Genomic DNA, 254,730 nt, shown 5'->3' with positions numbered 1-254,730 from the left:
TAAATATTTATCAAGCATTTACTATGTCTCAGAGTACCGGCATGTCTTAATACTCTATGTAGTGGGTAATATATAAGACATAAGATATCTGAAGCAGACTTTCACTTTTATGAGTGATAAAGTTGCTTCTAGTAGGACAACATTCTTACCCAGAACAAGTAACAATTCAGATAAAATACAGAGAGTGAGAGATGGAGAAAGAGTAATGAAAGAAAGAGAGAAAAACAGATAAGTGAATGGACATATGAGCTGATGGGCAGATGAATAGACAGACAGATGATGATGATGATAGGTTAGATAGACAGATTGATTGATAAAGAGATTGATGGTATATGAGTTACATGATAGATAATAGATAGATGATAGAGTGATAGAAAGAAAGATGATAGGTAAATAGATAATATATGATAAAATGATAGAGTGATGATAGAGGTGACAGACATAGATCAATGATGGAAATAGATCAATAGATGATAGATAGATAGATAGATAGATGGATAGATAGATAGACAGACAGACAGACAGACAGGATACACAGACAGACAGATGATACACAAGAGAGCTGTGAAAGCAGCCAGTAGTTCGAGGCCCAGTCCTAGTGAGAATTGTGCTTCCTGAAGTGGGCACTCTCTCTGCACATCACTTTCTATCTCTGGGCTCCTGCCGATTTGTGGCTGGGTTGAAGGTAAGGAAGAGGAAAGAGTGCCGCTGTTGAGAAGCAGGGGAAACAGCAGAGCTTCCTGAAATACTGTGAAGCTGGAGAGATAAGAATTGGAATCTGGTCCTGACAATGCATCCAGGATTTGAAAGGCCAAGATCCTGAAGAGAGGGGAGGCTCAAAGATCAGAGCCCACATCTCAGCACCAGGTTTTACCTCAAAGCACTCCATGAGCAGAAGGCAAAAAGTGGTGAGAAAGCAAAGAAGAGCTGCTGGTGGGTTTCCGGTGCTCTTGAGTCGGCATTTAGGACCCCCAAGAAAGGTGGGGCCATGTTAAACGAGGCAGACTCTCCATTTGCCAATGGTGTGTATTCTTTGGTGAGTTGTCTGTCCAGGCCTTTTGCCCATTTTTTTTCATTGGGTTGTTTATTTTCTCATTGTTGAGATTTAAGAGTTCTTCAGGCAGCCGTACTTTATTAGATGTATATTTGCAAGTATTTTCTTCCAGTCTGTGGCTTGCCTTCCCATTCTCCTGATCATGTCTTTTGTAGAGCAGACATATTTAATTTTATTGATGTCTGGCTTATCAATTACTTATTTCATCGATTGTGTCTTTCGTGTTATATCTAAAAAGTCATTGCCATACACAAAGTCATCTAGATGTTCTCCTAGAATGTGTTTCTGAAAACATTAAAACACAAACAGAAATTCTAGAACTGAAAAATACAACTAATGAAGTTAAGAACTTGACAGTTTTCATAACACTTCCTGTCTCTCCTTTCTCCCTAAGGCCAATATGACACCCATGCTGTGGATCACATTCACTCGCGTGGAATAATCCCAGCTCACACAGTGTCCAGAACACTTTTTGTGACCATTAGCTGGAAAGGAAAACCTCAAAATTCATGGAATATCTGAAAAATACTCAAAAGGGCATGGACTCAGTAGTGGATCAAAACCAGCCCTGTGTTCAAGGCTGAGCTCATGTCAACAAAAAACTTAAAAACAAGCTTTGAAATAATCAAACTGTTGGAAAAAAAAATACCCTTCACTGTATTACAGAGTAAAGCTCAAAAATATTTCTGGAATACAAAAATATCCAGCAACCAAGAAGTTAAACTTCACAATATCTGACATTCAATTAAACATACCAGAAAAATGCAACATATAATGAGGAGAAAATTAATAGTAACATGCCCATAAAATTGGTAAACAAAGACATTAAAACAGTTATAACTATGTCCCATGCCCTCAAAAAGACATAGAATAGATTGAACATATTAAATAAAGACACAGAAGATATTAAAAAGATCCAAATCAAACTTTCTGAGATGAGAAATATAATGCCTGAGAATTTTTTAATGCACTGGTGGGATCGATAGCATGTTATTGCAGAAGAAAAGAGTGAAGATATCCAAGATAACCCTTGAACTTAAAAATAGAAAATAAAAGTGTTTTTATTTTTTATTCATTCAGTGTTTTTTCTCTTACTATTTTATCAACTAATGAAAATAAATAAAAAATAAAATAGTAAGAGAAAAAAACACTGAATGAATGAAAAGAGCATTGAGGAAAACTTGAAGCAGACAAATATACATGTAGTGTCCCCAAAGAAAGAAGTCAAACAAAAGAAAATAGTTGAAAAAATAATGTCCACATTTTTTCTAAATTTTCTGAAAACTATGACTGTGCAGGCACAAGAGGCTCAACAAACATCAAGCTCAAGAAACATAAACAAAACTACACCAAGTCACATCATAATCAAATTGCTTAAAGCCAGTGATTAAAGGAAACCTTAAAACAGGGTGAGAAAAAGAAACATAGTGTATGTATAGAGAAGCAAAGATAAGAATGACAGCAGACTTCTCATCAGAAATGATGCAAACAGGAAGACAGTGACACAGTATCTTTAAGCGCTCAAAGAAAAGACCGTCAACCTAGAATCCTATACCCAGCAAAAAAAAAAAGAAAAAAAAAGGTTCTTTCAAAAACGAAAGTGACGCAGCCTGGGTGGTATCAGTGGACACTTAGAAGCAGAAAAAGGGTGTCCCTGCCACACACACACCTCTGATCAGGGAATCTGGACTTCCAGCCCACCTGATCATGCTTCTGCAGTAATAAGACAGCACCTCTTTCCTATGCCAGTATGGTGCCCATTAAAATATAATATATATAAGACCCAGAGTCTCTTAACATAATACCCAAAATGTCTAGGTTTCAATCAAAAATCACTCACTCTTACTTTATGCAAATAACTTCCTCTCCTAATCCACAAAGTCAACTAAAGCCAAACATAGGAGCTCCATCAACTTCTCCTTATCCCAACTACCTTCTCTCCCTGAGGCTGACATCCCTGAGCTGTGGATCCCACTCCCTCAAGGTGTTTAGGATGGGGATACAGTCAGTCCCTAACATCTATGTCCTCCACGACTGCAGCTCTGTTGCTCAATTGGGTCCTTTCCCATCATTACTGGAACATTTTTCAGGTCTCTCCTAAACTTAAAAACAACAAACAATAAAAATCCTTTCTCAGACCCACTTTCTCCTCCAGCTGCTGCTCTCTTTTTCACAGACAGTGTTCTTGAGAGAGTTGTGTATAGTCACATTTTTTCCATTTCTTCACTTTCCACTAACCCTATTCCAACCTCCCTTCCACTCATATCACATCACTAACCAAAATAGCTCTAAGCCACCAATGACCTCTGTGTCACCAAATCCACAGGACATTGTCAGCTCTCAGGTTACCTGACCTCTCCCCGTTAGTTGGTCCACTTGACCCGCACCCCTTCCTGAAGCACAGTTCCCTCAGCCTCCGTCGTGCCACACTGCTCCTATTTTCTTTCTCTGCCTGTTTTCTTCTTCTGCCCTCGGCTGGCTCTGTCTCCTTCAGCCCACCATTAAGTATGGAAGTTGTTCCCACGCACTTCTCAAATCACTTTTCCTGTCTAATCTCCTGCTCCTTCCTAGACGACCCAAACACTTGCTGTGTAGGAATGGCTTTAATTACTCTTACCTCCCTGATGGCTTCCAGAGGGAGGCTGGACTCACGTTGAGCTGTCCTTCACAACTCCTTTTGAATGATAAAATGGAACCTTAAACTCAACAGGTCAAAGACTAAACTCAGGAGCCCACCTGATCTCTTTGTCCAGTATTTTATACCCATGAATATCTCATGCCAGAAACCTTTGATACCTCCCTGAGGCCCACACAGCTTTAAAATTTTCCCTCCTAAATAACCCTCACATCTATGCACCTTGCTCAGGCTCCATTGCTACCCAACTCGTTCACACTTGACAGTGTCTCGTTCAGGTCCTGTGACAGCCTGCAGTCCCCACACTCCCACTTATCCCCCAGGATAAGGCTGAGGCCCTGCACCCCCATACCCACACTCATCCCTAGGCTAAGGCTGAGGTCCTGTGCTCCCCACACCCATGCTTATCCCCCAGACTAAGGCCCAAAAGAATGTCTCAGAGCGCAGATCAGAGCACATCAACCACACACCCCTGAAAGCCACTTTGTGTTTTAACAAGCAGCAGACGTACCATGTGAAGCCCTGTGTGGCCTGGCCCCCACCCCAGTCTTCATGACGCTCTGCATGTCAGTGGAGCTAAGCTCCTTGCTCCGCCAGCTCCCCGCCATGCACAGGCTCTTTCCCATCCTTCGGATTCCATAGACACGGTCCTGCTGCCTGTACAAACTTCAGCAGAAGCCCTGATATTTCAGATGCCTTTTCTGACCCCAGTCAAGGTAAGGCTCCTTTGTGACAGATTCGCTAAGAGCTGGGTTTCTCTCCTGCAGAGCCCTCCTTTATGTCTGCAGCGTGGTTCATGGCAGAGAAGTCTGGCCAGCCTGTGTCACCAACTGGACCATGAGCACTGGGGGTTCCTCTGACCAGGGAGGTCCCAGGACCTCACTCAAATCCCAGCACACAAAATACACTAAAAATACTTGCTTACTAAACAAACCAACCAAATAAACTAGCTAATCTGCCTCCTGTAATCGCAGCAAGACATTTAGTGGTGATAAAACCGATATTCTTCCCAAACAGTAAGGCAATTAGATTGCTTGGAGTTTGGGCATTACTCAGCATCTCTGTAATACGGCGCAAAGTTTTCCATATTTTGTTAATCAAAACACATCCTAGGAGACCTGGCAGCAGGCCATGGCTACGTGCCTGGCAGATATCATACGAGCATCTGCTTGCATGACCCCCCTGGTATCCATCCACGGGGGCATAGGGGGTGCCATGACTACACACCAGGGCCTGAGGAACACAAAGCTCAGCTCCGGGTTGTCAGAAGTTTCCTCTCCGACCAGCAAGGTTCATTTGGACGTGGTAGGGATGGAAATGTTCTCAGTTCCCGTTGAGTCCACAAAGACCTAATGCACACAAGGAGAGGAAAGTACGAGACTTCGGTCATTTATCATGTGTCTAGGTAACCACAATTTCCTAAATCTTGATAAAATTCAGGGTTATAATGTCATTCTTAATGCAATACTCCTGGCTGTGTTCTAAAGCTGTGAAAACTGCTGGTCTGCTGAGTTAGCACTGTAAGACAGGAGGCCTTTCTCCTAAAGTATCCGGCCCAGGTGACCGAAAGTTTGTGCCGAGATGACGACTGGTCTAGATTTGCACCTTCACTCTGACTGAAACAGTGCCTTGCACGTTGTAGAACTCAATAAATACATTTTCGTTCAGTGGGAAGGCATGGCTTTCGTCCTGTAGCGACTGTTGACGGGTTTCTATCTTCAGAGGTGGTGGCATGTGGCCTCCAGCTATTGGGGAGTTTATCTCCAAATGGCATTCTGTAATCACACCAAGGCTGGGCCAGGCTCTGCCTGGCCAAATTGCCCTGAGCCTGTTGTCAAGGGCACTGGCGCTGGGCCTAGTTTTCTGTTTGCTAATCTGTTGTTGAAGTTTTGTGCCCTATGGAAAATCTCTTCATCTACCCGTGGCCCTGGCTTCCTCATCTGTAAGGTGACCGTGGGATTAGATGATCCTCTCTGAGCTCCAATACGCTATTGTTTCAATCCTGAATGATTGTGCTGGGGAAGGGAGCCTTAACACGCACGAACAAGGCGACCAGCTGCCCGGCTCAGAAAGGGATCCAGGAAACGGGACCCAGAGAGCAGCGAGCCGTGCCCAGGGAGGATTCCGTTCTGAAAGTGCTTGAAGGCTTAACAAACTCAAACAATGCAATCAAGCTGTGTGTTCATAAGAAGAGCACTTATAATAAAACAAACATAGATGTCAGGCGTAGAGCCATTCACTGTCAGGGGCCACCTGGTCTTGTGAGGAGCAGGAGGTGAATCGCGTGCTCCAGGGCTCCAGAGCAGGCCAGGAGGGCAGAGACAAAGATAAGGTGGATGCCAGCCCCAGAGACATCCCAGACCTGGGCAGAGCAGAGGGAATCATCGCCCCCAACCCCTCACTTCACCCTGCAAATGTGGAAATGGAGGCCCAGACAGGTTTAAAAACCAGAAACAAAAAGCAGGGGTCACACTGCTGTGCATTTAAAGGGTTTGGACTAAAATTCAAATATCTTCATGTCTAGGCTTTGTGATGTTGCCTCCAGGAAAGGAAGGGGATGCAGAAAGCCAGGTGGAGGACCAGGTGGGGCCAGAGCCCAGGTGGAGGCCCAAGTGGAGGCCCAGGTAGGGCCAGAGTCCAGTTCTGCATGTGACGTGAGCCAGACCCCCCCTCAGGTAGCTGATACTCCCAACTTCTGCACTGCCAGTCAGGCTTAGTGTGAGGCTGGTGGGGACACATCCGAAACCAGTTTCTCAGGTCAAAAGCGTTTTAAACACATGGAATAAAGAAATGGTCACAAGAATCCAGTGTCCCGTCATTAATATTTCTCTTCACCATTGTGTCCTGGAGGCCTCGTTCCTGGGTAAACATGGACTGGAATAGGAGGATCCTGGGACTGGAAGGAGACAGTATCTGCCCATAGCTGGGAGCTCAGTGAGGGCAAGGATGCAAACACCACCACCAACAGCACCAGCAACAGTTTCCCCAGGAGGCCAGATTCTGTGCTACCTGACGTCAAGAGCGTGCACAGAGTTCACCCACGACTGGTCCTAGTGAGAGTGAACCTTCAGATCTGGCCGTGTTGGCAGCTGCACCTGCCCCATATGGACCTCGCACAGCAGGGTCCTGGCTGACTCAGCCAGCGAGAGGACGCAGGTGAAGGAAGCTTTCTTCTCAGGGCTCAGCGCAGGTCAGGGCTGACACTCACTGCCTTCCTCCTGCAGCAAAGCTTTTGGACTCCCCTCTGGTTTAGAAGGAGAGCCATCAGCACCGAGGAGCCGGTCCTTCTTCAGGGTCTGCACTCAGCCCCCAGCCCCTTCAGTGCTGGTTGGTGCCATGCAGTTGCCACGGCCAAGCCTGCGTCCTCACCAGCCCCACTCACTAGCTCTGTGACATTGGCCAAGGCACCAAATAAATGAAAGGGGGTGAAAATGAAGGAGCTAGACAAAGGCGTCTCTGAGATCTGGCTCTTCCCCAAATCCTATGATCCTGCTCCAATTAGGAACCATACAACTTGTCACCCAACCTGGGACCACGTGAGAATGAAATGACTAATAAACACTGCAGGACAACAGGCATGCACCTACGGCCACCCGAATTATTAATATAATCAGCAGAATCAACACAACTAATGCCCAGGTGTGGAAGTCGTTGATATTGTACATTTTGCAGAACTATGCGTATTTAGGAGATATTCCATACAAAATGAAATATTGAAAGGCAGTTGCTCCCTCTGATAATATTTTTTTTCTCCAAAAGACCATTATGTTTCCTTCTAGATTGATTAACAGCTGAGTAAAGATTCAGGTTTTGACTGTTTTCCCCAAGAGCGCTGTACTTGATTATTTTCTTCTGTAGGCACGCGGTGTTTTCACAGAATCACCTCGCTAACCGTGGGCTTCTCATTGCCATTCTCCTTTAAACATTTCATATCGAGGGGAGGAGCCAAGATGGCCGAATAGGAACAGCTCCGGTCTACAGCTCCCAGCGCGAGCGACGCAGAAGACGGGTGATTTCTGCATTTCCATCTGAGGTACCGTGTTCATCTCACTAGGGAGTGCCAGACAGTGGGCGCAGGTCAGTGGGTGAGCGCACCGTGCGACAGCCGAAGCAGGGGCGAGGCATTGCCTCACTCGGGAAGCGCAAGGGGTCAGGGAGTTCCCCTTCCAGAGGTGACAGACGGCACCTGGAAAATCGGGCCACTCCCACCCGAATACTGTGCTTTTCCGACGGGCTTAGGAAACGGTGCCCCAGGAGAGTATAGCCCGCACCTGGCTCAGAGGGTCCTACGCCCACGGAGTCTCGCTGATTGCTAGCACAGCAGTCTGAGATCAAGCAGCAAGTCCGCAGCGAGGCTGGGGGAGGGGCGCCCGCCATTGCCCAGGCTCGCTTAGGTAAACAAAGCAGCCTGGAAGCTTGAACTGGGTGGAGCCCACCACAGCTCAAGGAGGCCTGCCTGCCTGCCTCTGTAGGCTCCACCTCTGGGGGCAGGACACAGACAAACAAAAAGACAGCAGTAACCTCTGCAGACTTAAATGTCCCTGTCTGACAGCTGTGAGGAGAGCAGTGGTTCTCCCAGCACGCAGCTGGAGATCTGAGAACGGGCTGACTGCCTCCTCAAGTGGGTCCCTGACCCCTGACCCCCGAGCAGCCTAACTGGGAGGCACCCCCCAGCAGGGACAGACTGACACCTCACACGGCCGGCCAGGTACTCCAACAGACCTGCAACTGAGGGTTCTGTCTGTTAGAAGGAAAACTAACAGAAAGGACATCCACATCAAAAACCCATCTGTACATCACCATCATCAAAGACCAAAAGTAGATAAAACCACAAAGATGGGGAAAAAACAGAGCAGAAAAACTGGGAACTCTAAAAACCAGAGTACCTCTCCTCCTCCAAAGGAACGCAGTTCCTCACCAGCAACGGAACAAAGCTGGACGGAGAATGACTTTGACGAGCTGAGAGAAGAAGGCTTCAGACGATCAAATTACTCCGAGCTACGGGAGGATATTCAATCCAAAGGCAAAGAAGTTGAAAACTTTGAAAAAAATTTAGAAGAATGTATAACTAGAATAACCAATACAGAGAAGTGCTTAAAGGAGCTGATGGAGCTGAAAACCAAGGCTCGAGAACTACGTGAAGAATGCAGAAGCCTCAGGAGCCGATGCGATCAAATGGAAGAAAGGGTATCAGCCCTGGAAGATGAAATGAATGAAATGAAGCGAGAAGGGAAGTTTAGAGAAAAAAGAATAAAAAGAAACGAGCAAAGCCTCCAAGAAATGTGGGACTATGTGAAAAGACCAAATCTACGTCTGATTGGTGTACCTGAAAGTGATGGGGAGAATGGAAACAAGTTGGAAAACACTCTGCAGGATATTATCCAGGAGAACTTCCCCAATCTAGCAAGGCAGGCCAACATTCAGATACAGGAAATACAGAGAACGCCACAAAGATACTCTTCGAGAAGAGCAACTCCAAGACACATAATTGTCAGATTCACCAAAGTTGAAATGAAGGAAAAAATGTTAAGGGCAGCCAGAGAGAAAGGACGGGTTACCATCAAAGGGAAGCCCATCAGACTAACAGCGGATCTCTCGGCAGAAACCCTACAAGCCAGAAGAGAGTGGGGGCCAATATTCAACATTCTTAAAGAAAAGAATTTTCAACCCAGAATTTCATATCCTGCCAAACTAAGCTTCATAAGTGAAGGAGAAATAAAATACTTTACAGACAAGCAAATGCTGAGAGATTTTGTCACCACCAGGCCTGCCCTAAAAGAGCTCTTGAAGGAAGCGCTAAACATGGAAAGGCACAACCGGTACCAGCCACTGCAAAATCATACCGAAATGTAAAGACCATTGAGACTAGGAAGAGACTGCATCAACTAATGAGCAAAACATCGAGCTAACATCATAATGACAGGATCAAATTCACACATAACAATATTAACTTTAAATGTAAATGGACTAAATGGTCCAATTAAAAGACACAGACTGGCAAATTGGATAAAGACTCAAGACCCATCAGTGTGCTGTATTCAGGAAACCCATCTCACGTGCAGAGACACACATAGGCTCAAAATAAAAGGATGGAGGAAGATCTACCAAGCAAATGGAAAACAAAAAAAGGCAGGGGTTGCAATCCTAGTCTCTGATAAAACAGACTTTAAACCAACAAAGATCAAAAGAGACAAAGAAGGCCATTACATAATGGTAAAGGGATTAATTCAACAAGAAGAGCTAACTATCCTAAATATATATGCACCCAATACAGGAGCACCCAGATTCATAAAGCAAGTCCTGAGTGACCTACAAAGAGACTTAGACTCCCACACATTAATAATGGGAGACTTTAACACCCCACTGTCAACATTAGACAGATCAACGAGACAGAAAGTCAACAAGGATACCCAGGAATTGAACTCAGCTCTGCACCAAGCAGACCTAATAGACATCTACAGAACTCTCCACCCCAAATCAACAGAATATACATTTTTTTCAGCACCACACCACACCTATTCCAAAATTGACCATATCCTTGGAAGTAAAGCTCTCCTCAATAAATGTAAAAGAACAGAAATTGTAACAAACTGTCTCTCAGATCACAGTGCAATCAAGCTAGAACTCAGGATTAAGAATCTCACTCAAAACCGCTCAACTACGTGGAAACTGAACAACCTGCTCCTGAATGACTACTGGGTACATAACGAAATGAAGGCAGAAATAAAGATGTTCTTTGAAACCAACGAGAACCAAGACACAACATACCAGAATCTCTGGGATGCATTCAAAGCAGTGTGTAGAGGGAAATTTATAGCACTAAATGCCCACAAGAGAAAGCAGGAAAGATCCAAAATTGACACCCTAACATCACAATTAAAAGAACTAGAAAAGCAAGAGCAAACACATTCAAAAGCTAGCAGAAGGCAAGAAATAACTAAAATCAGAGCAGAACTGAAGGAAATAGAGACACAAAAAACCCTTCAAAAAATAAATGAATCCAGGAGCTGGTTTTTTGAAAGGATCAACAAAATTGATAGACCGCTAGCAAGATTAATAAAGAAAAAAAGAGAGAAGAATCAAACAGATGCAATAAAAAATGATAAAGGGGATATCACCACCGATCCCACAGAAATACAAACTACCATCAGAGAATATTACAAACACCTCTATGCAAATAAACTAGAAAATCTAGAAGAAATGGATAAATTCCTCAACACATACACCCTCCCAAGACTAAACCAAGAAGAAGTTCAATCTCTGAATAGACCAATAACAGGAGCTGAAATTATGGCAATAATCAATAGCTTACCAACCAAAAAAAGTCCAGGACCAGATGGGTTCACAGCCGAATTCTACCAGAGGTACAAGGAGGAGCTGGTACCATTCCTTCTGAAACTATTCCAATCAATAGAAAAAGAGGGAATCCTCCCTAACTCATTTTATGAGGCCAGCATCATCCTGTTACCAAAGCCTGGCAGAGACACAACAAAAAAAGAGAATTTTAGACCAATATCCTTGATGAACATTGATGCAAAAATCCTCAATAAAATACTGGCAAACAGAATCCAGCAGCACATCAAAAAGCTTATCCACCATGATCAAGTGGGCTTCATCCCTGGGATGCAAGGCTGGTTCAATATACGCAAATCAATAAATGTAATCCAGCATATAAACAGAACCAAAGACAAAAACCATATGATTATCTCAATAGATGCAGAAAAGGCCTTTGACAAAATTCAACAACCCTTCATGCTAAAAACTCTCAATAAATTAGGAATTGATGGGACGTATCTCAAAATAATAAGAGCTATTTATGACAAACCCACAGCCAATATCATACTGAATGGGCAAAAACTGAAAGCATTCCCTTTGAAAACTGGCACAAGACAGGGATGCCCTCTCTCACCACTTCTATTCAACATAGTGTTGGAAGTTCTGGCCAGGGCAATTAGGCAGGAGAAGGAAATCAAGGGTATTCAATTAGGAAAAGAGGAAGTCAAATTGTCCCTGTTTGCAGATGACATGATAGTATATCTAGAAAACCCCATTGTCTCAGCCCAAAATCTCCTTAAGCTGATAAGCAACTTCAGCAAAGTCTCAGGATACAAAATCAATGTGCAAAAATCACAAGCATTCTTATACATCAATAACAGACAAACAGAGAGCCAAATCATGAGTGAACTCCCATTCACAATTGCTTCAAAGAGAATAAAATACCTAGGAATCCAACTTACAAGGGATGTGAAAGACCTCTTCAAGGAGAACTACAAACCACTGCTCAAGGAAATAAAAGAGGATACAAACAAATGGAAGAACATTCCATGCTCATGGGTAGGAAGAATCAATATCATGAAAATGGCCATCCTTCCCAAGGTAATTTACAGATTCAATGCCATCCCCATCAAGCTACCAATGACTTTCTTCACAGAATTGGAAAAAACTACTTTAAAGTTCATATGGAACCAAAAAAGAGCCCGCATCGCCAAGTCAATCCTAAGCCAAAAGAACAAAGCTGGAGGCATCACGCTACCTGACTTCAAACTATACTACAAGGCTACAGTAACCAAAACAGCATGGTACTGGTACCAAAACAGAGATATAGATCAATGGAACAGAACAGAGCCGTCAGAAATAATGCCACATATCTACAACCATCTGATCTTTGACAAACCTGAGAAAAACAAGAAATGGGGAAAGGATTCCCTATTTAATAAATGGTGCTGGGAAAACTGGCTAGCCATATGTAGAAAGCTGAAACTGGATCCCTTCCTTACACCTTATACAAAAATCAATTCAAGATGGATTAAAAACTTAAATGTTAGACCTAAAACCATAAAAACCCTAGAAGAAAACCTAGGCAATACCATTCAGGACATAGGCATGGGCAAGGACTTCATGTCTAAAACACCAAAAGCAATGGCAACAAAAGCCAAAATTGACAAATGGGATCTAATTAAACTAAAGAGCTTCTGCACAGCAAAGGAAACTACCATCAGAGTGAACAGGCAACCTACAAAATGGGAGAAAATTTTCGCAACCTACTCATCTGACAAAGGGCTAATATCCAGAATCTACAATGAACTCCAACAAATTTACAAGAAAAAAACAAACGACCCCATCAAAAAGTGGGCGAAGGACATGAACAGACACTTCTCAAAAGAAGACATTTATGCAGCCAAAAGACACATGAAAAAATGCTCACCATCACTGGCCATCAGAGAAATGCAAATCAAAACCACAATGAGATACCATCTCACACCAGTTAGAATGGCAATCATTAAAAAGTCAGGAAACAACAGGTGCTGGAGAGGATGTGGAGAAATAGGAACACTTTTACACTGTTGGTGGGACTGTAAACTAGTTCAACCCTTGTGGAAGTCAGTGTGGCGATTCCTCAGGGATCTAGAACTAGAAATTCCATTCGACCCAGCCATCCCATTACTGGGTATATACCCAAAGGACTATAAATCATGCTGCTATAAAGACACATGCACACGTATGTTTATTGCGGCATTATTCACAATAGCAAAGACTTGGAACCAACCCAAATGTCCAACAATGATAGACTGGATTAAGAAAATGTGGCACATCTACACCATGGAATACTATGCAGCCATAAGAAATGATGAGTTCATGTCCTTTGTAGGGACATGGATGAAATTGGAAATCATCATTCTCAGTAAACTATCGCAAGAACAAAAAACCAAACACCGCATATTCTCACTCATAGGTGGGAATTGAATGATGAGAACACATGGACACAGGAAGGGGAACATCACACTTCAGGGACTGTTGTGGGTTGGGGGGAGGGGGGAGGGATAACATTGGGAGATATACCTAATGCTAGATGACGAGTTGGTGGGTGCAGTGCACCAGCATGGCACATGTATACATATGTAACTTACTGCACATTGGGCACATGTACCATAAAACCTAAAGTATAATAATAATAATAATAATAATAATAATAATAAAAAAAAAAACAAAACAAAAAACAAAACAAAAAAAAAAAACAAAACATTTCATATCAGAGACTTCGCCACTGGCAAAGGACCCTGAGAAAAAAATGCACGGATAATACATCAGTGGTTAAACTATCCTAAATTAATAGAGAAGTTTTTTACATAAAATTTTAATTTTGCTCAATTATATATAAAATGCACATGCCTGTGCTTATGGCTTAAAAGTTTTCATAAATTAAAAGATGAACTTCTTGAGTTAAATTAAGAAATGATTTCAGAAACTTGAGCAAATCATTTTCAAAAGCATAAATAAATGAGAGTTGATTTCTACACCTGGAGAGGCAGAAACTGTTTCATTCTTTTTTTATTGTTAAAAACTGTTCCTGGGAACTGACAGATAATACACACTCAATAAATATGTATGTGTGTGTGTGTATATATATATATTATCTGAGACAGGGTCTCGCTCATGTCACCCAGGCTGGAATGCAATAGTGCCATCTCGGCTCACTGCACCCTCTGCCTTCTGTGTTCAAGCAATTCTTCAGCCTCAGCCTCCCAAGTAGCTGGGATAATAGTCATGCACCACCACGCCCAGTTTATTTTTCTTTTTCTTTCTTTCTTCCTTTCTTTTTCTTTTTTTTTTTAGACAGAGTCTTGCTCTGTCACCTAGGCTGGAGTGCACTGGTGCGATCTCGACTCACTGCAACCTCCACCTCCTGGGTTCAAGCGATTCTCCCGCCTCAGCCTCCTGAGTAGCTGGGATTACAGGTGCGTGCCACCACGCTCGGCTAATCTTTGTGTTTTTAGTAGAGATGGGGTGTCACCATGTTGGTCAGGCTGGTCTCGAACTCCTGACCTCGTGATCCACCCACTTCGGCCTCCCAAAGTGCTGGGATTACAGTGCCCAGCCAATTTTTCTATTTTTAGTAGAGAGGGGGTTTCGCTATGTTGGCCAGGCTGGTCTGGAACTCCTGACCTCAAGTGATCTGCCTGCCTCAGCCTCTCAAAGTGCTGGGATTACAGGCGTGCCCATCCAGTATTTCTATATGTGGATGTTTCAAAGAAAGTAAAAAACTGAGTTAAGAGATGGGGGTGAAGTCAGGAATGAAACTGTGTTAATACTGTAAAAAGTAGAGGTAAGCATCAACTATTATCTTTTTGGATGTACAAATGAAACGATGTTAATTTATTGAAAATCAACAATATATAAGCATGTATAATCATATGACTCAAATCATCCTGTTTTTTAAATTCACTGTTATACATTATTATCATTTGCACATGATCAAATACTATTCCTTTAGATTAAAGCTCAAACTTTTGGTCTCAGGATCCCTATGCACCCTTAAAAATTATTGATATTTTTAAAAAAACTTGTATTTAGGTAGGTTATATCTACTTATATTGACCATATTAGAGATTTTATATTTTTATAATATTTAGTTATTAATTCATTTTGAAATAATAATGATTCCGTTATAGGTAAACACAAAGAATTTTTTTAAGAAACTATTTTTTGAAAGAAAAAATAAGCAGAGTGAAAGTCTTTTATATTTTTTGCAAATCTCTTTAATGTTTGGCTTCAGAAAAGACAGCTGGATAGGTACTTTTGCATTTAATCTGCTGTGATTCCATTTTGGATCGAAATTTATGAAGAAAACCCCTGTCAAGCAGCTGTGTGTAGTTGAAAAAGAGAGAATAATTTTAGTAGTCTTTCTAGATAATTGTGAATAGCCTTTTTCACTACACTAAAAATCTAATTTCTTAAAGATTCTTCGCAATGTGGAATCTGAGATTGCACTAGTGAACTTTTCACACTGTTACGTTAAAATATTTTCATCCCTCTTGCGCTTTGAAGGGATCTTTTACCATTTGTGATTTTGTAACATCATGCATCGGTCATTTGGAAAATAGTAGTTTGGAGTCATGCAGATATTCCAAATTTCGTTATACCACTGTGGATTACACACACATTGTTAATACAGCCACGGTCTCATCCGAATGATCAAAATAGTTTTCGCCTCGTGGATTGCATAGGAGGTTGTTAGAGGTGACCAGGCATCTCCGGAACAAACTTTTGAGAAGCCGCCCTCCGGCCTTGGGAAGCCTCGCCGGTGAGCTAGCGACTCTCAGCCACTAGAGGGAGCGCCACACCGTCAGAACGGTCTTCATCCTTCTATGGGAAAAACCTAGCAATCGCTGTTCCTTTAAGAATAAATTCAGAGGCATTTTACAGAAGAGAGAAGAACATTTAAAATGCAAATAATATTATGCCAATAATCTTTTGCAATGTTGAACAAAAAATTATATTAATCCTAATTTGGCTGTAGCTAGTCATAGTAATGGTATCCAACCAACAACATATGCATAGGTAATGGCAAGCTAGTTATTTACAGCAATACTTATGTTGAAAATAAGTTTTGAAAACCTGGAAAGGGGTGGATGAAAAGAGAGAGGACTATAAATGTATTTATTGCCACTGAACTGTACACTTAAAATGGTAAAGATGATAAATTATGTAAATATATTTTATCTCAAAAATATTAAAAGATAGATACAGATAAAGACAGAGATATTTGTCTACAGATTATCTACCTCCATCCACATAGTATATTATATATATCTGCACATCGTGATGGTTAATTTTTATGTGTCAGCTTGGCTAGGCCACTGTACCAAAATCTTTGATTATCATTATTCTTGACATTGCCATGAAGACATTTTGGTGTGATTAGCATTTTCATCCATGGGCTTTGGGTCAAGCAAATTGCCCTCCACAGTGTGGATGGCCTCACACACTCAGCTGAAGGCCTTCAGACAAAAAGCCTGACCTCCCAGGATTCTGCCAGGGGCCAGCCTGAAGACTCAACGGCAACTCTTCCCTGGGTCTCCAGTCCACCCAGCACCTCCATAATTACATGAGCCATTCCTTAAGACAAATCTCCTTTATCTTAAATGTTGGGTTTTGTGTTTTACATCCTATTGGTCCTGTTTCTCTGGAGAATCCTGACATGCACACAAACATGCATGCACGCACACACAAATACACAACACACGCAAACATGCATGCACGCACACGTGAATACACAACACAAACATGCATGCACGCACACACGAATACACACACACAAATATGCATGCACGCATATGTGAATACACAACACACAAACATGCACGCACACACACAAATACACAACACACACAAACATGCATGCGCACACACAAATACACAAAATACACACATACACGCACACACAAATACACAGCACACACACAAACATGGATGCATGTACACATGAATATACCACACACAAACATGCATGCATGCACAAATACACAACACACAAACTTGAATGCATGCACTCACAAATACACAACACGCATACACAAACATGCATGCATGGACACACGAATACACAATACACACAAACTTGCATGCATGCACACACAAATACACAACACACACACAAACATGCATGCACACAAAAATATACAACACACACAAACATGCATGCACACATGAATAAACAACACAAACATGCATGCACGCACACATGAATACACAACACACACAAATATACCACACACATACACACAAGAACTGAAGACTATCAGCTTGAAAAACAAGGAAATAATAAAATCCCACAAAGTGAATATGACAACAATCTTCTTGACAGTCTCTGTCAGTCGCAAAAAATATTTTCAAGTGACAGCCTGACTTGGGAGTCAGAAATGAAACCTGGCTGAAAGAAGGGGAGGAATCGAGTCAGTGAGATCCCCAGGGACCCCAAAGAGGCGTTCCCTGAGGGTGAGGATGCAGCTGGGTGCAAAGCTCAAACCTCCAACCTCCATGCAACCTCTAGCATCACCAGGAGAACCCCAAACCCTGAGCCGCTTATGGGAGTCCCAGGCTGATGCTTCCCCACCACACCAGATGCCTGCAGAGGTCAATGTAAATATAACCTGGAAAAGCTACCTTACCGAAGAGGAAAAGTTATTCCTACAATTTAATTTTAATGATTTATTTTGTTTGACTCAATACATCCAAAAGATTACCATTTCAACTACATCACACATAAAATTACTAATAAAATCTTACTTTCGTCACGCTAAGCCTATGAACGTGGTGTGTATTTTACATTCACAGCGCATGTTGAATCTGACGAGCCTCATTTCAAATGCCGCAAGTCTCCCTGTGCCCAGCCAGTGGCTCAGCCCGGGAACTGAACCTGGGGGGTCCTTTCTAAGGTGGAACCGTAAGCCAAAGTTCGACTCCTGGGAGTGGGATTAAGCCCGAGCAAGACGGGATTAGCAGAGCCAGGAAACAGACTGACCAGATCGACATGGGGGAAGGGAGCAGGCCAGGAAACCTCAGCCAGTGAGACATCATCCTTTAAAACACGGACCAAAAACAAGAGCAGAGAACAGTCTGTGAAATTAAAAGAGCGTCATGTCCCCACCCTCCTCCTAGAGGTTCCGGGAAGTTAAATTCTTAATCTTATAAGCACTTTTATACAAATGAGCAACAGAAACATCGAGGTTACATCCCATAAACAGTCCTATATGGAGAGAATGAGAAATAAACTAACTCTACAGGTGGAATTGAAAACGGGACAAATTAAACTCTAGTAAAGGATAAAATTGCGAGGAATCAACCAGATGTGGATAAAATTGCGAGGAATCAACCAGATGTGGATAAAATTGCAAGGAATCACCCAGATGTGGATAAAATTGTGAGGAATCAACCAGATGTGGATAAAATTGTGAGGAATCAACCAGATGTGGATAAAATTGCGAGGAATCAACCAGATGTGGATAAAATTGCAAGGAATCAACCAGATGTGGATAAAATTGTGAGGAATCAACCAGATGTGGATAAAATTGTGAGGAATCAACCAGATGTGGATAAAAGCACGAGTTCATCAAATCGGTTACCTTCTGAGAGGGATGGGAAACCAACTTCTTATACTAAAAACTGGGTGAATAAAAAGGAAAGAATCAAGTTCTTTTTTCCAGCCTCCTGAATGTAAATGGTACCACTGGGTAACCAAGTGTAGATGAGGGGTGTGTCTCCTTATAAAACTATTCCAGCCGACATTTAAAAACAAGGTGAGGAGATAGTAGCAGCTTCTCAGACTCCTTTTCTGTTTTCTTCATTAAATTCTCAAATTCAGTTTTTTCTTTCTTAAACATTTCTGAACTACATAAGGTTTATTTTTAACATTCACTATACAGATGTGTGTTTTCTAAACAACAATTACTGGTAATTTGAATACCACTGAGGCCCTTTTGAACTATCATCCACAGGTATTGGCCCCTTGCTAATTGACAGGCATTTCTAACCCTGGTGCCTGTGTTATTTTATTTTCGTTTCCATGACTCTGTAACGGAGATTCTATTACTATTGTGATTTTATACATGAAGAGATGGAGGCTTTGAGAGGCTGGGCATGGTGTCTCACACCTGTAATCCCAGCACTTTGGGAGACTGAAGAGGGCCAATCTCTTGAGCTCAGGGGTTCGAGACCAGCCTGGGCAACATGCTGAGACCCTGTCTCTACGAAAAATACAAAAATTAGCCAGGGGTGGTGGTGCACACCTATGGTCCCAGCTACCCGGGAGGCTGAGGTGGGAGAATCGCTTGAACCCAGGAGGAAGTCAAGGCTGCGGTGAGCCAAGATCACACCACTGCATTCTAGCCTGGGCGACAGAGTGAGACCCTATCTCATAAATAAATAAGTAGATTTTTCAGGGTCACATGTGGTATATGAGCAAGCCTGGAGTCTGAGCAAAGGATCTCAGCCTCAGAAGTGTGAGCTCCTTGCCACCTTCTTGCAGGAATGTCTGATGGGAAGTGAAATATACCCCCGCCCCCAGGTCATGGTGAAGCCCTAACTCCAGTGTGGCTGTGTCAGAAGATGAGGCCTACAAAGGGATAATTTAGGCTAAAGGAGGTCATGAGGGTACAGCCCTCATCTGGTAGGATGGTGTCCTTGCAGGAGGGAGAGGACACAGCAGAAGGTGGCCATCTGCAAGCTGGGAAGAGAGCCCTCCCCAGGCACCGAGTCAGCCAGAATCTGGATCTGGGACTTGCAGCCTCCGGAACTGTGAGAAATAAATGCCTGCTGTTGAAGCCGCCCTGTCTGGGTGCTTCGCTACCACAGCCGCGCTGACTCGTACAACACTCACCGCAAAGCTTGTTTGAGTCTTGTGACCTACAGCCTCAACTTGCTATTTAACTATTACAGGTGAGTGCTCTTGCACCCACATCTGTGTTTCAGACCCCCAGCCCCTGGAGCAGGGGTAAGCCCTGTGTTTCTTTTGACCCCCATCAGTCTACTCAGCACAGTGCTGTCAGCAGATGTGGTGGGAGGTCAATTGCTGAGTGAGGTCATGTTTCCAGAATGTACAATGCTGAGTGTTGAGCACACACCCAAGTCCTGTGTGTTCCGACTTAGTGAAAAGGATTCAGTGCCGCCTCCTCCCTCCCCTGTGTCTCCACCATGCCCAGCTGTGACTATGCCCCTAAGAAGGCTCCACTGTGGCTGGACACATGCAGAGGGCTTTTGGTGGCTTTTAGTCTACCCCATAGGCCCTTGCTAGAAGTTTTGCTTCTCGGTCCCAAACGTTTATCTGCCAGAGATAAATCATAACAATGCTATAGAGCATGTGATGCGTCCCTGTGAAATATGAGAACAGCAAATGCTGAAGAGGGCTATTGGCCACGGATGATCCCAACGCTACATAAAGGTACATTCACAAAATTCATGAAAAGTTCAAAAGAAAGTTGGGTGAAAGTTTAAGACTTTCATGAGACCCTAATCAGACACTCACAATGACCCACATCAGTGGCAATCTACCTCACTCACAGGACATGTTTATTTTGGAAACATAAGAAAATGTGTTTCTGGGCATGTAGGCGAAGTGAGGGACAGCTCTAGGGAAGGAGCCAGGAAGCCACAGCCTCCGGCAGAAGTTGCCTGGCTGCATGCAGCCCTCGTGCCAGAATGGCTTTGATGTTTTTTAAAGGGTTGTAAAAACAAAACCACATAAAAACAAGACTATTTGACAAACACTGATAGGCCCACAAAACCTAAAATATTTACTATGTGGTCCTTTTCAAAAAGTTTGCAAACCCCTGGTCTAGATCACCCAAGTTACAGCGTGATTTTTTTTTCCGTTTTTCTTGCAAAAAAGTTTAATTAAAATAGAGCTTGGGCCAGGTACGATAGCTCATGTCTGTAATCCCAGCACTTTGGGAGTCCAAGCCAGGTGGATCACCTGAGGTCAGGAGTTTCAGAGCAGCCTGGCCAACATGGCAAAACCCTGTCTCTACTAAAAATACAAAAATTAGCCAGGCGTGGTGGCACACGCCTGTAGTTCCAGCTACTCAGGAGGCTGAGGCAGGAGAATTGCTTGAATCCAGGAGGTGGAGGTTGCAGTGAGCCAAGATTGCACCACTGCACTCTAGTCTGGCGACAGAGCGAGACTCTAAAAAAAAAAAAATAGCAGTGTGTTTGCCTCAGGCAAAGTAGATACTGAGGGACGGGAGTGAGTGGTAGGAGTGCCCGTGCAAGTTACAATCCCTGACGAGCCCCCCAGCCCACTGACTTGTCACTTGGAAAGTGACATTCCTAAACTGGCTACTGAGTGACTCTGCTCTGGGATGCCTCTGGCCTGTCTGATAAATGGCATTCCTTCTGCCAGTCTGCTTTGAGATCTGTGGACAGGTTTCAAACATGGCTCTAAAATCCTGCAGTAACCCTGCAGCTTTACACAGAAAGTTTACTATGCAATGAAGCAAAGTTTCGAATCACACGAGTCTGTGTTGGCTCAGCTCGGTGTCATGCCTCCACCCTCACAAAGCGTGCAACATAAAGCCACAGGAACCTCCCCATCCACCTAACAAAAGCAAGGTCCTTCGCAAAATAGGGTTTTAAACCAATGAAGTCATAATGGCATAGATGAACTTACACTGGAAAGTCTAAACAAAAATTTGTATAGCAGATGCTTCCAAAACATTTGAAAATGTGAGGAAAGACTGCAGTTTTCACTATGCTAATATGTATAAAAATAAAATTTGAGATTTTCCAAAAGGCTCAAAGCTCCTGTTGGTCGGTGGAATCCACTAGGTTCACTTATTATAGTGATTTTTTTTTCTTTTGAGACAGTTTCACTCTGTCGCCCGGGCTGGAGTGCAGTGGTGCAATCACAGCTCACTGTAACCTCCATCTCCCAGGTTCAGGCGATTCTCCTGCCTCTGCCTCCCAAGTAGCTGGGATTACAGGCATGCCCCACCATACCCAGCTAATTTTTTGTATTTTTAGTAGAGACCGGGTTTCGCCATGGTGGCCTGGCTGGTCTCCAACTCCTGACTTCAAGGAATCCACCTGTCTCAGCCTCCCAAAGTGCTGGGATTCCAGGTGTGAACCACCACACCCAGCCTATAGTGACTATTAACTCATCAGACTTGAATGTACATAGGACACCACGGTAGGCTCACATGAAGGGGGGCCTGCAGTGTGTCCTATGATTAACACAATCACGATATGATTTCCTTCATCATACGACATGCATTATGTTTGAGAATAAAAATGTATTTCAGTTCTCTAGCAAGCATTTATTGTGTGTGTGCAATTTAAATAGAATACAATGTGCTGAAAAATTCTTTATCTCCCAAATTTGATCTTGGTAGCTGTGATGGAATTTAAAGTAGTTTGATATTTCTCTAATTCAATATCCTGAACGTGCTCTTCACATTTGGCCCCGAGACGTCACGCTTCCCGCTCACCAGCAGATGGTGGTGTTGGATGCGGTACTGGCCTTCGACGTGCGGTTCCTGTTTATGGGGAAATTTTGGAGACCCTGGAGCCGCGGTCTGAATCACATCACCTCAGAGCAGGAAGCCCGTATTGAGAATTGTGTTGTACCGTCTTGTTTTACGGTGAGAATCCAGACCCAGAAAAGGCCTCCTGTCACTCGGCCTCTCTGAGAACAGCGCCCGGTGCCCCCCTCTCCTCGGCTCTGACGCAGACCGGCCGCCTCTCCCTCCTGGCCCGTGGCCCTGGCAAGGCCGCGAGCCTCCCTCCTCCTCCCTGCAGAGGCTCCATCCCTGCCCAGCTCCCCTGCTGCCCAGGCCGGCTCCACGCTATGGCCCCGTCGCTTCTCAAGCCCCAGAGCCTCCTCTCCCCGGGCTGCGTCCGATCCGGTCTCAAGCACAGCACCCTTCACGCTCCCCTTCCTAGCATAATTACGACTTCTAATCATTCTGAGTAATTGCTTATATAACCTCATCATCAATAAAAACTGATGATGAAAAACATTCAATTTTCCGAAAAAATTGATCAATACGCATTCATCATCATGCTAATTCATCCATTTACTATTCAGTCGGTTTTTAGACCAACCCACTCAACCTCCAGCTCCCGAGGTCAGGAACCATTTCTGTCCTTCCCATTCTTGACTCCTCCGTGCTTCTGTGGCTGGTGAATCAGCTGCATGCGGGCTGAGGGCTCAAACCACAGCGGCTTCACCCTCCAGGAGCCGCTCCCCTTCAGTGAACAGGATGGACACGGGCAGCCATCGCTGGCAGGTGTGCAGTAGCCCAGCCTCTTTCCGACCAGTGGCTTTGCTGTTGGAGTGTGAGGGAGTTCACAGTGACTCGCAGGATGGCTGGAGGGGGTGGGCCAGCTGCACATCCCACTGTGACCAGGCTGCTGTCCACGGCTACAGCGGCTGAAAGGACTGTGAACATGAGCTGAGCCGGGCACTGCACAGCTGTGGACAGGGGAAGTGGCACCGGCAACCCCCGCAGCAGAGGCCTCAGTGCCCAGCAGGTGGGGGGAGCTGTCAGATGGGAGGAGCCGCAGAGCCAGAGGAAAGGCAGCTCCTCCTGAGGACCGGCTGGGCCCACACGTGGTTTGCTTTGCGTTTTTAAAATTAGACGAGCGAGTCCTTTGTCCCACCCCCGGCTGCTGCACAGCAACAAGAATGTCTAACAACAGAAACACTGACATCTCACAACTGTTGAGTATGACTTAAAGTGGAGGCCGGGGCAGACGGAGGGAGGCAGGGAGGCTGGGGCCAGTGTTCCCAGGTCACTCGTGGTCCATGCTCCTGTGCCTTGTGGAGGGCAGGCCCCTCTGCTGCTACTTCTCGGCGGCCCCAAGGGCAAGCACACACACAGGCTCCTCTGTTTCAAGGGTTTATGGGGAAATGGAGAAAGGGAGAGGGGAGCCGTTAGGAAGAAGACTCTCGCCCTGTCCCTCAGCAGTCATGATGCCGTGGTCACTGGGGCCTCCACTCTTTCTCAGGGAAGGTTCTCAGCACATTGCTGCCTTCCAGGGGCCTGGCCAGGATCTGCCTCTGTGGCCTAACTCTTCCTCTGGGTCCTGCCCCCATTGAGAAGGCAGAGCCTCCGCCCTGGGCTCAGGCTGGCTGCTTTGATTCCACCCTCCTGGGACCTGCAGGCCTCCCATGGGATGCCTCCTCCAACCTCGGCCATGATCAGTGCCGATGCCCAGCACTGCCTCAGCAGGAGCACAGAGCCCATGGACACCAGGTGCAGAAGCACGGAGCCCATGCATATTGGGTGCAGGAGCACAGAGCTCACATATGTCAGCTGGGCGAGTGCTGCCCAGGCCCTGACCCCTGGCTGTGGGTACCAGGGCATGGCGCATTGTTGCCTAGAGGTAGCCCTGGTTCTACCCACCCTGACACATCCATGGTATTGAGTAGGTCCCTAGTGCTCTGGCCCAGCTGGCGATGGTCCTTCCAAGTCTGGCGGCTGCACACACAGTGCAGCATGCACTAGGTGAGTCTCGCTGGGCCTCACTGTCCTTCCTCCCTCTCAGCCCACCTGGCATCTCCACAGATGCCCACTCCAGGTCCCCAGTCTCAGCCATGCTCCTCACCCCTGCCAGGCTGGTCCCTGCCCGCAGCCCCTGGTGTCCCAGGCTCTGTCGGCTTGGCCTCCTCCTCCAGGATGCCTTCCCTAGGTCCCCTCAACACGGCTCCATCCCAAACTCTGGTGCCACCCTCGCCAGCAGCCCATGCCTGCTGGGCCTCACTGGATGGGGTTGTCTGGTGCCACCCTCACCAGCAGCCCATGCCTGCCGGGCCTCACTGGATGGGGTTGTCTGGTGCCACCCTCGCCAGCAGCCCATGCCTGCCGGGCCTCACTGGATGGGGTTGTCTGGTGCCACCCTCACCAGCAGCCCATGCCTGCCAGGCCTCACTGGATGGGGTCGTTTTCAGTTCCCGGCCCCCCCGACAGTGGGAAGAGCCGCGACTGCGTCTCATTCATCTCTGCCTGGCTGCACAGCTGGAGCTGGGTGCTGATTCATCTCTGCCCCGCTGCACAGCTGGAGCTGGGTGCTGATTCATCTCTGCCCCGCTGCACAGCTGGAGCTGGGTGCTAATTCATCTCTGCTCCGCTGTACACCCAGAGCTCAGTGCTGACTGAAAGAATGACCTCCACAAACGCTTTGATATTTATCCAGCCCTACCCAGAATCCAAATATCTGACGTGTTCAACCCAAACGACAATTGGGGGGCGTTTGGATTGTGCCACGTGAATGATTAGACATTTAACTAGGCAGAGGAGTCAGATAGACAGAGTGAGGCAGAAGGCCCAGCCATGCCTAAGGGTCCAGGGTCGCAGAACAAGTCCACAACTCCAGCTACAAATCACTCAGCCCCATAGCTTGACCTTTTCAAAAGAACACAGAAAGGAACTTCAAAGGAAATCCTTGAATAGTTAACAAAAAGTATAAGGAATGAACACCTTCATGTTCTTTTCTTCACTGCGATGACGTCTTTAAACCGCAGAGGCCACCAAGAGTTTCTCCGATGTGTTCCCTGAGTGCCACTGGGGAGGCGGGGAGTGGGTTCCAAGGTCTGGACAGTGCAGAGAATGGGCTGTTGTCCTCGATCCCTGGTCCCCGTCCCTTCTGCACACAGGGGAAGACAAAGGGCACTCTCTGTTCTGTGTTCTGCGTCTCTGTTTGCACAGAGGGGGATCTGTGACAGGGAGGTGGGGGGAAGCATTGGGGTGCAGAGCTCGCCAGAGAGCCAGAGATGTCCTTTCTGCAAACCCTCACAAGGAAAGAGCCTGAGAGGCAGCAGAACAGCAGAAAAAGAAAACAAACGGAAATTGCCAAAGCCGATTTCCATAGAAAATGTGAAGTGCTTTTATTGCATCAGCGTCCAGTGCCCAGCGCCTCTGCAGGCTGAGTGCTGACTTCCTGCTGGCTGTGCCCTGCTCCGCTAGGAGAGTCCCGGGCTGTGCAGGTGCGTCTTGCTATCTGTGCCCGTCCAGGCTGTTTCTAGGTGACTCTGTGGCACTCTGTCCCCTTGGAGGGGACTGTCACGAAAGCACAAGGCCTGTAGTTCATTCCTCAGTCAGAATGGAATTTGACGTTCGAGCCACACACAGCACCACAGCGTCAGCAAGACTAAGACACCATGTCAACCACAGAACTACAGAGCAGTTTTAGGAGTAAACATGTTCCAAATAGCAACAGCTGTTGGGCAGCTATTTAGCTGGAAAGGGAACCATGCTTGACGTCATAACTCCCAGGAAATTCATCTGAAGGATAAGGGCAACTTTAATTAAATAGATTTTGTATCAAGTTGTCCTATATTATGACTCCAGCAGGGTCTGTTGTCTAAAACCAAAGAGAAAATGTGACTGTTTTGGCTTCTGCATGTATTTGAAGGATGACACGACACGGCAATTTTGTTAATGGACATGGTGTATCTTTTCGATAGATTACATTTTTTCTTAGATTGTGTATGTAAGGTCAATTACATTAGGACTGTTTGACGTTTCAGAGATTTTCCAAATTACGCCATGGAGGCAGAAGAAACTTTGAAGACTGTGCTGCAAAGGGTAACATCAAATTTTCAGAAAAACAAATGGCTTCACATTTTAATCTCACTCATCTCTAAGCTTCTCCCCCCAACTGAGCTATTCAATCTGCTTCAAAGTCCAGGAAGCTCACACTGTCACACCCGAGCCTGTGATTTGGTGGAGGGATGACAGCTCCCGAGATGTCTTTATGAGCACACAGGTGTTTAATGGGTGGAATAAATGTGTCAAGGTTGGAAGCCTGGTTTTGGGCAAATTACATTCTGGATCTGGAAATTACTGTGACAATTCTTCACAAGTATATAGGCCACACGCCAAGTTGCTCACAGGATTAGCTATAAAGTCTGTGAATGTGCAAAATTATTTTGAAGTCTCCCACTGTCAATGATAGCTGATACCTAAATTGTGTGAAAATGTTCAATTCCGAGTTTAAAACTGACTTCATTTTACAGGCCTTGGGGGAAAGGAGGCTGTGACATCCAGCCTGCACCTTTCATAGAAGATGCTTTGTTCTATGTGATTCGGGAAGGTGTTTTATAAGCCTGGTGCTGTTTATTGTTTAGCATCTCTCACAGACAACTCTCCTTCAAACCCCCCATTTCTCAAGCGTATCCTAATTCGACACCACCTATTGGTTATGACTTAGGTGTTGACAGTCCTGTTTAGTGTCCAATTTTGATTCCTTTTCCTGATTCTTGTTTTTGGTTTTGTCTTTTGAAGGCCATATGTAAGTGCAAGGAAACATGCTGTATTCTAATGAAACTTCAGATTTACATTCATTTTTTCAAGTGTTCATCTGACGTCCCTCCTACAATAAAAGGCTTCATCTTTTTATGTGACACTTCTCTTCAGTCAGAGCACAGCTCTCCCTCACTTGCATATGTGAGGCAGCCGGAGTTTCCTCCAGGCACCCTCACTGTAAGCTGTCAGGCTCCCCACAACTTTCTGTTGTAGGACACAGCACATTCTTGATGACTTATTTGTGTATTAACTTCAATAGAGGTTTGTACACCTATGTATATTAAGAGAACATGCTTAGAGGCAGAGTTTCTTATATAAAATCTATTCTTATTTCCTCTTATAAGAAAACTTGACAGTAAATTAAGAGATTAGGGAGTTTACATATTGCATACTATTATTAACAAATATTAAATATTTTCATTGTTAAAAGATTAATGATTAACCCCAAAAAGAGAAACCATCAGGAAAAAAAGTATTGGATTTCATATTCAATGATATTCAACTAAGGATTGTTACTCAATAAAATATCCCACCAAAAAATGCTAACTTATGTGGAAGAATATATTTAACATTTCTAAAATACATAAAATGGTAATATCTAAATCTACAAGAAATTATAAATCCACAGAAAACAACAAAGAAAAAATACAAAGAAGTTAAATGGGCTGGTCACAGAAGTGAGTGGTTAATCAATAAATGAAGGCACGTTCAATCCCACAAGGTGGCAGAGAAATGCAAATTAAAACAAGAGATTTTAGTTTCCTATTTGATGGAGACAAATGGAAAAGTTGCATCAAAGCAAGTGTTGGTGAGAATGTGGCAGGATGCTCTGTGCTGGGGGCTGCATGTGGAAACATGACCTGGCATCACAGTGTAGATAGGCATTATATCCAAGATGCTTCGTGCATCCCAGAAAACCCTGCTGCCCTGTCACAGTGGAAAGCAACACTGGGAATCACCCATCCCAGTGGTCGGAACCTGAGTTCTGGCAAGCCCCCCTGCCGTGCGCTAACGTGCTCTGAAGTCCCAAATAAACTTGAAAGGCAGCCTGGACCACAAGGACTGCAACTCCTGGGCAAGTCCTGGTGCTGTGCTGAACTCAGAGTCAATGGACTTGGCGGACACATGACCCAGTGAGATATCAGCCAGGGCAGCCAAGGGAGTGCTTGTGCAACCCCTTCTCCTACCCCAGGCAGCACAGCTCACAGCTCCTGAAGAGACTTCATCCTTCCCCTGAGGAGAGAAGAGGGAAACCCGAGGAGGCCTTTGTCTTGCAACTTGGACACCCGCTCAGCCACAGTAGGATAGGGCACAGAGTCCTGAGGCCCTCATTCCAGGCCCTAGCTCCTGGATGACATTTCTAGACACACCCTGGGCCAGAAGGGAATCCAGTGCCTTGAAAAGAAGAACCCAGTCCTGGCAGGATTTGTCACCTGTTGACTAAAGAGCCCTTGGGCCTGAATAATCAGCAGCGGGGGCCGGGTAGTACATGCCGGGGACCTTGGGTGAGACTCTAAGACATGCTGGCTTCAGGCGTTACCCAGCACATTCCAAGCTGTGATGGCTAAGAGGAGAGACTCCTTCTGCTGGAGAAAAGGAGAGGGAAGAATACGGGTACTCTGTCTTGGTACCATCTTGGCCACAGTAGGGTAGAGCACCAAGCAGGCTCTTGGGGTCCCCAATCCTAGGCCTTGGCTCCTGGACAGCATTTCTGGACCTACCCTGGGCCAAAGGGGAGCCCAATGCCCTGAAAGGAGAGTTCTAGGCCTGGTAGCATTCATCACACACTGAATAAAGAGCCCCTGGGCCACGAGTGAATATTGACAGTAGCCAGGCAGTACTACTGCAGGTTGGGAGCAATGGTGGCCACGGGGAAAGACTTCTCTGCCTGTGAAAATGGGAGGGAAGAGTGGGAAGGACCTTGTCTTGTGGCTTGGATGCCAGCTCAGCTGTAGTAGAATAAAGCACCAGGTAGATTCCTAAGGTTTCCAACTCTAGTCCCTGGCTCCCAGATGGTATCTCTGGACCTGCCCAGGGCTGGGGGAAACTCACTGCCCTAAAGGGAAGGAAAGAAGCCTGGTTGGCTGTGCCACCTGCTGATTGAGCAAATTAGGCAGTAGCTGGTCAGTGGTTACCATGGGCTTTGTGTGAGTACTGTACTGGCTTCAGGTCTGACCCAGCACAATCCCAGTGGTGGTGACCAGAGGGATGCTTGTGTCACTCTTCCCCAAACTACAGGCAGCTCTGCATGCAGAGAGAAGCTCCAGTTGTTTGGGAGAAAGTAAGGGAAGAGAACAAAAATCTCTTCCTAATAATCCAGAAAATTCTTCTGGATCTTCTCCAAGACCACCAAGGCAGTACCCCTACAAGTCTGTAAGAGCCACAGCATGACTGGGCTTGGGGTGTCCCCTAATGAAGATATGGCTGCAATGACTGAAAACTTAAATTCTAACACCCAAGTCCCTTTGAATACCTGAAAGACCTTCCCAAGAAGGACAGGTACAAACAAGCCCAGACTGTGAACACTACAATAAATACTTAATTCTTTGGTGCCCAGACACTGATAAACATCCACAAGCATCAAGACCATCCATGAAAACATGACCTCACCAAACAAACTAAATAAGGCACCAGGGACCAATCCTGCAGAGACAGAGGTATATGACCTTTCAGAAAAGGAATTCAAAATAGCTGTTTTGAAGAATCTCAAAGAAAATTGAAATAACACAGAGAATGAATTCAGAATCCTATCATAAATTTAGCAAAGAGATTGAAATAATTAAAAAGTCCAGCAGAAATGTTGGAGCTGAAAATGCAATTGACATACTGAATAATCCATTGGAGTCTCTTACCAGCAGAATTAGCCAAGCAGAAGAAAGAATTAGTGAGCTTGACAACAGGCTATTTGCATACATACAGTCAGAGGAGACAAAATAGAAAGAACTTAGCACACCTATAAGATCTATAAAATAGCCTCAAATGGTCAAATCTAAGAGGTAGTGACCTTAAAGATGAGATAGAGAGAGTGAGGTTAGAGTAGAAAGTTTATTCAAAGGGATAATAACAGAAAACTTTCCAAACCTAGATAAAGATATCAATATTCAAGTACAAGAAGGTTACAGAACACCAAATAGATTTAACCCAAATAATGCCTCAAGGCATTTAACAATCAAACTCCTAAAGTTCAAAGATAAAGAAAGGATCCTAAAAGCAGCATGATAAAAGAAAAAAATAACATACAATGGAGCTCCAATCCATCTCAAAGCAGACTTTTCAGTGGAGACTTTACAGGCCAGAAGAGGATGGCATGATATACTTAAAGTGCTGAAGGAAAAAACATTTATCCTAAAATAGCATAAGCAGTGAAAATATCCTTCAAACATGAAGGAGAAATAAAGGCTTTCCCAGACAAAAAAAGAGCAGAGGGATTTCATAAACTCTAAACCTGTCCTACAAGAAATGCTAAAAGAAGTTCTTCAATCTGTAAGAAAAGGAGATTGAAGAACAATAAGAAATCATCTGAAGGTGCAAAACTCACTGGTAATAGTAAATACACAGAAAAACACAGAATCTCATAACACATAATAGTGATGGGGAAACTACTCATACCTTGAGTAGAAAGACTAAAAGACGAACCGATTAAAATAACTTTTCAAGACATACACAGTCTAACAAGATATAAATAGAAACAATAAAGAGTTTGAAAGCAGAGGGACAAAGTTAAAGTGTAGGGTTTTTATTAGTTTCCTCTTTGTTGGTTACATTGGCTGTTTATACAATCAATGTTAAGTTGTCATCAGTTTAAAATAATGGGTTATAGGAAATTATATGCAAGCCTCATGATAGTCTCAAATCAGAAAACATACAATGGATACAAAACACACACACACACACACACACAAAGCAAGAAATTAAAACATACTACCAGAGAAAATCACCTTCACTAAAAAGAACACAGGATGGAAAAAATGAAGGAAAGGAAGACCAGAAAATAAATAATAAAATAGCAGGAGTAAGTCCTTACTTATCAATAATAATACTGAATATAAATGGTCTAAATTCACCCATCAAAAGGCACATAGTGGTGAATGGACTAAGAAACCAAGACTCAATGATCTGTTGCCTTCAAGAAACACACTTCACCTATAAAGAAACACTCTACTGAAAATAAAGAGATGGAAAAAGATATTCCATGCAAATGGAAATCAAAAAGAACAGGAATAGCTATGCATACATCACACAAAATAAATTTCAAGACTAAAACTATAAAAAGAGACAAAGAAGGTCATTATATAATGACAAAGGAGTCAATTCAGCAAGAAGATATAACAATTGTAAATATAGCTGAGGCAGGCAGATCACGAGGTCAGGAGATTGAGACCATCCTGACTAACACGGTGAAACCCCATCTCTACTAAAAAATAGAAAAAATTAGCTGGGTGTGGTGGTGGGTGCTTGCAGTCCCAGCTACTCGGGAGGCTGAGGCAAGAGAATGGCATGAACCCAGGAGGTGGAGCTTGCAGTGAGCCGAGATCGTGCCACTGCACTCCAGCCTGGGAGACAGAGCAAGACCCCATCTCAGGAAAAAAAAAAAAATTGTAAATATATATGCACCTGAAACTGGAGCACCTAGATATACAAAGCAAATATTATTCGAGCTAAAAGAGAGAGAGAAACTCAAACACAATAATAGCTGGGACCTCAGCACCCCGTTTTCAGCATCAGACAGCATCTAGACAGAAAATCAGAAAAGAAACATCGGACTTAATCTGCGCTATAAGCCAAATGGCTCTAATAGTTATTTACAGAACATTTCACCCAAGAGCTGCAGAATACACATTCTTCTCTTCAGCACATGAATCACTCTCAAGGATAGACAGTATGTTAGGCCACAAAATTAGTCTCAAAAAAAATTTTTAATGAAATTATATCAAGTAACTTTTCTGATGACAATAGAATAAAACTAGAAATCAGTAACAAGAGGAATTTTAGAAATTATACAAACACATAGAAATTAAATATCTGCCTGAATAACCAGTGGGTCAACGAAAAAATTAAGAAGGAAACTGAAAAATATCTTGAAACAAATAATAATGGAAACAAAACATACCAAAACCTATGGGATACAGCAAAAGCAGTACTAAGAGGAAAGTCTATAGCTATAAGCACACATCAAAAAAGTAGAAAAACCTCAAATAAACAACCTCACAATGCCTCTTAAAGAACTAGAAAAGCAAAAGCAAACCAAACTCAAAATTGATAGAAGAAAAGAATAAATATCAGAGCACAAATACACGAAATTGAAATGAAGAAAACAATGCAAAACATCAACAAAATGAAATGTTTTTCTACTTGCAAAGATAAAATCTACAAACCTTTGGCCAGACTAAGAAAAAAGGAAAGAAGACCCAAATAAATAAAATCAGGGATGAAAAAGAGACATTTCAACCAATACTGCAGAAATTCAAAAGGTCTTTAGAGGCTACTATGAACAACTATAAGCCAATAAATTGGAAAAGCTAGAAGAAATGGGTAAATTCCTAGAGATATGCAACTTACCAAGATTGAATCATGAAGAAATCCAAAACCCGACAGACCAATAACAAGTAACAAGATTGAAGCCATAATAAAAAGTCCCAGCAAAGAAAGCCCAGGACCCTGCCTCAACCTCCCAAGTAGCTGGGATTACAGTTGCCCACCATCATGCCTGGTTAAGTTTTGTATTTTTAGTAGAAATGGGGTTTCACCATGTTGGCCAGGCTGGTCTCGAACTCCTGACTTCAAATGATCCACCCTCTTCGACCTCCCAAATGGCTTTACTGCAGAATGTTACCAAACATTTAACAAGGAACTGATACCAATCTTCCTCAAACTATTCCAAAAATTAGAGGAGGAGGGAAAACTTCCAAACTCATTCTACAAGGCCAGTATTGCCCTGATACCAAAACCAGACAAAGACACATCAAAAAAAGAAACTACAGGCCAGTATCCCCAATGAACATTGATCCAAAAATCCTCAACAAAATACTAGCAAGCCAAATTGAATAATATATTAAAAAGACATTCAACATGACTAAGGGGGATTTATCCCAGGGATGCAAGGATGGTTTGTGATAGGCAAATCAATCAATGTGATATATCATTCAACAGAATGAAATGCAAAAACCATATGATCATTTAAATTGATGCTTGAAAAGCCTTTGACAAAATTCAACGTCCTTCATGATAACAACTCTCAAAAAACTGGGTATAGATGGAAAATATCTCAACACAATAAAACTATAGATGACAGACACACAGTTAGTATTATATTGAATGTGGAAAAACTGAAAGCCTTTCTCTGAAGATCTAGAATACAGCAAAGATGCCCTATTTTTTTTTTTTTTTTTTTGAGATGGAGTCTCACTCTGTTACCCAGGCTGGAGTACAATGGTGCAATCTCGGCTCACTGCAACCTCTGCCTCCTGGGTTCAAATAATTCTCCTGCCTCAACCTCCCAAGTAGCTTGCCCACCACCACGCCTGGCTAAGTTTTGAATTTTTAGTAGAAATGGGGTTTCACCATGTTGGCCAGGCTGGTCTCAAACTCCTGACCTCAAATGATCCACCCTCTTCGACCTCCCAAAGTGCTGGAATTACAGGCGTAAGCCACCACACCTGGCCAAGGATGCCCACTTTCACCATTATTATTCAACATACTACTGGAAGTCCTTTCCTAGAGAAAGAAATAAAGGACATCCACAATGGAATGCAAAAAGTCAAATTCTCATTGTTTGCAGATGATATGATCTTACAATTGAGCTCTGGCAATGCTGCAGCCGATCCCTGTCATTACACATTTGTCCAACCCCATGGAACTCACAACACCAAGAGTGAGCCCTTATGTAAACTGTGTACTCTGGCTGGTGATGAGCTGTAGGTTCATTGATGTAAAAACGCCCCACTCTGACAAGGGTGTTTACAGTGGGGTTTACACTATATGTGTTGGGGGCAGGCGACTTATGGGAACTCTGAACCTTCCTCTAAATTTAGCTGTGAGCCTAAAACTTGTCTGAAAAATAAAATCTTCTTTGGCCCATGATCAAAGAATGCTAAAAAGAATTTGATGTTTTATGATTTGCAGTTAATATCATAATACTATTATCAACCTCCTGCCCTTAAGACTTTACCAAGCACAAAACCGGATGCCAAGAGTAAACACTGCTCTGCGTTCTGGACCCACAGCTGCCATTTTCCTTCCCTCTCCTCCTGTCACTTGCTCATCTCGGGACAACCTACTGTGTGCCTGTGGCCACCGCATTTCTGCTCTTAATCATCTGCTTTGTGAGCCTAGAAATGACAGTCATGCACATGAGAATGATACTTAGATTACAAACAAAGATGACATGAGAACACAGGATGTTTGTGTGGCTTCTTGGAGCTGGGGACATCTGTTCCAGCAGCTAGAGACTTGCTTCTCTGTGTCCTTACAGGCTCCTGGCTGCGAGTATTAGAGCACTCAGTGCTGCTCTTGCAGGCTGGACTCCCCTCTGCTTTATTTTACTGTGAGCTCATCACCTCTGTCACTCTCCGTAAGCGTCTTAAGCGTGGGTGTCCCACTTTACAGAGTCATAAACCCTCTCAGTGATTCACACAGGGATGTCACCTCAAGTACATTTTGAACTAGAAAGCTGAATTTGTGACAGGCAAAGTTACAAGAAGGAGATTTCAGCCGATTTTTTTTTTTTTTTTTTTTTTTTGAGACAGAGTCTCACTCTGTAGCCCAGGCTGGAGTGCAGTGGTGCAATGTCTACTCACTGCAACCTCCATCTCCCAGGTTCAAGTGATTCTCCTGCCTCAGCCCCCTGAGTAGCTGGGATTACAGATGCGCACTTGCACCTGTCAGGATGGGCGGCTGAGGTCCTCAGGTGCTACGGAGTCTCTGCTTTTTCAGCCCACCGTGGCTGGGTCAGGCCGTTCACATTGCAGTTCCTGGGAACTGTTTGGGATTCACTTACTATAAGAGGGTTTGTTTTCAATGCCTAAATGCCTTCTTTTATCCTACATGGGGTTTGTGACAAGCCACAGTCTCATCGGGGTGATCCAAGTTAATAGCCACAAGTATCTTTGCCAGGAGAGTGTGTGGAGAGGACACCAACCACCTGGCGAGCTCCGCACTGGGAGCGATCCGAAACGTGCTTGGATTCAGCCACCTGCTGGGAGGTCCTACAATAGTGTTTTTAACAGCGTGGCAATGCGAGCACTCACCTCTGAATTCCCTGTTAAAATGCACATCTCTGGCTGCATCCAGGATATAGCACGTGAGAATCTCTCATGTCAGGACACAGAATCCCTGTGTTTAAGGAGTAGCTGCAGTGACTCTTCCGGGCCCAGAGGCTGGACGCCGCCATGGCTGTCTCCACACAGCCATCTCATTAGCACTCTGGGGACTGCTCTGATTCAGATTTTAGGAATATGAAGCTAAGAACGTTGATGAGGCTTAGTGGCGTGTCCCAGACTATACAGACAGCAGAAAACAGAGCTGCAATAATGAACCGCGACCAACCGCCAGCGTTTTATCTACTGAGTCACAGCCATCACTGAGGAACGTGCTGTGGGGATTGATGACCGAGGCTCCATGACCCATTCCCGCCCTCCAGAGCTCTCAGGTGTGGGGATTGATGACTGAGGCTCCACGACCCATTCCCGCCCTCCGGAGCTCTCAGGTGTGGGGATTGATGACTGAGGCTCCACAACCCATTGCTGTCCTCCAGAGCTCTCAGGTGTGGGGATTGATGACTGAGGCTCCACGACCCATTGCTGTCCTCCAGAGCTCTCAGGTGTGGGGATTGATGACTGAGGCTCCACGACCCATTCCCACCCTCCGGAGATCTCAGGTGTGGGGATTGATGACTGAGGCTCCACAACCCATTGCTGTCCTCCAGAGCTCTCAGGTGTGGGGATTGATGACTGAGGCTCCACGACCCATTCCCACCCTCCGGAGATCTCAGGTGTGGGGATTGATGACTGAGGCTCCACAACCCATTGCTGTCCTCCAGAGCTCTCAGGTGTGGGGATTGATGACTGAGGCTCCATGACCCATTCCCACCCTCCGGAGATCTCAGGTGTGGGGATTGATGACTGAGGCTCCACGACCCATTCCCACCCTCCGGAGATCTCAGGGAGCAGGCCTGGATGATGAATTCATCAGCCCACGGCTGTGTGCATTCAACTGTTCAGTTTCTGCTGCTGAAGCGTTTGGACGCATCTTCAGGGCCTGAGAACACATTCTAAGGTGTTTGCCACACAGCGTGGCCCACCAGCAGCAGGGCTGCATCACTGTGTCAAGACCCTAGCGTGGCATGGTACACAGTGATGCCAGCAAGATGGGCTCTGAAGGGAGGGCCTTAACACACCTCCTTCATGACCTCTGAGGAACTGAGCACAGTCAGCTCTTCTGTGCACAAATAGGTTTAATTGGGCTGGGCGCGGGCTCATGCCTGTAATTCTGGTACTTCGGGAGGCCAAGGCAGGCAGATCACTCGAGGTCAGGAGTTCCAGACCAGCCTGGCCAACATGGTGAAATGCCATCTCTACCAAAAATACAAAAATTACCCGGGCATGGTGTGCACCTGTCATCTGAACTACTCGGGAGGCTGAGGCAGAGAATAGCTTGAACCCAGGAGGCGGAGGTTGTAGTGAGCCAAGACTGCACCAGTGCACTCCAGCCTGGGTGACAGAGTGAGACCCTGTCTAAAAAAAAAGCTGGGGGTTGGGGGAAGACAAATAGCTTTAATTTCATTTGTCTGAAGAGTTGAAAAGTCCCCCTTTCTCACTAAGCAAGAATATTAGACTTCTGCAAATTGTTCTCACTTCTTTTGCCTCAATTTATAAGATTCATCACCTCAGTCTAAAAGGCCCATGTGTTTCCTGGTGTTATATCAGGTTTAAAATATTCAAAATACTCAGCTAAGAAAACCATTCTCATTTATTATAAAAATCCTAAAGCTCAGCAGGGGAAAATGTTGACACCATAGGAAAGATCAAACAGAATTCTATTTCTACAGAAGAAAATGCTATGAGAAAAACTAAGATAACAACTTCAGGTTGGAGAGCTTCTGTCTCCACTCTTTGCTTAGGAATATACTTTTAGCAACATTCCTTTTTGTCCCCCATGAAAAATAAAGATTTTAAGAGGAAAAATAATTTTTTCAAGACCCCTCACAAATGAACAGTAACACTTGGTTCTGGCTCAAGTACAAATTGTGTATAGAAATGTTTGGCCAGCTGCAGTGGCTCACACCCTAATCCCAGTACTTTGGGAGGCTGAGGCAGGAAGACAGCTCAGGGCCAGGAGTCTGACACCAGCCTGGGCAACACAGTGAGACCCCGTCGCTCCCAAAACTAAAAGCATTAGTTGACCATGGTGGCATGCACCTGTGGTCCCAGCTACTCAGGAGGCTGAGGCGGGAGGATCACTTGAGCCCAGGAGTTGGAGGCTGCAGTGAGCTGAGAGTGCACCACTGCCCTCCAGCCTGGGCAACAGAGGGAGACCCCATCACAAAAGAAGCAGCACATGAAAAAGAAAAAAGAAAAATGTTTGTGTCTACAGGTTTTCAACTCAAAGTTTTCCTTGGTAGGAAGCCAGGTGAGGGTGGAGGAGGGGGTCTTGGGGTCAGAGGAAGAGAGAAGCCCAGGTGGCCCGATGGCTGGGCGTTGTCATGGCCATTGCCTTATCTGCTCTGAGAGCGGGGTGGTGGCGACATGCAGGAGCACCAGGTCTCACCGCAGTGTTCACGCGGCCCACGCCCCAAGCACACGGGTTGGGAAGGAGCATCTTCCTCCCTCATTCTGGCCGCGCCTTTCATTGGCTCCAGACCGCTTTCCTTCTCGGCTGTCTCAGTGTAGACCCCAGGAGCCTGTGAGGCCCCTGTGTCCTTTTCCATTGCGGGTGCGGGGCTCGAGGCCGCCCCTCCTGTGCCGAGGGGCCACACTTGGCCACACACTTGGCCACACACACTTGGCCACACACAGGGGCCTCCTGTGTCGAGGCCCACACTTGGCCCTTGGGGTCGGCACTGGAGACGCCGGAGGCCATGGGGTCCTGAAGACCCCAGTGGTTAAATACCAGGCCCTGCCCTGTATTTAACATTCTAATCCGACCTCAGCCCAGTCTAAGGGCAGAGAGTGATCTCTAAGCTCCAATGGCTCAGAAACATGCAAAGGCACTTACCTATGTGCTCCCCCAGGACATGGAGTGGCCACAAGAGAACAGGTGCATCCCCGGGGAACATGGCTCCAGGCTTGTTTCCATGGGGAGGAAGTTTCTGAGGCTCCTGGTCCTGGCCTCTCTGCAGCTCCTACCTCCGCCCCTTCTCCCCAGGGGAGGAGCATGGGGAGCAGCCCCTCCCTCACATCTGGGCTCTCCTGTGGGACCCCTGCCCCCCAGGAGCAGGGCTCTGTGCTTACTCACAGGGAGTTCTGGGAGCTGCATCCTCCAGGCGTCCTGGTGCCCTGACACCCTGTAGGGGGTGGGGGGCTGAGTGCATCTGACCCCCTGGGGTGGGGGGCTGAGAGCATCTGACCCCCTGGGGTGGTGGGATGTGTGCACTGACTCAGGTGACCTTCACAAGCCCACATGGCAACAAACCCAGCACCACTCTCTGGCACAGCCCCTGCGGGTGAGGCCGTGGCTGTGAGTCTCACCTGCCTGGCTGCTGAGCCGTTTCTCAGTTCGTTCTTACCTGGGGGTGGGCGGGAGGACGCGTTCTACGTTAGTTCCCCCAAGCCACACTGCACCTGGGAAATTTCATGGAGGAGGTGCTGCTGGGGGAAGGGGAGGGGACACCGGGGAAGACATGGGATGGCCCTAATGCTCTTCCCTACCCACCCCGGTACCTCCCGACCCACTCCAGGGGCAGTGGACTGTGCCTGGCGGTCCTACTGACCACCTCTTTCATTTTCTGTACTTTGTGATGTTTCGGCATCTTACAGAGCTTGCTGGCCTGGCCAGGGACAGGCTGTCCTCCTGAGTCAGCTCATTCTTAGAGATGGGAAGGCCTTGGCCGGGAGCTCATGTCCAGACCAACAGACTGGAGTCCACACCTCCAACCCCTCCTCAGCTACTCTACAAGCCCTGCCCTGTATCACCCCTGGGCCCGGTACCAGGCAACCAGAGACCACCGTGATAGCACAAAGCCCACCGGAAGGACGCAAACCAGTGCAGCGAAGTGGCTCCCCCGACCTGCCTTCCCCGGGAACCACAGTCTAGGCGCCGGCCTCGGCTTCCACATGCTCCTGTACCGCCCATCCTGGTGTTCCCGAGGCCCTGGGTGGTGTGCCGTGATCCCCCGCTGGAACCTGTGAGCAGACCGAGGAATCCAGGGCACCTGGGAGTGGGAACGGACACCCCAACTCAGAACCTCTGTGCAGGGGGAGCTTCAGGAGCCAGCGAGGGCAGTTCCTCACTTAAAGGGCAGTAGGCGTCAGCCCTGGGTCCCGCAGGCAGAGCTACGATCCCTGATTCACAGGAGAAAACGCCGCATCTGACGCTCGCTGTGGAGAAAGAGAAAAGCACTCCGGGCACATCAGGAGCACTGGCACTTTCTGCTGATTTATTTCATCTCGGCGTGAACTGACAGACATACAAGGCTCTGCACTATTTATGCCCAGGATTTTAAAACTCAAGCATTAATAAATACATTAACTACACAGATCACAACAGCTGGCCTGAACTCGGCCTTCAACAGGTGTAGTTTACCTTTAATAAATGGTAACATTTGAGAATCGCTTAGAGCTTGAACAGGCTTTGGTGGAGCTTTGATCTCACATGAGAACCCGTCTCCTGTTTCATATGCATTCAATCCAAATCATCCACTTGGCGTGTCTGAAGCACCTGCCAGCACAGTGTCTGTGCTGGGTGCCTGAAGGCTGCACAGTCCAGGCTTCCTCCTGGATGTGGAAAACGTGGAAATGATGCGGCCACTGAAAGAAATTCAAGACAACTGAAACAATTGCAGATTTCCATTTTCAGCTCGTGTTTTCTTATGAACAATAACATTGCAGAAGGGGAAATATCAGAAAGTTGACTGATTTTTAACCCAAAAATAGAACTTTTTGTAAGCTAGAAAAGCATCTACAATTAACAAGAATACAAAAATGCACTTTTGTTTACATTTGCTCTATTTAGATCTTACAAGAGATTATGTCTTGAATCTATCGTGACTTCAGGAAAAGACAAAAGAACATTGAAAACATCCTATTTCCAAATCGTTTACAGGAAGTTACCTAAGAGACTGACAGATTCAATGGTTGCTACCAGAATTACTGAAGTGACACCAGAAATTAGCAGAAACAGAGCAGATGATTAATTTCTTACTTATTTGTAGCCAAACTGATACAGTCACGAGTTTTAAGTAGCCAAAGAATTTCCACAACATTCATTTTCTTACAGAAGTCGGTGCTGCCACAGACTCAGAAACCAAATACTGAAGTTCCAAATCCAGCTCTACAAAGCTGCAGGAAGCAGTGCAGAGTGGAGGGCTGTTCCCAAGACGAAGAATAAAACCGGAAGGAAAAGGAAGAAGGCTCAAGCTCATTCCTCTGCATCTCAAATGAACCTTGATTGGCAATACAGAAGGGATTGCTGTCACCTAAGCAAAAGGTCAGGCTTCCATGCATAACATTTTCCCCAAAAGACACCACTGCCTTTTCAGACATTTGGAAAGGCCCCTGCGTATGGGTTAATTTCAGGAGTCAGACATTTGGAAACGCCCCGGCATATGGGTTAATTTCATGAGGAGTGTGGATAGCTGTCATCAAGGCACTAGCCTCATCTAATTATTTTAATGGGTGGATGACCAGGAATATTTTTGCACCAACCTTTTTCCTACACAGTGTTGGAGGCAGACTTAGAACACCACTTTGAATTGGAAAAGATCCTACCTGGGGCATCAGCCATTGCCAGGCAGTCTCAGCAATGCCTCTGCCCTCCCTGCATCAGTCCCAAAATGAAAGCCACACCTTGGAGGGTGTGGCTTTTCTCTGTTTCATGGGTGCAAACCCTAGCAGCTCCACACCCCAGGGACTGGCCCCCAAAAAGCAAAAACGCTGCTCGTGGCGTGGCAGCTCCTCTAGTATGTACTTTTATGTGATATCACTATTTAGAAATGTGGTGTATACTATTCTATATATTTCCACAATAGGTTGGCTGGACATCCTTTAATGGTTGGTATTAATTCCTCTTATTCTTTATGTTTCTTAGTGCATTTTGCTGTGAGGTGACAGGGAGTACCTGGGGCTTTGCTGCCGGGCCCCACAGGAAGCTGTGCTACATCTAGTGTGGGCATTCCTTCATTAAGTGAAATGCTGGAAAGCCACAGGAACCGCACCTGACTGTGCAACCGCCCCCACCCAACATCCACCCACTTCTCATATCCTCTTCCGGGGACAGTGTTACTCTGGAAGCCTAATTTTGATATTTCATTTTCAAACAATAAACATTACAGGAATGATTTCACAAGTAAAATCACAGTGATAATAGCATATGAGTTTGATATTTAAGGACTGAAAATATTAGCCTGGTCCTGGTCCCATTTCATATAAAAATTTCTACCATTAATAAAATTCTAGAGGAAAAGGCAGGACAGTGTGAACGGTACACTGCTTAAAATGAACATTATTTGTTTCCTTTTGCTGTAAATACTGTTTCTACAACCATTTCTCCAGTATACTCCTATAAAAGGCCAATCAAGTCAGGCGATATGAAGTCTGTTTTTCTTTCCCAAGATGATTAACCAAGTTGCCAAGCTATCCCCTCAGTTCATGAGTAACCATGGGCAAGCAGACATGTCCCCAGAACATACCCTAACCCAGATCATAAATTCCAGCCCCCCAGTCATGCATAAGGTTCAAGATGATCACCTCTAAACACACTTAACTGAGACTTCTCATAACCACAGACTCTTTAAAAAGCATAACCTATTTTTCAATTACCCACTGATTTCTACAGAGATGGCAGTTCCCATTACTGGATTAACAAACAAATAATATTAAAGTAGACATGATTTCAACTAGTTACGTTCCAGTAACTTTTCCTCTTACAGTAAGAAAATGGGTTGGATTCGGAGTTCAAATGTTCGCCTCTATTTGTGAGCATGGATCTCATCCTCAAACTCGTAAGTCCTCTGTATACACACTTGAAAAGTAAAATGTTAAATGAGAAACGACCCAGCTGATTTGTTTTTAATCCTCATACCCTGTCAATGCAGTGAGCCTCATGTTAATTCTATTAGGGTATTTTGGAATTCAATTCAATACAATTAAGTACATGCAGTTTACCTGCTAATCTATGGTGATAAGCATGTCACTTCCTTGTTATAAATCTATGCCCACTGTCACTCGGCCACACTTTCTTAGAATACTGATTGTAAAAATTAATCTCCCTCATCAGAACTACACGATCCATATTGAAAACATCATAAACAGTGGGTTTAAAATGCGCCTACACGTTTTTTTTATAGAACTGTCAAAACAAAATGATTTTCCCCGTTTTTTAGGAATAATATTTTATCTCGTTCCAGAACATGAAAGCGGCTGGGCATACAGAGTGGGCTATCAAAGATTGCTTTTTAGATAGACAAGCACCCTGGTAAGTTTTTCCTGCTTACGATGTGCTGTTTGGTAACATTTAGCCACTAAAGACTTAAAATTTAAATAATGGTAAATCATCGCTACATCAGTTAACATCCTTTAAACTGAAAATATGAAAGCCCCCTCGGTCCAACAGTGAGACGGAGCTGCTCTAGGCATGTGAGTTTGAGTAGCAATGGTGTGGGAAAGGAAATACTTCCAATGCATATTGGACAAGAAATCTTACTGGTAATCAAAGATTTTATCTTTAATGCTTATTAAATTACTCTTTTTGGAGTTGAGCCAACCAAAGCGAGCAAATGGTACGAAAATTTCAACTAAATTAGAAAGAGCTTATCAGTTATAATTTTAAATCTCAAGCCAAAAATAAAAAGCGTGACCCTCTCTGCGTGCTTCCCCTGATAGTTCGCGGCGACCTGCTTGAGGGTCCCAGGCTCCTGCGCACAGCCTCGGTGCTCTGCGGGGTTCGGGACACCCCGGGGCCGGCTGCAGGCTGCCTCAGGAACCCCCACTGTATCCTGAGGCTGACCCTTTGGATCCCACAGCCTTCTCTGTGTCCTGTGTCCTGTCTGTCAAGGGACCCATCCGCACACCTCCTGGGTCTCAAGGCATCGACCCCCAGAAGCAAAGAGAAGCAAAAGGAAAGCAAAGCGGAAGCGGCCCTGAGAGCGTCCTCGGGGCTCCTTCGAAGCATCCAAACCACCAGCGTGGCCAGCGGCCCCGACTCCCCCGCGTCCTCCTCCGCGGGCCGAAAGGTACCTGGGCCCCGCAGACCCCTGCCCAGGGAGACGCCCGCCGACCCCGCCGGCCTACGCGGCGCCCTGCTCCCCTCGGGGCGGTTTCTCCGGCAGGCTGAGAGCGAACGGGATGAGCACGCCCCGGACGTCCAAGGGGGCGCCCAGCGCTTCGAAGCCGCCGCCCTGGCCTGCGTCGCCGCCGGCCTCACCGTCCCGGGCGGGCTGGAAGCGCCAGGTGCCCGCGCGGCTCACGCAGTAGATGGCGCCGTCCAGGGCGACGCAGCGGAAGGGCTGCAGGCCCGTGGGGCCGCCGGGGGGGCGCAGGGGCGCGGCGCACGGGCTCCACTGCTTGGCCAGGCAGTGGTATCGGGACACGCTGACCCCGCTCGGCCCCGCCGCCTGCGCCTCGCCGCGGCTGCCGCTCAGGTCGAAGCGGTAGATGAAGCCGTCGAGAGCCACCATGTCGGCCGAGCGCTCGCGGCTGCTGCTGCACGGGCACTCCTGCCACTCGTCGCGCCGCGGGTCATACTTGAGCAGGCGGTAGAAGAGCGAGCCCCCGGACACGTAGATCTCGCCGTGGCAGGTGGTGGCCTCATGCGCCACGGCGAAGGCGCCCCTGGGCAGCGGCGCGACGGGGGCCCAGCGGTCGGCGCGCGGGTCGTAGCGCTCCACGCTGAGCAGGCACTCGCCGCCCACGGCGTAGAGGTGACCGTCCAGGGCCAGCAGCCGCAGCTGCGAGCGCGCTTGGCGCAGGGGCCTCACGGCGCTCCAGCTGTCTGTGGCCGGGTTGTAGCAGAAGACCTGGTCGGACGGGCGCGCGCGGCCGTCGGGGCCCGCGGGCGCCACGCCGCCCGCCACGAAGAGGTAGTTGTAGAGGACGCACAGGCCGCAGCCCCGCGCCGGCGCGCCCTCGGGCAGCCGCGTCAGCTCGCGCCACTCTCCCGCCGCCGCGTGGAAGCAGTAGACGGCCGCGTCCCCGCGCGCGTCCGCGTCCCCCGAGGGGCTCTGAGGCCGGCTGCCCGCGCGCTCCCCCGCCGGCCCGAGCGCCGCGGCCAAGAGGTGGGCGCGGCCGGCGCGCAGGCGGCGGCGCAACAGCAAGTCCCGCTCGGCGCCCGACAGGCGGCCGAACACGGCGGGCTCGCGCAGCACCTCCAGGTAGTGGTCGCTCATGAAGCAGTAGGCGGCGTCGCGCAGCTCGTTCAGCCGCTGCCGCTTGGCCGCGCTCAGGACCTCGTAGCAGTTGGCCAGGCTCAGCTGCGGCCCCACGGCGTCGGTGGCGCGCTGCGCGGCGCCGGGCAGCTGCAGGCGGCGCGCGCCGGCCACCACCTCGGCCACGTTGTCGGGCCGCACGCCCGCCATGCGCCCGCTGTAGGCGTCGGCCAGGAGCAGCCGCAGCGCAGTCAGGCTCACTCCCTGCACCCGCAGCACGTCCCGCGACGCGCGCGCGCGGAAGTAGTCGCTGCGCGCCGCCAGCACCGCCTTGTGCGCGCGCAGCCGGCGCCCCGACACCTCCAGCACCAGGTCTGGCTCCCCGTACACCGCCCCGAACCCCGGCGGCACAGGCGCAGGCTCCCCGGGCTCCTCGGGGGACGCGGGGTCCTCAAGCCAAACGCGCGGTTCGGGGGACGGCGCCGCGGGCTCTTCCGGGCACGCGCGCTCCTCGGGGGACGCGAGCTCCTCCGGGGACGCGGCGCCCGCGCTGTCGGCCTCCCACTGCTGCTCCACCACCCGCGGGCCACCGCTGGAGGGCGGGGAGGTGGCCGCGCCTTCCGCCGCTGAGGCGAGGGACTGCGGCGGGGACTCTTCCCCGGAGCTGAAGCACAGGGACGCGCCGAGACTGCAGGGTGTCTGCGCCGGGGACGCGGCGCCCTCGCTCTCGCCTTCCCCGGCAGCCCCGGGCTCAGTCCCTGGGTAGAGGACGCAGGGGGCTACTGCGTGCTCCATGGCCGGGCTGTGCTGCGCCCGCGCGCCCCCGGTTCCGCAGCCTGCAGGTCTGGCCAAGGTCGAGCGTTACTCCGGGGTTTCCAGCCTCACAGCTTTTCCTGGCACGCGATCAGATTTCACTTGTGTGTGCACGCTTTTTTGTTGTGTGTGTGAAGGGGGGAAATCTCACACGCTGCTCCCCCGCCTCGCCTTTCCCCTCTTCTCTCCAGCGAGGAGGGGTGTGTCCAACTTGCTGAACTTCTGAACCCCAGCCACTTTAAATCTGCCCAGAAAGTTTTGGTGAATGGATCTCCAGCTGGCGCAAGACCGCGTCAGCCAACATCCAGCACTGACTGGAGCTGCAGTTGACTGCGGTTGTTTCTGCAGCCTGGGTGACCAGGTGTCTCTCTCTGCAGCCTGAGTGATTAGCTGTCCCTCTCTGTAACGCTGGCTGACCAGGTGTCTCTCCGCAGTACCGGATAACCAGGTATCGGGTGCGCCCTCGCTCTCAGGAGTCCGTGCTCACCCACTCCCTTCACATTCTGTCATATCACCGCGCCCCCAGGACACAGAAAGCTGAGACCGGCTGTGGCCCCAACTTCAGAGCCTTGATTTAACCCCATGTCTTGAAAAGAGTCCCATTGCGGGCTCTCCTCTGTGGCTCCCACTTGTGGCTACACAACTGCAAGGTCACGGGGAGGTCACTGGTCCTGTGTGCTGGTCTCAGGAGCTCTCCCCGTGTGTCGGCATCCACACCTCCTCATATACGGGGTCATCCGTAATTCACTGCCAGGGGGATGTTAGGAGAAGCCGCTGTGCTCCTGGAGGCCGTCCTCGCTCACGGGGCAGGACCCTTCCTCTGCAGCTTCCTTTGCTGGGGTATCAGGTGTTTCCGCGTCCTCTCACCATACTCTTGTTCCTGTTTATAAGACAAAAAGAGAGGATATTTGTGCGTTTTTCAGTAAGGTTATTTCGTGTCAGCAGAGTCTACCACCCTTCCCTCTCCAACGTTCAGATTATAGAATTCAGTTTTGGTTGTAAAAGGGTTGTGATTTTTCTCTGCTGGAGAATCTGATGAATAGGACACACAGAATTATTTAGGAATTTTTTAAAGTACCCTCTCGATATTCCTCTCCTGATTTTGAGGACTCAGGAGAGTCCAGTTCAAGCAATTGGCACCACCAGACATTAAGGCCTGACATGCATCGGTTAAACCATATGAAGTTGCTAGTTCTGTAGGTCAAAAGCAGTCGAGTATCAACAATTAACTGTTTTCAACATAAACAGTGTAAGTAGCATCAAGAACTCCTTTTAGTGAGAAAGCATGACTGGATTGTGTGATTTTATTAATTTATTAACAGATCACAAGTTTTCTTTCAGTGTTTCCCAGTTAATTATTTCAAATGCAGTTACAACTATTTGTAGAAAGGCGTTAGGATGCTTCTCTGGAATCAGCTTCAGCCAACAGCATGAATTCAGGACCCCAAATGGCGCCAACTCCTAAATCTCTTTAAACTCTTAGAATTACAACCCTGAAAAACCTCAGAGAAGCAATTATCCAAACAGTCTAAATGCAGCAAAAGGAAAATCAAAGCGGAAAGACTGAATGAAGTATGCGGAAGGCAGATATGAGTGCCGGCAGATGCATTATAGAATACAATCAAATATCTTTCTTAAATTGGCAAACGCTTCACGGACACTCCCTAGCATACTGGGAAGAAATTTAGAGTCCACATAAGCCAACTTCATTCTGGCTTTCTAAAGAAAAGAATGTGGACAACACAACCATCCAAAACATGACCAGGCTTATCTTTATACAGAATGCATGTTCAGCTCTCAAGTGAGATGGGTAAAATGATACTTAACCCCCAGCATCTTCTGATGTTCTACTTATTAGGTGCAATAGCATTACCTGGTTACTATAAATGCCCTGCTCTTCCTGTCACTCTGTCCCTGAAAAGGCTTTCCTAGTATTCTCAGAAATAAAAGTGTCTTCAAGTTGGAAACTCCAGATGTTTGACTCTCCCTGTCTCTTTGTCTCCCTCCCTCTGTCTGCCAGATATCTTTCACAATAAAATGCTGGCACACTCCCTGTGTGCACACAATTGTCATAAGATGCCTGGGGAATGTAATATTAAGAAGGTTTTTGAGAACCCTGAAGCTCTGATCCCCGGGGTAGGTCACAGACAATAGCTAAGCAGGACACAAGGGTCCCTTGTGTTCACCCGGCCATGCCTACACTGACAGGTGCTCACCTCAGGCCCCCATCCTGCTGTCCAGTGGTGCCCAGTCCAGGGCCAGGGAAAGGACCACAATGTAAGGGTGACCCGAACTGGAAAAGCTGTGAAGCTGCATCGGTGAAGGGCACCAGCCCTGAAGACTGCAGCCTTTCCAGCCAGCTGAGTCATGCAAAGGAGAGAGAGAGCAAATCTAAGACAAACTTCTCTATCAGATCAGAAATACACACGAACCTCATGTCTGAGATAAAATCTGAGAACTGGCTGTCTCAGTTGGCTTATTCGTTTAACACTGCTTATGTAAGATACAGAAGACATAGACCCTAGAAATCCAATGTAGTAAACTTTCTTCTTGGCCTAGAAAGGGGTCTCAGAGCTCCCTAGTTCTTTCTCTGGCTGGACTGTCCTGCAGTGTACAGGAGCCTCCATCCTGAGAGTCATCTTTATGTAATTAATCATTACGGACTGAAGGGAAGTCATGCAATCAGTCAAATGCATTTTAAAAGCTTAAATTTGGAACTCTGCCCTTCAAAGTCCTATGAAATCAGTTCAAAGCCTGAAAGAGTGTTTGATAAGTATACATTTTGTTATAACTACAGTTAAGCAAGAGAGACATCTCCATGATGAAACAGACACACCGGAAAGCAGCCCCCAGCGCCCCCAGCAGTGAGGGACCCATCTCTGCTGTGCCAACAAAGAAGCTGTCTGGCTAGAGGCTGAGTAGCCCTCATCCCAAATGCTTGAGCTCTTCAGGATTTCCCATTTTTTGAATTTTGGAATACTTGCATTTATACTTACATTTCAACTCCCAAAACCCCAAATCTGAAAGGATCCAATGAGCATTATGTCAGCACTCAAAACAGTTCAGATTTTGGAGCATTTTCAGTTTCAAATTTGGGATGTTCAACTCACACCTGGGTTAGAACTGGTTCTTATTCCAACTGGCCCCAGAAAGAATAAAACTCAATCATCTCAAAAGTCATGATTCAAGTGATATTTATGTTACTTTTCCAACACACACGTTATTAAACTGTGTCCTTCTGAGGAGCCCCTTCCAGCAGAGGTGGTGGCCCTATCATACTCTGACGTCCCCGCCATCCCCCTGCATGCCCTTTGGCTCACATTACAGAGCAAGTTGGCAGAGCCGGGGATGGTCTCAACATGGTACAGCGTCGCACTCTCACTGGGAGGAATCACAAGGCCTCTTAGACACCACTGCATTGAGATCACCTGCCACACAGCCAAAAGCAGGCCAGCAGGTCTCTGTCCACCACCATCAGCGATGTTGTTTCTGACACCAAGATCTTCAGCTACCCTGTCGAATAGCAGCAAGGCTGCATCAGGGGCTCGGGAGCCCTCCACCGCCCCCTCTAGGAGGCTCTGGGCAGCCCTTCTGGGAGATGGTCTCACAGCACTAAACGTGCCTGCCCTGCCGCGGGTCTCCCTGCAGAATGGACGTGGTGTCAGACACCATATGGGAAATGAGGGTAAGCAGGAGGCCCTTTTCTGTCTCAAATGATGTTAAAAGAAACTCAACATTAAGAGCTTTTTTTTTTTTTCCCAGAATGACCCATTACTGAAATTTTTACCTTAAAATAGACGGGGAGGAGTCGGCCTTTGAGTCTAGCAGTCCTCTGAGGCGTCAGCAACTGCAGTGACTGTTAGGGTCAGATTTTTTTGGATGGGAAGTCAGGGGCTTCCAAAGGGATTGCTCCCACCACCATCATTTTGTAGTTGGCTCTAGAATCAGAATTCCACTAAGAGGCTCCCTGAGGAGCGTCCATCCTTGTTACTGTGAAATTACTGAAACTCTCCCACCCCCAACTGGAGGGTTTGGAAGGATTTTTTCCTGGGTGGTCATCAACAAGGGTTTCCTGAGCCCACTTCTGGAGTCACAACCAGGCAACACAGAAAGTCAGCACTGCAGTTTCCATGGAAGGCATGGCGGGGGAGATGGGGAGTGACCAGTTTCCTCCTTGCTGGTAATTAGGAAATAGTTTCATAAGAACAAGGGCTAATTAAATATAAATAGTATTAATTAAATGTAAATAATAAAATATATGTAGCATTTTCCCCCAGAGGATGTAAGTTTCTTCTAGGCCTTATAAATATCTAAACTTTTAAGTTTCTATACATTTCTTTACTATTAATACAAATTAAAAAATAAGATTTTGTATGATTTCCCAATGTGGACATTATATATTTAATGTGGACATTAGGATTTATTCAGAATTAAATATCATGCTCTATTTTAATAACACTGTTCGCTAAAAAGAATCTTCCTTTCAGATCATTACAGTCAGCTTAATTTTTTTTAAAGAATGCGTTAATTGACTTAGGGAGTTTATGTAAACTTCTGTGGTATGTTTTGCTTCTAAGTCCTTCAGCCGGGTGCAGTGGCTCAAGCCTGTAATCCCAGTACTTTGGGAGGCAGAGGCGGGTGGGTCACCTGAGGTCAGGAGTTCAAGACCAGCTTGGCCAACATGGTGAAACCCCGTCTCTACTAAAAAAGTACAAAATTAGCCGGGCTTGGTGGCACAGGCCTGTAATCTCAGCTACTCAGGAAGCTGAGGCAGGAGAATCACCTGAACCCAGGGGGCGGAGGTTGCAGTGAGCCAAGATCACACCATTGCACTCCAGCCTGGGCAACAAGAGTGAAACCCCGTCTCAAAAAAACAGAAATTCCTTCCAGCGTCTTACACACATTGCCTGTGTCCCGCCACACCCCCTTAGACCACAGCGTCCCTGGGAATAGTGCCTGGGTGGGCCACGCCCACATGGCCTCCATCAGCACCAGAAAGATGCCATTCACACAGTTAAGTAGCCAATGAATCGCGAGGTTAATTAAGAAAGAAAAGCTGTAAGTCTAAGAAAAATTACAGCATCTTAGAAACTTGTAGGGAATCTCAGGATTTTTTGTTTTTTGTTTTTTTGAGACAGGGTCTTGCTCTGTCATCCAGGCTGGAGGACAGTCACACAATCATGGCTCACTGCAGCTTCAACTCTTGGGCTCAAGAGATCCTCCCACCTCAGCCTCCCAAGTAGCTGCGACTACAGGGGTGCACCACCACAGCTGGCTAATTTTTGTATGTTTAGTAGAAACAGGATCTCGCTATGTTGCCCAGAGTGGTCTTGAACTTCTGGGCTTAAGTGATCCACCTGCTTCGGCCTCCTAAATTTGCTGGGATTACAGGTGTGAGCCACCACGCCTGGTCAGGATTTCTCTTTGATTCAATGTATTGGTACACTGTTGGTACAAACACTGCTTTTCAAGGTTATTTTCTCTCCAGGCCCAAATGAAAACAGGCCCACAGCTTCTGGGCAGGCAGGACCAAAGGTGGGTGAAGCAAGAAGGGAGTCGGTGCCGTCGCTGACACCAATGCCCCGTGGAGCTGGCTGTCCTCACACCCAGCCCTGATCCACATTTTCTCAGTACGCTTTAAGGCACAGAAAATAGTGTAAGGGGACCATGAAAATGTGCAGAATTACACAGCCTAAAGCTAGCCAGGAGGAAACACCACTCAGGAAATACATTTTCCTTGTAAAATGCAGCCCATATTTAACTTGGCCGTATGGCTACTAAAAGCAAGGTTCTGTGCTGTCCTGGGGAATGAGAAAAGTGGCTTCTGCTCTTAGTGTCTGCCTTCAGGATTCCTACAATGGTTCAAGCAACGAGATACTACATGGATAAAAGAAAACCAAAGCCAATTGTAGGCAATATTTTCTGTGTAGTTTAGAAATGGGGAGGGTGTCTATTGCGCGGTGGAGTTTCTTGAGTAACTGAATGAATAAGTAAATGTTCCATAATATACCTAGCAACATGCATTAGAGTCTGTCCCACCAGAGCACAATCTATACTCTTTTAGTGATTTTTTTTTTTTTTTTTTGAGACAGAGTCTCACCCTTGTCCTCCAGGCTGTAGTGCAATGGCACGATCTCGGCTCACTGCAACCTCTGCCTCCTGGGTTCAAGCGATTCTCCTGCCTCAGCCTCCTGAGTAGCTGGGATTATAGGCACCCACCACCACGCCTGGCTAATTTTTGTATTTTTAGTAGAGACGGAGTTTCGCCATGTTGGTCAGGCTGGTCTCGAATTCCTGACCTCAAGTGATCCGCCCACCTCGGCCTCCCAAAGTGCTAGGATTACAGGCGTCAGCCACCACGCCTGGCCTCTTTTAGCTTGTTTTTTATGAAGGGCATCCTAAGAGACCAGCTGGACTGCAGCGTGACCTGACAACATGTGAGTCCGAATGGACACAGAGCAGCAAGCGTCTATTTTGCCAGGCAGTGTTCTGGTGTGTGTTGTATCATATTAACACATGGCACCCACAGGAGCCTTCTGGGAGGGAGGTGTTATGATTAGCCATTTATGTGATTTCATCAATATGCATTTTATAAGCCATGCAGTTTTAAGGGGCAGAGCCAGAAATGAGCCAGGCAACTGGCTCCACTGCCCACGCCATCAGCCACCGCGCCATGACGCCTCTTGAGTCATTCAGACTCCCGGCCCTGTCCAAGCTGACGCCTGTCACAGCCATGCACAGGGCTGAGCAAAGCCTCTGGAATGTTCAGGCGGGTCGCCGGTTACCCCTGCATCCTGTAGACAGAACCCAAGCAAGTCAGGGTGCTCTGCGCAGTTCTGAGCATGATACAGCAGGAGATGGGGCAGCACTAGGATCCTAGGGCAGGCCCGGCCTGGCTCCACCAGCTGTCCCCCACCTGCCCTCCGGAGGGTCATTTAGGGGAATAACAGTAGGCTGAATGTCCTAGCAGGACTTAATTGGAAGAAGTAAAATTATTGGGAATTTCCTGAAGAAGAGCTGTTATACAATAGATATTCTTGAAGTCCAAGCTCCGTAGACCGGTAAATAAACTTACTGAGCAATATGCTCCCAACTCACCCGCCCTCATGCCTCACTCCCCTCTGTCCTACTGCACGAGCTCACGGAATTGCCTGTGGCTCCCCTGATAAACCATCTATGGGTTTGTGTGTTTGTGTGTGTGTATGTGTGTGTAGGGGGTATTTGTGTATTCATATATTGATAGCTTTTGCTGGTGCAATTCTCGCTGCCTAAGACAACCCCCATCCTGGTTTGAGCAGCAGAATTCTTGCTCATTCTTTAAGCTCAAGCTGCCATGGTGCATTCTCTAATAAGCCTTCCTCACTTCTGGTTTTAGTTGCTCTACAGTCTGTGTTTGCAGAGAAAGTCTTATTTTAGCACCACATAGTATCATTACAGATAGGGAGGTGTATGTGTCATCCTTTTCCATAAAAACATAAAATTCACAAAAAGGAGGATTACCTTTCACTCTACCATTAGCACAGGCTGGACTCTGCAAGGGCAACTGGATGGATGGATGGATGGATGGATGGATGGATGGATGGATGGACGGACGGATAGATGGATGGATGGATAGACGGGTGGGTGGATGGATGGATGGACAGATGGACGGATAGATGGATGGGTGGGTGGGTGGATGGATGGATGGACAGATGGATGCACAGACGGATGGATGGGTGGGTGGGTGGATGGATGGATGGATGGATGGACGGATGGATGGATGGACAGATGGATGGATAGACGGATGGGTGGGTGGGTGGATGGATGGATAGATGGATGGATAGAAGGATGGATGGGTGGGTGGGTGGATGGATGGATGGACGGATAGATGGATGGATAGACAGATGGGTGATTGGATGGACGGATGGACGGATGGATGGGTGGATGGATGGATGGATGGATGGACGGATGGATGGATGGATGGACAGATGGATGGATAAATGGATGGACAGATGGATGGGTGACTGGATGGATAGATGGATGGATGAATGGATGTTAGCCAGGGAAACTAAAACAATGTTAACTCTGAAAATACTCAGATGAAACCACAGAGGCCGGGCATGGTGGCTCATGACTGTAATCCCAGCACTTCAGAAGGCTGAGGTGGGTGGATAACCTGAGGTCAGGAGTTCGAGGCCAGCCTGGGCAACATGGGGAGACCCTTTCCCTACTAAAAATACAAAAAAAAAAAATTAGCTGAGAGTGGTGGCGTGCAGCTTGTGTAGTCCTAGCTACTCGGGAAGCTGGGGTCAGAGGATCACTTGAGCCCGGGAGAGGTCAAGGCTGCAGTGAGTCAAGATCATGCCACTGCACTCTAGCCTGGGCAACAGAATCAGACCATGTCTCAAAAATAATAACAATAATAAAATAAAAGCAAGTTTTTAAACTACACAAAGAATGGCAGATTAAGATATTATCCACATGATAGCTCCAAGTAGGGGCTCACAAAAAAGCTTTTTAAAAAAATAAATAAATAAAAGAGATCAATAGTTATATCTGGATGTTGGATTACAGCTAGGTTTTATTATCTCCTAAATAAAATGCTGAGTTTCAATATTTTCTAAAATAAATATATGCTGCTTTTATAATCAAAAAAAGTTGTGGGTTTTAAAGTATAGACCAACTTGAAAAAGTCTTAAGATATAGAAAGAAAAAACAGTATGAAAATAAGGATGGGGATTGGGACGAAAATTTTTTTTTTTTACTTTTTACACATTTTTTTAAATCTATTATGAACAGGCATGATTTTAAACTCATATTCCTAAACTATGGGGAGCATTTCCAACCTTGGGAAATCTCTCCAGGTACCTACACCTCCAGCCAGTGTTTCCCACCCCGCCCCCGCTTCCAATTTAAGAAAAAGCCTCCACCGAGCTCACTCCCCTCTCCTGGCATCCGTCTGGCCCTTCCTCCCCTGCCTGTTCCTCCTCTCTGAGTGTATCTGGAGGATGTGTGGGTCACGTGGAGGAATTAACATCTGTGTTTTTGTACTGTGTGCAGGAACTGTGCAGGTGACATCAGTTACCACACAGACTCCAAACACCCCGGGAGGCAGGCAGCACTGCCACGTCTTACAGTTGAGAAAACTCGGGCTCAGGGATGAGGAAACTCACCCGTGCTCCCCTTCAGGCAGCGACAAAGCCCAGCAGGAACCTGCCCCTCTTCCTGGTGGAATGAACAGGTGGGGCCAGAGTCCAGGAGTGCGTGTCCTGTGTGACAACAGGTGCTGCTCAGGCACCTTTCAGAAGAGGGAGGGTGGGTTTGAAAGTTAGACGTTCCTCAACTAAAGGCCCATGGGTAGATGATCTCCCGTCTCTGGCACTTCCTTGTGCATGACGCCCACCTCACTCTGTGTCTACCAGGATGAAATAAGCACGCATTGGCAAAGCTCCAGGAAGGTCAATTGTTTCTGAAGCCTTCCCTTTGGCGTCGGACACACCCAGGTCGGAGTCTCTTCCCTGTAACTTACTCCCACTAAGAGCCCAGGCAATTTGCTCAATTCAGTGATCTCGTCCTAAAACGAGAAGGCCCACTCACCGGTGGGCGCCTTCTCTGCCACTCCATCACTGGGTTCCCTTAGGGCAGTGCAGGACCCCCAGGAAGCAGGCCTCGGGATCCTGGCTGGGCTAGTCACAGCTCATTGCCCACAAGATACCCTGAGCTCTCCTGACCTGATGTGGGGAGAGCAAAGCCTCTGGCGACACACGGGCCTCTGGGCTGATGCAGGAGCAAAGGCCCTGCCCTCATGGATCACAGAGCTGGAATCGAGGGAAAGCTCATTATCTCCAGCAGAAGAAAAGAAACGATGCACAGAGCAGAAAACTTAAAAATGGGAAGAGGACAGGAGAGTGAGACCCCTGAAGCAAGTGGTGCTGAAGAACAGCTTCTGGGGGCTTCTGAGGTAAGTGCGCTAATAAATGCCACTTCTGGCTTAGGCAAGCGTGCGGGGATTCCCATCCTTGGAAACTGTAATCCTTCTACCTAAAAGCAAAGGTCTACTTCACCAGGTGGTCCTGGAGTTAAACGGGGTGTGTATAAAGAGCACGGTGCCGCCGCAGCCCTAGTAAGCCTTCCCACATGCAGGCAGGAGTGCCTCCCAAGGACAAGGTCATTCCCAAACGACAGAGGCCCCCCAGCAGGACAAGAAGAGGGCACCAAGGTCCGGCAGCACCTACCCAGACAGGGTGCCAAGGCCCCGCAGCACCTACCCAGACAGGGCGCCAAGGCCCCGCAGCATCTACCCAGACAGGGCACCAAGGCCCAGCATCTACCCAGACAGGGCACCAAGGCCCAGCATCTACCCGGACAGGCTCCCGGCATCTTCCCGGCAACTGTCCCATTTCAGTCTCACAGCTCACACACTCGAGACAGGCAGATCTACCAGCGTCTTCATTCCATAAATGAAAAAATGCTCAATGCACAGAAATACTAAGTTTCTAGTCTCAGAAGACTGAACAAAATTAGCAGCTGACCAACACCAAAGTTCAATATTCTCTTCTCTTCCTCTGTCTCTGGAGCCTTCAACAAGGGGCCTCAAAAAAAAAAAAAAAAAAAAAACCACACCTGAGACGTTGTTATCTGTTCCCTAGTGAGCTGGCCCTCACAAATTAGCAGGGATTCACCCCTGCTGGTCACAAGTTTAACAGGTTTGGTCAGAGCCATGATTCCAGCCCCTGTGGTCTCACCCCATGAGGATGCCTGCTTCCAACTCTGCAGTCAGGTTCACAGCCAGACGCAAGGGAGGTGAGGGGGCACTCTTGTGTCCGGACCCTTAACCACTGCCTGCTATGAGCTCTTCAGGGAGGCGATACGTCGTGCAGAGAGGGGACACCTCAGCTGTGAAACTTGTTGCATGGATTTCCTGATCTGCTTCCTGTGTCTGATTAATGGATTTTTAAAAAAACGCAAGCATCTGAGATCCATGTGGTATGGAGCTTAGTGACTCCGTCATTTCCTTCATTGCTGACATGACGATACACCTGCATGGAGCATACTTGAAAGTAGAAGAGGAATGAGATGTCCTTGCACAGAAGTGTGCGGTCAACTTGGTCCAAAACAAGATTGGACAGGGAGCCGCTGGCGCCTGTCCTCGCTCTAGTTATAACACAGCCTGTGCTCACTGGAATCGCAGATTTGGAAGTACTGAAAGAAAACTGGATGAAAATAAATCAGTGTATTCATTCAAAAGAGCCTTTGAGTCAAAGGAGTACAAATCTTACTCGAGGTTTCTGTGAGTGTCCTTGGGGTGGAAACTGAGAATATGTTGAAACAGGAAGCGTCTGCCCTTCCCTGTGGCTCCAATTCAAGAATTATTGATTTTATTGATTCAGCCAAACATAAAGCGTGAATACCAAGGTCTCACCAGAGCACCAAGGCTCTGGACAGAGGGACCGGCTGAAAGACTCTCCTGAAATGTCCAGCTCTGAAACCCAACTCTGAGCAATGTTTGGGTCAACTTGACTCTTTTAAAATAAATCTGTTTCATTTTAAAACTGAAGTCGAAGTTGACTGTCCTACCAAGGATGCTCAGCCGGAATCGGAAATGAGAGATTCCTGGGCTGAATAAATCCTACAATTGCTCACAACTGTTCAATCTGTTAAATTCACAGTGATATCTCAATACTGATAATTAATTAGCCATATTCATTCATTTGCTCATTTATTGAGCAGATATATATGAAGTATTTACAATGTGCCAGACAGTGCACCAGCTACTAAAATGGTAGCAAAGAATGAGACAGACTTGGTCCCAGCCCCACGGGGCTCAAGCCTTGGTGCAGAAGGCAAGCGTTGAGCCACTGCACGCATTTGAATGGAGTCAGGAACCAGGACAAAGGCTTGAAGAGACCAGCAAGAAGACTCCAGGAGGGGCTAATATCCAGAATCTACAAATAACTCAAACAAATTTACAAGAAAAAAAAAAAAACCATCAAAAAGTGGGCAAAGGATATGAACAGACACTTCTCAAAATAAGACATTTATGCAGCCAACAGACACGTGAAAAAATGCTCATCATCGCTGGTCATCAGAGAAATGCAAATCAAAACCACAATGAGATACCATCTCACACCAGTTAAAATGGCAATCATTAAAAAGTCAGGAAACAACAGATGCTGGATAGGATGTGAAGAAATAGGAATGCTTTTACACTGTTGGTGGGAGTGTAAGTTCGTTCAACCATTGTGGAAGACAGTGTGGCGATTCCTCAAGGATCTAGAACTAGAATTACCATTTGACCCAGCAATCCCATTACTGGTTATATACCCAAAGAATTATAAATCATGCTACTATAAAGACACATGCACACATATGTTTATTGCAGCACTATTCACAATAGCAAAGACTTGGAACCAACCCAAATGACCATCAATGATAGACTGGATAAAGAAAATGTGGCACATATACACCACGGAATACTATGCAACTATAAAAAAGGATGAGTTCACATCCTTTGCAGAGACATGGATGAAGCTGGAAACCATCATTCTCAGCAAACTATCACAAGGTCAGAAAACCAAACACCACATGTTCTCACTCAGAGGTGGGAACTGAACAATGAAATCACTTGGACACAGGGCGGGGAACATCACACACTGGAGCCTGTCAGGGGGTTGGGGGGCTGGGGGAGGGATAGCATTAGGAGATATACCTAATGTAAATTATGAGTTAATAGGTGCAGCAAACCAACATGGCACATGTATACCTATGTATCAAACCTGCATGTTGTGCACATGTACCCTAGAACTTAAAGTATAATAATAATAATAAAGAAGACTTCAAGAGATAAGGACAGATGAACCTGGTTCTACTGTGGTGACAGGTGTATCCTTCCAGAATGTGAAAGTTCTGCTGCAGCCTGAGAGAGGAGCAGGAGAGCAGCTGGAGGAGTCCTCCAGGTAGAGACAAGCTTGACGGGTTCTAGAGACTGAGGGTGGCCGGAGCGCACGGAGTGCTCGGGGTCTGGCGGGGCCAGCACAGGGGCCCAGTCACCTTGACCACAACAGGGATCCGCTGACGGCGTTTAAAGAAAGGAAGCAGTGACGGGAACAGTAATATGATCAGTCTTGGGTTTTAGAAAGATTGCTTTGTGTCCTTTTCTACAAAAAAGGATTGATTCAGCTACTCCCAGATGGGTTTTGTGTCACACTAACACTGTCCAAATAAATGACCTAGATCTGCATGCCTCAACTTGAGTCGATTTCATAAACAAAATTTTGAATTTCTGAAGGTTTGCAGTTGCAGAAAGATACTGGATAATTCTACTTACATATATTTTAAACATTAAAAAACACCTATGTCTTTTATGGAAGTGTAAAAACAGAGAAAGGAAGGACAGGCATGGATTCTTGTGTATTGATCACTTCTGAAGAGGAGGCTGGGGATGGGACCACAGGGCTTCCAGTGTCTCTGCTGATGAGATAGACTGTATCATTCAGGTTCCTTCTTTGTGTGTGTGTGTGTGTGTGTGGTTTTTTTTTTTTTTTTTTTGAGAGATAGGGTCTCACTATGTTGCCCAGACTGTCTTCAACTCCTGGGCTCCATTGGTCCTCCTGCATCAGCCTCCCGAAGTGCTGAGATTACAGGAGTGAGGCACCATGCCTGGCCTCATCTGGTTTCTTACGAACAAAAAGTATTTGAAGCCTAAGTGGCAAAATGATAGCATGTATTAAATCTTAGTGGGATCCATGAGTGTTTCTTTAGATTGCATTATGGTGTTTGAAATATTTTACAATTTACAATTTAAAATGTAATGCCATATGTTTAAATAACTACCATTATTTATCAATTAAGTAATCTGGCCTGCTAATAAAAATGAATGCAAACCATACAACCTTAAACACACCTAAGTAAAGTTAATCACCAGGTAAGAATTCTTCATGCCTGTGCCGCTGAGTAACTTAGTTACTAAAAGTTCCAGCCAAGTGGAAATACAGGAATCTAAATAAAAACTCGTGTTTTGTCCTTTTTAAAGTTCTGGGCTGTTGGTTTCATAAAAGAGAGACTTGTCCAAGATTACAAACAAGTTATGGCAGAATTGGATATAGAACAGATTCCCAAACTCTACCTTTTCTAATAATCTCATGGGTTTATTTGCATCGTTGGTATAAACTGAAAGGAGGGCAGAAACCCGTCTCCTACTTCTTTTTTGTGTTTTGTGTTGGTTAAGATTTGACAGAGTCCCAATTTTGCTGCACCTGCATCATCAAAACTGTCAGCACGATTCTCAAAAGTAGGATGTTATTCAGCTTGTACTTGCTACTCTGACTTTGTGATGGGGGAACAATGACCATTTGCTGCTTTAGATCCAGGGAAAATGCCTGAGATCCCCAAAGGCAAGCACACCATGGCCAACCCCAAACCAGCCAGGTGACTGAGTGCAAAGGGAAGGAAGGTTAATGACAGGAGAATTGATTTGTCATTGTTACTGATATTTTAGCTACTATTTTTGATGCGGAAATCAAGACTTGTGGTCTGTCAAACAAGAGTGCAGTTATGTGAGCAGGAAGAGACAGTTTCATATCCAGATGGTCCTGCAATTGCCAGGCGGGAGTGTGGATGCAAAACCGATGTGTCTATAATTATACCTTGAGACTGAATGGGAACAACCTGATGTTACCATTTGTTCTTTACAAACTCTTTTAACGTCTGACTAAATATGGTTTATAGATGAAGATTGTCAACATACTGGTTTTTATTTCATTGTTTGCTAGAGACACGGTCTCACTCTGTCACCCAGGCTGGATTGCAGGGCTGCGATCATGACTCACTGCAGCCTGGGAGTCCCAAAGCGCTGGGATTCACAGGCATGAGCCAATGCACCTGGCCAACATATTTTTATTTCATTTTTTTCTCTAAAATGCAGGTTTGAAGTTAACGTGTAGCGTGTTCGGGGTGAGATGAGAGAACAGTTCAGTCTCACAAAGGTGATTATTTAGGAAAACAAGGATCCCACCTTGGCAAACGCCACACGGCACCCAGGCTGGAACCTGAGCAGGCTGCCGTGTGTGGCTTGCCGGGCGCCAGCCACCAGGACAGACGCTGCTGTGCAAGAGCATCTCCCCCGGAGACCGTCCAGTGTTCGGAATTCCCGAGGGGGAACCCCTAAGCGCATGAGACAGTTTCAGAGGAATAAAGCCAGGTGGCGTGGGAGTTGGCCAGGTCAGGCAGGCTGCCTCTCTGCAGAGAAGCAAAGCACACCCTGATCTTTGCTCTGATGGGCTCCTGACAGCTCACCCTCACCAAGGTCTGTGTGGGCTCCATCAGTGGACACCTCATGAGGTACTCTCCTGTAAGAGCTCTGCCTTCTCCTGCCAGGTCACCTGCATTCGGCCATCGGCCGCCCTCTTTGGGGGTCTCCAGTGAGCCACCTTCCACTCTGACTGCTGTCGGCAACAGGAGTTCCTACCAAAGGGCTTCTGATTTTGTACAGGGGCTTCCGAGGACCCAGGGCATACTGTGGATACCCCTTAGAGCATGAGAATGCGATACCTGATCAAACTGCCACGCCATTTGACCCTGATTCAAAAGCACATGACCTTGTAATTGCAGTGACTCAGGCCGTGAAACACCCTTATGTTGGGCTTTGCAAACAGAGACCCTTTCAGATAACAGCCGAGAAGGCCAAACAGCAGCAACATGGCCTGAAACGTACATGGCCTTAAAGTGGGGTTTCATTTCCAACGATCGGCTGCCACTTTCACTTAATGACATTTTATTGCAGGAGATGCCACTAAACTAATCACAGTTTGTTTCAAAAGTCTGCCACATCTGCCCAAATGCTATGACTTCCTGCTCCTGCGGGAAGTCAAGTTTTGAGTGCCTATCATACGTGTGTGTTTTAGGGGGCCACTCACCTAGCTGTTCATGTGTGACTTTTCATTAGTTTTTAAAAAATTTTTTAGAGACGGGGCCAGGCGTGGAGGCTCATGCCTCCCAACACATTGGAAGGGTGAGGCGGGGGGATCACAAGGTCAGGAGATTGAGCCCATCCTGGCTAACACGGTGAAACCCCGTCTCTACTAAAAATACAAAAAATTAGCCAGGTGTGGTGGCGGGCGCCTGTCGTCCCAGCTACTTGAGAGGCTGAGGCAGGAGAACGGTGTGAACCCGGGAGGCAGAGCTTGCAGTGAGCCGAGATCGCGCCACTGCACTCCAGCCTGGGTGACACACTGAGATCCTGTCTTTAAAAAAAAAAAAAAGTGCTCAGCAACTCGTACTAAAAGTTTACTTCTGATGAATTGGCCCCTTTGGCATTATAAAATGCTGCTTGCATTATACAAAGCTTCTGAGTGCTGTGTGCCAGTTTTAACTTGAAGTGGATTTTATCTTATATAAGGATAGCTCCCTCTGCTCTCTAATGCTTTCCATTTGCGTGGAGTATCTGTTCCCATCCCTTCACTCTCAACCTGTGTTTCCTCAAAGGCCAAGTGGGTCTCTTGTAGGCAGCATATAGTGGGGTCATACATGTTTTTTAACCCATTCATGCACTCTACGTCTTTTGATTGGAGAATTTAATGCATTTATGTTCAAGGTAATTATGATAGGTAAGAATTTACTACTCCCATTTTCTTAATTGTTTTCTGGTTGTTTTGTAGGTCTTTTGTTCCTTTCTCCCCTCTTGCTGTCTTCCTTTGTGATTAGACTTTCTCTTGTGGTATGCTTTGATTCTTGACTTTCTACCTTTTGTGTACCTACTATAGGTTTTTGCTTTGTGGTCACCATGAGGCTTACATAAAATACCTTATAGTTGTAAGTCTACTTTAAGCTGACGATTTAACTGATTCAATAAAATAACTCTACACTTTTAACTCCTGCCCCCCACCCATTTTATGCTTTTGATGTCACAAATGACAGCTTTTTGTACTGTATATCCCTTAACATATTACCATAGCTGTATTAACCAGGGTTCTCCAGAGAAGCAGAACCAACAGGAAGGCTAGACAGACCGGTAGATGAGAGGGAATTTGCTAGGGGAACTGGCTCACACAGTTTTTGAGGCTGAGAATCCCACAACAGGCTATCTGCAAGCTGGGGAACCAGAGGAGCCAGTGGCATGGCTCAGTCTATTGTCAGAGGCCTCAGAACCAGGGAAGCGAATAGAGCAACTCAGTCCAAAGCTGAAGGCCTGAGAACCCAGGGGGCCACTGGTGCAAGTCCCAGAGTCCAAAGGCTGGAGAACCTTGAGCTTTTATGTCCAAGGGCAGAAGAACACGGTGTCCCAGCTCCAGGTCAGGGGAGAGGGGAGAGAGACAGAAAGAATTTGCCTTTCTTCTGCCATTTTCTTCTATCTGGGCTCTCAGACAATTGGATGGTACTGAGGGCAAATCTTCCTCACATTGGTTCAAATGCCAATCTCTTCCAGGAACACCCTCAACCCTCATAGACACTTCCAGAAATAATACTTTACAAGCTATTGGAGTATCCCTTAATCTACTCAAGTTGACACCTTGAAATTAACCATCACAGGATCTTTTATTGTTTTAATAGTTTTGTCTTTCAGCCTTCATACTAAAGATGTAGTTAATTTACATACCACCATTACAGTGTTAGAGTATTGTGAATTCAACTGTGTACTTACAATTACCAGTGAGTTTTACACTTTTCGATGTTTTCGTGTTACTAATTAGTGTACTTTTCTTTCAGCTTGAAGAATTCCCTTAAGCATTTCTTATAAGACAGGTCTGGTGGTGGCGAACTCCCTCAGCTGATGTTTGCTTGGCAAAGTCTTTCTCTCCTCTTCATTTCTAAATGACAGCCTTTCTGGGTACAGAAATCTTGGTTGGCAAGTTTTTATTTCCTTCAGCACTTCGAATAGATCACCCCACTCTCTCTTGGCCTGTTAGGTTTCTGCTATGAAATTCACTGACAGGCTCAGGGTCACACAGCCAATTAGTGTTGGGGCTAAAATTAGAAACCAGAGGCTGAGATCCTACTGCCCTTGTTACTATTTTGCCCTATTGCAATGCCAGACATATGAAACAAGCTGAGAACAAGTCTGTGATCCAACCATTCGTAAAGATTTCCACAAATCCCATGAAACTGCGGGAAACTCAGCCCATGCAACAAGCAGGCAGGCTTTCTGTGGTCATTCAGGTTGAGCAGATTGTTAAAGTCGTGCCGAAAACTGTAAGGCATTCATCTGCTCTCGCTGGCACTCTCTGAGAAAAGACAGTTAACAGAACCAGTAGGAAAGATGCTGTCCCTGCCCTGCCCCTGCCCTGGCGGCCGCGTGGTGCCACCTCCAGCTGGCAGAGGCTCCAGGGCAGGGACAAACACTTCTCAGCACATGCTGCCACCACAAACCACACCCCGGCCACGCCACAGCCGGATGCAGAAGCACGTGGCATCCCCCATGGAGGCTGCCTGCAGTGTGGAGCCACAGGCTGTAGCTTCATGGAGCTCATTTTAAAAGTTTTCATTAAAGGCTGGGTGTGGTGGCTCACATCTGTAATCCCTGCGCTTTGGGAGGCCGAGGCAGGCAGATCATGAGGTCAAGAGATTGGGACCATCCTGGCCAACATGGTGAAACCCCATCTCTACTAAAAATACAAAAATTAGCCAGGCGTGGTGACGCGTGCTTGTAATCCCAGCTACTCCAGAGGCTGAGGCAGGAGAACTGCTTGAACCCAGGAGGCGGAGCTTGCAGTGAGCTGAGATTGCACCACTGCACTCCAGCCTGGTGACAGAGCGAGACCCCATCTCAAAAAAAAAAAAAAAGAAAAAAAAAGTTTGATTATCAGTATTTCACATCATTTAGGCTGGGACACAGACTGGGTCTCTATCTTATCTCAACATTTGTCCTCAAAATACCAAATCCCATCTAATAAGATGTCATGCTTAGACAGGGGATTCTACAAATCCCAACAGATTCATAGAAAACGAAACCCCACCACACTTTCAGGTAATTGTACAGATGAAATACTGCCAGCTCAGGCTACAGGGAACAGATTCAGTACAAAGTGAGACTGGGCATCAGACTCCCAAAGTACTCTGGGCAGGACGCAAGAAAACCTCTCAGCTGCAAACACAGGCCTCTCCATGGAAAGGAAGAGGGACTCCCCAAACAGATCCAAGAGCCCAGAGGGCGCAGCCAGGAGTGTGGAAGCCACGCCGGATGAGGCCCGAGCCCTGTCCCGAGGCTGCCAACCTGCACCCAGCTGCACTTCAGGACTGCGTGGGCCAGACACCCCTGTCTGTGCCCACTTCTCCCTTTCTGAACAGGAAGGTCATGATAGGTACTTTTATGTGCCCCCTTGGCTAGGCCACAGTACCCAGATATTTAGTCAATCACAGTCCGAATGTCACCGTGAAGGGTTTTGTTTTGTTTTGAGACAGAGTCTCACTCTGTAGCCCAGGCTGGAGTGCAGTGGCGCAATCTCGGCTCACTGCAACCTCCGCCTCCCGGGTCACGCAATTCTCATGCCTCAGCCTCCCGAGTAGCTGGGATCACAAGCACGCGCCACCACACCTGGCTAATTTTTGTGTTTTTAGTAGAGACGGGGTTTCACCATGTTGGCCAGGCTGGTCTCAAACTCCTGACCTCAAGTGATCTGCCTACCTCGGCCTCCCAAAGTGCTGGGATTACAGGCGTGAGCCACGGCACCTGGCCTAAGGGTGTTTTTTAAAGACATGATTAACATTTACATGGGAGGATTTTGAGTAACGCATGTTTCTATTCACAATATGGGTGGGCCTCGTCCAATGAGTCAAAGCCTTAAGAGAAAAAGGCTGATGTTCCCCGAGGAAGAGGGACTGCAAGGCTGAGGTTCCCCGAGGAAGAGGGACTGCAACGCCAGCACTCCCCTGGGTCTCCAGCCTGCCGGCCTGCCCTGCACATCTCAAACTTGCCCCACCACCATCAGATGAGCCAAGTCCTTCAATCTCACTCTCTAATCCCTCTCACATGTGCAGACACACACACACACACGCACCCCGTTGGTTCTGTTTCCCTGGAGAACCCTGACCAGCACGAGGGCCTACAGCAGTTCTCCTGTGCCTGCCCAGGGCTGTACACTGTGGGCTGGGGGTGGGTCTCTCATCGCTTTGAACACCAGCCTTTGCATCAGAGGAAGGACTAGAGCCCAGGGAGACACTTTCACACCTGACTTCCATGATGACTTCCTGGAGCCCGAGTCTGATGCCACAACAGGATGAGATTTGGGGATCGCCATGGCCTTTTTTTTATGTGGAAGAGACATAACCTTAGTGGAAAAAGCAGGTTCTATTTTCCAAAGATGCCCCATGGATGCACCCTGCTCGGCACACCCTTCCCGCCCAGTGAGATTCCCCTCTGCTCACAGCTGGGACCCTGTTCCCTCCCCTTCTACGCGGCAGGCCGGGGACTGAGGGGGAAGCAACACAACATGCCCTCTCCGCCTCGTGAGAAAGGTGACCCGGTTCCACCTGGCTGTTTTCTCAGGTCACAGTCCGTGGTGACCCTGACTCAACACACAGGGAGTCCACTGCATCAAGGCTGCCACGCTGCAGCGAGTACACGGACGGACACAGAGTGACAGGGGGAGGTCCCCAAGGGGCCCCTGCTGTGTGAATCCTCCTGGCACAAGCCTCAGGCAGCAAGTCAGTAGCCTCCATGGTTCCAGCCCTTGGCCTTCAAGCTCCGCATCTGGTGCTGAGTGGCACCAAGGTGAGCTGTGCCCAGCGAGACTGCAGACTTTCAAGCAAAATGAATGCTATTGCTACTAATACAGGAACAGAAAACCAAACACCACATGTTCTCACTTATAAGTGGGAGCTGAACAATGAGAACACATGGACTCAGGGAGGGGAACAACACACACTGGGGCCTGTAGAGGGCGGCGGAGGGAGAGCATCAGGATAAATAGCTAATGCATGTGGGGCTTAATACCTAGGTGATGGGTTGATAGGTGCAGCAAACCACCATGGCACACGTTTACCTATGTAACAAAACTGCACCTCCCGCACATGTATCCCGGAACTTAAAATATAAATAAATAAATGCTATTGTTTTAAACCGCTAAGTTGTGCGTGGCTTATTGAACAACCATGATATTGGAACAAGGGTCTTGATACAAATATTTAGAACTGTGGACTGCATCTTGCAGGAATGGGAAGCTATGAAAGGCCCAATATTGTAAGAATTTTAAAAAATAATTGCTCTGAGCTGGGCGTGGTGGTTCATGCCTGTAATCCCGGCACTTTGGGAGGCCAAGGCAGGAAGATCACTTGAGGCCAGGAGTTCAAGACTAGCCTGGCCAACATGCCCCATCTCTGCTAAAAGTACAAAAAAAAAAAAATATGAGCTGGGTGTGGTGGAGGGCGCCTGTAATCCCAGCTACTCGACAGGCTGAGACATGAGAATTGCTTGAACCCTGGAGACGGAGGTTGCAGTGAGCTGGGATGGTGCCACTGGATTCCAGCCTGGATGACAGAGCAAGACTCCATCTCGAAATATAATAATAATAATAAAAATAATTGTTCTGACTACTGTAGGAGAGCCTGTTCAAAGAGAGGACGTGCAGAGCCTCTCCAGAGACTACTGCAGAAGTCCAAGCATGAGATGGAGGTGGCCTGGACAAAGATGGTAGACTTCACAGAAGCACGCCCATATGTATGTCCCCACGACTCTACACCTTTATAATAAAACAGTAACAATACCAGCTAACATCGGCACCGTGGTTTTTCATTTACGAAACATTCTATGTGCATCTTCCTATTTAATGATTTCACTTTAGGACTCAGGATGTCTCCGTGCTACAAAATTAATCCATATGAAACTCCATCAAGCTCTAAAGCAGAAGTCTCCAATCTTTTGGCTTCCGTGGGCCACACTGGAAGAACTGTCTTGGGTCACACATAAAATAGACTAACACTAATGATAGCTGATGAGCTAAAAAAAAAAAAAAAAAAAGAAAAAACGTCTCATAATGTTTTAAGAAAGTTTACAAATCGGTGTTGGGCCACATTCAAAGCTGTCCTGGGCCACATGTGGCTCGTGGGCCATGGGTTGGAGGACCTTGCTCTAAAGTGTGAAGCTCCATCAATTTAACTCAGCCATAAAATCAGCTGACATTACACTTTTACTACGCTCTGCTCCAGCACCCCTCACTGGCCTCTCCGTGCTCTAGTCCTCACCACAGGGCCTTTGCACACGATGTTCCCGCAAACTTTCCCCTCTTGGGCTCCTGAGCCACCCCTCTCATCCCTTAGTTCTCGGCCTAAGATTCCTCTGTTACGTGCATTCACGGGAATGTATTCCTCTCCTTCAATGCACTCATCTCCGTGTGTTATTACCTAAGAATTAACGGAATTATATGCTGAATGCCTTTCACTGTATTAAAGTCTCAGCTGCAGATAGCAGGGAACTAGGCTGACTTTACTTACAACTGTATTCCCAGCACCTAGGACTGTGCCTGACCCAGTGCCTGGGGGTGCGGGGGAACTCCACAAATATTCAGAAGCAAAGGAAATTCATGCTAATCCTTCAAACGAAATGCACATAAGACATGCAACGGTTTCTATTTCCAAGACATCATTTATTTCAAAATCATTTCTAGCAGGAACCTGGCTGTTGGCAAAAAGTAAACTCCTAGATGCTTTAATTTATTCTTGAAGTTTTTGCTCATTGTTAAATACTTTGCAAATATGTGCTGGATACCAACACTATAATTTGAGCTTAATTACAATGATTTCAAGAGGAAAAAAAAAACAAAGTCAAGACCACAATTGACACGATGAGCCCTTGACCTCCGGAGAAGGGCAGATATCGCCCTGAGTCACCAGGGGAACATATGCTGAATGACAGGCTGATTTGTGATCAGGAAACCCGCTGTTCTCCCGGCCCTTCTCAAGCCCACTCAGACACCAGTGCTCCTTGATCACAGCCTTGGATGCAAGGAGGCTTAGAGGCACTGCAGCTGCCTAAGTGATTCCAGATTTGCAGGAGAGCTATTATTACTGAGCAATCTGTGCTCTTGGTATTTTGAAAACAACTGAAACATGTGCCCAGATGGAGGCGTCCTCAGCACGGAGAGTCTCTGTATCAGCACAGGGACAAAGACGGGACCTGCTGGGCTCCCACTGCCAAGCTTGCTACCTGTACCGGAACATATGGAAACCCCATTGAAGCGGGTTTATCTTGGAGTTTACAAATGATGCGATGACCTCCAAACCACCTTTCCGGATTCTGCCATCCTCCCAGAGCAAGGTGCTCTGAGGTTCAAGTTAGGCCCAGACATCAGTCAACACAGAGTCCTGCTCCCTGGGAATTTCTTTAGTCTCAGAGCCACAAAATTTAAGCTTTCTCCCCTCCTCCCAAGCCCAGTGCTGGCTTACATACAGTCACGAATGGTTCAGATGCAGACAGGTTCTGAGAAATGATAGTTAGATAACTTCATCACTGTGCAAACATCACACAGGGCACTTACACACCTAGACGGTGCAGCCTGCTACACACCTGAGCTCCACTGCACAGCCTCCTGCTCCAGACTGCACACCTGTACAGCGCGCACAATACCGCAGGCAATTGTAACACAATGGTGTTTGTGTATCTACACATTTCTAAGCATCAAAAAGACACAGGCAAAACAGTTTTATAATCTTACAGGACCACCGTCATCTTGGCGGTCTGTAATTGATACGAACGTGGCTGTGCTACACACGACTATACTGTAAGCAACACCTTTTAACTAATTTTATTATGTGCTGTCTAATGCTACGGCCAGCAATGCCTGTGCAACTGACATGAAAAGTTCAAAGGCTTTATCTCATTTCAATTTTTGCTTAGTTATGCCCTGATGGGAGCACTGCAATGCCAATTACCATAAATCCGCAGACATCAGGTTGTTGCTGGAGCAAATCTGAAGGCAATGGAACGCTCCCTTCCGTGATGTCAGGAATGTGGAGGATTATTCTAATAATAGCACACTATTAGCTCAGGATAAAAGGCCGAAGGGTTCCATTGACATCCATTAAGGAGTCCTAATTGGAGCCTGAGTAACTGCTCCTTAGTGGGAAATGGAGGCGGGAACTGCGGGGAATCAGGCGAACTTCTCACTCAGTGCCTGAGGGGATGGCAGGAACTTTAAAATCTGACGGCGGCGCCTTTCGTGGGCTGAGTAGAATAAAGCTCGCTGCACTGATTTGTTCCTTTTCTTTTCCTTAGAATAGACACTGGAGTGGGTGGAGGGGGAAACGTGGTTTTGTAGGACTCTAAAAAGGTGGAGGGACTTTGGTTAACTCTCTTTTCGTGCTCCAGAATGAGACCCGCCTGAGAGGAGGGACCCCTGCGGAATCCCGCCCAGACCGCCCGAGGGTCTCCCCAGCACATGGAGCGGGGGCTGGAGGGGACGCCCGCAGGACTCGGGAGCCTCGACATGGTGGGGCGGGTGGGGCGGGGTGCTCGGGGCTCGCGGGGGTCAGCGGCCCGGACACCCCCGCACCCCGGGCGCAGCGGCGGAGGACCAAGGGCCGCGCTCCCCTCCCCAGGGCCCCGAGTCCAGCAGGGACCCCCGTCCGCTCCGGACAGCCGATCCCCGCGACCGCCGAGAGCCAAGCGGAGCAACCCCGGGAGGAGGCCCCGCCCTGGCCCCGCGCGCTTGGCTTCGGCTTCAGCTCCGGCTTCTGCTCCGGCTCGGGCGGCGGGACCCTCCGCGGGGGCGGTGACTGCGGGCGCGGCGCGGGCCGCTCATTGTCTTCCGGCCGGGGTTGCCGCGTCCCGTGGGAGGGCCTGGGGAGACCCTGCGAGGAGGCCCCCAGCCCCCCACGCGGCCTCCCGGAGGCGGAGCAGAGACCACCCACCGCCGCCCACCCCGCCGCGGGCAGCGCCGCCCCCTCCTCTCCCGGTTCCCCTCCCCTCCCCTCCGCTCCCCTCCCTCCCCTGCCGGCCTCCCCTCCCCTCCCCTCCCGCCTCTCCCCTGACGGCCTCCCCTTTTCTCCCCTCCCGCCTACTGCCGCCCTCGCCGACCACCCCCCACCCGCCGCCCCCTCCGACCCGCGCCTCGGGCTGCTTCCCGCTCCGCCCGCCAGGCCCCGCCGCTGCCTCCCCGGGGTCTGCCCTACCTCGCCGCGGCTCCTCTTCAGCCCCCGGGCCCGGGACGCGCAGCCTGGCGGGTGGGCTCCGGCGCATGCGCGCGGCCTCTTCCCGGCACCTGTGGGAGCCGCGGCCCGGCCTCTCCGAGCACCTGCGAGTGCGAGCTGCTCCTCCGACCCGCAGCGGGGCGTGGGCGGCAGAAGGGGCGGCAGAAGGGGCGGCAGAGGGGGCGGCGGACTGGCCTCTCCGCCTCTCCAGGCCGCGCGGAGCCAGCGCTCCAGCTCCAGGCTGCGAGGGGCGCGCGCGGGGCGCGGGGAGGGGGGCGGGCGCGTGCACACGGGGCGTTCTCGGGCGCGCGCCGCCTGGCCGGGTCTGCGGAGGGGCTGCGGGTCCCCCCGGGCTTCCCAGCCTCGCGCCCGCCCGCCAGGCGCTTCACCCCCTCTAGGACCGCGGCCCACGCCCCCACCCGAACCCGAGCCTGAGCCCACGCGCGAGGGCCGCTTCCTGCGAGGAGGCGGGGACAGGTGTCCGCGGGCGCAAACAGCGGAGTTTCGTGCGCCTATTTTTTGGTAAAAGTAGAGGCGATGCGTTGTTGACATATTTAGAGGTTAAAAACCTACTGCTAAATTCTCAACAGATTCCAGAATTTTTTAAAGTTCACAACACAAGAGTGGACGAAATGTCGGAGCTTTTTCTCATATCCAGAAATGTGGCCTCTGCCTCCCACCCGGGCCCTGCGGTGCAAACGGGTTCAGGGCGGCGAGGACTGAGCCAGGAGCGCAGAGTTCCAGCTGCTCCCAGGCTGGGTTCTAATTAACACTGGACCCCTGCTGGTAAATGCTATTTTTAATGGCTTTGTGCAAATTAATGACGATGAGATTTCCATAAGTACCGAGAGCCGGAGCCTTTACTTTCTCTTTTTTTATTCTTTTTGCTTTTGACACTCTTTGCCAGTTCCATGCTGTATACACATAATGAGCCGTTAGGACTCCAGCACCAAAGCTAACGCCCCGGGAACGTCTTTAAAACCTTTTCACTCAGTTGCCAGGACGAGTAGTACCTGCTGTCAGTACTTGAATTACAGGAGGCTGAAACTAAGCGAGCTACCGGGATTTTTTGAAAATTGAAAACTTCCGTTAACTATAGCAGAAACAGACCCTTTTGGTGGGGGCTAAAATAATTCCCATGCTGCTTCGTTTTTATTTTGTTCAATTTACTCCAAAAATGTTCCAAACTCTACTGTGATCTTCTTAGTGCATCTCTACTTCCTTTTGGCTGCAGAATAATACTTCTTTTTCTCTTCCTTTTGTTTTTTTTTAGAGATGGGGTCTCACTGTGTTGCCCAGGCTGGAATGCAGTGGTGCAATCTCGGCTCACTGCGACCTCTGCGTCCTGGGTTCAAGCAATTCTCCTGCCTCAGCCTCCCAAGTAGCTGTGACTACAGGCATGCACCACCACACCCAGCTAAATTTTGTATTTTTAGTAGAGACAGGGTTTCACTCTACATTGGCCAGGCTGGTCTTGATCTCCTGACCTCAAGTGATCCACCTGTCTTGGCCTCCCAAAGTGCTGGGATTACAGGCATGAGCCACCGCGCCTGGCCTAACTACCCCCATTCTTTTCCAGAGAAACGTGAACAGGCCAAAGCCTCACCCGGCTATAATGCCACCCTGGGGTTGGGCCCCCAAAGGCCCGGGAAGTCACCTAAGACACGGTGTTCTGAACATGCAAGCCCCACAGCATCTTGTCTACCATCCTGCCAGCGTCCGGAGACCTGGGAATAGGTCATACCCCCCACTGCATTTTACAAGCTTGGCATACATTAGGTTCTCAATAAATACTGAATTAATGAAAAAATTGCTGAAGTAGCTTAAAACATCCATCCAAACCCCACACCATCTAGTAGATACGTAGTCTGTGGGGAGTCCGATATTTTTCTTACTTTAGATATTTATTTTGGAAATGGACTGTAGGCCCAACATGGTCAATGAAACTTGCAGAGGAACATTTCATGCCTTTAATTAGTTCTTCGTAACTACAGGGACCTCTAAAGTTCCTGAAATTGAACTGGGTTGTAATACTGTCAAGAAGAAGGAGGACCTATCTTAAATCTATTTCAAGGGTAATACTATTTTAGTATGTAGATTTTCCCCTGCTCAGGGACAGCCTGATCATGCATGGTAGACTCGAAGCATGCAAATATTTCAACATGCAAAACCGCCCTAAAAATATAAGCGAAGCTTATGGAGTTGTCCAGGGTACAGTGGTTTATTGGCCCCTGAATGCTGGACTCCATCAAACTGGGTTCCAGGCTGGGAGGTCTCTGAACCCAATTTGTAGACAGCCCGCTTTGGAGTTCAACTGATGGGACCTTAGACACCGGCCTCACCCTCTGCAAGTCTTGTGATTTGGAGCCAGATCCTTGGCCTCTCTGTGCTCCAGGGAGACACCATTGCACCTACCTGAGAGGACTGAAGGAGACGATCCGTGCAACTCACTCAGGATCCTCGATCTTAAGCCAACGGACGGACTCACATTTGTCACCTTTGATTCTGTCGCCTCCTGCGCGATGACTTAGCAAACACTTCTTACTCTCCAGCTCTGCTTCTTACTCTCCAGCTCTGCTGCCCTGTTCTGGTGCTGACACCAGACAACAGATAATTTCCCAAATGCTTGTATTAGCCCTTAGGAGTTCATGTGTTCCTCCCCCAACCAATAAAGCTGTTAAATCCCAATAACTGTCAGGAATGGAGCCAATTGCCATAAAGTACTTCCAGCTTCTTGGCATGAAAAAATAATTAGAATATATGTGTTGGCTTTGAAACAACACTCACTGGTTCATTAAAAAATTCTGTGCATATTGTACAAAAGCAGTCTTGGCCTTGGCACTCCCTTAGATGAACCTTACCCGGCACTGGCACTCCCTTAGATGAACCTTACCTGGCCCTGGCACTCCCTTAGGTGAACCTTACCCAGCCATGGCACTCCCTTAGGTGAACCTTACCAGGCCCTGGGGCTCCCTTAGATGAACCTTACCCACCTCAGTGCTACCTCAGCTCTGATGAACTGTGTGCAATTGCGTTTTTCTCGCAAGCTGTTTCTTAAATACTGTGAAGCTCTTTCTTTATGTCAGTCTCTCCACATATGTTACCAGCCAGTGCCTGAGACCCTCATATTAAGGAAACAGTGTGCTCCTAAGTCCTCCAAAATATTGTCCACTATTGACTATCAGTAGCATACATGTATTGGCCACGTGCTAAGCATGGCATTCCCCAAATTTTATTTTATTTTTTTGAGACAGAGTTTCGCTCTTGTTGCCCAGTGTGAAGTGGAATGGCGCGATCTCAGCTTACTACAACCTCCGCCTTCTGGGTTCAAGTGATTCTCCTGCCTCAGACTCCTGAGTAGCTGGGATTACAGGTGTGTGCCACCATGCCTGGCTAATTTTTTTTTATTTTTAATAGAGATGGGGTTTCACCACATTGGTCAGTCTGGTCTCAAACTCCTGACCTCAGGTGATCCACCCACCTCGGCCTCCCAAAGTGCTGGGATTGCAGGCGTGAGCCACCGTGCCAGGACCCCAAATTTTAAATTACAGACAGTCCCAGGTTTAAGATGATACCCTAATTATCCTGATTCGAATAGGGAAACGGAGGCCATGCTTTTTAGCTTTGTACCCCTGGGCCCAGCACTGTGAGGGCATGAAGCCAAGCTCGGTAATTGTTGAGTAAATGAAGGAGTGAGGCCTGTTGAGCCCAAATGCCCATTGCTGATCATCCCTGACAGGCTCTCCCAGGGGCTGCGGGGGCCTGGGCACTTGGTTGCCTTAAGCAGACTGCAGGTTACCCTCAGGCAACAAGCTCTGCAAGTGAATTAACGCTGCTGTCCCCAAATGGCCAGTATGTTTATTAGTGGGAATCCTAGTAACCATTTTTCAGAAAAATAAAGGAAATAAGATGGCAACCATTACTTTAAAATAGTTTCAAGGTATATATTAATAATGTTAGAGCAAGTTAGCTGCAATTTAAAATATTTTCAGGGTTGGGGACAGTGACTCACATCTGTGGTCCCAGCACTTTGGGAGGCTGGGGCGGGCAGATTGCTTGAGCCCAGGAGTTGAAGACCAGCCTGGGCAACACGGCGAAACGCTGTCTCCACAAAAATACAAAAAATTAGCCGGGCGTGCTGGCGTGCACCTGTAGTCCCAGCTACTCAGGAGGCCGAAGTGAGAGGATTGCTTGAGCCTGGGAGGTCGAGGCTGCTCCAAGCCATGATTGCGCCACTGCACTCCAGCCTGAGCAACACAGTGAGACCCTGTCTCAAATATATATATTTATTTATTTTAAATATAAATTTTATATTTTATATTTTTATATTTTATATTATTATATATATAATATTGTATAATTTAATTAATATATAATATATAACATATATTTTATATATATTTATATTTTTATATTATTCATTTATATTTATATATCAAATATAAATTTTATATTATACATTTTTATATATTATATATTTATATATAATACATATTTTATAAAAATATCTATTTTATAAAAATATATATTATATTTATAATATATAATATATATAAATATAAAATATATATTATAAATATAATATATAATATATATTTTAAATATAAAATATATATAGTTTGAATATGAACTATATATTATATATAGTTTGAATATGAACTATATATTATATATAGTTTGAATATGAACTATATATAATATATAGTTTGAATATAAACTATATATTATATATGGTTTGAATATAAACTATATATTATATATGGTTTGAATATAAACTATATATTATATATGGTTTGAATATAATATATAGTTTAAATATATATAATATATAATATATATTATATATAGTTTAAATATATATAATATATAATATATATTATATATAGTTTAAATATATATAATATATAATATATATTATATATAGTTTAAATATATATAATATATAATATATATTATATATAGTTTAAATATATATAATATATAATATATATTATATATAGTTTAAATATATATAATATATAATATATATTATATATAGTTTAAATATAAACTATATATTATATATAGTTTAAATATAACTATATATAATATATAGTTTAAATAAACTATATATTATATATACTATACAAAATATATAGTTTATATATATACTATACAAAATATATAGTTTATATATAAACTATATAAAATATATAGTTTGACTATAAACTATATAAAATATATAGTTTGACTATAAACTATATAAAATATATAGTTTGACTATAAACTATATAAAATATATAGTAGTTTAAATATAAACTATATAAAATATTTTTTCAAGGTATCTTTTAATAATGTTAGAACAAGTTATCTACAATTTCCACATAAATATTCATGATATATCTATATGTGGTATATCTACGGCTCCAAAAATAACAGGTTAGGTAGTGACTGTTTCCATTTCTCAGTCGAGGAAACTTAACATTCAAAGAGGTCCGGGTAACTCATTCAAGGGCACGCCTTTTCCATGAGGCGGAGCTGGGGCTCAGATCCTAACTCAGGGCCCTTGTTCACAGCAGTCGCCAAGAAGAACTGCTCTCCAGAGCTGTGAGCAGGTCCGTGCTACAGGATGTGCTTCATACACCAGGAATCTGTATGCTAAAAATAACTAAAACTGGCATCCCAGCACATCTTACAGCTTAATTTCACCACATGGATTTCCATCCCAATCCTGAAACTATTTCGTGCTGTGAGTTGAAAGTTATCCTTAGAGTTTAAATGTCCCAGTGTGCATGCCTCTTGAACTTGTCTGGGTCGCCCGAGATGGCAGGAACCCCAAGTTCAAGGTCAGCGGCAGGGGGTGGCCTGTGGCTGATACAGCCCAGGAACTGGGATGCGGCCAGAGTTGGCCATCCTGCCAGCAAGGCAGGACCTCCGCAAGGGTGTGTCCTGTTGTCACATAAATCGGTTCTAAACCATGCTGCTATCGCTAGAAAAGAGTATTATCCGTAGCTTTGATGCTGTGCAAGGCTCAACAAGACAAAAACCCAAGTAAAAGTGTATCTGTGATGTTCCTGATCCCACTGCTGGTAATACAGTGACTGCAAACAAATTTCATTTTCAAGCTATTATTTACTTAGAATAGGTATAAGTAATACATTCTCAAACGTATAAATCCAATAGGACCATTTGCCAGATAACACATTATTGTGAGCCACAATTTAAAGATTGTTAAGGGTTGAATCGTGTCCTGAAGAACAAGATCTGTTGAAGTCCTAAGCCTCATCCCTCGGAATGTGACTGTATTTGGAAAGAGGCTCTTTTAGAGGTGATTGTGTTAGTGCGAGTTCATCAGGGCAAGCCCTCATCCAGTATGAGTGGAAGGAAGTGGAAATTCAGACACAGAGACACACACGGAAAGAAGATAGTGTGGGGGTGCCCAGGGAGGAGGGGGGTGCGGGTAGGCGGGGATTGCAGTGATGACCTGCCAGCAACAGAAAGTGGGGAGGGTTCCTGTCCACACTGGCAGCTGGAAGAGATGGGAAGCCTCCTCCCCAGATCCTTTGAGGGAGCGTGGCCCTGCTGACATCTTGATCGTGGGCGTCTGGCCTCCAGAGCTGCGGAGAATCCGCTTCTGTGGTTTTCAGCACCCCTTCCCCCGTTCCCCTGTGTGTGGTATTGTGTTACAGCAGTGCCAGGACACTCATCCCAGGGTTTTGTGTCTCTTCCATACAGGCAGGGCTTTCCACGCTATTGGGAGTGACATGTCAGTTTATGATTTTAAAGTTTTCAATCCATTATAGACAGACAGCATTTCAATTTACAATACAAATAAAAATTGTAAAAGACATACAGAATACAAAATCATTACCTTAGTGTTAGGTTAAACAGGCGCAAAATCACGCTGTCAAACTGGTGCACAACTTTCTAAACACTGGTTTTCGTTTTAGTACTAGTGGGGATGTTGGTCCTTCCTGGAGGGTTCATGGCCTGCAACCGTCACACTTTGAGCCGCATAGCTGAGGGTCACTGGGTGATGACTGAGCAATTGGCTGGTCCCGGAGAAACGCAATGCACATCCGTGCCCTGGCAAAGGCCTCACCATGCCAGGTGGGCGCAGCTGGAGTGGTTCCTAGACTCAGTTATTCCAAACAAAGTCTTCCGGCCGAATTAGGCAACACACTTGGGAAAAAGTAGTTTTGGGGTATAAATGTTTGAAAATGGCTCTAAACTATTTCCATCAATACAAGAGAACATCTAACTGCTCAGCCAAATAGACCTCGATGTCTTCTGAGCAGGCTGACAAATCTCTCCTTCCGGCTGCTGTCTGGGTTTAAAATGCTACGGTTTGCAGTGTGCCAGGAAATCACTTTAAAAAACACTAACAGTCAAACTTGGATGGCCTCTCGGTGTAACACCGAGGCCTTTCGGGATATGGGGATGCACGGGGTTGTGTACTTAGGAGGGTGCGGGACACTGATCAGCTGCAGAGCTTCTGCTCGGGCGCCCTGGGAGGAAGGTCAGCCGCCTGAGCAGCTGCATGGAGCTGGGCCACAGAGAGTGGTCAGCCTCGACCGTCCTCCCTGGCTGCCCTCCCCCAGTCAGCCTCGACCTTCCTCCCCGGCTGCCCCTCCCCCAGCTCCAAGGCTGTCTGTTCTGCAGCAGGAGGCGTGGGAAGTGAGGAGAGTGGGGGGCTGACCACAGAGCCTCTCCCAGCTCCACCTGGCTCTGTGGCCCCTGCAGCCCTGAAGCCCCCACACTGTCCTGAGAGCTCCTGTTCCTGGCATCCCAGGCAGGAGCCTGCAGGGAGCTCTGGGAGCTACAGAGGAGAGGACTTGGAGGAGACCTGGTCAGAGGGGGGTCGGCAGGACCTTCCTGCCCTGGGCGTTTCCTCAGAAGGCTCCGCCCTCTTTCTGGGCAGCCCCAGCTGCTCAGTAGTCCCCAGCTTCAGAGGGTTCTTTGCTGGAAAGGACCTACAATCCTCAAACTGCTTTGGCCTCTGCACCTTCCAGCAGGATCCTGCTGCGATCAGAACTCCTGTGTCCAAATTTTAACACACCAGAGAGTCTCCAGAGAAGTCACCTCCTGTACCGGGGTCCCACCAGACGGAGCTGAGACAGAAACGGGACTCTGGGCCCTGGCGAACCATAGACCAGGAGTGGCGGTGGGCAGTGTTGGGGGCACCTGTTGGAATGGACGGCTTTCAGGTAACTCTTGAACCAAAGCACATGCTGAGGAAGGTGAGTGGTGGCAGGAGGGCAGCTCTGTCTGGCCTGGAGGAGCCGCACCAGCTCCAATCCTCAGAGAGACCCTGGTGCCAAAGCTCGACTGAGTGCGTCCTGGGTGTCGTCTCTTTCTGTGGAAAGAAGTTATTTTTTTAATCTACAGGAATGTATCCGTTTTCCATGGCTGCTGTCACAAATCGACAGAAAATTCGTGGCTTCAACAACACAGATTTATCATCTGACAGTTCTGGGGCCAGAATTTTACCATCAGTCTCACAGGACAAATATCCCTGAACTGTAGCTCCCGTAATTCCCACGTCATGGGAGGGACCTGGTGGGAGGTGTTTGAATCATGGGGTGGGTCTTTCCCGTGCTGTTCTCAGTGATTAAATGAATAAGTTTCATGAGATCCAGTGGATTTATAAAGGGCAGTTTCCCTGCACATGCTTCTTGCCTGCTGCCGTGTAAGATGTGTCTTTGCTCCTCGTTCACCTTCTGCCATGATCGTGAGGCCTCCCCAGCCATGTGGAACTGTGAGTCCATTAAACCTCTTTCCTTTATAAATTACCCAGTCTTGGATAGTTATTCATAGCAGTATGAAAATGGACTAATATAATCTCTGTCTCTCTCTTTGTCTCTCTCTTTCTCTATCTCTTTGTCTATCTCTGTCTCTCTCTGGCTATGCCTGCCTCCCTCTTTTTCTCTGTGTCTCTATCTCTTTGTCTCTGTATCTCTCTCTTTGTCTCTCTCTCTTTGTCTCTGTCTCTCTGTCTCTCTGTGTCTCTGTTTCCCTCTCTTTGTCTCTCTGTCTCTATCTCTTTGTCTCTGTCTCTGTCTCTCTGTGTCTCTGTTTCCCTCTCTTTGTCTCTCTGTCTCTATCTCTTTGTCTCTGTCTCTGTCTCTCTGTCTCTCTGTGTCTCTGTTTCCCTCTCTGTGTCTCTCTTTCTCCTCGGCTTCCATTCTCACATCTCCTTCTCCGTCTCTGCCTCCTTCTTAAACAGACCCCTCTGATCACGCTGGGCCAGCCCAGAGAGTCCAGGGTCATCTTTTCATCTCAGGATCCTCGGCTCGGCCGCACCTGCAAAGTCCCTTTGCCACATAAGGCCACATATCCACTGTATCCAGGAATGAGGACGTGGACATCCATGAGGGGGCCGCTGCCCAGCCACAGGACGCCGCAAAGAGGGCTGGGTGTTAGGGAAGAAGCAGAACACCACAGATGGGACTTCATCTCGGGTCAGAGCCCAGCAGGCCCTGCTCCCCTGCAAGCTCCAATCGCTGCTCAGAGCCAACCTGCTGCAAGCAAGCAGTACATGTTTGTTGAAGAACTGCAACTATCTAAGTAAGGAGTGAGGAAATTATGGGATAATCGAAGCAATCGCGGCCCATAGGGATGCATGACTGAGACGGAGGTTGGGGGAAACTGTTATTACGTAAGAGCTCCTACCTACCGACCATGGGTGACACACAGACATCTTCCCATGCCTGATTCATTCACATCTCCCACCAGCTGCGTGAGGCAGCTCCTACTGGCTCTGTTTAAACAGATGTGAAGTAATTAGCCCAAGCAGCTCTAAGTCCAAGTTAATGTTTGGGTTTTGGGGCCTGTGTGCTTCATCCGTCATTTGTGTTTCTGAAAAGCGAGATGAATAAAAGTTCCAGAATGGCAAACATGATCTTCAGGCCTCAGGACAGCAGCATTGAGTGATTCCTGGTCACACAGGGATGCAGCCACGGGCAAGCCTGTCCCGGGAGCTCACAGCCCCGGTGGGCAACCGTGGACCCGCGGATCCCGCAGCCGTAGGCACGCCTGTCCTGGGATTCACAGCCTCCGTGGGCAACCATGGACCCACAGATCCCAGAACCTGGGTGAAGAATTCCCATCTAAAGCCTGCACCTCCTTCAGAAAATCAAGAGGGGTCTGTTGTAAACTTTGAATATGTGAAAAACCAAGCCCAAATTTACTGTTTGTGTGAGTCAGAGGTACATATGTTGAATTTGCTCAAAATAAGGTAAACTAAATTGTCTCCTACCACCAGAAATTGTTCTTTCTGTCTCAGCTGAGTATGGATCCAGATCCCTTTAGGCTATGAATGTACTGTTGGGTTTGGCTTAGAGATGAATGAATGGAAGAGTGTTCATATATAGGCTGATTGGCACTGCTAACTCCTGCTAGCCTGTGTGAGAATTCCATTTCATGACCTAAAGAAGAAACTTTTAAAAATTCAAAATAGACTAACAGTGCTGAAATGAGACAGGCAGTGAGAACAGGGGGGACGTTAGAGACCAGAGCAGGACCCCACATGCTGGCAACAAAAGGGAAACCAAGCCATTGATTTTTGATTGGGTGGAAGATGGTGAAGATGAATCGTCCCTTACTTAACCGACTGACCAGGGTCTTCCAGCCTCTGTGCCGTCGGCGTCTGGAGCTGTTCGGGCACTGCAGGATGCGTGGGGCATCTGTGGTCTCTGCACATGGAAGCCTGGCGCCCACCCTTCCCCCAATCTCTCCCTGTATTGACCACCAAGGTATCTCCCAAAATTGCCAAATGTATCCTAGTGGGTGGGGGAAGGTGGAAATTACTCCTGGGTGAGACCCACTGAACTGGAGATGGAATGGGACTCTTGTATGTTAGCACCAAAAAAGCAATTTGTTTTCATGAGCAGAAGAAAATAAATGCAAGCCCCTCATTGCTAACAAGAGCAGCCCCCATTTTACTTTCTCTCCACTTTGCTTCTTGAGCCTGTGCCTCGCACCCACAATCCAAGGGGTTGGACTCTGGACAAGCCTGTGGGTGTCGAGGGGAAAGGTGCCTTCTGGGTCACCCTGATTCTTGCACCATGGCATTTGAGGCTGCCTCCAGCACTGTATCCAAAGACCCTGTCCCAGAGGCCCAGCAGGGCAGGATGGAGACTGCGGGCCAATGGCACACACAGGTGCCTCCTCCGCATCGCAGGCCTGCCCTACCCCAGCCCCCTCTACACACCCCCACCTCCACCACAGAGCTCTAGGCTTTTGCCATTGATGCTCAAGCATCATTCTAGAAGCCTGCAAAACGGCCCTGGCTCTTCTTTATTCTTGGAAAAGGCGGTTCTGCCACACTTGGCTGTGTGCCATCTACACAGGGCACCCGCTTAGAACCAGAATGTCCAGAACCCTCTGGATCTCAGAGGCCGCCGGCACTTTGGGACTGGAGGGCAGCTTTCCAGCCAGCAAGCCGGGCTTTGTCACCACCGTTTACAATACGCAGGAGGGAAGAGCCCCCGGATGGCACCAGGGCACGGATTCCTGTGGGCAGCTTTTGTTTGGTTTCTGCTTCTAGCCCTTTTGTTTGTTTGCTGCGTGTCCGGGCCGGGCTCCAGGCCGTGCGGTTATCGGCCCTGGCTGAGCCTACAGCTTTCCAGGGCCTGTCTCACCGCCCCTTTACTCTGTCATCCCAACCCCGTCATCCTGACTCGGGTCAATTCTGGTAATGAGGGCGGCCACGTGCCACAGAGCCAGGCTGCTCCACCCAGCAGGAGAGCAGCTCCTACCGCCCCTGGCCAAGTAGCCTGTGGTGAGACTCCCACCCACGGAGCTATGGCATCCTCGTCTGCAAGACAGGAGTGAATGACACCTCGCATCACTAGGGCCGTGCTCAGAAATGCGCTGCTCATGGGGAAGGGGCTACACGCACCTTGCGTCGTCCCTGTCACCCTCACTCTGCAGATGGAGGAGGCAGCTCGTGACCCTGATTTGACAGCTGACAGAAAACCAAAGAGCATGGACTTTACCGTTCCTGCCCTGGCTCTGCCACTTTCTAACCAGGAGCCCAGAACTTGGCTCGTTTTTGTTAGAAACAGCAGAAGCCATCGGACGCAGGCCCGGGAGGTGATGTAGGCACCGGGGGACCCCTGGGAGCACGATGGTGTCTTCAGCCACCAGAGGCCTCCGCATCCACAGCAGCACACGTGCGTCCCTCCCCACAGCCGCTGGGGATGCCGAATTCACTGCCCTGCTCCAACGGTCAGTTCTTCTCAAGGCCCCTTGAAACAGCAGATGGGAGCAGGGAGCCGACGGAGCCACCGGCTTCCCACCCGAGTGTGCACTGCTCAAGCAGGGCCGTAGGCGCCTGATGGGGAGCACTGTTTCCTGCCCAGTACTAACCTGACTGGTACTGGGCTGGTCTTCCCAGGAAAGGATGCCAAATTGAAGGAGCCATGAGGCTCTCTGTTGCTGGCAGCCTGGATGCTCAGCGGGGTCTTAGCAAGGCCAAGCTTGGTGCCAGGGAGCCCACGATGCTGAGCTGGGGGGCCACTCACGACCCCACCGCAGTGGCCCTTGTGTTCCTACACCCATTGCACAAACTGACTCTGGCCAACAGCCCCAGACAGACCACTCTGCTCACCCCGGGGCCGGGGGCTTTCTCTCTGGAGGGCATTAACGCAGACACAAAGACACAGGCTTTTGCTTATCCTCCTTCCTACTGAGAGGACGACTGCGTGCCCTGTGTGCAGCTGTTGTGTGCGGAGGAGTGTCTTCCACGGCTTCCCACAGGGCCTTCCTCGCATAGGACGAGATAGCCAGGGCCGCAGTTCATGCAGCAAGGACAGGAGTGTCCCCATGCTCCCCCAGGGGCCGGCTGCTGCGCATGGCTGGGTGTGGACGGGGCGGCGTGATGGACGCTGTCAGAGCCACCTGCTTCCTGCCTTTTACTTCACTTTCTGAACCTGCTTGGTGCTGTCCCTAAGGTGTCATGTCCACCCCAGCCTGCAACTCACCCATCTCACGACAGCATTCCCCGGGCTGCTTAGCTCAGAGTCGGCATCTGTTCTGGGCTGCAGGTTCATATTCCCCCAAATTAATATGCCAAGGCCCTAATTCCCAGTGTGATGGCCTCTGGGAGGGGATGAGGTCAACAGGGTGGGGCCCTCATGATGGGATCGTGTCTTTGTAAGAGAACTTGCTTCCTCTCCCTCATGGGAAGACATGGTGAGAAGCTGGCTGGCTGCAGGCCAGGAAGGAGCCCTCACCACGACCCAGCCGTGCGGGCAACTGGATCTGACTTAGCCTCCAGCACAGGGAGAAATCAACGTGGCGAGGCTGCCCAGTCTATGGTGGTGTGTTCTGCAGCCCGCGCTGAGACAGTGGCCTCTGTATGGATCCTGGCACCCAATTTTGACTGGGCCTAGTACCACCCAAGCTCCATTTTTCAAATGGGGGATAACTGAGAGTCTGGCTCTGCAGCTTTGTGGGCTGTGCTGTTACAGCAACGTCTCAGCGTAGTCATATCTGCATCATCATGAGGCCAGGCAAGGCGCCTGTGCTGCAGAAGTGGTTCAGCAGGCTTGTCCCTGCTCTTGGCCCCATTCAAAACTGCCAGCCTTAGAGGCTCCCCAGAAATGAGTTGGAGGAGTCTTCCCATGTGTAGTGCATGCTGGGTCCAAACTCCAGAGGTCCCCCAGTCACTGCTCCCCAGAATGGCATGGAGCGTGGGGTATGGTTTGCCCTTTACCTCATAGGGTATATCAGGGCATGCTCAGATGCTGAAACCCCAGAAGCTTCAATGATGTGGCAGGCCTCCGATATCTCCCAGCTTCAGGCAGACACCTGCCTTCCTAGGTCACCTGGGTTCTCCCAGGTCCAGGCAGCATGAGATCATCAACACAGTAGTGACCCTGTAGCCTTATAGTAAAGCCAGGGTTCACAGCACAGTGGGCAAGGCAGTAAGTGTACTGCAGTCCTCGCCAAGTCAAGGCAAACTGTCTTCTCTCCATGGATAGGGTGTGGAGAAGAGTGCAGTTGCTGAATCGGCAGCTGTGCTCATCTGTTCCGGTAAAGACGCTATTTGTCACAGCAGCTGTGACTGGAGAGACTACCTGGTCACGCTGTAGGACCCCACTGCCGCCTTCCACCACAGCCTGGTGTCTGCAGTGCCCAGTTCCATGAATTACATGGGAATCGGTGGGCACTGGAATTTCACCATCCTTTGGGCCTCTGACGGCGGCTCTGATCTCTGCGATTCCTCCAGGAAGGCAGGATGGATTTACTAACTTGGTAGGAATGGGGAGGGGTGTTCAGAGCCTTCCAATTGATGGTCCCTAATCCAGTGGCTCTGACTTCACAGGTTAAGGAACAGTGATGGTTTCTGCCAGCTGCCAGCTCTGTCCATCCCAATTATACACCTGGAGACCCACAGGCCCTTGTGAGACGGACATGGGCCTAACTGTGCGAACCATGTGGCTTTCATAAGACCCATCTACAGCCCAAGGTGCCGCTCTGCTTGTCTGCTCAGCGGCGACTCAGAGCCTGGACAGTTTCCAAGGTCTGCTCTTTCCTGTTACCACTGCAGTCTTCCCAGCACGCGCATGCAGGTCCCTTTGGGGAAGCATCGACCATATATGCCTGCAGCCTACGTTTGGGGTCCTTCCTCAGGTGAACCTGACTCCCCCTTCAGTCAATGAGCTCCGAGCCTGTGAGCTGACTCAGGTGTGGGACTTGGACCACGACCTGCGGGTTTTCGTTCATTGCTGAGCAATGTCTCTTGGTGCCTTCCTGTCTCCGTTCAGGCTGCTGTGATGAAATACCAAGCCTGGCCATGCCCCAGGGCAGGACAGGGGCCCCATCAGGAGGTGAGATCATGGTGCCAGCCAGGCTCCTTGTTGATCAAGTTACTGAGGGTCTGCCCAGCAGATGGGGGCCCGGAAGCTGGGGCAGACACAGCCATTTGGCCCTGGGCTCCCACGTGTCCTGCTGTCACTGGGTTAATCCCTGTCCAGGAAGAGCCCAGGGCTCTGCAGAGGAGAGGGGGAATAAACCGACAGTGGCAACCCCAAAGGGATGCTTTTTCTCTCTTGTCCCATCCCCAGGGCCTAAGACAGAGCTTGGCCTCACCTCTGACACTCAACAGGTCCTCAGTAGAAGCTTGTTGCTTAGCGAACGCACTTGCCTCTATGCACGGCTTCATTCGTTGGTGATATGCTTGTTTTCCTCATTCACTGTGAACCTGTGAAAGCAGAACCCGTGTCCCGGCATAGCGGGAGTTCTCTGTAGCCCACATTCTCCAACCTCTTCCTCCCTCAAAGCCCTCCTGCGTCTGCCTCTCTCAGGATCTCTGGAAGTCTCTCTTCTCTAGGAGGGCAGGGGGAGGTAAGCAGTCAGTTACACAGACCCCACTCTGTCCATGTCCCGCACCTTCAATCGTGTGGAAAGATTTCTGTCCCAGCAAGTTAACTTTACACATCCATTTCATCTGTCCATGTAAGATGTTGGCCCTGGTCTGGTAAAACACCCATAATAGGAACATTTTACAGGAAATTCATTCTACTCATGACATAACTCAAAATGGAATGGCCAAGTACAGGCTGGGCATGACTGTGAAGTCACAGCCACTGGATTAGGGACCATCAATTGGAAGGCTCTGAACACCCCTCCCCTTTTCTACCAAATTAGTAAACCCATCCTGCCTTCCTGGAAGAACAGCAGAGATCAGAGCCGCCATCAGAGGCTTGAAGGGTGGCAAAATTCTGCCAACCAACTCCTGGCTCACACTAGGAATCTTAGCACTTTGGGAGGCTCAGACACGAGAACTGCTTGAGGTCAGGAGTTTGAGACTATCCTGGATAACATAGCGAGACCCCATCTCTACAAAATGTTAAAAAGAAAAAAAGAGTTAGGTGCTGGTGTGCATCTGTAGTCCCAGCTACTCAGGAGACAGGTGGGAGAATTGCTTGAACCTGGGAGGTTGAGACTGCAGTGACTGTGGGAGCCCAGGGGGTTATGATCACACACCCCTGCACTGCAGCCTGTGCGACAGAGGGAGACTTTATCTCTTCAAACAAACAAAGAACAAGTACATGGGTTGCTTGAAAGATTCCCAGTGCCTACTTCCAATTCAGAGCACTGTCCTCCACGCAGTTGGGTGCGTTGCTGGGATTCAGACACGGAGTCTCCCCAAAGCAGCAAGTGGTGATGCAGCTAGGAATGGGCAGGCCAAGCTCCCCACAGAACGGGCAGGCCAAGCCCCCCCACCCAGCCCCCTGAGAGTGATTGTCCCTTTCCACTTGACACAGAAAAGAGGCAACTCGTCCTACTGCATTTTAAAATAAAAATACTTTATTGATGAAGTCAGACAGCAGCTAACAGTTTGAGAAGCTTGGGAAGAAATCACTTTCACATGGGGGATATATGCAACCTAGAAAATATTTGGCTAAGTCATAAAATTAACATTTTTAGTCATCTGTAAAGTGCTGAGACATTTATTTCTGGTGACTGCCTGTGTTAGGATTTTTTTCTTGTTATCCGTCCAGTAAGTGAAACATTGAAATCACATTGAGCAGGATGGAGCTCAGTAAGTATGCACCTTGACATGATGGTGTGCACTCATTATGCACCTTCTCACGCGGGATTGGCTCTGCAACTGCAGAATAGAAACTGATGCGTTCTGCAGAGGAGGCATCTGCACAACAGACAGGCTGGCCCGAGGTCACACTTCTTGGCCTGGGTCCCGCTCAGTGACAGCAGCCAGCATGGCCTAGCACCAGGAGTCATTCGGAGCATGCGTGCTAAAGCAGACACAGCATTCCAGGTCAACAGGGGCAAGAAGCCGCACGAAGGAACTAAGCAAGACTTCTCTGCCTATCTCCTCTAATACTAAAGCACACACGTTTCTCATGTGGATAGTCACTCTATTTATACGAGAAGGGAGGAATAATTTGGTGTTGATGCTTGAGTCCAAATGTTGACAGGCGTTGAGCATTTTGGTTCAAAGCAATTATTATTTGTGAAATGCTACAGATAATATATTGACTGAAACATTAACTGTTAATTTTTTAATAGAAAAATGCAATATAAAAATATTACTTTGTTAAAATATACAGTACACACATTATACCACTTTGGAAAACCTAGCTCACTTCTGAAAGCAAATCATGCTAACTGGACTGGTAGGTGTTACCCGGCTTTTAAAATTGTTAACAAATTTTATTCTGAAATTCAAAAATATAGAATATAAATAAAAGTCGTGAATCTGAATCAGGTAAAACTATTTTAAGAATTGTTAATAAATGCCTGCACTACTGAATACATATATTTTCTCATAAATTCTTAGTCTGCAAATGCTCTGATACAATAGGTCTAACGCTGATGAAGTTTAACATTTAGTATTTATATATGGACTACAGCAGTCAAAAAGAATGTGGTATTTTCCCAGAACTGCACTCAATTACTCGAAAATTGCATCAGTCTTCTGCCTTCGTGAGAAGTGCCTGTAATTACTTCTGCTGTACCAAAGAGAAGGAAGGAATTGGCAGGGACGCCACCATTACGCTATTGCACGTTTCTCCCCCAAATACTGTTTTTAATTTATTCCCAACCAGTGTAGACACAGCTTAATCACTCAGGCTGTAGCATTAGCTGAGAAGTCACCCTTGATTGCAAATTCCGACAGCAGGAGGCGGCCGTCCTGCTTATATATTCAGCAGAGGGATCTGCCAGACCATGACGGACGGCGCCAGCTCTTCCTGGTGGGGCTGCCGGGCCTTCCTGTGCACCCGGCGGTGGCCCTGCCCTCCACAGACCACCAGCGCCGAGTTGGCCTTGGCTTTCTTGGCCCGGCGTGCTTTGCTTCTCAGCGAGACAGGATCCTTCAGGAGGTCATAGATGGTGCTGTCCTCTGATCTGTGCTCTAGAGAGCTGGAGCCGTGAGACAAGCTCAGGGACCCAGACGAGGAGGACACGTCGCTTTTCTGAGTCATCGATCCCAGCGAATCTCCCAACCAGATGGCTGCGTCAGGGTCGCCCTGGCTCAGGGATGAACCGGCTCCTTCACTCGGAAGTGCGTCCTTCTGGTCTTCGTCCTGGGGCTCGGGGCCGGGAGCCAGGCTGTCCCTGGATTTGTCCTTGTCTTTCTCGTGCAGAGCCGTGGCCAGGACGATGAATTTGACAGGACCGTTGTGTGCATGGTAGGAGACCATGCCTCTTCCTGAAAAGGGAAACAGTTCAACAGCTGTCTTTTAAAATAGGCAAAATTTGAGAGAAGGAAGCAAAAACCCCAACACATTCCTCCCTGCCCAAATAACGAAGCCTGTAAGTAACTTGCATACTTGAATAATAGGCTACAATGAAAATATCTGGATTATATTCTTCTGGGTTTTTAGTTAATGTGAAGAAGGCTTTAAAAATGATTTTCTAAAATAGAAAGTTGTGTTTTCCTCAGCAGTACTTCAGTTCTAATACTCATATTGTACTTTTCAAAGTAATAAAATAGTCATTTTTCCATTCTGCATAAAATACCTTCTAACTTACCCTATGGAAATACTCTGAATTTTCCTAAGTCTTGATTAGAAATATTAATGCCTGAAATGTGTTGGTTTGGGAATGAAATGACTAAACTACCGGCTGCCTGCCATTTTTCATTACAAAAACATTATGGGGTTCAGAACAATTTAACTCTATAGTTTGATTAAAATTAGGACTTTCGGTTTTCAGGTGATGTGATTCAAATTTTCAAGTCATGATCGTATCAGAAACACCTGCAGGTCTTCTTAATGCCACACAGAGCCCCGAAACCCCCACACTGATTCTGTAAGCATCACGTGGGCCTGGCGTGTCTTCTGGATGCTTCGTGGGTGACGTGACATATGGACAGTGGCACGTGTCCTTTCCCCAAGTGCTTTCAGATGAAACAGGCCCCAGCCCTCACCATCATCCTACTCTGGCCAAGGCAGATGACATCACTGAATCTTCCACCATGGTGAGAGTCCATTTCCCAAAGAGGAGAGTGGCAAAGTGAAGTCTGCAGGGAGCAGGAGCTGGGGGGACTGTGCAGGGACAGGGCCGCTCATCACCTGGCGAAGCACACACCTATGTTCCCCGCACACCAGCGATGCTGCCCCTGGGCATGCCCCCAGAAGGAGCTTCTGGGCATGCCCCCAGAAGGAGCTTCTGCCCATGTCAGCAGAGTCAGCCACACAAATATTCAGAGACTTGATGTGTAATGCAAATGGGTAGCACCTAGCTACCATCCAGAGAAACACAGTGAGTGCACCTCCTTTCAGGAAGCACCTAGCTACCCATCCAGAGAAACACAGTGAGAGTGCACCTCCTTTCAGGGAGCACCTAGCTACCCACCCAGAGAAACTATGAGAGTGCACCTCCTTTCAGGATGCACCTAGCTACCCATCCAGAGAAACACAATGAGTCCACCTCCTTTCAGGAAGCACCTAGCTACCCATCTAGAGAAACAGTGAGAGTGCACCTCCTTTCAGGAAGCACCTAGCTACCCATCCAGTGAAACAGTGAGAGTGCACCTCCTTTCAGGATGCACCTAGCTACCCATCCAGAGAAACAGTGAGAGTGCACCTCCTTTCAGGAAGCACCTAGCTACCCATCCAGAGAAACACAGTGAGTGCACCTCCTTTCAGGAAGCACCTAGCTACCCATCCAGAGAAACACAGTGAGTCCACCTCCTTTCAGGAAGCACCTAGCTACCCACCGGGAGAAACGGTGAGAGTGCACCTCCTTTCAGGGAGCACCTAGCTACCCAACCAGAGAAACAGTGAGAGTGCACCTCCTTTCAGGAAGCACCTAGCTACCCCTCCAGAGGAACACAGTGAGTGCACCTCCTTTGAGGAAGCACCTGGCTACCCATCCAGAGAAACAGTGAGAGGGCACCTCCTTTCAGGAAGCACCTAGCTACCCATCCAGGGAAACAGTGAGAGTGCACCTCCTTTCAGGGAGCACCTAGCTACCCATCCAGAGAAACACAGTGAGTGCACCTCCTTTTAGGAAGCACCTAGCTACCCATCCAGAGAAACAGAGTGCACCTCCTTTCAGGAAGCACCTAGCTACCCAACCAGAGAAACAGTGAGAGTGCACCTCCTTTTAGGATGCACCTGGCTATCCATCCAGAGGAACAGTGAGAGTGCACCTCCTTTCAGGGAGCACCTGGCTATCCATCCAGAGGAACACAATGAGGGCACCTCCTTTCAGAGGCAGGCTGCAGGCAGGGAGAGGAAAGCACTGTAGCTGCGGCACCAGCAGGGACTGACCCCAGCAATGCCTAGAGAAAAAGCGACAGAGGCTGTGTGCACCACGGGACAGCTACAGAAAATGCAAAAACAGGAAAGGTGAAAAGAACCCTTTAAGATACAAATTGGTACAACTACAGAGGAGGACCAAAGGAATAATTGACATAAAACTCAGCAACATCATTTCCTAGGGTGTGAGCGGAGAGGGCTGAGGCTGAGAAGGGGCGGCTGAGGCTCAGTGTGTGAGTCACAGCCCCTTCTGAGCTGGGCACAGGCATGTGGCCTCTTCTCATTACCATTTAAACTGTGAAACTGCATTATGCACAATTCTATGTATTTACAGGCTGAGTGTCACTTATCTGAAATTGTTGGGACCACAAGTGTTTTGGATTTTTTTTTTTTAATGTTGGAATATTTGCATTGCACTTGCTGGTTGAGCATCCCAAATCTGAAATCCAAAATCTGAATACCTCCAATGAGCACTGCCTTTCAGCATCACGTCGACACAGAATCTGGAGCATCTGAGGCCAAGGCAGGCGAATCACTTGAGGTCAGGAGTTCGAGACCAGCCTGGCCAACATGATGAAACCTCATCTCTACTAAAAATACAAAAATTAGCCAGGCATGGTGGCTGGTGCCTGTAATCCCAGCTACTAGGGAGGCTGAGGCAGGAGAATAGCTGGAACCCGGCAGGCAGAGGGTGCAGTGAGCCGAGACTGTGCCACTGGACTCCGTCCTGGGTGACAGAGTGAGACTCTGTCTCAAAAAGAAAAAAAAAAAATTTGGAGCATTTTGCATTTTGTTTTTGGATTTGGGGTCCTCAACATGTACAATCCCATAGATCATAATAAAAACATAAATTAGGAAATGAATGGCAAAACTAGAATTCCTTAATCCTCATGGGTGGACCTGCCAAAATCTGAGTGCACAGAAGCCACCGTCAGGTCGGCCTGGGAGAAAATCACAGAAATGGAGCCCGTAGGAACAGTTCTGTTCTACAAGCTTCCTGCAAAGCGTTTTCTCTGTTAGTATTTCCCCCGGCTGACATCGTAACCCACATAGAATCTAAGGCCGTGGTTTACTGAACTTACAGGACGAGGAGTTTTCCGCGTCACTGCAGGCTCCGCACACACCACTTCTGCTGGCTGCGTTCTACCCATTACCGGCAATGCCACCATTTTATTAAATGGCCCAATCCCTCATTACGAACTGCGGGTCACCTCCTGTTTTGTGCTGTTAAAAATTAAATGCTGTGGCAAATGTCTTTTTGCATCATACTTTGTTCCTAGATTAGGCTGTTTCCTGGGCCAATTCCCTGGATTGGGAATCCTGATTCCAGACACACAAGCATATTTTAAGGCCTCCAATCCCTAATGCGACCGTGCTTTCCAGAAAGGCCATGTGCTCCAGCCTGAGCTCTTACTGACATTGCAACAGCACAACGGAGCCTTTTCAGATCCCCGGCTTCCTTCTTCACAACATAAAATACAGAAAGGAACGATGGAGATCCCAGCTTCCTTCTTCACAACATAAAATACAGAAAGGAATGACGGAGATCCTGGCTTCCTTCCTCACAATATAAAACACGGAAAGGAACAATGGAGATCCCGGCTTCCTTCTTCACAATATAAAACACAGAAAGGAATGATGGAAACTAATTCTGGCAGTAAACAGAATATGAAAACATAAGATTCTCCTTGGACTACTAAGGTAATAAACAGAAAAAAATATAAATTGATAATTCCAATTAAACAGACAGTCTATTAAGTCATTATAATACACTGAAAAAGCACAGATAATATGAATTGTTTAAACAATCCTAGGATGTTAAATCACACTACACACTGCTATGCTCCACGAGTCTGCAAGACAGGATGCAGCCACTCAGTCTGCAGGTGCCACTCACCGGTCACTTTGGGAATCCCTTGCAGACGTGGGACCGGCAGGGCCACGAGGACTCCCAGGCTGGTGCCGACCATCAGCAATCCGTGGCAGACAAGCAGGCTCGTCACCGACAGCCGCTGGTGCCCTGGGCGGAAAGACACGAGTGGCTTCGGGTCTCGTTTGTGTAGCAGAGGTGGTGGGGCAGTGAGGGGGTGCTGGAAACCCCACAGGCCTGTTGTGCCACCACCAAATCCGCCAGGGGCAGGATGTGGCACAGGAGTTCCCAAACCCGAGCACCAGGCTCCCTCAACCACATGAGCAAGACAAGGGTCTTGGGGGCATGCCCTGCACCTGCACCTGAACAGAACAGGCCAGATGTCTGGCTGGGTCTCCTGGACTGTCCTCTGCATGGCTCTGCTCAGCCCCTTCAGCCATGAATCAAGCCCCTGGATGAATCTGTCTAAACCGTTTGCTTCTGGGCCGTGTAGCACGTGAGCTCGTGAGCCCCCGACATACACAGCGGCCTGTGGTTCTTTGGGAGCACAGAGGCCCCTTTACAAGTGAGGAGAGGTCTCTTAATGGGCACGGCTGGACTTGAGTAACGGGCCCTCAGCTGCAGTTGGACCCTAGAGGGGAAATGAAAGGCCTCTCCAGGGCTCTGCGTGAAGAACATCGTCACACAGCCTCAGCACTGGACACAGCAGGGAAACACCATGGTGGATGGTGGGGTCAGAAGGGCCTTTGAGGCTCTTTGTTTGGTTTTGATTTGCTTTACAGCCAAGGATCTGAAGCCCAGAGAAAGTAAACAATTTGCTCCGGCAGTGACAAGGCTAGAAAGTGGCTGCAAAACAATGTGGGAGACGCCTGGCCTATTCCAAGACCGTGCCTCAATGCAGTTTCAGGAAGACCCCTGCCTCACCGTGGCTACAGGGAAGACCCCCGCCTCACCGTGGCTACAGGGAAGACCCCACCTCACAGCGGTTAAAGGGAAGACCCCGCCTCACCGTGGCTACAGGGAAGACCCCGCCTCCCTGTGGCTACAGGGAACACCCCGCCTCACCGTGGCTACAGGGAAAACCCCGCCTCCCGGCGGTTACAGGGAAGACCCCCGCCTCACGGCGGCTACAGGGAAGACCCCGCCTCCCGGCGGTTACAGGGAAGACCCCCGCCTCACGGCGGCTACAGGGAAGACCCCGCCTCACGGCGGTTAAAGGGAAGACCCCGCCTCACTGTGGCTACAGGGAAGACCCCGCCTCACGGCGGTTAAAGGGAAGACCCCGCCTCACGGCGGTTACAGGGAAGACCCCCGCCTCACTGTGGCTACAGGGAAGACCCTGCCTCACGTAGGTTACAAGGAAGACCCCGCCTCACGGCGGTTACAGGGAAGACCGCGCCTCACGGTGGTTACAGGGTGGGAGATGCATGGCCTGTTTCAAGACCCCACATCACTGCAGTTACAGGATGGGAGACACAGCACCTGCTCCAAAGACCCCACCTCACTGGATTTACAGGGTGGGAGACGCATCACCTACTCCAAAGACCCCACCTCACTGTGGTTACAGGAAGACCACCTCATGGCGGTTACAGGGTGGGAGATGCATGGCCTGCTCCAAAGACCCTGCCTCACTGTGGTTACAGGAAGACCACCTCATGGCGGTTACAGGGTGGGAGATGCATGGCCTGCTGCAAAGACCCTGCCTCACTGTGGTTACAGGGTGGGAGACGTATCAGCTGCTCCAAAGACCCCGCCTCATTGTGGTTTCAGGGTGGGTCTGGACTTTCACATCATTCCACCACAACTCTGACACAATCGTCAGCATCGTGGCCTTCAAACACAGAAAAGATAATCCCCAGTGTTTCTCTGTTTAGCTCCAAAGCTGAGGAGCACAGAAGGCCAATTTAGCTTGCTCCTGAGAAGTGATGGTGAACACTTAAAAACAGTTTGATTCTTCTTTTCCGTAGACATAAAAGCTATTTTAAATATTCCTGCATTTGACCCAAAGTTCATCTCAGATAAAGAGCATGAAAAACAATCTGACACCAGAGCCAAAGACTCCATATCCACAGAGGTCAAACAGCCTCCCCCAAAACAAAAAACCCTCACTACAGAAAAAGAAAGACATTTGGTTCTATTTCTAAACACCGATTCATATTATTTTTAAAAGCTCAATAATATGCATATCCCAGGAATTCTGAATGTTTGCCTGGTCGGCGTGACTTGGTCAGGGCAATAGTGAATCCACAGCACTGTCCTGTATGTAAGCCGGCGCTGTTATTTTCTAAAGCTAATGAAAAACACGGCAGCGGCTTCAAAGCTGATACGCAGTGTACGTGATTCCCAGCTGCTCCGAAGTCCTGACCGCTCTACAACACGGGGAACAGCCCGGGGCGCAGCCGCAAAGGGAATGTGGGTGATCTTTCTAGAGCAGCAGTTTGACTCAACAGTAAGTATTTTAAGTATGAAACATGATTGTCTTATGAGAGAGAAAACCAGTGTGCATATTAGTGCAGCATCGAGCCTGAACCTGGCCTCCCCGGCCCTCCGTGTGGCACTAGGATGGGAAGCAGCCCCGCTGTGGGAGCAGGGATGTGAGATACTGGGAAGGGGAGAAGCCCCACTTGCCTGCAGGGCAAGGCTGTGGCTGCGTGACTGAAACGATGGCCTGGCTTCTGGAAGGGCTCCTGTGATGCTGGCCAAAGCTTGCATTTAATAAAAAGGATAGGCCGGGTGCAGTGGCTCTTTGGGAGGCCGAGGTGGGTGGATCCCCTGAGGCCAGGAGTTCGAGACCAGCCTGGCCAATATAGTGAAACCCCATCCCTACTAAAAATACAAAAAAAAAAAAAAAAAAACCCTAAAAAACAAAACAAAACAAAAAAATACAAAAAAACTAGCTGGGCGTGGTGGTAGGCGCCTGTAATCCCAACTACTCAGGAGCTGAGGCAGGAGAATTGCTTGAACCCAGGAGGCGGAGGTTGCAGTGAGCCAAGATCGCACCATTGCACTCCAGCCTTGGCAAAAAGAGTGAAACTCTGTTTCAAATAAATAAATAAATAAATAAATAAATAAATAAATAAATAATAAATAAAAAGGGTAAAAGCAGGTAAAAACCCGATATGAATGTTTTAAACTGGTTTCAAAGTACCCAGGAACTACGTAAAAGAGTTAAGTTCCAGAGAGTGGTTTTCCATTGCATTTTCCAAGCAGTCTGCCAATCAACATCTTTAATTTTACATGTGAAAGTTGACGGCCACAGTCATGAGATCATGCGGTCATTTTCCGAATCCAGAGGCTGCAGTGAGTGCCACTGTCCAGGCATCCCGTGCCCGTCCGGAAGCACCAACAGTGACCTAGACAGGACAGCAGGGTGTGTCCCAGATGGGGCTGGGTCCTGGGAGCTGGAGCCCATGTGAGGTCCGCTGGCGAGGTGGGAGCAGGGGCAGCTGAGGTGGTGAACGGTGATGCAGCTGCACAGTGAGGCTGGTAAATGGGTTACATGTGTGAAGTGGGACTGACTGCACTTGAGCCGCTGCTGGATGGCGACTCCGTGGTGAGCCACCAGGGCCTTCCGCAGGCAGCCACAGAGACAAGCATCTCCCGCTCTGGAGGCTGGGAGGGGCTGGAGGTGTAAACAACACCATCCAGGTTCATTCAAATAACCTCAGAGACAGAACAGTGAGTAGAAGAAGCAATAAGTCCCCCAAGTATGGGAGGGAATGCTACCAGGGGGATTTGCCCTCTGCTCTTCCCAGCCTGGAACATAAACCAAAGGACAGGCCAGGGCCACACCGGCCACTGAGAAAGGCTGTGGCTCCCAAGTCCTCAGTCTCGTTTGTTAACTCACCATCTTGAGTCAGGTTTCATTTACTGAATTCCCTTACGGTGTAGTCCATGGTCTTCAGAACAGCTACACTTTTTTTTTTTTTTTAATGGAAATTTTGGCCATTTTATTTGGTCACATAGTTCCTGGAGGCTCTGTATTCGCTCGGTGGAGACTCAGAAAGGCACAATTTACCATGTGTCTCAGCACTTTTCCATCAAAAATATCCTCCTTTGAACATGTGGGACAGAGCAGGAAACATCTGCCTGGTGACGTAACCTACTGCAACTGCTCACAACCTAAAAGCTGAGGCGCCGTGAACTCACTCGCTGTCAACTCTACTCCTTTATCACTTAGAAAGGTAACGACCGCTCTAACGAATGTGTATGTTAATCACAGACCTTCATCAACTGTTAGTCTGTGTTGAATCTGATGTAGCTTATGTGAAAGAACGTGAGCTAAATGGTTTTCAGAACTGAATTCCAAATAGAAGGAGAAAAGCCAGGTCCTTAGCTACAGATTCACGGATTCCCCAGGGGCCAGCGTGCTGAGACCCTGAGGAAGGAAGGAGGTTTCATCACGTTGTGTGAACTTATACAAAAGGCATGAGTTATAATACAGTTTGTTTTTTTTAAATTTTGTTGTTTCGGCTTGGCAAGTCTTCACTTGCAGAAGCTACCTGACTTTTATATTCCAGCAATAATACAAAAAGATAATTTTATGTCTTGTTGCCACACACACACACACACAGACAGACAGACATACGAAAACCCATTTGAGCATCGTCATGAATACAACTCTAGAATGGTTTTGTGTGTGTGCGAACAGAGCACAGAGGACATGTGTGGGCCTCCAAGAACCATCTTGGACAATAAGGAGGAGAAGAACCCAGGAGCAATGATGGCCCGGCGACCTCAGCATCCGCACACTTCAGCATGGTATGAACATGCCCCCACCAGAATGTCTAAATACAGCATGAAATGTATGAAATATTGGCTGAAAGGCAAAGACGACTAGACAGAGGAGACGAGAGGAAAGGACTCTCTGGCCTGCTCATTCCCTCTGAGTCACAAAATGCAATGAAAATCAGAACCATTTCAGTCTATGCCCCTCCGAGGATCTTACAGAGAATCACTGTCAGAAGCATCACAAACAAAACTGACCTTCTGGTGTCACCAAGGTTGGCTCTAACCCGTGTACCTTTCTCCTACTGACAAGGCCACGGTGGCAGCAGACCACAGCCTGGGAGCAGAGAACTGAATGTGGGTAAAGCAGTCAGTGTCCCCAAGAAATCACTGAAGCTGGAGCTATTTCAAACTTAGTACCGAAATGCCAGAGAAACCTGCCAACTAGAAGCACGGCGCTCCATCTGGACAGACGCATGTGTTTGCTTTCATGCGGGTCTAAAATGCAGACCTGACTATGTCGTGCAGGAATAAGTAAAGACCCACGATTCAGGGGCCCCCAGAGCAGGGGGCTAAGGGCACGCACTGTGGCCGTGGAGAGCCAGCCCAGGATGTTGGAGGGGTCCCGGAGGGTGGGCGCCAGGGGACGGTGGCTCTGCAGAGCCCCATGCATCTGCTACCAAGTGAGAGGCTTGTGGTGGGCTTGGGATGGATCCATCATCAGCCGCCTGGAAACTATGAGCTGAAGGGTGAAAAGTCCCAAGGAAGGCTCAGCGCCCAGCCACAGACAACTTTATTCATCCAAAACACGCAACACAGGCAGCTGCGATTTAGCCAGAACCTGCGACCTGAGCAGCCGACAAGGGCTCTGCATTCTGATTCTGGGTGGGTGCAGGACTGTGTTGGGTGCTCTATGCTTGGAGGGAAGCAGGATAATTCCGTCTTTCTCTTCTACAGGAGAGGTCAAAGACAGTATCTAAAACAAAACATCAAGAACCTGCCATACAGGAGTGGCTTTTGAGCAGCAGCAGTAGGGAGGCGGGCGGGAGAGGCAGCTGACAGCAGGGTGGGGTATGGGGACGGTGGGGGTGCCGGGGCGGGTGCTGACAGTGGGTGGGGTGCTGGGATGAGAGGGTGGGCGCTGACTGCGGGGTGGGGTGTGAGGATGGGGTGTGAGGAGGCAGGGTTGGGTGCTGACAATGGGTGGGGTGCTGGGATGCGGGCGAGGCTGTGGGTCCCCAGAGCGCAGGCTTTCCTATCCTGCTTTGCTTTTCATAGCCTGGGCGTGAGTGCTGTTGGGTTTTATTAAATCGTGTGCAAGGGTTATTTTATTAAGAAATCAAATTCAAAATACAAACTCCACTCACACTTGCCAGAGCCTTCCCTTCATTAGGAGTTTCTTTCTGATCCTAACCGGAGAGGGATAAACACCAAGGATCCTGCGGGGCCGCTTCATTTCCATGGCTGCTCTCGGAACTCTGGAACCAGGGTAACCGTGGGCTGCTTCTCCTAGGAGGGAGGTCTGCGCTGCAGGGCAGCTGGGGCAGGATTTGGTGGCTCAGATGCTGGAGCCCACGGGAGGTCGAGTGGAGAGGTTTTTCTCACAACACCCTCCTCACCTCCCATTGTGTACAGAACTTTGAACACATGGACACTCACTGCCGCGTGAGAGCGTGCTTTGGCAATTACGGATGTGACTTGGTTTTGTCCCAACAACGACAGCCTATTCCTGCAGCAAACATTTGCTCCAGCAGTGAGTGCTCCAAAGAAAACACAAGGTCCGCAGCAGAGCATCTGCTTTCTGAGCTACAGGGACTTAACCATTTTGGTTCTCTAAATATAAACTTGCATGTTACATAAACCTCCTTTTCCTCACTAAGAGAAATCTCCTGTAGTATTTTAACAATGACTTGTACAGTTAGCCCCTGAGAAAAGAACGGCTATCACGGATCCACCGTGCACCGAATATATTCACCCTCCTACCTCCAGTGGGAGTGCGGAGGGGACGCAGAGGCCCCAAGGAACATCCCAACGCCGCCTCGTCCTCCTTATCCTCCCCTTGTCAAAGGACGGCCTCACACCCGTTAGAACCAGACCCCTAATCATTGTGGTTTTTTTCAACGTATCATAAATGGCCCGTCATGGACTGAATGTTTGTGTCTCCCCAAATTTCATTGTTGAAGCCCTGCCCGCGGTGGGATGGTGCGAGGAGGCGGGGCTTTGGGGAGGTGATTAGGGTTAGATGAGGTCATGAGGATAGGGTCCCCATGATGGCATTAGCACCCTTACAGGAAGCAGAGGAGACCCCAGGGCTCTTTCTCCACCACATGAGGCCCCAGCCAGAAGGCACCAACTGCAAAGCAGAAAGCAGATCCTCCCAGAAACCGGCCCTGCAGGCACCGTGCTCCCCGGCATGCAACCTCCAGAACGTGGAGGGGCAGCCTCTCTGGCTTGTAAGCCTGCCCGTCTGTGGCATGTGTCACAGCAGCCGAAGGGCTTGGAGGCAGAGCCCTTACTTCATGCCTTCCCCTTAAAACTGCAAACGTCTTCCAATACCCACCAGCAGGCAAAGAACCAAAACAGCCCTTCCACGGACCCCACCACGGCCTCCGGCTACCCGTGAAAGAAGCCGGTTGGGCCCCCTCCTCATTTCTTTCCTCCATCCTGTTGTAGGATGATCCTCCCAAAACTCAATGTGTAACGGCCTTCTCCCCTGCCCAGAAACTTCAGTGACACCCACCAGCAACAGGGCATTCACAAACATACGCCTCTGTTGGCCTCTCCCCAACAGCCCTCCCAGTCAAAGGGAGGCCTCCTGTTCTGTGTTCTTCAGCCTCAGGTCCTGGCTTCCCCAGGGCCTTGTTGCACCGACGATGAGAAATCGTCTCCCACCCGCTTTGACCTACAGAGATGGCACTGCCATGCGGCTCCTCCCAGCACGCGGCTCCTCCCAGCACGCCGCTCCTCCCAGCACGCGGCTCCGTCAGGGCCTCTGTGCCCTGCACCGGGAAGCGCTAAGGTGGGCTGACCGTGCTCCGTACCCCCACGTCTGTCCCTGGGCCCTGTCCCGCCCCCTTACCTGGCAGCATGCTGTGAACAGTGTCCTGCACTGGGAAGCGCTAAGGTGGGCTGACCGTGCTCCGTACCCCCACGTCTGTCCCTGGGCCCTGTCCCGCCCCCTTACCTGGCAGCATGCTGTGAACAGTGTCCTGCACTGGGAAGTGCTAAGGTGGGCTGACCGCGCTCCGCACCCCCCACGTCCATCCCCAGTCGCCGTCCCATCCCTGGGCCCCGTCCCGTCCCCTTACCTGGCAGCATGTTGTGAACAGGGGTGGCGATGTTGATGTCCTGCAGGTGCTTGAGAGTTTCTGTGTGAAAAAGTCGGAGAGTGGACCCCGAGGTGAAGGCAATCCAGATCCCGACGCCGGACACGGCCATGTGGGAGATCACCATGCCTTCCTCCTGGTGGGCCTCCAGCTGACCCTGTGAAATCGAGAGGTCAAGTCCGCTAGCCCTGTGGAGTAAGTCTGAGTGGGGCCTGTTGGGTCCACATGGCGTCCGGCTGGAGCGCCATTCAGTGGCTGCAACACAGTAGCAGGCTTTGCTCCAAATCACAGGCCTCTCCAGCAACCGAACACCAGCAACCCAACTGCCTGCCATTTTCCAATCATCCTGGCTCCTTCGTGAGCCCAGAAAATGGCCATTCCAAAGACACAGGCATGGTGCACCTACCGAGGGGCCACTGAGCTTGTGTCCTAAAGGAGACATGGGCAGGCCGGCAAGGGGAGGCACAGGATCCATCCCCCCAGGCCCATCAGAACCTGCTGGAACCTTCCCCGAGGTCTCCAGGCTGTGGCATGGGGCCCCACCGCCTGCCTGCAGCCCGACCCTGGTTCTGAGTCTGTGCCTCCTCTTAGCTCTGCTGTCCTGGAAAGGCACCTTCTGCTTCTCTATGCAACCTGGTCCTTCTGGAGCTTCCAGGCTCAGCTGCAGCCCCGCAGCTCCAAAAGTGCATCCCAGTGGCCTGCTCTGAGGGGTCCCACTGGTGCCTGGGCCTGGGCCCTCGTCACCTCACAGCCAGCAGGGGCTGCTCACACAGCGACCCCCCCACACGGCCTCAGGGGCTGCCTGGCATTCAGGCTTTCTGGGATCAGTGCCAGGAGGACTGCCCCCGCCTTGCCCATCAGGGACTGGAGGGGGCGGCAGGGGGTGAGGGCTGGGATTAAGCTTAGAGACACTGTGTGCCCCAGGAACCAGCAGCCTCACAGCTCTTGAAATTAAAGAAACTCATGATCCTGCACAATTATCTAAAGTAGTGATGAAACTCATAAAAACCCACAGGAAATAACCAGACTGACATCTCGGCCCTATGAGTTGTCCCACAATCTGAGAATAAGGGAAAAGACCACAGCCCCCATGGTGGAGACTGCTGACTCCACACACATGCCCCGTGGCACCAAACCCCACCCTGCGGCACTACGCCGCGCCCAGAGCCCAATGAGCCCAGCGGGCAGGAACTCAGGGATGCGACTTCAGTGGATGGGAGATCCCTTCTCCCATGGTATCGCCTCTTATTTCAGTTGAGATTCCATCAGGAACGGGGGGCAGAGGAGGACCCCAGCCTACACAGGGGCGCTGCAGGGCCTGAGAGCGATGCCATCTGAGGAGGGGACTGTGTCCTCAGGCTGGGCACGCAGGGGCTGGGGTCCCAAGGGAGGTGACACGGTGTGGGAGGCTGGGGTCCCCAGGGAGGCAGCATGGTGTGGGAAGCTGGGATCCCGAGGGAGGCGACATGGTGTGGGAAGCTGGGGTCCCCAGGGAGGTGACACAGTGAGGGAGGCTGGCCCACACGGCCCCAAGTCCCATCACTGTGGGTCTTGAGCGGGCTCCACATCTGACTGTCCACCCCCCTGGAGCAAACTGGAACCCCCAAGGTCCCCTGATGTGAAGTGAGAGCCCCGCCTCTAAAATGCCCATTCTAGAGTCAGCTGTGTAAATGCCTCTCGCCATATGCCCATAGTTTCCTCATAAAATGCCCATTCTAGAGTCAGCCGTATAAATGCCTCTTGCCATATGCCCAGAGTTTCCTCATAAAATGCCCATTCTAGAGTCAGCCGTGTAAATGCTTTTCGCCATATGCCCGTAGTTTCCACATAAAATGCCCATTCTAGTCAGCCGTGTAAATGCCTCTCGCCATATGCCCGTAGTTTCCTCATAAAATGCCCATTCTAGAGTCAGCTGTGTAAATGCCTCTCGCCACATGCCCGTAGTTTCCTCATAAAATGCCCATTCTAGAGTCAGCTGTGTAAATGCCTCTCGCCATATGCCTGTAGTTTCCTCATAGAAAATTTCTTCAATAATCACAAGTTGAATTTAAATATTTGTCAATGAGAAGGAACTGGTGCTCACAATTGCAAAGGAGTCTGCATCACTGACTTGTGACTTGGTTCCTATGCAGATAATCCAGCTCTTACTCCCCAGCGGAACACGAATCTCATACACAAAGATCCCAAGTGTTTTTATGAACTGAAGCTTCACAGGATCTTCACACTCTAAACTATCTGGGCTGTGCGGCGTGGGAGACAGAGCATCTGCCTGGGAGTTGGGAAGTCTGGGTTCGGATTCCAGATGGTTCTAGCGCGGGTCTGTTTTTGATCCCTCCTCCCTCTGAGTTGGCCTCCTGCGTCACAGAGGAGAAGGCGTGCAGGCCCACACTTCCCCGACACTCCACCTCCAACCTGCAGAGCTCCCTGAATCTGGCCTCCTCCCGGCACTGGCTCCTTCCTCCCCTGCTCCTCGCCCTCCTCCTGGAATGGGGCCCTGTCTCTCCTGGCTTCTGTCATTGAGCCCCAAAGCATGCACAAGTCTCACTCAAAAAGAAAAAGAGGGAAAAAGGAAAGGAAGAAAAGCCTGTGCCCCTTCCCGGCTGGGCTGTGGGGTTCCCCTCCTCCTGCCTGTGCTAGGCAGGCCGCTCCCAGCAGCCATCTTTGGGGCCAGCTCCTGCACCTGCTTCAGGCTAACTTCTGCTGACTTCTCAGCTACTTCCAAAACTGCCACCTCCTTTTGAAAACACTGAACTATAATTCACATATCATGAAGTTCACCCTTCTATAGGGCGCAATTCTGTGCTTTTTAGTATATTCGGGAAGTTGCCAACCTTAACCGCTCTTGAATTCCAGAACATTTTATCACCATTATGCCCCCTTCCCCAGCTCCTGACAATCACTCATCCACATTCTGTCTCTGGATTTGCCTGTTCTGACATTTCATATAAACAAAATCCTACAATGTTCGGCCTTTTGTGTCTGGCTTTTCACTGAATTTGGCGTTTTCCAGGTTCATCCATGTGGTGGCGTGAGTTGGGGCTTCGCTCCTTTCTATGGCTGAAACCAATCCTCGTGTATGAAGGAACCACATTCTGTCCATTCACCAGTTCCTGGGCGTCTGGGCTGCATCCGCTTTTTGACTATAAATAACACTGCTATGATAATTCGTGTCTGCATGAATATCAGGTTCTTCTGAATCTACACCTACGACTGGAAATGCTGGGTCACCTGGTCATGCCACGAGTTACTTTCTGAAGAAATCACAAACTGTCTTCTCAGAAATTGTACCATTCTGCATTCCCACCAGCAAGAGTCTCCCAGCGTCCTCACGTGCTCTCCAGTGCATGCTGGCTCCACTAACAACACTATTCTTGCCATCCTAGTGTGTGACACAGCGTCTCATTGTGGTTTCGCTCCATGATTCCCTAACAAGCAACAATGCTGACCATCTTCTCGTGTGCCTATGGGTCGACTGTACATCTTCTTTGGAGAAATATCCATTCAGTTCCCTTGCCTTTAATAGCGTTAGTTTTCTTTTTATTAAGATCTAAGAGTGTGTTAGATACTCTGCATACTAGATCCTTCTCACATGAGCTATACGTATTTTCTCCCACTCTGTGGGTTGTCTTTTCACCCCGTTGATAGTGTCCTTTGAAGCAAAAAGGTTTTAACTTTAATAAAGCCCAGTGTGTCTTATTTTTCCACATCGGTTGCTTGTGCTTGAGGTGTCAGATCTAAGAAACCACTGTCTAGTCCAAAATCATGAGGATTTACCCCTATAATTTAAGGTTTTTATAGTTTTAGCTTTTACATTTATGTTTTAATTCATTTGAGATAATTTTGTATGTGGTGTGAGGCAGGGGTCCAACTTCATTCTTCTGCACATGGATACCCAGTTGTGCCAGCAGCACCTGTTGAAGAGGCCATTCAATATTCAAATGGAATAGTTTTGGCACCGTGTTGAAAATTATGTGACCACAGACACATGTGGTTTCTGGTCTATGTCACTGATGTATGTGTCTGTCCCGTGCCAGCACCATGCTGTCTTGCTTATTGTGGCTGTGTGGTAAAATCTGAAATTAGGAAGTGTGGGCCTCCAATTTTGTTCTTTTTCTAGATTATTTTGGCTATTCTGGATCCCCTGCATTTCCAGATGAATCTCAGGATGTGCTTGTCAAGTTTCGTTTTAAAAAAAAAAAGCAGTGGAAATTTTGATAAGGATTGTGTTGAATCTGCAGATCCATTTGGGGACTGTTTTCTTCTTAACAGTAGTACATCTTCCAATCTATGAACATAGGATGCCTTCCCATTTATTTAGGTATTCTTTAATTTCTTTGAATGATGTCTTGTAGTTTTTAGTGTATAAATCTTGCACTTTTTGATTAAAAATTTCTCTAAGTATTTTTCTTTTTGACAGCATTATAAATGAAGTTTTCTTTATCTCATTTTCAGGTTGTTTGCTGCTAGTGTATAGAAATTTAATTGATTTTTGTATACCGATCTTGTGCCCTGTAACCTTGCTCAACCTGTTTATTAGTCTAGTAGTTTTGCTTTGGATTCCTCAGAATTTTCTACATACAAGAGGATATCATATGCAAATGCAACTTTACTTCTTCCTTTCATCTGAGTCCTCCACTCTTTTTCCCTTGTCTAATTGCTCTGGCAGATCCTCCATTACTACTGTGAATAAAAATGGTAGAAGGCATCTTTGTCTTGTTCTTGATCTTCAGGGGAAAACTTTTTTTCTTTAACCATAAAGTATGATGTTAGCTGTGAGTTTTTTATAGATGCCCTTTGGCAGGTTGAGGAAAAGTCACCTTCTAGTCTTAGTTTGATTGTTTTTATCATAAAAGGCTGATAAATTATGTCAAGTACTTTTTGTGCATCAATTGAGATGATCATGTGGGTTTTTCCCCATTATTCTGCTAATGTGATGCATTCCACTGATTGATTTTCACGTCCTGAACCATCTTTGCATTTCAGGAATCCATCTCATTTTTCCAGGGTACACAATCCTTTCAGTACGCTGTTGATTTCACTTTGCAAGTCTTCCGTTGAGGATTTTTGCATCCATGCTCACAGTGGATACTGGTCTGTGGTTTTCTTGTTGTGTCTTTGGTATCGGGGTCATGCTGACTGCAGAATGAGTATAAAGTGTTGTTCCCTCCTCGTCAATATTTTTGGAGAGTTTGGGAAAGAGTGCTGTTAATTCTTTTTTAAAGATGTTAGGTTAGAATTCACCAATGAAGCCATCTGGTCCTGGGCTTTTTGTTGTTGTTCAGAAGTTTGTGATTACTGATTCAATTTCCTTACTAGTTTTAGGTCTATTCAAGTGTTCTATTTCTATTTCTTCATAATTCAGCTTTGGTAGTTTGTGCCACTCTAGAGTCTGCCCATCTCATCTAGATTATCTAATTTGTTGGCCACCTGCTGCCTGTTTCATGCACAAGTCTCCATCATAGCTGGTTTCTTTAGACAGTTCAGAACAAAGCAGAAATTACTCCCTGGAAAACTGTTTGGGGCAGAGGAAGGCAACTTCCATAGAGAAGATTTTAAAAAGCAGAACAAACAACCGTGGCATATGACGGAACTCTGGTGTGACTAGAGAATAGAGGAGCAAAGCTTCTTTCATTCCTCGGGCTTTTGATTCTTTCACAATCACAATCCAAACTTCTGGAAAGATGATTTAAAAAAACCAAACCCATGGAGTTTTTAACCCAGCACAACCTCCTTGGTTCTAGTATCCAAGCGTCTGGCACCCCGTTACATTGCTGGCAAAATACTCTTCTGAAAACAAATTTTGACATCTGTTCCACACTAAAAACCCTTCAATGGCTCAGCACCGTCTGCAGCAAAAGTGCTGTTTAAAAGAAAACTACACAGAACTGTGCTCCAAGAAGTCAAGTCAAAGGTGGCTACCTTCAGTGGCATGGGGATGCCTGCACTGCCCATGCTTCCCCCCAATCCCCGGGAGCTGAGCCAGGGACAGGACCCAAGCTCCTTGTCCCCTACTGTGCTCACAGACCCACCCTCTGCTTCCAGCAGCCCCTTGGGGACCAGCAGTCTCAAAGCCTGATGCATCTCTCCCTCTCTGAGGTGGCATCCCAGTTTTTCTCCTAGTGAATCCCTCCTCACCCTCGACCAGGCAGCCACATGGGCACCATCCCTAGCAGCTGCCGAGGGCCCTGTGCCTGCAGGGACGCATGCTTGGCTTGATGCTTTGCTGCTGCCGTCGTGAAATTCGTAGTAACTGTGGGATGCAGGGCCCCCGGATTTTGGCTCACTGTGCCAGCCTGAGGCCTGGAAGGAATGTTGCCCCCAAAACTTCCACAGCACCCTCACTCACGCTGGCAGCCCAGCCATCCTGGGACTGAAAGCCGGGCCTGTGTGATCAATGTCTTAACCATCTGTGGTTGGTCTGTTTTTGCACAGTGCTAGGTACTTGGTAAATGTTTGCTATGTTTCTGCTGGAGGACAGATTATATGGATATTACCTTAGCACTGATGTTGGGCATGGCTTCTCCTTTCTCTAAGCCTCGGTTCTCTGAAAATAAGAACACTGGGCCACAGGATCTCTAAGTCTCCGTTTGCCTTGAAATTGTGTGATTCTGAAGGCGTCTGAAAGAAAGCAGGCTATGGATTCCACAGTCTTCGGGGGTCTCTGGGGACCGGGATTCCACAGTGTTCGGGGGTCTCTCAGAACTGGTATTCCACAGTGTTCAGGAGTCTCTGGGGACTGGGATTCCACAGTGGTCGGGGGTTTCTGGGGACTGGTATTCAATAGTGTTCGGGGGTTTCTGGGGACTGGGATTCCACAGTGTTTGGGGGTTTCTGGGGACTGGGATTCCACAGTGTTCAGGGTTTCTGGGGACTGGGATTCCACAGTGTTCGGGGGTTTCTGGGGACTGGAATTCAACAGTGTTCGGGGATCTCTGGCCTCTTCTGCTGACCTGGGCCTGTTGTTTTATTTTCTGTGTTTAGATATAGGGTCTCACTCTGTTGCCCAGGCTGGCCTTGAACTCCTAGCCTCAAGCAGTCCTCCTGCCTCAGCCTCCCAAGTAGCTGGGATTACAGGCGTGAGCCACCATGCCCGCTTAGGCCTGTTTTGTTGCCCTGTGTCTCTTTCTACACAATGACAAGAATTAAATTCCTATGAGAAAAAAAGGCATTGCTGCAGAAAATCACTATGTTGCACTATTTAGGTCATTTTTAATATCTCACCTATTTTATTATTTCATTCTGTTTTTCCCTTCAGTGGAGGATGGGGGCAAGAAACCTTTTTCCTCTATTTCCTTCCATCTGTCTTCAGTCAAGAGCACTGCATATTGTAGAAAATCAAGAGTGAGGAAGAAAAGGTTTGCACTTTAAGCAGCTGTAGTTATTCAACTGAAACTAGCTGTGACTCAAGGCTCTAAGCAAGAAACCTGTCCAGGCAACACCCCCCAGAAATCCAGAATGATTCACCCTTTCCTAAATGTCAGATCCCTTAGCACTGCATCCGTGTTCCTAACACTATGAGATTTAAACAGCAATTGGACAAACCCAGGGTAAAGGGCTATTTGCAGTTGGAGAAAAAGAGATACTTCCCCTCCCCTAAAGCGTCCAGGTGACTGTGACCGGCACCGTGCGGCAGCTCAGCGTCCACGGCATGTCTTCCCATCTGCTCCTGATGGCCCTGACAGGCAGGTGGGTGCCCCCCTGCCACGCTGGGGGTGCTGCACCAAGCACCTGGCTCAGCGTCTCTACTGGTTTGCCCAGTGCTGCTTTGTTATGGCGCCAGAACTGGGACAGGGCCAGCCACCCCCACTGGTATGCTGACTACTCCACTGGCACAGTCACTCCAGGAACACCAAAGCCTCAGAGCCTCAGGTGCCTTTTTCTTCCAAATATGGCTGGCATCTCCCAGCGTGCTCGACCCAAGCCCAGATCACATGCAGCTCCCAGGCCAGCACTGTTCTGACAGCATATGGCCATTCGGGACGGATCCCCCCGCAGCTGCTGCCCTTGCCGTCAGCAAGGCGGACGCACACCCAGGGCTCGAATCTTGTGGGCTCAGGTCCTGCGGGCTGCACCAGCCCCTGGCCACAGTTCCCCTGCACAACGGGAACGACAGGATGAATTTCATGTTTTCAGAGAGCAGATTTTTGCTTCTTTCTAAAAATGTATTTAGTTATTTTGGTACTAAAAATGCAAGGAAAGAGCCCTATATCTGGATCCAAACACATTGCTTCTCTCTGAGTCTTCGAGATTTACAGCATATAAATTACAAGCAGCTTGAGAAAGGGGAATTACCCCCAGCTGTCGGCTCAGACAACTGAGGCCCAGGTAGGTGGCTGATCCACGATCACTGTGCACTATATGGCTGAGCTCCCTGTGTAAATACACAATTACTAGGATGGCTGTACTGATGGTGTACAAGGGCTGTGAAAAAACTCAAGAAGTTGTGACAGCATCCACGATGCTACCCTGCATGGCAGCACTAGCTAATCCCTGGCTCCCTGCGAAACTGAAGGCTTCTCATTCTCAGGGCATGTGAAATAAGAAGTGTCAGATGGATATGAAAAGTAACAGGAACAATACTGCCAAAAATCATCTAACATGTATCCCGACCTCCCTGTCCAGCTATTTTTTGTTCCTGTCTAGCAGGCCGGGTCTCGAAGGATGTTGGGGAGGCTGTGTCAAAAACAGACTCACACACAGGAATGCTATTCATGATCCATGGCAGAGTGTCGGACTCCAGGAGGCTCAGGACCCAGGTCCCATCTGCACCTTGCCCCAGTGTGGACCTTGCATCCCTAACCAAACCCACGTCTCCAGGGGCCAGCCGGAGAGCCCCTTCCTGGCTGAAGATGGCATTAGCCCGCATCCCGCCGTGCTGCCAGCCAAAGGGGTGTCCGTGTGGCAGCTCAGGAGCCACTTTCCCTCTGAGATGACAGAGGATGCAGCCTAGGCACATCCTGAAACCAGTCTCATGAGTGTGTGCAAATGTGATTCATGAAATACCAGCAAAATGTCTTAAAGTTCCTAACCTGGGGAACTGATACATCCCTCCTAATGATGGTCTAGACAAGTATTTTTAGAAGCTCTTAATGATAACATTTCTTTCTGGATTTGTGTAGATATAGTCATTAGAATGTCTTCAGAGGCTTCAAAGAGATGAAATTAGACCCCTGGCCCCAACTGAAGACATTCTTTCCTATGACCTTTTGTGTGAGGGTCAAAGGAATTTTTCTTTTGAGACAGGGTCTTACTCTGTTGCCCAGGCTGGAGTATAGCAGTGCAATCTTGGCTCACTGCAGCCTCAACTTCCTGGGCTCAAGTGATCCTCCCACTTCAGCCTCCCAAATATCCTACAGGCATGCACTACCGTGCCCAGCTAATTTTTATACTTTTTGTAGAGATGGGGTTTTGCCATGTTGCCCAGCCTGGTCTTGAACTCTTGAGCTCAAGCGATCCACCCATCTTGGTCTCCAAAAGTGCTGGAATTACAGGTGTGAGCCGCTGTGCCCGGCCCAAAGGAATTTTTAATGATGAGTTGGTCCATTTTATTGGCTGAAAATACACCTGTGTTATCCCAGTTTGTTTAGGGACAGTAGGGTCAAGAGATGGCCATGAACAGACAGTAAAAAACAAGACAGCGCAACCTCATAATAAACACCACATATGACACAGCTGAAAAATGTAGGTGTGAGGGGAAGTATGTAGCCTTTTCCTCAACACTTCAGGAATGTCTGTCCAACTGCAAACACACACGCTGGCACGTCACACAGCCACTGACAACAGCAGACACGGGTGGGCTCATCAGGCTCCACAGCCTCCCTGGGAGTGGGCTCGGACAGTGTTCCACAGCCTGCTTGCCTGCACGTGCCCCCATGGGCGTGCATTTAGGAACACCCACAAGGAGAGGGTGGGCTTCCCCCCACTGCCTGAGCTCACCTGCTCCATGGGGCATAGATGCCCTCATTTCCCCAGCTCCTCCCATGCACATGCATTTAGGACACTCCCAAATGTTTGTGATACCAACAAGGTTGCAACCGACACCCTTAGATGTGTGTGCACAAGCTCCTCCGTAGAGAGGATTTCTCTAGGGCGGGGAGTTGCCGGGAAGACGTTATGAGCCGCAGTGCTAACTGGTAATAGGTGAGTGCCCTCCGGAGGGACTGCCCTAAGACCCCGCAGTCCCAAGAGCCCTGTGTCCCCACGTTCCAACCAGGTCATACTTAGCATTTACCTTCTGTCAATCTGAAGAAATGGCACCCTGAAGACCAGTGGTTGCCAGGACTTGGGGAAGGAGGGCTAAACAGAGAGCAGAGGATTTCCAGCGCAGTGAACCCACTCTGTGCGATGCTGTAGTGGTGGACAATGCTGCGATACATTTGCCCAAACCCACAGAAGCACAGCAGCAAGAGTAAGCCCCCAGTGGACCCTGAGTGATGAGGGACTGTGGACCCTGGGCAATGATGACAGGCCCATGCAGGCTCACTGACTGTAACAAATGCACCACTCCAGGACGGGGCTGATGGGGGGTTGGGGGTGCTGTGCGTGTGTGGGAGGAGGGGTACATGGAAAATTCCGCACTTTTCATTCAATTTTGCAGTGAACCTAAAACTGCTCTAAAAATAAAGTTTATTAATAAAACAGTACCTTGTTTTAACAGGCAATGTTAGTTGCTAATGAGGCTAAGTTATATGTGTATGAGTTTATTGTTTCTTTCTTTTTCTGTGAGCTGCCTGTTCATGTCCTTTGAACATCTTCTATTGGGTTGGTTACCTTTTTCTTAGTTTAATAAGAAATATTTATATTTTAAGAACATTAATTCTTAGTCATATATACAGGAATTTTTTCCCAATTTTTCCTCCATAAATATTTGATACACGTATTTCAATGTGAAAAAAGTTATTAAACTGTACCATTTTATTTATTATGGTAACTTCTGGGTTTGTGGCATGCTTGGAGAGGTTTTCTCCATTGCAAAGTAATAAAACTATTCTACTGCTTTTTATCTTAGAGGTTTATAGTTTCATTTTCATGTTGAAATTCCCGTCCATCTGGAGTGTTTAGAAGAGGAGAGGGCTGGGGTTTCAGAGCCAGCTCTGTGTTTTCCAAACAGCTGCCCACTTGTCTCCTGATTCTTTGGTGAATGGTCCATTTAGCCTACTGAAATGAAATGTCACCTCAATCAAATGCAAATTTTCCCTAAGTCCTGGAGGACTTTACAGGTTCATACTGAACACATTTCTTAAAGCAATGTTTCTTTTACTTAGCAGATAACCAGTGAACACAGCTAAATGGTTAAAAAATGGTTAGTTGAATTTTCTTGCTAATCTTGTCTTTCTAAGCAAAATCTAGAAGGAATTTTCTTTCCTTTTTTTTTTTTTTTGAGACGGGGTCTTATTCTGTTGCCCAGGCTGGAGTGCAGTGGCGAGATCTTGGCTCAATGAAGCCTGGACCTCCTGGGCTCAAGTGATGCTCCTGCCTCAGCCTCCTGAGTACTTGGAACTACCGGTGTGCACCACCACATCCACTACAGGTGTGCACTGCCCTACTCAGCTAATTTTTTTGTAGGGACAGGATCTCACTTTGTTGCCCAGGCTGGTCTGGAACTCCTGAGCTCAAACAATCCTCCAACCTTGGCCTCCCAGAGTGTTGGCATTACAGGCGTGAGCCACTGTGCCCGGCTAGAAGGAATTTTAGCACACGGCCACAGGCAAGAAGCCTTGACTTCAGCACCAGAAGTCAGCTGAGCTGTTTCTGAAATGCATCTTTTCCACACTGTGTAGCCACCTAAGTGACTTACCTCTACAGCATGAGTCTCCACACTGATGATGAAGACTTGACCTCCAGAAGCCGCCCACAACGTGTCTTCCATCATGAGTAGACTTCTAACGGGTAGGACGCCTAATTTTATCACTTTTTGAGGTTCTGAATCCCAGGATCCATCTTAAAAGAAAATATTTCATTTCATTCAAGTTCAGTTCTCTGTGCACAGGAAAATAGGGTCACACATCATTTTAAATAACTGACAACCGAAAGATCACCTGTCGTGTTAATGCTTGTGCCTGATCCTGCGTGTGTCTGGGGATCCACAAGCTGACACCCACCCCAATCGGGCCACGGTGCACAGCCAGGAAGCACAGACAGCTGCGGGACACGCGGCCCTCAGGACCCCCCCGCCCCCCTGCCTATCCCCTCCGTGTGTGTCCCAGACAAACCACTCATTCACCCTGAATCTCAGCTTCCTTCAGGGTAAGATCGAGACCATCCTACCACTAGCCGCAAAGGTTGTTTCAAAAGTTAAAAATGAAATAATGCATGTACAAAGCTCAGCACAGTACCCAGCACACAGATGTTCAATCAATACTACCATTTACAATAATAGTACATAAGATGATTCAGTTATCATTAAAAGGAACTGCATCCAAAATAACCGGGCAGATGTTACACTTCGCCATTAGCTGCTTCCGTTCTAACATGTGCCTCGCTCTATACACTGCGTCACGAAGAGAGGCTATATCTTCACAGAATAAGAAATCAAAACTGAGGCAAAAGGAATTCCTTACTTTTGATGAATTTGTTCCCTTTCTTGAAGCCTAGAGAGTCGTGAAATATTCTCGTTTGAAAATATTTCCAAAGATCTACTGACAAGGTCTTTCACACTTTATATCAAGTATGAGTTGCTAGCTTGAATACCAACGAAAATCATTTGAGGCAAGATTTACCACAAACTTCTAAAGTGACTAATGTAATTATCCTATAAATAATTAAAATGAATTTTTCAGTTCTCAATCTAACCATTAATTAAGACATCGACCTTAAAAGTGTAACTAAATTATTAATCCATCAATGCCGTCGACTTCCTAATCAAATAAACACGCTTCACTCAGTCAGGAGAAAACGGCCTCAGTTCTTATCTCTTTGTTCTGGATTTCAAGCACTGAACCTTTGAATACAAAACAAGTGTCTGAAGCGGAGGTGTGCAGTCACTAAAAGGCAACTATGCAAGCTTTGGCTTTTGTGGCATACTTTTAGTTATAATTCAACATTAATGGAAATGCTTTTATGTTGCAATTAGGCTAAAAGTGTTGCAGGGTAATTATTAGCCCCAGTGAACATGGGCTTGCTTTTCATTTGTAATATCTGCACAGGGCCCAGTGTATCATTATGTGACTAAATATGCACATGCACCCATGCACAACACACATGCACGCACACAGAAGTGCACATGCCATATACACACACGTGCGCACATGTCACACACACACGCAGGCATGCACGTCACACATACACGCAGGCATGCACATGTGCACACATGGACACACACGTGTGCACATGTGCACTCGAGGCACACACACCTGCCTACACACACACATGCCCTCACAATCACGTGTGCATACACACATGTGCACACATGCATACATACCTGCTCACACAGTGCACATCCCCTCACACTCCTGTGCATACATACATGTGCATGGGCCTTCCCATCTGGTACTCATAGCCCTTTAAAGCACTGCACACTGCAACCTTCAGAAATATGTGGGCTCAGGGCAGAGCTACAATTTTCTCTGACATTCACACACTCTGAGGGGCATGGAGTGGCACAAGAACGCAGGGTTTTGAATCCTAGGTCAGAGCTCTCTCTATCCACTGCCCACTGTGCTTGGATCCTGGCTGTCAGGTGTGGCTTAGCGGTGTCCTACGAATAGCACCATTCCTTTGAAACAAGAACTCAAAGATCAATGACAGGATGGCCTACTTGAGACGTTTCGCTTGGTTAAGGTTTAACTTCCAACAACTGAACTTTGTTCTCTGAGCACCTGGGTGGGTCATTCTGCAGTGTGGGCTTGTCTTTCTTGGGATGACTTCTCCCTGTGTATGTGCCCCCAGGCCAGAGCCCTCAGCAGGCTGCCCACATCGCAGCCGGACCCAGGCACACGTTAATGATGTTTTGAACTAACACTCAATATTCTGGAAATTGCCCACAGAATTTCAGATTTTTAAATCCCTTGAAAGGTCAGAGCCCTGGCAACAGTGAGGGGTTGGGAAGCAGCCTCCCTCTCCCTCTGCCCGGGCCGAGGCCTCCAGCCAGCCACGTCGCCCACCACCAAGAACGAAGTGGCAGGCGATGCACTTCTGCGCAGGCCGCCGCGCACGCTCCCACACGGTACGCCGGCCAGCTCTCCGTGAGGAAGATGCGAAGAGACGCGTTCAGCAGATCTCAGTTACAGATCATGCAACGCGTCTGACGAGGCGAAAACACAGCCCAGCACAGGGCTCCACAGTGGACAGGACAGCGATGCAGCCAAGTAAGAGGCTGGAGAGATGCTCGCTAGTAAACCCGGGGAAAAAAGGGGGACATAAGCATAAAATACATTTTATGTAATAGAAATTAGAAAAACAGAAAAAAAAATCCAGATGATATGAAAAAGTCCTATCAACACACATTCCTCCACGAAGCTTCATGAAAGAGTTGAGCGCAGAGTGGTAGGCACACAGGCAGCAGCAGGAAGGCGGCTCTTAGCGCACATGCGGAGGGGCCTCCGCCTACCGTGGAGCAGAGACAGGACGGGAAAGCCGGCCAAGGAGGCTGGCAGAGGTTATGACAACAGATGAATGACAAAGCAGGACTGGAATGGGAGAGCCCAGCCCCGAAGACACACAACCGTCCATGGAGAACTGAAATCATGAGGCCAAGAGGGGATGCAGACCGGAAGCCAGGCCGGGGCACCCACCGGCTAAGAGGGAGGCAACCAGGGGCCCGCCAAGGAGCCAGGGATCGGCCAGGGATCAGCAGAGTCAGAGTCCAGATGGCTGAGGGACGAGACAGGAGCGGCTCCTGTGCTTACTCCACCTACCGTAGTGAGAAAGAAGACCGGGCCTTCTTGGCGCAGGTGCGCACACGGGCCAGGCCGGAACCACACAGAAGGAGGGGCCGTCTCCGTGGAGCAGGTCTAGAGAGCCTCCCCAAGGAGGAGGTGTCAAAGTCCGAGGGCAAATAACACCCCAGGCTCTGGGAGGGGCTGGCGCAGATTTCTAAGGAGGGAGGAACTCCAATAGCAGCAAGGGGCCAAATGCTCAGAGCAGAGAGAACGGGGGTGGTTGGAGGGCAGAATGCCTTGTGAGCAAGGAACAAGGACTGGAGGACTGGAATTCTATTCTAAGTACACTGGGGACTCACCAGACAATTTTCAGCGGGGGAGGTGGGGGGGGGGGGGTAAAAACCTTATTTACAGTTTAAAAAGCTCAATAACAAATATTTGGAGAATGAATCAGTAAAAGCGCAAGAATGAAGGCGAGGCTACGCTGCCATCCAGGCGGGAGCTGGGCGGTTTGGACCAGGGTGGTGATGATGCGGGAGTGAGCTGGGACATGGTCTCGGAGCACAAGAACAAGTGGTGGATGGCCTGGGGAAGATGACAGGAGCCGCCCAGGGGTCGCTCCCGGGGGGAGGGTGGCGCAGGGCCGCTTTCGGTGAGGGAATCCCTGCGTGTTCCACTCCAGGATTGCAGCACCAAGACTGGCTGGGATCCAGCTGGGGCTCGGCACCCCTGCACTCAAGGCTGAGTGAGGGGCCAGGAGAGCAGCCTCAGCCAGCACCAAGGAAGCTGGAAGGAAAGCCCCGTACCCAGAGCTCCCACAAGCAGCGGCGGCCAGATCCACAGGAAGAGCCTGCAAAGCACAGCTGCCACCAACGCGGCAGGGGCTGGAGAGAGAACAGACACACAGCAGCCTGCCCCCGGCGGCTGCGGGGACCAGGCGGGATGGGCCAGGGAGGGCCTCGTCTAAGGCACCCAGCAGAACACAATGGTGTCCTTAGCCCTGTGGCCAAGAGAACAGCAGGGACCGAGAGCACAGCACCGGGGCAAAGAGGGCTGGCCCAGGTCCAGGAGGCCCCGCCGGGCGGGCGGGCAGGCTGCTCAGCTGGTCAGCGCAGGACATGCTGAAGGAGGGCACTGCATGACCTGGTGCCCCTATCCGAGGGGGAGAAACAGGCAGGCCGAGAGAGGTGGGAGGGTGGGAGGAGACGGGGAGACTGACTTCTGAAAGATGTCTGTATATTCAACAAACACCTTTTGGGGAAGAAGCAAGGCACGCAGGCCTTGGGCAAGGGTGACGAATGCAGGGGCGGAGGCACAGGGGCAGGAGGCACGGGAGGCGGGGGGGGGGGGGGGTGGGGGGGGGGGTGGGGGGTGCGGGAGGTGGGAGGCCCGGGAAGGGGAGGGGAGGCTAAACCGGATGCACGGTCCCCCGAGTGAACCCCGAGGACTGGCCAGGAGGCCGTGAGACCCGCCTCACCTGGGGCCCTGGCGTAGCTGGCCACCGCGCCGTTGACCAGGCCAGCGTACAGGCTCTGAGACGTGCAAGCCAGGCTCATGACTGTGGACTTCTCAGGAGTGAAAAAGTGCTGAAGTCTCACTTTCTTGGAGCCTTGACTGCTTTTATAAATGGAAATGCTTTAAGAGAAAAAGACAAGCGAATACATATATTTGCTCGTTGTGAGAAGAACGAGGGTGCCTATTAACATAAACACAAAACATTTCAACTCTTCCCTCTTGCCCTTCCTTCTCCATTCCTAGGGACACTTGCCTGTACTTTTAAAAAATTTGCAACCACCTTGATTTCTTTATTTTTAAAAGGGAAATTCTGGGATATATAAAAAAAATTAGTTCTTCCTGTATATCTTGGAACTTCACATCAGGAAAATCATTTTAACTTTCCTTTAAATGGTGTCAGCAATTCAGTATGATCATGACATAGAATATGGCTGTTTTATTCCAAAATATAAGGGGGGATGTGCTTTTAAAAACCATTAATATAAATGAGACATTTCAGTGGCAAACAGCCAAACTTTCCCCTTTAAAGAAATACCACTTCTCTTTAAGAGTTTCCTGGAATAATTTCCATGGGCCCAATTCACTAGTTATTTCAAAGTGCAATGACTCTAAAAATTTTCCCTGGTATCCCCTAATTCCTGCACGGGTTACTCCTGAGTCAAAGTCAAGGACTCTTTCCAGGACAGGCTCCCCACCACGCCCTCCACGGGCAGAGCAGGCTGATTCTCTATAACTCAGTGAGCATGCCCTACCTTCCCTCCTCCGTCCCTACACAGATCGTGGGGACATCAGAAGCTCTCACAGCCGGGGTCTCGGGGTCCGGGGGTGCCCCAGGCTCTCTGCGCTTCTCCTCAACGGGAATGTATAGCATGCACAGGATGCGAGATTCCACGTTGAAGCACTCGATGACTTTGGGGGTGGAATTTTGAAACGAGATGATGGCAATCTGACCCATTTGATGGGTGCAACTTCCGATCTGAATCAGAGAATTAGGAGGAAAGAAGAAAACGAGCATGTGGGGGCTTCCATAATACGCTGGAACCTGACACTTAATGGCCACGACAAGCTTCAATTTTCATGTGAGAATCAACACACTTAGAAAAATTTTAAAAAATGCTTAATTGCTCACAGAGCCCCTTTTTCTTTTCAACATATTTAATTCAGTCTTCAAAAAATTTTAAAGCAAGAGCGTAACTTTCATTTTTACAAAGTCACATTTCTATACTTTAAAAATCACGTACTCATCGTAATATGAAGGTAAGGGCCCATCCATCCTCAATTTAAAATCCTAAGAAGCAGATTATTATCAATTTTAATAACACTAATATTTAATGACCTTGGCTAAGAAAACAAACCTTTCAAATGTGAAAAACATCAATAAGAATGCATCCCAAGTAGATCATTGGAATACAACATGTGGTATGCTGTGGAATTTCTTTTTTTTTTCTTTTTTCTTTTCTTTTTTTTTTTTTTTTTTGAGATAGTCTCACTCTGCCACCCAGGCTGGAGTGCAATGGCATGATCTTGGCTCACTGCAACCTCTGCCTCCAGGGTTCAAGCGATTCTCCTGCCTCAGCCTCCTGAGAAACTGGGACTACAGGCTCGTGCCACCACATCTGGCTAATTTTTGCATTTTTAGTAGAGATGGGGTTTCACTATGTGAAAGTACAGACAGGGTTTCACTATGTTTGGCCAGGCTGGTCTCAAACTCCTGACCTCATGATCCACCCGCCTAGGCCTCCCAAAGTGCTGGGATTTCAGGCGTGAGCCACCACGCCTGCCGTGGAATTTCTAAAGTAGCATTGCTGCAACAGTGTACATGAACTTCCTGTGTGTCTGAATCTCTACAACGAGAACACATAGCATAGTTTCCCAATTAAACTTAAATTTATTTGTGTGTTTTTTTTTTTTAAGTGAGAAAGGGCCTGATCCCTGTAAACAGAAAGCACTAGCTGGTTTAGGGTGATGTTTTCATTGATTCTTTTTGTTTTTCACCAACTTTGAGAATGTTGTTAAACTCTCCTTATTCTTGTATTTGTTGACGCTCCATACAGACATCCTACTTTCATGCTTTTGTAGGAAGGATGCCAATCTGCCAAGTCCCTGTCCTGCCTACAGGGCCTGGGGGCTATGACCAGGCCAGGGGATGAAGCTTCAGCGATGACAGGTCTGCCTACCTGGACGGAAAACAGTTCTCTTAGAAGTGGGAGCCCCCAAGGGAATTAAGGCTACTCCTCCATTCATAGGTTGGTACAAATGAAATACCAGCTAATTGGGTTGTTCAATTTCTGACACTCAACTAGGAACACTGACCAAGCAGGAGCTGTGGCTGTGAGAAGTGAGAGGCAGTGGCGTGCTGCACAGGATGCCTGGTAGGAAAGGATGAGAGTTTGGAAAAGCACAGTGGAGACCTGGAGGGCGAGTCTGAGGCTGCAGGGAGGGAACACAGGAAACCAGAGAGGGGAAAGCCTGGGACCACACAGCTCCAAGAATGTCCTCTGGTTTGCAGGAACCAGGAGCGTCTACTGCAATTCCAGCCTAATTTCAGTTGCGATATTTCATTTGGAACGAATTAATTTTAACTGCTAAGTTTCCACTGGAAACAGCCAGTCTTGGAACAAGAAAAAAAATCCATGCAATGTTGACACCAAAATGGAAAAACATATTAAAATTGTTCTCTTATTAGTTAGTTGTCTTTGGACTGAACTTTATCTGGTAAATGTTTTAGATGAAAAGGAAAAGAAACAAATATTTGCATTCCTAAGAACTCTAAATCTTTTCCAAAAGTGATCAGCTCCCTTTCAAAGAAGTTTTCATGTTTCTAAGTACGCTCTGGGATACGCCACCGCCAACTCTCTACTGAGCAATTCACATCTCAGTCTCTCATCACACTAACCATGAATGTTGATTCTCTGTGAACTTGCACCAAAACCAAATAAACACAACTTACCCACAGGAAACCATGTGCCGTGGAAAATGAATCTGGCTGGCTTTCATTATTTAGGTAAGGTTCAGGATTATAAGCAGCACATTCAATCTAAAATGGAATAAAATCAAACATTCACATATAAAACAGAGCTAAGAGGCTCCTAGACTACATAACGTCTTAAATGGATGACTTACTTCCAATGCATAACCACAGAAATTACAGGTTCATTACCTATCAAAGATTAAAATAGGGAGGATAAAAGTTTAAAAGTACAACTCTCAGAAGTTAGCTTTTTAGAAGCGAACACCTAAGTAGATTCAACCTTTGGTATCTTACTCTTCAGATCCCATCAGCATGCTGAAATCCAGCATCTCGGGCGCTTCAGATGGGAGGGCTGGCCCTGCAGGCATCAAGTACAGCCTGTGATGGCCTGTGCATCTCCCCTTCCCTGTCCCACCCCAGCCTCTCCCAGAGGAGTCCTGTGTACCGCCTGTAACTCTCAACAGGAGGGGTCAGGGGAGCTGCTGGGAAACCCTGGCCAGAGACCAGGGTGAGAAGAAACATCTTTATTTCTTAAAGAATGAGACATCGTCAGCGTCACTGAAGGCCCTGGCCTGTGATGCCTGAGTCAGCAACACTGGGAACATTAATAAGACGCCACCCTGGAGATGGAGTCCGCCAAGGCAAAGAGCGGGCACGGTGCCTCAAGCAGACAGGAGACCTGGAGTTACGATCCACTGTGGAAACAGACTGCTCGCCAAGCAAAGGCAAAACAGAGCTACAAATGTGAAACACGTGTCCCCTGTTTAACTAACAAGGCCTCAGATGCTGTAGCACTGCTGCAATACCCGAGGGTCCTGGCCCAGGACTGGGCTTCGGAGACAATGGCTGAGTGTTTTTTTAGGTTTCAAACAACAACAGTCTTATTTCCAAATAAATGACCTCCAGAGAAGCAGTCACTGTGGTGAACCTGGGAAGACCATGTTCTGACCACACTCCTTAAGAATTATCTCCCAAGTGGCCCAGTCAGAGCTGCGAGGTGCGCCCCACCCCGGGCAGCAGACCCTGCCTCCCTTCACCTTGAACTCCTGCTGCTTGGCCACCATCACGGGCATGTGTCCGACAAGGAGAGGATGCTTCTCCTTTTTAATGTGATTCCCATCGTCTTCTACACAGAACCAGCCCATGTGGTTCTCCTCTTCTGCAATTATATTCAGAGAGAAATGAGCAAGAATGCAGTTAACTCACATGCAAAGACCTGCAGCTCCACAGGTCACAGCAGGGGAAGTTTCTGGCATTCTGTTTGTATAGGGCCAGACAACGCCATGTTTTACTTGTGGAAAACAGCACAATCTCTTCTTACAGCATAGGCTGTATATTCGTGGCATTATTTTAGGAGGCAGCCTGGTCCCATCTAAGTGGCAGGGACCTCTTCCTGTTTGCACCTCCTGAATACACTGGACCCAAAGCCTGCGAAACTTCACTGTATAAACCACATAGGTCCACTTCCCTTTATCTTTCTCCAGTTTTTCCAAAGCAAAAGAAATGTTTAGATTCAAATACCAGAGATGTACTGAGAAACTTTAAAACATGGTATAATGCTATGGGATAAACAAAAGTACAACGAAATGGAGAAATATTTCACTACCAAAGCAAACTGTCAACCTGAGCATTAAAGAACATGTAGCTGATCTGAAGACGAAAGGGGGCTTATCTGCACGTTCAGCTCATTCTCTTTAGAGTGGCCAGTTCCTTGTTTGCTAAGTTACTCTGAACCTGACCTGACAAACGACCAAATTATTCAGCAAGAGAGAGAGAGGCGTTACCCACGCTCCACATTTCTCTTCTGTATTTTATACTCCATTAACATTTCAGATTATCTACAGCAGAAGGAAAATTTTACACACACATGACATCCCAGTGTGTTCTGGGTAACAGGTCTGTAAGCATGTGTATAAGTACATTACACACACACACAGAGCAAAAAATAATCAAGGCTGAAGAGACATAGGAACTAGGAAATCATAAAGTCACATCCATCTACAGTAAAACCGTAGGGTTGATCTTTGGTGCTGGGAGGATCTTTAGTAACCCCCCAGCCCAGCCCTGTGTTTTGCTTCTCAGTGAGGGGTGAGCAGAAGGGCCAAGAGGAACAATGACCCCCCTGCCATTTGGAGGCCGCCGCCCGCCGCCTGCCTTGAGCACCTGGCTCACGGCCAGGCTCCACGGGCTTCCTCTGTGTTCAGCTGCCTCAACTGATACTTGTGTTCTGGTACCAGAAACACCATCCATTTTAACCCCTCCATTTTAATATGAAACCCCTCCATTTTAATATGCAATCCCTTCATTTTAATATGAACATCTAAAAAATCGCCGGTGCCAGGGTGAATTTTCCTGTTTAGAAACACTCCTTCAGGTCAATGGATAGATCTACTGCTGAGTTTCCTTCTCAACCCTGACCTCACCCTTGTGGGCAGGAATTCATCATCACACTGCATGCCTCATTCAGCCTCAGTCAGCCAGGACTTACCCAGGGCGAGCTTGGCCATCTGTAAGCTGTTGACCCAGGACTCCTTGATGGCAGGGGTGAACGTATTGAACACAGCTGTAAAGAACGTCGGTCGCCCAGATCTGCCAGAAACAACAGACAAGCATTCATTTTATAAAACGTGCTCCATCCTGTGAGGCTAAATTACACATTTTGCCTGTCTGATAGAATCAGCAAACCAAAAAACATACATGTCATGACAAAGAGCCATTTTTTCCCCAGCATTGGCCAAGAAGGTTTCGTTTTAAAGCTACTACTAACTTGTCCTGCTTCCCAGGAAGCTGTAACTGAATTCTGCAGCAGTCCGCAGCTCTGATTTCATCTTCTTTCTTCAAAATAAGCCTTTGTAAACCTGATGTCCAGTCATGGGCTACTGACTGGTTTAAGTTCTACAAAGGAAATAAATACGCATATTTCAAAAGTGTTTAAAAAGTAGGGCCATCCCAAGGAAGATAAAAAAACAAAAATTTTAATATGAGAAATTCAGACCAAACGAAACTATTGGATTATGAAAAAGAAAGCTTTGGGAGTCAGATCACACTAGAGGGGGAGCTGAGACATTTCTAAGATAGAACTGATATTCAAGCCTATTTGCAAAATGAAGAAAAGTTACCATTAAATAGTCTCACCTTATCTAACATAAGAGAAAATGTACATTCAGATTAATTTTTAAAGTCAAAATGAATTTTCACTTCTGGTAGACCCTGGAGATATAATCACATACTTACAATGACTTATAAGTAAAGGCAGAATCTTAAATCCAATTGCTTCAATTGTTACCTGATAGTTTCCTTTAAGGTTTCCTATCAGCTGAGTGATTTGGCCAATTACATTTAAGTCATGCAACAAGTTTTGTAAATCTTGATAGAGTTGTCCTGGCCCCATGTAAACTTTGTCTACAAAATAAGCAAAAAGAAAAAAAAAAAGAATACAAAGGTAAAGCCATATTTACTCCAATACTTGAGGGAAGAAAACACTACTAGTTAAATAATTTTTAGGTTGAGGGGTGAATCTAGAACTTTTAAAAAGTGGACATTTTCAAGCATTTAGTGGTTTTTCCTTTTCTAACATTTATTTAGAAATAATTTTAGATGGAAAAGTTGCAAAGAGCTGCCTCCTGAATGCCCAGGCCTGGCTTCCCCAGAGGATAACATCTGACGCAAGCGTAGCATGACCGTCAAATCCAGGACACCACATTGACACGTCACTCCTGACTGATCTACAGACCGTCTTCAAACCTCACCGCTTTCACATGAATGTCACTTGCTAGTCCCAGATCCAGCCCAGGGACTCGCACTGCGTTCAGTGGTCACGCCCATGAAATCTCCTCCAGTCTGGGGAGTTTCTCCATCTTCCTCTTACGTGATCCTGACGTTTTTGGAGGGTGCTGGTGAGTTACAGAATGTCTCGCAATTTGAGTTTGATTCATGTTTTGTCCCTTTTGTATTTTTTAAACACTGTTGACATAACAGCTACTAGAGGCACTTAGAAATGACATTTAATCTGAACCACATTTCCAATAACTGGGGTCATCTACCATCAAAATGAGTTCCCCAATGATCTTTCCTAAAGTTTTTTTTTTTTTTTTTAAGGGAATAGAAATGGTTTGTCTTCGATGACTTGGGTTAGAGGAATGACGCGTGTCCCGGGGTCTGTTTGCCCAAGTGAGAATTGCTCTACCCCTCACAGAGGGCTTCCTGTGTACTACAGGAAGTAATGTTCAAATACTTCCTCACTAAGTCCCACGACGGGCCCACAGGCACAGAGGACAGATTCCCCCATCTCCCCATCTGACTGATGACAGATGAGAAGGATTTGATCTCAGAATTAGCCTGAGTGTCTGTACTTTAAGCAATATGCAGTAATACACACCTTCTTTTCCACTTTTCATAGAAATAAATTGTCTAAGGTCAAACAACCAGTAAGAGAAGGAGCCAAAATTCAAACCCAAGGAGAAGAAATTCATTTAAGTTGAGTAAAGTGCCTTGTGTTTGAGCAGGACAGGCTTCCCGGCCACGGGTCTGTAGAATCGCAAGGACCTGAGCTTACAGGGCCCAGAACTTGGTCTCAGGCTCTGATGTGGACATCCTGAAATTCTTTTTCTTCCTTTTTTCTTTTTTTTTTGAGACGAAGTCTCGCTCTTGTCCCCCAGGCTGCAGTGCGATGGCACGATCTCAGCTCACTGCAACCTCTGCCTCCCAGGTTCAAGCGATTATCCTGCCTCAGCCTCCTGCGTAGCTGGGACTACAGGTACCTGCCACCATGCCCAGCTAATTTTTGTATTTTTAGTAGAGGTTTAGTAGAGGTTTCACCATGTTGGCAAGGCTGGTCTCGAACTCCTGACCTCAGGTGATCCACCCGCCTCGGTCTCCCAAGTGCTGGGATTATAGGCGTGAGCCACTGTGCCCGGCCTGGACATCCTGAAATTCTTAATAATTTTGAGGAAAGGACTCTGCATTTTCCTTCTATGCTATGTCCCACAAATTATGCAGCTTGTTCTTTAGTGTATATAACACATATAATACATATATATGTCAAAACTGAAAGAACTTACATATTTCCAATAAAAAGATTTCAGATATAGGTATCTAAAAATATTTACTATATAACTGAGGAGTAGCATAACCATTTATAATTTTGCAGGCACTTTATGTTGAAGACATGATTACGTGGTATTTATGCACATGGTAGGCCTGATTTGTATCAACTACCTAGACAAATTCAATTACTAACTGCATTTGAAGTATCATGAAGTTTCGTAAAAAAGGGAGCAGCCAGGCACAGTGGCTCGCTCCTGTAATCCCAGTGCTTTGGGAGACCAAGGCAGGAGGATCACCTGAGGTCGAGAGTTCGAGGCCAGCCTGATCAACATGGAGAAACCCTGTCTCTACTAAAAATACAAAATTAGCTGGACATGATGGCGCATGCTGTAATCCCACCTACTCGGGAGGCTGAGGCAGGAGAATTGCTTGAAGCTGGAAGGCGGAGGTTGTGGTGAGCCAAGATCATGCCATTGCACTCCAGCCTGGGCAACAAGAGCTAAACTCCATAAAAAAAAAAAAAAAAAAAAAGAGCAAAGTGATCCAGTAGTTACACATAGCAACTTTATTTATCCTTACAGAATGCTTATAATTTAAAATGTTTCATAACACACATATTTGCTTTCATTCGTGAACTTTGATGATAAACTCTATAAACACAACCTTGCAGTACAAGTATAGGCTGGGTGTGGTTACTCATGCCTATAATCTCAGCACTTTGGGAGGCCAAGGTGAGAGGACTGCTAAAGGCCAAGAATTCAAGACCAGCCTGGGCAATATAGTTTAAAAAATCAAAAACATAGAGTTTAAAAAAAAAATTAGCCAGGCATTGTGGTGCGTGCCTGTAGTCCCAAATACTTGGGAGGCTGAGGTAGGAAGATCGCTCGAGCCAAGGAAGTCAAGACTGCAGTGAGCTATAATTGTGCCACTGCACTCCAGCCTGGGCATCCAAACAAGGCCTTGTATCAAAATTAATAAATAAATGAGTAAATAAAATTATAAGTGCAATATTAACTTTATTAATTAGTTGACTTCTTTTAAAATATGATCTTCACAATTATCATCCAATCAAATTGACCCTCCTATTTTTGGTGTGCAGCTCTATATATTTTCACGCACGTATAGATGCATATAAATATCTCCGCAGTAAGCCTGAGGGAGAACTCCAGGGCACACAGAACAGCTCCATCACCCACAGAACAGCTCCATCACCCATAGAACAGCTCCATCATCCACAGAACAGCTCCATCACTGACAGAACAGCTCATCACCCACAGAACAGCTCCATCACCCACAGAACAGCTCCATCACCCATAGAACAGCTCCATCATCCACAGAACACCTCCATCACTGACAGCACAGCTCATCACCCACAGAACAGCTCCATCACTCGACAGAACAGCTCCATCACCCACAGAACAGCTCCATCACTGACAGAACAGCTCCATCACCCACAAAACAGCTCATCACCCATAGAACAGCTCCATCACTGACAGAACAGCTCATCACCCATAGAACAGCTCCATCACTTGACAGAACAGTTTATCACCCACAGAACAGCTCCATCACCCACAACAGCTCCATCACCCACAAAACAGCTCATGACCCACAGAACAGCTCCATCACTCGACAGAACAGTTTATCACCCACAGAACAGCTCCATCACTGACAGAACAGCTCCATCACCCACAAAACAGCTCATCACCCACAGAACAGCTCCATCACTGACAGAAGAGCTCATCACCGACAGAACAGCTCATCCCCCATAGAACAGCTCCATCACTTGACAGAAGTTTATCACCCACAGAACAGCTCCATCACCCACAGAACAGCTCCATCATCCACAGAACAGCTCCATCACTGACAGAACAGCTCCATCACCCACAACAGCTCCATCACCCACAAAACAGCTCATGACCCACAGAACAGCTCCATCACTGGACAGAACAGTTTATCACCCACAGAACAGCTCCATCACTGACAGAACAGCTCCATCACCCACAAAACAGCTCATCACCCACAGAACAGCTCCATCACTCGACAGAACAGTTTATCACCCACAGAACAGCTCCATCACCCACAGAACAGCTCATCACCCATAGAACAGCTCCATCACTCGACAGAACAGTTTATCACCCACAGAATAGCTCCATCACCCACAGAACAGCTCCATCACTCGACAGAACAGCTCCATCACCCACGGAACAGCTCCATCACCCATGGAACAGCTCCATCATCCACGGAACAGTTCCATCACCCAGAGAACAGCTCCATCACCCACGGAACAGCTCCATCACCTACGGAACAGCTCCATCACCCAGAGAACAGCTCCATCACCCACGAACAGCTCCATCACCCACGGAAGAGCTCCATCACCCACGGAAGAGCTCCATCACCCAAGGAACAGCTCCATCACCCCCCAGAACAGCTCTATCACTCTACGGAACAGCTCCATCACCCACAGAACAGCTCCACATCCACAGAACACCTCCATCACCCACAGAACAGCTCCATCACCCACAGAACAACTCCATCACCCACAGAACAGCTCCATCACCCACGGAACATCTCTATCACTCATAGAACAACTCCATCACTCACAGAACAGCTCCGTCACTTTACAGAATAGCTCCATCACCCACAAAGCAGCTCCATCATCCACATAACAGCTCTATCACCCACAGAACAGCTCCATCACCCACAGAGGCAGCTCTATCACCCACAGAACATGTGGGATAGGTCACAGGGATTCACAGGTGCACAGATTTCAGTTCACTGGGAGGAATAGGTTCAAGACGTCTAATGTAGTTAATAAGGTATTGTATACTTGAAGATCACTAAGAGTAGACTTTAAGGTTCTCACCATGAACAAATGGCAAGTGTGTGAAGTAAGGCATAAGCTAGTTAACTTGATTTAGCCATCCGACAATGTATACATATTTCAAAACATCATGTTTTAAACCATACATGTATATGATTATTTGTCAACTAAAAACATAAACATTTTTAAAATAACACACACACACACACACTGCCACCAATGTGAACCTATCATGGGAAGGGAGAATACTCTTTCCCTAGTGTATTAAAGAACCTTCTGTACTGAGATGAGGAGGAGTTCCTCGACCTTACGGAGCATGGAAATGTGCTGATGTTTTATGTCTGCCGGATCATCAGACAGTTCATAACAGGGCACTGTCAGGGCACAGATGACACCACAGAGCAACCTGAGCCTTCCTCATGAATGGGGACAATGTGCGCTGCCAAAGAAAGCGTCTGCACTCACATCCCAAGAATTACAAGAAACCACACAGTGCGGCCAGTGCTTTTCAAATGTGATTCTCAGTTTCAGAAGTAATTGTTTCATGTTGATTTTCTGGCCAAAATTGATTAAAGAAACCCCTGCAGTTCAGGCGCGGTGGCTCACGCCTGTAATCCCAGCACTTTGGGAGGACAAGGTAGGCAGATCACCTGAGGTCAAGAGTTCGAGACCAGCCTGGCCAACATGGTGAAACCTCATCCCTACAAAAAATACAAAAAAAAAAAAAAAAAAAAAAAAAAAATTAGCCAGGCGTGGTGGTACACACTCTGAGTAGTTCCAGCTACTCACAGAGGCTGAGGCAGGAGAATCACCTGAACCCAGGAGGTGGAGGTTGCAGTGAGCCAAGATCACGCCATTGCACTCCAGCCTGGGCAACAGAGGGAGACTCCATCTCAAAAAAAAGAAAAGAAAAGAAAAGAAAAAGAAAGAAACCCCCTCAAATCAGAATTTTTCTGAGAGTTGACTTCCAGCCCTCTAGCTGACAGTTTCTGGAGTTTCCAGTTCTGTGAGCGAAGCTCTTCGTCGCTGCAGTGACACACAATTGCTGCACTTCCGCAAAAGCACTTCCCGAGTCTTTCTCACGGACACTTCTCGTTTCCATGGAAATCCCTGCAATCTGTTTGAAAATTCAGGGTCTGTCAGTGAAACGGAATTTGTGTGGCAAACAAGGAACGGTTTGTGTGGCCAGATCAATAGCAAGGACGGCTGGAAAAGCCCCTGGGGGTGTGCTCGGTCCCTGAGAACCTCCACGCCTGGGCTCAAGGGCACCTCACAGCATCTTCAAGCCTCTCCATGGTGTGAGACTGAGACGTCAGAGCCGGAAGGCATCTCCAGGCACTGGGGAGGAGGTGAGACTAAGGAGGAATGGGCACTACCCCTACACGCCAATGGGCTGACTGTGGGCAGCCTCAGCCCCCACCAGTATCCTCTGCAGCCGCCCATCAACCTTCATGGGGTCTGAAGAACCCTACACCTCCTTAGCTCCTTAGCCCTGTAAAACTCCTATGTGCTTTTCTTTCTGGTGTTGTCCTCCTCAGAGCTGTGGCAGGGGTCTCTGCGGACCACACCCCCTAGTGCGGCACGTCACCTCTCCCTCTGCCTCCGGACTCCTGCGTTCCTGGGGGCCCTGCCCTCCCCAGGACCTTACCTGCCTCCTGCAGGGAGCTTCCCATGGTTCTCAATAGGCAAGGCTGGTGCTGCCAAAGGAAACGGACTTAACATGGAACCGCCCCTTTCCTCCTGGAACAAAGTTGACCAAAAGCCTAATTTCCCTTGCAGCTGGAAATAATGTTCCCATTTGTGATGTCTACAGAGTGTCTGTGCACAGTGTGGCTGTGACAGAGGAAGATCTGATCAGAACAGGGTGCTAAAGAGAGATGAAGAGTCGGCCGGGCATGGTGGCTCATGCCTATAATCCCAGCACTTTGGCAGGCCGAGGTGGGTGGATCACTTGAGGTCAGGAGTTTGAGACGAGCCTGGCCAACATGGTGAAACCCCGTCTCTACTAAAACTACAAACATTAGCCGGGCTTGGTGTTGCACGCCTGTAATTCCAGCTGCTCGGCAGGCTGAGGCAGGAGAATCGATTGAACCCAGGAGGCAAAGGCTGCAGTAAGCCGAGATGGCGACACTGCACTCCAGCCTGGGCAACAGAGTAAGACTCCATGTCAGAAAAAAAAAAAAAAAGGAGAGAGACAAGAGTCGCTGTAAGGCCCGTCCTGCAGGGCAGAGGCCGCGGGAATGGGGGAACTTTCCCAGTTGCAACCGCAAAACTCCCAACAGAGGGATCTTGTTCTCTCCGGCCACCCTTCCAGAACAAGCTCTCTAGAAGCAGCTCCTTACTTCAATGAGCAGAGCAGGATAAATGGTCCCCACACCTAAAACGCAGGGGGCAGGCTGGAGCCCCAGGTGTGTCAAAAGAGTGTCTAAGAACATGAGCCGAAGAAATTACCCCAAAAAAGGGAGCAAATTTGACAACTGAGAAATTAAAAGCTTTAGACTTCTATAAAAGTATAGACGTAAATAATATGTGAAGCCATGTAAAAATAGGCAATTATTTTCCATAAAGACTACATATACATTAAAAATGATAATATTCTAAAACCCCAATGATAAAGTAAACAATTCCCAGAAAAGATACAGATGGCTAATATATGTGGAGATGCTCATTCTCACTAGTAATCAAAGGAAAGCAAATTAAAACAGCCAAATTAAATCAGGTGAGATGGCGTGCACTTGTAGTCCCAGCTACTCAGGAGGCTGAGGCAGGAGGATCACTTGAGCCCAGTAGTTTGAGGTTGTAGTGAGCTACGACTGTGCCTCTAAATGGCCATTGCCCTCCAGCCTGGGCAAGAACCCTATCTCAAAAAAAAAGCCATTAAAAATTTTTAACTTAAATTAAGGCAAATTTACAAAACTGTTTTTCACAAATCAAATCACAAAAGTTTCATTGTGTAATCAAAGTCAGACATAGCCAGTAGAAATGGAAACTGGGGAAAACTTCCTGGAAAGCAACTTGCAAAAATGCATCAAGAGTCTAAAAGAGTATACAAATGTTCTACTCTTTGACCTGAAAATTCCACTTCTAAGGAAATTATCAGACTAATGTGTGAGGATGTCTCCATGTCACTGTTCGTAGTGGTCCAGTAACTGAAGAAGCTTGCAGTATGCAATAAACTCAGGTTCAATCACGAAGAAATGTCCTGCAGTCAGTTTAAATGACTTCGATTCAGAATTTTTAATGACTGAGAAAATGGTCATCCTATAATGTTAAATGAAAATTCCCTATACAGGATCACATAGAGCAACTGTGGTATATGGACAATGGTGTGAGAAAAAGGCTGGAGAGAAATCACTCACGTGTTAATACAGTCGCCAGATACAAGAATTACAGGTCATTCTTACCATCTTTAAACGTTTTAGTGTTTTCAACAGAGAACAAGAATTAATTCCAAGGAGAAAGAGGGTAATTTTTAAATAGCATCATGTATAAGTCCCTAGTCTGATAAGAGGCACAAATTGAATTTCTCTATAAGCAAGTAGTTTTCTAACATGGAAAGTATAGAAAAATCTTGGTTATGAACCAGTAGTGATCCCAGCTATACTCAGGCAAAATAAATCCTATGTGGTTCTGGACACGTTATGGCAGCTCCTCCCAATGCAAGGCCTAGGAGACTCCCAGGTGCAAAGCTGAAACCACAGCACTGAACAGAGAAGAACAATAAGAACCTTCCCCTGTGACTAAAATCCAGTATGGCTTTTAGAGTTTTAACAAAACCCAAGCATTTTATAATGTGAACATCACACTGTCACGAAGATACATGTCATGTCTCAAATTCCAGATCTTTAATCAAGAAGTAAAACCATCCCTATAGCTTCATGGGGTTTAAAAACCCAGAATATAATATTAATTTGCTCAACATCTAACTCATATGTGTCCATGTGTACTAGGACACATGTGTGTGATTCCCACAGAGACAGGACCCCGTCCACAGGCCCTCCTGCGTGCGCACCTTTCCATGGCTGGCCGTCTGCACTTAGGACACAGAGACAGGACCCCGTCCACAGGCCCTCCTGCGTGCACACCTTTCCGTGGCTGGCCGTCTGCACTTAGGACACAGAGACAGGACCCCGTCCACAGGCCCTCCTGCGTGCACACCTTTCCGTGGCTGGCCGTCTGCACTTAGGACACAGAGACAGGACCCCGTCCACAGGCCCTCCTGCGTGCGCAGCTTTCCGTGGCTGGACGTCTGCACTTAGGACACAGAGAGAGGACCCCGTCCACAGGCCCTCCTGCGTGCGCAGCTTTCCGTGGCTGGCCGTCTGCACTTAGGACACAGAGAGAGGACCCCGTCCACAGGCCCTCCTGCGTGCGCACCTTTCCGCGGCTGGCCGTCTGCACTTACGACACAGAGAGAGGACCCCGTCCACAGGCCCTCCTGTGTGCGCACCTTTCCATGGCTGGCCGTCTGCACTTAGGACAGAGATAGGACCCTGTCCACAGGCCCTCCTGCGTGCGCAGCTTTCCGTGGCTGGCCGTCTGCACTTAGGACACAGAGACAGGACCCCGTCCACAGGCCCTCCTGCGTGCGCACCTTTCCGCGGCTGGCCGTCTGCACTTACGACACAGAGATAGGACCCCGTCCACAGGCCCTCCTGTGTGCGCACCTTTCCATGGCTGGCCGTCTGCACTTAGGACAGAGATAGGACCCTGTCCACAGGCCCTCCTGCGTGCGCACCTTTCCGTGGCTGGCCATCTGCACTTAGGACACAGAGAGAGGACCCCGTCCACAGGCCCTCCTGCGTGCACACCTTTCCATGGCTGGCCGTCTGCACTTAGGACAGAGACAGGACCCTGTCCACAGGCCCTCCTGCGTGTGCACCTTTCCGTGGCTGACTGTCTGCACTTAGGGCACAGAGACAGGACCCCATCCACAGGCCCTCCTGCGTAAGCACCTTTCCGTGGCTGGCCGTCCGCACTTAGGGACACGTGCTGGCTGCACTTTCCTGACGGAGTCTTCTCCACGAGACTTATGGGAATGACTGGCATGTGACACACAGGCATGGCACTCATCTGGCCCATCCCCATGGCTGAGGAGCTATGATCACTTTCCTGAGAGGCTGGCTGTCAGGTCCTGGACAGGCCCGTGATCCTGAATAGAAGGTTTCTGGAACGTCAACTTGACTGACAGTCATAGCTCCAGGGATGCATTGGCGTCTAAGTTCACAGGTCAGCTATACAGGCCGTTAGGAATGAGTATTTTGGCATCAGCAGATCATGTAAACTAGTGTGCATGTTATATTTAGAAAATATGGGCATCCCTCTTTGCATGGAACCACTTCTCACCTGCCTCCTGTTGAGCTCCTAAAGACAGAGAGTTTGAAGAGTGTGTTACTGAATACCCAGTAAATTCACACCAGTGTTTGTCCCTGAGGTAACGGGGGATATAAACAGACACAGTGACGGAGAAGGCGGCAGCCATCTGCATGGAGAACAGAGCCACACATGTGGCATCACCACCACTGTGGGACTGTCCTAAAAGCATGTGTGATGCTGGAAGACCCTTTCCCACTTTCTGTCCATCTGCCATGCTGCCCCTGTTTCCTCCCCCAGACAGAGGCTGGGCCTGGGGATGGGCTTGGAACAGCCATTCTAACAGGGACCCAAGTCCCAGGCTGGCTCTGGGCTTCCTTAATGGGCTCTCATTTTGTGAAAGTATGAAATACTCTTTAAATGTAGAAAAGTAGAGAGAATAACTCATGGACACATTTTTACCCACTGCCCAGAATCTGTGATGTGACTGTTTTGCTCCATTCAATTCAGATGCCATTTTCATCAAAAATCCCTGAAAAGCTATGGCACGCCTACCCTGTTTTCACTCTGCCTTCCATCCGGAGTCGGCGCCCATCCTCCCTGAGAGCTCTTTGTGGTTTTAATCCCTATGTATGTTTGAAGGCCTTTCTCAGCATACAGATGTTGTCTGTAGGAAGGGAGGCCGTTCATCTGCGTTGAACACACTGCATGAGCATGCAGGGGCACAGGACACAGACAGTGGTGGCAGGAGGTCAGCGGCTCCACAATAACGAGCAGCTGCATCCGCTCCCCCAGTGAGGGACTCATCTGTTGGTGTCACATTCCACAGGCACACCGACCTCTGTGTTGCATTGCAGGAAAGCTACTGAAGACTGTTTCCGGACTGTCCACGGTATTCAGTGTGGAAAGCCAACCTCCCTGCTACCTTTGGCCAAGTGGTGTGTTTGCTCTCAGTACTCATTCAAGGGTTATAATGACACTTCTGAGTCCTGGGAAAGACCTGCAAATCCACACGCCATACAGGAAAAACAGTGCCGAGTCCTGGCCTCATCTCCCACACGCACACACGTGCTGTTTTATGTACAACGTTCAGATGACGCAGAAGCGGCCCTTCCCACAGCAATGGAGCACAGAGGCATTTTGTTCTGTTTCCTGCATTTCGACTGCTGTGTATTTCAAAACACGACAGCTTTGCCATGGTGGGCTTCCGCTGCACCTGTCCTCTCATCTTCAAAATGAAGTTCACTCTTACAGGTGTAAGGAGCAAGAACGGTGACCCTTCCTGCCCAGAAGTACCTGACTCTGGAAAGGACATGTTGGAGACCAGGCACTGTCCCTGCCCACAGGCGAGGCCATGCAGTGCGTCGGGCAGGGGCCAGGGAGAGAAATCGGGGCTAACCCGTCACTCCTGGGGTCCCACACCGGTCACTGTGTTCAGAACCCTCGGGGCTGTGGCTGGACGTGCCGCTCAGACCTCTCCCTGACTCCACGGAACAGCCACTTGGTCACACATGCCTGGAGGATGCAGCTCAGGGGAGCCTCATGAGGAACCGTTTCACGTCTTAAAAATACAGCTCCGCTTCTCTTGCTGCCTTCTACTTCAGGAGGATCAGTCAGGTGTATATTCAGCTGTTCAAGCTTCCTTCGGCCAGGCTCACTTCTATTTAAAGACTGTAAGTCATGCCTGCCTTCCTCCCTCCTTGTTGCTGGTTCTTTGCTAGTAGTGTTTTGCTGTTTTTTAAAACTATGTGAATTTTGTAGGGGAGGTACTATGTTTTCTGGGAGCTCCCTCAACACTGACCTCACCCACGACCCTTCCCGCGTTTGCCTGGAAGTTCCCCTCTCTATGCTCAGCAGGGACCCTGAGCTTTCAGGAGCTGTCTCCTACCCTCATCACAGTACAAGCTTGCTGGCAGCTCCTCCAGCTACCTGTTCATAACTGTGTCTTGTTACAAATCCTCCTGTACCAACCGCCATATCCAGCCCAACAGTACAGAAGCACTCCTGGCACTCAGGACACGCTTCCGGGACAGAAAGCGGAATGGGCCAGAGCAGGGCGGTCTGAGTGGACTTTACCTCTTGCTGCAAAGTTCTGAGAACACAGAGGGAGGCAGCGGCCTTCTGGAAGCTGCGGCGCCCCTTCTAGGCAAGCTGCCAGTGCAGGGACGGGACGCTGGTATTGGACCAGGTAGATGCTGGTCCAATAACAACCAAAGCCAGAAGGATCAGAGGCCAATCCTGTTCCGTTAAAAGCTGACCTTACAGCAAAGAACAGAGATGCTTTTTACCTTCATTCATTTTTAAGGATTAAATAACTAACTACAAAGTAATGTGACTGATTTTTACAAAAGTAAATGATGAATATTTGCACATCTGAAGGAGTGTTTCCTTTAAAGTAGATTCAAGTTGTACTCACATTTCTCTAAACATTTTAAGAACTTCACCTATACACTGACTTGAGACCAGTTGAATAAAAGTACGCGCACACACACACACACACACACACGAAAAACTTCTCCCTGGGAAGGATGGGCGGTAACAGCTCTCCAGTGGCCATTCTTCTGAAACACCCTTGAAGGCCAGAGCCCGGCTAGAGCAACTGATCTCACCTCTCCTCCCGTTCTAAAGGCTCCCAACAGTGGGACTATGCGACACCTCCCCACCCACCCCCACAACTCCTACTTAGCACAAGACCTCGAGAACTAGGAGCGCTTGACAGTCCGTTCGTTGAAAATGAATTGAGGTTATAAAGATCCTGCATGAAGAAACCCCCCCTCCCACAGAATGGCAACAGCGAACATTACTTTCTCATAAATCCACCTACCAGACAGGATGGAGCGCAAAGTGAGAAGGAACAGCGGCCGGGTGGAGTGCACCAACAAAGATGCTGCACCAGGCCAGAGCAACCGACGGCTCACGCTCGATCTTCCTCCTCCCCGCCACCAGTCCCAATCGGGGAGGCTGGCAAAACCTTTAAAATCACCCCAGAAAACTACACAATATTTTTCAAAATAGCATCAGGGAGTTTGGGAGCTTAAACCAATCCATGGACCAGGGGACCCATGGTCACCAGCTTGCAGCCTCTGCAAGAGAGGAAAGTGTCACATCATAACTCCGGGTGTCGAACACCACAGAGCAAACCCGCGATCCACATGGCGCTTTTGCAGGGACAGGGAGCTCCCTGCTGAGTCTAACACCGCAGAGCAAACTCACAATCCACACAGCGCTTTTGCGGGGACGGCGAGCTCTCTGCTAAGTGGAACACTGCACAGCAAAGCACAATACACATGGCGCCTTTGCAGGGACGGGAGCTGTCTGCTGAGTTGAACACTGCAGAGCAAACCCACAATCCACACGGTGCTTTTGCAGGGATGGGGAGCTCCCTACTGAGTCTAACACCGCACGGCAAACACTCAACCCACATGATCCACACAGCACTTTTGCAGGAACGGCGAGCTCCCTACTGAGTCTAACACCACACAGCAAATGCACAATCCACACAGCACTTTTGCAGGGACGGCGAGCTTCCTACTGAGTCTAACACCACACAGCAAATGCACAATCCACACAGCGCCTTTGCAGGGACGGCAAGGTTCCTGCTGAGTCTAATACCGCAGGGCAAACGCACAATCCACATGGTGCTTTTGCGGGGACAGCGAGCTTCCTGCTGAGTCTAACACCACACGGCAAACACACAATCCACACGGCGCTTTTGCAGGGACAGGGGGCTCCCTGCTGCAGCTACTCACTGGTCTCGGGTGGTTACCATGCTGCCCACTCTGCAAGCAGAGGTTGTTGGGCAGTGCTGCCTACACTCTGTCAATATCAAGTAACACACCAACGTTTCCAACACTGAATTTTAGAACAGTCATTCAAGCAGCAGAAGTCCTATGACCATCAACTGAGAACGAGAATTTCTGACTTAGCTTCTCGATATAATTTAGAAGTGACAAACGCAAGAGAACCGGAAGAAACAGAAACACTGAGAGTGAATTGAAGCCATTCTATGAAAACTCTGAGGGAGGCATTAGAGGCAGCCCCATGGAGATGTGGTTCATGGATGTACCTGGGTTTTGTCAGCATAAACGGTAAGGAGCGAGCTGAGATGAGCAGAGTGAAGGGACGTCATTCACCGGCTGCAGTGTGGCACTCATGGGATCAACATGATGGATTTGATACAACATAGACTCACTCACGATCAATGCTAACAAGAGACTGTCTGTCTACCCTGGACGAATCCAGACGTGTCGGGATAGAACCCCTGCCAGTCCCAGCAGAAAGCACAGTGCCCACTTATACCTTCTCCATAAATGCAAGACAGCACCATGCTCTTACCTGACGCCGGAAAAAAGCCCCAGAGAATTCTGACTTGAGTTCTATCTTCAGACACATACAGAATTAGCACATTTTAAATAATTTGTTTTAAAAGTTTTTTTTTTTTTAATCTAGAAGAACAAAACACTATTGATGGCAAAACAAGTTTATCATTTAAGCTCTCTGTTTAAGGCATCGGGCAAAAAGATGTCCCATGGAAAACTGGTTTCACTGAGGTTAACTAGGTGCTTTTCCATAGAGACGTGATAAAAAAAAATCAATGCAAGTATGCAAAACACAATCATATATGTTTTCAAGTGTGTTCCAAAGTCCCCTTAACTGGAGATGTAACACCAAAGATCTCCTTGAATTCAGAATAAAGAAAAAGATTTACTCTCCAATGTGGCATATTTTAATAGACAATGAGAACTTGTCCATACTCATTGTTTCTCCTCTTGCTGTGGCTGATGGGAAGCTCATAGTTAAATCCAGGGTACAAATGCAATGATAAACTCACTCCAGGTTATTTCCTCCATATAGTATTTTAAAAATGGATTGAATCACCCTGCTTTATGCTTTTTTCACATTGCTAACTGATTCTAAGTTAGCTCAGCATAAATCATAAATAAAAAGATGAATAAGAAAATATAATATTGCATGGAATACATACTATTTTATGGATCAAAGTCACCTTTAGCTATTTAAATACAATAAGGCCATCTTAATTATGAATAAATTCTAAGATTGCTAGTATTATAAAATACATAAAGGTATTTTTGTTCACAAAACCACAACATAAATTTGATTGCCAATCAATGTTTCCAAATAATTTAAAAGGATTTTTAAAAACCTTTAACAAGGCATCCAATTTGCTCTTGAATAAAATGTTAATGAATCATGTCAATTTGGAAATCATTTCTCTGTCCCCACGTCCCCTCTCCCCCTGCTCCTCCCTCTCGCTCTCCATACCACCCCCCGGAACAGCTCTTTTGGGAAATCTGGGTTTTGGTACTTCAGTTATTTGTGGAGAGGGTTTGATACAGACGCATACCACTTTAAATAGAAGGAGGATTTAAGAGTCAGAAATTTAAGAGATTATAAATTGTAATAATATGCTTGACGAATTAGCCTACTAGGCAGATTACCAAACGGAATAACTATTAACATCAGGGGAATGAGAAAAATAAAAGCGATCCCAAAGCGAATTAGACCTAATACTCCTTACATCATGTTCTGCAAATCCAGGTGAACATGGAAATTCAACCAGAAAAGGTTAAAAGTTCTCAAGTGGTTTCCTTGCTTCTGAACATGTCAGAAACAAAATAATCTGAAAAATTCATGCGCATTTAACCTATGAAAGGTTAACTGAAAGTTCCCATGCATCGTGTTTTTTAAATTGTTCTACAATTCAGGGGTAGAGCCCAAAAAGTGAATAAAACTTAGCCAGTCGTTCTTTGGATTTTTTTAATAATGAAGAGAAGGTAATGATTTTTACACTAAGATTAAAATCTGCGGTCTGAACAATGTTAGGTAATAATAATCATAAATTGTGTGCAATGCTAAGACATTTCCAAAGCATTCTGACACCTCTCATTTCACCTTGGGAAGTTCGTGGACGAGCACTGCCTCCATGGGGAAACTGAGTAAAGACATCACAATGCTGCCCGGCAGTGCGAGCAGGTGAGCAAAGAGCCGAGCTGGAACCACCACCGCCCCAAGCTCCACGACTTCCTGCAGGCCAGCTCCACACACTCAAGAGACCAGCACTGAAGTCTTGATCTGGTTAACTGGAAACGCAAAACTGAGCTCACTGGACCGGGAAGATGGTATCCACTTCTGACTGGCCAGGTGCACGGCCCGAACCTGAAGGAGCCCCAGCAGCACGTGGGACGAGTCAGAGATGAGCAGCTGACTTGGCCATGTTAGTCAGACAGCATACAGATTCTAGAGACTGGATCACCTCTGCAGACTTGCCATGTTAAACCCTGAGCCTGCTGATGTCGGAGCTTACACCGGCCCCGCGGCTAGCACGAACGTGAGAGAAAGCGTCGGATTTACCGTGTTAAACCCTGAGCCTGCTGATGTCGGAGCTTACGCTGGCCCCATGGCACGAACATGAGAGAAAGCGTCACTTACTTGGTTTCGCGTTAGCAACCACGGCCAGGCTCTCCGGCGGGTGAACGGCAAGGTGCCTGCTGTGCTCGCCCGTGCCTGGGCTGCTGCCATACTCGATGGCGTCCACGTGTCCCAGTGGAACGCTCCACTTTAGCAAGTACCTCTGGCTGCTCATCACTCGGCTGTCATGAGAGGGGCTGAAAAGACCAAAAGATCCTTGTTTTACGAATAATTACATGAACACGTTATGGTAATGTTCGTCCCTCAGATATTCAAGTGAGAAACTTTCTATTGCTGAATTGTAACTCTTCAGACTTTCTCACAATAGTAATTGTGCTTCTGACTTTCTTACAGAGTCCCCACTCGCTGCCATAAAGAGGCCTCGAAGTGGATGAGAGAGAGTGCAGGGAAGAGCCGCACAGGGACGGATCTTCCGGAAGCTCCGAGGTTTTCCGTAAAGGCTTAAAAGGAAGCAGCTCGGTGCTCACTGATGACTCTTGAGCAAAGGTGCTCGATTACCAGGAAAAGTCTCCTATGTGGATAGAGAGATTCTCTGGCCGCTTCATAAGAGTTAACTCTCAAATTCCTTCTTTACTCTTTTATGGGTATACTGTAACCACTTCAATAGAATTAAATCATACCATTATACTCCATGACTAAAATATTTATCAAGTGTACAGAAATTGAACAGAAAAAAAACTATGACTTATACAGATTATTTTCTTCTTTTATCATAAATAGAACATATACCTGAAGAAACACAAAACACATATGTACAGTCTAGTGGAAACGGCCTGCGTCAACATCTGTGTAGCTGCCACCAAGGCCAAGGTTGTGACATCGCCAGCATCCCCACAGCCCCAGGAAATCCCACCCTCCAGAATCAACCATTATGCTCACTTAGTGATGATCGTATTTTGCTTTTCTTCAAGATATTGCTGTTAAAAATCAAAGTGTGGGCTGGGCGCGGTGGCTCACGCCTATAATCCCAGCACTTTGGGAGGCCAAGGCGCGCAGATCACAAGGTCAGGAGATTGAGACCATCCTGGCTAACACGGTGAAACCCCATCTCTACTAAAAATATATAAAAAATTAGCTGGGTGTGGTGGCGGGTGCCTGTAGTCCCAGCTACTAGGGAGGCTGACCGCAGGAGAATGGCGTGAACCCGGGAGGCAGAGCTTGCAGTGAGCTGAGATCGAGCCACAGCACTCCAGCCTGGGTGACAGAGCAAGACTCTGTCTCAAAACAAAAAAAAAAACCAAAAAAAAAAAAACCAACAAACTGTGGGTAGGAATAACCAAAATGCTGGGTGCTATGCATTGGACTGAGCACCTGACTGGCTGGGAGCCCGTCTGCACCCAAGCTCTCCAGTTCCCTCTTACACCAGAGCACTCTGCCCTCCATGACGACATCCAGTCCATACAGAAAGGGAAAGGAGGAAGAACAATTCAGACACAGTAAGAGGAAAGATGGGTTGTGTTCCGTGAATTAGACTGTGCCTCCAATTTAGAAAAACAGAAATGCCCATGAGTTCTTACCAAAATTCCGATTCCTCCTCTTTGAATGTAAAAATCTCCATCCCTACAGAGGAGGTTTAGAATCTTAATGTTCACAGGGCTGACCAAAGGGTACTTGGGAGCTATTTGAACCAAAATGCATTCTCATCTCATCACCTTCGGGCAGTGTCGCTGAAAATCTCACACTGACAACATGTCCATGGGAAATGAATTGCGACTCACCACTGCACTTCGCAAAAAAAGAAATTCAAGCCCTGGCATCATGGGAAAGGCAGGGGCATTATTTTAAGGAATCGTCTAGCAGTAAGCACAGCTGAGTTACTTCTAAAGTATCCATTTTAATTCATCTTTAAAGTACACCACGTCTGTCAGCGTGAGAATTTTAAACCTACTTAAAACTGCCCAAGAGCCAAGTGTGTCCTGGCGCTCCCCAACAGCAGCCTGGGGGGTTCTGGCGCAGCGGTCAGCGTCAGACAAACATCAATTATGAATGCGGAAAAGACTCAACAAGGACCATTATATTTGCTTAGGACTTTACTGTTTACAAGGTCATTTCACTTCTATGATCTTGTCTCCCAGGGCAGGTGGGACAAGCATTAATGTCCCCAACTTGACACATTGTGTGGGCCAACTTGCAGGTGAGGAGCTGGGTGGATTCAGCCACACTGGGGCCACTTCACTGAAAACTAACTTTCCAGGTGTTACGTGGAGAGGGGGGTTCTGGGACAGTTAAACTTGGAAGCCATACTGTTAAGTGATAAACACCATTAGTCTCCACACTGTGGGAAGCACCTCATAACACCAGGGAAACAGGGGTGGAGACACCTTACTCTGCATCCTTGCAATTCTAAGCATCCTCTAGAGCAGCCCACACCTGGAGTTCTCCAGCTGCAACATTCCATGGCCCCAGTCCGTCAGCTCCTCTCCAACGCAGGGTGCAGTGGGCTTCGCTTCTGCACACAGAAGGCAGGTGGCCTGCGGCTGTCGCCAGGCATCCACAGTGACGGCCGAGCCATGGGGTATGAGTCAAATGAACAGCGTTCTTTCTCTTACAAGGAGGAGTATCATTAAAGACTCGTATATTTTTTGGACTTATTTTGTAGCTGCCACAAAGTAAGTGAGGACGATGAAAAGCAACAATGAAAACCTGTCCCTCGCGGGCAGTGCCGTGTGCCAGGTGCCCTGAGGCAGCTTAATGAACGTCCTCACCTTGATCGCTGAAGAGCCCCACGAGAGCGTACCGCTGGCCTCATTATTTTTATGATCAACCCTATTGTACGGATGAGGAGTCCGAGGCATAGTCAGAGCGGGTAATTTTCAGAGTTCAGAGAAGGTGGAGCTGGAGTTCACGCTAAGGAGTCCGACTCCTGAGTGTTAACCTGTACACCCTCGCTGCCTGGGTCTCTAAGGCAAGATGAGGAGGGCAGGCAGATATATCCGGCCGCTGGAAAATGGGGGTGACGGGCATGAAAAATAGGGCATGTTGAGTGGTGTGCTGGCAAACGTTTAACAGCTGGCTCTCACTGGAAGGACAGGCTCCTAACACATCGTGTTGGGCAAATTCCATGGTGTAAATGCTCCCGTGTGGATGACTTCAAGCTACCAAATGTTTAGCAACTGGCTCTCAAAACTCCAGAAGATTCAACACTTGACTCTCGCAAGACATGATGAATCGGCACCACGTTCGCTTGCATTATTTTCTACAGCACCAGGAGTATTATAGTTAATTTTACATCAATTCCCTTATCATCTACCTATATTTGAAGACCTTTTAGTTTCCCACATATCCTCATCTAACTACAATATTCCATGTGTTGGAGAACGATTCTGATATAAAACTATTTTAAGTGAAAATAACTCATTTTCTTGGTTTACAATAAATATGAATATACCCAACTTTATTATATTTAAACATTTATCAAAAATATATTTATAGAGAAGCAGGTAAAGAGAGAATTTAAACCATAAGAAAAAGAACTCTTGATTTAGGAGGGTTATGAAGAAATTCAATTTAGTTTCTAGTTCCACCATCAGCCCTGTTTAAAGAGTATATAAGCCTCTACGTACTTAACTTCTACTAACAGTGACTTGGTGACTTGCACTGAATCTATTTAAGCTTGCCTATTATAAGGGTTCCCTTAGTCACAGGACTGAGCTTTGGCACAAAAAACCAGTTCAGTCTGAGTGACAGAATTAACAAAGTCATTCATGTGCCCTTAGGCAAAGGTAACGTGATGATGATAGGACTACTATAGAGAATTAAATGCACTTACCGTGAGCTGACGGTGGCACACATTAACACATCATTTAACATGAAGACTCGGCGTTCTTTGGTTTTAACAATCTCTCCTCTGTCGTTGTAAACGGTTTCTATCATATCATCTGATCGAATGAGGTATCGGCTTCCACTGCTGAGAAGCTGGACATTCAAAACACAGCGCAGGGACCACAGTTGAGTTTACCCGGAAAAGAAAAAGACAAGGAAAAGTCTGGTATGGAGTCTGAGGGTGACTTTTCCAAACTGAGCGCTTTACGGAAATCGTTCCTATGTTCACCGTGACTGCGCTGAACATCCGCCTCCTTCCTCACAGACTTTCACCGCACAGTTGGCCCTCCCGTGATTTAAACACTACATTAACCAGGAACGGTGAGGAATGGAAGGAATTGTTTTTTAATTTTACTTTTCCCCAAGTAAACCTAATTAAGCATAGTTAAATGACTATCTTAACTTCTTAAGGTAGGCCATATTTTACTTCACTGAGCCAAACCAAAACCATCAGTTCTTCAGAAAGACGCTTTGTGTGAACCAAGACAATGGTATGCGATGTAGAAGTCATCCTACCTTTTTTGTTTGTTTGTTCTGAAACCAAGCCTCGCTCTGTTACCCAGGCTGGAGTGTAGCGGCACAATCTCAACTCACTGCAACCTCCACCTCCTGGGTTCAATTGATTCTCGTGCCTCCGCCTCTCGAGTAGCTGGGACCACAGGTGTGCGCCACTACACCCGGCTAATTTGTTTCTCTTTGTATTTTTAGTAGAGACGGGGTTTCGATATGTTGGTCAGGCTGGTCTGGAACTCCTGACCTCAAGTGATCCACCCAGCTCGGCCTCCCAAAGGGCTGGGATCACAGGCATGAGCCACCGCACCCGGCCAATACTTATAAAAACTCAGCCCACAAGAAAAACAGAGTCCTCAGCCCTGGTGGTCTGTGCTGTCGTTTGATTCTAAATCTACGCTGCTGCCCAGCTCTGAGCAACCAGCGAGACACCCGCCTCCCTGACTGTCCTTGCCAAGTGCATGGGAACGATGAGGCGTGTGGGTGACATTCAGTGTGAAGCATCATCCCCTCTTCCCGGGCCTCTGGGCTTGCTCCGTGCCCCATGTGGATTCAGAGGTTCAAGTGCCACAGGGAGCATGATTTTAAATAACATCAACCATGTCAAGAATATAACTGAATACAATTTGCTGCTTATAAACGTTCCTACATAAAACACTTGGAGAACTGGGGAAAATATGTGGCTTAAAGTGTATTACCATAAAGTTCACACAGTTAAATTACTGAATGTCATTGTAATGTAAGAAACTACTCCTAATGACAAAACAAACAATGATTTTTAGCAATAATGAATATTAGATGCAATAACTTAACACAGTTCATACAAATTACCATCTCCCTGTGAGCCAGGGCCTTCAATGAATACGGGAAAGCCCACATAAAATCAGAGTACTGCTGCAGACAAGTAGTTATGGTTATGTAAGCATCAAGCTGAAATTTAGCCTGGCAAGTGAACTGCCGCCCTCTGGGTCCTGCATCTCTTTTCATGGCCAATGCAGCTTAGCCCATGCATAGGTGAAGAAAAAAAATGTTTGTGATTTTTTTTTTTTTTTTTTGAAATAGGCTTTTGCTCCATCACCCAGGCTAGAGAGCAGCAGCTCAATAACAGCTCACCACAGCCTGGACCTCCCATGCTCAAGCAATCCTCTGGCCTCAGCCTCCCACGTAGCTCGGACTATACAGGTGCATGCCACTGTGCCCAGCTAATTTTTTTTTCTTTTTTTAGATATGAGGTCTCACTATCATGCCCAGGCTGGTCTCGAACTCCTGGGCTCCAGCGATCTTCCCACCTCAGCCTCCCAAAGTGCTGGGCTTACAGGTGTGAGCCACTGTGCCTAGCCTGTAAATATTTTCAGCTTTAACTATTACTATCTGAAATTAAATACAGTTATTTTGAAAGGAAAATTAAGCTAAAGGAGTTGCTCTTAACCCTTTGGGAGGTCCTGGATCTATTTGAGGGTCTAATGAATGTATGAATCTCTTTCCTAAGAAAATGCAGACAGGCTGTTAAGGTTTTACATACAATTTCCACGTTGGTGAGACTCTCCCGAAGGCCTCCATCCACCCCGGTTAAGAACTCTGGGCTAAGGGAATTACTCCAAACGATCCAAAAGATTAGTATTGCTGGACAACGACACCTTATTAGCACAAAGCAAAAATAATTTTGGAATAGAGTTGAAGAAAACCTCTCAACCTTGTTCAGGTATCTTTCGTTTATGGCTTTGGCTATTTGCTTAACTTCACAGCGTTGATCAGCATCTCTCTTTCTTTCATTTAACTTCTCTGCTAGTGTTTCGAGCTCTGTCAGGGCCATCTGAAGAGGCAGCCTGTCGGGGTGGCCTTTGGAGGTGTTCTTCAGCATGTCCTACAAGCAACAGGGGAGAGGTGGGCGGTTACCATGTGCACACTCCCAGTGCAACAACAGTCGTGTCACCCACCAGCTGACAATGGAAAGGAGGCAGTGGCATCCATCATCCCGGGGAAAAATAAAGTCAGTTCTTGGTAAGGGATGATGAGCTGAGTGAGTCACGACTTGGCTGAACATATGAACAGCTTCCTTTGCAAAAACAAAATTGAAAAAATAGCACTGCACAATAAAGGAAACGCTAAATATGAACATATCACAATCTCAGAAATACTGTGCACTTGGAACGATGCTGATGATGATGATAGATTGTCCTTCTCAAGTTGAGTCAGACAGATGAACCCACGCACAGATGGGTCCAGCTACTTTCTTCAAAACACCAGTCTCCCAGTTTCCAATGTGCAGGAGTTCTGTGGTGCCGAATACTGCACCCATGGTGTCAACTCACACAGCAGGATTGAGTCTCTCTCACACTGACAAAGGAACTGATTTTAGGGCGGCAAAGATGCATCACACTATCATGGTGGGTACATGTCACTAAATGTTCATCCAAACGCACCGAATGCACAGCACAAGGGTACACCCTCCTGCAACTGTGGCCACTGGGCAATGGCTGCGTGGCCACGCAGGCTCCTGGTTGTCACAAATGCACTCTGGTGGAGATGTGGGGGGAGGGGGGCTGTGCATGTTGGGGGAGGGGTAGATGGGAAATCTCTGTACTTTCCACTCAATTTTGCTGCGACCCTACAATTTCTCTTAAAAAGTAGTCTTTAAAAAAAGGGAGTTGAGCTACCTCTTCTCCCAGTTAAGGTTTCAGACAAGCACGAGGAGGTCAAAGTGAGGGTATGTGGCACAAATCAACAACAACCGCCAGCAAAAAATGACGCACTGCTGCCAATCACAGGATAAACGTTAACAGGCAATAACAAAAGGACACTTTTGTCACCTTGGTTTTATGCAGGGCCTTTTGTTTCCCAGCTTTCGTTCACATTCGACACACTGACGTTTGCTGAAGGGGCAAACGTGAACTTGAATCGCTCTTTCTGAGAATTAAATGTGGTTCTGCAATGAGATCACACGGACACAGGGAGGGGAGCATCACACACCGGGGCCTGTCGCGGGGTGGGGCTGAGGGGAGGGAGAGCATTAAGACAAATACCTAATGCACGTGGGGCTTAAAACCTAGATGACAGGTTGCTAGGTGCAGCAACCCACCATGGCACATGTATACCTGTGAAACAAACCTGCACATTCTGCACACATATCCCAGAACTTAGAGTGAAAAAAAAAAAATGTGGTTCTGCATCTTGCCTACCAACTTTTACATGTTTATAGGAATATTAGCAGTCATGGAATTCAACAGTGTGCTTATCTTTTTAAACCTTTTTTTAAAATCTGGAAAGGACACTGCATAAATGATCAAATGTTTCCAGTTTGTAATGAACATAAACTATTCTATACATTTGTTTTCCTATGAGTCACAACGAATTCTATCAAGGCAAAAAAGAACAATCTTAATACTAGTTCTGCACCAAAACCACACACTGGTGGTGGCACTGGGGACTCGGCGTGCGATGGAGACAGCAGCCAGCACAGGGTGGAGTCCAACATGCCGTGGGGCCACTGAGCACAGCCAGGGGCATCCACCGGGCTGGCAGCCACCCAAGGAGGCCCAGGAAAGGAGAAAAGTGAAGTTTCTCACTGCTGTTGTTACCAGAAATTGTTACTTATCTTTGCACAACAACGGAGAGAAATAGGTAGCTGGGATAAAGTAAGACAAATGTCACAGGGCCAATGGATGTTTCTGGATCCATGGGAGAAACGGACAGTACCAGCATAGCCAGGGTAAGCTGGCTTCACTGCCTGAGCCAGGGGACAGCTGTGGCTTCACAGCACCTGTCTTAGAAAGAAGGTCTGGGAGCACTAACCAGGAAAAATGCAGGCAAGACCGGAGAGCAGAGACCAGGAGAGTCACTGGGAGGAAGAGGACAGAGGGTGTCCAGGCCTCTCCACACTGTCTCCCCATCCACCTACACTCAGCACACGGACCACGGCAGAAGGCAGGAGGGAGGGTATGTGCTTGTACCTGCTGACTCTCTGCAGCCCATCTCCTCGCCCAATCCCAGGTGCCCTGAGCACCCATACCTGAGGTAGAGCCCCTCAGGCACATCCACATAATGACTCCAGACACAGACACCGCCTTGTTTCCAACTGTGCTTCTTCCGAAGTACGTGGACCCACCCTGCTCCCCTCCGAGAACACTCTAGGATGCGCCAGCGTTTCATCAAATGTGGGCAAAAAGTGTCCCTGAGGGAAACTGCTCAGCACATCTAGGATCTGCAGTTTGTTTTGTCAGATCAAGGCAAAGACCATTTTCTCCTTCAGGGGCAACAGACCCTGTGTGGGAAATTCTAAGGAGGGTCTCTGGAGGCAAGGAGGGAGGAGGACGGGGACAGCTGTGTGCAAACTGACCTACATAAGTCTGCCGGTGACGATCTGGAAGAGCACACTGAATCTTTCTAAATGCAAGTCTTTTGACACCCAAGTTCCTGAGTTTATTACATAACTGGAATTTTGAGTTCAAGAATGTTCTTCCTCAGAGAACTTAAGTATTTAGAAGTATGTTTTCAAAAAAGAAAAGAGCGTACAAAATTCTTACAAAAACAGATTTGTAAATGGCACAGTGTGTAATGGGCAGGCCGTGCCCATCCGACAGTGCATGTCTGCAGTGTTCCATCCGCTGCTTTTCCCAAAGTCCTGGCTGGCATTCTTTTGGGGTGTGGACAGTGTACTAGATTTGTGGCTGGACAACTGTGTTAGAATCCCAGCACATCTATCGGGCTATGTCACCTTGGGAGAATCATCAGCTTCCCTAAACCTCAGTTTCCTAGAGCATAACTCAGTTTCCTAGCGCATAAAAAAGGGGCAACGACCTCCCTAGGGCGGCTGAAGGTGGATGGAAACGTGGAAGCTGCTCGGGCTCCTCAAAATCTCAGTGGAGGCTTTTCCCTGCAGTTCTCTCTCCTGTTCCCTTTCCAGCAGCCCCACCCACCCCTTCTGTCTAAAAGAATGTATTTTGGAAAATACCTAGGCAAAAGTAGTTACTTACATACTTGTAGTTACTTATTTACATTTAACCAAAACCTAACAAGCTCGTTTGAAAATTATATCCAAATTTAATAAATTAAAAAAATTTTAAAAAGTATTCTGATACATCATAGAAAGCCAACAACGTGCGTGACCTCACAACACAGTCAGTGCTTGCTGTTGTCCCTGGCGACCAAGAACGACCCAGGGACTCACTGGCACATCGCTAAACACAGGGCATGTGGGCTGGTTCACCCGTATGGTTTAGGAGGCTACACAGGGTGTGTGGGCCGGTTCACCCGCCTGTATGGTTCACAGCCTGGTGACACTCTCCCAGCTGTGGCTGAATAACTAATGTCTAACAGGCAGCCTGACCCCCTTCCTCCCAAGCGCCAGACTCCCTCACACAAGGAAGCTCATCCATCACGTCTGTGGCTGCTTGCCGGAAACCAACAGCGTCTCACATGTATTAGAACTCAGTATATATTTGTCAGCTAAAGAAATAAAACACACTTTGAATATTTTGATCTAGGGAAAAAACAGCTTTTGTTATTAATGCTGTAATACAGGCAAACTGTACATTGTTAAAAATATAAGCGAGAGGATAAAATTAACATGACCCATCAACCTGACCATGGAAAGAGCCCATGTCAGTGTGTGTATCCTTTTTCGTATACACACGAAAGAGCCCATGTCAGTGTGTGTATCCCATATTTTAGTGTGTATCCTTTTTCGTACTTTGATGACTACCTTTATTTCAAAAGAATGTGCCATGGATTTGGTTGGTCAAAAATAAAAATAAAAGCCTCAGTGGAAGGGGACTTCACACTATTTCCCAGGCGCCAGTTCATTTCTGGCCATGATTCCACCAGTTCATCTTCAATCGGCTCTAATAAGCAGGCAGGCCAAGCAAAGTCCTCTGATTTAATTAGAAAAAGCAAGCTGCGCAATCATTGAAAAATCAACACAGGCAGAAACCAGCATGGACTCTCCTTTGAAATAGCCTCCCTGGAGGCATGGCATTCATTTAAATAAATGGGTGCTGAGCCCCGCAGCTTACAGGGTCACCTGGGCTCCAGGGTATGTGGGAAGGTCGGAAAATGAGCAGGCAACCACACACTGCATCAGACGTGACCTAGAGACCGTCCGCTGTGAGACGTCATGTCAGCACATGACCTAGAGGCCGTCCGCTGTGAGATGTCATGTCAGCAAGTGACCTAGAGGCCGTCCGCTGTGAGACGTCATGTCAGCACGTGACCTAGAGGCCGTCCACTGTGAGATGTCATATCAGCACTCAGAACAGGCCTACTGTTCACAGCCACAGGTATCCAATTGAGAATCCTTAGTTTAGAGAAATGAGGGTCCAGTGGAAAGTGTCTTCACCATCGTAGCATCTCCCTGTCCTCGGTGATTTGCTGTTAAATCAGTGATGGGTATGTTTTGTTTAAATCTATTCTTAGCTTTCCAAGCCTGTCCATCCCCTCTGGGCACAGAGGCGAGAATCATTTTTCATGTGATTCTAGACCAGACACAGACACACTGGAGAAGGGAGCCGTGACCTGTGGGCCACTGATAACCAAGCCCTGCGGCCCCCCAGTGCTGGGGCCCCGCAAGACAGCGCATGAGGCAGGCCAGGGGCCACGAACACCCCTCCCCACAGCCCATCCCCTCTGTCCGCCAAGGCCGGCCTCGCAGGCACTGGGCCCTACAGCTGCCCCGGGCGTAGGGTGACTCTCCGCAGGTCTCCACCTGCCTCTACCCCCCACCTCCTGTAACTGCCTAGAGAGGAGATGGGGAGGCCCGAGGGGCAGCCACTCCAAAGTGGAGGAACAGACGCCATTTTCAAATGAGTCATGGGCGAGCCAGAGGACTAGCCTGAGGAGGTCTCCGTGAAGCACTTACCTGGAGCAGGAGGATGAACTGTGGGAACCTCTGGATGGGCTTCATCATCAGGCTGTAGAGCGTGGTTCGATCGGGGCTGGCCTCCTGTTCCTGCTGTGGAGGAAGGCACCGGGGTCACCTCCCCACAGGGCTGCCATGCCCTCCCTGCCCCTGGGGCTGCCTCCTCCCCACCACACTGAACACTCGGGAAAGTCAAAAGCCTGCACCTTGTCTTCAGCTACAAGAAGAAACTTGGCCAAATACCTTCCACCTACTTTCAACACCTGCTCTAGGGGCTTCCGCTTTGCTGCAGGGGCTGGGCCTCACATGTTGGCCTCAGCTCCGGGGGTGAATTCCCCAGGCCAGGGGACTGGGCAGATTCCAGGGGCTGTCTTTGGGTGTCTGTGTTCTGGCCACAGTGGGTCCCCAGAAAAGGCTGGCAACCTCTTCTGGTGCCATGGGCAGAAGGACGTCCTGGAGGCTGAGGGCTCCTCTCCCTGAGCACATCGGGGATGTGCAGTGGGGCCATTTGCTACCAAGGCTGTTGGGCAATGTTGACCTGGGGGGAGTCTCCAGTTCCCTCTGCTGAGGGGGCTGTGCGGTGAAGAGGGCCGACAGCACAGACCTGGCTGTGCCCCGGCCTCTCAGCTCACAGGGCACCTGACTCTTTGCGGCTCAGGTCCTGGAGCTATGAAATGGGACGAGAGAGTCTATCTCCCAAGGCCACGTGGCAGCCGCCGAGCTGAGGAGTGGGCACTGCGGTCACGGCCACGGCTGACATCCTTAATGGGACTACAACAAAATCCCCAGAGGGAGTGAGCTCTTAGGTGAGTCCATGTTTTCTTTCCCCAAGAGAAAGAGATGGTTCCCTAGCCAAAGGACAGAGGCCACAACTATCCACAGTGGGAACTGTGATCCGATCCCTTAGGACAGAGCCCACAACTGTCCAGAGGGGGAACTGCGATCCGATGCCTTAGGACAGAGCCCACAACTGTCCAGAGTGGGAACTGCAATCTGATCCCTTAGCAAACCTCCATGGGCCACAGACTGTGCTCCAGGAGGAGCAAGAGCCGCCGTGCTGGATAAGGCAGAGGGAAAATATTCCAGCTTCAATGACACGTTGCTGTGGGCAAGAATACTTGCCCTGTGTTCACTCGCTCCAGGTAGCAGCAGTTTCCAAGAAACAGTCCAAGTAACAAGAACACATTTTGTCCCCGGGGTTTATCATGCAAATGAGGAGCTCCACAAAGGAGACTCAGTTCCGCGGATGTCTTTGAAGGGGGTTTCAGCCTGGTTCATTGTGCAGCGAACTGTCAGAACACAGCCTCGGACACGCATCCCACGACTGGGGAAGCCCTGCCTGCCTGCTGATTAAATAACGCTAACCCACACCCATCAGGGGACGTGCTCCCCATCACTGCCAGGTCAGAGACCACTGAGGAAGGCCATCAGTGCTGTCCTCAGCATTGGGAGGAACACAGCCTGCGTCCTCCTCAGGTAGGGCCCGTTCCAGGCTCTGACTCTCCAGGCCGGTGCCTATCCCGATCCCAAAGAGGCCTGGAATTGAGATGTTTAGTTTATTTGATTCCTAATACCATACCGAAGGACAGTGAGGAAAAGGTAACTTTGGGCCGATCTTGACTTCTTTTTTGGGGATCTGATTTTAACTTTCTTTCTGTCTATCTGCTGATACACTTTTAAGGATGTGCAAATAAAATTGTTTTCAAAAAGCTACATTAGGACCTAAAATTCATCTTCATTTCTAGCATTAATCCAATACCTAGGGCATTATTGGTACCGAAATCTTAATAATGAATAACTGCAGTCAGAGCCAAGGTTTGACATGTAACTTGTTATCAGATGGTGTTAAAACCCAAATGAAAAAAAAATGTGCTTACCTTTAAAAATTCAAGAAAAGTGGGCTTTGTGGCACATGTTTTCTTGAGGACTGCCACAGCTGTGCTGAAATTGTTCACATATTCACTGTATGCATCCAGCACCATGGACTTAGAAAACTGAAACACAGGAGGAAATTCAGAGAGAAATCACAGAGTCCAGATATCCCTTTTCCAACATAAAACAGAAGATTTGAAACTCGCCCTCAAAATACTCTTTCAGTCACTGTGATGTTTTCATAAGATAAACTTTATTATGACTGTGTGAGTTTTTTTCTTTAAGCAAGCTTGTTAGGAGTTAAGTTGCTGGTTTGATCTTATTGTTTGACCCCAGAGCACTTTCTGACATCCTTGTTCAAAACCATGGTAATTTGGGTTTCAGTTAAGAATGTCCTGACTACAGACAAATAAGGATGGTGATTTTAAGTTCCTGCCAAGTCTCACTTGGTGGGTTCAACCTCCAGGCAAGAAAGTCATGCAACTCATTCCATGGTGGGCCCAATATCCTGAGAAACAGGCCTCAACCACACCCTGGAAATGGGGGCTGGGGGCCGGGGCTGATCCTGCTTCTCTAGCGTAACATACAATGCCCCACACATGTTCGTTTTCCTAAAAGCACAAAGGTTTTCTGTTAAGAGGCAGAAACATTTGCCCTTGCTGTCAATATTCAAAGAGAGAAAAATCACTCTAAGTTGTTCTAAGAAACCGTAAATCCTTTAGGATGGATGGCAGAGCTCTGGTGTGACTGGCATTGACAGCAGGAATGCTTTCATCAAAATTCTATTTCTTAAAAAAATCTGTTTGCATTTTTAAAAATGTTGGGAATGTAGGTATTTAAAGAACAGTGATAAGGTTGAACCTAATATATAAAACAGCCAGAAAAAAAATCCAATAACAAAATAAATATCCAATATTTCTCTTTTTTTAACGATCCATAAACAGTATTATGCAAATATCTTTGTAAGAATTTTGTTTCCATGTTTATTCAAAGCATTTATAGACCTCATCAAGTACATATACAAACTATATAGGAAAACATTTCACGTATTATTATTATAACATTCACTTAACAAGAGGAACGCTTTTTTTTAAACTTGCAAGCTTATATACCTTTGATAGCATCATAGTCTTAAATAATTATAGAAACCAATCTGTTTCACTCATAATCCTTTACATCTAGGTAGAATCCAACCAATATACACTAAGTATGATTCATACACGGAGTGAGGATAAAATGACTCAAAATTGCCCATGCAGAAACCACCAGTGGTTTCCAGGCAGCTAACCCTTTCTCCTGCCAGGAAGAGTTAATGCAAGCTGTTGTAACATCATATTCCTGTGTCACAGCATAGGGCCAAAAGCCTGTTATCTACACAACAGAAGCTACAGCCAAGGGCAAAAGTTTGAGAAAACATCTAGGAATTTTCCCATCATGTGTTTTCTATTTTTCCCAGGCACAGATAATTCTGCACCGAGAAAGTGACACCTAGATCAGGAAGAGAACCTGTGTGAGGGCTTAAAAATGGCAATTTTACAACATTGCCAAACACACGGCATCCTTGTTCAAAAACAAAAAGCTTCAGCAAATCATCTAATGGGGCATCCAAGACTCGATAAAGTGCATATTTTTAAATGTCCTCAGATATAGCTTTTGTCTGGAGCGTCTGCCTTTCTAAAGCCTTGGCCTCCCTGGTAAAGATCCATTTATCATTTCCCTAGTGCACACGCTTGGCCAGGGCATTGCAACTTCAGCCTGGTCTTTGGATAGAACTGCACACTAGTCAGCTTGCAGGAGCTCAGGGGCAAAACATCAGCCTAAGAAGGGAAGACAGGACAGGTGCATGGAGAGCCCCGTGGACATCCAGGTGTCCCGACTTAATTACCGAAGCCACGAAGACATCACCTATCATTTCCACAGAGTCCCACTCGGAAACGCGGCTGGCCAGCGCGATCTGAAACAGCGAGTGGCACTGTAGGATCTCTTTGACTCGGTAGAACACCGTCTTCAGCTTCCTCTCACTCAGAACCTTTGGCTCCATCTCAGACAGCGGCTTCTCATATTGCTAAGACAAAATGAGCAAAGACAGTTCAGACTTTTCTTTTTCAGAGCCTGGGTCTCGTTTTGTTGTCCAGGGTGGAGTGCAGTGGTGCGATCATGGCTCACCACAGCCTCAAACTCCTGGGCTCAAGCCATCCTCCCACCTCAGCCTCCCAAGTAACTGGATAATAGGCATGTTCCATGGGGGCGCGGCTGCTTCAGACATTTTTCTTTCTTTTTTTTTGAGACAGTCTCAGTCTGTCACCCGTGCTAGAGTACAATGGCATGATCTCAGCTCACTGCAACCTCTGCCTCCCGGGTTCAAGCAATTCTCCTGCCTCAGCCTCCCGAGTAGCTCGGACCATAGGCGCACACCACCACACCCTGCTAATATTTTGTATTTTAGTAGAGATGGGGTTTCACTGTGTTGCCCAGGCTGGTCTCGAACTCCTGAGCTCAGGCAATCCACCTGCCTCAGCCTCCCAAAGTGCTAGGATTACAGGGGTGAGCCACCCAGCCCGGCCCAGACATTTTTAAAGCTCAGATAAATGAATGTAAATATTCACTTACATAAATTATATTTATTTCAAAATAAATCATGACTTTTGATGTCAATATACAGACACAATACTTAGATCCTTTTGAGAATTTTGCAAATTTGCATGTTATGTTTCATAAACATATATGCTTTGCATTTATGTATCAAAATGTATATACATAAGAAAGAATAATAAAAATGTATGTATTATGTAACATGACATTTAAGTACCTCCAAAATCCTCTTAAGAGCATCTACGTAGTTCTTTTCACTGTCGACAACTGAACCCAGTATATATCTTCTTACAACCTGTTGGAAATTTGAAAGTACAATGATAGAAAACTGCTTTATAATACATACAGACACATTTTACTTCTACGCTGAGGCTTGCTGATAAATAACTTTTCTATTTTTAGAAAACAGTGCATAAGGGTAGCCTAATTAAATAACATTACAGGTACAAAACATACTTTGCCCCATTAATACAATTATATAATGTCTTAAACCTCAAACTATGAACTATAACTACCATTGGGACAAAAAAAATTACAGCACTGAAAAGAAATTCCTTCACTTATGCAACGATAATATACTGAATTAACTGATTGTATTTTATGTATCCAACATTCAGGTAGATGATACTTCCTATGAATTCAGGATAAAAAATAGTTCCAGTCTTGATCAATGAATGTTATTAGCAACACTTATCTAAAATCCTTATTCCAAAGTTCTAAGAAAACAAAGTTTGTGGAATGTGGAGGAATCTTTTTTTTTCTGCAAAGATCTTTCAACCATCCAAAGATCTACCTATCAGGCCAAGAATGTGGACAGTAAATTATTCATGTCACTTAGAGGTGCAAAAAAAAAAATCTCTACAATCTGACATGTTTGCAATCAAAACCTGACGTTATTTTCTATCTTGCTTTTCATCACTGAAGCACACACAATCGACTTGTGGCTGTAAGATCTTGTGAAAGGCCAATGAGGACGCCCGGCATTTTCCTCATTCTAAACACAGTCCAGCTAGTGATCATTGTACTTTCAACTTGCCAATTCATGGAAAACAGAGCAAAATAGGGCAATGGAGTTGCTCCTAAACCAGCATGCACACCCACGCATATGAACACATGCCCGGGGCACGCCACCCCATATACATGCAAGATAACACATACGTGCATGCACAGAAACACACCACACACACACATGCACACACACGGATACACCAGTGTAGTATCAGGCTACCTGCAGCCCTGGATTATGCTATTTGAACGGACTGCATTGCCACCTAGCGGGCAAAAAGCATTTTTCACAAAGGAAATTTCTCTGGTTAAAAAGATTGCAGGGCAACCAAGATTTACAAAACCTGATTAACAAGGGAGAGATTACTCTTTTTAGAGAAAGGATTATTCCATTCCCAAAAGACAAAAATCAACCCTTCTAAAATACCCAAAGAAGAAACTGATGTATTAAAAAAATACAGATGTGGCTGGGATTAAAAACACACACACACACACACACACACACACACACACACACGGGTGCGCACGCATGTGCGTGCACGCACACACACACGCACAAAGCTAGAAGCTGGGAAGCTGCAGCTGCTGCTGCTGACTGATTCACAGGAAACGTCAGAGCACAGAGGCTTCCCTTTCAAACGAGAGCTTAGAACCCAAAGGCCCCCCTCCCATCATCAAACCCAGGCCAGTCTTTCTTCTGAAATTCAGATTCCCAAACACTATCCCAAGGCTCCTGAGTCACAGCTGTGGGGGTCAAACATAAAAATGTATTTGTGTATATATACATATAATATATATAATATGTTATATACTATACTATATATATTATTGATATGTGTACCTATATTATGTATATATATAATTTATATGTGTATATATATTATGTATGTATATTTTTTAAAGTCCTGAGATGATACTAATATAGTATCAGGTCAAAAGATCTGGAATAGGTATAATATTAAAATACAAAAACAAAACCAATCTCCTGGGTTTCATGGCTACTGCATGTGATGTCAGTCTTTTTGGCAGTTCAATCTGACACATCGAATTGTATGCACACTAAGGGGTGGGACAGGGAGCCTCCAGTGCTCAGGAAGAGTGTCACTCTCTTCCTGAGAAGCCTGACCTAAAGTCATAGAGGAGAAATCCATCCTGAAGGCAGCCCCCACAGGGAGGATCCCCGGCATGAAGGTCACGGGGCAACTGGACAAAGCCAGGGCTGGAGGACAATCAGAGAGGCTCCTAGGCCTGAGCCTGGAGAGCTGTGGATGGTGCCTGGGCCTGGCCCAGCCTGACCTTCCTCATGTCCTCACCGGGAATGGGGATGGGACAGGATCCTCTGTCCTCCAGCATCAAGGGTACTTTCCAAGTAAAGAACAACCCTTCTTTATTTCAAAAAGAACATTTTCCTTTTTCCACCCCCAAATTAGGCATGCAAAGAATGTTTAATATACAGCATTTTAGAGTTATGTTTCCCTTAATTCAATTCTAGAGGAGAACAAGAATTAAAGAGCATCAATACCTTCCATTTAACCACTCAAGAGAAAACTCCCAGGGACAACACATTTGGCAGGAGGAAAACAAAATCGATGTGAATCATGACTACAATAAAGAAACCTGCATGAAAAAATGCAGAAATCCTAAATACTGCTAAGTTTCTAATCCTAATCCCAGCTATCACCTAATTGAAACTGACAGCACTGTGCTAACACAACACAGAGACCTTGCTATACAGGACTTCACTGAACCATTATTGGTGTGATAAGCAAGATGGAAATAGACATTAAAATCCACCCTTCAAAGAAAAGGAAAACTGAACTTCAGAAATTAACTACTAGACAAAAGTAACAGATCATCAGAGCAAAAAACAGAATTTCATCCAGGTCTGTGAGACTAATTTGGGAAGCTTAAACCCTTTACAGAAACCATAAAACAATGAACAGTCACCACCAATTCGCTGACCAAATCCACCAAAATCAGTACCCAACAGACAGGCACTTGGAAAAGTGCCATACGGCAAAAAGGTCAAACCATCTTTCCTCTGATATGTGCACACACCCCTACTAATCACTACTCACTCTCTCTTCACAGAACCTCGACTCTTACCCAGTGACACCCCACAGACCCCGTGACCCACTCAGTGTCTCCTCACAGACCCCTCACACCCCACTGTCTCCTAACAAACCCTAACCCCAGTGTCTGCTCACAACTCTCACCCCAGTCATCGTCTCCTCACAGACCCCTCACACCCAATTCAGAGTCTCCTCACTACCCTCACCTGACTCAGTGTCCCCTCACAGACCCTCACCCCACTCACTGTCTACTCACAACTCTCACCCCACTCAGTGTCTCCTCACAGACCCCTCACACCCCACTTAGTGTCTCCTCACAACCATCACCCTACTCAGTGTCTCCTCACAACCATCACCCCACTCAGTGTCTCTTCATAACCTTCGCCAAACTCAGTGTCTCCTCACAGACCCGTCTCGCCCCACTCAGAATCTCCTCACAACCCTCACCCCACCCAGTGTCTCCTCACAACACTCACCCCACTCACTGTCTCCTCACAACCTCACCCCATTCAGTGTCTCCTCACAACCCTCACCCCACTCAGTGTCTCCTCACAACCCTTACCTCACTCAGTGTCTCCTTACAGACTCCTCACCCAATTCAGTGTCTCCTTACATACCCATGACCCCACTCAGTGTCTCCTCACAGACTCCTCACCCCACTCAGTATCTGCTCACAACCCTCACCCCATCAGTGTCTCCTCAGAACCCTCACTGCACTCAGTGTCTCTTCATAACCCTCACCCCACTCAGTGTCTCCTCACAACCCGCACCCCATTCAGTGTCTCCTCACAGACACTCATCCCCTCAGTGTCTCCTCACAACCCTCACCCCACTCAGTGTCTCCTCACAAACCCTAAACCCACTCAGTGTCTCCTCACAACCCGCACCCTATTCAGTGTCTCCTCACAGACACTCACCCCACTCAGTGTCTCCTCACAGACCCCTCACACCACACTCATTGTCTCCTCGCAACCCTCACCCCATTCAGTGTCTCCTAACAACCCTTACCCCACTAAGTGTCTCTTCACAGACCCCTCACACCCCACTCAGTGTCTCTTCACAGACCCCTCACACCCCACTCAGTGTCTCTTCACAGACCCCTCACACCCCACTCAGGGTCTCTTCACAGATCCCTCACACCCCACTCAAAGTCTCCTCACAGAGCCCTCACACAGCATTCAGCGTCTCCTCAAAAGCCCTCACCCCACTCAGTGTCTCCTCACAACCCTCACCCCACTCAGTGTCTCCTCACAGACCCCTCACCCAATTCAGTGTCTCCTCACAGACCCCGCACCCCACTCAGTGTCTCCTCAAAGACTCCACCCAACTCAGTGTCTCTTCACAACCCTCACCCCCTCAGTGTCTCCTCACAACCCTCACCCCACTCCGTGTCTCCTCACAGACACCTCACACCCCACTCAGTGTCTCCTCACAGCCCTCACCCAACTCAGTGTCTCCTCACAGACACCTCACAATGCACTCAGTGTCTCCTCACAAACTCATCCCACTCAGTGTCTCCTCCCAGACCCCTCACCTGACTCAGTGTCTCCTCACAACCCTCACCACACTCAACGTCTCCTCACACACCCCTCACACCGCACTCAGTGTCTCCCTACATACCCCTCACCCCACTCAGTGTCTCCTCACAGCCCTCACCCCACTCAGTGTCTCCTCACAACTCTCACCCCACTCAGTGTCTCCTCACAACTCTCACCCTACTCAGTGTCTCCTCACAACCCTCACCCCACTCAGTGTCTCCTCACAACAGTCACACCACTCAGTATCTCCTCACAACCCTCACCCCACTCAGTGTCTCCTCACAACCCTCACCCCACTCAATGTCTTAACAAAAACCCTCACCCCACTCAGTGTCTCCTCACACACCCTTCACACCGCAATCATTGTCTCCTCACAACCCTAACCCCACTCACTGTCTCCTCACAGACCCCTCACACCGCATTCAGTGTCTCCTCACAACCGTCACCCCACTCAGTGTCTCCTCACAACCCTCACCCCACTCAGTGTATCCCTACAGACCCTCCACACCCCATTCTGAGTCTCCTCACAGACCCCTCACACCCCATTCAGTGTCTCCTCACAAATGCTCACCCCACTCAGTCTCCTGAAAACCCTACCCCACTCAGTGTCTCATCACAACCCTCATCGCACCTCGTGTCTCCTCAAAGGCCCCTCACACCCCACTAAGTTTTTCCTCACAAACCCTTCACACCCCACTTAGTGTCTCCTCAGAACCTTCACCCCCACTCAGTGTCTCCTCCCAAACACTCACCCCACTCATTATCTCCTCAAAAACCCTCACCCCACTCAGTGTTTCCTCACGACTCTCACCCCACTCCATGTTTCCTCACGACTCTCACCCCACTCCGTGTTTCCTCACAACTCTGACCCCACTCAGTGTCTCCTCACAGATCCCTTACCCCATTCAGTGTCTCCTCACAACCCTCACCCCACTCAGTGTCTCCTCACAACCCTCAACTCGTTCAGTGTCTCCTCACAGATCCCTCACCCCACTCAGTGTCTCCACACAGACTCCTCACCCCATTCAGTGTCTCCACACAGACTCCTTACCCCACTCAATGTCTCCTCAATAACCCCCACCCCACTGTCTCCTCACAACCCTCACCACACTGTCTCCCACAAATCTCACCCCACTCAGTGTCTCTTCACAACCCTCACCCCACTCACTGTCTCCTCACAGCCCTCCACACTCAGTGTTTCCTCACAAGCCTCACCTGATTGTCTCCTCATAACCCTCACCCCACTCAACGTCTCCTCACAATCCCTCACCTCATTCACTGCCTCCTCACAGACCTCTCACACCCCACTTAGAGTCTCCTCACAGACTCGAACCCCACTCAGTGTCTCCTCAAACACTTCACCCCACTCAGATCTGTGTCTCCTCACAGATCTTTCAAACCCATCAGTGTCTCCTCACAACCCTCACCCCACTCAGTGTTGCTTCACAGATCCCTCACACCCCACTCAATGTCTCCTCACAACCCTCACGCCACTCGGTTTCTCCTCAGAACCTTCACCCCCTCTCAGTGTCTCCTCACAACCCTTACCCCACTCAGTGTCGCCTCACAAACCCTCACTCCACTCAGGGTCTCCTCACAACTCTCACCCTCACTGCCCCCTAACAAAGCTCACCCCATGCAGTGTCTCCTCACAAACCTTCACCCCAACTATTTTCTCTTCACAACCCTCACCCCACTAAGTGTCTCCTCACAACCTTCACCCCACCTAGTGTCTCCTCCCAACCTTCACCCCCTCAGTGTCCCCTCAGACCCCTCAACCCACTCAGTCACCTCACAGACTCCTCACCCCACTCAGTGTCTCCTCACATACACCTCATCCCACTCAGTGTGTCCTCACAACTCTCACTCCACTCAGTGTCTCTTCACAACCCTCACACCACACTCATTGTTTCCTCACATACACCTCATCCCATTCAGTGTGTCCTCACAACTCTCACTCCACTCAGTGTCTCTTCACAACCCTCACACCACACTCATTGTTTCCTCACAACACTCACCCCACTCAGTGTCTCCTCACAGACCCCTCACACTGCATTGTTTCCTCACAATCCCCACACCCCACTTAGTGTCTGCTCACAATCCTCACCCCACTCAGTGTCTCCTCACAACCGTCACCCCACTCAGTGTATCCCCACAGACCCTTCACACCCCATTCAGAGTCTCCTCACAGACCCCTCACACTCCATTCAGTGTCTCCTCACAAACACTCACTCCACTCAGGGTCTCCTCAAAACCCTACCCCATTGAGTGTCTCATCACAACCCTCTCCACACCTCGTGTCTCCTCAAAGGCCCCTCATACCCCACTAAGTTTTTCCTCACAAACCACTCACACCCCACTCAGTGTCGCCTCAGAAACTTCACCCCCACTCAGTGTCTCCTCACACACCTCACCCCACTCAGTGTCTCCTCACAGATCCCTTACCCCATTCAGTGTCTCCTCACAGACCCCTCATACCCCACTCAGTGTCTCCTCACAACCCCCACCCCACTCAGTGTCTCCTCACAGACTTCCCACACCGCATTCAGTGTCTCCTCACAACTGTCACCCCACTCAGTGTCTCTTCAAAACCCTCACCCCACTGAGTGTATCCCCACAGACCCTTCACACCCTATTCAGAGTCTCCTCCACAGACCCCTCACACCCCGTTCAGTGTCTCCTCACAACTCTCACCCCACTCAGTGTCTCTTCACAGACCCCTCACACTGCACTCAGTGTTTCCTCACAGACCCCTCACCCCACTCAGTGTCTGCTCACAATCCTCACCCCACTCAGTGTCTCCTCACAACCCTCACACCACTCAGTGTCTCCTCACAAACCCTCACCCAACTTAGTGTTTCCTCAGAACCCTCACCACACTCCATGTCTCCTCACAACTCTCAACGCACTCAGTGACACCTCACAGACCCCTCACACCCCAATCAGTGTCTCCTTATACCCCTCACCCCATTCAGTGTCTCCTCACAGAACCCTCAACCAACTCAGTGTCTCCTCACAACCCTCATCTCACTCAGTGTCTCCTCACAAACCTCACCCAATTCAGTGTCTCCTCACATACCCTCACGCCACTCAGTGTTTCCTCACAACCCTCACTCCACTCTGTGTTTTCTCACAACTCACACCGCACTCCATGACTCCTCACAGACCCCTCACCCCACTCAGTGTCTCCACACAGACTCCTTACCCCATTCAGTGTTTCCTCAAAACCCCTCACCACACTTGTCTCCTCACAGACCCCTTACTTTACTCAGTGTCTCACTACTCCTCATCCCACTCAGTGTTTCCTCAGAGATGCCTCACATCACTCAGTGTCTCCTCACATACCCCTCACTCCACTCAGTATCTCCTCACAACCCTTACCCCACCCAGTGTCCCCTCACAACCCTCACCCCACTCAGTGTCTCTTCACAATGCACACCCAATTCAGTGTCTCCTCATAAACCCTCACCCCACTCAATGATTCCTCACAGACCTTTCACACCTCATCCAGTGTCTCCTCACAACCCTCACCCCACTCAGTGTCTCCTCACAGACCCCTCACACCCCACTCAGTGTCTCCTCACAACGCACACTCCACTCAGTAGCTCCTCAGAACCTTCACCCCCACTCCGTGTCTCCTAACAACCCTTACCCCACTCAGTGTCTCCTCACAGACCCCTCATACCCCACTCAGTTTCTTCTCACAGACCCCTCACACCTCACTCAGTGTCTCCTCACAACCCTTACCCCACTCAGTGTCTCCTCACAACACTCACCCCACTCAGTGTCTCCTGACAAACCCTCACCCTACTCAGTGTCTCCTCACAACCCTCACCCCTTTCAGTGTCTCCTCACAAACCCTCACCCTACTCAGTGTCTCCTCACAACCCTCACCCCATTCAGTGTCTCCTCACAACCCTCACCTCATTCAGTGTCTCCTCACAACCCTCACCTCATTCAGTGTCTCCTCACGACCTTCACCCCACTCTGTGTTTTCTCACAACTCACACCGCACTCCGTGACTCCTCACAGACCCCTCACCCCACACTCAGTGTCTCCAAACAGACCCTTCACCCCATTCAGTGTCTCCTCACAAACCCCCCACCCGACTCCATGTTTCCTCCCCACCCTCACTCCATAGTGTCTCCTCATAACCGTCACCCCACTCAAAGTCCCCTCACAAACCCTCATCCCACTCAATATCTCCTCACAACCCTCCCCCCACTCAGTGTCTCCTAACAAACCTCACCCCACTCACTGTCTCTTCACAACTCTCACCCCACTCACAGTGTCTCATCACAGACCCCTCACACCCCACTCAGTGTCTCCTCATGGACCCTTCACCCCAATCACTGTCTCCTGACGACCTGCACCCCACTCCGTGTTTTCTTGCAACTCTCACGGCACTTGGTGACTCCCCACAGACCCCTCACACCCCACTCAGTGTATCCTCAGAACTTTCACCTCTCCTCAGCATCTCCCCACAACCCTTACTCCACTCACTGTCTCATCACAACCCTCACCGTACTCATTGTCTCCTCACAAACCCTCACCTCACTCCGTGTCTCCTCAAAACCCTCATCCCATCTAGTGTCTTTTCACAAACCCTCATCCCACTCAGTATCTCCTCACAAACCCTCACCCCACCTAGTGTCTCCTCACAAACCCTCTTCCCACTCAGTGTCTCCTCGCAACCCTCACACCACTCACTGTCTCCTCACAGACCCCTCACATCACACTCAGTGTCTCCTCACAGACTCTCAGCTCACTCACAGTCTCCTCACAACCCTCACCTGCTCAGGGACTTCTCACAGACCCCTCACCTCACTCAGTCTCCTCACAGACTCCTCACCCAGCTCAGTTTTCCTCACGTACCCGTCATCCCACTCAGTGTCTCCTCACAGACCCTTCACACCCCACTCAGGGTCTGGCATCGTCTCTTTCACACTCACCCCCGCACCCTGCCCACTGGTCTTCAGCTCAGGCCACTGTCTTGGCTTGGGCCATGTGTCCTCAAGGTCTCCCGACTCTTCTGGTCCTGAGTCACTCACACTCCTGTTATGATTCCTGTTTAGTCCCTCATCTGCTAGGAAGCATTTCCCCTGTGCTTTTCCCTTCTTTTGCTATTTTTGGTTTTCGGCTTCATCACTACACTAAGTTCTCAGAGTGCAGGATCCAAGTCCCTCTCACATGGTGTGTCCTCACCAGAACAGGTACCCCACATGCAGTGAGGGCCCCAGATAGTAGAGGACTGGTCAGTGTGTTATCCTATTCAGCGCCTCATAGGACTGGCAAGAAGGTGTTCAGCCATGAACCGCTTTTATAACTCCTGAGCATGAAGTGAGGTCGGTGAGCTGCACAGCATGCACAGGAGAAAGCACTAGATCCTCTGTTCCTGGTAAAGGTTGTCAACCATCCCCCTGGACGTGTGGCAGCCCAGATCACATGGCCCCAGTGAGCATAGACAGGTTAGGAGCAGGCTGTGATGGGAGAGACTGAGATCAGACATGACCCCTTCCTCGCATAGCTGGAGGACGCAGTTCTGATGATCAACCTCCTCCGAGTCCAGGCTTCCTTACAGAGTATACAAGGACGGCAAGGGGATTTGCAAGGATGAAATGCAGTGAAACACACCAGGGACCGGGCATGGGGCCTGCACAGAGCATGCACACCCATGAGTGACAGCTGCTCAACAACTGTCTCCAAGCTCTGTTGACATATTCCATCCCGTCACTCGTGTGATGCTGCTGACAAAACTAATACTTCAGTCATCGCTGTTCAATTCCAGTGAAATGTAAGCTTCCTATTTCAGCCTGGCCGATTATGAACAGCTCGCAGGTATCCCTTTTCATCTCTTTTTTCAAATGCTTTTCAACACAGTCACTAAGCATTTCTGTGTTGTTTTTCTTTAATCTGACAATGCTCTCTCTCACTCTCTGCCTACCTGTATCAGGGATCTCCCCAGATCCGTGGATTACACATGTGTCTGCCTATCCATCCTGGTGTCCATGATTTGCACCTCGCTGCCCATGTGGGAAACAACTCCCATCATCCCAAAGTATCAGCCCCTGCTGCTAAAGGCCTGCAAACTCGGTGCTGTCACTCTGGTTCCTCAAGTTTTCTCTTCCTTTTACCCTAAGACAATCCAATGAAAACCACTGATTTTTTCCCTTCTGCTACCAAGTTTCAGATTTCTAAGAAATGCATTATATTCAGATTTAATTAGTTACTGAAAATCTGTCATTTTCATCTCAGTCTCAGGTAGCTACATACACATACTGACCATACAAACCCACACTCTGTCTCTGTGAAAGTAAAAACTGTGTGACTGACTCCCACGAAGAATGCAAGTTCCTCCCCTTTCTCACAGTTACACTCAAGGGTGCTGTCCAAAATATTTAAGGACCAGAAGGGCCTGAGTCCAGGCCACAGCTGCTGACCAGGGTCCCCCCAGACCCTTGCTGAGCCCAGCAGTAAGCCTCTAAGTGCTGGGCCAGGAGCCTACAGTAGAGGGCCCGAGTGGATGCAGAGTTTGAGACAGCAGATATTTACCAGCCAGCATCAAACATACAAATATTTAAAAACTAGCACAGCTCTGCTGGTCAACAGCCCCTGAGTGTCAGCTCTGCTCATCTCACCTGCTGCTGAGATAAACCCTCGGGCATCGGGGTCAAGATGGCTTCCGGGTGCTTGCAGTCAACATCAATGAACAGATTCTGTTCTTCCTCAAGAGAAGATCTGTGATCTTAAAAAAAAGTCAAAATGCATGAGTTTTACATTGAAATAATATATTCAGAACACTATAGTACAGTAAAAACAATCAAATAAATATTTTGTGTAGACCTTTCAATTTTCCATGCTTACTTGACACCCAGCTATTATTAAGTTGAATTTTTAACAAATCCAATAAAATATTCTTTTCAGAGGGTAATACAGTATTTGTCTGTATTTGAAATTTTCAGTATTTAAAGTTTAACTTCAAAAGGGAGAGGTGCCATTTGAATAGCTAGATAGTAAAGTGGCAATATTTTGGAATCTTAGTCTTTTAGAATATTTCATAAATTAAATATTTTAGTTTCTTAATCTATAAAATATCACAATCAGAAACAAGGAAACACAGCTAAGAATGGCTAAGAACAGTCATTGAAAACTGAGGTGAGTCAAAAGTCATTGAAAACTGAGGTGGCACTTAGTATATTTCTTGTGTCTCTCTCACTGGATGCCTTAAGAAGCACAACTTTCCAAAACTCAAACAGTTTAAACAAAAACTAAATTCACAGTCGGGCGTGGTGGCTCACTCCCCTAATCCCAGCACTTTGGGAGACCGAGATGGTAGAATCGCTTGAGCCCAGGAGCTCAAGACCAGCCTGGGCAACATAGCAGACTCCATCTCTACAAAAAATTTAAAAATTAGCCAGGCATGGTGGTGAGCACCTGTATGTCTAGCTAGTCAGGAGGCTGAGGCAGGAGGATCACCTGAGCCCGGGAGGTGTAGGCTGTAGTGAGCTGTGGTCGTGCCACTGCACTCCAGCCTGGACGACAGACTGAGACTCTGTCTCTAAAAAACAAGAAAATGCCTACATTCATTTTTTAAAACACAGCTAACTACATTAAAGCATCCACAAAATGGCTGGAAATCAGAAAAGCACAGGCACTTTTAGAGGATAGAAACCTGAGTTTTTCTAGTTCAAAGATCCCAAACCCTGGCTGCACAGAAACATCTATCTAAGGGGCTTTAAAACCTACTGATGCGCAGACTTTTCCCTCAGAGATCAACAGATCAGCCAGGGAAGGAGGGCCTGGCACCAGCATGTTTAAAAGCTTTCTAGTTAATTCTTAGGTACAACCAGGACGAAGAATGAAATTCTGTCCAAGCGTCTCATTTTATGGCTTAGGAAACTCGGGTTGGGAGGTTAGGGATTTGCCCTTTTTGGGAGGTTAGGGATTTGCCCTTTTTGGGAGGTTAGGGATTTGCCCTTTTTGGGAGGTTAGGGATTTGCCCTTTTTGGGAGGTTAGGGATTTGCCCTTTTTGGGAGGTTAGGGATTTGCCTTTTTTTTTTTTTCTCTCTTGAGATGGAGTCTCGCTCTGTCTCCCAGGCTGGAGTGCAGTGGCGCGATCTTGGCTCACTGCAAGCTCCGCCTCCCGGGTTCATGCCATTCTCCTGCCTCAGCCTCCTGAGTAGCTGAGACTACAGGCACCCGCCGCCATGCCCGGCTAATTTTTTAAATATTTTTAGTAGAGACGGGGTTTCACCGTGTTAGCCAGGATGGTCTTAATCTCCTGACCTCGTGATCTGCCCGCCTCGGCCTCCCAAAATGCTGGGATTACAGGCATGAGCCACCACGCCCGGCCAAGGATTTGCCTATTAAACTGCCGCATCTCTCCAACTGACCCTCAAAAGAGTACCCCTAAACCAGAGACAAAGCACGACCTGCTCCCAGGGCCTGAGTCAGGGCTTCTCAGACTGTCCCACACACCCAGTCCCGGGGGACTCTGCCAGCCTGCAAATCCTGGCTCAGGGGCCTGGCATGGGCTCCGGGTGGGCAGTTGTGATCAGCTCCTGGGATCTGGGCCCCAGTCGGGGGGTTGCTGCTGGTAGCAGACACACTCCTTGAGGCAGTGAATGTGGCTCCAAATCCCAACTCCTCACTGGACAGAGCTGCCTGTGCTTTCCAGGGGCTGTGTAAATATGGCCACCTCCCCAAAGGCTGTCCTTTGCTGCCCTGAGCACCTCATGGCACCTCATCAGGGCACAGTACTACTGCACATTTTATTAGAATGCACCTGCCCGTCTCCATCACCAAATAAACCCCTCGGGGATGCTGACAGCTTTCCCCCACCTTGTCTGAGATGCCGAGCACTTCATTAGGACTGAAAGAGGAAAAGGCCTCCTGAGTTACACCATGTCATACCAATTACAAATCATATCCGAGGCCGTTCCTTGAGGGAAAACGTGACTGTAAAGTCCCTTCCAAGTACAGATATTAGCAAATGCTACTCACGTCCTAGCACCAGACAGGCACGTTAGAAAGCTGGAGAAACAACCACGAAATGCCAGGTCAGAGTCACAGCAACCCCTGTATGACAGTGAAGTCTCAGCCACCCTCCCGTAACTCGACCTTAGGACATCCGTGCACAAAGGCTCCGAGAAGTCTTCTCGGATGGTAAATGACCCCAGCCTGCCGCTTGTTGCCGCCGTGCACGACACCTCCACACCAGCTGCCTTTTCCACACATAACTGCACAGACCACCGCGCCTTCGTGAGATGTTTAGAAAAACCTGGAAATTCTGCTGTCTACTCCAAATCTCCCCTCACCAAGGAAAAGGTTCCTGAAATCCCAGTTCAGGATGCTCACGACCTCAGTCCCTGTGGGACCATGCCCAGGAGGGCCAATGTGCTATAAATACAGAGTCCAGTGCCAAGAATCCACAGTGACAGAGGCCCCTGCACAGCCCTTCCTATGTCCAGCCAGTGATTCTCAATGATTCTCTGCTGCTGGTGCCCTCAGTCTAAAACGCCACCCCCACAGGATGGGGAGGCCGGGGTCAGCAGGGCTGATTCAGACCCAAGCACTGAGCAGGCTGGTGCTCCCCAAGGCTGTGGGAGCCTGTGTGGCCGCCCCCCACCCCGAGTCCTCCCCACAACGTGTGGCCGCCTCCCCAACCCCATGTCCTCCCCACAAGAAGACCCGCAGGCACGGACCCTGCGCGATGAGAGACTTCGTCCTGATGAAGGAGCGGCCCCTCTTCACGGCTGCCCTGGTCCTCTCCAGCCCGTCCTTGGTGCCGTCCTTCGCAGCCTTCACGAGCTTCTGCATCTGCGATGGAGAGGGAGATGTGAGAACGGGACAGCGGCAGAACCCACCTGCGACTTTCATTTGCCTGTTTTAAAAGAATACTGTCAAGTAGTCTGGTTCTTGTGAGCGCATGTGTCACGTGCAGTTCTAGGCTAGGTTTTGTTTTGGTTTTGTTGGTTGGAAAAAAGGAAAAAACAGACCTTAAAAATACAGCCCTTCCTGGACATGGTGAAACATGTTCCCTGCTCCATTTACGGTATTATATGTGATCCACTCACACAAAGGGCTACGTGGGGGTCACAGGTGAGTCACTAACATGCACAAATGTCACACAACTCGCCCTGAATTAAATGGCAAAACAACTAACTGCAGACGCTCACAGCTCCAGTTCAGCCTTTTAACCTCCCCGGGGCTTCCCACTGCACCCCATGTTGGGGCATGGCCAGCTGTTGACAGGGCCGCCTTACACGGACCCAGCCTCAGCCACGGGGCTGAATGCAAGACCCTGGCAAATGCTGCAGACACGCATGGGACACACCCGAAAGAGGGTCGGGGTACAGCATGCTGCGGATGTCAGACTCGGAAGCCATGTCCCCCTGGCCTGGGGCTCCCTGCCTCCACTTCCTCGGCCAGAGCTGTGCTGGACACTCACGGCTGCCTAGACTTAGGGGCGTCTGAGGCGTCTCCTGCCATCTGATTTCTTATTCCTTAAAAACCCAACATCTGAGGTACTAGCCACTGGACGCTGAGTGATTCGTCTTTAAAAGATAATCTCTTATGGGACAACCGATGTCCCCATACCAGGGACCTCTCAAAGGGACCAGCAGTGCAGCTGAGAACCAGGCTCTCCTCACTCTGGGTCACATCACCGCGTGAGGGGCAGGGCTGCTGGGCACCAGCGTGCAGACAGTGTCGCTCTAGCCCTGGCCGTGTCTGCCTGCCCTGGACTTCCAAAAGCCTGAGGGCTGCCTTCCTGAAGTGTTCACCATGAACACCACACAACACGCATGGCCTCACACCCGCATCGCCTGCCCCAGCCCATCTCCATCACTTGCAAGCTGTCCCCCATCGACGGCGTTAACATCACGTCCCCCGTGGGCTCCCCTGCTCCTGCATCTCCCAACCCCACATGGGACCATGTCCTGCTGCCATTTCCTTGGCCCCTGCACCTACGTCCCCTGCCTCCCGCCTGATGCCGCAGACAGCCCTGCCCCGCCTGCGCGTTTGCGTCCTGCACAGCCTGTCCACATCCTGCACAGCCTGTCCACATCCTGCTCTTTCTCAACCCCAGACCTGGGCTGTGAACCCTTGGTTTTCAGCCAGCCCCATCAGGGTCCCCGGACAGAGAATCAGAGAACTGCAAACTGACAAACTGGAGGGCCGCCATGCTCCCTGAGCCCCAGAGCAGGCGAGACCCCGTGCAGAGCAGGTGAGACCTGGGGTTCCAGGTCACAGCCTCGGCCAAGTCTCCCAGCTCTCAGGGCTGACACGGGGCTGCTCTCACTAGGGGAAGCAAATGTACTGGGCCCGGCCCTGGCTGCTTCCCCAGCCTTCCTTCCCCACTTCCCACAGTGCCCTCACCTGCTTCAGCCAGGGCACTCCCCGTGTCTGTGACAATCTCCAAACGTAGCTCACACACCCCTCCCGTGGTTCTGATGGTATCCTCCACTCCTCAGAAACCCCGCCACACTGCCTGCAGCCTCCAGCAGGTCCCACCAGACACCCTGCAGGGGAACCAGCCGGATGCTGGATGTGACGGGGTAACACAGCTCCCAGGGGGCGGCTGTAGCTTCTGATGGCCCAAGCACAACAGGGCGGATGAGCCGGCTGCTCCAGAAGCTGTGTGGAGTGCACATCCCTTTCCAGTGAGTGCCACTCAACACATATGAATGATCACAAAATACCAGCAGGATAAAAGGTCAAATTGCAGGAAACAGTACTTGACAGTGCCCTTTTAAAAGACATCGTGCAGAACAGACTGTCACGACATTCAGGTCTGGCAGTTCTCAAGCATTCCGGTCTCAGGGGTCCTGGACGCTCTTAAAAATTATGGAGAGCCCAAATGGCTTTCGTTTACCAGGGTTTTATGTATCAATATTTACTGCATTTGAAGTTAAAACGCTGAAAAATTTTGGATATTTTTATAAATGTTCATTTAAAAAATAATCAACCTATTACATGTTATCTTAAATAACATTGATGAAAAATTGCTGTATTTTCCAAAACAAACAGAAAGTGGCATTGTTGTGCATTTCTGGAAACGCCTCTCACGTAGACAGCCGGATGGCGTTCCACCAGCGTGAGGCCACAGCTGTGGAGCCTCCAGAATGTTCCTGGGTTGCCCGTAAGAGGGAGAGAGTGAAAGGCACAGAGCGTCTCAGAGTCCACGTGAGCCCCAAAGCGTCGGGGGATTCCGGGAGCCCCGGACCACCCTTTGAGAACCGCTGCTGAGACAGCAAGGACCGACCGAGCCGCGCGGTTTTTCTTTACTGCCCGGCCGGCAAGTGGGGGCAGCGGCCGGGGGCAAGACTCTACCTTCAGTTCATGCTTCTGCCTGAGCTGCTGAATCTCCACCACGCCCACAGTGCTTGCCATCAAATCTCTCATCTTTTTCTCATAGTGCTCCTTTAAACGGGTTAGGTCATGAGAAAGCTACAGCATAAAGAGACACAGTCTTTTCACAAAAAGGCTCTTTTTGGTTCTTTGGGACAATTTTACATTGAGAGGATGCTGGCAGCGTCTGCAGTGGCACATCAGGCCTGTCCTGGCTGGGGGCTTCTGGGACTACATGTGAGAGTCCCCACTACTAGCCCGGTTGGTCCTTGAGAGATAAACGCACAAATAGTTGGCTGGGCGCGGTGGCTCACCCCTGTAATCCCACCACTTTAGGAGGCGGAGGTGGGAGGATCAATTGAGCTCAGGAGTTCAAGACTAGCCTGGGCCACGTGGTGAAACCCTGTCTCTATTAAAATTACGAAAATTAGCCAGGTGGGGTGGTGTGCGCCTGTGGTCCTAGCTACTTAGGAGGCTGAGGTGGGCAGATCGCTTGAGCCTGGGAAGTGGAGGCTGCAGTGAGCCGTGATGGTGCCACTGCCCTCCAGCCTGGGCGACAGAGTAAGACCCTGTCTCAAAAAAAAAAAAAAAAAAAAAAAAAGGAGAGATAAATGCAGAAATGAGTTAAACATGACATCAAAAGACAGACACTATCCAGACACCAGGCTAGAGTCTTCTCTGTGCTAGACAGGAGCAAATGCACGCACACACAAAATATCTGTGAAATCATTCGTTTACATTTTGGTGGAATCAAAATTATCCAATAAATAAAAATACATAAAATTATTTTTTATGTTGGCATCCAAGCAAAAGATACTTGTATTTAAACTGTACTGAAAGTGACATATTTTGGGGATGGCAGCACGGATTTTCAAGAGTCTCCAACCTGAGGTCACTTTCTAACTGACGGGACTGGGGACCGCCTGGATCCTTCTCCGTGTGGTCACAGACACTTCAGATGCACATGGCTGAGGCCCCACTGCTCGTCTCGGGGCATTTCTCATCTCACGGACACTTCAGGAAGTTTTTAATAAAATTCGAGATTTTTTGAGATGACTTTTGAACAACATATAGTTTTATTTTGGTCGTTTTTAAAATGTGACTATTTGAACGAGAAAACCTGGTGCTGCCTGCAGCACTTCCATCCTGGACAGGCCTAACCCACGGGCGCCCTGTCTGCACCCCACACAGTATTCCCATCCCCGGTCCAGGCCACTGTCCTGGCAACATGGAGGTGCAGGAGAGGCTGGAAATGCAGAGCCCGGCACTCCTGGGTTGTAATTCTGCACCACAAACCCACTGTGTGCTGGCTTTCCCCAGCTCTTCTCCCAGCAGGGAGGGCTGCTGAACCACTGGCACTGCCCGGGCAGTCAAGGGCTCCTCTGGGATATGGGTCCGCTCCAAGGCAAGGGCAGGGTCTCCTGAATTACTACCAAGGAGTGACTACTAATGCCTGTGGGCTCTTCAGTGGCCTGGCCCCTCTGTCCACAGCCCACCACAAAGGGGAAACTGAAGAGCATTTAACCCACGCTCCGAGGCACGCACCGAGCCTCCATCAGAGCCCAGCACTCTTCTTAAATCTCAGTTTAAATCAAGTGTCTGACTCAGCTACAGCAAGCTAAATATCATCTTAGTTATCAGCTGTTAAAAACTATAATTGCAGGCCGGGTGCAGTGGCTCATGCCTGTAATCCCAGCACTTTGGGAGGCTGAGGCAGGCAGATCACGAGGTCAGGAGTTCGAGACCAGCCTGGCCAATATGATGAAACCCCGTCTTTACTAAAAATACAAAAATTAGCTGGTAGTGGAAGGTGCCTATAATCCCAGCTACTTGAGAGACTGAGGCAGGAGAATTACTTGAATCTGGGAGGTGGAGGTTGCAGTGACCCGAGATCACGCCATTGTATTCCAGCCTGAGCGACAGGCAAGACTCCATTTCAAAGAAAAAAAAAACCGAAAAACTACAATTGCGGCTTCATTGGTTGTTTAAATCGCAGTTGTAATGATGACGGTGGCAGAAAAGATCTAATTCCTGGAAGAATTTGTGAATGAAACTGGGTAGGTGAGCTGACCGCCATGATCTAGTAGATTCTCCTTGAATTTCACGAGGCAGGTTCACAGAATATGAGAATTGTAGACAACCCATAATCACTTGTAAACCACAGGGATGTGGCAGCTATGTCCAGGAATGAAATCTCCGCTTACTGGGGGTTACTAGGGGACCGGAGGGATAACACCGGTTATTGCCAACTGTCACTATGGCGGGCATCCGGTCACCATCTCTATCAGTAACACGGGACTCGCTGGCCTCAGACGAGGACTGTGTGTGGCTTCCATCTCAGCCTCACACAGAAAGTACACAGACATCACTGTAGATGAGCACGAATCTATCCTTTTACAAATAGTCAAAAAATACTCTAACAACAAAACACCTGTGGCACGGCCCGGCACCACCAAGACCTGGGATGTGCCTCAGCTGAATGGTTCCCAGGTTCCATGACTCACAACCACCCAATTCCAGAATTCACGCCTTACAGCTCTGACATCCCACCTCGCACCCTAATCTCAAGACTTTTCCACAAAAAAAGTAAAATAAAAATTCTCTGTAAGAAAGGATCATCAGGCTGGGCGCGGTGGTTCACACCTGTAATCCCAGAACTTTGGGAGGCTGAGATGGGCAGATCACCTGAGGTCAGGGGTTCGAGACTAGCCTGGCCAACATAGGGAAACCCCATCTCTACTAAAAATACAAGAATTAGCTAGGAGTCCTGGCAGGCACCTGTAATCCCAGCTACTTGGGAGGCTGAGGCAAGAGAATGGCTTAAACCCGGGAGGTGGAGATTGCAGTGAGCTGAGGTTGCGCCATTGCACTCCAGCCTGGGAGACAGAACGAGACTCCATCTCAAAAAAAAGAAAAAGAAAAAAGAAAGGATTGTCACAAGTCAGTTTAGAAGCTTTTGTCCCGTAACATCTTCTATTTTTACATCTTCCTGTTCATGCTGAACATGCTAAAGTTCAAACCTCGCTTAAAGCAAAGTGCAGATGTGCTGTGTCTTAGGGAACCCCGATCCCATCTATTCAGTGTTCTGCAAACGGTGCTACGTGCAAAGCACATAATACATTAAAACACAAGCAATTCAGAGAACAACTACTTTCTTATTCAAGGTGGTGAGCTCATTTAAGACCTTTTAAGTGGTTTATAGAAGTTTAATTTCTCCATCTTTCCATGACGATACTTAACTATATGAAACAAGAGACGTCTTCTCCTTTGCCAATATCTTATGCTTTCCCCAAACTACTTATCAGCATCTTAACAAATCACTGTGAAGTACTAGGTGGATCGCAATCATATTCACAGCCCCCTGCCCGTGTTAACACGAGAGCACCGTCCCTCACACACGCACGGAACACATACTTGCTTTTTGTGGTTGCTGCGCAGGAAGGACCTGGGAATCCCATTCTTGCACTCCGAGTCACTCTGCTCTTCGTAACTTTCAAATTCGCTCGAACTCCATCCGTATTCCAAGGAGCTGTTTCCACCTTCATCCCCATTCTCAACATCATCATAGATCATTTCATCTGAGTGCATAAATTCCAAAATGAAATTAAAACTTTAGAATTCCATATGGGCTGTTTTGTGCCTGTTTGTTTGTGGTTTTACCAAATCATCTAGAGCTGGGGGTGGAAGGAAATCTGAATCATGCTGAGGACCCTGCGGAGCCCCGGGCTTGCGCCATAGAAGGCACTGTGCAGCACCTCCACCACCGGGGCAGGGCCGGGGAGGCTGGGGAAAAGCACTTCAGGTGTTTCTCACAAGTGTCCCTGCCCCATCTGTACCCTGAGGACCACCTGGCTATGGGCGTCTGCCACAGTCACGCCAGATAACTTGTCAGCCTTAGAGAACTTCCCAAGAAGAAAAATCTTCCTTTATATAAACTTACAGGATGTTTTGAAAATTAGACAGAAAGAGAATTGGTGGACAGATGATAGGCAGCTAGATGGATGGTGCATTATAGAAATTTGGGTAGGTGGATGGATAGGTGGATGATACAGATATTCAAATACCAGCACTAGCAAGAAAATACAGACAGATTTTTAAATTTTCAATGCTGTGATGCTAACAAGACTTTTAGAGAATGAAAATGACATTCTTCAAACTCCCAGAATATAAGTGTCTCTCTAAATCTTTTATCAGTCACACAAGAATGAATGTTTCTTTATTTTACCTGGTTTCTTAGATATAAATAATCTCCATGCCTTAAAAATATTAAATTTATTCTTTATGCATCCAAATCATTCACTGTAACAAAACTAGGCCTTAAAAATCCTTAGTAATTAAGCACGGAGGAATATATACATCTTAGCACATAAGTAACATTCAAAGCCAACACTTGCTTTCACTGGAAATGCAAAATTAGACATGAACTTGTCACTTACAATCCTTAGATATTTCAAATTACTCTATCCTTGTAATATTTCTCCACTGACTACAAAACAGGTCCTCCAAATGTCTGATTAAAAGTTCTGGCGGGTAAACAGCAGCCTGGAAAAGCCATAAAATGCATGAAATGAGCTCACTTTGCAGAAGCTGCAGTGCGTTCTGTGTGCCACAGGCAATGATCACCACCCGGGCACCCGGCAGCCTCAGCAACTCAGCTCAGCGGGTGAATGGGTCAAGTCCTTGCACAACTGCCTGAAATTTGGGGCCAGGCGTCATGCTGAGAGCTCACCCACATGCCCAAGAGCCAAGAGTCATCCTGAGAGCCTACTCACGTGTCCAAGAGCGGAGGGGCTGCAGCCTCTACCATGTACTACGGGACTCAGAGAAAGGCACCCCTACACTCCCCAGTGTGTGTCTCCACTGTTCCTCCAGCCTGTCTGAGAACCTCCACCCCCTACACGCCCTGGTGTGTGTCTGCACTCTCCCTCCAGACTGTCTTAGAACCTCCATCCCCTACACAGCCCCGTGTGTGTCTGCACTGTTCCTCCAGCCTGTCTTAGAACCTCCATTCCCTACACACCGCGGTGTGTGTCTGCACTCTCCCTCCAGACTGTCTTAGAACCTCCATCCCCTACACGCCCTGGTGTGTGTCTGCACTCTCCCTCCAGACTGTCTTAGAACCTCCACCCCTTACACACCCCGGTGTGTGTCTGCACACTCCCTCCAGACTGTCTTAGAACCTCCACCCCCTACACGCCCTGGTGTGTGTCTGCACTGTTCCTCCAGACTGTCTTAGAACCTCCATCCCCTACACGGCCCTGTGTGTCTGCACTGTTCCTCCAGCCTGCCTTAGAACCTCCATCCCCTACACACCCTAGTGTGTGTCTGCACTGTTCCTCCAGCCTGTCTTAGAACCTCTATCCCCTACATGCCCTGGTGTGTCTCCACTGTTCCTCCAGCCTGTCTTAGAACCTCCATCCCCTACACACCCTAGTGTGTGTCTGCACTGTTCCTCCAGCCTGTCTTAGAACCTCCATCCCCTACACACCCTAGTGTGTGTCTGCACTGTTCCTCCAGCCTGTCTTAGAACCTCCATCCCCTACACGGCCCCGTGTGTCTGCACTGTTCCTCCAGCCTGTCTTAGAACCTCCACCCCCTACACACCCTGGTGTGTGTCTGCACTGTTCCTCCAGCCTGTCTTAGAACCTCCACCCCCTACACGGCCCCGTGTGTCTGCACTGTTCCTCCAGCCTGTCTTAGAACCACCATCCCCTACACACCCCGGTATGTATCTGGACTGTCCCTCCAGAGGTTATAAGGAAACTCCATCCCCTACTTCCTTGCATCCACCTCTGGACTTCCAACTTTTCTGGTCTATACAAAACAAGTCCGCACAGACATGGTTTTTATACATGTTACCTTTTTCACCTCAATTAGATTTTCAGCCCTTTGAGAGGTGGAGCTGCATTTTCTGTATTTAGCACAGCAGTTGGCAAGAGTCTAATCAATCAATCTAGTTCTCTCAGTGCCTTGTTAAGGCTCCTGGGACCTAGCCACAGCATCAGGCATGTTTAGATGCCTTTACCTTAGCTCTATTACAACTCAGGCTATTCAGATGTATGAAAAATGGGTGGTTTTCAATGTTTTAGAAACGCAATTGCTGTTCTGGCCCCCAGCAAACACTGAACTTCCAAGGACTTTGAAGGGTCTTGCTAACCATCAATTCAGTGAATTACTTACGTCCTCTTGAATGCCTGGCTGGCAGATTCGTGGTTCTAAAACTGGACGTTAAATCCAGTCACCCTGGCACGTGTCTTCTGACCAAGCCAGTGACCAGGCAGCGCCATCGACTTATTGTCCTTGATGACAATCTTGTCGGCCCTTAGCCCTGTGTATTTAAAAAGTGGCCTATGGAGGCATTGGCTGCACAGTGAGCATACCTAATGCCACTCAATCGTACTTGCTGAACTGGCTGAAATGAATATTTACGTATACCTGACACAATAAAAAAAAAAGAAAAAAGTGGCCCTGTGTGGCCTCCATAACATCTAGTAAGGAATTCTCCCATATTCTCCTTGTGTTCTGAGAGCCCCGAACTCTAAACAAGTGAGGAAATGCGGGTGCACTACCCCGCAGCACCTCTCAACACAACTAGGAAATGCGGGTGCACTACCCCGAAGGCACCTCTCAACGCAACAAGGAAATGCGGGTGCACTACCCGGCGGGCACCTCTCAACGCAACGAGGAAATGCAGGTGCACTACCTTGCAGGCACCTCTCAACGCAAAGAGGAAATGCGGGTGCACTACCTCGCAGGCACCTCTCAACGCAAAGAGGAAATGTGGGTGCACTACCCCACGGGCACCTCTCAATGCAACGAGGAAATGCGGGTGCACTACCCCGCGGCGTCTCTCAACGCAACGAGGAAATGCAGGTGCACTACCCCGCGGGCTCCTCTCAATGCAACTTGATGCCGGCACACTGTCACTTTCTCCTCTTGATTTTTGCTCACCATGGCTTCTGAGTTCTTATAAATATACACACATATAATTTCCTCGTTTTTCTGCTGCTGTGCTATGGGTGGTTTACTGGATACTTCTGCACGGTGCCCTCCTGCAGCCACCAGGCTTTCCCGTCTCCCGCTCCTCACAACAGCTCTGCACAGAGCATCCCACAGGGCCGGAAACTCGCTCCCTGCCCCACCACTGCTATGGATGGCCTGTCCATTAACTCCAGCTTGTGCTGTCCTTACAAAGGGGACACACTGGGCCTCGCTGACAGCTGGACTTCCACAGTGTGCAGGGTTCTCAGTCACCAGACCACGCCTTCTGTGAGGAATGCCCGACGTGGCCGGACAAATTACCCCAAAATGCATTTCAAACTTGTTTTTACAGCAACTAACCTTTGGTCCTCACTTTATTTGTGGCACATTTACCTGCAAGCACCTAGGAGTTTTCCTGATCAACAGGATGAAATCACCCTGTCTCCATGACAGCAGGCACACCTCCATCTAGTACTCGGTATGTAACTGCCCAAAACATATTTGGGGAATGAATAAATTAACAAATGCCTTGAGCTCCTCCCCATTACGTTTCCGGTAGATTTTAAGAACACGTCCTTAATTCAGCTAAGTGAGTTTCCTTCTATTAGGAGTTTTTAATGTTGGATGGTCACTGAATCTCAGCAAGTGCTTTTTAAACACATGCTGAGATGAGCATACAGGTTTATGTCCATTAATCTGGGGAAATCGTGTTACAAGAGCTTCTCAAAGGATCCTTGAACTGCTGCCATGAATGTAAAAGGTTAAGACAGGCTCTTGCTTACTTGTTAGGGTCGTGCTGGATTCAATTTCCTGACATTTCTGGAAGGAAATGTAGCATCAACCTTCATGGGTGAGGGAGTTTACAAGTTTATGCTAACATTATGAACTAATTCACACCACATCCTTGCTTCTGCTATTCACTGGAACAGTACATGCGACAGAGGGGTTTGTCTGCTCCCTGAAGGCTCAGTAAACCCCAGCATAAAAACATCTGAGCCTGGTGGGCTGTTCTGCACAGTAGTTAGGCAAACCATTCATTATCTTGGATCATTATAGGTTTATTCATGGTTTTTATTTTGGGTATAGTTGATTCTTCAAGGCAATTTTTAATTTCATCTAACTTTTTGATAAAAAGTTATTTATAGCATCCTCTTACGGTTTTTACAAATTTCTACTGCAGTTACATCCTCTTGATCAACTTTATCCTTCCTTCCTTCCTTCCCTTCCTTCTTCCCTCTCCCCTCTTTCTCTGTGTTGTCCTAATATAACCAGAGGCTTGTCTATTTTTGTACTATTTTTAAAGAACCAACTTTTGGTTTCGTTAATACCTTATGTTGCTTCCTGGATTTTTATTTCATCATTTTTGCCTTGCTCATTATTTTTTTCCTGCCACTTCCTTCAACTCTGCTGCTCTTTCGTGTAGCTGGCTGGATACTCAGTTCACTATTCTCTGTTGTTTGTTTGTTTTGTTTTGTTTCGTTTTTTCAGAGGGAGTCTCGCTCTGTTGCCCAGGCTGGAGTGTAGTGGCACGACCTCGGCTCACTGCAACCTCCACCTCCCGGGTTCAAGCAATTCTCTGCCTCAGCCTCCCGAGTAGCTGGGATTACAGGTGCCCACCATCATGCCCGGCTAATTTTTGCACTTTTAGTAGAGATGGGGTTTCACCATCTTGGCCAGGCTGGTCTTGAACTCCTGACCTCATGATCCACCCGCCTCGGCCTCCCAAAGTGCTGGGATTACAGGTGTGAGCCACTGCGCCCAGCCTGTTTTATTAACATATGCCATTATGTCTATAATTCCTTAGACTTTAAAATCTATCCCATATAGTTTATGTAATGTTTTTATTATTATTCAAGTCAAAATATTTTCTAGTTTCCATTTTGTTTTTATCTTTGACCATGAGTTACAGAGTAGTATATCATTTTTAATTTCTAAATGTTTGTGTTGATTTTTTTTACTGATGTTATTCAGTTGTCATCAGGAAATAAGGTCTGAACATCCATTCTTTGGCATTTGTTAATATTTGTTTTGAGGCATACTATATAATTTTTTAAAAATATTTCATGTGTTTAAAAAAATACATATTCTGGAACTACTTTCTTCAAGGATCTGTATATGACCTTCAAGTCAATCATACTACATTGCTGTTCTAATCTTTTATGGTTTACTGATTTTTTTTTTTTTTGAGACAGAGTTTTCACTCATTTCCCAGGCTGAAGTGCAGTGGCACAATCTCGGCTCACTGCAGCCTCTGCTTCCTGGGTTCAAGTGGTTCTCCTGTCTCAGCCTCCCAAGTAGCTGGGATTACAGGCGCCCGCCACCACGCCTGTCTAATTTTTGTATTTTTAGTAGAGATGGGGTTTCACCATGTTGGCCAGGCTGGTCTTGAACTCCCGACCTCAAGTGATCCATCCACCTTGGCCTCCCAAAGCGTTGGAATGACAGGCGTGAGCGACCGTGCCTGGCCGGTTTACTGATTTTATGTCCAGGATCTGTCAATAGCAGAGAGAGTTTTCCTAAAATTTCTCACCCCAATAGTGTATTTACATATTTCTGATTAAGCCTTGTTATATTTTGCTTATATATCTTAAGGCTATGCTGTTAGGTGCATATGAGTTTAGAACTGTTATATATCTTCCTCATGAATTATTCCTTGCTTTATGGCTTAACATTTAGTGTATTATTATAGTTACACTGGCAATACTTTGGTTAGAATTTGCATTATATTTCTTTTTCCATACATTTACTTACAAATCTTCTGTACTCTTATGTATCTCTCACAAGAATTTATGGCTAGCTTTGCTATTTTATCCAATCTGAGGATTTCTTTTACTGGCAACATGATCCACTTTACTATGCGTATCAATATGTTTGTACTTATTTTGCAGTCTTTTCTCATATGATTTGCAAAGCTTTCTTATTTTATATTTCCTTGCTTTTACCAGATTGGGTTTTGCGCTACTGGTTTCAAAGTTAAATAATCTATTCCTATTTTCTTAGCAGTTACCCATAAAATGCAAACTTGACCAATCCATAGCAAAAAAAAAAAAAAAAAAAAAGTCGGTAATAATATCCTCCCCCTGAAAAATGCCGACTTCAGAACTTCAGAACACACGGCATGAACTGTCACCCTCCCCTTCAGTCAGCACTGGCTGCGGTTCTGACTCCATCTTAAACTCAATCAGCACTATCAGCGCTGTCTTGAGCGGTGCTGGTATCGACTTCCCACACGCCCGACACTTCCCGGGCTCCCCACTCCCTCCTGCCTCCCGTCACCTCCTCCGTGGTTCAGTGTGCTCTTCCTTGCAGTGAGTGCATCATCACCTATTTCCTTAGATTCTATGGGCAGCAAGTCCCCCAGCTCTGCCTCATGCAGCCCATCTCCCATTTGAAAGGACTGTACTTTGCTAGATGTGGCTGCTCAGGCTAAAAGAGCCCTTCCTTCTGTGCTTTGAGAACCTGCCCCCAGCCTGCGGATAAGTAAAATAGCGAGCGGTTCCTTTGTAGGGAGCCATGTTTTCTCTCCAGTTGCTCTCAGGAGATTCACCCTGGGCTTGGTGCTCTGCGGTCTCCATTGTATTGGCCTAGGTATGGATCAATGTGTAATTCATCTTGTTTTGAATCTCTATTTCTAAAATCTGAGAATTTATGTTTTTCTTTAATTGTACAGTATTCTTAGTTATTTCTTTGAATATTACCTTTGCCTGATTCTCTCTACTTTCTCATTGATGTCATTTATTCGATATACATTGCTGCTTCTCAGCCTCCCTGTTTCCTACCTCTTTGCCGGCATTTTCTGTACCTTTAACTCCTCTGTTTGCTTGGGATAAGTAAGATTAAACTGCCCTATTTCAAGTGTTATAAGCACACACACATATGTGCACAAACACCAATACTCCACCACACATCAATAAGCCATTCTAGAAACAACATACAAAACGTGAATACAGAAAACGCCTGGGCCATCCACTAAATAGTCACTTTTGCATCCAGAGGGAAAGGCTGCTGAGCTGAATCTCCTCAAATCAATTCCAGACAAAATCAAACCTGGTTCAGAGTCTGAGTTTTCCCTTGGAACGTCATCGTAAATTGCTTCTTCTGGATCTGGAATAAACGGGGAGAAACACTTTAAACAGTGACCAACATAAACCTAGTGCAATTTAAATTTTACAGGGCCACAGTTACCGATGATGTCATGATTATTCAAAAAGTTGGTTTATAAGGGTAGTTTTTTTTTTTTAATTTATTTTTTACTTTTTTGTTCTTTGTCCCAACCAGTAGACAACCAGGGCTGTAAGGCAGCTAACAGCACCTTACCAAAGCATAAGCATTATTTTTAGGGCAGAATAATTTATTGGGAATGAAGGATGTCCCTTTAAATGGGCCAGCTGTAAAATGTCACTAGGAAGGAGTTTTATGGTTTCCAGGTCAATCTTATTCTATGATTTTGTGTTCAATTACACATTTCTATATGGCTCTCTGATGAGTATTTTAAGCTTATGAAGTTAATGTTCTGATGCACAAAAAAATACAACGGTGTCACACAGACTTCCAGAAATAAGAAAAGAGCCCATCAGTGCTGGATACAATGGAAAACCATCCAAATAAACCAATGACACCATAATTTTGTGCCACTGAAGGTAAAAAGTAGTAGCAAGTATCAAAATGCTAAACATATAGGACAGTGTTTCTCAATCTGTATCACGTGCAACACTGGGGTTCTGTGAAAGTGAAACCGTTTCATAAAAAAGAAGGGAAGCTGTGTAAGCAAAACTGTGCTGTATGAGATGACCACACAGGACACCAACAATGAGCCTGAGGTTTACTCAAATATCTGTAAGAGTTACACGCTTCATATGAAAATCTGTTTCATAAAAAGACCTTTAAATCAAGGTTCCACTCATTGACTAGCGGTCCCCTCCCTGCAAGAGAACGTCCAAACTACGACGTATGACTGCATCGAAAACATACAGACAACCGCTTCCTAAGCCACATAAGAAAGAAAATGAGACCAACAAACCCGAACTCTCCCCTGACATCCAAGCCACCACTCCTGTCCCCACACTAGCGGGAAATAAAAATTCAGGAAAATTCCTTATCTGCTGCTGTTGTCAAGCTCCAGTATTACAGATGCTCTTTCTTTTAATAGCATTTACTATCTGCAACCACAGTAAAGATTTCTACTCCTCTTAGATAATGTTCAGGGATTACTAGTTTAGAGATCATATTTCCAAATATAGTTATTCCAATTCACTGTCATCTGGGTAATAAAAATGAGTAATGAGAAAAAAACCAGACAAATTTTACTTCGGAAATAAAATTGTTAGCAAACAGCCAAGACAATAATTTAATCCTGTAACGATCCTGCTTTAATAGCCACCTAGCGGAATCATCTAATTACACTAAGATCTTTGTTTTAACAACGTCATAATTGAAACCAGAATGAAGACTTCCAGGAAACAGTTTAATAATCAGGAGGTAACTAAGACGGTTCTACCTTGTAAGTTGATCATATAAAACAGTTACATAGAAATTAGTGAGCCAGTGGATAATGAGAGGCATAATCAGGAAAGTAATCTTTGCTTTTCCTTTAAAAATTAAAAAAACAAGTAAATCTAGCTAAAAATCTTTCAGCCTTTGAAGCCGCAGGTGGGACTGCAGATCTGGCCACCTGGAGTGGGGCTGGCTCAGCCAACTTAAAGGGAGAAAGAATGCCTTTAGGTTTACTCTGAATTGTATGGAAGCTCGAGCCGTGTGTTGGAAATGCACTCGCTTTAATCCACACAGAGACGGGACATAATCCTACAGGTTTAAATGTACATAAAAATAGAGTTTGGAATTCTTTGCTCTGTTTACGTTGCAGACTGCTCTCATTTCAAGGAGTGAGATTATAAATAAAATGATGCACTTTTGGATGTTTCCTGTTTTTGAAATCTGAACACGAATCATTCACATGACCAAAAATTGTGCTTTTGTCAAAATACATGTCTAATCTGTCCTTTAAGTAATAGTTCTCTTAAATAAGCTATGAGATTAATCAGATCATTACCAGTTAGCTTTTCAAGCATATTTGATTCAGGCTATTGTTTTGGAAAAATACGCTACAGAACTTATTTTTAAGTTACAAATAAATAAGAGGCTACTAAATGTTTTGGAATCTGTTGTTTCTGCCAAAAGGTAAATTAACAAAAGATTTATTCGGGAATCCCCATTTAAATTTGTATGATTAGATAAAAGAAAACACCAAGTTATGTAAAATAAAGTGTGTATGGAAAAAAAAAAAAGGGAGGCCCACCCGCCCCCTCTTCAAAACGGGTGCCAGACACTGCATCCCCGTGGGAATCACAGGCAAGCGCAGGGTGGGCGTCTGGGTGGTGGCCGACCGTGGCTGCAGGTCAGAGTTTCTGTTCCCCACATATCTCACTGTTACCACAATAACAAAGCCTGTGCTAGGAAGAAACGACCAGGAAGAGTGAGTGCGTGGACGTGGAGAGCTGGGGTGGCCTCACGTGAAGTGACAGCTTCAGGGAACCCCGGGAAACTTCTGCATAGTCAGCCCGTGTTACTATTTTCAGTAAATAAACATCTTTTTAGAGTTTTAGATCTGATGGGACCCGAGACTCAGGAACCTGGCCCCGCCGCACTGACGTCTGTGGAGCATGTGAGGATTCTGGCTGTGGGCGGCCAGGGAACTTACTCTCCATCCAGGCTGTGTTGGCCGGGTCTGCGGCCCAGCGGGCCAGTGCGCTGTCCTCTCGACCGACTTGATCTTCACTTAAAGAAAACAAACCATAAAGTCAGAATATCCAGGCACAGCCCAGTCACTAGGCTGCCAACTGCCCTGCAGAGTGTGTGTGAGTGTGTGTGTGTGTGTGTGTGTGTGTGTGTGTGTGAATATATATATATATATGTTACTATACAGGGAATCACATATTTTCCCAGCTATTATTATAGGACATCCCAGGTTCAAGTTTTCACTCATAACTCTGTAAATAAGTACTCCAGATGTTTGGCCTACGCACGGCGCAGAACACGGGCAAGGGCAATACAGTCGCAATACGGTCCTTGCCCTAGAAGGCCTGAACTGTCTTCTGGTTTTTCAGCCACCCCTTTGAGGACCTCTTAGGCCCTGCTCAGGACGCTGGGTGGTAGAGATGCCAGCGGGCAACGGGCCGTCTCCATGTCCAGGAGCAGGTCAGCGGGAGAAAGAGATGCAAGGCCACCCAGCATAAACCACAGTGCTCTGCCCCCAGCAGGTGGTCACACGGGCCACCAGAGTCCCGCATACACAGGGACTGGGGTGTCATCCTTGGCAATGAGAAGCTGTGGGAATGCTCCGCTCAGAAGGATGATGAGGTCAGACTCACTGCACACACCGAGTGTCGCCCCATGAGAGGCACCACTGCTGACAAATGAAACACAGCAGGGATCAGTCCTCCCGACACCAAGTCCCGTGGGTGCTGGGGGATGCCCTGTGTCCTGGTGACGGCCCCCTGGGTGCTGGGGGATGCTCTGTGTCCTGGTGACGGCCCCCTGGGTGCTGGGGGATGCCCTGTGTCCTGGTGACAGCCCCCTGGGTGCTGGGGGATGCCCCGTGTCCTGGTAACAGCCTCGCGGGTGCTGGGGGATGCCCTGTGTCCTGGTGACGGACCCCTGGGTGCTGGGGGATGCCCCGTGTCCTGGTGACGGCCCCCTTGGTGCTGGGGGATGCCCTGTGTCCTGGTGACAGCCTTGTGGGTGCTGGGAATTGCCTTGTGGGTGCTGGGAATTGCCCTGTGTCCTGATGACAGCCCCATGGGTGCTGGCGTTGCCCTGTGTCCTGGTGATGGCCCTGTGGGTGCTGGGGTTGCCCCATGTGCTGTGCTGTGCACCTGTGGAATTAGGATGCAGCCCCCTGCCCTGAGAACTTATCACATCACCAAGGAGCATTCTTGCACTTTTAAAGTTTAAAATAATATCAAAACAAAAAGTTACCTAAAAAGGTAAAAGAAAATCTGAATCAAATAGAAACAGTATTTTAAACTATTTATAACTATTTCCATGTTTGAAAAATTTCATCCTTTTGAAGATCATTTAAGGTTTTCATCACACTACATTCTATATTCATTTTCTTCAAAATAATTCCAATTTTCAATGCACATTTTTTTCACAATACATTTTAGATCACCAGTGATAACACGCTACCACTGATTTTTAACTTTACATAAAACCTGCAGTTTCTAATGGAGAACCGTGGCTGGACCTATCTGGTGGCACAACTCTGTTTAAACTGGAGCGAGAGCACTGCTCTAGTGGCTGCTGCTCCCCAGATACCCCCCCTGCCTGCAGGGGGTTTCACAGGGGACGCTTTACCCTGCAAAGGCCGCCTTCATCATAGAAAGGAGAAAAGCAAATGAGGGACAGCAACAGCAGGGCCGTGACAAGGGCTGAGCCTGGACACACCTGGACGCCTGAAATCAGACCCAGTTATTAGGCCCTCACTCCACTTGTCCTAACCCTACATTTCCAGGGGACACTCGCCTGGGAGGGACCCGAGGCAGGAGGTGGGGCTGGGACAGCTCCCGCCGCGAAGAGCTAAGGATGGCGGGCAGGGACACACGCCAGGATCCCCACGTCCAGCTCCCCAGGAGAAAGGCGGGAATTCAGCAGGTGTGGGAAGACGGATGCAGATACCTGTTTGGAGGCTCCTCGGAACTCAGGGAATTAGGCTGGCGATCTTCTGTGACTTCTGGTGTTTCTGCTGGGAAAGAAAATAAGTGATGCTGCTTTACGCCTGACAAAAATGCTTATGAAGTTGATGTTTTTACCCTTAAAAATGGTTTCACACTTTCCTTTCTTATCAATGAGAGGCTTATCTTAGCATAAGGGTGATTAATAAATTTAAAATTTTTTAGCTTTTAGATAAAATGTATTCAAGACTGGAATCTAATAAAATGGGATCTACCGAGGGCTTGTGAAACAGCCAGAAATAAACTGCACCGGCATCCAGATGCATCAGGCTAGAGTTAGAAAGAAACGGGATGTTCTCTCCCATTCCATACGTCCACAGGAGCCATGGCTGTGACTGGCCCGAAGGGGCATCCGCCTGGCATGCTCAAAAGATGTTCAAGAGAGGAGTAGTTATGCTTGTGACATGTGACACCAGCTTTCACTCACACACGCTCACATCCCTCCACGCACAAATCCACGCAGCATCCGACCCGCCTGGCGATTCCTTCCTGCCCGTCTGTGGCTCTCCAGGGTGAACGCTGAGCCGTGAGCAAAGCCACAGTGCAGGTTTCCCAAACATTCCACGCAGGTGGGGTACGAACTTAGACCATCAAAGAGCAGCCTGAGATGCCAGTGCAGAAGGAGCAGACCCTCCCACCTCGGAGGGCTCCTGGGCAGGAGCCAGCCAGAGTCTATGATGGCTGTACCGCGTGGGTGCGGGCTGCATGGGTGCGGGCCACGTGGTCCCTTGACGAATCTGCCACCGCCCAGCTGCGTGGCACCAAGAATGACGTGGGGAAGGAGAGCCAGCAGCACTCAGCGGCTGCTGTTCATCGCCATGCTGACAGCTGTCCATGAAATACTTTCTAAAGGGAATTTATCTTTGGGGTGAGCAAGTTCTCAGCCGTTTTCAAAAACCGCAGCAGTTGGCTCAAAGTCTGAGAGAGCTGAGCTCGATGTAACCTGCTTGGAGGTCTCATCCCTGAAAACAGGCCCCTGGTCACACGAGGAGCCACCACACAGCTGGATGCTGACTAGCAACAGACGCGGGATGCCCGAGGGGCTGTGGGGGTGGATCTGCGGGCAGCGCTGCGAATCCCACAGGCATCTGCTGGTTCAGTGTTCCGGGCCACCTTCCTGAGGGGCAGGTGTCAGGGCAGAGGCAGGGCCAGGATCTGAAATCCAATCCGCCTGCTCCAAAAACTGCCCTTCCCACGCTACCACACTGCCTCAAAGAAACACCCAAAGATCTGGCCAGGTGCGGTGGCTCATGCCTGTAATCCCAGCACTTTCGGAGGCCGAGGCAGGAGGATCACGAGGTCAGGAGATCAAGACCATCCTGGCCAACATGGTGAAACCCTGTCTCTACTAAAAAAAAAAAAAAAAAAAAAAAAAAATACAAAAAATTAGCCGGGCGTGGTGGCGGGCGCCTGTAGTCCCAGCTACTCAGGAGGCTGAGGCAGGAGAATAGCATGAACCCGGGAGGCAGAGCTTGCAGTGAGCCAAGATCCCATCACTGCACTCCAGCCTGGGCAACAGAGCGAGACACCGTCTCAAAAAAAAAAAAAGACAAAAAGGAAAAGAAACACCCAAAGAGCCACAAAGCTTTTACTCGTGTTCTGCAGAGGGACAAAGGCAGGACATGCTGCCCGGCAGCAATCTTGCTGCACGATGAGAACTGTCTCCCCCATGGGGGTGTCCAGGAGCACAGACTCCCATCCCCAGAACACACACGTGAGCCTTCTCAGGCTCCACCTCAGGAAACTCTTCTTTCCTCCGCCTTCCAGGAAATTAAGATGCAAACTGAGTCTGTCAAGGTCAGAAGGAGGCAGACATGCTCGCCAGGGAGTCGCCTAAACAGCTCCGAGCAGCAGCGCACCCAGAGGCTTCTGGCCACAAGAGCCCGTGCGTAAACAAGAGCAGGACCTGCCTGCGGACGTCTTTCAGAGCTGGTTTCGGTTGGCAGGAAAAATAACGGAATCTGGTCATCCCAGTTTGGCCAGCTGGGAGCTCCAGGCAGGGCTCTGCAACCTCCCATCGCAGGCCTAGGGAGCCTGGCTGTGCTGTATGTCCCGGGGAAGCCCTGCAGAGCCAGGTGGCCGCCCCACCCCAGGGAGGCTCCAGAGCAAGGAATGGAAAAGCCAGCGGCGCCACCCGGCAGGAAGTGTGGGCCAGGCTGGGGACCCAGCCTGACACCAAATCCATGCTTTTCCATCTCTCAGGAAGGAGGTCTGCATTCACATCCCTCGTTCAATGATCAAAACGCAACTGGAGAACCACCTCTACTCCGGGACTTAAAATAGTCTTTATTAGAACAAGGCTTTATTACTGGCTCTAGGTTGACAGAACAAAAATAAGCAAATTGTTTTAAATTCATGCTAAATTATTTAAAAAATAAATTAAATGATGTGCAATTATTTTAAATAATCAAATAATATCTTAAAATAAGAAAATCACTTTAAAATAAACGTATTTTCCTTCAGCCGAGAATCCCACACTCCGCATGCCCTCATTTCCAGGGGGTGCTCATGTTCTGCGGTCACAGAGTGACAACAGCAGCGTGGATCATGCAGATCGTGGTGAGTTCCCAGGACTCCGGCCGACTTCAACAGGAAAACGCACAGGAGGCCGTCTATCCTGAAACCTCTGCGGTTCCCAAAATCCAAAATCGAGATTTTTCTTTAAGGATTTTTTTTTTCTCAACTGTTATTAACTGGAAAGGGAAGGTTGCTTCCACTGAAACCTTTACAGGAATAAGAATCAGGTCTCAGGCGTAGAGGCTGTGGGCTTCCATTAGAGGAGCATCCCACGAACCCTGGGAATCCTGCAGCGCGTTCCTGGGAAAGACAGCATGGAAACAGATCTGGGCAAAAAAGGAAAACTTCGGCTGAGACGCCTCACTGGGTCGCTCCTGAAGACAGAGGCACGGTATGTGCTTACCCTCACCCTGGCGCCTGGCCCCACAGCAGGGCCGGCAGGAGGCCCCAGCCCTTGGGCTGCAGTCGGAGCAGCCACGGCCTGCATGCTGTCCTTCCAGCGGAAACCTGGGGCTCTGCAGACACAGCTGGTGCGTGACTACACATGGCAGGGCCATGTAAGGACAGCAGAGAACGGGCTCCACCAACCAAGCCCTTTCTAAAGCACATGGCAGCTCCTTCTCACTAAGTGGAGGAGGAAGCAGACTCGAAACGGAGCTGTCAGCACTGAGGACACAGAGACCGGAGGTGAGCGAGGCGCCCACGAGGGCACCCACAGTCCTGGCTCCTGGCTGCAGGGAACACCGTCCTCAGTGGCCGACTCTGTGCCCTTTGTGCTGCCCCAGGTGGCTCTGACCTTCCACTGAGGACTCTGCCGAGATCCTGCGACATCTCCCCAGCGAGGAAAAGCATGGGTGGGAGACAGGGAGCCCCTGAGGCAATTCTCCCATCCCCACCGCCCCTCCATCCTCTGGAATGAATACAGCTTGACACACGCTCTGACCCCAGGGAGCCTGAGTCTCTAGACAAGCAGGTGACATGGGACATACATAATGGTAACTGTCATCTAGCACAGTAAGTCATACAGGCCAAAAACTGCACACAGTCCCATGAGCAGCTGGTGTGGGAATCAGAGATCGGGGTGAAGTTCAAGGCACGCCAGACATGAGGGGGTAACACATTCGGGACCAGACTTTGTTTCAAACTTTTCCAAACCATACACCCTGGCCTTCCCTCAGTGGTGTTCCTGTCACTGAAGATGAACTGGGGGCTCATTTTCCAACTCTGTAAACAAATATCTAATGACCTGGGCGGGGGCAGGGGGAAGGTCAGGCCTGGACTCTACAGAACCACAGGCCACATCGGGGGCATGGAGAGGAGGAGGAGGGGGGAGGGTCAGGCCCAGACTCTACTGAACCACAGGCCATATTGGGGGCATGGAGAGGAGGAGGAGGGGGGAAGGTCAGGCCCGGACTCTACCGAGCCACAGGCCACATCGGGGGCGTGGAGAGGAGGAGCGGGGAAGGTCAGGCCCAGACTCTACGGAACCACGGGCCACATCGGGGGCGTGGAGAGGAGGGAACCACAGGCCACGTCAGGGGCGTGGAGAGGAGGAGGGAGAAGGTCAGGCTTGGACTCTATGGAACCACAGGCCACATCGTGGGCGTGGAGAGGAGGGAACCACAGGCCACATCGGGGGCATGGAGAGGAGGAGGGGGAAAGGTCAGGCCTGGACTCTACAAAACCACAGGCCACTTTGGGGGCGTGGAGAGGAGGGAACCACAGGCCACTTCAGGGGCATGGAGAGGAGGGCAGCAGTACCTTCTTCATCCAGGGACGTGGCGCGGATGATGACCGGGCTGGAGTAGGCAGGCAGCAGGAGGGGCAGGTTGGAGGGCACCGCATAGCCGCAGGGCACAGGCACCGAGTACCCGCAGGGCACGTGGAGACCCACATTCTCCTCCTCAGCGCTGGGCAAGGGGGTGGGCGGCTGGTCCTCCTGGAATGGCGTGATGTCAATGACAGAATATGGGTTGACTTTCATCGGGAGCACCAGCTTAGTAGGCTCTACCACTGGGGTGGTTTCTGCTCCAGCTCCATCCTCACCTCCTGGGGATGCAGAAAGGACTTGTCAGCAGACACATCGCCAAGGGCATGGCAGGCATGCCCTCCTGGAGTGCAGGTGGGAAGCAGGTATGAGCTCCCACCATCATCCCATGCCAGGACCCCTGGACGCTCCCAGGTCATCATCAGGTGGCCTCGGAGGGAGCACTCACACATGGGGAACCCTGCATCACCTCTGGACACAGGCGAGACAGATGCAGCCTGGTCACTACAGGAGGCTCATCCCATGAGCTAAGTGAGGGAGAAGCTGCCGGAGGAGGGCAGCCGCTCCCCTCACCAAGAGTCTGGTGCTACGCACAAAGAAACACCATGCAAGCCAAGAGGTGGGTGCTGTGCACAAAGAAACGCCATGCAAACAACTGAGAGGCTGGTGCTATGGCCAAAGAAACACTGTGCAAACAACCGAGAGGCTGGCGCTACGCACAAAGAAACACCATGCAAACAACCGAGAGGCTGGTGCTATGCACAAAGAAACACCGTGCAAGCTCAGAGGTGGGTGCTGCGCACAAAGAAACACCGTGCAAACAACCAAGAGGTGGGTGCTATGGCCAAAGAAACACCGCGCAAGCCAAGAAGTGGGTGCTGTGCACAAAGAAACGCCATGCTAACAACCGAGAGGCTGGTGCTATGGCCAAAGAAACACTGTGCAAACAACTGAGAGGCTGGCGCTACGCACAAAGAAACACCATGCAAACAACCGAGAGGCTGGTGCTACGCACAAAGAAACACCGTACAAGCCAAGAGGTGGGTGCTATGAACAAAGAAACGGCGTGCAAACAACCGAGAGGCTGGTGCTGCACCCAAAGAAATGCCGTGCAAGCAGAGAGGCGGGTGCTATGCACAAAGAAATGCCGTGCAAGCAGAGAGAAACACTGTGCATACTGACAGGTTGGTACTACACCTGAAGAAACACCGTGCGAGCCAAGAGAAATGCTGCCAAACTGAGAGGCTGGTACTACACCTGAAGAAACACCGTGTGAGCTGAGAGGTGGGTGCTACACACGAAGAAACACTGTGCAGGCTCCCCCACCGCAGCCTGACCTGAGCAGTCCCTCTGGTCAGCAAATGAAAGCACCCAACCCACCTCCAGACTAAGAAAGCGAAACCTCTACAGCTACTTCATCCCACATGTTCTGAATATTTCTTTTAATCTAGTGATACAATGATGAGGTCATTCTTATTGGGAAATAGCAATACTCTTTCTTTGCAAAATACAAAGGTAGAGTGAAAAGGTTGAAAATTATGGAAAATAGTACAAAGAGAAGAAACTTAGCCAATCTTAAATTAAGTCCTTTCAGGTACATCATGAAGAAATCATAACTCTCTGGCTCCTAGAAATCATCCTTTCCCTACAGTGTTCCAATTGGGCCGTAAGAATGGGGAGAAAATCGGCGAGTCCGATGGCTGAGCACAGGTGACCCTGACACCGGTGATCTGCGGACTCACCTGGGAACCCACCAGGGGACTCACCTGGGGACCCACCTGTGGACTCACCTGGGGACCCACCTGGGGACCCACCTGGGGACTCACCTGGGGACCCACCTGGGGACTCACTTGGGGACTCAAGTGGGGACCCACCTGGGGACTCACCTGGGGATCCTCCTGGAAACTCACCTGTGGGTGCAGGGGCTTCACTGGCTCCAGCACCCCCTGTCTCAGGGGCGGAGGGGGCCTGTCTGTCCGCTTCTGGGATTTCATCTCCACTGTCAAAATCGAACTGTTCTCCCTCTTCCTCTTCATTATTATTGGTATCATATTTCATTTCATTTTCTAAAGAGAAAAACCAAAACCAGATCAAGGAGAGATAGATAGATAGATAGATAGATAGATAGATAGATAGATAGATAGATCGATCGATCGATCGATCGATCTATGTTAGCCAGAGACACTGACTAAGTTCCTTTGTGCTGTACTGCGCTTGTAGTTAGCCTTTCTAAGGGGCAAAATATGTATCATTAGAATTCTGAGTCACTGGTTTTTATTTTCTTTTAATAGGATCTACAACTCACAGTTAGAAAAGAAAACAAGAGGCTCAGGGCAGTAGCTCACATCTGTAATCCCAGCACTTTGGGAGGCCGAGGTGGGCAGATCACAAGGTCAGAAGCTTGAGACCAGCCTGGCAACATGGTGAAACCCCATCTCTACTAAAAATAAAAAAATTAGCCAGGCGTGTTGGCGGGCGCCTGTAATCCCAGCTTCTCAGGAAGCTGGGGCAGGAGAATGGCTTGAACCCGAGAGGCGGAGGTTGCAGTGAACCGAGATTGCACCACTGCACTCCAGCCTGGTTGACAGGGCAAAACTCTGTCTCAAAAAAAAAAGAAAAGAAAACAAGAAAAAGTAAGGGGAAAAAAGAGCTTTTCACATTTTAAATCTGTGCACCCAGCAGATGAACATCAACCGGCTGGGCTGATGGTTTGGAAGAGAATTCAGTATCATCCACTTTACTTTTAGAAATAACTTCTGACACCCTGCGTCTCTCCCTAGAATTCTTCTCCTTTTATTTTCATTTTGCCTCTCTTACTTACAATTTTAATTAAATATCTCTAATGGTTAGAAAATCAGTGTCAAATATGAACATCGATATATAGCTTAAAATACAAACTTCCATAATTATTAAAGAGCATGGTTAATAACCGTTCCAAGTAAGTGCTTGATAAGAAACATTTTGCAGGAGGCGAGTCACAGGTCTCCTTGGACTGGGGTTACAGCTGATGGTACAGCCTGCCATGTGCATCATCTGCAGAGACAGCGTGCTGGGACTATGCACCACCATCAGAGCAGACAGGTGCTTCTCCTTTTTCCAGAGGAGACCCATGTGCTGGGACAACACCACCCAACACACCAAGGAGCAAGAGGAACCCAGCCCCTTCCAGCCTTTCCCAAGGGCCGGGATTTCTTCCCAGCACACATTCCTGAGGAAACCTCCTGCTGCCACGCCCTGCAATCCACAGAAGCAGGTGGCATCTTGGGACAGGGCCTGGGTCAGCCCAAACTAAGCCCCTCCAACACAGACATTCCTCTGTGGGCCAGGGAGATGCACCCAGGCAGGACGGACCAGCTTGGCTGCAGGCAGCTCTGGAGGGGGCTGAGGGGGAGCCCTGCTAGGGAGGAACCCACAGACACATGACCCACTTCCACTCCACGCAGTCTCCAGGCGCACTCTGCCGGGCCTCCCGGGGAACTCTAGTGGTCTAAAAACAACCTTTAAATTTGAGGTGTTTCATTTTCCTTTGAATCTCCTAAACTAGTCATACATTCTAGGAGCACCTTTTGAAGGAAACAGATTTTTAGATCACCACAACTACACAGAAGGGCCCAGGCCCACGACAGCGTGAACTGGATCCAGCTTCTGTGCAAGGATGGTGGGGATGAGACCCCCAGCTGACCATGACACCCGGGGACCCCACGAGCTTTCTGGAACTGCTTTCACCAACACTCACGAATTTTACAAGTATGAGAACGACAAATATTAAAATTGAATCAAGAAAAAGGATTCAGAAACGTGTTATTTTTAAAACATACATCTGATAGGAGTGTGTGTTGCTGTCCTTCTGGATGGTGAACTCTGCTCTGCCCAGATACCAAATCCTCACCCACTTCCTAGAGGGTCAAAGACTTCTCTAAATTCAAAGTTTTGAATTTAAGCCTAATCAAGTGAAACAGTCAAAGAAGGGGGAGAGCTGGAATGGACAGAACCGCTAATTTCCAGAGTCTGAGCCTTGTTAACTATGTACTTTCAAACCAGTCCTCACTGTCTCCCAAGTGACCGTAAACAAAACCTATTTCAGAAGGGTTTTTTTTTTTTTTTTGCCATATCATTAAGTAGTCAGTTTATTGAAATGAACTGGTGAACACCTTTTAAAGTAAAAAGTTAAACAAACAAACAAAAAAACTGTTTTCTGGAATATTTTCCAAATGCAACTGTCATTTCCATAGAATTCACATTTGGGGAGAAAAAATCATGTTTGCCAAATAAACATGCTGGGGAAACAATGCCGACTAAATGCCCTGATGAAAATGATCAGTGAAAATGTTTATGTATTGCTGGGCGCAGGGGCTCATACATGTAATCCCAGCACTTTCAGAGGCCAAGGCAGACTAATTGCTTGAGCCCAGGAATTTGAGACCAGCCTGGACAACATAGTGAAACCCCATCTCTTAAAAAAAAAAAAAAAAAAAAGGTACAAAAATTAGCCTGGTGTGAGGTGTGGACCTGTAGTCCCACCTACTCAGAAGGCTGAGGTGGGAGGATCACCTGAACCCAGTAGGCGGAAGTTGCAGTGAGCTGAGATCGCGCCACCGCACTGCAGCCTGGGGGACAGAGCAACACCTTGTCTCCCACCCCAAAAAAAGTTTCTGTTCTGACCACCCCAAAAAAAGTCACTGCCAGGCACATGTTCAGATTCATCCAGACAGTGACACAATCACATTAAATTTTTATATTGTCAACTCTCTTTTTTGGAAATTATATTTTACTACTGCTGAACTCTAACAATTAGATAAAATACACCTAGACATGATTCTATAAATATTGTTTTTTAAAAAAGCTTGCCAATGTCTGGTACAAAATAGGCTCTTAAATATCTACAAGGGGAGAAACACGAGCTGTCGGGACCGGAACCCACACTGTACCCCATACAGGAAGAAGGAATTCTCTTTAAAGTCTTCAGGAAGGAAGGCCGTGAACAGGAGCCCGTGTGTGCAGGAAACAGCCCTGAGGAGACACCGAGGCCCCTCCACTCCCTCCCCATACGCCACCCCCTGGGCTGTGACACCAGCCCCAGGAGACCTGTGGGATTACCCGGGACAGTGCATGTCCCGTGTGCCAGGTACAGGTATGACCCTGAGAAGAACCGCATGCATTCTCGGAGCCAGCACCTCTGCACACCGCCCAGCAAGGTGCAGTGGGAAACCTGGTAGGTGGCAATGGGTGACACGGTTGTCATGTGAGCGAAGGAATGAGAGAATGACAAGCAGATGAGCAAGCTTCAAACTGTTTTCAAAAGAACTCACTTTTTCCCCCAGTAAAACTTTAAGTAGAATTCTACTATACAAGGTAAATCACAGCAATCAAGAAATTCCTCCAAAAGTTTAAATGTTGTTACTTTAGACTTGGAGAGACTTGGAAGGGGCTTGGGGCTTGGAATTCAAGAGCTCTTTGCTGTCACTGAAAGACTGGCAGACACTGGCGGAGCTGCCCTCCATCCTGTGAAACACTGGAGAGAAAGACTTTCAAGTTACATAGACTTTGCAGAATGATGTGTGTTACAAATTCCTCTCAGAATTCAGTTCCACTAAGAAAAAAATAGCCTTTCTACAAGAATTCAAAGAAGTTGCGCTCAATGTAACCACCTGAGGCTGCACCCCTGCCTACATGGGTGCCCACAGCTGTGCCCACGGCGGGTGCCCAGGACAGAGGGCGAGGCAGCCTGGAGCTGGGCTGCTCCTCTGACACCCACCTCCAGTGGGGCCTCCATTGATGGTGAGGTTGCACCGCCCTCTGAGGTGAGCATGGGGCCGGGCGTTCAAGGTGGTGTGTGCTGAGCATGTCCATCCCAGACACTGCCCTGGGCCCTGGGGGATCCTGGGCATCACAGACCCCACCCGAGCTCCCCAGGTCCCTTTGTGAAGAGCAGTGCAGAATGCCTTTAAAAATCCCGGCATTTGGGGTCCTAAGTTTAGCTCTGACACCAGCCCTGACAGGTTCAATTGTGTCCCCTAAATCCCTGTGCTGAAATCCTCACCCCCAATCCCGCCGGTGAGCTCATCTGCAAACAGGTGACTGCAGGTGCAATTGGTTAACAGGAGGCTGTGCTAGAGCAGGCTGGGCTAACCCAGCGTGGCGGCGTCCTCGTGAGAGCAGAGGCCAGCACAGGGACGAGGAGCCACCTGGCAGTGCAGGTGCAGGAACTCCCGGGAGTGCCCACAGCCGGCGGGCACTGGAAGAGGCAAGGAGGGCTGTGACCTACATTCCCGGGGAGCACAGCCAGCCTGCCAGCACCCTGACCTGGAACTTCCAGCCTGCAGCCCAGGAGGCTCCCCCGCAAGCTCAGCCAAGCCCTTTCCAACACAGAAGGTCCTGTGCCATCTTCAGGGCCCTGGCGGGAGCCAGGCAAGCTGGGCTGGGTTGGTTCCCACAACACTCCTGCTGTAGCCACAGAAGAAATTCCCGCTCCTCAAAAGCCCAGCTTCAGAACTGAGCCATTCAGCTGAAGGAGAACATTGATGAGAAAAACTACAATTTGCAAACTAGAAAAAATGCTCAAGGGCTGCTGAAAGCATCTCGGGAGATACAACGTGTTGTAGTTTGAGACGACACGGATCTTTCAAAAAGCTGCTGGGGAATCTGCAGTGTAGCCATCATTCGCTGGACACACAGTGGCCCAGTGTTCTCCACCCGTTGGTCCCTGTGGAGCCCAGGAGGTGGGCGGGAAGGGCCCGGCGCCCTGGGTAGGCAGCGTGGCAGGGAAGCAGGGAACGGCGGCCTGGGCAGGGCTGTGGCAGGGGAGAGGTTCTATGCCCCTCCTGCCCACGCAGGACGGCAGGTTCTGAGAGTCACGCGTGAAGGCCAGGACACGGAGGAGGAAACACAGACGGCAGTGCAGCCCGTGCCGACCCACCAGCACCCAGCCCAAATCTAACCACCCACCAGCGCCCGGCCCAAATCTAACCACCCGCCAGTGCCTGGCCCAAATCTAACCTGGCGTTTGGGTTTGGGGGATCATTCTTCCCCTGCCCCTCTCCTCTGGCCTGCCCAGGACAGGCTGCCCTCTGGCCACAGCTGCACTTTCCAGGAAAACTGCAGGCTCTGCTGCATTCAGGGGCCAGCCCTTGTGGGTCACTGGCAGCTTGACAGGACACCCCTAATGCTGACCGACAGCAGCAGCCATTTAAGCCTCAGGACTCAGACTGTTTCTGTCACGGCAGGGCCATTAGGGCTGCCTTGGTAGCACTGACTTCTTAGCAACCTGACTGTTTACTTGTCAGTATGCAGGTAATTGGCTCATCAATTAAGGCACACATTTCTAAAACAAGTTATGAAATAGAAAACCTTAAGAAACATTATGTTTCCAATTATTATGACATAATATGACCATGTCCATTTTAGTTTATGCCTATATGCAAAAAAGGGCGAGGAAGTTATCTGACAATCCAATCTTCGAAATGCTGCTGCTAGAAACGGTGCTGCTCCCTGGTTCTCTCCAGGATGATGGAGAGGTTCTAGAAGGCACTCAGGACAGAAACGGTGCTGCTCCCTGGTTCTCTCCAGGATGATGGAGAGGTTCTAGAGGGCCCTCAGGACAGAAACGGTGCTGCTCCCTGGTTCTCTCCAGGATGATGGAGAGGTTCTAGACGGCCCTCAGGAAGAAACGGTGCTGCTCCCTGGTTCTCTCCAGGATGACGGAGAGGTTCTAGAGGGCCTCAGGACAGAAACGGTGCTGCTCCCTGGTTCTCTCCAGGATGATGGAGAGGTTCTAGAGGGCCCTCAGGACAGAAATGGTGCTGCTCCCTGGTCCTCTCCAGGATGATGGAGAGGTTCTAGAGGGCCCATAGGACAGCTCAAGTCACACATGGCTGTTGCGCTGGGGGTGGCCAGTGTGACCAAGGGCCTCACTTGTTGTTGTTATTTAATTCTTATCAATTCTAAGTTGTGTAGACACCTGAGCCTAGTGGACCTCGCAGGCCTGAATCTCAAGCTATCAAGACAGCTAAAGGCCTGTCTGAGCCTGAGAGCCGTCCCCACACCTACTGGGCCCCTCTGCTTGTGCCTGTCTTCATATGGTCTGCAGCAGAGATTCATTTCCATTTGGTTATTACTTTTTTTTTTGAGACAGAGTCATGCTCTGTTGTCTGCGCTTAAGTGCAGTGTTGCGATCGCAGCTTACTGCAGCCTTGACCTCCTGGGCTCAAGCAATCCTCCCACCTCAGCCTCCCGAGCAGCTAGGACTACAGGCATGAGCCACCACGCCTGGCTAAGTTTTATTATTTTTAATAGAGACAAGGTGGCACTATGTTGCCCAGGGTGGTCTCAAACTCCTGAACTCAAGTGATCCTCCTGCCTCGGCCTCCCAAGGTGCTGGGATTACAGGCATGAGCCAATGTGCCCGCCCCAGTTTGGTTATTTTTAAGAGATACAGCTTTTTAGAGCAGTTTTAGGTTTACAGGAAAATTGAGAGGAAGGTACAGAGAGTTCTCATATACTCCCTGCCCCCACAGAGAGCCTCCCCCAACACTATCCCCCATCCTCTGCCAGAGTGGAACACTTGTTGCAACTGAGGAGCCAACACTGAGGTACGTCACTAACTAAAGCCCACGGTGTGCGTGAGGCCTCGCTCCTGGTGCTGTGCCTTCTACGTGAGGAGCCAACACTGAGGTACGTCACTAACTAAAGCCCACGGTGTGCGTGAGGCCTCGCTCCTGGTGCTGTGCCCTCTATGTGAGGAGCCAACACTGAGGTACGTCACTAACTAAAGCCCACGGTGTGCGTGAGGCCTCGCTCCTGGTGCTGTGCCCTCTATGTGAGGAGCCAACACTGAGGTACGTCACTAACTAAAGCCCACGGTGTGGGTGAGGGCTCACTCTTGGTGCTGTGCTTTCTACCGGTTTGGACAGGCATGTGATAACATGGATGCACCATTATCAAGGAATTTCGTGGCCCTAAAAATCCCCTGTGCTCCGCCTATCACCCCTCCCTCCCGCAAACCCCTGGCAACCCCTGAGCTTGTTACTGTATAGTTTTGTGTTTTCTAGAATGTCATGTGGTTGGAATCGCACCATGCGCAGCCTTTTCAGGTTAGCTTCTCTCGCTCAGCAAGATGTATTTAAGGCTCCTCAATGTCTTTTCACGGCTTGGCAGCTCATTTCTTCCTAGCACTGAATGTTCCATTGTCTGAATGGGCTCCAGTTTATCCATCCATTCACCTCCTGAAGGATATCATGGCTGCTTCTGGGTTCTGGCAATTATGAATAAAGCTGCTATCGACACCTATATGGGCAGGTATTGAGTGGACATTAAGTTTTCAACTCATTTGGATAAATACGCCTGGCATGGCTGCAAATCACACGGTAAGAGTGTGCTCAGCTTTGAAAAAGCCACCAAACTGCCCTCCCACGCGGCTGCCCCACACCCTCTAGCCACCCGCCAGCACCCGGCCCTCCTCAGCATTTGCCATCTGTGTCCACGCGACCGCCCCACGCCCTCCTCGGCATTTGCCGTCTGTGTCCACGCGACCGCCCCACGCCCTCCTCGGCATTTGCCGTCTGTGTCCACGCGACCGCCCCACGCCCTCCTCGGCATTTGCCGTCTGTGTCCACGCGACCGCCCCACGCCCTCCTCGGCATTTGCCGTCTGTGTCCACGCGGCCGCCCCACGCCCTCCTCGGCATTTGCCGTCTGTGTCCAAGCGGCCGCCCCACGCCCTCCTCGGCATTTGCCGTCTGTGTCCACGGGACCGCCCCACGCCCTCCTCGGCATTTGCCGTCTGTGTCCACGGGACCGCCCCACGCCCTCCTCGGCATTTGCCGTCTGTGTCCAAGCGGCCGCCCCACGCCCTCCTCGGCATTTGCCGTCTGTGTCCACGCGGCCGCCCCACGCCCTCCTCGGCATTTGCCGTCTGTGCCCACGCGACCGCCCCACGCCCTCCTCGGCATTTGCCGTCTGTGCCCACGCGGCCGCCCCACGCCCTCCTCGGCATTTGCCGTCTGTGTCCAAGCGGCCGCCCCACGCCCTCCTCGGCATTTGCCGTCTGTGTCCACGTGACCGCCCCACGCCCTCCTCGGCATTTGCCGTCTGTGTCCAAGCGGCCGCCCCACGCCCTCCTCGGCATTTACCATCTGTGTTCTGGATTTTGGCTATTCTAAATCGAAGTTAGTTTTAAGTGATCTTTTCTTAATGAGCAAAAAGGTACAAATAAAGTACCTAAGTTTAGTTTAAAATTTAATTACCCTCTGTCTGGGGTGGGGAGTGGCCTCTGGGGGTGATTAGCACTGACTGCGTGATGGTCCTACATACTTGTGAATACACTAAAAGCCACTGAGCTTTACAATTTAAATAGGTAAATGGTACTAAGATATGAATTATATCTTAATAAAGCAATAAACAAAAAAGCTTCATCTCTCATTTTAAATAAACTATACATATAAAAACAAGTGCTGCCTAGGTTTGTCAGGGAAAAAAATTGCTAATGTTTGAAACTTATCCATGCAGATACTATCACTTACATTAACGGCATTTAAAAGTTTGCTTCAAGGGGAAAAAAAAAGACTACTTCTAAAATACTGGAAGAATATTCACTAAAATTTTAACAGTACTAATCTCCCAGAGGTGAAGTATTTTCTTTTTCGTGACTTGTCTATATTTTAGTTTTTATTCTGCAATTAACATGCATTATAGTTTTTTTAATTACCCAATTTAGATTATAAACTGTAAAGTCATTTGTAATACCAGAAATGTAGCTTCACTACATTTACACAGTGAATACATTTAATAGTGAATACAATATTCACTGAATAAACAACAAACAGAAACCACGATACGCCCATCACTGCACAGCACATCTCCCATCCTGCTGTGTTATTCTGAAGCCCCTGGACAAATCTACACAAGAAATGCTAAGTACAGAGTCGTGGATGAGAGAACGGCTTCTGGAGTCGGAGAGCTGGGTTCAAACTTCGCTTGCTGGCCACGAGACCCCATCCCTCGTCTATAGAAAGGAATCACAGAATGGAAAGAATTCCTCCCTGGGGCATGTTGCAACAAGTAGGAAAGGCCGTGTGGTGTGTACAAAGCCACTTAACCTGAGGACTAAGACGGAGGACCCACTGTACCTCTTTGCAGAGATACTGAAGAGAGGACGACACATACAATATGCACGATGCAAAAGAAGATTCATAGAACACTTCAATTTTCTGTTTTCTTTAGCGAAATATTTATTCTACAAGCTACCAAGACCTGGTGGCTCTGGTCCCAGCACCCTGAGTAGGAGAGAACTGGCCGCCGGCCCTAGAGAAGCAGGCCACCCATTCCCGGGCCGCCTTCCCTCATGAGCAGACAGCGCTCTGACTGTTCCAAGTCCATGAAGAACTTTTAAAGACATGCAACGATTAATACACTGAGAACAAGATTAAAGTAATACTCATTTTTTAAGATCAGAGATAAAAGCTAAGTGTTATTTTTCCTGGGGCTTTGAAGAGCATATTTGATTCTAATATGAAGGTTTAACTCAGGATATGATTTTCTCTTATTTTGAATGAAGGCTGTTTGTGTTTTAGCTCTATTGTTTAAAGAAAAGTCCTTTAAAAAGCACCAGGCTGCAAACAGCTTCATCCACAAGAGGCTATTCATAACCACTTCTTGGCTCTGGGTGTCACTGTGGTTTGTAGCTGCTTGTGCTGAAGGAGGCCTCCCCAGAAACAGTGCCATCCCCCAGAAACAATGCTGCCCCCAGAAACAAAGCTGCCCCCAGAGACGATGCCAGTGTGAGTGCTGGCGTCTGTCTGAGCTCATTATGGAAGTTACCAGGTATTTGGTAAATGATTTTTTGTGAACCAGCATTAACATGCCAATTGTACTGATTTCTTTTGCCCTAATGTAATTTGCATTGGAATTTTGCTACTAATTAGACAAAGGCTTTAGCTGGCAGTGTGACTTGTTTTGCATTCTGAGAAATCCCAGATCATCTTCTGAATGGATTTGCTAAGTGCTTACCAGCTAGGTCTAAGTACTTTATAGATGCTAACTTGCCAAATCCTCCCCAAACTTATGAGAGGGGTTCTGTTTTTTTCCAGGAATGACGGAAATCGAAGGCTGCTTAGGTCATCAGCTCACACACCTCAGGGTCAACATTTGAACCCCAGCAGCTGGGCAGCAGAGCCTGAAATCTTTCCTGGTGCACAAGCTGCCTCTCAAACACCACTTCACCTCGTGATGACTTGCCTTGTTGCCAAGGACATTTCTAGAGAAGGCACAGGGACCTGGTAAAGGTGAGGAATGGGCATGGACTAAAGAATGATTCCACTGGAACACACAACAGCACCCCTGCCAGGAGGCCCTGAGTGCAGCCACTGAGGAGGACACTTATGAAAAATGCACAGCAGCCTGGAAAATACTCACAAATGAAGCGGTATAAAAACCTACACTCAAAATGTTAAAAATCAGGCCACGTGTGGTGGCTCACGCCTGTCATCCCATCACTTTGGGAGGCCAAGGTGGGCAGATCACTTGAAGTAGGAGTTCGAGACCAGCCTGGCCAAGATGGTGAAACCCTGTCTCTACTAAAAATACAAAAATTAGCTGGGCGTGCTGATGGGTGTCTATAATCCCAGCTACTTAGGAGGCTGAGGCAGGAGAATCCTTGAACCCGGGAAGTGGAGGTTGCAGTGAGCCAAGATCACACCACTTCACTCCAGCCTGGGTGAGAGAGCGAGACTCCATCTCAAAAAAAAAAGTTAAAAATTTATATTCAATGGCTACAATTATGTAGAAAAGAAATGTGGGGGGAAAAAAACAGAAAAGTGATGATCTAAAGTACCAGCACCAACTGTGTCCGAGCGCAGGCAAGAACTGAGGTCGCAGTAATTTCCTGCTGCGTCCTGATCTTCAGGGGCACTTTTAAGCGGACGGTTTACTTAATAATGGGGGAAATTATAATTAAAGTACCACAGAATCCTCAGAAAAGACACCAGGCCATTATCCCTATTTCTATTTGTCATAAAAGTTATTGGCTAGAAACTCACCTAAGTTTCCGAGCCAGAGCACTGTCATTAAATGGTGGCTTTCTGTATCAAAGTCCAAGGCCATGTGGCCTCTCAGCAAGGGCAGGGGCCTCACTCCCAACCCCATAGAGGGCTGGGCGGCTCCTCAGCCCCTCCAAGGCTCCTGGGCTCCTGCCAGGGTCTCCCGAGGACACCCTCCTGGGTGAAATGTTAACAGTGGCAAACTGTGGAGATCTCTACGTTCCTGCAGCCTGGAGTTAGTGACCAGCCCTGAGGCTGGATCCAGTGGGCCTTGGCCCAAGGACGGCCTGGCCAGTCCAGCTGCACCCAGAGGGCGTGGGCCAGTCATACTCTCCCCTGGGTTGAAATCTGGGCAGAGGGAGGGGCTATGGAGACACCCCCAGCCCCAGCAGAGGAGCGACCTGCTGCAGGCACCCCCAGTCCTGCCTCCATCAGAGGCCACGTCTCTAATTAGCACAACTACCAAGGTGGAGTCCTATGGGCCCAGGAACCTTTTTCAGAAGCCAGTTCTGGTCGTGGAGACCATGGATGGATGGGCATTTCATGCAATCCAGGTGGTGGTACCGCTGGGCAGAGCTCCTCAGGGTGCCAGGCACTAGCCAGGACTGATGACGACATCAGCAAATGCTGGAGATACATTTAATGAGAAAACGGTGTTTCCGCCTTCTTTGAAACAGTGGGCAAAACAGGGTGAAAGGCAGCATCCATCTGCCATGGGATTCTGAACGGGCCCTACGTCCTCCACACTTACCTGCAGAGACAGCTTCCTGGCCTTTCTTTTATTTTTAACTTTCCCCAACAACTGTACTCGCCTCCTGAGCATGTCAAAGCACCGTATTAATGGTGTCCCCTCTTACATGCGTGTGGGAAGGAGGGGAGGCAACAAAAAAGCACACAAGGTCTGGTGCCCACCCCTTCAAACAGAAAACTATGCAAGACAACCACTCATTTCCGTGAAATGCCAAAAAGAAAGCAGGGAGGCGGGAGGGGCCCTGGAGGGATGGCCGCCCAAAGTGGGCCTGCGGAGGGTGAGGGTACAGGATGACGCCCACTGCCCTGCTTTGCTGGGGCATCATCTCATTTGATAGGAATGAAAAGCAGTAAAAGATTTTGCTCTCTGCCTCATGTTCCACCTTTATTTTTTAGACAGGGTCTCAGTCCCACCACCCAGGCTGGAGTTCAGTGGAAGGATCTCGGCTCACTGCAGCCTCAACTTCCCATGCTCAAGTGAACCTCCCACCTCAGCCTCATGAGTAGCTGGGACTACAGGCATGCACCATCATGCACAACTAATTATTATTATATTATTATTTTTGCAGAGATGGGGTCTAATTATTACAACTATTACAACTGATTATTATTATATTATTATTATTCTTTTTGCAGAGATGGGGTCTCACTACGTTGCCCAGGCTGGTCTCAAACTCCTGGGCTCAAGTGATTCACTCACCTCAGTCTCCCAAAGTGCTGGCATTACAGGTGTGAGCTAAGGTGCCTGACCTCATTTTCAATTAAAACAACCTAGTCTGGCAGAGCCTGAATGCCAGCAATCCACACATAAGTGAAGCTGTGGCGACAACGAGCACCATGGCTACAAAGAGGCAAGGAGACCGGCCGACGTCACCCCCAGAAGAGAAGCAGCGGAGCCGTGGCCTCGGGTTTCCGGTACCGGGTCTCGTACCCTGTGGTCTTGCGGCTCCGGAGAACTCCAGGAGCTGGACTTCCAGGCCTGGTTCCCCACCACAGACCCCCGGCAGCAGGAGTGGGCATCCCTTCTGGCCCCTGCGCTGTCGCTGGCTGTTTCTGGGGTGGCCACTGCTCATCCCTGGATTCTCCCGTCTCTGTCATCTACCAGGCCCCAGTGACTCCTGGATTCTCCCGTCTCTGTCGTCCACCAGGCCCCGGTGACCCCTGGATTATTCCGTCTCTGTCGTCCACCAGGCCCCGGTGACCCCTGGATTCTCCCGTCTCTGTCGTCCACCAGGCCCCGGTGACCCCTGGATTATTCCGTCTCTGTCGTCCACCAGGCCCCGGTGACCCCTGGATTATTTCGTCTCTGTCGTCCACCAGGCCCCGGTGACCTCTGGATTATTCCGTCTCTGTCGTCCACCAGGCCCCGGTGACCCCTGGATTCTCCCGTCTCTGTCATCCACAAGGCCCCAGTGACCCCTGGATTATTCCGTCTCTGTCGTACACCAGGCCCCGGTGACCCCTGGATTCTCCCGTCTCTGTCGTCCACCAGGCCCCGGTGACTGACTTGCTTATGAACAGCCTGACTTCTAGGCTGCCTCTTTTCTGATCCAGCTACAACCTCTGAGGGCCCAGAGTGTCCACGTAGTTGGGGGGCACAGATGACCAAATCCCAGCATCTCCCAAGACCCACACCCACAGTGCCAAGGGGCCTGGAGCCCACACAGTTAATTCCCTGACCTCCACAGCTCCATCACCCCCCGGATCTGCAACGGACACCAGGCCCGTGTGCACCGTGTGGTATGGCAGGCCCTGGGAGGACTGAGGCCAGGTCTCCAGGCCCTGCAGACAACCTGCCATGGAAACGTCGGTCAGTGTCCACCTTCTCCACCGGCCGGAGTGCGAGCTGGCAACCCTGGCACAGTCTTTTTGGCAACAATTTAACTCAGGTGAGGTGACAATGAAGATAAATCTTTCATCAGCAGCCCCTCCTTTATTGGAGCATATGGATAGAGAGGTCATACTTGTCCCTGAGCGGCTGCTCAGAGGAGGGAGGCAGAAAAGGAAACTGGGTGAGCACCCGCCATGGGCGAGCTGTGCTTTAAGCCTGAGCGGGGCCTTTAACACTGGAAGGCGCCATTCTGTAACAACCCTCCCGCTCCATCTCTGATTGCATCAGGCTAAGGGGAATCTTAAGGGAATTTCAGATGCTGACCATAGGACCCCAAGAGCAATACAGCAGCACCTGTGAGGAACGCAAGAGGCTCACGCAGGATGCCCCCGTGGCAAGGCAGGGGTGGGGGCACCCAGGCTCACGTCAGAACCTTCTCTTTCTCCTGAGAAGCTCTCACTCCACCCCATACCCCAGTGACCAGCAATTCAGTGGTTCCAAAAGTACCCTGTCCTTGATGAGAGCGGCAGCGCGCCCTGACCCACAGGCCCACCTGCTGAGTGCTGTTACCTGCAGGAGCAGGAGGCAGGGGCTCTCGCTGGTCCATGCTGCAACTCCAGATGCCTCTCTCAGCTCTGTTAAGGGAAGGAGCTCCTGCAAGAAGGAGAGACACTGCTTGTCACCGTTCAGGTGGATAAACACGCACTCAATAGGTGCAGGGCTGTCGACAGAGAACCCCGCAAAAAGGAAGAGCTGTCATTACTAGCCATAATTAGAAGACTCGCCACCTATTAGTCGTGAATACTTGTAAATCTCCCTTGAAACAACATTCAAGGGCAAAACAAAAGAGACTTCTCAGAGTTGGAGTGACTTCACCTTGAAATGTAGCCAGAAGTTTATTTTGCAACTTGGATTCGCTGGCCAGGCCCACCCAACCTGACAGTGGCTTCAACTCCTTGCTGAATTTCCCACCGTATTCTAAAGGGAGAAATCAACATGTAAACCAAACGTGTTTCTTCTAGACTTAGCTGGGATCAGGCGCGGCGCTGACAGCCCTCTCCACTCCTTTTTCTTCCAGACTTAGCTGAGATTAGGCATGGCGCTGACGGCCCTCTCCACTCCTTTTGGTAAGCATGTGGCTAACCTCTCGGGGCAAGGCTGGGTCCCGGCCTGCCTGCTGTTGTGATTCTTGTCTACACTTCGTGTTTCCCTCCCTGCTTCGAGGACACGAGTTTGAGTGTGAGCTGGATGCCAGCCGAGTCCCGGGAAGGCCAGTTCCTGGTGACTCGTGTTAAGACCACAAAACACAGGCCTGGCTCCCGCCAGAACCATCCAGGGTAAAATAAACTGTCCTCAGGGAACTCTCCGGCTGCCTTGGCTCCAGCACCAGGGACCAGGCTCTAGCACCAGGGACCAGGCACCAGCACTAGGGACCAGGCACTAGCACCAGGGACCAGGCACTAGCACCAGGGACCAGGCACCAGCCCCAGGCCCTTGCAGCATCAGGAAAAGCACATGGGACCACAGGGGCCACGGTCCGTGAGTGTCACCCACAGGCCAGCTCCTCCGAGGCCAGGCAGGCCCATGCCCAGGGTGGTCACCGGCCTCGCATGCTCTTCAATGAGGGTAACGCGAGGGGATGGCAGGGTGCCAAGAGTTTCAGGCTCTGCCTGCCACACAGCCAGGACGCCACCAGACCAGCGAATTCCCTTATCCTAGTGCAGAGAGCTGGCCACTGGCTCTGGCACTCTCAGAAGCAGACAGACACTGCTTTCCAATGAGGCTGGCAGTGGGACCCTGCCCCCAACCTCAGATGCGGCACCTCCTGCATTCCCAGCCCAGTGCCCACCCATCTGCCCTCCTGTGTTCCCAGCCCAGCACCTGCCCTTCCGCCTTCCTGTGCTCCCAGCCCTGAACCTGCTCTCCCTCCATCCCCTAGACTCGCTCAGGTGCCTGCCACGTGCCACCACCCCCACCCCATCCCCAGCACCTGGCCTCATGGTTGGGCACCTCGCAGCCTCAGTTCCTAGGTTTCAGGTCATGTCACCAACAACGCACACAAGTAGCTCAACATGCACTGGGGCTCCCCACGAGCAGCAGCTGCGATTGTCTCATTTGTTAACACAACTGCTGAGAAAAGAGCAGAACTTCTGTTTGAGGGATGGGAGCCCTTTCACATCATCAGGCCCCGAAAGATGTGCAGACGAGCCACAACCACACCCTGCTCCCCACTCCCTGCCCCCGGGGAGCCGCGAGTTCACTCAACACGGCCTGCTATGGCCCCCAGTGGCTGGGAAAGAGCCTGGTGATGCCGCGCTGGACACCGTAATACACCCTGTAGCTTAACAATGCACAGCCATCACTAATCAATAAACCAGTGGTTTCCAGAAACTAATGAGAATTCCTAACAAACAGCTTTCTATCAGCCTCCCTGAACCCCTTTCTGCTTTCCAAAATCCCCCTGGAGGCACTGCCCATCAGTGTGCACTCAGGGCAGCCTGATCCAAAATCCCCCTGGAGGCACTGCCCATCAGTGTGCGCTCAGGGCAGCCTGATCCAAAATCCCCCTGGAGGCACTGCCCATCAGTGTGCGCTCAGGGCAGCCTGATCCAAAATCCCCCTGGAGGCACTGCCCATCAGTGTGCGCTCAGGGCAGCCTGATCCAAAATCCCCCTGGAGGCACTGCCCATCAGTGTGCGCTCAGGGCAGCCTGATCCAAAATCCCCCTGGAGGCACTGCCCATCAGTGTGCGCTCAGGGCAGCCTGATCCAAAATCCCCCTGGAGGCACTGCCCATCAGTGTGCGCTCAGGGCAGCCTGATCCAAAATCCCCCTGGAGGCAATGCCCATCAGTGTGCGCTCAGGGCAGCCTGATCCAAAATCCCCCTGGAGGCACTGCCCATCAGTGTGCGCTCAGGGCAGCCTGATCCAAAATCCCCCTGGAGGCACTGCCCATCAGTGTGCGCTCAGGGCAGCCTGATCCAAAATCCCCCTGGAGGCACTGCCCATCAGTGTGCGCTCAGGGCAGCCTGATCCAAAATCCCCCTGGAGGCACTGCCCATCAGTGTGCGCTCAGGGCAGCCTGATCCAAAATCCCCCTGGAGGCACTGCCCATCAGTGTGCGCTCAGGGCAGCCTGATCCAAAATCCCCCTGGAGGCACTGCCCATCAGTGTGCGCTCAGGGCAGCCTGATCCAAAATCCCCCTGGAGGCACTGCCCATCAGTGTGCGCTCAGGGCAGCCTGATCCAAAATCCCCCTGGAGGCACTGCCCATCAGTGTGCGCTCAGGGCAGCCTGATCCAAAATCCCCCTGGAGGCACTGCCCATCAGTGTGCGCTCAGGGCAGCCTGATCCAAAATCCCCCTGGAGGCACTGCCCATCAGTGTGCGCTCAGGGCAGCCTGATCCAAAATCCCCCTGGAGGCACTGCCCATCAGTGTGCGCTCAGGGCAGCCTGATCCAAAATCCCCCTGGAGGCACTGCCCATCAGTGTGCGCTCAGGGCAGCCTGATCCAAAATCCCCCTGGAGGCACTGCCCATCAGTGTGCGCTCAGGGCAGCCTGATCCAAAATCCCCCTGGAGGCACTGCCCATCAGTGTGCGCTCAGGGCAGCCTGATCCAAAATCCCCCTGGAGGCACTGCCCATCAGTGTGCGCTCAGGGCAGCCTGATCCAAAATCCCCCTGGAGGCACTGCTCATCAGTGTGCGCTCAGGGCAGCCTGATCCAAAATCCCCCTGGAGGCACTGCTCATCAGTGTGCGCTCAGGGCAGCCTGATCCAAAATCCCCCTGGAGGCACTGCTCATCAGTGTGCGCTGAGGGCAGCCTGATCCAAAATCCCCCTGGAGGCACTGCTCATCAGTGTGCGCTCAGGGCAGCCTGATCCTAAATCCCCCTGGAGGCACTGCTCATCAGTGTGCGCTGAGGGCAGCCTGATCCAAAATCCCCCTGGAGGCACTGCTCATCAGTGTGCGCTCAGGGCAGCCTGAATGCAGGCTCCTGGGCTGCAGGCCTCACACGTGCCCCAAATAACCTTCTACATAGATTACTTTTACCCTAGCTTTTTCCTTTTTCCTTTTAGGTCCACCTCGCCAGCGCAACTCCAAGACGTGGGTACTGTTATTATTTTTCAATGGAGAAAACACTGGTTGGGAGACTTGAGACACTCACCCAAGGCTACAGCTGAGGGTAGGTGGCTGACGCGAAGGCTACAGCTGAGGGCGGGTGGCTGACGTGAAGGCTACAGCTGGGGGCAGGTGGCTGACGTGAAGGCTACAGCTGAGGGCGGGTGGCTGATGCAAGCACCCAGAGCCCGGCCCAGGCCCCGGCACATCCCTGCCCTTCCACCCACCGGCCGGGAGACGGGGCAAGTGAGGTCATCGCTCCACCTGGAATATGTGGGGAGTCACAGGATCCATATCGGGTGCCCTTGCAGGTGAGCTCCCTGTGCAGCGAGCAGGGTCCAAGTGCCGGCCAGCGCACCCATGAGGCAGGAGGGGCCCACCCTCTCCACCCCAGCAACACCCGTGAGACGGGAGGTGCCCATCCTCTCCAGCCCAGCAGCACCCGTGAGGCGGGAGGTGCCCACCCTCTCCAGCCCAGCAGCACCCGTGAGGCGGGAGGTGCCCATCCTCTCCAGCCCAGCAGCACCCGTGAGACGGGAGGGGCCCACCCTCTCCAGCCCAGCAGCACCCGTGAGACGGGAGGGGCCCACCCTCTCCAGCCCAGCAGCACCCGTGAGACGGGAGGGGCCCACCCTCTCCAGCCCAGCAGCACCCGTGAGACGGGAGGGGCCCACCCTCTCCAGCCCAGCAGCACCCGTGAGGCAGGAGGTGCCCATCCTCTCCAGCCCAGCAGCACCCGTGAGACGGGAGGTGCCCACCCTCTCCAGCCCAGCAGCACCCATGGGACGGGAGGTGCCCACCCTCTCCAGCCCAGCAGCACCCGTGAGACGGGAGGGGCCCATCCTCTCCAGCCCAGAAGCACCCGTGAGGCAGGAGGTGCCCACCCTCTCCAGCCCAGCAGCACCCGTGAGGCAGGAGGTGCCCATCCTCTCCAGCCCAGCAGTGATTCCATAGGATGACAAAGGATGTTATCCTTGGAGGGAAAGCTGTCATTTCCAAGTTAAGGTCAGACAGACATGCTTGGACCACAACAGTGAATGTGGGGAATGACGCTCATGGAAGGAATCCTCAGAGACAAGTGCAGCAAACACACCGGACAGTACCCACACCGGACAGCATCCACACCAGACAGCATCCACACCAGACAGCTTCCACACCAGACAGTCCCCACACCAGACAGCTTCCACACCAGACAGCTTCCACACCAGACAGCTTCCACACCGGACAGTCCCCACACCAGACAGCTTCCACACCAGACAGCTTCCACATCAGACAGTCCTCACACCAGACAGTCCCCACACCAGACAGCTTCCACACCAGACAGTCCTCACACCAGACAGTCCCCACAGTGGACAGCTTCCATACCAGACAGCTTTCACACCAGACAGCTTCCACATCAGACAGCTTCCACACCAGACAGCTTCCACACCGGACAGTCCCCACACCAGACAGCTTCCACATCAGACAGCATCCACACCAGACAGCATCCACACCAGACAGCTTCCACACCAGACAGTCCCCACACCAGACAGCTTCCACATCAGACAGTCCTCACACCAGACAGTTCCCACACCAGACAGCTTCCACACCAGACAGTCCTCACACCAGACAGTCCCCACAGAGGACAGCTTCCACACCAGACAGCTTTCACACCAGACAGCTTCCACACCAGACAGTCCCCACACCAGACAGCTTCCACACCGGACAGTCCCCACACCAGACAGCTTCCACACCAGACAGCTTCCACACCAGACAGCTTCCACACCGGACAGTCCCCACACCAGACAGCTTCCACACCAGACAGTCCTCACACCAGACAGCTTCCACACCAGACAGCTTTCACACCAGACAGCTTCCACACCAGACAATACCCACACCAGACAGCTTCCACACCAGACAGCTTCCACACCGGACAGCTTCCACACTGGACAGTCCCCACACCAGACAGCTTCCACACCAGACAGTCCCCACACCAGACAGCTTCCACGCTGCACAGTCCTCACATCGGACGGCATCCACGCCAGATGGCCCCCATGCCAGAGAGTCCCCACGCCAGACAGCTTCCATGCCAGATGGCCCCCACATCAGACAGCCCCCACACCAGACGGCCTCCACGCTGGATGGCCCCCACTCCAGATGGCATCAATGCTTCCGACAATCGGATCCCATGGACAGAGAGGACCACACTGGCTCTGAGACCCTGACAAAACCCAAAATGACCCTTCAGCCTCAGTCAAAAATATTCAGCCAACACCAACTGTGCTGAAGAGTGCGTGGCTCTCTGAAGGAATGCACACGTGGTGTCTGAAGAGGACTGCCACCGGCGTGCACACAGCAGCAGGACCGGACGCTGACTGCTGCCCTGAGTGCAGAGGGAGGGATGGCTTCTTCCCAGGCTGGGCGAGCGCCGGGTGGCTGTGGGAAGGAGAGGACTCCTTCATTCGTCAGCCTGGCCTGGATGACTCTGCAGCCTCAGAGCCGGATGGAAGAAGAGTACGTTCCACGGCTACAGCATCTCCCAACAAAGAAAATTAACAATGCTCCAACATAGCTATGAGTCCTCAAGAGTTTAGGTTGACGTCATCTTTCCCTGGGACGCTGGCACCAGTGCCAATGCCATCTCACGCATCAGGATCGCTGGAGATGGAGTCCAGGCCCCTTAGAGAAAGGAAGGCCCCCCTGATACCCCCGGCATCCCTGGTGGGTCCCAGCCCAAGGTCTGTTCCTTCCACAGTGCACCAGGACCTCGGGGAACAGGACAGATGAAGACGCATCCACCATACGAAGAGGAGACAATGAATAAATGCCCTGAACTCTGTGGAGGAGACAATGAATAAACCCCTTTGAACTCTGCAGTCCTGAGGGGAGATGGAGGAGGAAACCGTACCTAGAGCACCTGTGAGAGTGAGGAGCAGTGTCCCCACGACCCCGAGTCCTCACCACCTTGACTCACTGTGAGGCACGTGGTATCCCTCAGTTTCTCAACTGCTGAAGAAACAAAGGTCGCAGATTCACCTGTCCAACATTAGTAATGTGACGCGGCTGAGGAGCCAGGCAGCCTCGGGCTTCAGAGAAAATCAGCGCCCTCCCCTCGTCACCCACGCTCTGTTTGCAAAGGTGGTGAGCAAGTGACAGGGCCAGAAGCACACTCTTCCCCTTCCTGCCCTGGACAAGGCCAGCTGTACGCCTGCCGGGTCTGTTCAAGAATGAACACCACACTAGCACACTCTACCTGACAGCCACATGGCTTTGTGTGTCTTCAGAGAATTCTGTTTCCTTAAGCCCTGTTTACTCTCCATTTTTTAAACCACACTGTGTAAATCTCATTCATGCTATTTGTTTCTCTACTAAAATGCATAAAAATGAGTCAGATTGATTTCTCATTTCTCCACTGATAATCTTAGGACCAATGGAAAGATGAACAAGACTGGGCATTACTCCTTTTTATGCCTGGCCCTTTTTAAGGGTGACAGCTCACCCTTCACCCAGCACCTACCATGGCGTCTGCCTGCATCAGCTCTGCAAGTCTGCAGGGCAGCCCTGTGCAGAAAGCGTGCCTCCGACCCTCCTGCAGCTCTGCACAGCGCACAGCAGCCCCTGGCTCTACAGCTGGGAAGCAACTGTCAGATTCTGGCCCAGGCCTTGCCCTACCACTGGCATCCTGACCCATACACAAGTGTCAGGCAGACTGCAAACTCCAAACATTTCCTTCCAAATTAGTGTCCCTTAAAAACTGCATTCCTAAGAAGGAAAATTTCTACGAGGCTGTATCAGTCCACCGTCACGCTGCTGATAAAGACATAACTGAGACTGGGAACAAAAAGAGTTTTAATTGAACTTACAGTTCCACATGGCTGGGGAGGCCTCAGAATCATGGTGGGAGGTGAAAGGCACTTCTTACATGGCGGCGGCAAGAGAAAATGAGGAAGAAGCAAAAGTGGAAACCCCCTGATAAACCCATCAGATCTTGTGAGACTTATTCACTATCAGCAGAATAGCACGGGAAAGACCAGCCCTGATGATTCGGTTACCTCCCCCGGGTCCCTCCCACAACACATGGGAATTCTGGGAGATACAATTCAAGTTGAGATTTGGGTGGGGACACAGCCAAACCATATCAGGGGCTGACACAGAAACCACGCCTTTGTTTCTGGACTCAGAGCTGCCTGTGCTCCCTACACAGCCCATGGCAGCATGCGCTCCTCCCCCCACAGCCTGCTCCCCCAACTCGGACCTGCTGTGAGAAGTATCTGTGTCCCTAGAACCTCCAGGCCACACAAAACATCCCAGCTCCCTGAAGCCCGGGGGTCTAGAGCCTGTCTTCTGTGTGCAGTCTTCCAGCAGCGCCAGCCCACATGGCCGGCAACTCCCCACAGGTGACTCACCTGGACCTCACAGGCATCGTTTTCAGTGGTGGGGCTGGGCTGGGGCTCACTCTCCCTGCCCTGGTGCAGGTGAGATGGACCCTGGGGGCAGAGCAGAAGACTCCGCTTTCAAAACACTCTATCCCCAGCAGCGTGCAGCATGAGCTCATACCTGCCTGGGCTGCAGGCTTTGTTTCATTATTGCTGTCATTTTCCAGTTTAAGCATCTTAATGAAAGATTTCACTGTGCATTTGAATTGTGTGGTTTTTTTTTTTTTTGCTCTGTCGCCCAGGCTGGAATGCAGTGGCACAATCTCGGCTCACTGCAAGCTCCGCCTCCCAGGTTCACACCACTCTCCTGCCTCAGCCTCCCGAGTAGCTGGGACTTCAGGCGTCCACCACCATGCCCGGCTAATTTTTTGTATTTTTAGTAGAAACAGGGTTTCACCGTGTTGGCCAGGATGATCTGGATCTCCTGACCTCGTGATCTGCCCGCCTCAGCCTCCCAAAGTGCTGGGATTACAGGCGTGAGCCACGGCGCCTGGCCTGGATTGTGGTTTTAAACAAAAAGATGATGCATTCAGTCAGAGAGGGAGCCCAGAGACACTGAGGCTGAAGGATCGTTTCATGCTGTGTGCGTCAGGGCACAGCCCCGCCTTCTACAAGTGTTTACAGACAGCACAGCCACTGCGCTCCCTGACGCTGTTCCGCATGACTGTGGGGACACACCCGCACCTGTGCTGCAATTGTGCTATCTGTGCCTTTCACCATGTGCCCAGGCCTGCAAAAGGAGCTCAGGGGAGCCCATCCAGGAGGAATGCAGGGTGGGAAGGATGCTGGCTGAAGACCCAGGGACGTTCCACAGGCACCTTTCCACAGTCAGTGCTTCAGGACGGCATGAGCACGCTGGCATGAGCTGTCATGCTGACTCCTGAGCAGGAGGAAGTCACCATGACCCAGGGCCTCTACCTGGGAAACAGCTGCAGGGGCGGCAGGGCTGGAGCCTGTGCTGGGAGCCTGTCTGCATCTGCCCCAGCCCAGCACTTCCCAGCCACACAGGCCCTTGACCTGCCTGCACCCCCACGGCCTCAGCTGCACAGGGACGGCACCGACTCACAGGGCTGCCATGTGGTTTCAGAGATGCACCTGGGGCAGGGACAGGCTCTGTGCCTGTGAAGTGCCCTGCTCTTCACTTGCTGCTCAGCCCTGTCCGGCACTCGGGCCTCGAGCATCCTGGGCCCCCCGGTCGGTTTCCTATCGTCCACTCCTCCGGCCTCCATGGCCCTGCAAAGGTGGGGGCGGCAGGCTGAGCCACATCCCGTGTCCGCACCACAGACTGCACCAGCGTGGGATGTCCCAGTGCCTTGCCAGACGCGGGCCGGGGGCCATCAGCGCCCAGCACTCCCCGACCAAGCCGAGCTCAGAGTGTCGCGGCGGACCCACTTGGCGAATGATGCAGGGGCCATTTCCTCCATCCTCCCACCTGGGGGTGAAGTGGCCCCGAGGACAGAGCTCAGGAACTTGGGGCCGGGAGCCGGGTGCTGGGTGGCTGGTGTCCAAGGCTGCGCGGCCTCTGGACATCCCACCCCTGATGCACCACAGGAGACAGGAAACCCCTGCAGCCCCGGCATTCTGCACCTGATCGATTTCACATTCATAAGGTTCCAACTCAAGACATAAATCCACAAGGGGGAAACGTAAAAGGACGCAAAGTCTACGGCAGGAGTCCTTCTGGAATGTTATGGTTAACTCAACCGAACGCCGCAGCAAGCCAAACATGCCAGCCCTTTCCACTGAACGTTTCCAGAGGCCTGTGAGGAGACTCAATCTTACGGAAAGGGGATGGATGGACGGACAGAGGGAGGGAAGGAGGGAGGAAAGAGCTTCTTCTCTAAGACTCGGGAGAACCCCGCTGTCCTGGGTTTGTGTTTTGTGACCATCTGGATTGGGCCTCAGAGAGCAGCTGTGACTGAGTCTCAGGGCGCATGGCACCCAGCAGCCCCTCTCTCCAGGGTCCTCCTTGGGCCTGTGTCTCCACCTCTGCCACCTTCTCACCATTACGCTCTGCTCGGACTGAGACAGTCTCCATGGGACCTTCTCCCCTCCTCTGCACGCTCCCAGAGAAGAAAAAACAGTGAAAAGAAAAGCAAATGTGTTCAGTCTCGCAAGGGCTTTATAAAACGGTCAGTCACGAGCTAACCGGGTCAGAATCAACCCACCCAGGCCCAGAGCAGGTGCGCCCCTCTCTGCGCCACATGCTGGGGAGGGGACAAGCAGCCCCGGATCTGCCGCCGCAGTGTCCACTCACCCGGGCAGAACTGCCCGCTCCCTGAGAGTCCACCCCTGATGGGTGAGGGTGGCGTCCAGACAGCTGCGTGCCCCAGGCCTCTGCAGTCGCTGCAGGCAGCCCAGCCCTGCTTACCCTTCCCCAGGAGGGCTGGAGCTGCATGCATCTGCTTGTCTCACCTCCTCTAGTGCCCCCAAGCAGGAGTGGTCATTGGGGGGCTCCCAGCAGCCCCAACACGGTTCCCCACCAATGCTGTGTGCCGTACACTTGGGGAGGGGTCAACGTCGCAATGGAGGCTGAGGTGCACGGTGCCAGCTAAGACTCCCTCCCAAGGAAGCAGCACAGGGAGCTGGGGACGGGGGTCAGCAGCCAGGAGGGCTTCCTAAAGAAGGCAGTGGGGCTGGGATCTGCAGGAAAGGAGACTGCTTGCTGGAAAGGGTTCAGGAAGCAAGCCGGGCTGGGCATGAGGGCAGCAGCGGCCTGGGGACTGCCCAGGGCCTGGCATGGATAGTGGGCTGACACAGGGCTGGGAAGAGACCAGAGAGCATGGCAGGCATCCTGGGGGTGGGGGCTTGGAGGCAGTAACAGGACACCAAAGAAGAGCGAGAGGCAGCCGTGAGGGCCATGGTTGGGGTGGACGCAGTGGCAGCGGCTGAAGGCCCCAGGCTGTAGCCTGCCTCTGTCTCTGCCTCTGTCTCTCTCTGTCTCTGCCTCTGTCTCTGTCTCTCTCTGTCTCTGCCTCTGTCTCTGTCTCTCTCTGTCTCTGCCTCTCTCTGTCTCTGCCTCTGTCTCTGTCTCTGCCTCTGTCTCTCTCTGTCTCTCTCTGTTTCTGTCTCTGCCTCTGTCTGTCTCTGTCTCTGCCTCTGTCTCTGTCTCTGCCTCTGTCTCTGTCTCTGTCTCTGCCTCTGTCTCTCTCTGTCTCTGTCTCTGCCTCTGTCTCTGTCTCTGCCTCTGCCTCTGTCTCTGTCTCTGTCTCTGCCTCTGTCTCTGTCTCTGTCTCTGCTTCTGCCTGTCTCTCTGTCCACAGCAAGGGCGGTTGCCCATGACCCTCAACACAGCCTTGGCACAACGTGACCCCCGCCACTGCGACTCCTCCAGGCATCTACGGACGCTCCATCCCTTGGAGCCCTTGGGAGACTCACTTGGAGCAGCATGGTGACTCGACCGCAGCTGCGCCTCAGACAGGCACCAGCAGAGCGGGGCCACAGGACCCCCTGCGTGGACTAAACTACCCTTGACCCACCACTGCCCCTCCAGCCCCACAGTCGGGAGGAAGCACCGCATTCCACAGACTCCTGTCCCCACACCCAGTCCCCACCCGGCCACACCCACAGGCTCGGGCACCACCCTCCCCTTCTGCCGACTTGCTGGTTTCCACAGGCAGCTGCGGGAAGGGCGCCCGTCCAACTCCACCCGGCCGTGCGCCACCCTCCAGGGCATTCCTCACCCAGGGCCACAGCCCCATAGGACCCCACGGTGAGAATGAGAAAAAGCTGCCTGTCATCGACGTGAAAGTCAACACACTGAAAAGTGACTCCATCAGGAGTACCCTGTGCAGGTGCCCAGGAGCGAGCAGTGCACAACCTACACAGCAGTACATGACCCGCAGCACAGGGCTCTGCAGTGGGCGCTGACACCAGCAATCCCAGCAGCATGGAGCAGCCTTCGCGTCCCAACTCGGTCACCACTCACTGTGCACGGCCCCTCCACGGCTGCCACTGTCCCTCCACGGCCGTCACACTGTCCCAATGCCATCACACTGTCCCTCCACGGCCGTCACACTGTCCCAATGCCATCACACTGTCCCTCCACGGCCGTCACACTGTCCCAATGCCATCACACTGTCCCTCCACGGCCGTCACACTGTCCCAATGCCATCACACTGTCCCTCCACGGCCGTCACACTGTCCCTCCACGAATGTCACACTGTCCCTCCACGGCCGTCACACTGTCCCAATGCCATCACACTGTCCCTCCACGGCCGTCACACTGTCCCAATGCCATCACACTGTCCCTCCACGGCCGTCACACTGTCCCAATGCCATCACACTGTCCCTCCACGGCCGTCACACTGTCCCAATGCCATCACACTGTCCCTCCACGGCCGTCACACTGTCCCTCCACGAATGTCACACTGTCCCTCCACGGCCGTCACACTGTCCCAATGCCATCACACTGTCCCTCCACGGCCGTCACACTGTCCCAATGCCATCACACTGTCCCTCCACGGCCGTCACACTGTCCCAATGCCATCACACTGTCCCTCCACGGCCGTCACACTGTCCCAATGCCATCACACTGTCCCTCCACGGCCGTCACACTGTCCCAATGCCATCACACTGTCCCTCCACGGCCGTCACACTGTCCCTCCACGAATGTCACACTGTCCCTCCACGGCCGTCACACTGTCCCAATGCCATCACACTGTCCCTCCACGGCCGTCACACTGTCCCAATGCCATCACACTGTCCCTCCACGGCCGTCACACTGTCCCAATGCCATCACACTGTCCCTCCACGGCCGTCACACTGTCCCAATGCCATCACACTGTCCCTCCACGGCCGTCACACTGTCCCAATGCCATCACACTGTCCCTCCACGGCCGTCACACTGTCCCAATGCCATCACACTCTCCCTTGACGGCCGTCACACTGTCCCAATGCCATCATACTGTCCCTCCACGGCCGTCACACTGTCCCTCCACGAATGTCACACTGTCCCTCCACGGCCGTCATACTGTCCCTCCACGAATGTCACACTGTCCCTCCATGGCCGTCACATTGTCCCTCCAACGCTGTCACACTGTCCCTCCACGATGTCACACTGTCCCTCCACGGCCGTCACACTGTCCCTCCAATGCTGTCACACTGTCCCTCCACGGATGTCACACTGTCCCTCCACGAATGTCACACTGTCCCTCCACGGCCGTCACACTGTCCCTCCACGAATGTCACACTGTCTCTCCACGAATGTCACACTGTCCCTCCACGGCCGTCACACTGTCTCTCCACGGTGTCACACTCTCTCTCCACGAATGTCACACTGTCCCTCCACGGCCGTCATACTGTCCCTCCACGAATGTCACACTGTCCCTCCATGGCCGTCACATTGTCCCTCCAACGCTGTCACACTGTCCCTCCACGATGTCACACTGTCCCTCCACGGCCGTCACACTGTCCCTCCAATGCTGTCACACTGTCCCTCCACGGATGTCACACTGTCCCTCCACGAATGTCACACTGTCCCTCCACGGCCGTCACACTGTCCCTCCACGAATGTCACACTGTCTCTCCACGAATGTCACACTGTCCCTCCACGGCCGTCACACTGTCTCTCCACGGTGTCACACTCTCTCTCCACGAATGTCACACTGTCCCTCCACAGCCATCACACTGTCCCTCCATGGCCGTCACACTGTCCCAATGCCATCACACTGTCCCTCCAAGGCCGTCACACTGTCCCTCCACGGCTGTCATACTGTCCCTCCACGAATGTCACACTGTCCCTCCATGGCCGTCACACTGTCCCTCCAATGCTGTCACACTGTCCCTCCACGATGTCACACTGTCCCTCCACGAATGTCACACTGTCCCTCCACAGCCGTCACACTGTCCCTCCAATGCTGTCACACTGTCCCTCCACGATGTCACACTGTCCCTCCACGAATGTCACACTGTCCCTCCACGGCCATCACACTGTCCCTCCACGAATGTCACACTGTCCCTCCACGAATGTCACACTGTCCCTCCATGGCCGTCACACTGTCCCTCCACGAATGTCACACTGTCTCTCCACGAATGTCACACTGTCCCTCCATGGCCATCACACTGTCTCTCCACGGTGTCACACTGTCTCTCCACGAATGTCACACTGTCCCTCCACGAATGTCACACTGTCCCTCCACGAATGTCACACTGTCTCTCCACGAATGTCACACTGTCCCTCCACGGCCGTCACACTGCCCCTCCACGATGTCACACTGCCCCTCCACGGCCGTCACGCTGTCCCTCCACGGCCGTCATGCTGTCCCTCCATGAATGTCACACTGTCCCTCCACAGCCATCACACTGTCCCTCCACAGCCGTCACACTGTCCCTCCACGGTCGTCACACTGTCCCTCCACGGCCGTCACGCTGTCCCTCCACGAATGTCACACTGTCCCTCCACAGCCATCACACTGTCCCTCCATGAATGTCACACTGTCCCTCCACGGCCATCACACTGTCCCTCCATGATGTCACACTGTCCCTCCACGGCCATCACACTGTCCCTCCACAGCTGCCACTGTCCCTCCACAGCCATCACACTGTCCCTCTATGATGTCACACTGTCCCTCCATGGCCATCACACTGTCCCTCCATGGCTGTCACACCGTCCCTCCATGGCCGTCACACTGTCCCTCCATGGCTGCCACTGTCCCTCCACAGATGTCACACTGTCCCTCCACAGCTGCCACACACTGTCCCTCCATGGACGTCCACCACCCTGTCTGCTACAGCTCTCTGTCACATGGCCACTCCGTGGCTCTCCCACACTGTCCCTCCATGGGTCTGGCCCGTGGCCCTTCCAGCCGCTCTGACACACGGAGCCTCCAAGGCTTCTTCCCATGCAGTTCCCCCGCTGACCTGGCGTTCACCAGTCCCCTCTCGCCTTCGGCCCTCCAACCCTGGCCGACCTGCTGTTCCCGGACGTGCTGGGTGCACCACCTCAGGGCCGCACAGACGCTGTTCCTCCCACTGGGAATGGGCTTCTATGGACGTGGGCTCAGTCATCTCTCGGCTCCATTGGCATTTCAGGCAATGACCCCATTCTCTTGGAGCCTTGCCTGCCATGGCTCCTATTCAATTCCAAATCCCTCCTCTCTGCACCTTGTAGCCCCGTGTATGCCTTATCTTTCCACAGCTTTTCATCTATTACTTTACTTTTTAAATCATCTTTCCTAAACACAAGGATGCCAGCCCCCCAGGGCAAGCACATGGCCTCTGCAGTTCACGCCCTGTCTTGGGGTGTGAGAGCACTTAGTACTTAGCACGTGGCAGTATTCATGAAACACCTGTCTCTTAATAGGTCATTTCCAGATTTGTCGGTGCTTGTCATATGGCCGCAGGTAGATTTTCTTCATGTGTAAAGGTTGTTTCTTTTTATAGAAGTTAAATCAAGTATAAAAACTTGATTTAAAAAACACATAAGCACAAAAGGGCACTAAATCTAAGCTAACAGAGAAAGGCCTCGAGGGACCAAGAAGGCGCTCGCAGGTGTTTGCACGGCCCTCGGAGGCTCCTGGCAGCCTGGATGCTGGACAGAAGCCACACCCAGGAGTCAAGCACCCACGAAGGACAGCCGCCTGGGCCCCACGGGAAATGAGCCGCCTGCCACGCATGCCTGCGGATTGCACTGGAAATCTCCCAGGATTACAGGTGCACACACACAGCCTCCCTCCCTTGCCTTCTTCTGATACTCCTCTTGTCACCAGGAGTCCTTGCCCTCTGGGGCCGCCTGCTGCTGCAGACAGAACGGAGCAGGGAAGCGGCTCTTTAGAGCAAGTGGGAGCTGCCTCCAAACTCCAGCCCTCTCACGGTTGGCAGAGACCACTTCAGAGCCTGCACACTGCAGAACATAACCCTCTCCTTCCTGCTACCACTACCTATGACTCGCTCCCCAGATATTTTCATCAGCTGGCAAAATGCTGCACCTTTCATTCCTTCCTATTAAATCATGGAGAAGCGTGCATGTCTAAACGCCATTCCAGGAGCAGGGTGCCTGCCGCCGTGCCAGCAGCCTCCACGGGCCTCGCTGCGCGTTCTTCCTCCGCAGACCCCGGATTCGGGACCGTGAATGGAGCGCTGCGCCGCTGTGCAGCCCTTGGCACCTATGACACTAGTTTAGACTTTAGCTGCATCTGAAAAGTGACCTATTCTACATAACACAGGACAAGAGCTTCCAGAGAAAGGAATTCTCTTCAACCCTGCTCTGCGAGAAGTGCCTCTGCTGGCTGAATGCACAGAGCCCACACAAACGACCTGAAGCCACCAAGCCGCGGCTTCCGTGGAGGCACAGACGGCAGCTGGACGCGGATCAGGGCCTCTCGTGTGGGCTGCTTCCCACAGGCCTGCTGAGTCAAGTGCTTGAGAACAAAGCATGAGTCGACTTTCTTATCACTCCTGCAGCAAGCGGGCTGGCCAGGGTCAGGGGCTGGCTTCAGCCCTCAGCGGACCTCAAGCTGGTCCGGCCCACACAGGGCAACCGCCCACAGGCCCGGCCTTACAACATCTCACTGGTTCAATGCCTCTGACCCAGCCAGGCTCAGACCTGCACGCACAATGAGGAAGACCCACCACATTCCTTCCTTCTGAACCAGGAGTGTCATTAACTCTGGAGCTCCCTGGGTTGTGTCTACACGGCCCACGCAGGTATCCTATCGGGACGACCCAGCTCAGGCCCGACATGAGCGCTACTGTGGAGGCAGGGAGCGCTCAGCCTGGCCGGGCAGGCTGCCCCCCACCCCCACAAGCTGTGCTGGAGGCCCTGCCGCCTGCTTCCTCTCCAAAGCTCAAGGCCTTCCAGTCTGTGTCCCCTCAGATATGCACTGAATACCACGTTAGCTTATGTAATGCTCTTTGGACTCACTTTTCTCATGTTCCTTACAGAAAATCAGAAACTGCACTGAAATCACTGCTTTATTTTCCTTGCAGAAAAAAAAAAAAAATAAGCACACGATAGAATAAAACAGTAAGTGTGCAGGCCACAGTTTATCAAAATGTAATTCTTTAAACAGTAAGTGTGCAGGCCACGGTTTATCAGAATGTAATTCCTTGGCCTTTCCTGTGTAGTCGGCTCTTAATCACCCACACCAGTAAGAGAGGACAAAAGTTCAAAATTCACTTTGAGCACTTTTAAGTTTTCCTTTTGGTATTTATATTCCAAAGTAAATGTCCACACTGCTTTTCCACAATATAATAATGACCACATCCAAGTGTAAGCGTCTGTCCCCCACAGCTGGACAACAAGCCACGGGCACAAAACAAAACAAAGAACGTGATCTCAGCAAGGAAGCAACACCTACGACTTGCAGGAGCCTGACTCACCCTGACTCACCTGGTGCCGAAAAGGGCCTCGGCTGTCTGTAGCTATCAGTGGAGGCAGAGTGTTGAGGTATCACAACCATTCCTTCTGTTTTCTTCATTAAATCCCCACTGTGAGTCCCCAGGGACTGACGGTCATTAAGATATTGGAACCTAGAATGGCCAAACTGGTAACTAGCGCCTCTGCCAATCTGCCAATGCTGATGTAGCCAGGCCTGTTCTAGGCAGACAGCCATGCATCTCTACATGTGCCTGGAACAACCTACAGGCTTCCCCATCGCTCCCTCACAAGGGCCCCCGCACCAGTCACAGCTCTGGACACCATATTTTACTTTACAAAGTTATTTCCCCTATCAGAAGGTGACCCATGGAAGAGAAAAACTTTGAACCCAAACATTTTTTAAAATATTTTACACCTTTTTCACATCATTTAACAAAAATATAAAATATCGACAAACCCCAGATAGCACTTTCTACTGGCAGGCCTGCTTTACTCTAATGGTATAACAAAAAGCAGGAAATGGCAATGATGGAAGGAAAGGAATAATCCACGATTAAAAATGATCATTTTGACGGGGCATGCATGGCTCACGCCTGTAATCCCAGCGGTTTGGGAGGCTGAGGCAGGTGGATCACTTGAGGTCGGGAGTTCAAGACCAGCCTGGCCAACATGGCAAAACTCCATCTCTACTAAAAATACAAAAATTAGCTGGGCACAGTGGTGGGTGCCTATAATCCCAGCTACCTGGGAGGTAAAGGCAGGAGAATTGCTTGAACCCGGGAAGCAAAGACTGCAGCAAGCCGAGATCCCTCCACTGCAGCCCAGCCTGGGCAACAGAGTGAGACTCCGTTTCAAAAAAAAAAGATCATTTTTTCGATCAAAATTTTGAAAACTGCTCACAGAAAACAAACAAACAGAACCAAAACCAAATGTCCAAACCTGACAACTATGAACAGGTTGAAGCAGAGTAGGGTGGCAGATGTGGCGGAAGTGTGTGTGTATCAGGGTGGCGACCAGTGGCAGGGCATTCTCCCTGGGCCCCTTTGCCACATCTGTCCTTACAGGTAACCCTGCCCCTCCCTAGATGGACCTGGGGCTGTGGCCCTGTCTGCAATCCAGGCAAGGCCCCCTCCTGGTCACCTGCCTCTGCTCTCCCTGCCTCTCAGACCCTTGGCGGCCCCTGGGCCTGGCCCACCCCTTTCCACTACACAGCTCCCAGAACCTTTCAAAATTACACTCCCAGAAAGCCTGGTTAAGGGAGAGAGCTGAAATTCTCCCTCATGAATGACTAACAGCTATGCTTCCCTTCTGTCTTATTTCACGCCACTTACCTTTCTACCCAGGCAAACTATAAACAACGCACGCATGAAACACAGATTCTCTGAGCATCTCCAGATCCGAGCTGTTCTTTGCATGCTTCCTGCCACACACTGTGCAGTAAAGAATGACGGGCCTACAACAGTGCTTTCTTACGGCTCACTATGGCGTTTTCACATCGCTTACAGAATACAACCGTCATTAGCGCATTTCCAGTTTGCTCTAATTTATGCCAAACATCTTTGTTTAAGAAGCACTTCCCCATACAGTGCCTTCTAGCAACTTCGTTAGTGAGCACTCTCAAGTCCCGTGAGAAGCCTGGACTCACAGGGTCAGGGAAAAGCTTCCCCACCTCAACCCAGGTCTCTAACTCCACACCCTCCACACCACCCAATGCCTCTATCTACAACTCACACACACGCGCACACACACACACACAAAGCACACACACGCACACAAACACACGCACACACACGCACACACATGCACACAAACACAAACACATACACAAACACACACGCACACGTATGCACACACAAACTGCAGAGGAAAGGCAGCACACCAAAGCACCCAGAAGACAAATGTGGTTACATTTGGAAGTCAAGCATCAACTTTTAAAAACACAAAAAGCTATTTTGAATAACTTTTAACTTTACTTCACTCTCAACTGTCTACAACTAATGAATTACAAATAGCACCTTATACAAATGACTTTTCTTACTGCTGAGAAATCCTGGAAGTCTTATCTGACTATAAAAAGTTACGCATCCGTAACTGCCGATGTTGGCTGCTAAAGCCAGCAAATAAATGCTGAGAGACAGAGAGGGACAAAGTGTGTTTTTAAAAATATACAAAGTGTAAACCTCAGTAATCATCTCTCTTTTCGAATAAAAATTATTTTCTATAAAGCAAGTGTTCAAAACATATTATTAATCAGCAGCAGTGAAATTGTTCCTCCTTGCAGCATTCCACCTATATGGAAATTAAGTCACTCCTGCACAGAACCTAGAATACTGACCAGTCCGTACTCAGGTTATGGTTAACCAGAGAAAAGAATTAAAACCCATTGCATCTTGAGTCAATGAGAATTTTTACTTGCAGCAAAAGTTAGTGACTGGAATCAATATCAGACGGCAGCAAGTTCGTCTACCGCTGCCTGGGAACATGACCTCCTGGCCACAGTCCGGAGGGGTACTCAGACTTCACCTTCAGTGCCCAGGGGCCCATGGAGGGGGAGTGGGGCCGGGACAGGTGGACAGGGCGCCTGTGGACCTAGGGCAGTTTCCTCAGAATCTACTTTGGCTTCTTGGGCACCAGCGGGCTGTGGGGTGCAGGGGAACAGGCAGAGTATGGGGGGGACAGCTGGGGTGCGAGGGACAGCTGGGGTGCAGGGTAAACAGGTGGGGTGTGGTGGGACAGGTGAGGTGCAGGGGACAGGTGGGGTTCAGGGGGACAGGTGGGGTGCAGGGGGACAGGTGAGGTGCAGGGGACAGGTGGGGTTCAGGGAGACAGGTGGGGTGCGAGGGGACAGGTGGGGTGCGGGGGGACAGGTGAGATGCAGGGGGGACAGGTGGGATGTGGGGGACAGGTGGGGTGCAGGGGGACAGGTGGGGTGCGGGGAGACAGGTGGGGTGAGGGGGGACAGGTGGGGTGCGGGGGGACAGGTGGGGTGCAGGTGAACAGGTGGGTGCGATGGGAACAGGTGGGGTGCTGGGGGGACAGGTGGGGTGCAAGGGGACAGGTGGAGTGCGGGTGAACAGGTGGGGTGTGGAGGGACAGGTGGGGTGTGGGGAGAACAGCTGGGGTGCAGGGTAAACAGGTGGGGTGCGGGGAGGACAGGTGGGGTGCAGGGGGACAGGTGGGGTACAGGAGACAGGTGGTGGGGTGCAGGGGAAACAGGTGGGGTGCAGGATAAACAGGTAGGGTGCAGGGGGACAGGTGGGGTGTGGGGAAACAGGTGGGGTGTGGGGGGGACAGCTGCGGTGCGGGGGACAGCTGGGATGCAGGGTAAACAGGTGGGGTGTGGGGGAACAGGTGGGGTGTGGGGGACAGGTGGGGTGCAGGGGGAACAGGTGGGGTGCGAGGGGACAGGTGGGGTGCAGGGGGACAAGTGGGGTGTGGGGGGACAGGTGGCGTACAGGAGACAGGTGACGTGCAGGGGGAACAGGTGGGGTGCACGATAAACAGGTGGGGTGCAGGGGGACAGGTGGGGTGCGGGGAACTGGTGGAGTACAGAGTGAACAGGGGGTGCTGAGGGACAGGCGGGGTACACGGGGTGCGGGGAACTGGTGGGGTAGGGGGACAGGTACGGTGCGGGGGAAAGACGCCGGCTTTCCTTACACCGGTCCTTCTCTCCATCCTGAGGCGGACCGCATTCTTCTCCTTTACCGGAAAATCTAAGTTACTGCACGACCCCCAGGCGCAGCCCGCTCACCCCTCCGGCTCCTTCAGCCGATCGGGGTTCGCTCCTGCCCCTGGGGCCGGGGGTCCCTGCTGCCAGTCCCTGCTCCCCCCGCCCAGGCCCGCGCCGTTATCCTGAGGGGCCCGGGGCGCCGCGGAAGGGGGAGCTGCTCGGGGGGGGTCTCAGCCCCTTCCCTGAAACATCTGCGCAGAGTGTCGGGGGCGCCGCCACCTCCGGGTGGGACCCAGCGGTTTCGGGGGAGCCGGGCAGAAGTGCAACTCTCAAAGGAAACCAGAAGCCCACGAGGGACCCACGGTCCGCGGGGCCCGCACTCACCTCGGCGGCCAGGACGCGACCCGCAGTCCCCTGCTGTTCCCCGCCGTCCCCCGCGTCCCCCGCGTCCCCCGCGACCCCGTCCGTCCGGGATAGCGCGCCCGCCGGCTACAGGGATGCGCCCAGCCCCTCCCTCCCGGCCGACCGGCTCCACCCACCACGCTGTCATTGGCGGACCCAGACCGTTCCGGGCGCCCATTGGCCGCAGCGCCTGCCGGTTTCTCGGCAGCGCCCTGCCCTCGCGCCCGCGCATTCCTTCGAGGCCACGTGGCCGCCCGCGCCCCCTCCCGCTGCCCAACGCCCGGCCTGGGCTGCGCACGCGTGGGAGGGGGCGCGCGGCAGAGGCTCCCGCCCCCGGATCATCGCCTGCCCCGCAGACCCCGGGCTGCCCTCACTTGGGGAGGGGTCGCTGGGCAGACCGAGTGCCCTCCCCGCCCCCAACATCTGGATCCTCCCCGCAGAGCCTGCTCCCGGCTCAGAGCTGCGCCTCTTGGGGAGGGGGCGCCGGGCAGACCCTAACCCTCTCCCAGAGCATCGCCACTTTCTGCGGACCCCCACGGGCTGAGCTCACTTGCGGGAGGGGGCGTCCGGCAGACGCTCCCCCCTCCCCCAGAACATCGCCCCTCCCTGCGGACACCCGGGGTGCGCCCACTCGAGGAGGGGGCGTCGGGACCCCACCCGCCCCGCCCCTTGAGACCCCGTCCCTCCGTCCGCAGCTGGCCCTGCCCACAGGGCGTTCCAGGTCTTCCGCGCCAGCTGCCCTGGACCAGCCAAGGCTTGGGAGTTTGGAAATGCGATGACTTCAGCCACGTTTCCGAGGCAGTTTTTGAAGCTTGCTTCTTGCCAGGAAGCGCTCGTTTTTCCCGGGACCTTTCCAGGGAATGGCCCCTTCTGAGTTATTGGAATTGTTTACTTTGAGCATATATTTGTCTTATACTTTTAAAAAGGAAACAGATTATCGTTATAATTACTATTAAAGGAAAAAAACGAGAAACAAAGACATTTTTAACCAAAATAACTGAAGGATGTTATCTTTTACCTGGTCAGCACATTTAACACGTGTGTTCGCAGAGGCTAGATTTATTTCTATGCCTTCTCCTACCCAAATCTCCGAATCATAGAAGTAATTTTAAGTCAGCGTTTTGGAACTATCAGACTTCTTAGAGAGTTCTAGTCCCTTTCACTTGTTTTATAGAAGAAATACAAACAGCTATTTGGGATGCTAAGTATCACGAAATTAATCTAAACATTAACTGCCCTTAAGGCTTGTGTGCTCTGGAATAAGTTATTTCCCTGAAAATTTTGGACTATGTAAAAATCATAGCCAACATGAAAGACTACAATGGTTGGAAAAAATAATCGTAGGTAGGCTGACATTTTTTCAATGTTTATTATTCACACTTGCTAATTTTATGAAATCAGACTGAGTTGGGTGTTCCTCTCAGCGACCTTAAGATTAGAAAACTTATTTCAGGTTTCTATTCCTAGGGTCCTCTGGGTACCTTATTCAGAGATCTGCACAGACAATTAATGGTCTCGGTCAACAGAAGTAAAAAGGTCAACTGAATTAGTTCTTGTTTACCTAAATACGATGAGAAAATCCTGATACTTGTAATTTTTCTAAAAATGTAGACAAGAGATAAGAGGAAATAGTCCTGTGTATGGAATAAACAACTCATTTTCTCAATGGATGGAATTGAGCCCCTAAACTCAGGGCAGCCAGGGACACTGCTGAGTGGGGCCACAGGGCAATGCCTTCCAGGCAGGTTGGGCAGAAAATCCTTTGATTTGGAGCTCCAATAGATCCTGTCTGTCTGCTTTATTCAGGCGTTCCTCACAGATACATCCCTATTTTCGTAAGCCCGGATATGGAAGAGTTGGGATTTTCCATTGTGATTCCCTCTTTGACCCATGGGATATTTAGAAAAGTTAGGTTTACCTTTCAAATATTTGGGGACTTTCTGGTTTCCTTTTTATTATAACTAAAGTTTAATTCCACCGTGGCCTTAAAACATAATCTATTTTATTTTTATCGTTTAAGATTTTCAAACACTTGCTTCATGGCCCAACATTGTCTATTTTTGTAAATGTTCTATGAGCACTTGCTAAGAACATGCTTTCACTGACGTAATGTTCTACAGATGTTAATTAGGTCATATTTGTTACTGATTTTTTTATCTGCTTGTTCTATGGGATACTGATAAGGGTGTATGAAAATCTTCGACTCTCCGTAGTCTATTCAGCATTGTACTGCAGCATCTAACAAGAGTTATAGGTTATAAAAACAAAAAGTATAAGGATTGAGGGAGGAAAAACTGATTATTTACAGTCAACATGATTATATATGTTAAAAAAAAAAATTATCTACAAATAAACTATTAGGATTAAAATACAATTTAGGAATTTCAGATGGATCATAGACTTAAGTGTAAAAATTATAAAGTTTCTAGGATAAAATATAAGAAAAGATCTTATGGATCTTCAGGTAGGACACAAAATGGACCAACCATTTAAAAATGATTAAATGGTTCATCAAAATTTAATATTTCTACTCGTCTCATGACATCATTAAGAAAATGAAAAGGCAAGCCACAGACTGGGAGAACACAGGGGCAATGCATGTATCCCCCAAATGACTTGTCTTAATCCATGTTGTGCTGCTGTAACAAAATACCTGGGAATGGGTGATTTACAATGAACAGAAATTTATTTCTCACAGCTCTGGAGGCTGGGAAGTTCAAGATCAAGGAGCCACATCTAGCAAGAACCTTCTGGCTGCATCATCCCATGATGGAAGGTGGGAGGCGGAGGTGGGGAGGGAGGATGCAAAATGGGCCAAACTTACCTTTTTTTCTTTTTTTTTGAGATGGAGTCTCACTCTGTCACCAGGCTGGAGTGCAGTGGCGCGATCTCGGCTCACTGTAACCTCCGACTCCCTGGTTCAAGCTATTCTCCTGCCTCAGCCTCCCGAGTAGCTGGGATTATAGGCATGTGCCACCACACCCAGCTAATTTTTGTATTTTTAGTAGAGATGGGGTTTCACCCAAACTCATTCTTTTATAAGGAACCCACCGCCTCAGTCATGGCATTTATCCATTCATGAGGGTCATACCCCCATGACCCAGACACCACCTAGTAGGCACCTTCCAACACTGCTGCATTGGGGGTCAAGTTTCCAACACATAAACTTTGGGAAAAACGCGTTCAAACCATAGTGCTGGTAAATAGAGAACTCCTGCAAATGAACAATAACAAGACAAGTCTATTTCAAAAGGGACAAAACAATATAACAATAACAAGCCTGTAAATAACAATAACAAGTCTATTTAAAAATAAAAGACGTAAATACTTCACAAAAGATGTACTGATAGCCAATAAGAACAGGAAATGGTGCTCAGTGTTATCCAAAGTAAACTCACAACGAGATGCCACCACCGTCATCCAAGCACGGCTGAAACTGCAGACCGACGTGGCAAGGGTAAAAATGTGGAGCCCCGGGAACCACTATACAAGGTGATGAGAGTGCAAATGGCGCAACCACTCTGATTAATTGTTTGGCCATTTCTCAGCAATCCCACTTCTAGGTTTGCCTAAGGCAAGTGAAAACATAAGTCCCTTAAAAGACTTTTACAGCCAGACATGGTGACTCCCACCTGTAACTCCAGCACTTTAGGAGGCCAAGGTGGAGGATTGCGTGAGCCCAGGAGTCTAGCATGATAGTCTCCACCTCCAGTCCCAGCTACTTGGGAAGCTGAAGTGGGAGGATCGCTTGAGGATGGGAGGTCAAGGCAGTAATGAGTCATGTTCATACCACTGCACTCTAGCCTGGGTGGACACAGCAAGACCCTGTCTCAAAAAAAAAAATGATTTTTACAAGAACTCTTTCTTCAAAACAGTTCAAATACTTCACAACTGAAAACTACCTAAATTCCATTAACAGGTGAACTCATAAAGTATGGTATCTTCATAGAATAATAGAATACTAATAATACAGTAATAAAAATGAAGAAACTGATATGCTCAATAACAGATGAATCTTCAAAACATAAAAAAAAGACAAAAGGGCACATATAGTATGATTCAATTTTTATGAAATTCAAGAATGTGCCAAACCAACCTATAATAATAGGAATCAGAACAGTGGTTACTTTTGGGGGGATTCTCTCAGAAAAGACAAAGGAATTCTGGGGAGTGATGAAAATGGTGACTACATCTTGATTTGATTTGCAGACACATGGATGTGTTCACTTTGTAAATAGAATCAAGCTGAACACAAGAGTAAGGTACTTCATGGGATATACACAGTGGACTCAATGCATCCCCCTTGATGACTGAAAGTTCATCACCAACGTGATAGCAGTAAGAGGTGGGGCCTTGAGGAGGTTAGTGGGTCATGAGGGATGGGCTTAGTGCCTTTGTAGAAGTGCCAGGGGGTTGTTCACCCCTCCTACCAGTGAGGGTACAGTGCTCAAGGTGCTGTCTTGTGAGCAGACACCAGGCTCTCCCCAGACACTGAACCTGCCGGCAAGTTGATCTTGGACTTCCCCACCTCCAGAACTGTGAGGAATAAACTCCTGTTGTCTATAAATGACCCAGTCTCTGGTGTTTTGTTACAGTAGCAGGAACAAATTAAGTTATGTATCAGTAAAAAGGGGTTTTAAAAGCTGGGTTCCTTTAAAAAAATAAAGATTTCCTTTATTGACGGAATACAAAATATCCCTTGATTAATTGCAAGCTAAATTAAGTGCAAGGCCCATGCAGAGGGTAGGGATACTCTATACCCTAGTTAGGACATTCAGAAAGGAAAAAAGTGACAAAGATAGCCTGCCTGGTTCTAGGCCCCACCTCTACTCCAGAGACCTCTTCATGTCCCACGTGGAGGGGGTGCATGAGGTCAGCTCTAGCAGGGCCTAAAGGCCTAGGCTCTATCATCAAATACGCCCGGGGGCTTCTGCCTCTTCTGCCACTATATGGATGAACATGGGCGTCATTCAATGTCCTGGGCCTCAGTCTCCTCACTGAAAACAAGAGCAATAGCCACCTACTTAGGCAGCGTGAAGACTCAACACTTTCGTGTGCAGAGACCGGTGTCAGGGCACCTGACCCCATGGACATCTCGGGGGAGCCTGAGGCACTGTCCGAAGATGGAAGCTTGTATCCACTCCTGGGCACAGTTCCTGGGTTCACATCCCAGGCACTTCCCTTACCAGCTCTGCCATCTGCATTGCTGTGCCTCTGTTTCCTGTAAAGAATTGGAAGGACATTCGCACCTACTGTGCGTGTCAGTTTTATATGTCACCTTGACCAGGTGACAGTCCCGGGTAATTCATTCAACATGGGTCCAGATGTGGCTGTGGAGGTGTTTTGTTGGTGTGCAAAAGGCCCATCACACTGGACTTTAAATGAGGGAGATTATCTTAGACAATCCGGGTGGGCCCGATTCAGCACTGGAAAGGCTTTCCAGAGAAGAAATTCCACTGTGGGCGGTAGCTTCAGCTCTACCCCAGGTCCAGCCTGCCCTTCCCACGGCCTGCCTGCCCGGACGTGGCTCCCAGGCCCCCATTGCGGTGCCGGATCCAGGCTCCAAATCTCTCCAGGTCTGCCTCCTACTGGCTGAACCTTGGCTGAGGCCACTTGTAGGATGGCGCCATTGAAAGGGAGATGGTGTGCACGCGTCTCAGAACTACTCCACTCCGCAGGCGGGGAGCGAGACCCCGATCCCGGGGACGGCGAACATCCCTGGATGTGAGACCTCAGACAAGTCCCTAACCGTACTTAGCCTGCTATCTGGTGGATACAGGGTTAGTCACCAGTCCCTGGCTCTGGAGCGGCCGTGAAGATGAAGGCAGCCTGGGTGCACCTGGCGCTCCGCCTGGCCCACAGCGCACGTGGGGCAGACCTCAGGCCTCAGTCACGGGGCTGTTCAGGTGCTGCAATGGGAGAGGAGCCAGCAAGTGAGTCTCCACCCAGTGCAGCTCAGTCATGGGACCCAGGAGTGCCTTCAGTCACGGACCCAGGTACAGCCTGGCAGGGGACAGACGGTGCTCCAGGGAGACCCTGGGCAGCGTGGGGGTGGGGTGGGGCTGTCACAGGGCAGAGGCCCTGGGCAAGTGCGGAGGCCACACGAACATGGGGTGCAGGGGGTACATGGAAATCAGAGGCCCCCTCCAGGCCTCTCAGCCTCCCAGCCTCCCAGCCTCGAGCCATGAGCTTTGTCTGGGCTCACCCAACCCCAGACGTGGCTGAACAGGCTCAAGTGCCGAGGAGCGCTGGGAAGAAGCTGCCGACCTCACTGTTCCTCGCCCTGCCTTCACCTCCTGCCCTTCGTCTCCAGTCACCCCGAGGCATCACCCAGCCGCCTCTCCTAGCTGGGCTCCTGGGGCAACACATCCGAGAGCCCCCAGCAGGCCACACCACTCCCAGCGCCTGTCCCCATAGGGGGCTGGGGACTTACAGGGAACAGTATGGCCTGGAGGCCATCGCGGACGCCCTTCAGGAAAACAGGATGCTCTGCAGATAGGACTACTGTGGCCACTTCCCCAGGAAACAGGCCAGGACGCTGCCTGAGCTCAGACGGTTCCGGACACAGACCATGCTCACCGCTTTGCAAACCACACACAGTCCATTTCCTGGTGTGAGTTTGTTTCTACTCATCAGTCTGTGTCTTTATAAGAGTTCTAAAATAAAACAAAAACAAACAAGGACAGTGACATAGACACCACCCAGGGATGGGTCGGGTCGGCCTCTGAAGGGCGGCGGCTGCCGTGCGGGAGGCAGGTTCCCGAGGAGCCAGGCAGGCTTGGGAGAGGCTGTGCTCGCTTTCCTGACTGTCGGGACGGATTCACATGCTATGTGTTCCTCAAAACTCACTGAACCACACACGTTAATTACGTGTAGTCACCGTGTGCCAATGACGCCTCAATCAAGCTGTTAAACGAAGGCCAGAGCAGCCCTGCCTGTGGGGCTGTAATTTTTTCTGAAGCCTTGATGAACCGCCCTGGGCTGTTTCAAACGGACCACAGCACAGTCTCCTCTTGACTTCCGCGGTGGTTGTATTCCTGGGACGTGTGGTTGGTGTGTCTGTAAGTAAACAGTTAGCATCCAGGCTCAGATGGTTACAGATAGCTTTCCCCGTAGGTGGTGTCCTGTGGGCCCTATGTAAGCTATGCAGGCCGCCCTGGACTCTGCGGCGAGTGCGTGGGCTGCAGGACGGTGCATCCCTGGCCTCCACCTGTCAAATGCCCCACACTGACCACCGGAGCATCTCCCGCTCTCTCCGGCGAATTCTAAAGCTTCCCTAGTGGGGAGTTCCTGCTGGGGAACTTTCTCCATCCGCCCTCTTGGACCCCATAGCCGTCGGCCTTCCGAAACAGACGCTGCACCCCATCTCATTAGAATGCTGCACCCCATCTCGTTAGAAAGCTGCACCCCATCTCGTTAGAAAGCTGCACCCCATCTCGTTAGAACACCGCCATGGCCTGCATGTGTGTCGGCTCCAAATCTCATGTTGAAATTGTATCCCGGGTTGGAGGTGCCTCCTAGTCGGAAGTGTCTGCGTTATGGGGGTGGGTCCCTTGTGAATAGATTAATGGAGGGAGCTGTGAGTGACTTCTTGCTCTATTAGTTCTGTGAAAGCTGGATGCTAATAAGAGCCTGGCACCTCCCCCATGCTTCCTTTCTTTCCTTTCTTTCTTTCTCTTTCTTTCTTTCTTTCCTTTCTTTTCTTTTCTTTCTTTCTCTTTCTCTCACTCTCTCTCTCTCACTGTCTCCTTTCTTCCTTCCTTTCTTTTTTTTTCTTTCGACGGAGTCTTGGTGTCTTGCTCTGTCGCCCAGGCTGTAGTGCAGTGGCACGATCTGAGCTCACTGCAACCTCCACCTCTGTGTTCAAGCAATTCTCCTGCCTCAACCTCCCAAGTAGCTGAGATTACAGGCATTTACCACCACACCTGGCTAATTTTTGTATGTTTAGTAGTGATGAGGTCTTGCCACGTTGCCCAGGCTCGTCTCGAACTCCTGACCTCGGGTGATCCACCTGTCTAAGCCTCCCAAAGTGCTGGAATTACAGGCATGAGCCACCGCGCCCGGCCACCCCGTGCCACTTTCTCTCTCTGATCTCTCCACCTGCCGGCTCCTCTTCCCCTTCCACAGTGAGTGGAAGCAGCCTGAGCCCCTCCCCAGGTGCAGGTGCTGGCGCCATGCTTCTCATACAAAAAGGGGCCAAATAAACCTCTTTTCTTCATAAATTACCCAGCCTCAGGTGTTCCTTTCTAGCAACACAAACAGGCTGAGGAACACACTGCGGACATTTCGGTGGGAGAAAACAGTGGGTAGATGTCACCAGGAAAACCGATTGCAGAAGAAGGGAAAGTGGAGGGGCAGACAGAACACACACACTCGGCACACTCGGCTTCCCTACGTGAGCATGGTCCTCCTCTCATCCCAAGCTAAGAGATAGTCCAGTCCACACAGCGAGGGCTCCCACCATAGACACCAGCACCTACATCTCACAGGGCACTCAGTGGCCTTGGGATCTTGCCTTCCTAGCTGGAGAGCCTAGAGCAGATTTTCTGGCTCAAACAGACGCTTGTCCCTAGCTACATAAACCATCATTACAGTGTGTCTCTAGGGGTTAACTCAGACTGGTCTGGTCTGCTGAATTAGAAATGCACCTTGAACCAGCCTGGCCATCATGGCAAGACTCTGTCTCTACAAAAAAAATTAATACATAAATAAAATAGCTGAGCCTGGTGGCGTGCACCTGTGGTCCCAGCTACTTGGGAGGCTGGGGCTGGGGGATCACTTGGGCCCAAGAGTGTGAGGCCACAGAGAGCTATGATGGCACCACTGCTCTCCAGCCTGGGCGACAAAGTGAGACTCTCTCAAAAACAAAACAAAACAAAAAAATAGAAATGCACCTTGGTAAGTAGAAGGTGGTCATTAAGGAAGCAATGAAAAGAGGGAAATTATACGATGCCTGTGTCCGAAGAGCGGCAAGCACGGACAGCCGGCCTTCCCACGATGGGCCCTGTAGGTGGCTTGCCTGAAACATGTCTGATTCCATCATGACAAAGGAGGCTCCATCCGTGCCCCCTTTGATGGAGGGCAGGCCAAAGGCAAAGAGGGGCAGAGGAGAGGAAAGGTAAAAAAGAGAAGAAGCAGAGAGGAGGCTGGAGGCACCCAGAAAAGATCCAGAGGCTTAACACTGTTCCTCTGTTTCAAAGGAGTCAGCATGAATGCGGTGGGGGAGAAGGAAGCATTGTTCCAGGAGGAAAACAGTGATGTTTTTGTTTCCAGAGCTCTTGCAACAACTAAGCCTGTTTTCTTGCTTTGCTCAAATGGGAGGGAGAGGTGAAGAGGAGAGAAATGGAAGAAGGGAATGCCACTCTCCCAATGACCCAGCTCAGGAGGTGCTAGGGGAGGATGGAGGAAGTGAATGACCCAGCTCAGGAGGTGGTGAGGGAGGATGGAGGAGGTGCTTCCCTTTAAATGCTTCCCCTTTGCGGGCGCTCACCTAAGGCCCAGAGAGGGCCACCACTCTCATCTGGGGCAGGCCCCACCAGCACCTCCCTCCATCCTGCCCCCTGTCCTTCCCCTCAGTCATCTAGAGCCAGCCTCTGCCAGCACAGCTCAGAGGTCAGTGGCAGGGCTGGAAGGAGTGTCAATGCAGAAACCAGGGGCAGGAGGGAGTGGGGCGGGGGGTGGGGGAAGGAGCAGGGGTTGGGGAGTGGGGCGGGGGTGGGGGAGTGGGGTAGGGCTGGGGCGGGAGGAGTGGGGCCCGGGTGGGGCGGGGGAGGGGCTCTGGTGGTGACATCCAGGGCTCCCTCCTGCACTGGGGGCCTGGCGTTCAGAACATGCTCTAGCCCTCAGCATATAGGAGAGCGTGGGAAAGGGGTCAGTGCATAGCAGGACAGGCGGCCAGGACGGGCCATGATTTGAGGCCCACAGGGGACAGTACCCCACACCCAAAACACGCCTGTGTAGGTGAGTCTTCCGTCCTTCCGACCCACTGGCCTGAAGTTCCCTGTTACTCCTGGTTAAAGCACTGAAAGCCTCAGTTACAACGTAAGGGTGTTTCCTGAAGTCCCTCATTTATAACTCACACAGCTGAACACCAGCAGTTGGCCAGATCCACACTAGTCATTTGAGGACCATTTAGGAAGAGCACAGAGGACAGGTAGGTTTACATGGGAACAAGGGCAAGGAAAGATGTAGGATGCGGACCACACGAGGAGGGACGTGGGAAATTCATATGGCACAATGTTACTAGATATGGGAGGAGAGTAAGAAGATGAAAAATAGAGAGGGATGGAAAATACGGTGCTGGGTCCAACTGTATGCAGAAACGTGGAGGCTGAACGGGCATCCTTATCTGAAGGGAAATCAACGTGCTGTGTAATAGCTCCTCAGCTCTGTTCACCGGGAACACAGTCCTCTTCCTGCTCAAGGCCACAGCAGTCCTGTGATGGGCAGAGTTTACCTGCGATTCCATTGCTAGTTCAAAACAAGCACAAAATTCACAAGCCCAACAAACGCCGCTGAAAATGTTTGAAACTCCTTTCAAAGATGGCCAGTCATGCTCCCCCTACCCTAGGATCCCCTCAGAGTCCCCTGTGCCCATGCTCCAGTGTGGTCTCCCCTCCATCCCAGGACCCCTCACAGCTCCCTGTCCATCCTCCAGTGGGGTTCCCCCTCCATCCCCTAGTGGGGGCTCCCCTCCATCCCAGGACCCCTCACAGGTCCCTGTCCATCCTTCAGTGGGGGTCTCCCCTCCATCCCGGGATCTTCTCCCGTGTTGTTGCCCGTCGTGCAGTTTTTTCTTTTTTCCTGAAAGCCGCCCTCCTCACCTTCGGTCTGGGGTCTGTCCTTGGGCTGTGGGGACACTTTGCCCATTGCTAGAGCTGGGTCTCCCGTATCCATGGCTGAGGGGCTCAGGTGTGGAGAACCTGAGGGCTGATGTGAGGGGTCTCAGGCAGGTGAAGTTCATGCTGTGGAACCCTCTGAGGGTCCGGCTGGGCCGGGGCTCCCTAAAGATGCAGCCGTGTGGCCTCCTCCCCTTCCTCACCCCCTCTTCCCCCTACTGGTAGCTTCTCGGGGACTGTTCCCTAGACACAGGTCTGTGTGAATTCTGGACTCTGGGTCTGAGTCTGCAGAGCCTGAGCGAGGACACCATGGCTGTGTCTGCTTCTCACCCCACTGTGTGCCCTCCATGTTCTCTGGACTCATGACTCTTCCCTCTGCAGAGGCTTCCCCCTGGGCCGGCGTGAACCTGGGGTGGCCCTTAGGCTGCTCTCTGTCCCCCCTGGACTTGTCCCAGCCATTCGCTGCTGCAGGGCATCCCCTCAGCCAGGACAGTAGCCTCCTGGGCAAGTTTTCCCACCCCTTCTCTGCCCCTTCTCCACCCCTGCCATCTGCCACCCTGCCTGGGTTTCGGGGTCCGTGCTGGGATGACTCCTCTGCTTTCCCCTCCATTTTCCCCCGTTTTCTCCCTCCAGTCGCATTCTCTGCTAGGCTGCCGGCCCAACTCTACAGAACGCACAACTGGAGCCATCTGGAATCTCAGGAACCTGCAAGGCTTCCCTCCCACGACGCGGACTAAGGGCAGGGCTCTCGCAGAAACGTGAGTTCCTGCGGCAGCGGGTGGGGCGGCCTGTTGTTCATCTCCCCAGTTTTTTCTGCGGTCTGCAGAGATTGAGGGAAGCCTGAATCATATAACTCTCGGTTTCCGTCTTTCCCACGGGACCACATCAGCAGATGGCATGACATTTTAAGAAATATTTCAAATATTTCAAAAGTTTTACATAGAAATATTTATTCTCTTCAGATTTCTAGGATGTATGTGCTGCAAGTAGGAAGGCCAGTGGTTGATTAGAATGGGATGGCACTGGTCCTAATGGATATGTAATGCTTGAGCATCCAGTACAAACAGTGGGCCCTGCACGCCTCCCCCAAGTTAGCTCTCACTCCACCTGTTCCAGATGGTTTTCGCCCCCCTGGGCCAGTGCCTCTACCTACGGCACATAGAGGAACATCAGACTGATTTCTGCTGACCACTCCTTTTCATCCCCTTAAGGGACAACGTGGGTACCGTGTCCTTAGTTTTTCTCAATCATCTTTCTTATTTTTCTTAATTCCCTTAAGAACTCTGATCTTGTTTCCCTCTCTTTGTTCTGTTTGTGATCCTCCGAAAATGACCCTACCCTTAATTTATTTAAAATGAGTTGTTTACCCACTAGAATGACGAAGTTAAAAAGTTTGACAATACAAAGTGTTGTCAGGGCCACAGAATCACTGGAATTCTTAAATGTTGCTTTTGGGAGTGTAAAGTAATACGTTTTATTTGAAAAAGAGTTTACAGTCCCTTATAAAGTAACCACACACTTAGCACATGACCCAGAAACTCTACTCCTAGGTGTTTGCCCCAAGTAATAAAATTTATGTTTTAAGAACAAGAAAGTTCTTAGCAGCTTTATTCAAGATAGCCCCACTGGTAACAACCCATCGGTAGGTAAATAGATAAACACATCGTGCTATACTCATACAGTGTATGCTATACTGTATGCTATACTCATATACTGTATGCTATACTCATACAGTGGAATGGTACTCAGCACTGAAAAAGAACAACATGGAAACATCTCAAAATATGACGCCAAGTGAAAGGAGTGAGACACACAGAGTTCACACGGTGCATCCTCATTTATGAAGTTCTCCAACAGGCAAAAGTAACAGTCTGAACCTTCAAGTTCCTCTATCAACCCTGCCAGTCTCTTTCAGGTTCTGCTAAAGTCTTTCCTCTTCACTTTTCCTAATTACACTTACTTTTTTTGAACATCGATCTTTAATAGAAATTTTTAAATGATTTCTTATTATATTATTATGTATTACTTTTGTGTTTGGTTTAACTTTGGGTATAGAGCCTTGTTTTGTATTACTTATCATTCCAAATGCATGGGCCTGTGGCTTTGGCAGGTTTTTTGTTTTGTTTTGTTTTGTTTTGTTTTTGAGACGGAGTTTCACCCTTGTCACCCAGGCTAGAGCGCAATGGCGCAATCTCAGCTCACTGCAACCTTCGCCTCCAGGGTTCAAGCGATTCTCCTACCTCAGCCTCCTGAGTAGCTGGGATTACAGGCACCCACCACCACACCAGGCTAATTTTTTTTGTATTATTAGTAGAGATGAGGTTTCACCATGTTGGCCAGGCTGGTCTCGAACTCCTGACCTCAGGTGATCCGCCCATCTCAGCCTCCCAAAGTGCTGGGATTACAGGCATGAGCCACTGTGCCTGGCCCACTTATCTTTTTTTGATCACCAATGTTTAATAGAAATTTTAAATGATTTTTTATTCAATTATATTACTCTGTAATACTTTTCCCTTTGGTTTACTTTCGGGTATAGAAACCTTATTTTATATTACTTATTTCAAATACATGGGCCTGTGGCTTTGGCAGGTTTTGTGTGAGTCAGAGCGACGCTGCCGGGGAGTTTTCCTTACTCGCAGCCTCCACACGCGGCCTGCAGATAGCCGTCTGGAGTCAGGGGCTCCATGTGCAGCTGCTCCCCAGAAGGTGCCTGTGCTCCCCAGAAGGTGCCTGTGCTGTTGGCATGCTTTTCATACCGGTGCATACCATTCTTCTATCACAGGCATAATTAAACATTTTAACAACTTTTTTCAATTTTCACCTAATTGTCCTCAAATTTAATTCTGTTAGAACTGAAATATTTAACAAACAGACCACCAAGAAGCTATTCTCAAAACCAAACAGCCTCGCCCTTTGTATTTCCACAATATTGGCCACCGCTGGGTTGGACCCAGCCAAGATTTTCAAGCATTTGTAGAAAGACTCTGACTCACTCCATATTCACAATGGCGTTGTTTAAATCCCTTCTATTTCCTTCCTGAGTAAAACTTACACAAGCCTTCCATGTTACAGAAGATGAACAATATTAGCAAACTATTTTGAGGGGAAATGGTATCAATTCTAAATCCTCCTAAGCATTTCCTCTTCTGAAAACAGACATGGATATCTTAGTTGAAATCATAGGAAACTTAAATCGTATTTATAAGAAGCAACATCCTGCTATATTTAGATGTGCATCTGGGGCTGGGCGCGGTGGCTCATGCCTATAATTCCAGCACTTTGGGAGGCCAAGGTGGGCAGATTGCCTGAGCCCAGGAGTTCGAGACCAACCTGGGCAACATAGTGAGTCTACATCTGTACAAAAAATAAAAAAATTAGCCGGGCATGAATGTGCACACCTGTAGTCCCAGCTACTCTGGAGGCTGAGGCAGGAGAATTGCTTGCACCCAGGAGTTCCAGCTGTGGTGAGCCATAATTGCACCACTGCACTCCAGCCTGGGTGACACAGCAAGACCCTGTCTCAAAAAAAAAAAAAAAAAAAAAAAAAAGTGCATCTAGCTGAAAATAAAAAGATATACAAATCTTAATTTTCATGCTTCAACTAGCTGGATAACTGTGGGTAAAGTGTTTAACTCGTAGGCCTATGAGTTGAGATACACGAGCTCAAGGTGCCCAGCCAGTAGACGGCTGTGTACCAATCTAAAGTTTCATTGCAGACAATTCATACTATTTGGTTTCTTTGCCATTCGTCCCATAAAGCACCACATAATTGACTCAACCAAGCGCATAATGCCAATGTCTCACCTCAGATCATGTTAGCATATCATGAAAGTTCATGACTATTCCACACGTGCAGAATCACACATGTAGCACACACAAATGGGAAGAATAATAGGATGCATACCCTGTACCTACCACTCAGTTTAACAGACTATTAATAGGATACTTCTATCCCTTCCTCCAACCCCAGTGGTACCTGGAGTATCCTAAATTGGGGGTTGATCATCCCTTGCTTTAGTTTATTGCTCTAATACCCACGTCTCAACCCAACCTGTGTCTGCTTGTCTTTCTCATATATGTTTAGATTTGTATGTTTTTTTGTTTGTTTGTTTGTTTGTTTTTGAGACAGGGTCTCACTCTGTTGCCCAGGCTGGAGTGCAGTGTGGTATTACAGCTCCTGCAGCCTTGACTTCCCTCAGCTCAGGTGATCCTCCCACCTCAGCCTTCTGAATAGCTGGGACTACAGGTGTGCACCACCATGCCCAGCTAATTTCTATAGACGGCGTTTTGCCGTGTTGCCCAGGTTGGTCTTGAACTCCCATACTGAAGCAATCTGCCCACCTCAGCCTCCCAAAGTGCTGGGACTATAGGCCCAAGCCACCACGCCTGGCGGCTTTGCACGTTCTTGGTACCTTATACAACTGGTATCATACTACATGTACTTTTCTGAGGCTTTCTTTGTTGTTCCCAATAAGTTCCTTCTTTTTCACTCCTCTACAGTAATTAAGTCATGAATATACCATGCTGATGGACATGTCTGTCACTTCTGGTTTAGGGCTATTATAAGCAATACTGATGTGAACATTCACATATATGTTTATCATGTGCTTATGCGTTCCATAGGGTGTGTGCCTGAGAGTGGATTTGCTGGTACTAGGTCTCCACATCTTCAGTTTCCCCAGATGACACCAATTGTTTTCCAAATAGTTGAAACTGTTTAAACTTCTACCGACTGGGCTCAGTATTCTAAGTTAAATTTTGCTTATCTAATATGAGTGTAAATACCCTTTATCAGATTAAGGGAGTTCCCTTCCATTTCTAATATGTTAGGAGGTTTTATTATTAATGGGGTTTGATTTTTATGAAAGGCCTTTTCAGCAGTTATTGAATAAATATATACTTTTTTTTTTTTTACTTTAGGTGGTAATGTGGAGATTCAAGGTAATAGATTTTTGAAAGAATTGCTGTGTTTGATTGGCTAACTTTGGGAAGTATTTTTTTCCATCTCTGTTCATGAATGAGAGTTTTGCCATTTCCCTCTCTCATACTGTTCTCACCAAGCTGAAACTGACCTCATCAAATAGGTGAATTCTTGCTACTCTCTGGAAGAGTCTGTCTAAATTTTAAATTCTCTTTTCCTGAAATTTTTGATAGAACTAGCTCATAAAAGCACCTGGAACTTTCATTTTCTTGCTGGAAGAATTTTATTTACTCAATTTTTAAGAAGAGTTATTGAGGCTTTTTCAGCCAGTACTGTGGACTTCTGTGTTTTCAGGAATGTGTGCATTGATTCTAAGATTTCAAATGTGTTGCCATGGAGCTGCTTATGAGCTTGTCATATTATTGTTTTACTCTCTGCTGCCCATATAGATACGGATTCCTTTTCATGCCTGTATTAGTTTTCTATTTCTCCCTTAACAAATTACCACAAACTTCGGTTTTTTTGTTTCTTTGAGACAGGGTCTTCCTCTGCCATCCAGGCTGGACATGGCTCACTGCAGCCTCAACCTGCTGGGCTCAAGCAATCGTCCCACCTCAGCCTTCCAAGTTGCTGGGACCACAGGTGTGCTGCACCACATCTGGCTATTTTATTTATTTTATTTTATTATTTATTATTTTATTTTATTTTATTTTTATTTTTAGTGGAGATGAGGTCTCACTCTGTTGCCCAAGCTGGTCTTGAACTCCTGGGCTCAAGAGATTCTCCCACCTTTGCCTTCCAAGTAGCTAGGACTAGGCACACACCACCATGCCTGGTTAATTTTTTATTTTTATTTTTGTAGAGACAAGGTCTCACTGTGTTGCCAGGGCTGGCCTCAAACTCCTGGGCTCAAGAGATCCTCCAGCCTTGGCCTTCCAAAGTACTGGGATTCAGATGTGAGCCAGTGCACCCGGCCACAAACTTAGTCTTAAAACAACACAAATTGACTGTCTGTGGGTTGTGTATCTGCAGGTCAGAATCTAGCAGGGCTCTCTCGGAGCTGAAACCGCAGTGGCAGGGCTGCATTCCCATCTGGAGGCTCCGGGGAGAAGCCTTGCCTTGCACTTGCCACACTCCTGGGCTTGCAGCCCCTTCCCCACCTCCAAAGCAGCAATGGTGGGCTGAGTCCTTATGCTGCTGCCCGCCCCTGAACTCTTCTGCCTCCTCTTCTACTTTCAAAAACACTCAGGAATACACTGGACTCACCCACATGATCCAGGACAATCTCCCCCTTCAGATCCTCTCCTTATTCACCTCTGCAAAGCCCCCTTCACCTGGGGAGTCCTGCGTGGACACTCTGAGGTCACCACGTCTCAGATTGTTGGTCTGCACCTCCCTGCTTTTTCTCTGTCTCTTTTTCCCTTTGATCATTTTGCTAGAGGTTTCCAATTTTTCTGTCTTTTCAAAATCCGTTCTGTCATTTGTCCCCATGGAATTACTATCTTCTACTTTATTAATTCTGGCCTTATTTTTATTTTCTCCCTTCAGTATACTTTTGGTTTGTTCTATTCAATTTCTAAAGTTGTAGACCCAATAATTTTTAGCCATTCTTTTTTTTCTGTATTTTTTAGTTGACAAAATTATATATTCATTAAAATCTCCTTTTTGCGTATACATATACATATATATATATATATATATATATATATATATATATATATATATTTGAAATGGAGTTTTGCTCTTGTTGCCCAGGCTAGAGTGCAGTGGTACGACCTCAGTTCACTGAACCTCTGCCTCTCGATTTCAAGTGATTCTCTTGCCTCAGCCTCCCAAGTAGCTGGGATTACAGGTGCCCACCATCATGCCTAGCTAATTTTTGTATTTTTAGTAGAGATGGGGTTTCACCATGTTGGCCAGGCTGGTCTCGAACTCCTGAACTCAGATGATCCACCTGCCTTGGCCTCCCAACGTGCTGCGATTACAGATGTGAGCCACCGCACCCGGCCCCTTTTTACATATACTTTTGATTTTTGTGTATACATTTTTATGAATATATATAGTATGTACAGCGTATATATTTTGTGTGGAGAGAGAGAATTTCTAGTTTTTAAAGGTTCAGAAAATCCATTGATACAAATATTACTGAGAATGCTTAGGGGACAGGACATGAGGTACCTTCCACTTCAAAACCTTCCTTGTGCAGGTGAGTGAGAGACCAGGAGTTACAGGATTATCTGGGGGCAGGGTGGGGAGGGGGTGCTGTTGAAATGAAAACCAAAACTCCCGAGTGTTCCTATACCAAATTAGCAGCTTCATGTGAAAATCAGCCCCAAGGAAAACCCAGGAGACAGCTGGGTCCACAGCCCTGGAGAAGCAGGAGCAGCAGCTGGGTCCACAGGCGAGGAGAGGCAGAGCCTAGAGAAGCAGGCTCACTTCTCCCGCCCAGTGGTGGCCATGCCATGTCCCTCCTTCCACGTCTCCCAGCCGCACCTAAAACTAGTACAGATGGGAATAAAACCCACCTCTGGAGTGTGTGTAAGTTATACAAGGTATGAATCAAACAAAGAAAATGCTGCTAGTGCATGGCCTTGGGCAGACACACAGAAGAACTGACAGGAAGGAAATTTGCCAAGATATTAACACATGGTCTGTTTCCCTCTTTATTGTACTTTGTGTTTCCAAAACTAATACTTATTACATTTATATACTGATTAAAACAATGAGTGAATTTCTCTAATAGATAAGAAGTATCAATATTTACAAGTCCATTTTATTCATGGCTGAATTAGCAAGAAATATATAAGAACCAGTTAGGCATATTTTGACACACTATGTCTTTTAAATTAGCACTAACAGTAGCCTATCAGCATAACTCAAAGAAACATTTACCCTTTGTAAAATGACATCTTCCTCTTGTCAAGTGTTTAAAATGAATATAAATGGGCCTGCTGTCCCCAGTTTTTCTGAGCAAGTGATTTGCAAAAGCTTAAGGCCTGAAACCTTGAAGCCTGTACCAAACTGTCTAAACAAGGCAGTGTTGATGAAGATGGACACCCCTGCTATTTTCTTATTCAGTCCAGAATAAGTAGGATGTAGTTACAGAAAAATCATGCAGGGTGCCATGGCTGACACCTGTCATCCCAGCACTTTGGGAGGCCAAGGCAGGCAGACCATGAGGTCAAGAGATCAAGACCAGCCTGACCAACATGGTAAAACCCCGTCTCTACTAAAAATACAAAAATTAGCTGGGCCTGGTGGCGCGTGCCTGTAGTCTCAGCTTCTTGGGAGGCTGAGGCAGGAGAATCACCTGAACCCAGGAGGCAGAGGTTGCAGTGAGCCGAGATCACGCCACTGCACTCCAGCCTGGCGACAGAGCGAGACTCTGTCTAAAAAAATAAATAAATAAAATAAAAAAGTCATGCCAGAGAGCAGGAACACTTTGCAAAGGAAGTTATTGACAAACGGTACAATTCTAAAAATCACTATAGTAAATGAGTGAAGGTTAGCTGCTACAAAGAGGAAAACGTACATAGACCACAAATTAAGCTACACATCGTAGAAAAATAAATCATCACCCCAAAAGATCCCACCTCCACAAGGAGCCTTGAAAAGATGATATTACACCACAGCCCACAGATGAAAGTGTGAACTCAGAAGTATCTGAGACACGTCTCCATCCACTTAGAAAGTTTATTTTGCCGTATTGGTTTACTTTCACACTGCTATAAAGAAATGCCCGAGACTGGGTAATTTATAAAGGAAAATGGTTGAACTGACTCACAGTTCCACATGGCAGAGGAGGCCTCAGGAAACTTAACAATCATGGCGGAAGGCAAGAGGGAAGCAAGCACCTTCTTCACAAGGCAGCAGGAGAGCGAGTGTGAGTGAGCCCAGGGCAACTGCCCTTTATAAAACCATCAGATCGCCAGGCGAAGTGGCTTGCGCCTGTAACCCCTGTACTTTGGGAGGCCGAGGCGGGTGGATCACCTGAGGTCAGGTGTTCAAGACCAGCCTGGCCAACATGGTGAAAACCCATCTCTACTAAAAATACAAAAATTAACCAGGCGTGGTGGCAGGCACCTGTAATCCCAGCTACTCGGGAGGCTGAGGCAGGAGAATCGCTTGAACCCAGGAGGTGGAGGTTGCAGTGAGCCGAGATCACGCCATTGCACTCCAGCCTGGGCAACAAAACTTTGTCGCAAAAAAAAAAAAAAAAAAAAAAAAAAAATCAGATCTCATGAGACTTATTTACTATGGTGAGAACAGCGTGGGGAAAATCGCCCCCATGATCCAGTCACCTCCGGCCAGCTGTGTCCCTGGGGACTGCAATTCAAGATGAGATTTGGGTGGGGACACAAAGCTAACCATATTATTTGCCCGTGACACAGCCTCAGGAGGTCCTGACCACATATGCCCAGGGTGGTCGGGGCACAGCTTGGTTTTATACATTTTAGGGAGACGTGAGACATCAATCAATAGGTGTAAGATGCACATTGGTTTGGTCTGGAAAGATGGGACAACTCAAAGTGGGGGCTTCCAGGTCACAGGCAGATAAGAGACAAACAGTTGCATTCTTTTGAGTCTCGGATTAGCCTTTCTTTCACCAAATACACAATTTACATGTGAAAGGGGGGTAGAGGAACAGTCACTTTTGCCTTAGTCTGGCTTAGTGAATCTGCATTTTTTTCTTATTTTTTAGAGACAGGGCCTTGCCACATTGCCCAGGATGGTCTCAAACTCCTGGACTCAAGCAATCCTCCTGCCTCAGTCTCCTAAAGTGCTGGTATTACAGGTGTGAACAACTATGCCCAGCCTGAATCTGCAGTTTTAAATAAAATGGGAGGCAGGATTCCCTAATGCAGTTCCCAGCTTGATTCTTCCCTTTGGCTTAGCGACTTGGGGTCTCGAGATTTATTTTCCTTTCAGAAGAGCCTGTGGTTCCGCCGTAAGGACTGGAGTGGCCGATACAGGGGGAGGAGTTTTGGGTGTGGCCACAGAGGTAGCTCCCAGCAAAGGCTGGCCACTGCATCCCCCTTCCTCACTCTGACTCAGTCTTTCTGCCATGAAACTTGACCTCTGTAATTTCAGGGATTTCTTGCGGTCCCTCCACCCAGGCTGGCCCGGCTGAGCCCTTGAGGCTCCTTCTGCATCCTGGGCCTTGTTCCTGTCACTTTCAGAGCCTGTCTGGTCAGTCTGAAGGTCTCTGTGTTAATGTTAATGCCGTCAGCTGTGCCTGACCCCAAAGGGAGAGGGTACAATGAGGCGTATCAGACCCTCCCCTTCCCGTCTGGCCTGACTTGTTTTTCAGGTTTGTTTGGAATCCTCTTGGCCAAGAGTAGGGGTCCATTCAGTTGGATGGGGGGCTTTTGGTTTTTGGAATTTTTGGGGGGGTTTAAAATGGATGCTCACATGGGAGCCTGGGCCCAGAGCGGCCCAGGAAAGCACGTTCCAATGCTCCCTGCAGTGATGTGCAGAAGGTGGGAATGACTGTTCTAGTTCCCAGAGCCCCTTTTGCAGGAGACAGATGCTGGTATAGAGTCCATGGTGCATTCAAGTCATGTTTCCTGCCCATTCCATCCATCTGAGTGCAGTAGCCTCAGTATCTCATGCTACTAAAGTAATTGTCCAATCACTGTCACCGCCTGAAGGCCGGATCCAAAATTAAGAGATTAAAACTCCTGCCCACTGCACAGAAAAAACCAATTCACTGAAACCATGGCATTGCAATACAGAAAGCTTAATTGACACAAGGCCAGCCATGCCACGTGGGAGATGGAGTTATTGCTGAAATCAATTTCCCCGAAAATTTGGAGGCTAGTGTGTTTCAAGGGTAGTTTAGCAGGGCAGGGAGTCCGCTTCTGAGTGGGGCCACAGGATCAGTCGGACATCAGAAATGCAAAAACTTGAAAGGACATCTCAAACGGCCAATCTTAGGTTCTACAATAGTGATGTTTATCTGCAGAAGCTGCAAATCTTGTGACCTCTGGAGTAATGGCTGGTCATCGTTTACATCTATATTTTAGCAGAATCCAGGCTCCTTTCATCCTCCTAGCCTAGTGGCCTTTCATTAGCTTTACACAGGCAGTTCAGTCTGGGAAAGGGCTATTATCATTTAAACTATATCTTCCAAAGTTAGTTTGGCCCAGGCCTATGAGTGATGAAAGACAGTTTGGAGGTCAAAGGCAGGATGGGGGTTGGTTAGATCAGGTATCATTCAACGTCATAGTTTTCTCACTGCTGTAATTTCTGAAAGGCGGTTTCATCACTTTCAAGATGGTAGAAGACACGTCCTACTCTGGCGGCAATTCCTGTGCATGGCTGAAGGACTGGTCTGCACAGAGCGGCTGTCAGAGGCCAGTGCGTTCTCTGCTCCTTGTGTTCCTATCACCCAACTCTCCTGTAAGCCAGGCAACAAGAGACAGGAGAAAAACATCCTCATGCAAAGCAGCCGGACCCAAAATGAAGAAATGAAAAGATCGATGGATCGTTAAGACCCGAAGTCAAGTTTTTAACATACCCCTGACTTTGTGGTTTTAAACTTGCCTGTTTGAGACATGTAAATTCTCACTGATTTATAAAAACGCCAGTCATCAGGCGTGCCAGTTTGATTCCAGAGAAAACAGTAGAGGGTGCCTTATCGGGAAGAATAAATGGCTGCCCTTATCTAGACGCTTTCACTTACTGCATGGTTCAGCACATGGCATTTTTATGATATGCAGAAACCATCTTCATAAAAAGTAATTTCCCACTTGCCCAATTAAATAACTGCCAAAGTGTATTTCCAAGGAAATTATACTGCATTGTTCTTAACTTTGCTTAGTTGTTAAAAAAAAGTTGACATTTTATTGTGAAATAAAACATATATGCAGAAGAATTCACAAATCACACATTTAGTAAAGGATTATAAAGCAAATAGCTATGTAACCAGATCACAAGCAGAGCCCTGCCAGCATCCCAGAACCCCCACGGATCCCATCCTAACCACAACCCCATTCCCTCATTGGGAAATGTGTTTGGTTTTATTTGCTAGCCAACCCATAACCTCACCTCATGTTCCAAGAAAGTCCCACAGCGATATGAGACCAATCTGTTCAGCTATTTTTATAGGGAATTCTTTACAGCCTAAATCCAAAATACTTCCCACTTTTGGGAGCCTGGAACTCACTCCCATGCTCTTGGCCTTATCCAGGCAGGAGCTTTCTCACAAACCTGTTGCTCCAGTTCCTAAGAAACCAGATTTTATTAAAAGATTGGGTTTAGGACAATTAGGTAACTGATTAGTCTATCACAGTTGTCTGTGACAAGAAACATAAGTATTAGAGTTGAGACATCAATTTTGTGAATAAAACCAAGTAGAAACCCTAACAAAGGCAAGAAGGGGTTTGTTTAGATCAGATGCAAGGGCTTCTGGTCCAACAGGCAGACAGAGCCCTCATGTCCATCCATTTCCTGCTGAAACCTGGCTAAAAATATTTAAGTGTTGAAAATAGAGAAAGAAGATAGAAGGCATGGCCGGGTGTGGTGGCTCACGCCTGTAATCCCAGCTCTTTGGGACGCGGAGAGAAAAGGGTTGGTCAAGGCCAGCCTGGGCAACATGGTGAGACCCTGTCTCCATTTAGAAGAAGAACAAGAAGAAGAACAAGAATTAGAAGAAGGAGGAGAAGGAGGAGGAGGAGGAGGAGGAGGAGGAAGAAGAAGAATACAATGCTCCAGGGCCAAGACAGTGAAAGGCAGAGGGCCATGGCAAAGTCTGAGGGCTGGAGGCAGATGGACAGATGATAGACGAATGGACACCGGTGAGGCCAACCAGAGGAGGCTACTGGAGCTACAGGGAGAGCCTGGGGAGGCTCAGGCATCTCTGAAAGGGGGCATCAGGCCAGGCTGAAAGCAGGAGGCACAGGATCACCAGGTTCTGCTCCACACCCAGGAGGGCAGGCAGCAGCCCCGGCCCAGCTGGGAGGGCCCAGGAGGAATCGGCCAGAAGACACTGTCATGGAGATCCTGAGGCAGGAATGGGAAGCAGGAGGAGTGAAGGAACAGTGTCCTTTGCCTACTTGGATCCAAGAGTTGTGGCAGCCGAATGACAGATCCTGTCACCGCACACCCCAGGGGACAGAATGACAGATCCTTCCGCTCCGCACCCCAGGGGACAGAATGACAGATCCTTCCACCCCACACCCCAAAGGACAGAATGACAGATCCTACCGCCGCACACCCCAGGGGACAGCATGACAGGTCCTTCCGCCCCGCACCCCAGGGGACAGCATGACAGGTCCTTCCGCCCCGCACCCCAGGGGACAGCATGACAGGCCCTTCCACCCCGCACCCCAGGGGACAGAATGACTGATCCTTCCACTCCACACCCCAAGGGACAGAATGACAGATCTTTCCGCCGCACACCCCAGGGGACAGCATGACAGATCCTTCCGCTCCGCACCCCAGGGGACAGAATGACAGATCCTTCCACCCCACACCCCAGGGGACAGAATGACAGACCCTTCCGCCCCATACCCCAGGGGACAGAATGACAGATCCTTCCGCCTCACATCCCAGGGACCCCAGAATTCCTTTCAGGGAAACACACCGATGAGAAAAATCTGCGTGATTCAAGAGTTCCTCAATATGAGACCCACGCGCCTCCGTGGTCATCCCAGGTCCCACAGGCAAACCTCCTTATGACACACACACACACACACACACACACACACACACTCTCGGGGTTCCACATCCCTTCTCAGTGCCTCATGCTGAGAAATAAATAGTCGAAGACCACCGGACACAAGGAAGCCTTTGACCTGGAGAAAGAGGCAAAACTAAATTGTGTGGTCAGAGGAGACAGTGAATGGCGCAGAAGAAAACTTCAACAGAGAAAAGCGATTGTTGAAATGCTCGGGGGTGTCTGTCTCCCGCCAGTGGAATTGCTGTGACACTCGGTGTGTGTCAGTGTGTGCAGAGGCATCTCCTGTCTCTAGTGGAGACTCTGGGATCAAATTAGTGATGGGTACACGAACACTCATCAAACCACCAGAGGAGGAGGAAAGGGCACA

General features: G+C 48.9%; 3 protein-coding genes, 1 long non-coding RNA gene and 1 pseudogene across 10 annotated transcripts; 3 read left to right on the top strand and 2 right to left on the bottom strand.

Moving 5' to 3' along the window:
• Nucleotides 1-39,833: 39,833 nt before the first annotated feature.
• Nucleotides 39,834-70,990, bottom strand: KBTBD11 (kelch repeat and BTB domain containing 11). 5 transcript variants are annotated; one of them, XM_063668500.1, is made up of 4 exons: nt 70,674-70,990; nt 49,384-49,452; nt 47,813-47,956; nt 39,834-46,476 (listed from the first exon to the last, which is right to left on the bottom strand). In XM_063668500.1, exon 4 carries the CDS (start codon nt 45,576-45,578, stop codon nt 43,707-43,709), a length of 1,872 nt encoding a protein of 623 aa, XP_063524570.1. In that variant the 5' UTR covers nt 45,579-46,476; nt 47,813-47,956; nt 49,384-49,452; nt 70,674-70,990; the 3' UTR covers nt 39,834-43,706. The 5 variants fall into 5 exon arrangements, 3 of the variants coding, with proteins under 3 accessions (XP_063524570.1, XP_063524569.1, XP_054355095.1); XR_010127141.1 differs by lacking the exons at nt 39,834-46,476; nt 47,813-47,956; nt 49,384-49,452 and adding exons at nt 68,163-68,709; nt 69,070-69,173; nt 69,435-69,824; XR_008504208.2 differs by lacking the exons at nt 39,834-46,476; nt 47,813-47,956; nt 49,384-49,452 and adding exons at nt 68,163-68,709; nt 69,070-69,173; nt 69,435-69,785.
• A 15,978-nt stretch (nt 70,991-86,968) lies between these two features.
• On the bottom strand, nt 86,969-230,036 carry ARHGEF10 (Rho guanine nucleotide exchange factor 10). Of its 3 annotated transcripts, none has more exons than XM_054497977.2 (29): nt 229,904-230,028; nt 208,565-208,648; nt 194,294-194,449; nt 192,377-192,664; nt 188,043-188,106; nt 186,067-186,143; nt 183,417-183,473; nt 175,803-175,966; nt 172,371-172,487; nt 169,742-169,856; nt 166,675-166,781; nt 155,639-155,716; nt 154,715-154,894; nt 152,835-152,951; nt 150,958-151,050; nt 145,798-145,968; nt 143,542-143,687; nt 139,773-139,948; nt 123,429-123,544; nt 122,910-123,037; nt 122,631-122,731; nt 121,180-121,301; nt 120,122-120,208; nt 117,924-118,147; nt 117,134-117,291; nt 112,635-112,777; nt 100,820-100,994; nt 92,811-92,933; nt 86,969-88,857 (listed from the first exon to the last, which is right to left on the bottom strand). In XM_054497977.2, exons 2-29 carry the CDS (start codon nt 208,599-208,601, stop codon nt 88,343-88,345), a joined length of 4,035 nt encoding a protein of 1,344 aa, XP_054353952.1. In that variant the 5' UTR covers nt 208,602-208,648; nt 229,904-230,028; the 3' UTR covers nt 86,969-88,342. The 3 variants fall into 3 exon arrangements, with proteins under 3 accessions (XP_054353952.1, XP_063524566.1, XP_054353953.1); XM_063668496.1 differs by lacking the exon at nt 229,904-230,028 and adding an exon at nt 193,581-193,640 and having other exon boundaries at nt 188,043-188,109; nt 208,548-208,648; XM_054497978.2 differs by lacking the exon at nt 172,371-172,487 and having other exon boundaries at nt 188,043-188,109; nt 229,904-230,036.
• Nucleotides 88,306-91,518, top strand: LOC134739978 (uncharacterized). Its single transcript, XR_010127139.1, has 2 exons — nt 88,306-88,961; nt 89,364-91,518. It is a non-coding gene; the product is annotated as an uncharacterized LOC134739978 (long non-coding RNA).
• LOC129042246 (uncharacterized) lies at nt 108,486-109,155 on the top strand (annotated as a pseudogene).
• Nucleotides 208,126-215,473, top strand: LOC129042243 (putative uncharacterized protein DDB_G0291608). The gene is made up of 2 exons (XM_054497979.1): nt 208,126-209,121; nt 212,073-215,473. The coding sequence occupies exon 2, from the start codon at nt 213,153-213,155 to the stop codon at nt 214,317-214,319; it is 1,167 nt and encodes a 388-aa protein (XP_054353954.1). The 5' UTR covers nt 208,126-209,121; nt 212,073-213,152; the 3' UTR covers nt 214,320-215,473.
• Nucleotides 230,037-254,730: the final 24,694 nt, after the last annotated feature.

Source organism: Pongo pygmaeus, chromosome 7, assembly GCF_028885625.2.
Source record: "Pongo pygmaeus isolate AG05252 chromosome 7, NHGRI_mPonPyg2-v2.0_pri, whole genome shotgun sequence".
NCBI classification, from domain to species: domain Eukaryota; kingdom Metazoa; phylum Chordata; class Mammalia; order Primates; family Hominidae; genus Pongo; species Pongo pygmaeus.
The sequence above is the reverse complement of the archived record's forward strand: the minus strand, read 5'-3'. Positions and strand labels throughout refer to the sequence as shown.

Excerpts from the sequence above, each read along its gene's own strand:
- ARHGEF10 (XM_063668496.1), bottom strand. The coding sequence starts at position 194,441 with ATGAAATATGATACCAATAATAATGAAGAGGAAGAGGGAGAACAGTTC. Across the intron at positions 155,717-166,674 it reads AGGGTTTATCTCAGCAGCAG|GTTGTAAGAAGATATATACT; the intron begins GTGAGATGAGCA and ends AATTTCCAACAG. Across the intron at positions 139,949-143,541 it reads TGTGCCACCGTCAGCTCACG|CCCCTCTCATGACAGCCGAG; the intron begins GTAAGTGCATTT and ends TGGTCTTTTCAG.
- LOC129042243 (XM_054497979.1), top strand. The coding sequence starts at position 213,153 with ATGTGGGGAATGACGCTCATGGAAGGAATCCTCAGAGACAAGTGCAGC.
- KBTBD11 (XM_063668500.1), bottom strand. The coding sequence starts at position 45,578 with ATGGAGCACGCAGTAGCCCCCTGCGTCCTCTACCCAGGGACTGAGCCC.